The sequence below is a fragment of the Oncorhynchus mykiss genome, chromosome 11 (genome assembly GCF_057628025.1).
Source record: "Oncorhynchus mykiss isolate SJ-2025 chromosome 11, ASM5762802v1, whole genome shotgun sequence".
Taxonomy (NCBI): domain Eukaryota; kingdom Metazoa; phylum Chordata; class Actinopteri; order Salmoniformes; family Salmonidae; genus Oncorhynchus; species Oncorhynchus mykiss.
The window spans coordinates 54,057,677-54,307,326 of NC_143032.1; the positions used below are offsets into that span (position 1 = coordinate 54,057,677).

At 43.3% G+C, this 249,650-nt stretch overlaps 14 protein-coding genes and 1 long non-coding RNA gene across 31 annotated transcripts; 3 read left to right on the forward strand and 12 right to left on the reverse strand.

The window, feature by feature from the left end:
* Positions 1-6,229: 6,229 nt before the first annotated feature.
* Positions 6,230-9,703, reverse strand: LOC110536631 (beta-crystallin B3-like). Its single transcript, XM_021622370.3, has 6 exons — positions 9,639-9,703; positions 8,786-8,884; positions 8,474-8,592; positions 8,150-8,282; positions 7,677-7,819; positions 6,230-6,642 (listed from the first exon to the last, which is right to left on the reverse strand). The coding sequence occupies exons 2-6, from the start codon at positions 8,858-8,860 to the stop codon at positions 6,393-6,395; spliced, it is 720 nt and encodes a 239-aa protein (XP_021478045.2). The 5' UTR covers positions 8,861-8,884; positions 9,639-9,703; the 3' UTR covers positions 6,230-6,392.
* A 1,921-nt stretch (positions 9,704-11,624) lies between these two features.
* On the reverse strand, positions 11,625-53,856 carry LOC110535057 (uncharacterized). 5 transcript variants are annotated; one of them, XM_090190460.1, is made up of 15 exons: positions 53,551-53,834; positions 49,333-49,423; positions 48,278-48,416; positions 47,618-47,758; positions 46,032-47,386; positions 45,838-45,928; positions 41,578-44,553; positions 39,101-39,226; positions 23,955-24,070; positions 20,050-20,215; positions 19,780-19,951; positions 14,659-14,798; positions 14,376-14,518; positions 14,141-14,230; positions 11,625-14,003 (listed from the first exon to the last, which is right to left on the reverse strand). In XM_090190460.1, the coding sequence occupies exons 4-14, from the start codon at positions 47,630-47,632 to the stop codon at positions 14,155-14,157; spliced, it is 5,376 nt and encodes a 1,791-aa protein (XP_090046586.1). In that variant the 5' UTR covers positions 47,633-47,758; positions 48,278-48,416; positions 49,333-49,423; positions 53,551-53,834; the 3' UTR covers positions 11,625-14,003; positions 14,141-14,154. The 5 variants fall into 5 exon arrangements, with proteins under 5 accessions (XP_090046586.1, XP_090046584.1, XP_090046587.1 ...); XM_090190458.1 differs by lacking the exon at positions 48,278-48,416 and having other exon boundaries at positions 53,551-53,851; XM_090190461.1 differs by lacking the exon at positions 47,618-47,758.
* Positions 53,857-65,498: 11,642 nt separating this feature from the next.
* Positions 65,499-89,866, reverse strand: rnf10 (ring finger protein 10). The gene is made up of 17 exons (XM_021621298.3): positions 88,770-89,866; positions 82,482-82,666; positions 82,005-82,210; positions 81,807-81,897; positions 81,534-81,718; positions 81,280-81,416; positions 69,175-69,329; positions 68,854-68,982; positions 68,552-68,765; positions 68,301-68,434; positions 68,067-68,184; positions 67,854-67,955; positions 67,617-67,754; positions 67,255-67,346; positions 67,036-67,093; positions 66,705-66,869; positions 65,499-66,603 (listed from the first exon to the last, which is right to left on the reverse strand). Exons 1-17 carry the CDS (start codon positions 88,933-88,935, stop codon positions 66,527-66,529), a joined length of 2,352 nt encoding a protein of 783 aa, XP_021476973.3. The 5' UTR covers positions 88,936-89,866; the 3' UTR covers positions 65,499-66,526.
* A 948-nt stretch (positions 89,867-90,814) lies between these two features.
* Positions 90,815-97,625, reverse strand: pop5 (POP5 homolog, ribonuclease P/MRP subunit). 2 transcript variants are annotated; one of them, NM_001160634.2, is given in 5 exon segments: positions 90,879-91,377; positions 93,271-93,354; positions 93,703-93,852; positions 97,294-97,436; positions 97,518-97,563. In NM_001160634.2, coding segments are annotated over 5 exon segments (477 nt in total). In that variant the 5' UTR covers positions 97,538-97,563; the 3' UTR covers positions 90,879-91,297.
* A 1,579-nt stretch (positions 97,626-99,204) lies between these two features.
* On the reverse strand, positions 99,205-101,519 carry si:ch211-170d8.2 (uncharacterized). The gene is made up of 3 exons (XM_021621299.3): positions 100,994-101,519; positions 100,603-100,747; positions 99,205-99,957 (listed from the first exon to the last, which is right to left on the reverse strand). The coding sequence occupies exons 1-3, from the start codon at positions 101,403-101,405 to the stop codon at positions 99,612-99,614; spliced, it is 903 nt and encodes a 300-aa protein (XP_021476974.3). The 5' UTR covers positions 101,406-101,519; the 3' UTR covers positions 99,205-99,611.
* Positions 101,520-102,647: 1,128 nt separating this feature from the next.
* Positions 102,648-115,848, reverse strand: hps4 (HPS4 biogenesis of lysosomal organelles complex 3 subunit 2). 2 transcript variants are annotated; one of them, XM_036935745.2, is made up of 13 exons: positions 115,572-115,848; positions 115,217-115,291; positions 114,983-115,073; positions 114,696-114,839; positions 114,307-114,414; positions 112,286-112,402; positions 112,019-112,113; positions 111,844-111,916; positions 106,993-107,126; positions 106,055-106,790; positions 105,430-105,556; positions 104,942-105,053; positions 102,648-103,145 (listed from the first exon to the last, which is right to left on the reverse strand). In XM_036935745.2, exons 2-13 carry the CDS (start codon positions 115,255-115,257, stop codon positions 102,974-102,976), a joined length of 1,950 nt encoding a protein of 649 aa, XP_036791640.2. In that variant the 5' UTR covers positions 115,258-115,291; positions 115,572-115,848; the 3' UTR covers positions 102,648-102,973. The 2 variants fall into 2 exon arrangements, with proteins under 2 accessions (XP_036791640.2, XP_036791639.2); XM_036935744.2 differs by having other exon boundaries at positions 106,993-107,132.
* Positions 115,849-115,963: 115 nt separating this feature from the next.
* On the reverse strand, positions 115,964-120,018 carry LOC110535921 (cytochrome c oxidase subunit 6A, mitochondrial). Its single transcript, XM_021621303.3, has 3 exons — positions 119,788-120,018; positions 116,460-116,608; positions 115,964-116,270 (listed from the first exon to the last, which is right to left on the reverse strand). The coding sequence occupies exons 1-3, from the start codon at positions 119,888-119,890 to the stop codon at positions 116,181-116,183; spliced, it is 342 nt and encodes a 113-aa protein (XP_021476978.1). The 5' UTR covers positions 119,891-120,018; the 3' UTR covers positions 115,964-116,180.
* Positions 120,019-120,047: 29 nt separating this feature from the next.
* On the forward strand, positions 120,048-140,007 carry LOC110535920 (phospholipase A2, group IB (pancreas)). Of its 3 annotated transcripts, none has more exons than XM_036935749.2 (4): positions 120,048-120,099; positions 120,695-120,823; positions 139,285-139,412; positions 139,589-140,007. In XM_036935749.2, the coding sequence occupies exons 2-4, from the start codon at positions 120,711-120,713 to the stop codon at positions 139,711-139,713; spliced, it is 366 nt and encodes a 121-aa protein (XP_036791644.1). In that variant the 5' UTR covers positions 120,048-120,099; positions 120,695-120,710; the 3' UTR covers positions 139,714-140,007. The 3 variants fall into 3 exon arrangements, with proteins under 3 accessions (XP_036791644.1, XP_021476977.1, XP_021476976.3); XM_021621302.3 differs by having other exon boundaries at positions 120,059-120,185; XM_021621301.3 differs by lacking the exons at positions 120,048-120,099; positions 120,695-120,823 and adding exons at positions 134,968-135,192; positions 135,358-135,499.
* On the forward strand, positions 127,576-130,593 carry LOC149979626 (uncharacterized). The gene is made up of 2 exons (XR_016484562.1): positions 127,576-127,699; positions 127,985-130,593. It is a non-coding gene; the product is annotated as an uncharacterized LOC149979626 (long non-coding RNA).
* An 11,479-nt stretch (positions 140,008-151,486) lies between the features above and the next one.
* msi1b (musashi RNA binding protein 1b) lies at positions 151,487-190,439 on the reverse strand. 5 transcript variants are annotated; one of them, XM_021621308.3, is made up of 15 exons: positions 190,254-190,439; positions 189,847-189,887; positions 189,032-189,113; positions 187,694-187,778; positions 160,692-160,733; positions 159,948-160,040; positions 156,744-156,792; positions 155,972-156,054; positions 155,748-155,865; positions 155,030-155,110; positions 154,373-154,429; positions 154,046-154,102; positions 153,794-153,939; positions 153,334-153,379; positions 151,487-153,185 (listed from the first exon to the last, which is right to left on the reverse strand). In XM_021621308.3, exons 1-14 carry the CDS (start codon positions 190,310-190,312, stop codon positions 153,338-153,340), a joined length of 1,035 nt encoding a protein of 344 aa, XP_021476983.1. In that variant the 5' UTR covers positions 190,313-190,439; the 3' UTR covers positions 151,487-153,185; positions 153,334-153,337. The 5 variants fall into 5 exon arrangements, with proteins under 5 accessions (XP_021476983.1, XP_021476982.1, XP_021476981.1 ...); XM_021621307.3 differs by having other exon boundaries at positions 153,773-153,939; XM_021621306.3 differs by having other exon boundaries at positions 155,030-155,167.
* Positions 190,440-196,494: 6,055 nt separating this feature from the next.
* hnf1a (HNF1 homeobox a) lies at positions 196,495-204,593 on the forward strand. Of its 2 annotated transcripts, none has more exons than XM_090190470.1 (10): positions 196,495-197,856; positions 198,865-199,064; positions 199,830-200,010; positions 200,150-200,352; positions 200,568-200,713; positions 201,189-201,330; positions 201,519-201,692; positions 201,858-201,973; positions 202,136-202,220; positions 203,448-204,593. In XM_090190470.1, exons 1-10 carry the CDS (start codon positions 197,558-197,560, stop codon positions 203,453-203,455), a joined length of 1,554 nt encoding a protein of 517 aa, XP_090046596.1. In that variant the 5' UTR covers positions 196,495-197,557; the 3' UTR covers positions 203,456-204,593. The 2 variants fall into 2 exon arrangements, with proteins under 2 accessions (XP_090046596.1, XP_021476984.1); XM_021621309.3 differs by having other exon boundaries at positions 204,041-204,593.
* On the reverse strand, positions 204,547-206,593 carry c11h12orf43 (chromosome 11 C12orf43 homolog). The gene is made up of 6 exons (XM_021621310.3): positions 206,334-206,593; positions 206,117-206,147; positions 205,899-205,997; positions 205,684-205,751; positions 205,466-205,556; positions 204,547-205,278 (listed from the first exon to the last, which is right to left on the reverse strand). The coding sequence occupies exons 1-6, from the start codon at positions 206,461-206,463 to the stop codon at positions 204,900-204,902; spliced, it is 798 nt and encodes a 265-aa protein (XP_021476985.3). The 5' UTR covers positions 206,464-206,593; the 3' UTR covers positions 204,547-204,899.
* On the reverse strand, positions 206,594-213,736 carry LOC118936292 (protein unc-119 homolog B). 3 transcript variants are annotated; one of them, XR_016484563.1, is made up of 5 exons: positions 213,398-213,736; positions 210,954-211,067; positions 210,154-210,343; positions 209,649-209,821; positions 206,594-209,311 (listed from the first exon to the last, which is right to left on the reverse strand). XR_016484563.1 is itself a non-coding variant. In XM_021621313.3 (5 exons), the coding sequence occupies exons 1-5, from the start codon at positions 213,633-213,635 to the stop codon at positions 209,199-209,201; spliced, it is 741 nt and encodes a 246-aa protein (XP_021476988.3). In that variant the 5' UTR covers positions 213,636-213,736; the 3' UTR covers positions 206,594-209,198. The 3 variants fall into 3 exon arrangements, 2 of the variants coding, with proteins under 2 accessions (XP_021476988.3, XP_090046601.1); XM_021621313.3 differs by having other exon boundaries at positions 210,241-210,343; XM_090190475.1 differs by having other exon boundaries at positions 210,241-210,343; positions 210,954-212,508; positions 213,398-213,726.
* A 931-nt stretch (positions 213,737-214,667) lies between these two features.
* Positions 214,668-221,841, reverse strand: mlec (malectin). 2 transcript variants are annotated; one of them, XM_021621315.3, is made up of 6 exons: positions 221,479-221,841; positions 220,877-221,129; positions 219,626-219,804; positions 218,714-218,890; positions 218,397-218,454; positions 214,668-218,057 (listed from the first exon to the last, which is right to left on the reverse strand). In XM_021621315.3, exons 2-6 carry the CDS (start codon positions 221,082-221,084, stop codon positions 217,810-217,812), a joined length of 870 nt encoding a protein of 289 aa, XP_021476990.1. In that variant the 5' UTR covers positions 221,085-221,129; positions 221,479-221,841; the 3' UTR covers positions 214,668-217,809. The 2 variants fall into 2 exon arrangements, with proteins under 2 accessions (XP_021476990.1, XP_021476989.1); XM_021621314.3 differs by having other exon boundaries at positions 221,393-221,694.
* Positions 221,842-235,410: 13,569 nt separating this feature from the next.
* LOC110535058 (calcium-binding protein 1-like) lies at positions 235,411-243,886 on the reverse strand. The gene is made up of 8 exons (XM_090189060.1): positions 243,882-243,886; positions 242,909-243,065; positions 237,832-237,862; positions 237,568-237,711; positions 236,253-236,362; positions 236,047-236,121; positions 235,864-235,936; positions 235,411-235,436 (listed from the first exon to the last, which is right to left on the reverse strand). Exons 1-8 carry the CDS (start codon positions 243,884-243,886, stop codon positions 235,411-235,413), a joined length of 621 nt encoding a protein of 206 aa, XP_090045186.1.
* Positions 243,887-249,650: the final 5,764 nt, after the last annotated feature.

The following is a 249,650-nucleotide window of genomic DNA, read 5'->3' on the forward strand; positions in this document are numbered from 1 at the left end:
TGCCACAACTTTGGAAGTATGCTTGGGGTCATTGTCCATTTGGAAGACCCATTTGCAACCAAGCATAGCTGATGTCTTGAGATATTACTTCAATATATCCACATCATTTTCCTCCCTCATGATGCCATATATTTAGTGAAGTGCACCAGTCCCTCCTGCAGCAAAGCACCCCACAACCTGATGCTGCCACCCCTGTGCTTCACGGTTGGGATGGTGTTCTTCGGCTTGCAAGCCTCCCCCTTTCCCTCCAAACATAATGATGGTCATTATGGCCAAGCAGTTCTATTTTTGTTTTGTTTCTCCAAATAGTATAATCTTTGTCCCCATGTGCAGTTGCAAACTGTAGTCTGGCTTTTTTATGGCGGTTTTGGAGCAGTGGCTTTTTCCTTGCTGAGCGGCCTTTCAGGTTATGTCGATATAGGACTCGTTTTACAGTAGATATAGATACTTTTGTACCTGTTTCCTCCAGCATCTTCACAAAGTCCTTTGCTGTTGTTCTAGGATTGATTTGTACTTTTCTCACCAAAGTACGTTCATCACTAGGAGACAGAACGAGTCTCCTTCCAGAGCGGTAGGATGGCTGCATGGTCCCATGGTGTTTATACTTGCATACTATTGTTTGTACAGATGAACGTGGTTCCTTCAGCCATTTGGAAATTGCTCCCAATGATGAACCAGACTTGTGGAGGTCTACAATTCTTTTTTTCTGAGGTCTTGGCTGATTTCTTTTGATTTTCCTATGATGTCAAGCAAAGAGGCACTGAGTTTGAAGGTAGGCCTTGAAATACATCCACAGGTACACCTCCAATTGACTCAAATGATGTCAATTATCCTATCAGAAGCTTCTAAAGCCATGACATCATTTTCTGGAATTTTCCAAGCTGTTTAAAGGCACAGTCAACTTAGTGTATGTAAACTTCTGACCCACTGGAATTGTGATACAATGAATTATAAGTGAAGTAATCTGTCTGTAAACAATTGTTGGAAAAAATGACTTGTGTGACAATGACATGCACAAAGTAGATGTCCTAACCGACTTGCCAAAACTATAGTTTAACAAGAAATTTGTGGAGTGGTTAAAAAACGAGTTTTCATGACTCCAACCTGAGTGTATGTAAACTTCCAACTTCAACTGTATATCAAAATATCAAATTACTTTCTTCTTGTTATTTAACTACTGTAAAAAATAAAATAAATAAAAGTGCCATGTATGTAAAATGTGTGTAGAATGTACATGTAAATCTGTCAAAACAACCTATGTTAAAGTAAAATGATGCGGAAAAGGAGAAGAGTATGTTCGAGGCGTCAGTAGACAGAAGGCTTGAGCAGAAGGGAGAGATGATAGGATAGAAGAGGAGAGAGTAGTGGTACAGAGAGAGCAAAGGTTGCGATGGATTGTGATGGCGCATGACCATCATTTACTCTAAGTGCAAGCAATGCATAATTTAACAGTTTTCCTTTTATTACCAAAGATGGAAGCTTTCAATTCCAGGGGTCATCTGTAACAAGCTGACAAAAACGTTGACAAGCCAGCTTTCTCCAGTTGGCAGAAGAGAAGAGCAGAGTTGCACACCAATGTGAGCTGTCAACAAGAGGGTTTAGTGTTTCACTGGTTGAATGCAGTGACTGGAGGAAATTGCATGTAGATATTATTGTCAATTGGTAGAAGTTAATATAGTTGGTAGAGTATTTATAGTTGGTTGGAGGTAATGAATGTGACACAGTGGTAAACTGGAGCAGGGGTAGGCCCATGGTTGGAGAAATCAGAGGTAGACCTAGTGCTGCAACCTGGTCTCAGAGCATTTCGTATTATTCTGCAGGTAAATCGTTTCGCATGGTATGTATTAATATGTATTAATTTGTGGATGTCCATCACCCATTTTATATGATATGTTATGAATTACAATTCATAAGATATGTTATGAATTTGTAAAATGTACAATATGTTACTAATTTGCAAAATGTACAATCGTTACCAATTTTAAAGCGTATGATATGTTACGAATTCTGGCTAGATGGCTAACGTTAGCTAGGCTAGGGATTGTTGGTTAAGTTTAGGCGTTATAGGTTAAAAGGTTAGGGTTAGGGGAAGGGTTAGCTAAAATGGTTAAGGTTAGGGTTATGGGAAGTGTTAGCTAACATGCTAAGTAGTTGCACAGTAGCTAAAAGTAGTAAGTAGTTGAAAAGTTGCTAAAATGCTAAAATTGTCTGTGATGAGATTCAGGTCTTTGCCTTAAGTAACAATCTGTCTTACTCTTATGTAACCATACCAAATGTAACATATCATACTCATTTGAGAATCGCTGATTTACATTTACTATGTTACTAGTGTATGAGACCAGGCTGAGTGCACAGATGGAAATTGTACGGTGCTGTGAATTGAATCAAATGCATTACACTGGATAAACTTGGCTTAGGGTAAGGATTGTGTGGTTGTGTCAACATGCACATGTTGGAATGGGGAAATTAATAGAGCAAAATGAGATATGTGGTTGAAATGTAGTTTATTGAATAGTAAATATATTGGCACTCAAAGGTATTTACACAACCCTAGGCCTGTATGGGCTGAATCCAAGATGGAGATCCTTGACATTGACCACCTGCCTGAACCATAGCCCCGTCTCTGTCTTCACCTGGAATACACTTTCTGATCATTTTCATCTTGAGCTAGTTTCATCAGCCACTTACAGTACTTCCTGACATTATGTAAGGTGATCAGAGGCCACACCAAAACACATCACTTAGACAACTTTCAAAAGACAACTTCATACTTTTCAGTGGAAGGTATTTGACGGAGGAGAAGAGTTTGCACACATCCAATATACTGGGCATTTTGTCCGAATTATGCACTAGATGTAAGAGCCAGCGATTGGCTGCTCCTACGTATACAGTCGACTCCTGGTACTGTAATTAGGACATGTGCATAGACTGTTTACATGGGCTACATCGCAATTTGCAAGTACCAATTTGAATAGATTCTCTTTTATTACGTTGGACAACAGTGTAATACACACGTTCATGGTGGCAGTCCCAAGCAGTTGCATTTATTATCAGGAGTTGTAGTGCAAAGATGGTGGGACCATTTCCTCCCAGGTGTCTTCTTGGCCTCTGACCCTCCATCAAGATTGTCACTGTGTGCAGTACTCTAAAATAGCAATGTTACGCCTTAGCTTTTATATAAATCAAGACAGCACTGACATGAAGGTATTAGAATATCGGCAACCAAAGTAAATGGGAGAGGGAGTAATCCAATATGTAAAATGCACGTAGAGGGGTTGAGCAATGCATTGAGGGATACCTATAAAACAAATGAATATTCTTGCCCACAATGTTAATTTTGTAAAGTGTCATCTACTCTACCATAGCACATTTCAAACAGAAAAAAACTATTATGGGATTTCATTGAAACCTGAACATTTCACCATGATGACCATCAATACTCTCAAAATAAATATTTATTTTTTACACCGTATCAGTGTCAAGTTCTGCTTCCATCACAGAGAGCAGAAGAGCACATTGATGCAAAGCGTCACCTGAGCCAGGTACAGAGAATGAGAAGAATGACCCACCACTGAGGGGCTGGTCTATCCTCTATGAATAGAGGCCTCTATTCAGACTCAATGCGCATACATCTCTCCCTGTCAAGTGTTTGACCTTGATAGGACAATACCCATGTTTGATTGACAGTGGATATGTTGTTCATAACCATTTAAATATGATAAGTAGTCTAAGAACGTCCAAGCTGATCTAGGGTGTAATCATTAGTCCAACAGTTGCTTCCGTTTAAGAAATATTTTTCAATAGAATCGGCGGAATGAAGACAACCCTGGTCACACGCAAACACAGTTCACTTTCATAGTAGCCACATACAAACAGCATGAACATTTTGCTCATTGTAGAATTCCTTCTCGCATCTACGCGCTCTCCTCCTCTCACCTTTTCCCTTCACGTGTGGACTTCAGAGCACAACACATTAGCTGTCTATGACCAGGCTAAAATAACTTTCCAATAACTTTCCAAGCCAAACCTTAATATCATAACCGCTAACCGCCACACACAGCCTACATTGTTTTCACCATATTAGCTAATGTCATAGTCAACATAGTTGCTAGAACTAACGCGATAGTAAACCCGCTACAATCATGCAGTACAGTGTACAGTCAGCAAGCAGTTTAGCAGTTACACCGGCGGGCCCCGGTGGCAATAAATTACAACAAAATATAGCTAGCTCTCTCTCTCTCTTGCATCTCCTTCATTTTTAAATAAATAAATTTGTTAAAAACTGTTAAATTATTGCCTTTCTCTTTCTTTGAGTCAACTACTCACCACATGTTATGCACTGCAGTGCTAGCTAGCTGTAGCTTATGCTTTCAGTACTAGATTCATTCTCTGATCCTTTGACTGGATGGACAACATGTCAGTTCATGCTGCAATAACTGATAGGTAGGATGTCCTCCAGAAGTTGTCATAATAACTGTGTTAGTCTATCAAAGGGGGTGAAAACCATGAGCCTCTTAGGTTTTGTATTGAAGTCAATGTACCCAGGTCGGAAACTAGCTGTCCTCCGGCTACACCATGGCGCTACCCTACAGATGGCTGTTGAGGCTACTTCAGACCTTCATTGCAAAAAAAGTGTTTTCATCAATTATTTGTTTGACGTGAATATATTTAGTATACTTTTATCTAAAAACTATAACTTTTTTAATGTTTCACATCTTTTATGAAATTCCCTGAGGAAGATGGTCCTCCCCTTCCTCCTCTGAGGAGCCTCCACTGTCCAGATTCGAGGAACTTACATTGTGGTGCTGAAACTTGTAGCAGCAGCTGCGGCACAATCGGAAATGGACAGTCCATGGTGCTGAAAGTAGACAAATTTGAGAAGGCATAATACATTTAAACCATCTTCATTTTTATGAGACTTTACTAAAAATAAGACAGCTTTGTGTTGGAGCCCATTTCGTACTATTTAAGAAATAAGAGGTAGACTTCTGTCCATAGATTTAAATAGCCTACCTCCTTCCATGTCAGTGAAGGGCAGTTAAGTTAAAACCAATACTTGAATTGAGGGGGTATGAGAGGTATGCCATAGGCCTACCTTTTATTATAGAAAATGGCAAAAAGCACAAGCCTACTCTTCGTTAGTTTAAGATTTAAAATAAAATAGATCCAATTATACAGTATAAAGTGATCTACACTGAGTGTACAAAACATTAAGGACCTTCTCTTTCCATGACAGACTGACCAGGTGAATCCAGGTGAAAGCTATGATCCCTTATTGATGTCACTAGTTAAATCTACTTCAGTCAGTGCAGATGAAGGGGAGGAGACAGGTTAATAATGAGTTTTAAGCCTTGAGACAATTGAGACATGGATTGTGAATGTATGCCATTCAGAGGGTGAATGGGCAAGACAAAATATTTAAGTTCCTTTGAACGGGGTATAGTAGTAGGTGCCAGGCTCACCGGTTTGTGTCATAAACTCCAAGGATGCTGTGTTTTTCACACTCAACAGTTTCCCGTGTGTATCAAGAATGGTCCACCACCCAAAAGACACCCAGCCAACTTGGCACAGCTGTGGGAAGCAATGAAGTCAACATGGGCCAGCATCCCTGTGGAACACTTTCGACACTTTGTTGAGTCCATGTCCTGACGAATTGAGGATGTTCTGAGGGCAAATGGGGGAGGGGGGGGGGGGGTATATACTCAGTGCACTTTGGTTTGTGATGCTTTATGCTAGAAACAAGCTGTAAAATACCCAGGAAAGACTTGAATCCGATGCAAATGGGGATATTATTGTTTAATTTCTTTGACATTCAAAGGCTGAGCTACAACCTTCTATAGCTAGGGAGACAAGAAAATGAGAAGTAATCTAATTCTGCCACAATCACTTTCTGTTCAATAGAACATATTTAAACCCAGACAGCGTTTAGGGAAATACTTGTGACCTTCTCTCGTTGGGTTTAGCCACAGAAGAAGAGTAGCCATCCGTTAAAGCTTAGAAGCTAGAACCTACTCTGGGGTGGAAAGGTAGGCCTAACTTTTGAAACTACCATGCTCAGATTCCTAATGATGTCTCAGATGTAATTGTTTGCAAACAGGGACAGTTTGGTTGCAAACAAGACACAGTGATTTGGCATCTGAGAAATATGATAAGATGAATAAGTAGGCCGATCTCTGTCCATTCTTAATCCTGTACCAACAATAGAAACAGCACCAACAAACACAATCAATTTCTGGTCAAACAAACTTTATTCGCCACTAAAACATACATAGCACTTCTCACTAAGCGGGAGCAGCATTTGCCATGGTTAGGATGAGGCAGAGGGCAGGCACTGATGGTAGGAAGAGGCTCATGGAAGAGGCTCAGTGGGGGGAGGTGGATCAGAGTCCTCTTCAGCTGGCCCCAGCGGCGGCAGGGGGGGCAGGGGGTTCAGGTGCTGGGGCAGGGGCAGGGGCAGGAGCTGGGTCAGGGGTAGGAGCAGGGATGGTGAAACACCCCCTCTTGTGCCACTGCATGTCACGCACACGTCGGACAGACTGGATCTGTGGTGCAGGGGAATCCCAGTCGTTCCAGTGCTTGAAGTCTCCACGCTCAAACACATACTGCCGTCCCCTGTAGCCTGGGTACATGTAGCCAACCCATCTAGAACAAAGGAACATGAGACTGGCCCGTAAGTACTGGTACATTGGTGTCATTCACAGGCGCACACTTTCTTACACATAATGAATGTGTTTTCAGGCTCAAGTGGGTGGGGTTATATCCTTCCTGTTTGGCTCTGTCCGGGGGTATCATCGGATGGGGCCACAGTGTCTTCTGACCCCTCCTGTCTCAGCCTCCAGTATTTATGCTGCAGTAGTTTATGTGTTCGGGGGCTAGGGTCAGTTTGTTATATCTCGAGTACTTCTCCTGTCTTATCCGGTGTCCTGTGTGAATTTAAGTATGCACTCTCTAATTCTCTCTCTTTCTTTCTCTCTCTCTGAGGACCTGAGCCCTAGGACCATGCCTCAGGACTACCTGGCATGATGACTCCTTGCTGTCCCCAGTCCACCTGGCCGTGCTGCTGCTCCAGTTTCAACTGTTCTGCCAGCGGCTATGGAATCCTGACCTGTTCACCAGACGTGCTACCTGTCCCAGACCTGCTGTTTTCAACTCTCTAGAGACAGCAGGAGCGGTAGAGATGCTCTTAATGATTGGCTATGAAAAGCCAACTGACATTTACTCCTGAGGTGCTGACTTGCTGCACCCTCGACAACTACTGTGATTATTATTATTTGACCATGCTGGTCATTTATGAACATTTGAACATCTTGGCCATGTTCTGTTATAATCTCCACCCGGCACAGCCAGAAGAGGACTGGCCACCCCACATAGCCTGGTTCCTCTCCAGGTTTCTTCCTAGGTTTTGGCCTTTCTAGGGAGTTTTTCCTAGCCACCGTGCTTCTACACCTGCATTGCTTGCTGTTTGGGGTTTTAGGCTGGGTTTCTGTACAGCACTTTGAGATATCAGCTGATGTAAGAAGGGCTATATAAATACGTTTGATTTGATTTGAGACAGGAGAAGAAAAACGAGACATGAAGTGAGACATGAAAGAAACCGCAAAATACCAAAGGACAGAGAGTGAGAGAGGGCAGGTGAAACAGGAAGAACTTGAGAGCGGGTGAAAGGGAGCTCTTACGTTCCGTTGAGAGCCTTGACACTTGCTACGCGATCTTGGAAACCATGTCCCCACAAACTGGGAACGTCATCATCAACAATCTCCATCTTTCTACCAGTGAAGCCTGGGCTCTCAAACAGATGGAGCTTGTGTTCGGCACTATCCTAAAGAGGAGAAATTGAGAGATGTACACACACAGACAGTGTTATGCTGGTAACTGAAAGCTGACTCTTGAGATAGAGGCTTGAGGTAATCACTGAGTATTCAGATAGTCAATGAGAGCCGTCTGCTGAGAAGTGACTGTTGAGATGTACATGGCGTTCTGCAATGGTTAAAGAGTGTTGAGATAAACACGGGAGTACTGAGAGGCTAAATATGCGCTGAAATGGTAAGAGAATGTTGATTGAGATTGGTAGGGAATGAAGAGCGGTGAGATGGTGTACATGTTAACATGGTCAGTGAGTATGTTGAGACATTGTGTAAGTGCTACCCACCACTTTGAGAGGCCGCATGGACCAGAAAGAGTAGCTGTACTGGCTGTTGGTCCAGGTGTCCCAGCGTGGATACTCTCCTTTCTCCAGGACAAACTGCTCACCTGCAAACCCCTGGCGGTCATACCCCACCCATCTGACAGGAGAGAGGAGAAGGAGGAGGCTGTTAGAATCTCTCTCCTCAGCATGTAAGATGTTGTATTTGGCTGTATGCGGTAACAGAGATGCAGTATTCCTTTTTTTGTTAACACAACAGAGCCTGAAATCACATTCATTATGTGTAAGAAAGTGTGCGCCTGTGAATGACACCAATGTACCAGTACTTACGGGCCAGACTCAACCAGCACAGAGCCCACCTTCTCCAAGCCCTTCTCTGAAACATCTTTACACTCGGCAGAAAACTCAGCCTTGTGACCCTGGAAATTCTCAAATTCAAACAGCACCACCTAGATCAGAGTGAGGAAAGAGAGACATATTGACAAAGTAAAGCTGCCAATTTAAAGATGTTAGGGGAGTAAGGAATACAAAACAGGGAAGATGGAAAATAGAGAAGTGGGCAAAGGAGGGAAAATTATATGAAGAGAAAGATCACAAGAGTATAGGGAGAAATACACAGACAACAGAGGGAGGATACAGTACCTTGTAAGTGGCTCCTGCTCCACCCTGGCTCTTCCCTGCAGCCAGTTGCTCAGGGGCGCTCTGCTGCTCCGACATCCTCCTGGTCCACTGGTTACTCCTCTTTCAGGAGCACAATCAGGAGAGACCGAGACAGGAGAAACACAGACGACCATCATGGGATTCATTTCACAATGATGACCATCAGTCCTCTCAGTATCAACACATCATTTTACTCCTTTGAACCAGTCAACATTTGAGTCCACTTCAGACAGCAGAAGAGCACTTTGGTGCAGACTGAGCCGAGAATAAGGACCTGAGGGCTGCGTACTACCCTTTCTATCTCCAGGAGGCCACTATTTATCTACCCTAACTTTGTCCTGGGGCCAGGAGTTTTTCCTGACTGTAGGCTATAACTAGGGCCCAGAGTCATCCCTCATGAAGATACATGTTATTCTCATACCCTAATGCACAACATTTCAGCTATAATGTACAACTCTGCAAGCCTCAGTCTGTATCATAACCAGTTCTGCAACCCCCTGACTCGATCAAACCTAACACTACAAACAATACACATTCCATAATACTCTATTCTGCAAACTCCTCATTTGCTCAATCATACCTTTACCTTAACAATAAAAACATTTAAGAATACCAAATTCTGTCTAAACCAACTCTACAAACCTATCAATCCCGTTTTACAAACAACTCAGCTCACTAATACACTAAACACTGGTTCCTACCCCTTCCATTAAACCTGTCCTTCTCCATCCCTGTCAACAACCATGGCTGTGGAGTCTCCTTTTCTTTTCATGTAAAGTTCAAAGGTCAATGAAAACCCTGGTTATCCTGCTGTGCAGAACCAAGCTGTTTTTACCTGGATATGCCTGCTGTGTATTGGTAGCCTCTCTCTCTGTGTGTCACTTGGTGTTTGGGGTTGAGTCGTTGGAGGGCAGGGGGGGGTATTTATGGTTTATTTCTGGCCACAACAGCAGAAAAGGGGGAGCTGTTGATACAGCAAGTCTGTCGCTCACATTGTGTCCATAACGCTGCCTCTCAATAGGCAGATGTGTTGGCACACGCTCCCCTGCCCGTCTGCCTGGCTGCCAGTGCGTGGTGTGTGGGCACACGGAGAGGGAGCCAAGAGGATTCAGCAAACAGCCACACTCAGCACAAATGGGTACACAGGCTCACACCTCTCCCACGCATACACTCTAACCACACCCAGCAGTCTAGACATAACCAAACCTCTTCACCAGTCTCCCCAATAACATCACCAAACCCACAATGGGGAACCAAACCATTCACCAAAAACTAACCTAACATTGACGTCCTTTCACTATATCCTGTCGACGTCATACACTGAGTATACCTTCCTAACACTGATTGCACCCCCCCCCCCCCCCTTGCCCTCAGAACAGCCTCAATTCGTCGGGGCATGGACTCTCTAGAAAGTGTCAAAATCCTTCTCCAACCTGTCTTCTCCCCCTCATCTATCAATCAATCATCAGCTGATGTCACAAAGTGCTGTACAGAAACCCAGCCTAAAACCCCAAACAGCAAGCAATGCAGGTGTAAAAGCACGGTGGCTAGGAAAAACTCCCTAGAAAGGCCAGAACCTAGGAAGAAACCTGGAGAGGAACCAGGCTCTGAGGGGTGGCCAGTCCTCTTCTGGCTGTACCTGGTGGAGATTATAACAGAACATGGCCAAGATGTTCAAATGTTCATAAATGACCAGCAGGGTCACATAATAATAACTACAGTGGTTGTAGAGGGTGCAACAGGACAGCACCTCAGGAGTAAATGTCAGTTGGCTTTTCATATCCGATGATTCAGAGTATCTCTACCGCACCTGCTGCCTCTAGAGTTGAAAACAGCAGGTCTGGGACAGGTAGCACGTCCGGTGAACAGTTCCGGGTTCCATAGCCGCAGGCAGAACAGTTGAAACTGGAGCAACAGCATGACCGGGGGGGCATGGAAGAGCACCAGTGACTGGAGTCAGTGACTAAGCCTCTGTAATAAGGTTTGAGGCAGAGAATCCCAGTGGAGAGAGGGGAACCGGCCAGGCAGACAGCAAGGGCAGTACACTGCTCCAGTGCCTTTCTGTTCACCTTCACACTCCTGGGCCAGACTACACTCAATCATAGGACCTACTGAAGAGATGAGTCTTCAATAAAGACTTAAAGGTCGAGGCTGAGCCTGCGTCTCTCACATGGATAGGCAGACCATTCCATAACAATGTTTGCTTAGAAATTCTAGGGACAGTAAGGAGGCCTGCGTCTTGTGACTGTAGTGTACGTGCAGGTATGTACGGCAGGACCAAATAATTAAGATAGGTAGAAGCAAGCCCATGTACTGCTTTGTAGGTTTTTTTTTTATCATCATTTTTTTTGGTTCTAGTCAAGACAGCCGTGTTTAGCACTAACTGAAGTTTTTATTTAGTGCTTTATCCGGGTAGCCAGAAAGTAGAGCATTGCAGTAGTCTAACCTAGAAATGTCATAAGCATGGAAACATTTTTGTTTTTTTACACTGATTGAAGTGGATTTAACAGGTGACAATAAGGGATCATAACTTTCACCTGAATTCACCTGGTCAGTCTGTCGTGGAAAGTGCAGGTGTTCTTAATGTTTTGAATACTTAATTTACCAAACCCTGACCCTCCATCTCTCGTATACCGCCCCACACCAAAATAAACTACCTCTCCTATACTTCCCTACCCCAAACACTATCGACCTCTGTTATACCCCACACCAGAAATAGACACACCAATTGAACTTCATAATACTGCAGACTGGAGAGGGTGGGTCTGAGCTGAAATGTAAAAGTAACATTTATCCCAATAATTACATCAAAGTGAGAAGCTCAACTCAGTACATTTTATTAACAAGTTACAATTTTGGACACTGGCATTAAAACAATGTAATATACGTATTTTATTTTTAAAAACAAAATGAGAGAAAATAAGAAACCCTCAAACTGACAAAAGCCATGTACACCATAGGGACAACGACCCCAAAGATCCAATCAACACATTCACTTTCATTCCATTAGCATTCCAATATCGGTCTATGGACATGTGGAAGGTGGGACGTACAACAGGATAGCCAGTGCACAGGTCAGTGGTCTATGAACATGTGGTAGGTGGGACGTACAACAGGATAGCCAGTGCACAGGTCAGTGGTCTATGAACATGTGGTAGGTGGGACGTACAACAGGATAGCCAGTGCACAGGTCAGTGGTCTATGAACATGTGGTAGGTGGGACGTACAACAGGATATCCAGTGCACAGGTCAGTGGTCTATGAACATGTGGTAGGTGGGACGTACAACAGGATAGCCAGTGCACAGGTCAGTGCTGTAGTGCATTAACTGACAAAGTGCTTAATGGAAGTAGTGGGACAGTGCAGCATGGCTAACATGGTCAGGGGCATGGCTAACATGGTCAGGGGCATGGCTAACATGGTCAGGGGCATGGCTAACATGGTCAGGGGCATGGCCTAAGTCAGCTCTGCGCTCTAAAACAACTGGTGCAAATAGTAATGTGCAGCAGAATAGGAGAAAATAACCACCCACCCACCCTCATCTCAAAACCATATACTTTACTCACATTCCCCACTGGAGTAGAGGAAGCCATACTCCTACCATTCCACTATACATCCACATTGCTGCACTGACCATGTGCACAATGGGACCATAACAGTTGTGTGGATGAATCCATGATATCCAGACTGTATGATTGTACCACTGCTACTTGGTGTGTCCATTCAGTGTCTGAGCAAAGAGTGACGGAAAAGAAGCTGAGATTCTACATGCACATACATGTTGTCAACAGTGATGTAGTGATAAAAGAATAGGTGGGTAAAGTCTCTCTCTAAATGGGAGATGTTGCAGACATCCTGATAAAACAGAGCCCAGGGAGTGCACATTGAATGTATGGCTCATTGGTAACACATACAGTTAGACCATTTCCCTTGCAATCCTTACACACTCATCCATCACATTTTCCTTACACACTCATCCATCACATTTTCCTTACACACTCATCCATCACATTTTCCTTACACTCATCCATCACTATTACACACAATCATTTGATCTTACACTGAAGAGGTAAGTGAAGGTAAAGGGAGGAAGAACAGGCTGATTTGTGTATTTGTGTGTGTAGGAGTATAATTGAGTCCTCCAATGTGATTAACCCTTCTCTTCCCCACATGCACTCTACACACACACATGGATGTTGTATTGTAGATATGTGTCAGTAGAGTAGTGGCCTGAAGGAACACAATGTGTGGTGAACAGTGTTATTATTTAACTGTATATAACTGCCTTGGCAGCAGCTACTGAGGATCCTTAAGAAATACAAACACCAGTAGAAACAGATATTCAGACATTATGATTGAAAAGACACTGAACACACAGCATTTGTCTTCACACATCAGTTAGAAGGGGCTGCATTAGGTCAACACAACAGATTCCCAGTCAGTTCATCAGGGGAATGGGCTTGGGAGCCTCTGCTGTAGTGATACTTGCAATGCTCTCCGTATAAAACTAAACACTCGGACATGTTATGATTCATCTGTCAAATTAGCAACAATACAAATATAATATTTCATGATTAGATACCATATTTATTACTAACACATAATATACAGCCTGGCCAAACATGAGTTCAGCAGTGTTTTGTTCTTTATGATCAATGACAAAAAATACAAATCAGAAATGTTATCCTATGTTGACTATTACCAACACCCCTTGACTGATAGATACACATAGAAATGTAACGCGTAGACGAACCTGAAAAATACATTTAAAAAAAGAAATACATTTATATCTTGTGGAGGTACTAGACTGTCCTCCAGCTTATTGAAGCACTTCCAGGTTAAGAGGCGTGTGTGGTCCCACAAGTTTAACCAGTCCTGAAATGCAACCTGACAGGAGAAAAAGGGTTTCCCCCCTTCCGTATTCTCCCGTCAGGTGAGAGGGTAAAGTGGCTCTATGCAAAGGAAATGGACAAATGGAGCCGAGCAGCCAGATATTTAACCTGGGTCGTTTCATCCATAAGACCGAGGTTGTCTGCAAAAAGGCACCATGCACATGTATGCGACCCGGGCAGGAAGAGAACAGATAAAATTAACAAACCGATGACAAATTACAATGTCAGCAGCAGAGTTTCCATCTTCTCAGGGTCAAAGGTTAAGGCTTCTGTCTCCAATTCTCCACCAGATTATTCAGTTAAGGCAACCTACACAGGGAGGATGCAAACGGAAACAAACCATGAGCATTTTAGGGTTATTTATTTGCAAAACAGACACACTATTATTGAATAATTCTGAAAATGAATGATCCACCATGTGAGGAACATTTGTGAGAAGAGCTTACCTGCTCATTCACACTTAGCTGTCATTTTCATACTGACTCGAGCGCTTCTTAGACTTCAGTTCTCTCAGCCACTGTGGTGAGGCCTCCTCCCTAAGAAGACACACAGACAGACAAAAGTAGGCACAATCATTACAAATGGTACACACTTCTGGTCTGACTGACTATCTCAACAATCCCTGGTTTGGGTTATTAGATCCAGGCTGAACAGAGGGAAGAGACAGGGTCACCATCTTACCCATTTTCTTTCCCTCCAGAGGGGGGCAGCACACGGGACACCCGGGGCAGGAAGGGGGATTTAGGAGATCGTGACAGCTGAGATGGAGATGGGGCGGCTCCGTCTGTCTGATTGTCAGAGTCTCCTCTCTTCTTGAGCTGGGCCTGCCAAACAGAGGGAGAAACCAGCAAGAGAACATATCAAAGGCCAATTTTTCACAGCAGAATAAGTGACAACATTACATTACACTCCTGGTCAACTATTTGCCTTCCAGTAAACATCTGTTTCTCTTGGGGAGGCTCACCTTGAGAGCGGAGGGGTCCATCCCAGGAAAGAGGGCGACTCTCTGGGGCTGGGAGGAGGCAGCAGCAGAGCGGGGGTCTACTCCCCTCTCCTGCTCCTCAGAGTCTGAGTCCTCCTGCTTGGAAAACTCAATGTTGTCCTCTGTAGAGGACAACACACTCTCTGAGTACATCATTTCACAATCATAACGAATAGGAGGTTATTCAGAAGTCTACCAGATCTTTGACCATCTAAGAACATCTCCAGTGTAACTGGTTGACTCAATCCATACTAAAAAGTGTGCGGGAGAAAGGTACTGGATAGAGAGATAAACCTAAAATATACTTTTTGGTACACCAGAAAGAGTAAAATCTACTACCCACTCAGATTTCTTACCAGCCACAGGGCTTGAAATGAACTTTCCTAGACACTTGTCCTTCGGGCAAAAAAGGTATACAACACAATTTTTACATAATAGTATGATGCAAGAAACCACTTTACAAAATAAAACACATATTTTTTTACCATAGAGAATCAAACAAAAATGTAGGCTACACTCTGCATATTCAAGCCTGTCTCAAAATACAACACTGCCCCTTTAAGGCTCTCCTGGGAGGTGGTGAGCCACCCTTCATAGCCTATAAAATATTGAAACTTTACAATTACAACCAAATAGTTTTTCTGTCTCTTAAAATAATTCCATTCAGGGCTCAAAATGAAGGGTGTCCCGTTATCCCTTTGAGGATAAAAAAAGGTGTCTATGGTAGAGGTCTTCAAGGAACCACCTGTATCCGAATACCCGAGACCCGGTTCGGATCCAGAATTATATAGAATATCACAGGTCTGGGTCAGATCTGATTGTCACGGGTATGTATAATTTTAAATGACTTGTCTATGTACATTAAATGGTTCGGTCCTGACCCCAAACCAGGCGCGAACGGTACTTGCTAGCAGTGAATTGCAAGTGAGGAGTGCTGGTGGAGCATCATGTCTCAGCTTCCTAAAGACAAATCTGGCTTCCAAAAAACGAAAAGAAAGAAAAGACAGGAGAGAGAAAAGAAAGGGCGACAGTATGTCACCCAATGTTTCACAAAGGAAGGTGGATGTAGTCCGTGAGAGGTGGAAATGATCCTGTTAGCTTAGTCCACCATGAAATAGGCTAATTTTGCTCCCCTAACATTAGTTACTTAATATCTTAATATCTTCTCAGAGAATTCAGTGTTTACATTTCACTCCTCTTTTAGTTGACATGACATTTTAATCAATGCAGGCAAACTTTTAGCAAGCTATTCATTCTAAATCAGTTGTCCCTCCCCCTCCCCCTGCTTGGTGCCAGGCCCAACAGATGCAGCTTCAGGCTCAGCAGCCGTGTCTCCCCATCCCCACCCCCCTGAACCAGCCCTACTCCCAACTGTAGAAGGAGGTGAGCAGCATTGTGTTGAATGACATGTCAGTTGGCATAATTGCAGGTACTGCAATGCATTGAGGACAGGAATGTGATTCTCCAGTCAAGAAAAAGCTCAGTTGACACAGAGGCAGCCAATATCAGAGCCTTAAAGGAAGAGATGCCCGGCTCTTAGAGATGGATGGGAGTCTCTCCTGTCTGAGGCAACACTGACAAATGGATGTTGCAACTCAATTTAGCAAGGAACACGGCCGCCAGAGGAAAAGGAAGAGATCCCATGATGAGACCTCTCAAGAGGAGACAGCTCAGGACAGTGCAGCAACGGTGTTTCAGAACAGTGTTTTTTAATGCTTTGGACAACATCATAAGTGACTTGGACATTGGGTTCCAGAACACTGTTTTTTAATGCTTTGGACAACATCATAAGTGACTTGGACATTGGGTTCCAGAACACTGTTTTTTAATGCTTTGGACAACATCATAAGTGACTTGGACATTGGGTTCCAGAACACTGTTTTTTAATGCTTTGGACAACATCATAAGTGACTTGGACATTGGGTTCCAGAACACTGTTTTTTAATGCTTTGGACAACATCATAAGTGACTTGGACATTGGGTTCCAGAACACTGTTTTTTAATGCTTTGGACAACATCATAAGTGACTTGGACATTGGGTTCCAGAACACTGCAATAATTGTAGAATCATTTTCTGCTGTTCTGAAAGTTGGGCAGATTAGTGAGGATAAAGTCCCTCCTGTGTGCCAACCACTGATCATGAAGTATTCCAGAGATCTTACACCTGAGTTTCATCATGAAGTAAGACACCTGAACACTGTTTATGCTGCCACTTTCCCCCCTAACTTGTCCCCTCTTGGTCTCCTGAATGCAATTTGTAAGATGCAGCTGCAAAGCATTTTTGGAGAAGTGTGAGTTGCTTTACATATATTTTGCACACTGCCTGTGACTGTTGCTGGTGGCGATAGAGCTTTCAGTAAGCTAAAACAGATTTTAAAAAACGAATTGAGCTCCACTATGTCCCAGGACAGCCTTTGCAGTCTTGCAATGCTGTTAAATGGCATGGTTATGGATATTGGATCACTACACACATGATGCCCACAGGCTGAGAACAATATATATCTCAAAATAATGGCTGGATTGCCATAACATTTCTTGTGTACAATCAAGACCCCAAGTGGAAGAAACCTATTCATTTGGTGACCTTTTGACCTTTCCTCTAGCGTCACCATCAGGCCTTTTCATTTCCACTTTTACAGCTGCTTATTTTCTAGTTGGTATGTATACTTAGGTCAAAAATCTGCTGCTGATTTTATTATTTTGTTTGTTATGTTCATTTATTTTAATTGAAGAGGTTAATGTATATTTATTTTAAATTGTTCATTAAATGTTAAGAGAATTTTTTATTCAAGAACGTTAACATTAAAATGACATTTAGACTGTAAAAAGATGGCCTTTAGCACATTTCTTATAGAGGGTATCAGTCTTGCATCAAATAGTGAATTCCACAGAATGTTGAATGCACAGTGTTATATTTTCACAGCTCACTGTCAGTAAATATCCTACAGTAAATATTGGACTACAAGAGAGTTGCAAGCCGGCAAAGGTAGAGTTATTTAAAGCTTTGAATGGGTCGATTGGGTTCTGGAGGTGTATGGTTACAGCAATTGGGCAGGGGTGGTGTGGCCCAATGTGATATCTTTTCATGTGGCCCAAAATCCCTGCCGGCTCCCCTGTTTGTAACTGTAGAATGAGAAAGCACATGCTTAGCATTAGTTAGCCTAGCTAGCTAACGTTAGCTAGCTTAACTAGCTTCTTGTTCCGGTTTGATGCAGTCCAAGAGAGGGACTCTGTAATCATATTTGATGATTAATAATCTAGCTGTGGCAGCTATTAGTCTACTACAGCGCGAGTTGGCTTGGTTGATTTTTATCTCTCGCCCTCCCTCCTTATGTCACTTGTTCACAGTATGGCCCCTCCCCCGCATGCTAGAGAGGCATCTCTCTCCCTCCTCTCGTGCTGTATCAGCTCCGGTTAATAAAGTAGCTTGAAAAAAATGACTTTTCTACTGCTTCCGTCACTTGGATTGGACCCGGTCTGGGTCCGACCAGGTCTATACGGAACGTGTCTAGTTGTCCTTGGGCACGGTTCTCGCTCTATATTATCATTTTTTATTTATGCATATCGGGTCTAGGTGGGAAATCCCCAGGTCCATTTCGGAACGGGTCCAAAGACTAGTCTCCGGGTTTAAAACAGACTCTGGGACAGTTTTGGGACGACAGATCCAAAATTCATACAACCACTGCCCATTAAAAAAGCTGATGCAACAGATCAGACCGTTTTAGCTTAAAAAGTTATATGTCTTCACATTAAAAGCTCAAAAGTGCGCACATAGCTGGAGGCTATGCCAAAATGTTATCAAATGCAATTAACGGGAAAACACCATTCTCAAAAGTGCAACGCACGCATTAGCAGTTTCATATGACAGAGATGAAAATATCTGTTAGAAATATAAGGAGAGATCTAAAGATGCATCAACTAGCATGGATGCTAATATGACTAGGATTTTGCCTTTGGCTGCAGGACAATGAAATAAAGTTGATTTGAACCAATGGAACATTTAAAAAATTATCTGGTTTCAATGTCATATTGAGTGTTAATAAAATAAATCCCTCAACATTCCTATGGCCATATTTTGGCTAGGCTACTTTGAAACAAGGCAAGACATGCTTAATAAAATTACATAAACTTAATTGTTTAAAACCTGAACGATTTATGGTTAAATAGTTTCAAAATGCTGACTGCCTCCACTCAGCCTCAAGGTGGGTGATGTGCGGTGATGAACAGGTCTTTCACTCTCCCATCTTGTGATCATTTGATCTAAATAAACCGTGCATGAGGTCAACAGCCCATTAGATGTTCATGTTAATTATCCTCCATTATAGGGGTCAAACATGACTGGCGTTTAGCCTATATTTATGTCATTAAAAGTCTCATTAAAGTTTGGCACCTCCCTCATGTCAGCATCAGTTTGGACATGAGGTTGTAGCACTTAGGCCTTTATTGATGTACATGAAAAATAGATTTGAATATTATTCCAATGTCGGCCTTTCTGTATGATATTGTGATTTGTGCAACGTTTCGGACGAGTCAAATCTATATTCTTCTTGTCAGGCATTTTTTATTTTTTTAAAAGCGTTAATGTGGAGCCATGAGCCCAAATATTTTTGTTTGCCATAATTACATAAAAATGACCATGCTTTGTAATGTTTCTAAAACAAGGACTGTATTAGTAAGAAGTAATGTGTGATATTGCTCAATTTCTTTTCGTTTTTTGTGACCCGAGCCTTTTAACAGAAATTTCACCACGAGGCAAATGTTCAGCTACCCCTTTAAGGGCAGCAGGTTACTGTGGTAACATGGCCACATACGTGGTGTCACGTGTGTCTAAGATTTTGAATCTGACTAACAAACATTGAAGAACAAACAAAAATGGGAACAAAAATGTAAATAGCCAAAAAACAGGCAGTGTGGCTGCGGAAGGTGGGATATAGGATTCACATTCCTTTGTGCGATTAGCAGATATGAAACCAACGTGGCTGGTAAAATAGACATTCCTACCCGCTAATACCAAAATCGACCCTCATTTGGTGGGTGGTGGGTGTTCATTTTATGCCCTGGAGATATGACAGTGTCTACATGAGAACAGAGTCCTAGCCTGACCTGTTGAGTCTCGGGAGCGCCAGTCCTCAGTGGGCGAGGTCTGTCCCTCAGGGTGTACAGACATAGCAGCAGTCTGACGAGCCACCCTGGAGGGGCGCGAACGTGGCCCCCGCATCTTACTCAGCTGCACCCTGGAGCGCAGAGCACTGGAGTCCAGCAGGATGGTAGAGGCCTGGAGAGAGGGAGAAACCGATAAACACACAGACACAAGAGAAGCAAATCTGACTGTTACACTGATACGTCCTTTCAAAAGGTTGGTGTCAGTCTTACCTCAGGGAAGGGGAGTAGTTGCATCTCGGACTGGACCGAGGGGGAGAAGCCATCTGGAGTGTCCAGGTCGCTGTGTGTGGCATGTTCCCCTGGTGTGTGGGGCGGAATGGGTTTCCTAGGCGACTGGCTGAGGTTGCTGTCTGAGGTGGGCGTGGCAGGAGTCAGGCTACAGGAAGGACAGACATGACTAGTACTTTAGGCTACCTTCCTAAAAGTCTTTATATGCAGCCAATGCCACTGAGAGAACAACGTGACAGTGTCTACTAGCTTGGTGTGGCTGAGTCATATTCTCCTGTCTGGGTTTACTGTAGGCAGGGGCATCAGATTTCATAGAGGATGTACTGGAAGACACAATGGATGACCGAGCAGACTCCTGCTCCACTTGACCACAAGCTCCTCATTTCAGAATGAAGGTAGCAAACACTACTGAGTCACAATACTGTACATGACCATACTATTTGGTGATTATTCCATCCAGAGAGTTGGATTCATATGACAATGACCCACTGCCTTTTAATAGTCATGTATATCGTATCTTATCTGAAACTCTTACAGTATTCATTCATTTCTACAAAACATTTTCCAGATTTTCAACCTGGGTGGAGTTTGTTGCTGTGATACCTTCTCCTGGCCACAGGAGGTCAGTGGTACGCCAGCGATACGCCAGCCTGCTGAGCGAGACAGACTCAGGCTATTTTGAGAGCTGGAGTAAAGTAAAGCAGGTTTCAGTGAGCTACTGCTCCTCGACCACACAGTGTCAGGAGGCCTGGGATGCTATTGTATCTGTACAGTTAGTACCTATAGATACCATAGTATCTGTTTATTTCAACATCAGTAACTGTGCCTGAGACTTGAAAGAGAAGCTTGTGGGTGTTATATGCAACAGCTGGTGCACAATCTCTAATGTTAAGGAAGTCTTGAGGTTTTGCTCACCGGAGTTAGTATACATTATGATATACTATTTACCAAGAGAGTTTTCATAGCTGTCTATTTACCACCACAAACCGACGCTGGCACTAAGACGGCACTCAACGAGCTGTACACCGCCATAAGCAAATAAGAAAATGAACATCCAGAGGCAGCGTTCCTAATGGGCGTTGACTTTAATGCAGGGAAACTGAAATCCGTGTTACATAATTTAACAGCCTGTCACCTGTACAACTAGAGTCAATATTTTTATTTATTTTTTATTCTAGATCACCTTTACTCCACACACAGAAACGCATATTCCTCACCCTTCTTCTGGCAAATCTGACCATAACTCTATCCTCCTGATTCCTGCTTACAAGCAAAAACAAAAAACAGGAAGTACCAGTAACGCGCTCAATATGGAAGTGGTCCAATGAAGTGAATGCTAAACTACAGGACTGTTTCGCTAACAAAGACTGGAATATGTTCTGAGATTCATTTGATAACATTGAGGAGTTTACCACATCAGTCACCGGGTTTATTAATGAGTGCATCACTGACGTTGTCCCCACAGTGATCGTAGGTACATATCCCAACCAGAAGCCATGGATTACAGGCAACATCTGCACTGAGCTAAAGGCTAGAGGTGCCACGGGACACTAATAAGAAATCACGCTACGAACCCCCTGAGCCACCACACAGTCAAAACGTCAATAAAGGACTAAGATCGAATCCTACTATACCGTTTCTGACACTTGTTGGACGTGGCAGGGCTTGCAAACTATCACGGATTACAAAGGGAAACCTAGCCGCGAGTTGCCCAGTGACATGAGCCTACCAGACAAGCTAAATTCCATGTATTATCGCTTTGAGGAAAGCAAGACTGAACCATGCATGAGAGCACCAGCTGTTCCGGATGACTTTGTGATCTAGCTCTCCGTAGCCAATGTGAGTAATACCTTTAAACAGGTTTACATTCACAAGGCCGCAGGGCCAGACGGATTACCAGGACACATAGTCAGAGCTTGCGCTGACCAGCTAGCTAGTTTTCAACCTCTCCCTGACCCAGTCTGTAATACCTACATGTTTCAAACAGACCACCATTGGTTACCTTCATGTTCTTGGGCACATGGACTATCTAAATTACCTTTGCCCCATAGCACTCACATCTGTAGCCATGAAATGCTTTGAAAAGCTGGTCATGGATCACATCAACACCATCATCCCAGACACCCTGGACCCACTCCAATTCACATATCGCCCCAACAGATCCACAGATGACGCAATCACTATTGCCCTCCACACTGCCCTTTTCCACTTAGACAAAAGGAACACCTACGTGTGAATTCTGTTCATTGACTATAGCTCAGTGTTCAATACCATAGTGCCCTCCAAGCTCATCATTAAGCTCAGGACCCTAGAACTGAACACCTCCCTCTGCAACTGGATCCTGGACTTCCTGACGGGCCACACATCCAACACGCTGACCCTCAACAAGAGGGCCCCTCAGGGGTGCGTGCTTAGTCCCCTACTGTACTCCTTGTTCCCCACGAATGCGTGGCCACGCACGACTTCAACACCATTATTATGTTTGCTGACAACAACTGTGGTTGACCTGATCACGAGACAGCCTATAGGAGGGAAGAGGTCAGTGACCTGGTAGTGTGGTGCCAAAACAACAAACTCTTCCTCAACGTTAGCAAGACAAAGGAGCTGATTGTTGACTACAGGAAACAGAGGGCCGAGCACGCATCGACGGGACTGTAGTGGAGAAGGTCGAGAACTTTAAGTTTCTCTGTGTCCACGTCACTAAGCACCTATCATGACCCACACACACTAACACAGTTGTGAAGAGGGCCATCCTCCCCTCAGGAGCCTGAAAAGAATTGGCATGGGCCCTCAGATCCTCAAAGTTCTACAGCTGCAGCAATGAGAGCTTCTTGACTGGCTGCATCATCGCTTGGCATCTGAAGGCGCTACAGACGGTAGAGCGTACTGCCCAGTACATCACTGGGGCCGAGCTCTCTGCCATCCAGGACCACTATACCAGGTGGTGTCAGACGAAGGCTCTAAAAATTGTCAAAGTCTCCAGCCACCGAAGTTATTGACTGTCCTTCTGCTACCGCACGGAAAGTGGTTCCGATGCAGCAGGTATGGAATCAACAGGACCCTGAACCTCTTTTATCCCCAAGCCATAAGACTGCTAAATAGTTAGTTAAATAGTTAGCTGTTGGTTATCTACATTGAGCCTTTTGCTCTTTTAACTCATTACATACGCTGCTGCTACGGTTTTATCTATCCTGTTGCCTAGTCACTTTATCCCTACCTATATGTACATATCTACCTCATTAACCTCGTACCCCTGCACATCCACTCTGTACTGGTACCCCGTGTATATGGCCAAGTTATTATTACTCATTGTGTATTTATTCCTAGTGTTATTATTTTTCTATTTGCCTTTTTTTCTCTCTGCATTGTTAGGAAGGGCCCATAAGTCAGCATTTCACTGTTAGTCTATACCGGTTGTTTACGAAGCATGTGACAAATAAAATGTTGTTTGATTTATGTTGAGATTACCATCATTAACCATAATGGTAGGACAGCAGAGAATCAGTTCCTGGGGCTAACTATCCACTTTGCCCTATTTAGAAGGCTGGATATAACATGACTCAGTGACTTTGTCGAAAAGGTCAATGCTGCGCCGGCAGAACACATGATAGAGTGCACCCATTCGATACTACTTATCGATCCAGGCAGTGTTAAATTTCAAGCTCAAACGAGTATTGTATATTTAGAGTGAGAAATGAATCGGCACAATTTGAGAGGCATTCAGAACCAGCGATGTCAGGATGTCCTGATACCAGGGTACAGCCTCAGGGGAAATTAGTAATCATATTGAGGAATGAGGATCCGCATATTAGTAACCAAAAACAGGAGCACACCATGTTTCACAAGTGTTGGCCCAGGCCACAGCAGCCATGTGTGTGTGTATTCACCTATCGTCAGTGCGCAGTCCCGTCTCCCAGGTCCCATACTGGCTGTCTGCCTCGTGGACCAGTGTGTCGATGTCACGCCCCTCTTCCTCACCATCCCCACTCTGCTTCAACTGCTCCTGAAAGAGAGATGGACAGGGAGAAAATGACAAGTCAGTCAAAAAGGAGTAGAAGTGTATGCACCTTTGGAATATCACTAGAAGGTCAGAGAAAACAGATTCCAAAATGACAGAACTGGATTAATCTCTGCTGGACTGAATAAAAATATCAAGGCTTCTTATTGGATCTTGGTTGAAGCCCCACCCAGCCTACAGTAACAGACAATTGGCCAGCTGTGTCGGTGAGTGAGGTGCTGGTCCTGATAACCATGTATTGTGTGGCTATGGCCAGACCTACAGTGGGTGAGCAGGATAATGAGAGGTAATGGGATGAGCTCATAGCGACAGGGACAGAGACTGGTGAGCCACTGTGCGTTTGCTATCTACTGAACCGTGTCTCTTTTAATGAGGATGCTACAGAGGGCACACTGTCCTAATACCACTCACTCCTCCTGTGTATGCATTCAAGACTGTGAGTGCACGCACACATGCACAAGCAGAGAAATCTCGCTGAACTTGCATGATCTCTATTGACTTCCATTGCATCGTGTTATACAGATGCACTGTTGCACCACAACACAATAGGCTGTCTAAAGAGAATGATAGAAGGAAATGTAATAGGGGTTTTGTTTCTTGTCACTGCACGAGAGTGAGCGCGAGGGCCAGAGAGAGAGAGGGAGAAATGGAGAGAAATAGCGAGCGAGAGAAACCAACAGTACAGGATGTCATTCATCATCAATGCCTTTCCTGACAGGAAGAAAGAAGGTCAGGGTGAACAGTGAGAAAATCCCTCCATCTGAGAAAGCAGTGTACTTCCTCCTCTCCAGGTTTAACAGCCCTAAATAGGAGTCCTCTCCACATCACAGCATAGGCTGGTTTTCAAATCCACACCGTGATCTCTCAGGGCCAAATCTGTCTTTAGCTGTTAAACAAGTATTAGAGTTCCAGTTCCAACCATGGGTTTGAACATGCTGGTCACATGACACTTAAACAGGCAGGTTAGTCCAGATACATGCTTAGCCTTTCAAACAGACCAGGTTGGTTCAGTGCTCCAGCACAGCTACCTTTATCGACTCGAGGCCTTTATTGAGAAAAAGAGGAGTAACAATAGCAACAAAGTAGAGACCTTGTCATGTCTTGTCTGAGGCAGGAATTATTTCTGATATGTCAACAAAAAAAAAGTCACACTTCATAAAACCCCTTTATAATATAATGAATTTCAGCCCTAAGGGTCTGTGAACACAGCTAATGCACAGGACTAAGCATGTACCATTCAATAAGAAAATCTCCTGTAATCTAAATTCCGTGAACACCTACCATATCCACAGTGTACGTGGATGAACACACCCAAACACACCCTCACTTAGTGTTTGCCACTCCCGAGGCTACCCTGTTACCTGTCAACCAAACAATAGCAGCAAGACTGAGAGGGTTAAGAAAAATTATGGACTGGCTGACTACTAGTGCTGCTGAAAGCCCTTCAGTATTGACAATGTGAGGGTGTCGGCTCTGCTATCAACAATCTACTGGATACAAGGACAGAGCAGGCTTGCCAGGCACCTTATCTGGTAAATAGGTTTCTTTCTGGCTGCGATTTTGAATCGGAATGGTAGTGAAGCAGACTTTTCCTTAACATGAGCCCTTGGCCCCCCCGCCCCCCCATCTGTGGACAGGAAGGGTGCGTCAAGGGAAACGACAGAACAATGAGCGGATGAATGGAAGGAGAGAAAGGGCTGACCACCAAGGGAGAATGTCAGTCAATCTGACATGTGGCTAAAGAATTTGCGGCACCTTGGAAAGTTAGACCAAACAGACATCACAGCTCTGAATAATAACAGCCTGCCACGATTACACCATCACAGACATCAACATGACCTGAGAGACCTTTCATCAATCATGTACATGTAGGCTAGTTAATTATAACACCCACTCTCTTAATTTCATCCAAAATGACAACTTTGGGTTGATGTGCTGAAAATAGGATATAGCCCATTTTGTCCAGCAGACAAATGACAATTTTCACCTAAGCTCACATGACTATTTTGCTGACTGTGCTTTGGAACGAGCTACAAAAGGACATGAAATTGACTTTAAAGACTGGGTAGAAACTATGGTGGACAATGAAGTGGGGGGACTTTCAATGTTCTGACCCCTAAATACACCAAACCTCTCCAAAGCATCTTGTCTGGTCAATGTGCAAATTCATGTTTTTAAACTGTAGTCTTTTATGTTGTAAATGTGCCTTTGTATGAAACTTTGTTCTGGTAATTTGGCCAGGTCTCTAATAAAATGTAAAAAAAGATTTTTAATCTCAATCCAACCTGGTAAAATAAAACTGAAGGCCTAGTGAGTTGGACATGTTATGAATCTAGTTCCTTAATGCAAACTGGAAAAGAACAGTTCATCTCTGTCACGTATAATGGCCATTCACAATTCTCTATGAATGAGGAAGTGCTGTGCAGCTCCAACACATTTAACATATGGTCATGCTGCCTGGAAGCAGACAACAGAGCAGGCCGGTTAGTTAGTGCAGGTACAATGAACCCAACACGAACACAACAGAACACACATCACACCAGCCCCACTCTCCTGCTCCAACCCCTCTGGGTAGGAATGTTGAACAGTTAACACACTCCTCATTGACAGACTGGTCAATGACGACCCTCTGCAGCTATCCTAACATGACTACAGATCCCATGAGCACTAATCCCCTGTCAACAACAGAGCAGCACTCCAGTCACATTTTACAGAGCTACCAAAACACTGACCTCTGATAGAGAACTGAAAAGGACATGTTTAGGGTATTTAGTTCAGTCATTATTACATAAGTGCAATGCTGAGAATATAGAGCACAACAGAATGTTAGTAAAACCTGAATGACTTGGTTTAAGAACTTTTATAGGGATACTTTGGGATTTTGGCAGAGGCCCTTAATCTACTTCCCCAGAGTCAGATGAACTTGTGGATATCATTTTTATGTCTCTGTGTGCAGTTGAAAGAAGTTGCTAACAAGCGTTAGCGCAATTGCTAACAGGCGTTACTGCAATTGCTAACAGGCGTTACTGCAATTGCTAACAGGCGTTACTGCAATTGCTAACAGGCGTTACCATGGACTTCCAGTCATTATGCTATCTGTAGCATTGGCTGGCAAAACGACCCCTAACTTACTTCATACATGACAAAGAGACACAAAAAAAATGGTACCCACGAGTTCATCTGACTCTTTCTTTTCTAAAATCCCAAAATATCACTTTAAGACCAGGCCTGGCTGATACAGGCTGCAGGTTAGAGGACTGGGTCCAGACGGAGAGGTGGTGGGTTCAGGTCAGCCTGAGGGAGACCAGGGCCTATTAGAGGTATCTGGATGATCCACCAGCTGACTCTCCGGTACTGTACGGACAACTACACAGGCTCCAGCTAAAAAGGACACACGTACCAGACCGAGAGAGTGAATCGGTAAAGGGCTGCCGTGTCTGTGGGGTTTCGTTTATGCGTTGCAACTGATTAGGACGTGAGGGTACAGGTGTGTGGACTTTCTGGGCATTAGATGCTGTGGAGGGGGGGACAGCTTTTTCAAAAAATAAAAAATAAAGTCATTTTTAGCAGATGCTCTTATCCAGAGCGACTTACAGTATTGAGTGCATAGAACCCACAAGCGCCATGCTCTACCAACTGGGCCAAACAGGACCCAGCAGTACTGCAGCCCTTAATTGTGCAAATGCACCATCCATCACAGCAGCCCCACCTCCACCCCCCTGGTTCTTTCTCTCCACATCTCACTGGCCTCAGTGCTCTGACCATTCATCACAACCTCTCCTCACAGGCAGCACACACTGATTCTCCTGTTCAGTGACACACAATCAAGCTAGGACTAATCTGTACATCTTACATAAAATGCAATCAAACTGTATCACAACTTTTTTTTATTTAAACTTTATTTAACAAGGCTTAAGAACAAATTCTTATTTACAATGACTGCCTAACCCGGCCAAACCGTAACCCGGACAACACTGGGCCAATTGTGTGCCGCCCTATGGGACTCCCAATCACGGCCGGTTGTGATACAGACTGGAATCGAACCAGAGTCTGTAGTGACGCCTCTAGCACTGCGATGCAGTGCCTTAGGGGGCTCCTGAGTGACAGACGATCTGAACTTGAGCACCGTGCCAAGTTCAAATCAAATCACATTTTATTTGTCACATGCGCCAAATACAACAGAAAATGTTGTAAATTATGAGAAATCGATGTATTTTGAAAGACGAGATGTTGAGGATTATAATAAATACCACTTTGATATCATACAAGCAAGCCAAACCTCTGTGAGTCCAAATCTGCACTTTACATTCCCATATAAAACTCACGTCATATACAGTGTTAACGTTTATGATCTCTGATGTACAGTTACAAGATGACATGGCGTCATCTAGTACAACCCTGAGTTGTTCAGAACAGAATGTGTTTCTGTGTTTCTCTATTGTGTAGAAAATGAGCTGTGGACCACTCATCTGAATGCACTCGACTCCATTCTATGATCACTAAAATGACTATCTGCTTCTCTGAACTGCCCTGTGAAAGTCTAACACTGTAAGATTGTATTTTATAACTTAGCCAGTCATGTTGGCAATATAATAAACTTAGAAATGATGACCACCTGACCCAAATGGCAATTCATAATGGTCAGTTTTGGATTGCGTAAAAAACAGTAATTGTGTGAGGCGGGGATGCAGGGCTGTGTTCAAAACAACTACAAGTGTGTTCGCTCTAGTTCCTCAACGCCACAGCTAGGAGAGCTCTAAAAACACCTTTCTAGTTGAAGACTCTTCTTTGAGTCATCAAAGGACATGGAAGTGACTCAGGAACTGTGCACACTTTGGAGAGAGCAGTTAGTCCTCTCAGACAAACCCATGTTATTATTTTGTCTTATGTTGCACCTACACCACATTCTTTCAGGAACATTCTTATGTTACTAAATTTATCCAGAATATTTTAAGATTTGCTTATCAACAAACGTGGCAGAAAGTACAGTAAATGTAAAATGCACAAAATCAACAGTGTAATGTTTGGAATCAGTCTCATATCAGGTGAACTATTGTGTCCTGAACTTTGGTCTAATAATTGCCCCATAATCTCAAAACTGTTCCCTTTCAATTGATACCATATTTATGCATATGATTATCATATTTCTTCTGTAAGAAACATTTAAATTTAGCCCTATCAATATAGGCCAATTCCCACGAGTGTAAAGGGTAAAAACAGACCATAGTTTAGAAGTGAGGGTCGGGGAGAAACCCAACTCCAGCCCACAGTAAACTATGACCTAAGGAGCCAGTGACACTGCTGGAGTGGGAGCTATGGAGCAGACATACAGACTAAGGTTAGTGTTATGTCAAAGATGGTATCAGAGGAGGAGAGAGACAAGCAGTTGAGGCGCAGAGGGGGATGAGCACTGAACAAAAGCAGAACATTCAGGAACTATCAGGATCAGAGAGAGAGATCACATGGCAACACAAATAGACAAAGACACAAAACACACAAATAGAGAAGGCCTCGACAAGTTTGAGGTGCTTGGAATGTGTAGTGACTGACGGGAGACCATTTGGTGGTGAGAGGGATTGATGGGGGGGTGGGGGGGTGTAAACAAAGTGTGTCTTACTGCGGTGGGAGTGTTGGGGGTGCTGCTCCCAGGACGCCTGCGTAGGGACAGGCGCTGCTGGCTGCGCAGAGAGAACCTGCGGAAAGAGTCCCGGCTGCGAGAGGCCAGAGAACGTAACGAGTTGGCCCTCTTGAAGCCACCAGGGCTGTCCTCGGCACCCCTGCCCCCACGTTCCACCGCACTGGACACCACGCTGAGCGCCCCCTGCAGGGAGCGGCGTACATTCCCCATCCACCCAGACACCTGGGACTGGGCCACCGACAACTTGTCCCCCAGGTACTCCATCTCAGTTTAGATCAGATCACTAAAGGACCAACGTTGCAGAATGAAGTCTGGACAGAGCGCTCAGTCAGGCGGAGGTCCAGTAGCAGTCCAGTGTGTTAATATGGTCAAGGGAGAATCCTTGAGCCAGATAGATGTCCAGGTTCAGAGCTGGTGTCCTGGATACTGCTGAGGTGCGTAGCTAGGTTAATGTTGCAGTAGCTGGGCTGTTTGGAAGAGATGGCACAGCCAGTCAGACGGCCTAGTGTCTCCAAAAACATGCAGCAATGCAGCACTTGGCTCCGGCTACAGACTCGCAGTCCAGCGTCACTGTCCCTCGGTGCTTCTCAGTGAGCCTCTGTGCTGTCGAATCCCACTGGTGCCGTCATGGCTACATTTCAGTCCATCATCTGCAGCAATGGCCCTAGAATCTCGGGCTAAGGTGAATTCTATTTAAGCTGTCTGTTCTGTGAGATGCCTATTTCCATACACAGTTATACAGAAGGGCAAGACTATGTAGCGGGGAACCCAAAATGGTATATAAAATCTGTTCTACAGTTCCCCAGCTGGTAGAGACTCCAGTCACAGTAGATCTACTACTGCACCGTCTGCAAACAGGTTCTTCCCAGCCACATACTGATGGTCACCCTCAGTAGCAACTACAAAATCTCACACACATACCCCTCATACGTCAAACCTGACAGCGGGGTCCTGAAGCCGTCGCTCTGACACGTCCGGAATCACAGAGGAAGACAATCCATGAATCTACCTCTCCCATGGTATTCACGCTGCTGTCGTCTTCCTGGTGGAAAACTTACAGGAAAACTAAAGTCCAGAAGAGAACAGCTGGTGTCAGGCAGACTGAGGGAGAGCTGTACTCATTCCTATTCCCGCTGAGTACCCAGCACACCAACAGCAGAGCCGTGGGTATAGAAGCACAAACAGGAGAGGAGATTGTGACGCTAATGTTGAATCCGTAAGAGACAAAACGAGACCAGCGCCCTCTGGTTCCTCTTCCCCTGCAGGTACGGGCAGGTGGAGAACAAATGCGTCAGTCTCTTGCGCCTAGTCTCCAGCGCTGCAGGACTCACGCTCAAGGAGAAACCTTTGTGAACTAAGTGAGGGAGGGGAGAGAGGAGGCAGAGAGGGAGGGAGGAGTGGAGAGAGGGAGGGAGGAGTGGAGAGAGGGAGGGAGGGAGGAAGGGAGGAGTGGAGAGAGGGAGGGAGGAGTGGAGAGAGGGAGGGAGGAGTGGAGAGAGGGAGGGAGGGAGGGAGGAGTGGAGAGAGGGAGGGCCCGGATTTGCAGTGCAGGAGGGTGATATATGTTCTGCAGTGCTCTGTTTCTCTTGCCTGTTTCTGCTTGCAGTGCCAGAGAGAATTCTCACAGGCATAGTCAGCACTCGGCACAGGGCGGAAGGGGTGGGAAGACACGAGGGATGGGGAACGTGTGTGTGTGATAGGAACTAAGAGTTCAAGTTCATGAGTGAATGTTTATGTTGTTTAGCCTATACCTTTAAATAGATAGAGAATGCATGCCTGAGAGAGAGCGAGAGAGAGAGAGGGGATGAGACAGGTGTGGCTGTGTGTGAGAGCTGAGACTGTGGCTGTCAGCCAGTCAGCCAGCCAGTCTGCACAGTGAGCTCATGGTTAAAGAGAGGAATCATGACAGCGTGTCAGAGAGTTTGCCTAACAAATGGCTCCCTGACTCATGCAAACTGCATGTCAGATCAGAGTCTCTCCTTTCCCCTTTCAGAACTCCATCGTACCTACCAGAGTCATCTCTCTGAGTTAAGCCTTGGTATGTAAGATATACTCAGCAAGACAACCGTGGCACCTCAAACTGTGCCCTCTGGTGGGCGTCTGGAGAATAGTTCTGAGGAACATTGATCTAAAGCTACCCTCCTTGAACCATTCTATAGCTAGAAAATCACACTTCTCTCCACAAAAAACATAGACTCAAGTTTCATCAAACCCAACTGACTACGGAGAAAACGTTTTTACAGCAGGAACGAAAATGCTAATAATTGTCCAGCAAAAAATATGACTCAAATATGCATCACCCAGTTTTTTTTATGATGAAGTCACACTTGCACAACCAGCCACCGTGACAAAGCATATATAGGGCTAATATAACGTGCTTTGTTCAGACATATAATAGCCAGTAGCCACACATTCCTAGCTATACGAAGGCCTCTTTTAGTCTGTCCTCTCCCTTGCTTCTAGTGATGGGGGATCAATACACTTACATTTCGCAATTATTATTTTAATATTGATACTTGGACTCCAATTATCATTGTTTTTTTTGCTAGCTAGTCAACACTACCAGTGCCAAAACGCTGTTATAGCTTGTTCTCCGGCATCTTTTTAAACAATGAGCCAACATGTTTTCACCACTTTTATTTCCATGACTGATAAACTCCCTTTCTCATGCTGTCTCTTGTCCCTCTGCTGCAGACATAGTGAGAAATATATTTGGAACATCAAATTTCAACAACAGAAAATGGCAGTATTGAATCTCAATACATATTTCGGCACCTAAGTATCATGATAATATCGTATTGTGAGGTCGGTCCTTGGCAATTCATAGCCCTACTTGCTTCCTTGCTCTGATTAACGATCTCCCATCACTTACCCACAGCCAGTGTAGAAGCCTCAGACAGCAGGACAGCCTCATGTAGTACACCATGTCTCTGAGCCCGGCGACCATCTGTCTGTCTTTACCCCTCTTCACTTCCTCTGCCCTCTCTAACCATGGCATTAGTAATGATGTGATCATCCCAGTGTGATCTCATGAGAGATAGACACATTTCCCATAGTGCACTCTCATACCAGGCCTAACCTCCATACTGATACAGAAAAACACTAATCACAACAGCAAGTCATTAACACGTGCTGATAGAAAAGGAATTTCCCATCTTTAAATGAATCCCCTTGTTCCCCTAAACTGAAATGATATAAAACACCTACACCTTATGTCAGTAATTCAGTCTAGACCAGGTATTTCACACTGGCGTCTCCAGTTGCTCTACACAATTAAACACTAGAATCCCAGGGTTTCCATTGAGAAAATGTGGCGTCTGACATTTGACTGGCAACATTTGAATTTACTGGACATTTGAGAAATTTGCCAGTACATTGATTGGGTGTATAACCTAATTAGGGCGTCCACCTACGGTGCTCAGAATGACAGAAATCAAATGTAAATGCCTTCACAGAACATGCAAGTCGAGGATGCAACGATGTGCGGTCCTTCTTACCGAATTCTGATGTGCACATTGAAGATGTTAGAATAACTGTCCATATTTACTTTCCCTCCGGCAACAAGAAGAGTAACAAACAGCTAAATCAGGAGCCAATGGCAATCTACTATCCCCCATAATAGAGAAATGTATCCATTCTATTGGTCAGCTTGTTAAGAAAGAAATACTCAATTCCAAACAGAATCTGGGACAGTTGTGGACGAGCATTCCAAATTCATAGAACCAGTACGCTACATAAAAAAGAAAATAATAATTAAAAAGCAAAATGAGCCAGATCAGAATGTTTAGCTTAAAATGTTCAAACTATTATTTTTTCACATTATAAGCGTAGCAATCCACACAATGCAGTAGGCTACACGCGGATGGATGTTCATTCCATAATGCAATTAGCTGGAAAACACTGTTGTCAAAAGCACACCACATGCAAACGGTTTCATGTGACAGAGATGAAAATATCTGTTAGAAAGAAGGGAGATCTAATATGCAACAACTAAGCAACCAAAGAAAGCTTGTATAAAATAATTGATTTTAGCCTGGCTACTTTAAAGCAAGGTAAGACATGCCTCATAATATGTAGTAAAACGTTCAGGTTTTAAACAATTAAGTGTGTTTTCAAAATGCATACTGCGTCCAGCTCATTGCAAAGTGCTGTGTAATGCGCTGATGAAGCCTGCCCTCCGTTGCCTATGCTGTGTGAGGTGCTGATGAAGCCTACCTTCCGTTGCCTATGCTGTGTGAGGTGATGATGAAGCCTGCCTTCCGTTGTCTATGCTGTGTAATGCCCTGATGAAGCCTGTCTTCCGTTGTCTATGCTGTGTGAGGTGCTGATGAAACCTGCCTTCCGTTGTCTATGCTGTGTAATGCGCTGATGAAGCCTGCCTTCCGTTGTCTACGCTGTGTGAGGTGCGGATGAAGCCTGCCTTCCGTTGTCTACGCTGTGTGAGGTGCGGATGAAGCCTGCCTTCCGTTGTCTATGATGTGTGAGGTGCGGATGAAGCCTGCCTTCCGTTGTCTATGCTGTGTGAGGTGCTGATGAAACCTGCCTTCCGTTGTCTATGCTGTGTGAGGTGCTGATGAAACCTGCCTTCAGTTGTCTATGCTGTGTGAGGTGCTGATGAAGCCTGCTTTCCGTTGCCTATGCTGTGTAATGGGCTGATGAAGCCTGCCTTCCGTTGTCTATGCTGTGTAATGCGCTGATGAAGCCTGCCTTCCGTTGTCTATGCTGTGTGAGGTGCTGATGGAAACCTGCCTTCCGTTGTCTATGCTGTGTAATGTGCTGATGAAGCCTGCTTTCCGTTGCCTATGCTGTGTAATGTGCTCATGAAGCTTGCCTTCCATTGTCTATGCTGTGTGAGGTGCTGATGAAACCTGCCTTCCGTTGTCTATGCTGTGTAATGCGCTGATGAAGCCTGCCTTCCGTTGTCTATGCTGTGTGAGGTGCGGATGAAGCCTGCCTTCCGTTGTATATGCTGTGTGAGTTGCTGATGAAGCCTGCCTTCCGTTGCCTATGCTGTGTAATGCGCTGATGAAGCCTGCCTTCCGTTGTCTATGCTGTGTGAGGTGCTGATGAAGCCTGCCTTCCGTTGTCTATGCTGTGTGAGGTGCTGATGAAGCCTGCCTTTCGTTGTCTATGCTGTGTGAGGTGCTGATGAAGCCTGCCTTTCGTTGTCTATGCTGTGTGAGGTGCTGATGAAGCCTGCCTTCCGTTGTCTATGCTGTGTGAGGTGCTGATGAAGCCTGCCTTCCGTTGTCTATGCTGTGTGAGGTGCTTATGAAGCTTGCCTTCCGTTGTCTATGCTGTGTGAGGTGCTGATGAAGCCTGCCTTTCGTTGTCTATGCTGTGTGAGGTGCTGATGAAGCCTGCCTTCCGTTGTCTATGCTGTGTGAGGTGCTGATGAAACCTGTCTTCCGTTGCCTATGCTGTGTGAGGTGCTGATGAAACCTGTCTTCCGTTGCCTATGCTGTGTGAGGTGTGGATGAAGCCTGCCTTCCGTTGTCTATGCTGTGTAATGCGCTGATGAAACCTGCCTTCCGTTGTCTATGCTGTGTGAGGTGTGGATGAAGCCTGCCTTCCGTTGTCTATGCTGTGTAATGCGCTGATGAGGCCTGCCTTCCGTTGTCTATGCTGTGTAATGCGCTGATGAAACCTGCCTTCCGTTGTCTATGCTGTGTGAGGTGCTGATGAAACCTGCCTTCCGTTGTCTATGCTGTGTGATGTGCTGATGAAGCCTGCCTTCCGTTGCCTATGCTGTGTGAGGTGCTGATGAAGCATGCCTTCCGTTCCCTATGCTGTGTAATGTGCTGATGAAGCCTGCCTTCCATTGCCTATGCTGTGTGAGGTGCTGATGAAACCTGCCTTCCGTTGTCTATGCTGTGTGATGTGCTGATGAAGCCTGCCTTCCGTTCCCTATGCTGTCTGAGGTGCTGATGAAGCCTGCCTTCCGTTCCCTATGCTGTGTAATGTGCTGATGAAGCCTGCCTTCCGTTGCCTATGCTGTGTGAGGTGCTGATGAAACCTGCCTTCCGTTCCCTATGCTGTGTAATGTGCTGATGAAGCCTGCCTTCCATTGCCTATGCTGTGTGAGGTGCTGATGAAACCTGCCTTCCGTTGTCTATGCTGTGTGAGGTGCTGATGAAGCCTGCCTTCCGTTCCCTATGCTGTCTGAGGTGCTGATGAAGCCTGCCTTCCGTTCCCTATGCTGTGTAATGTGCTGATGAAGCCTGCCTTCCATTGCCTATGCTGTGTGAGGTGCTGATGAAACCTGCCTTCCGTTGCCTATGCTGTGTGAGGTGCTGATGAAGCCTGCCTTCCGTTCCCTATGCTGTGTAATGTGCTGATGAAGCCTGCCTTCCATTGCCTATGCTGTGTGAGGTGCTGATGAAACCTGCCTTCCGTTGCCTATGCTGTGTGAGGTGCTGATGAAGCCTGCCTTCCGTTCCCTATGCTGTGTAATGTGCTGATGAAGCCTGCCTTCCATTGCCTATGCTGTGTGAGGTGCTGATGAAACCTGCCTTCCGTTGTCTATGCTGTGTGAGGTGCTGATGAAGCCTGCCTTCCGTTCCCTATGCTGTCTGAGGTGCTGATGAAGCCTGCCTTCCGTTCCCTATGCTGTGTAATGTGCTGATGAAGCCTGCCTTCCATTGCCTATGCTGTGTGAGGTGCTGATGAAACCTGCCTTCCGTTGCCTATGCTGTGTGAGGTGCTGATGAAGCCTGCCTTCCGTTCCCTATGCTGTGTAATGTGCTGATGAAGCCTGCCTTCCATTGCCTATGCTGTGTAATGTGCTGATGAAGCCTGCCTTCCATTGCCTATGCTGTGTGAGGTGCTGATGAAACCTGCCTTCCGTTGTCTATGCTGTGTGAGGTGCTGATGAAGCCTGCCTTCCGTTCCCTATGCTGTCTGAGGTGCTGATGAAGCCTGCCTTCCGTTCCCTATGCTGTGTAATGTGCTGATGAAGCCTGCCTTCCATTGCCTATGCTGTGTGAGGTGCTGATGAAACCTGCCTTCCGTTGCCTATGCTGTGTGAGGTGCTGATGAAGCCTGCCTTCCGTTCCCTATGCTGTGTAATGTGCTGATGAAGCCTGCCTTCCATTGCCTATGCTGTGTGAGGTGCTGATGAAACCTGCCTTCCGTTGCCTATGCTGTGTGAGGTGCTGATGAAGCCTGCCTTCCGTTCCCTATGCTGTGTAATGTGCTGATGAAGCCTGCCTTCCATTGCCTATGCTGTGTGAGGTGCTGATGAAACCTGCCTTCCGTTGCCTGTGTATTTGCTGTTTGAGATGCTGTAGCAGCAGTTTTCACGCTGTCTGACAGATTTTCCGCTTAAAGGCTCTGTATGTGTGTGATAAATAAGATACATAACGAATATACTGTACACACGCCCCAATTTAATTCCCCTAAATTATGCAAATGAACCTATAGACCAATAAGCATGACCAGTCATATGTATTTACATACGCTGGTATTTCCATCAATAAAGAGGCAAAAAAATAAAACATTTGCAAATGGGATTTTTTCTTCTCCCGATGACATTTCTTTTAATAAAAAAATCATAATACAAATAACGGCCAAACGCCGGCTATTACCGGCTCAAGGAAACCCTGTGGTAATTGCACCACTCAGGCTCTAAACATATTGTATTACACAACAACCACAGACCAGCAGGTGGTGACAGAAACACACGCAAAAACTCATCATGGAGTAACACTGGGATGGCAGCTGTGCCTTATCAAATCAAAGCCAAATTTGTTCCCCCATTCATTTTCTTCTGATCTAATGAATATATTGGTATGCTTATAAACATTTCCCTTTCAGCCATTTACACTTGGGCTGATATAAACTTGTTTTGGTTCTGGATGGAATCCTTTGTAGCACAGGCTGATATGTAGACAGGTGCTTAAAACCTCTACAGGACCAGTGTCCCCCCCCCCCAGCGGGACGGTTTAGCTAATGTAGGCTAGTGTGATTAGCATGAGGTTGTAAGTAACAAGAACATTTCCCAGGACACAGACATATCTGATATGGGCAGAAAGCTTGGATTAAAAATGAAAATGTATTAATAAACCAAATTAGGCACATTTGGGCAGTCTTGATACAACATTTTGAACAGAAATGCAATGGTTTATTGAATCAGTCTAAAACTTTGTACATACACTGCTGCCATCTAGTGTACAATCTAAATTGTCAAATCTAAGTCATATATTGGCCTTTCTCTTGCATAAAAAAACATGTTTTTTTCTTCTTTGTATTATCAGATCTAATGTGTTATTCTGCTACATTAATTTCACATTTCCAAACTTCAAAGTGTTTCCCTTCAAATGGTATCAAGAATATCCATATCCTTGCTACAGGTCCTGAGCTACAGGAAGTTAGAGTTGGGTATGTCATTTTAGGTGAAAATTGAGAAGAAAAAAAGGGTCCGATCCTTTTAAAAGATACACTACGCAGAAGTCGCTACGCCATTTCCTGGTTGCTAAAATTCCAATAGGTCGCCTATTTTCAGTTTATGTGACAAAACAAGCAAGTAAAGTGTAGAGAATCATTGTGCCATCTACACCGCTGTATGATATATTTTCCATAACCTAAAATATTGTATTTTCAGCTATTTGAAGCTAGTGTACAAAACCGAAAGTTAGACGGAAAAACCCAACTTAAAACGTGAAGCATAGAAATAGCGCACATAGAACACATCTACCGCTTCTTAGACTTGCTTTCAATGAGAATGACAGATCTATAACTCAAATTTTTATGTGAATTTTGTGGGTCACGCAAAAAGTTTCATATTGTAGCTTTAAATAAAAGTAATATCAATATCACTACAGCCAATTTCACAGCATAGCATTCCTTCAGCTATGCAAACAGGATGCTGTCAAAGTGAGCAGTACATGCATGTATTAGCTAATGACAATCCTGAATTACAGACCTGAGAACATATCTGGCCTCAATTTCTCTGCTATGTGAGGTGAAAGAGGGTGGAGATGAGTGAGACCATGCCTTTCACATTACTCATCAACTCATTACTCCCAGTGCTCCACATAGCACTCAACTCTCCCAGTGAACTAACTGCATTCCTACTCCACCCTACTGTAACAAAACACACACACACACACACACACAACCAACCAACAAACCCAGCAACTGAAGTTATATACAAGCTTATTTTTTCCCAAATAACTGGGGCCTTCTGTGAGAATCAGCTCGAAAGGAAACATTGATTAAACATAGAACCGAGGGGGCTCCAATCGTTACCATGTTGAAGCAGTGTAATATCACTGTAGCAGAAGCTCATTTCTGAAACTCATCCAGCTTTGAGTCAGAAATTTGGGGATTGTGTGTGTTTATACCCGTGTGCATGGAAACAGAGCATCATGACTCACCCAGCTCTGTCGGTCCCTCTCTCTATGTGCACTCCTGCTCCTCATCCTGGACAGGCTCCCCTCCACAGCACTCTCAGACGGGGCCGATCGACGGGACACACTGCGGGACCTCATCCGGTTCAGCTCCTAAGACACAGGGATAGTAGAATTAAATAGAATGTTTACACGAAAGCCCTTGTTCTGGTTATATTCACATAGGTAAAAAGGGAGATGAGTCTGCACACAAAGATTATTTTAGTGCATTAGGAGAACAACACACACCGATGTTTTGGCTTTTACCTTCAGTGTGCAGGTTCAAATCTTAGAATCAGGAACAACTTTTCTAGGTAACACATGTGAGCACCGTTCAGGTGCTTCTAATCAGGGTAGTTAGTCATTTACCAATCAGGGATGGCTTCTCTGGTCTACATGTTACAATCACACAAAACATACAGAATTATAGGATATGGAAGTGGGCACGGAAGACAATTGAGAGTACACTACATGGCCAAAGGTATGTAGACACCTGCCCGTCAAACATCTCATTCCAAAATCATTAGCATTAATATGGAGCTGGTCCCCCTTTGCTGCTATAACAGCCTCTAGTCTGCTGGAAAGGCTTTCAACTATTTATTTGTTGGAACCTTTCTGAAGGGACTTGCTTCCATTCAGCCACAAGGTCAGGCACTGATGTTGGTCGATTAGGCCTGGCTTGCAGTCGGAGTTCCAATTCATCACAAAGTTGTTCGATGGGGTTGAGGTCAGGGCTCTGCGCAGGCCAGTCAAGTTCTTCCACACCAATCCCGACAAACCATTTCTGCATGGACCGCGCTTTGTGCACGGGGGCATTGCCATGCTGAAACAGGAAAGGGCCTTACCCAAAGTGTTGCCACAGAATTGTCTAGAATGTCATTGTATGCCATAGCGTTGAGATTCCCCTTCACTGGAACTAAGGGGCCTAGCCTGAACCATGAATAACAGCCCCAGACAATTATCGATATTCCACCAAACTTTACAGTTGGCACTATGCATTGGGGCAGGTAGCATTGTCCTAGCATCCGCCAAACCTAGTTTCTTCCGTCGGACTGCCAGCGACTGAAGTGCGATTCATCACTCCAGAGAACAGGTTTCCACTGCTCCAGAGTCCAAAGGCGGCGAGCTTTACACCACTTCAACAGACCTTGGCATTGCGCATGTCGAGCTTAAGCTTGTGTGCAGCTGCTCGGCCATGAAAACCCATTTCATGAAGCTCCCGCGGGAACAGTTATTGTGCTGATATTGCTTCCAGAGGTAGTTTGGAATTTGGCAGTGTTGCAACCGAGGACAGATGATTTTTACGCGCTACACGCTTCAGCTCTCGCCGGACCTGTTCTGTGAGCTTGTGTGGCCTACCACTTTGCGGATGAGCCATTGTTGCTTCTAGATGTTTCCACTTCACAATAACAGGACTTAGAATTGACCGGGACAGCTCTAGCAGGGCAGAAATTTGACAAACTGACTTGTTGGAAAGGTGGCATCCTATAACGGTGCCATGTTGAAAGTCACACACACACTACATGGCCAAAAGTATCAGGAACCATTAAAGAATCAATTTATGAATCATGAACCATTAATGAACCATTAAAGAATCAACTTAATTTCCTTAGGTGTCCGCTTACTTGGGTATACCTTATAACGATTTATGAGACAGCTTGCCACAAAAGACACCAAGCTGTTCATAAATATGTGGGGCTAACTCATAAAGTACACCTAAGGTAATTGATTACTGAACGGTTCACGCCTGACACTCCCAACTGCCTTCTGCGCCCGCTCCCATATCTTACAATTCTGTACTTTCTTTGTGATTGTAACATGTATACAGGTCAGGGCTCTCCAACCCTGTTCCTGGAGAGCTACCGTACTGTAGATTGTCACTCCAACCCTGTTCCTGGAGAGCTACCGTACTGTAGATTGTCACTCCAACCCTGTTCCTGGAGAGCTACCGTACTGTAGATTGTCACTCCAACCCTGTTCCTGGAGAGCTACTGATTCCAATAATTAGCTGGTTGATAAGCTGGATCAGGTTAGTTACAACCGGGGTTTGAGCGAAAACCTACAGGAGGGTGGCTTTCCAGGAACAGAGTTTGAATGAAAACCTACAGGAGGGTAGCTTTCCAGGAACAGGGTTTGAATGAAAACCTACAGGAGGGTAGCTTTCTAGGAACTGGGTTTGAGAACCCTGAAACAGGTAGATGAGATTGGCAGATGACTAACCTGGTTAGAAGCAAAAGTCGTTCCTGATTGTAAGATTTTAAGCTACACTCAGAAGGCGAAAGCCGAAAGGTCTGAGTATGATATTCTCCTAATGCAGTAAAACAATACACATTTTTAAAAGGAGTAAGTAAGCAATGATCCTTTTTTAATTGGCCATTATTACTGGTTGAATTCACTGAATGTTGTGCTCTGTAGATGCCATTCACTCACATAGGCTAGGTCTCTCTATAAGATACTTTTCTTACCTGGGAGCCTTGAGATCTCCTCTGTCCTCTGGCCTCTACCCTGTGCCCCTGGGGCCCTGAGTCCTGCGGGAACCAGGTCTGCTCCATGGGGGACCTAGGGCTGTGGGGCTCTCTCCTGGGGAAGGATGCTTCACTGGGCATACCAGACCAGCGTCTCTCTGGGACCAGAATGGGGGCCGTGGCCCTGTCCAACTGCCGGTGGAGGAGCTGCTCCAGGCTGGGTTTATTGGCAGGCTTCTTGGGTGGTTCTGGTCCAGCCAAGGGCCTATCCACCGATTCCTCATTGAATCCTAGCCTTTGCTCCCACAGCTCCTGCTGAGAGGGGGCCCACACTGGGCTGGGTCGCCCCATTGCACCCACCCTACGGCTAACTTCCCTCTCTGGAGTGTGGGATCTCACCCCACTACCTGGGTCTGAGCCCTTGATGCCAGCAATAGGGAACACCTCTCTAGTGGGCGAGGGCTGCGTCTGGGTCTGGGACCTGAATGAGTCTATGTCCAGGATGCCAGGCCTGTAGTGGTCCTCTCCCCGGGGAGATGGATGGTTCCATCGGGCACCAGGGGAGTGGGGACTGCCTCTGGAGTGCAGGTCACCCAGAGAGACAGAGTCTAGATCCAGCACTTTAGGTCTGAGAGGTAAGGAGTCCAGTACCCCCCTCTCCTGGTTCTCTCTCCTCTGTCTCTCCAGGATTCTCTGTCTCTCTGCCTCCTGTTGTCTAGCTACCTGTCTCATATTTTCCTGCTCCTCTTTCTCCATCTTCTCCCTCAGTCTCTGCTTTTGAAGCTGTTGTCTCGCTCTCTCATTCTGTTTCTCAAACAGTTGTCTTCTCTCCAGCTCCTTTATTATCTCCAATTCTTCTACACTCTCCCGCTCCAGCTCCCTCTGTCTCTCCCGCTCCAGCTCCCTCTGTCTCTCCCGCTCCAGCTCCCTCTGTCTCTCCCGCTCCCTCTGTCTCTCCCGCTCCCTCTGTCTCTCCCGCTCCCTCTGTCTCTCCCACTCCCTCTCCCGCTCCAGCTCCCTCTCCAGCTCCAGCTCCCTCTCCAGCTCCCTCTGTCTCTCCCGCTCCCTCTCCCGCTCCCTCTCCAGCTCCCTCTCCAGCTCCCTCTCCAGCTCCCTCTCCAACTCCCTCTCCAACTCCCTCTCCAACTCCCTCTGTCTCTCCCGCTCCAACTCCCTCTGTCTCTCCAACTCCCTCTGTCTCTCCCGCTCCAACTCCCTCTGTCTCTCCCGCTCCAACTCCCTCTGTCTCTCCCGCTCCAACTCCCTCTGTCTCTCCCGCTCCAACTCCCTCTGTCTCTCCCGCTCCAACTCCCTCTGTCTCTCCTGGTCTACCTCCTGTTGTATTGCTTGCTGTCCCATCTTCTCCTGCTCCTCTCTCTCCATCTTCTCTCTCAGTATCTGCTTTTCAAGCTCCAGAAGCTGTTGTCTCTCTCTCTCAGCCTGCTTCTGCTTTTCAAACCTAAACAGTTGCCTTGTTTCCATTTCTTTTATTTCCTCCAACTCTTCAACCATCTGTCTCTCCAACTTCTTCTGTCTCTCTAAGTCGAACTGTCGCTGCCTCTCCCTTTTAAACTCTTTCTGTCTCTCCAGCTCACACTGTCTCTCCCTCTCCAGCTCACACTGTCTTTCCAACTCTCTCTGTGTCTCCTTTTCCAACTCATTTTGTCTCTCCCTTTCTAACTCTCTCTGCTTCTCCATCTCTCTCTTTCTAGCATATTCTAACTGTTTCTGTCTCTCAATTTCCAGCTGTCTCTGTTTCTCCCTCTCAAACTCCTTTCTCTCCCTCTGACGTTCTTTCCCCCTCTCCAATTCTCTTACTTCCTCAAGAACTTGTTTCTGTTTTTCTATTTCCATCTCATCCATCCCGGTCTTTCTGTCCCATGCCGTTTCTCTTTTCCTTTCCTGTGTTTGCTTCCTCTCCATCAGTTCCTCTTCTTGTTCTTGACCTTGGGAGCCTTTACCAAAAGGTTTGACTAGAGAGGGGTTCCTTTTTACCTTCCCTTGAGAACCCCATTGTCCAGGCATCACAGAGAAATCAAAGGGCACTTCCATGTCCCCTTTCTCTGTTCCCTCATCCCCATGGGATATGACTTCCTGAATCTGACCAGTCAGAGCAAAGTAGGTGGCCCTGGGTTTGGGTGGCTGCTCATCTGCCTCCAGCATTTTCAAACGCTTCGGTGCTGCCACTTCCTCTCTCTCCCTGTCCTGCTCTCTCGGCTTCTCCCTCTCTACAGCCATTTGCATCCTCCTCTCCGCTTCCCTCTGCCTCTCTTTCTCCTCCTCCTTTCTCTCCCTTTCCCTTTGCCTTCCTTTCTCTACCTCTGCCCCCCTATCCACCTCAGAGGTATTCCATTTCTGCAGAGCTCCAACCCTGAGGTAGCGTGGTCCCTGTTCATGTTGGGAGGCTGGTGCTCCCCTCTGAGTCGAACTGAGGTCTCCTTGGACCCGAGCAGGTCTCTTCTCCACTGGCTCAGCCCTAGCTGGCCTGTTCCCCTCAGAATGCCTGGAACGGAGGGTCATGGCCTTGTCCTCCAGCTGTGCCGAGGGGACACTCTCACTAACGGCTCTCCTCTCTCCCACCGCGTGCACTGTGTCAAACAAGTGCTCCACACGAAGCGGGCTGGAGGGAGACACAGGCTCGCGGTAGGGGGAGGTGACCAGGCTGCCGCCTTTCTCTCCATCCCCCAGTTTGAGAGAGACACTTCTCTTGGGACAGCTCTTTGTGTTGTTCTGCGCTCTGTCCTCCTCCATCACCAGCACGCTGTGTCTCTCCACCACATTCTCAAACAGGGCTGCTCGCACAGGCTGCACCCCACTGCTCGGGTGGCTCTCCTGGGCCTCAATCTCCAGCCCCCGCTGTGCCACAGTACTTCCAGCTGAGGGGTCAGAAAAGGTCTGGGTTGGCTGCTCTTTGGACTCTCTGGTGTGTTCATCCACCTTCCTTTGGTCACTGAAGATGAAGACTGAGTCCTGCCCCTAGAATTAGGTCATTCAAAGAGTTGGCCCATGTTAATTCAGATTCTGGACACTGTCTGCATGATCATCATGAACTTAGTATTATTTGCTGTTAGTATTATATAATGACAGATAAAAAGAGAGGGTGATACAAAGACAAGTGATTGAGTGAGGCAACTGTGTCTGGGCAGAAAGTGGATCCCACTCCTCTTTGTTGGGCCCATGAAAGTGGGTGTGGTGCTGAGGTGGTAATCAAAGCCTCACTGTGTTGACCTTTTCCCAGTGCTTCACTCTCAGCATGTTTCATAACGCACAAAGAACCACCAGAGATGACTAATGCCCTGGCTTTGATTTCAAAGCTCTTTGTACCTTTGTGGCAGTGACGTTCTCTTCGCTTGTATGCTCCAAGACAAAGACTGATTCAGAGAAAATAAATGGTGCCCAGAGTGTTTGAGACTTGAAATGCAAATCAGAATTTTCCCAGGAATATAGTCCTTATAATAGGCATTTTGCTTAGGCATTTCAGGCTTACAGGGGCAAACTGAGAAACTACTAAATATTCATTACATTAAATGTCAGAAACCTAAACAAGTTATTTTTCTATTAAAATAAAGGAATATACTGTATTCACAAAGCCATCTTTAGATGTTGCTCATCAAACAAAGTGACTGTAAAACAAGATGGGGAACATACAGTACAAGCACTCCAGTCCTCCCAGTGGTATAACAGAGGCACTTCACTTAACTCAATCAAGATCATTTAACTGGTTTGTTTCATATTTTTTTTTATTTAACCTTTATTTAACCAGGCAAGTCAGTTAAGAACAAAATTCTTATTTACAATGACGGCCTACCCCGGCCAAACCCTCCCCTAACCCGGATGATGCTGGGCCAATTGTGCGCCGCCCTATGGGACTCCCAATCACGGCCGGTTGTGATACAGCCCGGGATCGAACCCGGGTCTGTAGTGACACCTATAGCATTGCGATGCAGTGCCTTAGACCGCTGGTTGATTAAGTTTATTCATCAACTTAACATAACTCTGATCATTTGCTTTAAGGGCAGTAAATTAGTAAATTGCTGGAATCGGTCTCATTCTATATTTGCAGCAAAATAGAAAACTTGACTTTGTTCACTGAGGACCAAGGATTTAACTGTAACCTTATTGTTGGCCTATTAAAGACAGCAGTGTTTCCTCTGGGTTTGTTTGGTTGGCATAGGAGTTAGAGAAATTCTCACAAGGCTCATTGCAGTCCTTCACCAAATCACCTATATTAATCTAAGCAAATTCCACAACCTCTCTTACCCTCCCTTGAGGATCAGTGTCACTCTCATGGCGGTCTGTCGCCTTACTAGGAGAGGGACTGCCGAGGTCTGTGGACTTCTCAGAGCCAAACCTGATGAAGAGAAACACACACATCCCACAAGAACGGTAATGACAATGGGAGAGTCATAAACATGACAGAGACAGGCAGACTGAAGGTGGTGAGGAGCTCCTACCTTTTGGTCAGGTCAGGGGGCAGAGGTCGGGGTTTAACAGCCAGGGTCTGAGCAGGTGGCGTAACAGTATCTTCTGTTAGCTTCTTGATTCGCTGTTTAACACCACCCTGTGGTGCATCTGCCTCTGGGACTGGCTGCACTGGAGAGGAAGACTCCGGTCCTTGGGCAGCAACACGGAGAGGAACCACAGGAGAGGAAGAAGAAGAATCGAGCAAGAGACTGATCCGTCTCTTAATGCTTCCTCCACCCTTTCCCTCATCCTTCTCTTCCTCTTTTTTCTTCTCACTCCCTTGTGCTAGGGCTGAAGGCTTGCTGACTGGGGCCTGTGGTGTAGCAATGGTCCCCTCTGCTCCCGTCTCCCCCTCTCTCCTCCGTAGCAGTGCTCCCTCCTCTGGACTGTTTTCCTTGCTGCCAGTCTTGGCAGGAGAGCCGCGGTGCAGAGACAGGCCAATGGACTCAAACCTGGAGGTGAGGTCGGCTGAAAGGGGCCGTCTCCCAACCCAGCGATCAGCTGGGGTGGACGACTCAGCCTGAGTGGGAGAGGGTAGGAAGATAGCCGACACAGGTCTAGGCCTGGAGCCTGTAGACTGGGTTCGGAGTTGAACTGTGACCTCTGGCCCTTCATCCTTCTTCCTCTCCTCCCCCTCTAGCCCTATCTGACGGAGGAAGCCCATTGACTTGGCTCTGGTCAAATAGGCTCCTCCAGCTCTGATATTGGATGCTGTTTTGCCACATTCCTTCTCCTGCTTGGTGGATCCGGACCATTCCACTGAAGGGGGTTTCTTAGGGCCTTGTGAGTGGGACAAGCCTGCCGCAGCTGGTTTCTGACGCCCCATCGGTTGGGAAGGAGTTGGTTTGCTGTGGTCCCCAAGTGTTAGAGGGGCGGGTTTGAAGGGCTGGGCTACAGGCTTGGTGGTTTGTCCCGTGCTCAACTTGGGAGAGGGTTTGTAGGAGGTAGGAGCAGGACGGCTGTGGTTGGTCGACACTGGCCTGTGTTTGCTGGTAACGTTCGGCTGCTGAGGTTTTGGGCCATTGGGAGGGTCAGGTTTGTAAAAAGTAGGGCGAGTGGGCTCTGGTCGGGGCTTGGTATTAGGCTTAGGAGCAAGTATGGGCCGGATGGTGGGGGTTTTCTCCACAGCGAAAGGTTTGGGAGTGAGCCGTGGTTTGGGTGCAGGGACAGGCTTACTGGACTCTGGAGTGATGATGAGGGAGCCCTGGGTGTTGGATGGGCCCTCTGTTAGGCTCTTGTTGCTGGAGTCAGCCAGAGGGCTGAGGTGCAGTCGCCCCCCTACACCTGTCCTTCCCACCTCCCCAGTCTGTACCTCCACTTGTGCAGCCATCCCTGTGAAAAACACCTAGAGAGAAATGTACAAATCTCTATCAGCAACCTTGGCCATTAACTGTACGTCTAACAGTAAAACCATAATCCAATAAATGATGTGTACTACTTAGTGAGTCCTACTGCCACTTCTCTCTCTGATGCAATGTAATGACTGTACTAGGACTGTGGCCTTCACATCATCAGGAACATGGGAGAACCAAGGCAGATTTTACTTCCTCTATCTGGGCATCACTCTGGACTTTACCTTTGGAGGAGTCATGCACCCAGCGTTGTGGCTGGCTGCTCTAGAAGCAGATGTGCTGTTAAACAGAGGCCATTCATCAGTATGGCAGGCCTCAGCCAGGGGGAGAGGGAGAGATCCATCTCCTCTGGAGGGTTCAGTTCCCTGGATATGGGAAGGGTTCAGTTCATTGGCAGCATAGCTAGTGAACCTCAGACTACTTCTACAGGTGAGACATCAGAAATCCTGACAGCTCAATGACTGTCTGGTGGTTGTTTTGAGGATCAACAGTAATCTGAAGATTACAGAGATGCATCAGACAACAGTATCAGAGAGGCAGATGCAGGAAGGCTCACTCTCCTAGGAGTATTTTCCATAGAGTCAGTGTGGTAATGCAAGACAGGTCTGGCCTATGGCAGTAAAAGGGGAATTCCATTGAAAAACAATGAGTAATTAGGATATTTTGCTCCTCCCCCACTAACAATAGCTCTAAACTTGCTAGATTCCTGTTGTGAATGGTTATCAGAGAACTGTTCACTTGAGAGATGTGTTGTGGTTATACATAAGGGATGTAATAACTATAAACACTGAGTAAAATCAGATGTTCCCTCTTATTTTATTTTACCTTTATTTAACTAGGCAAGTCAGTTAAGAATTTGTTCTTATTTACAATGACGGCCTTACCCGGCCAAACCCGGATGACGATGGGTCAATTGTGCGCCGTCCTATGGTACTCCCAATCACGGGCGGTTGTGATACAGCCTGGAATCGAACCAGGGTCTGTAGTGACACCTCTAGCACTGAGATGCAATGTCTTAGACCGCTGCGCCACTCGGGAGCCCAAGGGTTATGGCCAGTACGGGTAGAAGAGGGAGAGCAACAATGTCAACAAGCAGATATTTTTGGTGGACTGCTTTATAGGTTCCTGCAGATCTCATAATGCATTCCACATGTTCTTCTCGAGTTAGGCTACTCTGTAACAGATTGACTGCTCGCCTACGTTGTGAGGGAAACAAAGTAGTCGTGCGCGGGTCAGCTTTTTATTCACCCACACCCGCCCGCAATTGCTAATAAACCATCCACAACCACCAGACTAAGTGATAAAGTGAAAATCTGAGACGCGAACCCAACGCTAACTCGCTAATATAGAACATGTGCTGTAAACTACAGTCCAAGACAGCAGAACACATTTTTGACTGGGGATGCAGGACTGTTTTTGACAAATTTAGATATGTTTCTGCTTATAATTTCTGACATCTTGGTAGGCTATTTGTTAGTCAACTTTTCTATAATTAGATACATGAAGCTTCTCTTCTGTCATTATATGTTGCCCTAGAAGACTAAATAAACTGGTGCTCAGCAGAATGTCAGAAATCGCTAGACTGAAGCTTTCAATCTGTAAAGTTCTCTGTCATCTCTGTTTATTTCACGGAGCAAAGACGTTTAGGGACCTGGGAGAAAATGCAGTTAAAAAGTTATTTATGTCCCAATTTCCAAATGACATCAGTTTGACCGGTCGTAAGGATTATGCATTTACAACATAACTGTATTCAACCCGCCCTACGTCTACACAATATTCAATGACCCTAAACCCGCACTAAAATTGCAGGGACTGCGGATTATGAGTCAACCCGTGCATCACTAAACGCACAGAACTAGTTGGTGGCGAAATTATCTAATTCTGCTTTGGCATCAATTTCTTCTGAGTAGCTGTTATGGGCAATCCCATCCACACTCACCTGACTGGCTGTCAACCGTCTGAACTGAGCCCTGGTTTCTGTGGTAACCATGCAGTGATGTCATATCACATGAGTAAGGAGTAGGAAGAGCCTGAGAAGAGAACACAATTTGGTGTCATTACGAAGGAAGGAACTGTTTCCTGTAGACCCTGAGGCTGCATACATCAAAGTATAGCATAGACCTCCACACTCTCATACCTCCCACCGGAAAACCATTGAGTATGTTTACATTTTTGCAAACACACAGAATTAGACACAGAGAAATACCATAATACACATTTTAAAAGGAGGAAAAACAGACTAACACAAAAATAGTAGAATTTACAACTTGGATAACAAATAAAACATGGAGAAGAAAAGAAGGAATTAGAGTAAAAGGAAAGAGTGTTATACAGCCAGCAGGGGTCTGATAAATTGAGGCAGTGGTTGTTGACAGGAAACAGCTTTGCTAAACATGCACTGTTAATGGAGGGTCCAGGAACAGCAGGGAGGAGAAACCACTGGCTGTAAGAATTGCATTGCACAACCGTCATTACCTTTGCAAACAACTCATTTGCCTTTTAAATTACAAATAACAAATTCTAAATCTGGATGAGATTTCACTCAATTAAATTGAGTAGGGACTACCTTTCAGATAGAGACAAATGAGGCACAAAAAAACTGAATGAGCTCTGCTATGAGAGATTCAAAATAAGTTAATCATAACTGGGGAAGAGAATACAGTAGACATAATTTAGAATGACGAAATCATAGCTTCTGTGAGCTCTGACAGAATGTCTTCAAGTAGAGTACAGTACACCTGCACAGCTAAGGTTGAGATGAGCCCTAGAATGCATTTTGTTACCTTACAGCCTTATTCTAAAATGACAAAGCAAAAATATAATTTTTTTGCTATTTTATTACAAATAAAAAAACTGAAATATCACATTTACATAAATATTCAGAATCTTTGCTCAGTAATTAATTGAAGGACCTTTGGCAGCGATTACAGCCTCGAGTCTTCTTGGGAATGACGCTACAAGCTTGGCACACCTGTATTTGGGGAGTTTCTCCCTTCTCTGCAGATCCTCTCAAGCTCTGTCAGGTTGGATGGGGAGCGTCGCCACACAGCTATTTTCAGGTCTCTCCACAGCTATTTTCAGGTCTCTCCGGAGATGCTCGATCGAGTTCAAGTCCGGGCTCTGGCTGTGTGCTTAGGGTCGTTGTCTTTTTGGAAGGTGAACCTTCACCCCCGTCTGCGGTCCTGAGCGCTCTGCAGCAGGTTTTCATCAAGGATCTCTCTGTACTTTGCGCCGTTCATCTTTCCCTGGATCCTGACTTGTCTCCCATTCCCTGCCGCTGAGAAGCATCCCCACAGCATGATGCTGCCGCCACCATGCTTCACCGCAGGGATTGTGCCCGGTTTCCTCCAGATGTGACGCTCGGCATTCAGGCCAAAGAGTTCCATCTTGGTTTCATCAGACCAGAGAATCTAGTTTCTAATGGTCTGAGAGTCCTTTAGGTGCCTTTTGGCAAACTCCAAGCGGACTGTCTTGTGCCTTTTACCGAGGAGTGGCTTCCGTCTGGCCACTCTACCATAAAGGCCTGATTGGTGGAGTACTGCAAAGATGGTTGTCCTTCTGGAATGTTCTCCCGTCTCCACAGAGGAACTCTAGAGCTCTGTCAGTGTTACCATTGGGTTCTTGGCCACCTCCCTGACCAAGGCCCTTCTCCCCCGATTGCTCTGTTTGGCCGGGCGGCCAGCTCTAGGTAGAGTGTTGGTGGTTCCAAACTTCTTCCATTTAAGAATGAGGGAGGCCACTGTGTATTTTTGTTCAGTATAGCTTTGAAGCTGCAATTTCTTTAAGCCCCATGGCAAAATGTGTAGAATTACAGGAAATTAGCATTAAAACGGCAATTTCTCTCAGTCCAGAACTGCCAACCATGAAGAATAATTACGAGTATCACTTCATCACTGCAGTGGCACCTCACGACAACACATTTTGCATTATTTTAAATCTGTAACTGCCACTTCCTGAAACCTATAGTCTTTAATGACATCAAACAATGTTACCAACAAAATAGTCTAGGTATTTGGTCCTTAATGAAATTGAGATGGTCTCAATTACACGTTCAATTTTTTCTAGGTTAAATTTTAAATGATTATTGTAATTATTATTGTAATTAATGGGAGTCTATGTGGATAGTCTAGTGAAAATGTAAACTGGCTGCTTAATTTTGGTTGGGGCTAAAATAATCATTACATTACTAGATGCAATGTAGTAGTTTATCCTACTGTATTTAGAACATGAAACAACTGAACACAGCCTATAAACTTGTTTCAGATCTCCATCCCTGACCTCATCCATCAAGTTAGGTCTGACTACTAGGCTACCATTCATTGGTGAACTGACTAGGCTATTATCACATCATTAGCAGCCTACTGTTGACACACGCCGATATCAAGAGGACAGATCAATAACTGATTAATTAAACATAGGCCTACTAATCTTTAACAGTCCAACATACATTTCTGTGAAGGACGGTATTAGAAAAACAGCTCTCTGCCATGTCTGTTTCAATCCACGCAACGCAGCACGTTTCCTTTGCTAGTCAATGTCTCGCGCCTACTACTGTTGCAGAGATCAAAGCATGTGCGGGCAAGAAAGTGTTCTTGCTTAGTTGACTAAACGCTTTAGCTAACTACCTTTGTCATAATGACGATTTAGCTAAGGAGCTAACTACGAAATAATATATGTGCTTGACTAACACATACAATTTCGGAAAATGTAGTTGGCAAACAGTTCGTTCTCCATTTTCCCTACTCTTTTCGCTCACACATCAGTGGTATCAACAAAGAGTGGAGAGCTACCATCCAGATCGGTGTAGTAAAATAGTACTAAAGAAAACTCTGAATGCTACGAGTATGGCCCCATTGCAAAATGTGTAGAGTTGCAGAAAAGTAGCTTCAGAACAACAAAAGATTTCTTCCCCCCCCCTCCTAACTTTGCCACCGCCGCTGAAAAAAAATCCTTGAAGAAACACTGAGTATAGACACTAAAGGAGGAAATTAGGATATATTTGGCAGTATGGTCCAGATACACATAGGCTAGCCAGTAGCTAAAGTTACTGTACTCACACACTGAGCAACACTAGAGGAGTTCATGTAGTAAAAAAAGTTATCTGGAATGTGCCAAATAAAACCAAATTTCCTGTGTTGTGCTTTGGTTTTGTGTGGGTGTGTTGGTAACTTATGTCAATGACAGTCTGGTTTAGCCCGTTTTGCAGAGGAAAAATATTTCCAAAACTATCTTATGGGAACAAAGACAAACTTCAACCTCGGAATACAGAAGTTGCTGTGTAAGACTTTTGGGGGGGGGTGAAGAAAAAAAAGTGTAGCCTATCTATTCATGAATGTCCTGTCAGATGGTGGTTAATTGGAGCACTCATTGCCCAGGAAAGAGAGAAAAACATCCTCTATCATAAGACTTATTTCAACAGCCAATCTAGCCCTGACACACCAACGTTAACTAGGTAACGTTACCTACGCACCACGGCATGAGTACAAAGAAAATTTAACCAGGCGTACCAACTTTTTGAAACACTTGGTAAATAACTTCGATTCCTGAATAAATTGGAAATGCAGTAACGAGTCATTTGGCTGCAACGTGGTCAGGTCAATTCGCATTACTATTCTGACATTAGCTCGTTAAATAACGTTCGTTATTCTAAGAATTAGCTGACTGTCTAACGTTAGTCTCAGGGACCCAAGTTACTATATAGACTGAAGTCAAGACGCCGAGTTAGCAAAACAGACAACCAGCTAACCAGACAACCATACACATTGCAATATTGTAGAATGTGAAACCATAAGCGGATCAGATCGATAAAAAAATACCAACTAGCTAATTTACAGTAACTAGCTGACAATTAGCTAAATGTAGCTAGCTAACGTTAGCTGCTGGCTTACTTAAACTGCGGTAACGTTAGTCTATACACCAAGCCATATCCTTACGTTTTCATCTGAAACTGAGTTTAACGTTAAACAAGCACCAGATAAACTGAGACAGCCAGCTTAGTAACGTTAACTGTTATAGCAAGCTAGCTAACATTAGCTACCATAAATACAAAAGCGGTCTGGCTTGAATGTTTATCCTGTCTAAGCCTTTAACGTTAGTCGTTAACGTTAGCTAATATAAGAAGCTACTAACAAACTTACTTAACTAAAAATCCACCCACCTGTCGTGTTTATGCTTATCCCCCTCCAGGGACCTAGCGAGCTAGATAACTATTTTCTTCAACCAAAACCCGGTCAATCGCACTGCGGTGTGGGATGTGGTCGGTCAGTCAGAGGCAAACCTGTTGCTAACACGTCACTAGCCAGGTTGTTCGGACTACTTCGGAGACATGAGCTTTCACAAGGTAGACGTGCAAGTTAGCTAGCAGAGGTTACTAGCTAAACAAGTTGATTTCATTGCTATCTGTAACGTTATCTAGTAGTTGACTTTACTTCCACTCTGCTCTCACACCCTTGCCACCTGGCTCACTTAACATGATAGCTAGTAGACGTGATACTGTAGTGTAATGTTAGAACTATTTTTATTAACAAATATCAACAAACAAATTAGGAATAGTCACATGCAAACAAGCATACATACAAACTATTTACATTGCCAGGAATCCTAAACAAACAAATCATATTCATTAATAATACAAGTTTTAATTGTTCTTTTTGTTTTTCATTTTAGTTGTAGTGCCATATTGTTTAAATTCATTTCTAAAGTGAAAAAAGTTAGGTTTTGAATTAGACCATTTGCATTTGTGAATGTGAAATTTACCTGATATTATTAGCAGTTTAATTAAATATACCACATCTTTATCAAAGTCAGAATTTCAGAAATTAATTATTATATCAAAACAATTAAATAGTACCACCGGTCCTATTTTATTTGTAACAAAATTATGTTTATCAATCCAAAAAATTCCACCATAAATACAGGCAAAAAACAAATGCAAAATAGTCTCGTCCATTCCAGAAATCACATTTATAGTCAATATTCAGCTTGAATCTTTCCAAAACAAGTTTCACAGGATAAATTCTATGTAACATTTTAAATTAAACTTCCTTTACCTGGTTACTGATACAATATTTGTTAGCAATTTTCCATGCTTTCCTCCATTGTATATCGCCATAGATATTTGACCAAATAATCTTGCTGAGAGAATTGTAGTAATGTTAGCAGTACTGCAATGAGGAAACCTAAATAAAAGCCGATTTCAAAACTGCATCAAAATATATTGAATTTTAGTCAATGGCCACTTTTATTGTGCCAACAAGAAAAGGCAGTAAGTCATTTGAAATAAAAATAATAATATATATTTGTATATATATTTCTCTCTCTATATATATATATTTATACAGTGCCTTGCGAAAGTATTCGGCCCCCTTGAACATTGTGACCTTTTGCCACATTTCAGGCTTCAAACATAAAGATATAAAACTGTATTTTTTTGTGAAGAATCAACAACAAGTGGGACACAATCATGAAGTGGAACGACATTTATTGGATATTTCAAACTTTTTTAACAAATCAAAAACTGAATAATTGGGCGTGCAAAATTATTCAGCCCCTTTACTTTCAGTGCAGCAAACTCTCTCCAGAAGTTCAGTGAGGATCTCTGACCTAAATGACTAATGATGATAAATACAATCCACCTGTTTGTAATCAAGTCTCCGTATAAATGCACCTGCACTGTGATAGTCTCAGAGGTCCGTTAAAAGCGCAGAGAGCATCATGAAGAACAAGGAACACACCAGGCAGGTCCGAGATACTGTTGTGAAGAAGTTTAAAGCCGGATTTGGATACAAAAAGATTTCCCAAGCTTTAAACATCCCAAGGAGCACTGTGCAAGTGATAATATTGAAATGGAAGGAGTGTCAGACCACTGCAAATCTACCAAGACCTGGCCGTCCCTCTAAACTTTCAGCTCATACAAGGAGAAGACTGATCAGAGATGCAGCCAAGAGGCCCATGATCACTCTGGATCAACTGCAGAGATCTACAGCTGAGGTGGGAGACTCTGTCCATAGGACAACAATCAGTCGTATATTGCACAAATCTGGCCTTTATGGAAGAGTGGCAAGAAGAAAGCCATTTTTTAAAGATATCAATAAAAAGTGTAGTTTAAAGTTTGCCACAAGCCACCTGGGAGACACACCAAACATGTGGAAGAAGGTGCTCTGGTCAGATGAAACCAAAATTGAACTTTTTGGCAACAATGCAAAACGTTATGTTTGGCGTAAAAGCAACACAGCTCATCATCCTGAACACACCATCCCCACTGTCAAACATGGTGGTGGCAGCATCATGGTTTGGGCTTGCTTTTCTTCAGCAGGGACAGGGAAGATGGTTAAAATTGATGGGAAGATGGATGGAGCCAAATACAGGACCATTCTGGAAGAAAACCTGATGGAATCTGCAAAAGACCTGAGACTGGGACGGAGATTTGTCTTCCAACAAGACAATGATCCAAAACATAAAGCAAAATCTACAATGGAATGGTTAAAAAATAAACATATCCAGGTGTTAGAATGGCCAAGTCAAAGTCCAGACCTGAATCCAATCGAGAATCTGTGGAAAGAACTGAAAACTGCTGTTCACAAATGCTCTCCATCCAACCTCACTGAGCTCGAGCTGTTTTGCAAGGAGGAATGGGAAAAAATGTCAGTCTCTCGATGTGCAAAACTGATAGAGACATACCCCAAGCGACTTACAGCTGTAATCGCAGCAAAAGGTGGCGCTACAAAGTATTAACTTAAGGGGGCTGAATAATTTTGCACGCCCAATTTTTCAGTTTTTGATTTGTTAAAAAAGTTTGAAATATCCAATAAATGTCGTTCCACTTCATGACTGTGTCCCACTTGTTGTTGATTCTTCACAAAAAAATACAGTTTTATATCTTTATGTTTGAAGCCTGAAATGTGGCAAAAGGTTGCAAAGTTCAAGGGGGCCGAATACTTTCGCAAGGCACTGTATGTATATGTCTAATCGACCTGGTCCAGGTATCCTGGAAGGATATTGACCTCATTCCGTCAGTAGAGGATGCCTGGTTATTCTTTAAAAGTGCTTTCCTCACCATCTTATATAAGCATGCTCCATTCAAAAACATTAGAACCAGGAACAGATATAGCCCTTGGTTCACTCCAGACCCGACTGCCCTTGACCAGCACAAAAACATCCTGTGGTGTACTGCATTAGCATCGAATAGCCCCTGCGACATGCAACTTTTCAGGGAAGTTAGGAATCAATATACACAGGCAGTTAGGAAAGCAAAGGCTAACTTTTTTAAACAGAAATGTGCATCCTGTAGCACTAACTCCAAAAAGTTCTGGGACACTGTAAAGTACATGGAGAACAAGAGCACCTCCTCCCAGCTGTTCACTGCACTGAGGCTTGGAAACACTGTCACCACCGATAAATCTGCGATAATTGAGAATTTCAATAAGCATTTTTCTACGGCTGGCCATGCTTTCCACCTGGCTACCCCTACCCCAGTCAACAGCCCTGCACCCCTCACTGCAACTTGCCCAAGCCTATCCCCATTTCTCCTTCACCTAAATCCAGATAGCTGATGTTCTGAAAGAGCTGCAAAATCTGGACCACTACAAATCAGCAGGGCTAGACAATCTGGACCCTCTCTTCCTAAAACTGTCTATGGGGGTGCCACAGGGTTCTATGGGGGTGCCAGCAGTCTATGGGGGTGCCACAGGGTTCAATTCTCGGGCTGACTCTCTTCTCTGTATACATCAATGATGTCGCTCTTGCTGCTGGTGATTCTCTGATCCACCTCTACGCAGACAACACCATTCTGTGTACTTCTGGCCTTTCTTTGGACACTGTGTTAACTAACCTCCAGACGAGCTTCAATGCCATACAACTCTCCTTCCGTGGCCTCCAACTGCTCCTAAATGCAAGTAAAACTAAATGCATGCTCTTCAACCAATTACTGCCCGCACCTGCCCGCCCATCCAGCATCACTACTCTGGACGGTTCTGACTTAGAATATGTAGACAACTACAAATACCTAGGCGTCTGGTTAGACTGTAAACTCTCCTTCCAGACTCACATTAAGCATCTCCAATCCCAAATTAAATGTAGAATCGGCTTCCTATTTCACAACAAAGCATCCTTCACTCATGCTGCCAAACATACCCTCGTAAAACTGACCATCCTACCGATCCTCAACTTCAGCGATGTCATTTATAAAATAGCCTCCAACACCCTACTCAACAAATTGGATGCAGTCTATCACAGTGCCATCCATTTTGTCACCAAAGCCCGATATACTATCCACCACTGCGACATGTATGTTCTCGTTGGCTGGCCCTCGCTTCATACTTGTCGCCAAACCCACTGGCTCCAGGTCATCTACAAGTCTCTACAGGGTAAAGCCCCGCCTTATCTCAGCTCACTGGTCACCATAGCAGCACCCACTCATAGCACGCGCTCCAGCAGGTTTATCTCTCTGGTCACCCCCAAAGCCAATTCCCACTTTGGCCACCTTTCCTTCCAGTTCTCTTCTGCCGTTGACTGGAACGAACTGCAAAAATAACTGAAGCTGGAGACTCCTATCTCCCTCACTAGCTTTAAGCACCAGCTGTAAGAGCAGCTCACAGATCACTGCACCTGTACATAGCCCATCTGTAAACAGCCCATCCAACTACCTCATCCACATACTTTATTTATTTATCTTGCTCCTTTGCACCCCAGTATCTCTTTTTGCACATTAATCTTCTGCACATCTACCATTCCAGTGTATATTTGCTATATTGTAATTACTTCGCCACCGTGGCCTATTTATTGCCTTACCTCCCTTATCTTACCTCACTATATAGACGTTTTTGTTGTTTTCTTCTTCTACTGTATTATTGACTGTGTTTTGTTTATTCCATGTGTAACTCTGTGTTGTTGTATGTGTCGAACTGATGTGCTTTATCTTGGCCAGGTCGCAGTTGAAAATGAGAACTTACCTGGTTAAATAAAGGTGAGAAAAAAAAATCCCAGTGGGTCAGAAGTTTACATACATTCAATTAGTATTTGGTAGCATTGCCTTTAAATGGATTAACTTGGGTCAAACGTTTCAGGTATTCTTCCACAAGCTTCCCACAATAAGTTGGGTGAATTTTGGCCCATTCCACATGACAGAGCTGGTGTAACTGAGTCAGGTTTGTAGGCCTTGCTCGCACACGCTTTTTCAGTTCTGCCCACAAATTTTCTATAGGTTTGAGGTCAGGGCTTTGTGATGGCCACTCCAATACCTTGACTTTGTTGTCCTTAAGCCATTTTGCCACAACTTTGGTAGTATGATTGAGGTCATTGTCCATTTGGAAGACCCATTTGCGACCAAGCTTTAAACTTCCTGACTGATGTCTTGAGATGTTGCTTCAATATATCCACATCATTTTCCTTTCCTCATGATGCCATCTATTTTGTGAAGTGCACTAGTCCCTCCTGCACCAATCCCTCCTCAGTTACACCAAAGCACCCCCACAACATGATGCTGCCACCCCCATGCTTCACGGTTGGGATGGTGTTCTTCAGCTTGCAAGCCTCCCCCTTTTCCCTCCAAACATACGATGGTCATTATGGCCAAACAGTTCTATTTTTGTTTCATCAGACCAGAGGACATTTCTCCAAAAAGTATGATCTTTGTCCCCATGTGCAGTTGCAAAATGTAGTCTGGCTTTTTTTATGGCAATTTTGGAGCAGTGGCTTCTTTCTTGCTGAGTGGCCTTTCAGGTTATGTCGATATAGGACTTGTTTTACTGTGGATATAGATACTTTTGTACCCGTTTCCTCCAGCATCTTCACAAGGTCCTTTGCTGTTGTTCTGGGATTGATTTGCACTTTTCGCACCAAAATACGTTCATCTCTAGGAGACAGAACGCGTCTCCTTCCTGATGGCTGCGTGGTCCCATGGTGTTTATACTTGCATACTATTGTTTGTACAGATGAACGTGGTACCTTGAGGCATTTGGAAATTGCTCCCATGGATGAACCAGACTTGTGGAGGTCTACAATTTATTTTCTGAGGTCTTGGCTGATTTCTTTTGATTTTCCCATGATGTCAAGCAAAGGGGCACTGAGTTTGAAGGTAGGCTTTGAAATACATCCACAAGTACACATCCAATTGACTCAAATGATGTCAATTAGTCTATCAGAAGCTTCTAAAGCCATGGCATCATTTTCTGGAAATTTCCAAGCTGAGTTAAAGGCAGTCAACTTAGTGTATGTAAACTTCTCACCCACTGGAATTGTGATACAGTGAATTATGTGAAATAATCTGTCCGTAAACAATTGTTGGAAAAATTACTTGTCATGCACAAAGTAGATGTCCTAACTGACTTGGCAAAACTATAGATTGTTAACAAGACATTTGTGGAGTGGTTGAAAAATGAGTTTTGATGACTCCAACCTAAGTGTATGTAAGCTTCAACTGTATGTGTCACAATATATATGTGTGTGTATATATTAGTATATATGTGCAGAACGACAGATTTTTTTACTTGTCAGCTCGGGGATTCGATCTTGCAACCTTTCGGTTACAAGTCCAACGCTCTAACCACCTGCCACCCAATACATACACATATATATTATATATAAGTGTATATATATATATACACTGCTCAAAAAAATGAAGGGAACACTTAAACAACACAATGTAACTCCAAGTCAATCACACTTCTGTGAAATCAAACTGTCCACTTAGGAAGCAACACTGATTGACAATAAATTTCACATGCTGTTGTGCAAATGGAATAGACAACAGGTGGAAATTATAGGCAATTAGCAAGACACCCCAATAAAGGAGTGGTTCTGCAGGTGGTGACCACAGACCACTTCTCAGTTCCAATGCTTCCTGGCTGATGTTTTGGTCACTTTTGAATGCTGACGGTGCTTTCACATTAGTGGTAGCATGAGACGGAGTCTACAACCCACACAAGTGGCTCAGGTAGTGCAGGAGGCCGTAGCAGGGCAACAACCCAGCAGCAGGACCGCTACCTCCGCATTTGTGCAAGGAGGAGCAGGAGGAGCACTGCCAGAGCCCTGTAAAATGACCTCCAGCAGGCCACAAATGTGCATGTGTCTGCTCAAACGGTCAGAAACAGACTCCATGAGGGTGGTATGAGGGCCCGACATCCACAGGTGGGGGTTGTGCTTACAGCCCAACACCGTGCAGGACGTTTGGCATTTGCCAGAGAACACCAAGATTGGCAAATTCGCCACTGGCGCCCTGTGCTCTTCACAGATGAAAGCAGGTTCACACTGAGCACATGTGACAGAGTCTGGAGACGCCGTGGGGAATGTTCTGCTGCCTGCAACATCCTCCAGCATGACCGGTTTGGCGGTGGGTCAGTCATGGTGTGGGGTGGCATTTCTTTGGGGGGCCGCACAGCCCTCCATGTGCTCGCCAGAGGTAGCCTGACTGCCATTAGGTACCGAGATGAGATCCTCAGACCCCTTGTGAGACCATATGCTTGTGCGGTTGGCCCTGGGTGCCTCCTAATGCAAGACAATACTAGACCTCATGTGGCTGGAGTGTGTCAGCAGTTCCTGCAAGAGGAAGGCATTGATGCTATGGACTGGCCCGCCCGTTCCCCAGACCTGAATCCAATTGAGCACATCTGGGACATCATGTCTCGCTCCATCCACCAACGCCACGTTGCTCCACAGACTGTCCAGGAGTTGGCGGATGCTTTAGTCCAGGTCTGGGAGGAGATCCCTCAGGAGACCATCCGCCAGCTCATCAGGAGCATGCCCAGGCGTTGTAGGGAGGTCATACAGGCACGTGGAGGCCACACACACTACTGAGCCTCATTTTGACTTGTTTTAAGGACATTACATCAAAGATGGATCAGCCTGTAGTGTGGTTTTCCACTTTAATTTTGAGTGTGACTCCAAATCCAGACCTCCATGGGTTGATACATTTGATTTCCATTGATAATTTTTGTGTGATTTTGTTGTCAGCACATTCAACTATGTAAAGAAAAAAGTATTTAATTAGAATATTTCACTCATTCAGATCTAGGATGTGTTATTTTAGTGTTCCCTTTATTTTTTTGAGCAGTGTATATTATATATATGTGTATGTATGGGGCGGCAGGTAGCCTAGTGGTTAGAGCGTTGGACTTGTAACCATTGCAAGATCGAATCCCCGAGTTGACAAGTTAAAAATATGTCGTTCTGCCCCTGAAACAAGGCAGTTAACCCACTGTTCCTAGGCTGTCATTGAAAATAAGAATTTGTTCTTAACTGACTTCCCTAGTTAAATAAATATGTATGTTTTAAAAAAAATAAGACCAACAATGAAAAAATACAATGCTGACACTGGTATGTTGAGAATATTGGACTGTAAATAGAAACTTTTCTACCTGTCTCAGCTAAAGTGATGCCCTCCATGGCCTCCAATGTAATAGACTGTGCATGGGATACATATAAAGAGAAAACATTTTTATCTGTCTTAGCTAAAGTGGGGTGGAACATAGTCAGTATGTGGTTAGTTTTGAAGGGGGACTTTGTCATAGGAGCACTTAGTTATCCATGCCTTTGATATGATACATATTGGCTTGTAGAGAAAAAACATTTCTACCTGTCTCAGCTAAAGTGGGGTGGAAAATACTCAGGAGGGTCTCTAATAACCGAATACATTATAGACATATGCATTAAGTCCTGGATGTTACATTTTATCCAAAACAATAAATGAATATACTGTTGTGTTGAATATCAGTTGGAAAGACAAAACACCTTAACACTTTTTTTTTTATTACCCCATTTGCTTCCAGTGTGAAATAAATTGTTGTGTAATGCTATCATCTAGCAACTCAAAGGTTGCGAGTTTGAATCTCATCACGCACAACTTTAGCAACTTTTCAACTACTTACTACTTTAGAGCTACTTTAAAACTTCTTAGCATGTTAGCTAACACTTCCCATAACCATAACCATAACCTAACTCCTAAACGTATCCCTCACCCCTAGCCTAGCTAACATTAGATACCTAGCCACCTAGCTAGAATTCTTAACATATCATATCAAATTCTTAACATGTTGTACGTTTTGACAATTCGTAACATATCATTCGAAATGGGTGATGGACATCCACAAATGAATACATACCATATGAAAGGTAACATATCATACTAAATGGAGTCCCTTGGATTTACAGACGGAATAATACAAAGTGCACTGAGACCAGGTTGAATGTTCTCCATTGTTACTCTGAAAGCTTGTTTATACTGGGTACTGATAGCCTTGTCTCTTGTAATACATTTTGCACTTTGCCTTTGCTGGCCTTTATAGATAATCATGACAATATAGCTTGTAAATAATCTTGTCTGTTATTATTTTTGACAACTAGGTAATAGGCCATCACTGTATACAGCACACCTTGATAGATAAGCAGTATATAGTCATATCGGCCTAAAACTTGTAAATAATTGTATCCATTGCTGTTCAGAAAGATTTATTATACTGTCCTTAATAGCCTGGTTAATATTCATTACATTTAACTTGTAAATAAATTAGATTTTCGTTTTGATAATAAAGTTTAGCTTTAGTGTTTTTGTTGTTGAGTGTGTATTAATTTCCAGACCATGAATAGGGGAAAGAATTGGAGGGTGCTCCAATGTGAGTCGAAGTGTAAACAAAAAATCTAATCATCATTGAAAAGAAAAAGGAGCAAGGCATTCTCACCATAAAGTAAGTTTTATGTAAGGTTAAAATATTGATGTTTTGACCTTCAATGGACCATGGATATTTACAACACAGTCCCACTCCAAAACTTCACATATTTGTTTAGTAGAGACCCTTGTGAGTATTTCCCACCCCACTTTAGCTGAGACAGGTAGAAACGTATCTTTACAAGCCAATATGTATCCCATGTACAGTGTATTACAGTGTATTGCATTGGGGGCTATGGAGGGGTGGAGTGAAAATCCAGCCGCAGGCCATACGACCAGTGGTTGAAAAAGTACCCAATTGTCATACTTGAATAAAAGTACAGATACCTTAATAGAAAATTACAAGTAAAAGTGAAAGTCACCAAGTAAAATACTACTTGAGTAAAAGTCTAAAAGTATTTGGTTTTAAATATACTCAAGTGTCAAAAGTAAATGTAATAGCTAAAATATACTTAAGTATTGAAAGTAAAAGTATAAATAATTTAAAATTCCCTACATTAAGCAAACCAGACAGCACAATTGTCTAGTTTTTATTTATGGTTAGCCAAGGGCACACTCCATAATTTGCAAACAAAGCATTTGTGTTTAGTGAGAGGCAATACGGATGACCAGGGATGTTCTCTTGATAAGTGTATGAATTTGACCATTTTCCTGTCCTGCTAGCCATTCAAAATGTAACGAGTAGTTTTGGGTGTCAGGGAAAATGTATGGAGTAAAAAGTACATTCTCTTCTTTAGGGATGTAGGAAAGTAAAAGTAGTCAAAATAATAAATAGTAAAGTACAGATACCCCAAAAAACACCTTAAGTAGTACTTTAAATTATTTGTACTGAAGTACTTTACAGTCCCCCTCCAAGACTAACCTTAGGATAGTAGAGACCCTACTGACTATTTCCCATTCCACTTTAGCTGAGACAGAAAACGTTCTCTCTACAAGCCAATATGTATCCCATGTACAGTTTATTAGTGTTTTGCATTGTGGGCTATGGATGGGGCAGAGCGAACAGCCAGCAGCAGGCAGTGCGACACAGTCCCCTTATAAAACGGACCATATTTGGTTAACGGAGACACGACTGAGTATTTCCCTACCCAAGTTTATATGATACAGGTAGTACATTTCTCTTTACAACGCAATAAGTATCCGATATACAATGTCGTGTATTACATTGCAGTGAATGGAGTGGGTGGAGTAAGGAGTCGCCAGCACTCTGTATTATTATAAACCCGTTGCCCATCACAAGAGACCAATTTAAGTTTTGCAGTCTGAGTAATTCCAATAATAGATATTTAAATTGGATAAAAAATGTATTTCTTTAAATATAGCATACACAATAGCTTTTAACATACCAATGTGTAAACTTTCAAAATAAATGCTGGTATAAAAAATACAATTATCCATGTATTTTTTCAAAGGTTGCAATGCTGTGAAAAACAGTTGTACCGCACAAGTGCAAAAAATAATCGATATTCGAGTATAGCGTGTCTTTTTAGGGGACTATTTTTTTAATCCGCGATCATAATGCCAGCATAACAGCCTAATGCTAGGATTATGTTAATGTAGCTGGTTGCACTTGGCTGGCTGTTAGCTACAAATTGGTAGGTATGGTGTGCCACCCTTTGAACCGTATTCATTACTACACTAACACGGTCGGTGACAGGTTAGAATCGGCTGCTGCTTGTGTCCTCCTGGGCTGCGTTCAATATGAAAAAAAAAAAACCCGTCTGCTTCGTTTCAATTAAACGGAAACGGTGCTGTTCTGAACGACCAGTTGAAAAACGGGGAGGGATTAGGTTATGGGTTCAAAATGCAACGCTGCCAACCACTTCCCTTTAAATACGCCACTCATAGCATTAAGCCATACCAACCAAACGGAGGAAACGTACCTCAGTATCATCAAGAACGTTTTGGGAAAACGTGTCGTTTAATACAAACCTTTGCTACGTTGCAGAAAGAACCCCTGGGATAAATTACAATATCCTTTGCGTGGGGATTCCCACCCCCAATTTTTTTTTAAAACATTTATTTCGAAATGGTTCTTGATAGATAGGTAGGTTCTGATTTATTAAAACATTTTCAGATACATTTTTCATAAATCAAACCATTCACTAGGCAGATCGCCTAGTGGTTAGAGCGTTGGACTAGTAGCTGGAAGGTTGCAAAATCGAAACCTGAGCTGACAAGGTAAAAATCTGTCATTCTGCCCCTGAACAAGGCAGTTAACCCACTGTTCCTAGGCCGCCATTGAAAATAAGAATTTGTATTTAACTAGGCAAGTCAGTTAAGAAAATGTAAAAAATAAATAAATAAGATTTCCAGTACACTCAACTAGCTTTCTCCTTCTGACAGCCAAGTGTTAACTAAAGTAAAAAAGAATAGTAACAAAATAAAAATTGTGCATCAATACCCTCTCATTTAGCTGCAATACAAAAAAAGAACCAGATAATTAGTTTGATTGTGCATAATCCTTTATTCCAATGTCAGGCCAGTTGACATTTAATGTTCATGTTCACTACAAACTTAAAAAAGAAGAAAAGGAACCCTCAAACAAAACTTCTATATAGTATCTTTACATCCCACCTTTTCACTCCTTATATAGCAAGTAATCAAAAGTCAGCAGATCTTTAGCTTCACACAAACATATTTGCAACACTGAATTGAAACCAGGGGGGTAAAGTGCCAATGTTACAAATTAGACTAGGAAGGACAAACAAAGGACTATGGTAGAAGGGGGAAAATGAATAGAGCAAAGAGAAGAAACTGCATATCCATGGTCTAATAATTCTAACACAAGGTCCACAGTGCATTTGAGTTGTCTGCCATCAACACACAAAAGATTTCCAATCCTTTCTTTAATACTAGCTACACTGTATTCCTTGCATTTCCTCCAGACCGGTATGAGAATCAGACTCATGCATAGAGGTTGTGCTATGTTCAGGCCAAATCAGAGTAAAACGCAAGCAGAACATACAACTTGTAGTGGAGTTTTTTGTTTTTGTTTAAGCAGACATTTTTTTAAAAGACCAAATTCAGGGCTGACAGTGTTTGCGACTTGGGATTGGAAATCTGGGATGGTTCAGAGGGTGTGACGTACCTGCAGCTGGCTGACTGCTACCCCAAATAAAACGCACCCCTCAAAACAATTCCATTCAACCCAACATAGATCCTAATATGGTCTCTATAACAAATGAAACTCATTCTACCCTCCATCCTTACAGCAGATTTTTTAAAGAAGATTTTCAATGTGGCAGGAAGTTGGAACAAATCTTTGTAGAACACATAACAAACCAATTGCACAATGTAAGAAATTGTGAGTGGGACTGTGGTGGAGGCATTACTTACCTGGGCTACATACAACAACAAATTCTCCATTGCCTGTCATTCTAAAATAGAGCTGCATGGAAAAATGACAGTGATGGGAGATGGATCAAACTCAAATCTGAGCAGGTGAAGGGATACATTTCAACTTCAGTGTCATCTACTTTGTGTGAATCATAGAGGTGCTGAACAGAAGCTTCTGTTTCTGCTTCTTCTTCTTCTTCCCCCCCTTTTCATCTGAGAGAGAAGGAATAGGATAAGTATGCAGTATTCTAACTCCACAAATAAGGCATCACTTACACAAGCTAAGACACAGACAAACACAGTGAAAGACTGACCAGGGATGACCACTGGCTGTGGTGGAGCAGTTGGACCATGGTCCAGCTGCAGGAGTGCCTCCTCAAAGGCCTGGCTGAAAGAGTTCTGGAAACTGGGCACTGGGACCCGGTCAGACACATCACTCTCTCCATCGCTGTCTGCCGCTGGAGGAGCCAGAAGCATTTCTGAGGGAGCAGCACAAGAAAAACAGGAGTCAAACATGGACCAACACTGTCGAATACTGACACTCTATGGTCCAAACAAACATAGGGTTTGGCTGACAATGCTCGCCTTGCCAACTGATTAGAGCAAACAGAAACTGAGGAAAAATGAATGATGTAGAGTTGTCACCTTTCTTTGGAGTGGTCCATGGCCCGGCATCAGCCCTGGCTTTCCCATCCCTCAGCATCTTATCAGGGGAGAATAAGGGGTGATGAGAGATAAGTCATCTAAATTGTCTATATCCAAAAGTTGTGACATCCTGACATCCAAGGTAATCAGTCTGTAATAAAAAAAATTGTAGGTACAGACATGTAGGAGTGACTAAATTAATGAGTTAGGCCTACAGACCTGAGCGAAGGACATGCAGTGAGAGTCATCCTCCACACAGCCCACGCTGGGCGCAGGGCTGTCTCCAGTCAGACTAGGGAACATCATCCCATCTACAACAAGATGGAAATGGCGTTTCAGTTTACAAGACACCGTTTGTAATGTGCTATATTTGGGGCGGCAGGTAGCCAAGTGGTTAGAGTGTTGGGCCAGTAACAGAAAGGTTGCTAGATCGAATCCCTAAGCGGACAAGGTACAAATCTGTCATTCTGCCCCTGAACAAGGCAGTTATCCCACTGTTCCTAGGCTGTCCTTGTAAATAAGAAACACTTTAAAGTTCCAAGCCTATCAAAATAAAGGGCAGTTGAAAGAGCTGGTCTCACCTGAGACAGCGCTGCTGGTGAGGGCTGAGGGAGGGGCCAACAGAAATTCAGGATACACTTGTGGACTGCCGTTGTGAGGTGGTGACCCAAATGCCGGGAACTGCTGAAGATTCTCCAGCCCAATATGCACCTCTGGATCTGAGAAAAAAAACATTCATATGAAGATACTTTATCTGATGACAATTGTTCAGTTACGCATTCTACATTGAGAAACAACCAAAAGTAATATGGACTCACATTTCCCCTGCTTCTTGTTCTCCTCCATCTCAATACGCCTCTCCCTGCGCTTCTCATCCCTTGCTTTCTTTTGTCTGAGACGCTTTCTTTTCTCCAAATCATCTGAGAGTCAGAATTGAAAAAAGTGATGGAGAAAGAAGATCATTATTGGATTAGTATTTACTCTAAGAAGCAATGTACATGACTAGAATAGAGAGTATGTTAGGTTCTGACCTGCAAAGCTGTCCAGGGTCTCTTTGGACAGGGTGGGGGGCTGCAGGGCCAGCTCACAGATACTGAACTCACAGGTGAGCGGCAGGTGAGCCAGGTAGCGGTGTCGACGGCGAATCTCCTGTAGCCAAGAGAATCAAAACCTGAGATATTGCACATGTTCCTGGGATGAAGCAGAAGAAACAAAGTCTTGGTACATTTTTCAAGAACAAACGTGGTTTAGATCTAATCACTTACCTCAGTGATAGTTTGCCCCTCAATCTCCACCACAGTGGCCGTGATGGTGTGGGGGCTGGCCTCCAGGCTGCCGTACTCACGTTGGAGACAGCGCACGTTCACTGGGTGCAGGAACATCTGCTGGCAGTCCTCCGCTGGAAGAACAAAGGAGTAAGTGCAGAGACTGGACTTTTGAATGTAATAAAGAGGACAAGGTAGATGTTAAGTGGAGAGACACTGATAAACCGTAGTTATGCTAAAGGGTATCCTACCTTGGTAGAAGTAGTAGGAGGGGCCATGCTCTGAGGTTTGGGGGCGCGCCGTTTCCTCAGCAGGCTGGGGCGCTGCATCCTCAGGGGACTCCTCCAGCACTCTCCCCAGGAGCCCTTCAGGGAGCTGTGGTTCCTCACCGGTGGCCTCCTCAGGGTCCTCCTCTGGAACCTCTGCCACCTCATCATCAAATGCAGAGGAATACTGCAGAACTGGCTGGAAAGAGTAAAACATGGAGAATCTCTCAGAGCCAATAACACGGGCAAGTTTGGAGAGTATATTAATGAGTTATAAATGCAAATACCTTGGTACTGCTAAAGGTGGTCACCACTTCCTCCTCAGGGGAGGTGGGATCTGCCAGGGTGAGATTTGACAGTTCCAGGTTGTCCTCAGCACATGCCTTCTGGTGCTTCAGCAGAGCTTCCACTCGCTCCTGGACCACAACAGAGGAAAGAGAGGGGGTCAGTTCATGCTATATAGGCATATTATATGACTTGACCTAAATTTGTGTAACAAGTCAAACTTCACACACACACACACACACACACACACACATCACTACTTGCTTCATGCAGTCGAAGCTGCCTGTATTTTAAATTACAAGCTGCTAGTTTGTCAGTGTTACCTGCAGATTGCACAGGGCACTCTGGATGAAACAGGCTGTGGCATCCTCTCCCTGGGTGAGCTGACCCTGCAGAGCGGCCTTCTCCTCGGCCACTAGGCCCAGCACCTGCTCCCGAGAGGCCAGCAGCAGTTTGGAGTAAGGGCTCAGATGCACATCTACAGCACAGGGGTACAGCAATGTCACAACGACACATATACCATACCACAGAAACAGGTATATGGTAAACAGTGTCCTACGGTACACTAGAACATTGGTACTTTTTCAATACTACAAACTAGGACTGTGGCAGTCATGACATTTTGTTAGCCGGTTATTGCCATGCAAATGTCTGCTGATCCCACGGTAATTGACCGTTTATGAAAGAACACGTTTAGCATCTCCAGGCATACAAGTCACTGATGCAGACCTTTGGGACATTTTTAAAAGGTCTAATAAATCCATTTAATACACACCATCACAATATATTCATCATCTATTTTAGGCAGATCTAAAGAAACATTCAAATAAAATAATAAGTGTATTTCAAAAGGAACCGAATATGAGTTGGCCTAGAACCGACTACGCGCTATGTCAAAGGCTGTAGGCTAGTTTATTTAGCAGACACGATATGCTTATGAGTGCCATTATTTTATATGATTTTATTGTATTAATAACATAATTGAACTTGGCGAAATAAAATGGAAAATATATTTATCAATTTCGTAGCGGGTGTGCATATGAAGCGGCTATGTTGAGCATAAAAACGGCTCCTATACGCAGGATTTAGAGTTATTTGGCAACTTTAGTTGTGAATGACACAAATCTTAGAAACCCAAACATATATGGGCTCTATGATGCGACTACAGGCTATTACCTATTTGAAAAAGTCCCAGGACCAGGGACAGAGGAAACTGTAATCAGTATGCACTCGAATAACGACTGGCAGCCGCTTTCCCGCAGTGTAAATCATGCTGGGTAGGCTACTATAGTAGCAGCTGGGATCCTCTTTTTAGTGGCAACCATCAAAACTCTGCTATCACATGGGATTGCATATAGAAATGTCTGTTTATAAAAACACTAATTTCACTTCACACATGTTTGTCATGGGCTCTCCAACCATGTTCCTGCAGCTACCCAATGCTTAATTTTGGAAACGTCGATAGTAACAAGTTTTCACAACAAAACATTTCAATGAACTGTTGACAGCCCCCCCAATCTCTGCGCGATCGAGAAAGCAATGGAGAGGAGATGGAGAAACACAGTGGTGGGATATTCTATAGCTAAAAAAGGTAGTGTCAACCTATTAATTATGAAAATATTAAAACGTGCCTCATTACTAGGTTATTCAAAATCAAATTAACTATAAAATGTAGGCTAACTAAGCCACCCTGCACAATCAGTGAACCAACGGCATCGCCTAGGCCTATATGTTCTCTCCCAGACTCGTGGATAGAAAGACTGGAGCGTAGCAAGAGGTACTCATTCCATCCAGAACGCATAATACAGTCCACACTCAAAGGAAATTACTAGATTGTTTAATTTTGGGTTATAGGCTAGACCAATTATGTACCAAAGACATCTTAAATGTTTTTTTTTATATGCGGTAGGTAATTTATCATTATTTTGATTCAGTTTTTTGGGGGTGTGGCTTGGGCTCATATACAGGCGAATGCATGCATATAATAAGCTGTAATATGCGCATGGGTGTTCTTACATGCAACGTCTTAAATGCTCTGAATGAAATCCCCTTAAAGCGCTGTCCATTTTGTTGTTTGGCTTTGAAACAACATCCACGACAACCATGTTTCCCACTCAGTTTCAACCTGCTGTCGTCACAGTGAGGTGAGTTTTAAAATCATGATATTATTTTGATAAGTGGTTGATGTGATTTCGATAACATTTGCATTGATGTCAGAGAGGTTAGAGGGATGATAGAGCACTGAATATCAGGCCATTAGGACCTGATGGTAGTTAGCAAGTTGGTTACTACAAACACATGTCAAGAGATTACTTTGACTGTGGTCATGACTACCGGTATGGCGGTGTCACGAGAATATTGTCCCCGCAACAGCCCTAACTACAACATGAAAAACTATTAGATATAATTTTGTTACTTCCGGTTCGTCTATCAAATGTCTCACGTTTGGAAACCAACTAAATGTATTTTACTTATTCTAAAATGTATTAAATTAGCCCAAGTTTAAGACAAACAGAATCCATCACCGATTCATATTCCCTGCAACTTTCTGAAGACAATACGACACAGGAATGCGTTCTGTGCGTGCATGTCGATCACTTTGTGTAGCCTTTAACATGCTAATGCTAACCGTCTTCAGGTAGATGGAAAGGGTTCCCCCAAACTGAAAAAGGCTTCCCCCAAACTGAAAAAGGCTTCCCCCAAACTGAAAAGGGCTTCCCCCAAACTGAATAAAAAAATGTACTGCAGAGTAACATAGGTCGCCTGTCTAAATACACACATCTAGGTCTGATTATCCATTGAAGGAGGGAAGCCTAATATAGCGGGGTGAGATACGAGATATTAACGAGTCATAAATCACAAGGAACAGAAAAATAGGCTGTGGACCTTACAAACCCTGGGATATAGCTTATAGTTGTATACGTGTGAGACCTAATGTCCGATCGAAAGACACCTCTATAGATAAAGTTTCAGGAAAGGAATAAGCACACACGTCGACTGTGAGAAGAGATACACAGAAGCAATTGGATCAGAGTTTTAAAAACACACACAGAAAGTTTTGAACGAGGACAAGAAGATAATTATTTGCGCGCAAGATTGATATATTGATACAGTCAAAAGTCATAAGGAAAAACAAATGAAAGTATGAACTTATTGTTGTATATGTGTGAGAACTAAATCATATATCAAAAGTCTTCCCGATAATTATTCCGGAATTCTAGGAGAGATTAACGGGAGGTATTTATCAACATAGGTTAAGGGTAATAGAAAACACACAGAGATTAATAGTACATGCACATAGATTGTGAGAAGAAGCATAATAACAATAATAGTAATTAAATAAACATGGGTAGTAAATCCTCTTAAGGGATTCCGGAATTAACCGGAGATGAGAAATATATATGCAGGGAAAAGATAAAAGAAACTATCTATTTTGGCCCGAAATGGAGGAAAAAAGTATGAATTTGATGGATGTTTAAATATAGAAAAACTGGAATCAATGACTAAACAAATATATAGGGTATGTGGGGACAAGGCACAGAAGCAACAGGCAGAAGGGCTCGACACCGCTCGCGTTTGGCTGGCTGAAGCTAGAAAAAGAGAGGAGGGGGCCAAGAAAAAGGGAGCTACTAAGGAGGAAGGATTAGGTAGCCAGGAGCGAACAGGGAGGACTCCCACGGCTCCCACAGAGACACCACCCAAACCCAAATTATACACCTCTCTGGTAGATCACGCATGGAGGGAAAATCCAGACGACGAGGTGGTGGTGGTGAAACGGGGGCAGAAAAACCCGGTGCCGCCTGTCCCGTCACCACCTCCCCTATATGCTGGTCCACAGGGAGCCGAGGGAGGGACACAGAAAGGAGGACAGGATTTAGCAACCTTATTGAGAAAGTGGATAGAGGTAGAGAAAGGGAGAAAGTCAAGAAAAGTGGATAGAGAGAGTCAAGAGAAAGGGGGAGATGGATGCTTTAACTGTCACAAACCGGGTCATTTTGCTAGAGACTGTGAGGCGGCGTGTAAACACTGCAATTAAGTAGGTCATAATCACCGAGACAGTAAAAAGAGAGAACAGAAAGGAGAAGAGCATCGAACAGTTACTATTGGGGTAATTGTAGATAAGCACAAAGGAGGCTTTAAGGGAAATGGACCTAAGAGAGACGGGAAAAAATGCACAGGATCAGACGATAGAAAGTGTTTCAATTGCGATGAGACAGGACATTTCGCCCAGGAGTGTAAGGCTCCCTGTAAACATTGTGACCGAGTAGGACACAACCACCGCAACTGCAAACAAAGGGAAAGGCAGGAGAGAAGATAAGGAGACAAGCGGGAGAGAGAGACAACGAGAGTGAGAGTAATGAAAATCATCGCCGGAGAAATGCTTGGACATTTTAAATTAGGGCTGTTTTTTGGGAATTGTCTCAGTAGTACGTGCCTGATTTTACGACTACAGACAATTATAAATAGGGTTCTTTGCGAGGAGTCTTCGTCATTTCACTAGCTTTGGTGGTCCAGTCGTATAATTCTCGCCTGGCACACGGGAGGCTCGGGTTTGTTTCACAGCCTATGCACCAATTGACTAAAATCTGGGTTTCTGATTGTAATTCAACTATTGATATGTTTTTCCTGGAAAGATACGGTCGTTAGTGTTTAAGATATAAACTGAACGATAATAGCTTGTTTAAGTTAAATTGAAAGACTAATTCATCCAAAAGAATAGCGAGGCGATTTCGATGTAATACGTTGTCTGTTGCCTAAATGGTCTGCTGGAATAACGTATTGAGAATAGGAGAATAACTGAATCACAGAAGAGACAGTTGCCTAAAATCTATGAATCCTAATAATAAGCAGATAGGTAATGGCGATAGAGTTGTGCCCAGCGAAATGTTTTTTATTCTAAAGGGTTGAATGATGTGTGTTATAAATTTGGTGATTTCCATGTTACTTTTAAGTCTTGGACATTTCATAAGTGTGAAGCCGAAAGAGAAGGGAAAGTTGTGAAGTTTGGTTTTAATCTTACGATAGAGGTTCGGCAGAACGTTATATTTTTGCCGACTGGTAAGAATAGGTCAGTTAGTTGTGCTCGCAGGCTATATTTTGCTGTAAGGGATTCAGGTCTGAATAGTTGAATTGTAAAAGTTGTGTGACAGTTTCTGATTATTGTTTATTGAAATTTTGTTTTATCTTTTGACCAGTAGTAGTATTTTTTGTATTTTATACATTACTCTCATGGAAAGATGTGTTAAAAAAAAAAAAAATGGGGCGAGGTGAGTTTATAAAAAATTGTCATAAGGTTATTTTGAAAAATCCCACTATTTTGGCCTAAGTAACATTTAGTAACCTAGCCACATTTATTTCCCTTAGCTGTTGTTGTATGTAATGTAAGAAATTTAACACAAGGCTGTAAAATTTACATTATAGTATTATCAGATTTTTTTTATTGAATAAGGTTATAAAGCCAGTAAGAATAGGTTTTAATAATGGTAGACTTGTGTTAAGTATTTAGGACATATTTTAAGCCTGAAGGAGTAAGAATAAATGGGGAAAAGATTGTCAGTTCAGCTTCGGGACATCAGACAGTGGAAAAACGGTCTGCTCCATTGGTGATTAAACATGAGATGTCAGGAGGGCAGGCATGCATTCCAGTCCTCAACTCCAGGTTATGCCTAGTTCATCTGTTGGGAAGAGATCCAATGACTATTGAATGTGGCCGTCAACCCCACAGAAAGCCAGAGGCCATAAAAGAGATTACTCACACCTTTGAGGACTTGGTAGACGGGGGTATAATTAGAGAAAGAGATGCACAGTGCAATTCTCCAAGGTTTTGGCAAAGAAAGCAGCCCTAGTTGTGAATTCTGCCACAGAGGTATAGTAAATACCTCTGGGAAACCTATTGCACATGCTCAGTTGATTTTGAATCTATTAGATGCTGTACTTTTGCCAGAAAAGTTAGCTATTTGTAAATTACACAGATTGTATTTGGCATCATGATAAGTTACCCATACTACCTAAGTCATTGTTTAGATATGCAGCAATATTGACACATGGGCAGAACCATGTGCCAACAGGGAGGAAGGATGGTAGAGCAGGTTAGGAAACACTGCAGGTTAGGAAAGACTTAGTGGCCTAGAGGATAACTACTTAAAAACATTTTTGGGGGTAGAATATCCATTCCAACAATTGGAAATGGACTTCATTGAACTATTCCGAAGTGAGGGAAAGAAGGGGTGTTTAACAATAATAGATAAGTATATTAAATCGGTAGAAGCGTTCCCAACTTACTTGGTGGACATGATTAGGGTAGCTAAAATATTAGGTCCAGATATTATCTCTAGAGTTGGTTTACTAGGATATATTTCTTTAAACAATGGATAACACTTCCGCTTATCAGGTAGAACATATAGAATACCAGAGTTAGGGAGACCAGAACAGGTAGACATAGAAGTTGAAGATATACTAGCAGAACACATAAGACTGTTTGTTAACCAAACCCGTATGTCCAAGACTTTGTGTCCAACAGGTGAATTACAGGAGAAGGTGATTCATTCAATCCAACCAGGGGACTGGGTGTGGATCCAGTCCCTGAGGAGAAAAGACTGTAAGCAGCCCTGTTGGGAAGGCCCATACAAGGTTCTGTTAACCACTGCCTTTGCCATTAGCTGAGAGTCCCTTGGGTCTACGTTACCCACCGCAAAGAGGTATGTACACATATAAGCACTGCTGATCACACACACAGAGTTAGGAGAAGAACCGAGTACCAACAGGGTCCGGGGGTTACCTCCTTAACAAAGATTCCCCATCCCGACCGTTCCTCACTGTGGGTGCTCCTAGAAGTGTGAGTATGGGGTGGTACCTAGCAGACCGACTAAGGGCAGGAGAGGGTTGGCGGTTTTTGGGAAGCGTGAAGAAAGAGGATCTCGGGTTATGGTATGTGGGCTTCGACCAGACCAGCATCGACACTAAGGTACCATTCCGGGTAGTAGAGGTTAGGGCTCAACAGAGATTTGTGAATGATACCGGGGATGCAGTAAAGGGGTTCTCTGACCAATTATCCGCCACCTCCCTCATGACCTGGCAAAATAGGCTGGCTCTCGATATGTTATTGGTAGAAAAGGGCGGGGTAGGTAGAATGATTGGGGTTCATTATTGCACGTACATTCCTAATAACACAGCTCCAGACGAATCAGTGACCAAGGCCCTGGCTGGTTTAACCACATTAGCTCATGAGTTAGCAGAGAACTCTGGGGTGGATACTTCCCTGACTGGGTGGTTCGGTTTGGGAAATGGAAGAATGTCCTAAGTACTGTATTGTGGGCTGTTTTCACCTGTATGAGTGTGTTGATGTTGTGTGGATGCTGTTTGGTCCCATGTGTGAGAGGTTTAATCACCAGAATGCTAGAGACCAACAGATGGTGAGATATGGACCGATTCCGAGCTCCGACCAGTGGGATGACGCATACAGGCCTCCAGGCCTAGGAGATGGCTCCGTTTCTTTCAACCACGAGGAGCCAATGTTGGATGAGACTATCTTCAATGTTTAGACAGACTTCCTTTAAATGAAGATTATAATGAAAATCCTAAAAAGAAGAGTTATAATTGGATATAGGCCTAGAACAGTCATTGATGAGTATCAGATGTAAATACATATATTGGTTTTGTTTACTTTTATAGAACATTTATGATTCCATATGGCGATTGATGTATCAGTGTGTATTATTTAGTCATGGGGTGGATTGATAAGGGAATTTATATGCTTAAAGGTAATGACTAAGCAATTCCACCCTGAAACGTAATTATGACATTATGTAACATATATAATGAATAATTAAATGTAACTATTAGTAATCATTCATTTCTGTAACATGTATAATGAAATAGAATGGTAAACTTCAGAATAATAAGGTTTGGGTCGAGACAAGTAGAAATGTGTGTGTGTGTGTGTGACTAAGAAGATACCGAGAACAATTAAACTGTGTATGACCTGACCTGGCTAGAACTCACAGGGAGTCAGTCCTGTCAAGGTTCCTCTAATCTCGGGGGAATGGAACTGCCAGTTTGGTAGTGATAAACAATGGTGAGAACCATGGGGAAGGATACATTCCACCTACTGTTCGTGTGTATGTATGTGCGTTGGCTATCTACTGTTCGTGTGTATGTATGTGCGTTGGCTATCTACTGTTCGTGTGGAGGTATGTGCGTAAGTAGGGAGTGAGTTATAAAATGGATGTCTTTGTATTATGGACTTTAGAAAGTGCTTGTGAATAAACTGTACGAACCTTTTGCATAAGCTGAGTCTTTACTTAATTATTCTTCAACCCAGGGTCTTACAAACCTCAGGGATTGGTCAAAGCTATTGATTGTTATTTATTATCATTGGGATTGAAAATTCTCGTGACATGTATGCAAATGTATAAAAAAACTGAAATTTCACATTCACATAAGTATTCAGACCCTTTACTCAGTACTTTGTTGAAGCACCTTTGGCTTCTTGGGTATGAAGCTACAAGCTTGGCACACATGTATTTGGGGAGTTTCTCTGCAGATCCTCTCAAGCTCTGTCATGTTGGATTGGGAGCGTCGCTGCACAGCTATTTTCAGGTCTCTCCAGAGATGTTAGATCGGGTTCAAGTCCGGGCTCTGGCTGGGCCACTCAAGGACATTCAGAGACTTGTCCCATAGCCACTCCTGCATGTCTTGGCTGTGTGCTTAGGGTCATTGTCCTGTTGGAAGGTGAATCTTTGCGCCAATCTGGGGTCCTGAGCGTTCTGTACTTTGCCCCATTCATAATTTCCCTCGATCCTGACTTGTCTCCCATTCCCTGCCACTGAAAAGCATCCCCACAGCATGATGCTGCCTTCACCATAGGGATGGTGCCAGGTTTCCTCCAGATGTGACACTTGGCATTCAGGCCAAAGAGTTCCATCTTGGTTTCATCAGACCAGAGGATATGGTTTCTCATCAATTGAATTTACCACAGGTGGACTCCAATCAAGTTGTAGAAACATCAAGGATGTTCAACGGAAACAGGATGCACCGGAGCTCAATTTTAAGTCTCATAGCAAAGGGTCTAAATACTTATGTAAATAAGGTCTCGTTTATTTTTAATACATTTGCAAACATTTCTAACAACTTGTTTTTTTTCTTTGTCATTATGGGGTATTGTGTGTAAATTGCTGAGGATTTATTTTTTAAGTCTGTTTTTGAATAAGGCTGTAGTGTAACAAAATGTGGAGAAAGTCAAGGGGTCTGAATACTTTCTGAATGCACTGTGTGTGTATGTTATGTTGGCTGTGGTTTGAGTGTCATGTTGCCTATTGGTCTACATATTTAATTCTAGTGATTGTGTTCCCCATACTCTATATAAATGTTTATAGATATGTCTTGTGTATTTGATGTATTGACGCAGGGCTCACCCCTGATAAAATAAAGGTTAACTAAAATAAGTAATAGTAAACTTTACTTCACTGAAAAAAGAACAAAATTATCCGCAATAGTGGTAGAGATGACCTCTGGGAGCCAACTCTAAATAGACCACATTCAAGCCCTCCATCCCCCACTCATTCAAAAGTAGGAACTGGTTCCTCCAGTCTAACCCCTGCTGCTTTCTCTGGCTCCACACCCACCCAGCCATCTAGGTGTGAAGAGGCCAGCCCATAAGCGGAGGAGGGCCAGTGCACCAGCGACGACTACCACCGAGGGAGAGGACCGTTGGCACACTGTGCTAGAGGATTATTTGGAGCCACTTCTACCAACATTTTGACCTAAAAAGCAGGCAGGACCTCAGCTGGACATTACTGGAAAGTACAGCCCCCTTCATCTTTGTGTTAATTAAAAAATAAGTTAACTATAGAGAACATACACAAATGTTTTGTACTTACATTAATCAATTGACCAATTCGGCCACTTGGCTACATTTGGGCAAACTCATGAGGGACACCTGGGAAAGTTCATACTAAATATTATGTAGCTATCACTAGGGATGGGCGATATATATCGTGTGACGATAGAAAAACGTCTATGGTTTCATATTATGCTCTATCGTTTATTTCGTTGTGTCGCAAATCACACTCTTCACGGCAATACTTTTCATCCATTGAAAGTCGCTTTGCGTTCTGAAATTTTCAACACAAACATGGAGCAGAGTGAATGTGACACAGAGCACAGAGACCGTACCTAAAATAGGGGCTACTTCGGTCGCATGGACGTGGTTTGGGTATGAAAAGTCTGACACGGACCAGAAAACCGTTCACTGCAAAATACGCCGCAGGACGGTTCTGACAACAGGCCCAAACACCACTAACCTCTTTTACCACCTAGGCAAGAATCATGTGAAACAGGCCGGTCCCGACAACAGGCCCAAACACCACTAACCTCTTTTACCACCTACGCAAGAATCATGTGAAACATTACGGAGACTCTACGGATGAGACCCAAAAAAGTACAGTTGAGTGCTCAAAACAATCCCAACTCAGACATTGCAAGAGGCTTTTGCCCGCGACACAGCATATGGCAAAGAATCACGAAGATGGAAGGAGATAACAGCTGCCGTTACAACTTACATCTGCAAAGACATGGCCCCAATTTACACTGTCGAGAAACAGGGGTTTCGTGATTTGGTGCCAACACTCGAACCAAGGTACCAAATGCCAATTTGTTGAGTATAATTCCAAATTTAATAAGAAATAGGCCTTTACATGTGGTCATGTTAAATAAACTATTTATTAATTGAATTTACAGAAAATGTGTATATTGTGATATGTATCGTTATAGGAAATGACCTGTATCGGGATGTGAGATTCTGGCCATATCGCCCAGCCCTAGCGCTCACATTCCTGAATATACCAGTCTGAAACTTTGCACACAAACTGTTGCCCTGTTGTGGACAACATCCCAGCTCAATGTATGGCCTTTCTTTTGCATTTCAAAGATGATGCAATAAAATGCCCAAGTTTGTTTTATTTTATGGTTTTACCAGATCTATTGTGTTATATTCTCCTACATTAATTTCACATCTCCACAAACTTCAAAGTGTTTCCTTTCAAATAGTATCACGAATATGCAACAGTGTGCGTGCAAAGTCATTGACTATAGCTCAGTATTCAACACCATATTACCCTCCAAGCTCATCACTAAGCTGGGGCCTGGGTCTAAAACCCGCCCTGTGCAACTGGGTCCTGGACTTCCTGACGGGCCGCCCCTCAGGTGGTGAAGGTAGGAAACAACACCTTCACTTCGCTGATCCTCAACACAGGGGCCCCGCAAGGGGGCTTGATCAGTCCCCTCCTGCACTCCCTGTTCACCCATGATTGCATGGCCACACACGCCTTCAACTTAATCATCAAGTTTGCAGACAACACAACAGTAGTAGCACCACCCGCAACCGCAGGGCTCTCCAGAGGGTGGTCTGCCCAAAGCATCACCGGGGGCAAACCATCTGCCCTCCAGGACATCTACAGCACCCAATGTCACTGGAATGCCAAAAAGATCATTAAGGACAACAACCACCCTAGCCACTGCCTGTTCACCCCGCTATCATCCAGAAGGCGAGGTCAGTACAGGTGCATCAAAGCTGGGACTGAGAGACTGAAAAACAGCTTCTATCTTAAGGCCATCAGATTGTTAAATAGCCATCACTAGCACATTAGAGGCTGCTGCCCTATAGACATAGACTCAAAATCAATGGCCACCTGAATAATGGAACACTAGGTCCCTAATAAATGTACATATTTTGCATTACTCATCTCATATGTATATATTATTCTACTCCACTGTATCTTAGTCTATGCCGCGCCGACATTGCTCGTCCAAATATTTTTATATTCTTATTTCCATTCCTTTAGATGTGTGTATTGTTGTGAAATTGTTAGATATTACTGCAACGTTGGAGCTAGAAACAAGCATTTGCTACACCCGCAATAACATCTGCTAAACGTGTACGTGACCAATCAAATTTGATCCTTGCCTCAGGTCCTGAGCTACAGCCAGTTAGTTTTAGGTATGTCATTTTAGGCAGATATTGAGTTGAAGGGTCCTAACCAGAAGAGGTTAGATTTTTTATTTGTTTTTATAAAAGAGAAATGCCATGGCTGCAAAAGTACCATTTAGAAATAGCCCAAAAACCAGCAACCAATACATTTTCTCCAGGACATCATTTTCAAAGTAGCCCAAGCTGCAGGAAAACCACAAACATGGCAACACTGGTGCATGTGCACATGAAATAAAGGGACACAAATACACAAATACACGTTTTTCCCCAGACCTCCCCTGGTGTGATTTAATCACTTTTGTGGACTTAAAACATTAAAATGTGTGATTCTCCTTGCCTTTTTTTGTTGCTGCGGTATCGTGATACTAAACGTGGTATAGAAGTCAAACTTCTGGTATCGTGACAACACAAACATATGGTAATCATCCTCCTCATCGCTCACCTCCAAAGAGTATAGGCTCCTCCACTTTCACCCACTGAGAGCTGGGCATGGCCACCAGAGCCCCCTTCTCCCTCCGCATTAAGCACATGGTGATGAGGTCACCGACTGCATACTGCCTGGTTTCCATCGCAACCACACTGCAGTGAGACATGAGGGGATAGAGTGTGTTATTCACCATTTTCAACCATTATATTTTATTTCCCAAAGGTGGCGATAGAGAATGTTCTGATAGGGCTATTTTACATCTCACTAACCTTTTGAGGTCATCAGAGTGCACAGACTCATAACAGATGGGGCACTTGGACCAGCTCTTGTCACTGAGAGACAGGTAGTGCAACATGCATGGCCAGCAGAAGATATGGCCACAGCGGGTGATATGGGCTGCTACCGGGGGGTAGAGGCAGATGGGGCAGGAGGGCACCTCATGACTGTAGATGCGCTAGAGGGGGGAAATAATAGATGCATTAAAAGTCCAATTAGGAGGTGGAGATTTCATGCGAAAGAGAGGGCTGATGTACAGAACCTACCACTTGCTGTACACAGTCCCAGTTCACCAGAGTGTCTGGGTCAGTGAAGTGAGCCTTGTAGTCCTGGTCATCGGTCACCACAAACTGGCAGCTAAAGCAAAAGGAGACCAAAAGGTTAAAAAAAAAACACCAATCTAACAATTCAACAAGCCTTATGTCATACTGCACAAGAAAGATTTGAATTGAGAGGGTGCTCACTTGGCCTGCAGGAAAAGCTCCTTGTTGAAGGGCTTATGCTTGTGGCCCCACTTGTTGCGGCGGCCCCAGCAGGAGTGTCCTTCTCCTCCTAGACCACCATGGCCCACACGAGGCTCAAAGGTGAAGTTGAGCAAGTGGTTTAGACTGATCTTTTTAGGTCCAGCAAACTGAGCCGGGTTGAACTCAGCCTGGCGGCACTCTGCTACCTGGGGGAAGGGAGAAAATAATTACAACCAAACTTTCCTGATTCACAGGCAGAAATAATAATATTCCTATGGGCCTTGTTTCTACATATCAGTGACTTAAATCACTCTAGCATATAATGTCACTATAATAAGTGCTAGTTAAGAGCGAACAAGATCCCAAAGTGGGAATATACGAGTATAGGGCCGAACAAAGCTTTCTTAAAATAGGCTTATGTAGGTTATTCCGTAGCCAACGACAGATTCATGTTTTTGTTATCTTGTGAATGCTCACCTCGTCACATCTTCCTTCACCTGTAACGCAATACTGCCGGGGTCCACCTCTCTGGGGAGGTCTCTTGTCAAAATTCTTGCTTTTCTGTGAATTGGTGCGACGAGGGCCAGGGAAACTGTCACTCTTGGGAACGGAGGGCTCTCGCTTGCGGCTGTAGCGCTTAGAACCTCCATTATTCTTACCATCTGAGGAGAACAACAGGGGAAAAATAAGGGAATTTATCATTCCAGCAGGATCATCAGCAATTCTATTTGCATTATCATTGCTTTTCTCATGCTCACTGTTGCCCGTGAGGCACTATGATGTAAAGTAGAAATGAACTTGTACCAGCTTGTAGCCTAAATCAACCAAAGGAAGGGTGAAGATCATGCAGATCTTGCTGATATTATTACTGTTGTACCAAATACCTCCCTGAAAGACACCAACGCAGAAAGGCATATTGGTAAAAAGGTAAACATATCCTGCCGGTCCTCTCGTTTAAAAAAAAAAAGCTCATCTTTAGAATCCACAAGACTAGTACAGAGTGGGCCGTGTCATGTGCACTTATCAGCACAAGCCAGAGCAAGTCAAGTCACACTTGCACACAAGTGATAGATCACTCTAAAATGTCCTGTTATGTGTGTAGATCCTGTTACGTGCCTCAATCCCAAATGAATGGAACTGTTTTTATGTTTGTGTTGCATAGGCTTGTTTAAAAAATAATAATATCAGAGCGGTAGACCTCGGCTTGCTTTTTGACTGCGAAAGTGATCTTGACTCAAAAGATTGGTGATCACTGATCTACAATGACGAAATGAGATGTCATCCACTGTCGTAGGTCCTATAACCAGCTAACTCCACCAGCCTCTATGGACGACTGTACAAAAATACTAAATTAGTATTCTGTATATACATGAAACACACACTTGGAATAATTTTCTCCTCAACGGAGGGTCACATACTGCAGTTATGAAAGCCCAGTTATGAAGCCCACCTTAGCCTGTTTGAACAATAGTTTACCGGTGGTTACATATCAGTAACATATTGAAAAGGCCAAAATACATTCAATTCAATGCAATGTGCAGAAATCACTATGCACCTGACTCTTGGTGAATGTGTCAATGCTCTGTCAAAAGGCACGACTTACATCACCTCCAATATCACGTAAACAAACCAGCCCTACCACTAGGCCCTGCAACGTAGCGTGGATCAGAGTATGTGAGCGGAGCGTGCACAATGTGACTGCAGCGTGGCGCGAGATTCCCAAAGGCTGGAGCGTCGGCCTTCTCGCCCGCTTCAATTTCGCTCCAGCAATGCTCACTTCACGAGCTCAGGGCATGCCCGCCCCAGCATGCATCTGTAGTCTACTTGTGTGCTGCTATAGCCCCTTGCTTTAGCTACTGTCATGGAGTTCCCTAAATATTTTCATAAAGATACTGATAAAAATCAAGGTGACTTATAAAGATCAGGACCAAGAGCAAGAGAGAAGGTGCGGTGATGTAGTGTCCACAACTAAAGAATCATTGTGGAAAGTGTATTTTCAGTTACCTGAAGTATGATGTGCACGTAGTAAGTACACCATGCTAAAAGGAACGAGGTGGGTAGATAAATACTTTGCTAGAATGGCACACTTACACACTACAAATCAGATCCCTTAAACATTTTGTTATATTATCTATACAATCGGCCATAACTGATTTTGTCCCAATAAGCCTGGCATATTTGATTGGGTTATTTAGCCTAAAAAAATTAACTTTAGGTCTACCTATGGAAAGAATAAAATGACTCTGCCCAGCCTGGCAAGAACGCACAAAAGGGGGTTTAGCATCCCCAGTGGCTCAGCAAGTGTAGAGAGAATATTCTTCGCTGCTGACCTGCTCTCCAGGCATCATCACGAGCCTGAAGCCACAGACTGGCCAAACTCATGTTTCTGAAAATAAATTCAAAAGGAAAGTCATTTTTTATTTAATATGTATTTAAATTCTAAGTAAGTCACAGCCTATATGCACAATTTATATAATGTAATGATTTAATACCATGAAATGTGTTTTATGTCCCTACCAGCCTATTGTGTCGCACTTGCAACTGCTTCAATGTATTTCTTTGTAGGCTATAGCCTTGAAATAATATAGTCTAAATAATTCATTTTTCATTCCTTCTTAGGCTCACTGTCTGGCTCCTGACCTATTTAGTGTTTATGCTGTTTAATATGATACGTAGTATATTGAAATTATGGTAACTTCTTACATTCACCTTTTCATGTTTTTTCAAATACTTTTCATTCAAATCCATATGGTTTGGTTTCAATACTTAAACTAAATTGGTAGGTCCAGGTCGTCACAAAAAAAGATGGGGGCTGGTTACATTGTGATCTTAATGAATGGAGCAAATTCAGAGCAGGAGTTTTTTTCCCTGTGAGCGTGGAGTGGTTTTTAGGAAAGACAAGGACGTACATGGAGCGCAAGCACGTGTGGGACTTCCAATCGCTCAACTCTGCTCACATGCTCTGGCTTGGATGACCAGTGTGTCGTGAATAACAATGGTGGAATTGGCAGATCACCTTCAAAATAAAATTACCCCACTGAACTGATGCAAACATATAAAAAGTGTAATCGTGCAACAACTGTACTAGACGCTAAACAAAGTTGAAATTTTGTTTAAATTCAATAAAAGACAATAGTTAATTTGACACAAAAAAAATAAGAAATCTGTTGGAACTGCACTGTGGATGTATTATACTTCAGAATTGCATTGGGGACATAGTCCCAGTCAAATGTGTTATTTCACAGTTTTGATGTCTTCGCTATTATTCTACAATGTAGAAAATAGTACAAATAAAAACCCTTGAATGAGTAGGTGTCCAAACTTTTGACTGGTACTGTATATTGCAATGTATAGCCTTACACCATTTCATGGACTGGATCCCGAGGTATCAGCCTACTCGGTAACCACGTTCACATTAGTAAAGTCATACCATATTAAATCATTTAATTAAAAATCACGACAGCTGTGATGGACACAGTTTTGGTACAATTTTATAAATGCTGACAGAATGCGAGAAATGGCAATGGAAACATTTATGGGCAAATATTGATTTAATAACCATCATATCGAAGTAAATTTGGAGTCACGCGATGATCATGTGTGGTCCTCTTACTACAACTCAGGGAAACCATGCAGTTTATTAGGCTCCAGATGAAATAAGTTATGAACAACTTCACAGGGTGGTGAACGTGCACGGTGTTCCTGCTGCTAAATATTGAGGCTCTTATTCTGGTGACATGATGATAGATGCTTGACTCACTCTTATCTAGGGCTGTGACGGCCATGACATTTAGTCAACCGGTTATTACCATGCAAAAAAAACGCCGGTCTCATGGTAATTGCCCGGTAATTAACAAACACATTTAGCATCTCCAGGTCTCCACGCCTTTGGAACAGCTACATAAAAGTAGATGTCTAATAAATTCATTTCATATCCACCATCACAATAAATCCATTATTTCAGGGAGGTCTAAAGAAACATATGATAAAAAATGGATTATGTTACTTGTATTCTCATTTTTACTTTCAAAGGGAAAACTAAAAAATGATGAATGTTGGGTTCTTACATTTCCCACAAACCCACCCTGTACAAAACAACATGCAGATGTCTCATCCGGGTCTCTGTCGTTCCTATTGTGTTTATTGGACATTCATTTTTGCATTGTAGAGCCGTACCCCATTTCATGGACCCAATATGCATAAGTAAGGCTGTACATTGCAATATGAATGTCCAATACACAGAATAAACTGACTGTGAAGGGGATTTTCCACAGGGTTGTTCCACCTCAAAAAGCACTTTAAGAGGATTGACACCAACCATCTCAGATTGTTCTGAAATCGTTCACCCAAAATGACATTGGTTTCCTTACCTTGACAATAGACCGCTTACAGAGTATGACCGCAACCCATGCTTTGGTTTTGTTGCCCACTGTTTCAAATGCTAACTTTGAGCATTTGTGGAACAAATCTAATGCAAGTCAATGGTATCTATATTAGCATTACAAAACCTTATGGTCAAATCAACAAGTAATAGTTACTTATAGATCAGGGATTGGCAAATTAGGGCCCGTGGCAATTACACCTTGCGCATTCTACTATTCTAACTTGCAACAGTAAATTGGAAACCCCCCCCGTCAGTCAGTCTCAATATACCTTTGCAATTTAGAATACGCAAGGTGTAATTTCAATTTCATTGTGCAGCAGCAGTTCTTCTCTTGTTATGTAACATGGAACCCAAACCGGCTGCGTGCGTGCGCCATCGTGCATAAATGTATTTTGTCCCCCCACACCACACGATCACGACACGCAGGTTAAAATATCAATTCAAACTCTGAACCAATTACATTAATTTGGGGACCGGTCAAGAAGCATTAAACGTTTATGGCAATTTAGCTAGCTAGCTTGCTAATTTGTCCTATTTAGCTAGCTTGCTGTTGCTAGCCAATTTATCCTGGGATATAAACATTGAGTTATTTTACCTGACAATTAATCCACACATAAAACAGTCAACCGAATCGTTTCTAGTCATCTCTTCCTTCCAGGCTTTTTCTTCTTTTAACGTATATGGTGATTGGCATCTAAACTTTCATAGTATTACCACGACAACACAGTTAGTCTTTCAATCACCCAAGTGGGTATAACCAATGAGGAGATGGCACGTGGGTATCTGCTTCTATAAACCAATGAGGAAATGGGAGAGGCAGGACTTGCACTGCGATCTGCGTCACAAATAGACCTGACTTCTATTTTAGCCCTTGGCAACGCAGACGCTCGTTGACGTGCGCGAGCAGTATGGGTGCAACAATTTAATAATAATGATTTCTAAATTTATTTTGCAACACAAGCGGTGTAGTCAGGGTGTAAGTCACTGACAGTCACTCAATTTGCCCATGTGTGCAAACATTTGAGATTGTTTAGTTTAGATAGCTGACCGCTAGACAAATTTGTAGTTGGCCTAATCATTGTTGAATTACCGATCAGGGGTCCACCATTGAATTAGTTAGTCACTGACGCAAATATCACATGAAAAACTGCATATATTTCTCTACACCCTATGGCTAAATGTGTAGAACTGGAGGAAATTGGTTGTAAAACCTCAAATTTTCCTCTCTGCCCCATGGCAAAATTAGTAGAATTACATGAAATTAGTTATAAAATTGCAGAATATTCTCCCCGCCCCATTTCAAAATGTGTAGAATTACAGCAAACGTGCTTTAGAAACCACAACATTTTCTCTACTTACCATGGCAAAGTGTAGAAGTGCATTCATTCTTTTTTAAATATATAAATCAATTAAGTCACTCCCCGCTGTCAAGAGGGGGTAGCTAAAATGTTTTGCTCACATGGTGGGGACGGGGGAGCCTCATGATGATTTCAGATGTGTCCCCCACCCCAATCAAAGTTGCCCATCCCTTTTATAGATCATTTGGATACGAAGCACAAAAGTGCTAAATATAGGTACCATTGATTTGTGCCACAAATGCAAAAATGTTAGCATTTGAAACAGTGACAACGTTACCAAAACATGGGTTGCAATCATACCTTGTACATAGAGCATTTACATGTTAAGGAAACCAAAATATTATTTGGTTAAACAAAAAAACATAATAGAAGGAACACCTTCTAGTGGTAAGAAGCTGGTAATTGTTGGTGACATCACCAAATTCATTGAGAAGACATTACCGATGATGAAGAAACAATACTCCAAGCCGCAGCTCCATACTACTTCAGACATACAAGAACTGATACTGTATACTTGTTGTTGGGTTGGGATTGGTGTGGGGTGGTCCGTGGGTGGCTTTTGACCAGTTCTTTGGAGTCATCATGTCTTACTAATTGTTAGAAAAAAAATGTTTGGTCCAAATCGGATGTTAGGTACTGGGCATATATTTATTGAATATTATATAAATCCTATAAACAAAAAAATTGTCACTGGGTGCAATCAATTTGCTTAATTTCTCAGATATCAAGTTACATTGCGACAAAATAATATTGCAGGAATGCTACTATTTTCTGTTCTGAGATGGTGGGTGAAATGGCTTACGACATGGAACGACCCCACAGCAACACAATATCTAAGAAGATAATATTTGTGTAAACTTTAGAATTGTAATCTGTGGGGGCCATTTTGTAGGCTGATTAGCCGTTACCTATGGACCTTGTGTCGCTCTACTCCGTGACACCCAAAGACTACAATTATAAACCAGCCAGATGGGGTTGGCTAGGATTTAGTTCGAATGAGAAAAGCCATTGATTAATGTTCACCTGTTTTCGGTTTAGATTCTCCCGGTGTTGGGCCTGTAGAACTCGAACGGGGCGGAACCTTGTTGCTGTTGGCATTGCTGTTTGGATTCTTCTCCATGGTTGTGTCCTTTCTGCGAGAAGTATTTAGGCCGAGTTCCGGGCAGAGAGCGTCCGAGCTCCCTAGCATTAAATGGGACAAAGGGAGAGGAGAGCGGATTGTAGCGAGTGCGGGTCAGGCAGCGAAGGCCCTGTTTAATTTCGGTCAAAATGGGAGACTCCATTACGGCGACATCTTGACAACAAAACAAACCAAGAAAAATAGAGACACAATTTAGGCGTCTCAGTAATGGAGGCGGTGTAGAAATTGAGAACGAAGCGAAGGCTCACACCGGGGCCAAGACCCAGGAATGTTGAGCGTTTTCGCGTTCTGGGAAACACTTGGCCCCAAAAAGGCGCTGACCGTTCTCCAAAGAATGGAAAACGGACAATTGTGCAGTTATCCCCCCCCAAAATATGATCGTACGGACGAGCTAAAACTAATGGCGACAGGTCGCCAAACAGGAACCACAGAGACCCGGATGAGACATTTGCGCGTTGTTGTTTTGTACAGGGTGGGATTGTGGGAAATGTAGTAGAAACCCAACATCCGTATTGTTTTTTTCCTTTTAAAAGTAACAATGAGAAGACAAGTAACATAAATGTGAATACTATTTCAGAGTGAATTGTCGCCCCCCTCGTTGTGGTCCTTCTCTAAATGTTTGAGGAAAAAGTGGTAGTATGGTTGACTAGCTCTGGAAAACCCAAGGGGGGGGAACATATACCCAGCCCTTGAGTTCTCAATTGAATGTACCGCATGGACTATAGCTGGATCAATGAACTATGATCCCGACCCTCTGTTTTAACGTTTAGAAACGTTAATAATCCTTGCGTGTGATATGGTTGATGGAAACCTTAGGCAGGGCCGGATCCAGGTGACAAAAACACAGCCCCTGCCAAGGTACTGAACTTCCTCCCCAGTTATGCTCCATTGGAGAGTTTGAAGCGGAAATTGGAGGACGGAGGAAGTGTAGTCACGGTTGGAGTCAGTGTTCTTGAAAATACAGCTGGGCGCAACTTTCCTAAAACATAAAGTATATATTTTGTAAGTGAAAAATAGTTTATTGCTTATATATACACACACACACAGCTTAATATTAAAGACCCCAGAAATGTTCCATATGCACAGAAACATATTTATCTCAAATTTGTTTACATCCCTGTTAGTGAGCATTTCTCCTGTGCCAAGATAATCCATCCACCTGACAGGTGTGGCAAATAAAGAAGTTGATTAAACAGCACGATCATTACAAAGGTGCACCTTGTGCTGGGAATTAATTTACAGTTGTCACACAACACAATGCCACAGATGTCTCAAGTTGAGGGAGTGTGCAATTAGCATGCTGACTGCAGGAATGTCCACTAGAGCTGCTGCCAAATCATTTAATTCTCTACAACAACTTTTTTTTGAGAGAGAATTTGGCAGTACGTCCAATCGGCCTTACAACCGCAAACCATGTGTAACCACGGCAGCCTAGGACCTGCACATCAGGCTTCTTCACCTGCGTGAACTTTTGAGGCCAGCCATCCGGACAGCTGATGAAACTGAGGAGTATTACTGTCTATAATAAAGCCCTTTGTGGGGAAAAACTCATTCTGATTAGCTGGGCCTGGCTCCCATGTGGGTGGGCCTGGGAGGGCATAGGCTGCGCTACTGTCCAGTCATGTGAAATCCATAGATTAGGCCCTAATGAATTTATTTCACTTGACTGACTTCCTTACATGAACTGTAACTCTGTAAAATTGTTTAAATTGTTGCAAGTTTTGTATCTATTTTTGTTCAGTATATGAAAGATACGCTCCAAATGTTTCCAAAACTGTATAACGTGTATTTGCGTTTAGACAGAGCATTTGGCCCGCATCGGAGCGTTGCTGCATTTTTCCACAAGGCTAAAGGGGACACACAAGGCTAAAGGGGCCATCCAATGGCTCAATGTAATGGAATTGGAGTCATGAATAAGGGCTAATGGTTGGCTTGCTAGAAGAGATTTTATTATTATTATTTTGCTTTCATAAAATGTATACATAACAGTGCAGAAAGTAACATTAATTATACACATTGCAGAAATAACAAAACTATTTATGTACACATGTCCAATGTTTTATTTGCTTTGTTTTAATGAGCTCACAGCTGATCTGCATTCACACTCAAACAGCTGCATTGAAGCACCAGGCTCTATTCCAGGGGTATTCAACTCTTAAACTGCGATGTCCGGAGCCTCCTGGTTTTCTGTTCTACCTGAATTAATTGCACTCACCTAAATCAGTCCCTAATTAGAGGTGAACAATGAAAAACGTAGAACTGGCTTCGAGGTCCAGAGTTGAGTTTGAGGGCTCTATTCTGTCATGAAATCCATCAGCCCAGTAACAGAACTACCTGTATTGGGATTAACAGTGTCTTCCCAGAGGTGAGATACACTGCAAGTAGCAAGAGCGTCAGAATGATGTTGGAGTCACTCATCCTCCTCTTCATCATCTGCCTCTTTTTTCAGGGTGCAGCTCAGTACTGACTTGCGGATCTCTGATCTCTCTGCTGCACAAGGAAAGACAAACAAAACAGCCACAGTATAGTTTGTTCAATTCTCAGTTCAATGTTTTGAAATCAAACTAGATGGTAATTGTACTAGAATTACAAAAACAGTGTGACATGCTTTACCTCTTTCAAAAATTATTTTTGAGGTAATGGTAGAAGTTTAAAAAGTTTTACTTTAACATTTAAAGTAAAGTCATTTTGAAGTATGTATGGTTTTGAAAATGTTTTATAGTAGTGGTATTGTCTGCAGTAGTAATGATGGTGACTGGTTATAGTTAAACATAGGTAGATGAAAAGTTAGGATAGCCTGAACATATGAAAGCTGATTTGCTGTATCTAGCCTGAATGGTTCAATAATTAATGTTGGAGTTATTTTACGCTAATTTATATAGTTATAGTTGATAAACTTAAATCATTTGAAGTTAATAGCCTGAGCATTTGAAAGGTGGTTTGGTGTCCCTAGCTTGAACAGTTAAAAAATTACTGTTGGGGAGTTATTTTATGCAAATATCTTTAGTTCTAGTTTATAAGTGTTATAGAAGTAGATAGCCTGAATGTTTTAAAGTTGGTATTGTAGCTTAATTGGTCAAGGAGCAGGGCCATTTTCAATTACTACCTCTGCATTTCTTTGGTTCTCATTCAAACCTATGTTAATTTATGCACATTTTAAAATGGTTAGTTAAATTATAGTATCAAAAATCTTTTGACAAGCAATCTAAGCATGGTCAGTCAAAACATCTCAGCGTTGGTTTGGAGTTAATAGCTTAAGGCTTAAGCGGTAAAAGATGAGATCTAGAATTATACTTTTTTACCATTCTAGCGCATGGCCCTTTTTTGCCATTGAAACGCATTTGGTATCCATTCCAACGGCTCCGTTTGGGCTGCTCGATGACGCAATATGTAAGAGCTGTTAGCTAACATTAGCTAGCTGCTTTTCATCACTCTAAACTGACAAACAGCTGTAACCTTTAAATTGGTCAAATATATTTTTGTTCAAACGCCAGATTTGAGAAGCAGAGGAAGATTTCATAAACTAACTTTTTGTCTAAGGGTGCGTTCATAAATTCAACCTGGAGTGCCAGAGTGTGCTCAGTGCCCTCTGGGCGTTTGTAAATTCAGAGCGTTTCACTCTCGGTGCGTTCAGCGCGCACACAGGACGCTCTGGCGGAGGAGTAGGGTTGATCCGAGCGTTCTGGCTACACACGGCAGTCAAGCTAACTGGCTAACGTTGGCTAGCTACTTCCAGACACAAATGTGAGAATACCTCACTCTGACCATTTTACTCACCCTATTTGTAGGTTATCCAGAGTGTTGGTGACTAACTTAACTGCTGCTGGCAACAATTCAATCATGCTTTTTTTAAACCGACGTTTACTGACACCAGCCATATTCAACGGGTGTTGAGCGTTCGTTTTTCTGTGCTCTGGCACACTCAGACGAGAATACTCTGACATCGGAGTAGATTGCAAGAGTGAATTTACGAACTAAACTGATCGCAAAGTGGTCAAATAAGCCGATGGGTCAAAAGTTATTGTTTACAATGAGGCGCTTTAGAAAGTTGAAAAAAAGTCCCATTAAAGTGAATGACACAAAGACTGCAAAATTATGTTTAAAAAATATGAAAAAAAGTTACGCAAGCACACAATTCCAGACCTGTCCGCACATTTTAAAAAGTTTGAAAGGCATTTCTATTTTAAACAGTGTAAGAGGAGTAGCATACAAAATAATAACAAAAAGTATATTTGCTTTGGAAGTCCCACCTAATTATAGCTTCTCTGTAACCTGGTTGTTGCCTATTCAACATTGACTAGATTACTAGGCATATGTGTCTGCAATGAAAACAGTGCATGGGTAAGGAACTGATGTACAAAAATAAAGCAGACCCTTGCATACCTTCACTCTGACAGAGGGGGAGCATCCGGTGGAGCTGCTGAGTATTGTATCTGACCAGAAATTTCTGACATGTCCGGATCGTTCCTGCATAAAATTAAAATAAGTAGACATTGAATTTGCAGTTAGTTACCTTCAGTGCAAAATATATGTCTTTGTTAAGTTGATGACGGCACTAGAGCTGGTATATTTTTTTTTTTAAATGGTACACTTGAGTTTATAAATGTTAAATTGTAATTAGTATGCTTTGATTAACTGAACAAACTTTTTTCATATAAGCCCTCTTAGGTGGAAGACAAAACAGTTCAAATAAAAACAAGTTGGAAACCTGTCCTTTTTTATGTGCAAATAAATACAAATAATGTATGTGGCGTCCCAAATATCCCAAATATCAGCTACAACTTGTTCATGCAAAGGGAAGTTGGTCTGTCTTACCTCCCACATGCAAACAGTTCAGAAAACATGGCACTCTTTGCCCTCGGTTCTCTAGACTGGTGATGAATGGCAATGCAGACCAGATGAGTCTGTAGTGGCTCTTCCGACAGCGCAGGAACACAATTCCAGTGTGGGCATTCAGATACTTCACTGAAAAATATAATTTATTCATTACTTTTATGAATTATCCTCTGCCTTTTACTTTACCCCCAACCAATTTAAGTGACACGTGGCCACAGCGCCCACCCTGGATGGAAAGCAATTTGGGGTTAAATCAAATTGTATTTGTCAAGTGGGACGTAAACAACAGGTGTAGACTGACAGTGAAATTTTTACAGGTCCTTTTCCAACAATTAAACAGTTAAAGATAAAACTTTTTTTTTTTTAAAGGAAAGTGAAAAAGGAATAAACACACAGTGAGTAACAACATGTCTAGCCTATAAACAGGGAGTATCAGTACTGAGTCGATGCTCAGGGGTACCAGATAGCTACCCTGATTATGTATACTGAGCAAAAATATAAATGCAACAATTTAATGGATTTTACTGAGTCACAGTTCATGAGGAGATCAGTCAATTGAAATAAATGCATTAAGCCCTAATCTATGGATTTCACATGACTGGGAGTACAGATATGCATCTGTTGGTCAGCTACCTTAGAGAGAGATAAAAAAAATAGTTACGAATTTTTGGTTAATTCAAACTGCCATCGCAAAAAATAAATAAAAACACCAGGGGGCACTCTGTTTACAACGTTGAGATCAGCAAACCGCTCGCCCAAACGTGGTCCGCGGTTGTGAGGCCGGTTGCACGTACTGCCAAATTCTCTAAAATTACATTGGAGGCAGCTTATGGTTGAGAAAAATAACATTACATTCTCTGGTAAGAGCTCTGGTGGACATTACTGCAGACAGCATGCTCCCTCAACATTAGACATCTAAGACATTGTGTTGTGTGGCAAAACTGCACATTCTAGAGTGGCCTTTTATTGCCCCCAAGCACAAGGTGCACCTGTGTAATGATCATGCTGTTTAAATCAGCTTCTTGATGCCACACCTGTCAGGTGGATGGATTATCTTGGAAAAGAGAAATGCTCACTAACAGATGTAAACAAATTTGTGCACAAAATTTGAGAGAAATAAGCTTTTTGTGCATATGGAACACTTCTGGGATCTTTTATTTCAGCTCATGAAACCAACACTTTACATGTTGCAGTTATATATTTTTGTTCAGTGTATTTCAAAATTATTCAGACCCCTTCTCCACATTGTTATGTTGTAGCCGTATTCTAAATAAAAAAAAGTTGATTTACACAAACACACAACCCCATCATGACAAAGCAAAAATAGGTTTAGACATTGAGCAATTTAAAAATAAAACAGATGTACCAGTATTCAGACCCTTTGCTATGAAACTCGAAATTGAGCTCAGGTGCATCCCGTTTCCATTGATCATCCTTGAGGATATTTCTACAACTTGGAGTCCACCTGTGGTAAATTCAATTGATTGGACATTATTTGGAAAGGCACACCTGTCTATATAAAAAAAATCCCACTGTTAGTCCATGTCAGATCAAAAACCAAGCCATGAGGTCAAAGGTAATGGCCGTTGAGCGACAGATCTGGGGAAGGGTACCAAAACATTTTTGTAGCATTCAAGGTCCCCAAGAAAAGTGGCCTCCATTCTTGAACGGAAGAAGTTTGGAACAACCAAGACTCTCCCTAGAGATGACTGCCCAGCCAAAACAGGGCAATCTGGGGAGAAGGGCCTTGGTTAGGGAGATGACCAAGAGCCCGACAGTTAATCTGAAGATGGGAGAACCTTCCAGAAGGACAACCATCTCTGCAGCACTCCAACAAATCAGGCCTTTATGGTGGAGTGGCCAGACGGAAGCCACTCCGTAAAAGGCACATGACCACCTGCTTGGCGTTTGCCAAAAGTGTCCAAAAGGCCTGACCATGAGAAAGATTCTCTGGTCTGATGAAACCAAGATTGAACCTTTTGGCCTGAATGCCAAGCTTCACATCTGGAACAATCCCTACGGTGAAGCATGCTGGTGACAGCATCATGCTGTGGGGATGTTTATCAGCGGCAGGTACTGAGATACTTCTCAGGATTGAGGGAAAGCTGAACTTCGCAAAGTACAGAGATCTTTGACAACCTGCTCAAAACCTAAGACTGGGGTGAAGGTTCACCTTCCAACAGAAAGACCCTACGCACACAGCCAAGACAACGCAGGAGTGGCTTCGGGACTTGTCTCTGAATGTCTGAGGCCTGGACTCAAACATCTCTGGAGAGACCTGAAATTAGCTGTGCAGTGACACTCCCCATCCAACCTGACAAGAGCTTCGGAGGATCTGCAGAAAAGAATGTGAGAAACTCCCCAAATACAGGTGCCAAGCTTTTAGTGTCATACCCAAGAAGACGAGGCTGTAATCGCTGCCAAAGGTGTTAAAACAAAAGTACTGAGTAAAGGTCTGAACTTTATGTAAATGTGATTTGTTTTTGTAATTAACCATTTCTTCATCTGTTTTTGCTTTGTCATTATGGGGTATTGCGTGGAGGGGATTTAATTTATTTGAAAAAATCTATTTTAGAATAAGGCTATCACAAAACGTGGTTAAAGTGAAGGGGTCTGAATACTTTCTAAATGCACTTGGGGGGGGGGGTAAAGTAACTATGCAACACGATTGATATAGTAGCAACAGGATTGATATAGTAGCAGCAAACATGTTGCATCAGTGTGTGTGTTGGTATAAGCCTAAGACTGTGTGTGCAAAGAGTCATTGCAGGTAGTCCAGGTAGCGATTTGGTTTGCCATTTATCAGTTATGGCTTGGGTGTTGAAGCTGTTCAGGTTACTGGGTTAAGTGCTTTCCTCAAGGGCACAACGGCAGTGGTTCGTACCACCAGCATCCCCCTAGCTGCACGTTGAGTTCCAACAATATCACTTATCTTATGTGGTGGGAAAAGTACCCAATTGTCATACTTGAGTAAAAGTATATGTTTTTTAATAGAAAGATACTCAGTAAAATTACTACCTGAGTAAATGTCAAAGTATTTGGTTGTAAATATACTTAAGTAAATCATTTCAAATTAAGCAAAGCAGATGGCACCATTTTCTTGTTTTTAAAATGCACTGACAGCCAGGGGCACACTTCAACACTCAGACAATTTACAAATGATGCATGGGTTTAGTGAGTCAGCCAGCTCAGAGGCAGTAGGGATGACCACATTCTCTTGAAGTGCATGAATTGGACAATTTTCTTGTTCTGCTAAGCATTGTAAATGTTACGAGTACTTTTGGGAGTCAAGGAAGCTGTAGGGAGTAAAAAGTACATTCAGGAATGTAGAAGGAACAGTTCAAATAAAGTACAGTACACATAAACCCCCCCCCCCCCCCCACGAAAAATAAAACCTACAAGTAGTACTTTACGCCATTGTCAGTTAACTAATCTGAAATGTTATTGTAACCCTAGTCTAGCATAGTGGGCTGCAAGCCCTTTTCAAGTGTATACTATTGCATTAACGTTACTTTAAGTGATCAAATCACATTGCTTAACTACACAAGGACTGATTCCCTTTATCACTACCTGAGAATCCGAGGCTGGATAGTGCAGCGCCATAGTCACCGTGCGCTCGAGCTACTGCTGCTTTTGTGGCAGTGTAGATGGCTCGGTCATCTAGCAGTGACAGATTGCGTCGATCTGATACGCAAACTTCACACAGCAAATATCTGCGAAGAAACGCGTTTGATCAGGAGGGGAGAACTTAATAATTGTACACAATAGCAACATGTAAATACGAGCTATTTTACCTGGATTTCAGTCGCACCATTTCGCTCAACACATGTCGATGTTTCTACTTCCGTGTTGGGTAATTTAACGAATGACAACTCGTGGTGGGGCTCAAGATTGATTGACATCCTGATAAACCAATCGCGATCTTTTACCAAAATAACTTTACTGCGCAGATGCAAACTCAGAGGAGCTCGAGTCTAGATTGTCTTGGCTAGAATGGATACAGTTTATGTCCTAACTGTTGTCCTACCCTAATTATCCTAACCTGCTACGAAAAGTCAAATCTGACAAAAAATGTAGCCTATGCGGATGACAACACTATTACACGTCAGCTACTACAGTGAATTAAATCACTGCAACACTTAAATAGCTGCAGTTAGTTTCAAAATGGGTGGCAAGGAACAAGTTAGTCTTACATATTTCAAAGAGTAAAAGCATTGTATTTGGGACAAATTGTAAACTAAACCCTAAACCTCAACTAAATATTGTAATAATTAATGTGGAAATTGGGCAAGTTAAGGTTACTAAATTGCTTGTAGTAACCCTGGATTGTAAACTGTCATGGTCAAAACATATTGATACAACAGTAGCTAAGATGGGTAGAAGTCTGTCAACGATAAAAGGCTGCTCTGCCTTTTTAACAACACTATCAACCAGGCAGATCACACCTGGACTACTGTTCAGTCGTGTGGTCAAGTGCCACAAGGAGGGACCTCAGAAAATTACAATTGGCTCAGAACAGGGCAGCACGGCTGGCCCTTAAATGTACACAGAGCGCTAACATTCATAATATGCATGTAAATCTTTCATTGCTCAAAGTGGAGGAGAGATTCACTTCTTGTTGACATGCTGAATGTACTGAGGTATCTGTTAAAACTACTAACACACAGCTCGGACACCCATGCATACCAAACAAGACATGCCACTAGAGGTCTGTTCACAACCCCAAAGTCAAAAACAGACTATGGGACGCGCACAGAACTCGATTCCACATCAGGCAACTGATGCAAGCAGTAGAATCAGATTTAAAAAAATACACCTTATGTAACAGTGGGGACTGTGAAGAGACACACACACACACACACACACACACACACACAGGCACAGACACACATTGACATGATAAGACACGTACGTATACATGGATGTGGTATTGTAAATATGTGGTAGTAGGATAGTGGCCTGAGGGAACACACTTAATGTGTTGTGAGAAGTGTTCTGAAATGTAATGTCATGTAATATTTTAAAATGTATATAACTGCGTTAATGTTGCTGTACCCCATGGAAGCAGCTAATGGGGATCCTTAATGAATACAAATATCCTTTCTAATCAAATCCAAACCCCTTTTACATGGCTTCTGCCAACAGAATATATAACTACTGTAGTACTACTGACATTTTTACCTCTATATGCAATGTTTCCCCCTTTGACTGTATTATGAAACTGAGTTTAAGTTGTTGCCTCTAGAACTGAGATGCAGTGCCTTAGACCGCTGCACCACTCAGGAGCCCTAGCAAGAGAAGGTCTCTCTGTCAGCTGAGAGAAAAAACCCACCTGTTGCTTGAAAACTGCAGGTAAAAAACAGGGTACACAACAAGCGAATCACACATACATAAGATACAAGACAATTAGATTTTTGCCACAGTTTAGGACAATACCCTATTATGAACAACTTTTGTTTAATGCAAAAAAAAAGAGAGACGGAGTTTCACCAATTTAATAAGATTCAGTTTCAATAAAGGGAAAACAAACACATTTCCAATAAACATATGTGATTATATACAATATTTGCATCTTTACAAATCAATATCTTTCATACAAAACACAACAACATAGATAATTTAATATATACAAGCATTTGCTGAAGTGCAAAGAACCCCTTGGGGTATAACATCTTAAAAATATATAGATTTTGCAATTTAAAAAAAAATGTTAGGTAGTGAACACATCACATCCACTGCCTTCACATAACAGTAATAAAAGTTGTTGCCCTCAGAAAAATAAATGCAGCTTCATAGACTTGAGGACATTCGAGACAACATGGAGATGGGGTTATGGAGCATCACAAGGTAAAATGTGATGGTGTGTACAATCCTGGTTTGTGTCATCTTTATCTGTAGGAGAAAGCAATGAATGGAGAGTGTAATAGGTGGACTCCATTGTGCTCACAAGATACCTCCACTCCCCCCCTGTCACAGTTCAGGGCAAGGCCTAACTCCACATTGGTCAGCAGGGGGCCCACCCCCTCCCCCCAGAGATCAACATTGGTATCCTGCAGAGACCATGGTGCTCCTGGCCTTTCTCGTGGGCCCCCACTTGAAAGCTCCCCCACTTTCCGCATGCCAACTAGGCTTGGCCCCCCTATGGCACCACCAGCTGCCTCCTGAAGACCTTGGAATAGGAACAGCAGATCAACTTGAAGCTCCAGAACATTTTCCTTTGACAGCAAACTGTATCTGTGGAATAAAAAGGTGAAGAGTGGAGTCAGGACTGCAAAAATCGCTGAAGTTGGAGACTTTTATTTCCCTCACCAACTTTAAACATCTGCTATCTGAGCAGCTAACCGATCGCTGCAGCTGTACATAGTCCATCTGTAAATAGCCCACCCAATTGACCTACCTCATCCCCATACTGTTTTTATTTATTTACTGTTCTGCTCTTTTGCACACTAGTATCTCTACTTGCACATGACCATCTGGTAATTTATCACTCCAGTGTTAATCTGCTAAATTGTAATTATTCGCTCCTATGGCCTATTTATTGCCTACCTCCTCATGCCTTTTGCACACAATGTATATAGACTCTTTCTTTTCTACTGTGTTATTGACTTGTTTATTGTTTACTCCATGTGTAACTCTGTGTTGTTGTCTGTTCACACTGCTATGCTTTATCGTGGCCAGATCGCAGTTGTAAATGAGAACTTGTTCTCAACTGGCCTACCGGGTTAAATAAAGGTGAAATTTAAAAATAAAAAAAAGGACCACAGTACTTTTGCCTCATAATCACAACTTTCAGTTTCCATAGATATGAAATATAGTTATTTAAAAAGTTGAGGTAATACAGCTAAGTATGTGTATCATCATGTCAACTAGGACTCTTACCGTGTGGGAAGCTTGCGTTTTGCCATGTAGGAAAGGACAGGCTCAATGTTCAGGTGTTGAGGATTCAACACATAGAGATGAATCTCAGCTCTCATTACTGTCACTGACAGAACATCCTGACTGAGAAGGAACTCCATGTCTGTATCTAATGGGGGGGAGGAGAAACATTATGTAAGGCCTAAATGAAAGAAGTACCACTCAGAATGTGACAGTGGCCCCATTCCTCCTCACTAGAATGACTGTTATCTTCTATAAAACCTAAGTCTTAAAGGCACTTTGAATGTAGATTCTTTATTGTAGGTCTGTCTACACAGGCCTACTTATTTAGTCCAAGAGTAGGCACAATAAATGGCTGATAATCTACTTCAAATGACTGGATTTAGATTCCTACCTCCACTGATACGACCCTGAATCCCCTTGACGCCTCTGCAATGGAAATGTAATTGACAGCAACGATAGACCCGTCTGACAAAACGGAATAGCGGTTGCTCTGGATAGACTGCACGCCGTAAACCTCTTTGGGGCATTGAAAGCACCCGAAGACGATGTTGCTGTGCCAAATCCATCCGGAGCGCGTTGGTTTCCATCCAAGGCACTGCCAACAGTGCGCAATGTTGCCGCTGTGTCGCCTCGCTCTCCCGTCGCCACCGTCTCAAGATATCTGTGTGTAAAGTCTTGTGTCCATCCTGAAAAGTGGATGACGTTGACAGTAACTCCTTAACCGCGCCACACTGTACTCCAATTAAATGAGTAGTCATAGATAGACACATTAAGGCAATCCAAAATAAGGCTGTAAAAACCATGGTGGTGGGTCCGTAGTTGGAGTGCTCCACTAGAGTTGTACCAGCTCCGTCCAGTAGTACAGCGTTACTGAAAAGGACCGCTTATCTCCGTGGTTTAAGGGGTATGCCCTTACGCTGACAATGGCCGGGCATTCTGCCACTTAGAATTTTAATTCTGTTTCTCCACACCCTGTTTTTTTTTCGTGCCCCTAACCACCTATTTGCACCCCACTGGCCCATAAAATGCGTTTGCATAATAAGGCACCCGGGAACACCTTCTCCAGTCATTCAAATTCAGCTTCGCAACTAATGACCCTAATTACACTATATTTGGACCACCAAGAATGGTTTCATTTACAAGACAAAAGGCACAGAAACCGAGATTACTTTCTATAAGGATAGTGTTCGCACGTAGACAGTCCTGTATGTTATGAAGCCCCAAATGATCTTACATTTCATGTCAACTTACATTTTGTCATTGTTCCTCCACTTCACCCAAAACAATATAATTACCATGATAACAAGTGGGGTTGGTGTTCGTACTTGAGTGTTTGTAAAATGCTGCGAGCGCCTCCATTTCTTGTTCCATTGAGCTACTAGGCCTATTATTGATATGGCACTACAGGGACCAGTGGCCCCTGTAATTTAGAGTACAATGTGCAGCTCATTTAGACAATACAATTAAGATAGAGTTCATTCACCCATACATCAGTTGATCTATTGTAAATAATCACATTAGAATACATGCACTTGAAATAGTTTACCTGGAAGAAAAATTGCTTGCCATAAGACCAAGATGTATTGACAAAAATACTTTTTTCCAAGAATCATCCATTCATTTTTTTAGCAAACTGCAGTCTTTGCAAACAACCTCATCGAATATTATTGGAAAAGGACTGAAAATTGTCACATTGAGTGTATGCAATGGCTTTTGAGTTATCAAAATAAACCCCATAAGGAAATCCAAGAGTACACAGTAATTACATATCTGTAAATAAATGCATATTTTTTCTACATACACTATGTCATTTGTGGGTGGTGGTGGTGAACGATTTAGTGGCAGCCGAGAGGATTACAGTGATTAGGAAACCCAGCAGCCATGTCCTGAAGTTTGTACATTGAGTATTTGTTACACAAAACCACTTGTGTTCTGTACAAGCTCATGTGGTGTGTTGGGATTTCATAGTGCAACATGTCTGCAGTCTTGACAAAGATCATGGCCCTCTGCACATTAACACAAAACAATGTAGAACTTGACAATCATTCTTGTAAATAGTTTATTAAACCAGCTAAGTCATTGAGAACACATTCGGTTATACAATAATGACCTGACCAAGATAGGACAAGAACCATGCAGCAAAGCGAACAAGTGACGACATTACAGATAAAGCAAACATTTCTTAAACAGAAAAAGGTAAATACATACAACTTCCTATAATTCTTTACAAAGTGCTTATATTAACTTGCAAAAAAGGTTCAGTGTAAGTACAGTGTTGGAAATGAATTTAAAGAGTATCATATTCAGAGCAGTGACTGAGTAGAGAGTGAGTGCTGAGTAGTGCTGGTGGAACTCTCCTTGCCGTGGTCAGTCAGAGCAGGTTTACCCCATGTTTCATTAATCTGTGTCGGGCCTTGCTGGGCAGAGAGAAAGCGCTGTCCTGGTGGTTAGGAATGCCAGAGTTTCTCACTGCTCCGCCTTTCTGCAGGAAGTACGTCTCCTGGGCCACGCTGCGGGTCCCGTACACAGCTGCACTAGCGCTCCTGTGGTATAAACATTGTGTCTAAACATTATACAGTGCCTTGCGAAAGTATTCGGCCCCCTTGAACTTTGCGACCTTTTGCCACATTTCAGGCTTCAAACAAAGATATAAAACTATTTTTATGTGAAGAATCAACAACAAGTGGGACACAATCATGAAATGGAACGACATTTATTGGATATTTCAAACTTTTTTAACAAATCAAAAACTGAATAATTGGGCGTGCAAAATTATTCAGCCCCTTTACTTTCAGTGCAGCAAACTCTCTCAATAAGTTCAGTGAGGATCTCTGAAGGATCCAATGTTGACCTAAATGACTAATGATGATAAATACAATCCACCTGTGTGTAATCAAGTCTCCGTATAAATGCACCTGCACTGTGATAGTCTCAGAGGTCCGTTAAAAGCGCAGAGAGCATCATGAAGAACAAGGAACACACCAGGCAGGTCCGAGATACTGTTGTGAAGAAGTTTAAAGCCGGATTTGGATACAAAAAGATTTCCCAAGCTTTAAACATCCAAAGGAGCACTGTGCAAGCGATAATATTGAAATGGAAGGAGTATCAGACCACTGCAAATCTACCAAGACCTGGCCGTCCCTCTAAACTTTCAGCTCATACAAGGAGAAGACTGATCAGAGATGCAGCCAAGAGGCCCATGATCACTCTGGATGAACTGCAGAGATCTACAGCTGAGGTGGGAGACTCTGTCCATAGGACAACAATCAGTCGTATATTGCACAAATCTGGCCTTTATGGAAGAGTGGCAAGAAGAAAGCCATTTCTTAAAGATATCCATAAAAAGTGTCGTTTAAAGTTTGCCACAAGCCACCTGGGAGACACACCAAACATGTGGAAGAAGGTGCTCTGGTCAGATGAAACCAAAATTGAACTTTTTGGCAACAATGCAAGACGTTATGTTTGGCGTAAAAGCAACACAGCTCATCACCCTGAACACAGCATCCCCACTGTCAAACATGGTGGTGGCAGCATCATGGTTTGGGCCTGCTTTTCTTCAGCAGGGACAGGGAAGATGGTTAAAATTGATGGGAAGATGGATGGAGCCAAATACAGGACCATTCTGGAAGAAAACCTGATGGAGTCTGCAAAAGACCTGAGACTGGGACAGAGATTTGTCTTCCAACAAGACAATGATCCAAAACATAAAGCAAAATCTACAATGGAATGGTTCAAAAATAAACATATCCAGGTGTTAGAATGGCCAAGTCAAAGTCCAGACCTGAATCCAATCGAGAATCTGTGGAAAGAACTGAAAACTGCTGTTCACAAATGCTCTCCATCCAACCTCACTGAGCTCGAGCTGTTTTGCAAGGAGGAATGGGAAAACATTTCAGTCTCTCGATGTGCAAAACTGATAGAGACATACCCCAAGCGACTTACAGCTGTAATCGCAGCAAAAGGTGGCGCTACAAAGTATTAACTTAAGGGGGCTGAATAATTTTGCACGCCCAATTTTTCAGTTTTTCATTTGTTAAAAAAGTTTGAAATATCCAATAAATGTCGTTCCACTTCATGATTGTGTCCCACTTGTTGTTGATTCTTCACAAAAAAATACAGTTTTATATCTTTATGTTTGAAGCCTGAAATGTGGCAAAAGGTTGCAAAGTTCAAGGGGGCCGAATACTTTCGCAAGGCACTGTACATTCAACTCAATGCCAAAACACTCAAGGATAATACAAACTGCATAATGATGGCCTCCGTTCCACTACCCCCCATTATCAGCCTTGAGGAGTAATGAATGGTGAGAGCCCCCTCCGTCACTGCTGGTCATACTGACCTGACAATAGCCTCCTGCAGAGCTTCAGTGTGAGAGAAATGCGAGTGGAGCAGCGATGTGGCTCTCACAAAGGAACACTCCTGGGCTCCCCCTGGCCTGCCAGACAGGTTGGCTGCAGGGACACACAGCAGTCTCTCGTTACAAATACCACACAAACATGAACGGCAATCAACCACGCAATAAAAAAGCCTGAGATCGTGTACAGGGTCCTAGTTGCTCAAATGTACTCCAAAATACCCATATCAGCTAACACAAAGTTCACACAAAACACCACAGTCCCACAAAATGCCCCAAAACATCCCAATCAGCTACTGCAAAGCACTGAGCTTTCTACTCACTCTAGCAGTAAGGTGAACACTGGGAAACTGAAAGACATGGTTCCATAGACAGAAATGGACAAAGAGAGAGGCAAAGGGTAAGAGTCAGACAAAGGTGGAAAAAAATAAGTATAGAATATACAAAGAGCGCTGAGAATATTCAAGCCTCACTTGTGAGCGTGTTCTGTATACAGTCAAAGTGTGCAAAGGTGTACGGTCCATGTGGGCCGGGAGCCCCCAGAGCAGTGGTCCTCAGATGTGCCTCCAGTCCGTTCAAAGATGCCAGGCTGCTGTGATACTGAGCAAACCACAGGATGAGAGTAGACTAAATAACAAACTGCTGTAATAACATGTGGGGCAATAGTATATTTAAGCAATAAGGCACAGGGGGGGGGGGGGGTATGGCCAATATACCACGGCTAAGGGCTGCTCTTAAAGTGTGCCTGGATACAGCCCTTAGCCAGTATATTGGCCATATACCACAAACCTCCAAAGTACCTTATTGCCATTATAAACTGGTTACCAATGTAATTAGAGCAGTAAAAATACATGTTTTGTCATACCGTTGGTATATGGTATATATGGTCTGCCTATACCCGTGGTATACATGGTCTGGCTATACCCGTGGTATTTGGCTGTCGCCCAATCAGCATTCAGGGCTTGAACCACCCAGTTTATACATTTCATTTTCTAACTTTTGAACACAGGTGGTGGTCCAGAAGGCAGAAACTCTTGTGGAACAATCATGCATGAACAAACATTCATATCCCTCCCATATTCCCCAAAAGTTCCTCACCACTTCCTCCGTGGCTGCAGTGTTGCTGTGGAAGTCTGGCTCCACCAGTAGGGCCAGTACCAGCCCTCTCACCCTGTGCTGGTACAACGACATGGGGAGCAGAGGGGCCTCTGTAGAGTTCTCACCGGGCGAAGGGGAGTAGGGGGGCACATCACAAGTATCAGCCTGCAGTAAACCTTTACTCCCCTGTCCTTCCTTCTCCTTAAACACCTCCACATTCCCCATCCTCTGACTGTCAGGCTCTGGGGACTCCTGACCTCTGAACTGGAGGGCTCCAGCTCTCTCTCCACTCAGTACAATACTACCTCCATTCTGTCCATTGATGTGACGCAGGTCCTTGTTTTGCATTGACCTGCCTCCCTCTGCAAGACCCGACGCATCTCTCCCACCATCTATGCTGTTATAACTGTGGTCGTACGAACTTCCTGTGACACCCTCCTCCACCTCATGGTACAGCTTTCCATTGGACAAGTTATGACCAGAGGTCTCTGGAGCGACCTTGATAGGTGAAGGGCTGAGAGGGCCAGGAGTGTGAAATGAAGGACTTGGGCTAAATAGCGACTCATCAGGTGTAGTTGACTGGGGAGTGGAGGGATAATGGAAGGATAGTGGCACGTAGTGGGTGGGGTCTGGGTCCAGCGGATCAGTGGTTGGTGTGTCAGATAGAGTTCTTGACAGGAGGCGGGACTTCCTAGGTCGGTTTGATTCCTTTGGAGTAGATTGGGTAGATTTGGATCTGCAGGACAGACACAGGCTCAACAATGTATCCTCATATCAGGGTGGCAACCATTCAAAACGTGTCTAACCCCCACTTTCACTTGGCTTTGAGCTTACTGTATCAGGACGGAACACACAACTCACTCTAGTTAGAGTGTTTACCAGAAAAGGATATCATTTATACAGTGGAGGGGGGTTTCTTTCAGAGGTGGGTGAAGTACCTGGATTCTCTGTCCACAGGAGCGGAGCGGAGATACTGTAGTTCATTGGCGGTCAGGAACACAGTGGTGGAGGTCACTGGGCTAGATAGAGGAGTGCTGCCAGAAGAGCTGGAGGAACTCAGTCCATTGGGTCTCTGTTCCTAGAGCAACGTAAAAGCATAAGCAAAAAATGTAGGGCAAGGCCTGTAACTAAAACGGCCAACATTGAAAAAAAAATACACTGTTCAAAAAAATAAAGGGAACACTAAAATAACACATCCTAGATCTGAATTAATGAAATATTCTCATTAAATACTTTTTTCTTTACATAGTTGAATGTGCTGACAACAAAATCGCACAAAAATTATCAATGGAAATCAAATTTATCAACCCATGGAGGTCTGGATTTGGAGTCACACTCAAAATTAAAGTGGAAAACCACACTATAGGCTGATACTTTGATGTAATGTCCTTAAAACAAGTCAAAATGAGGCTCAGTAGTGTGTGTGGCCTCCACGTGCCTGTATGACCTCCCTACAACGCCTGGGCATGCTCCTGATGAGCTGGCGGATGGTCTCCTGAGGCATCTCCTCCCAGACCTGGTCTAAAGCATCCGCCAACACCTGGACAGTCTGTGGTGCAATGTGGCGTTGGTGGATGGAGCGAGACATGATGTCCCAGATGTGCTCAATTGGATTCAGGTCTGGGGAACGGGGGGCCAGTCCATAGCATCAATGCCTTCCTCTTGCAGGAACTGCTGACACACTCCAGCCGCATGAGGTCTAGCACCAGCATATGGTCTCACAAGGCGTCTGAGGATCTCATCTCGATACCTAATGGCAGTCAGGCTACCTCTGGCGAGCACATGGAGGGCTGTGCGGCCCCCCAAAGAAATGCCACCCCACACCATGACTGACCCACCGCCAAACCGGTCATGCTGGAGGATGTTGCAGGCAGCAGAACGTTCTCCACTGCGTCTCCAGACTCTGTCACATGTGCTCAGTGTGAACCTGCTTTCATCTGTGAAGAGCACAGGGCGCCAGTGGCGAATTTGCCAATCTTGGTGTTCTCTGGCAAATGCCAAATGTCCTGCACAGTGTTGGGCTGTAAGCACAACCCCCACGTGTGGACGTCGGGCCCTCATACCACCCTCATGGAGTCTGTTTCTGACCGTTGGAGCAGACACATGCACATTTGTGGCCTGCTGGAGGTCATTCTGCAGGGCTCTGGCAGTGCTCCTCCTTGCACAAAGGCGGAGGTAGCGGTCCTGCTGCTGGGTTGCCCTCCTACACGTCTCCTGATGTACTGGCCTGTCTCCTGGTAGCGCCTCCATGCTCTGGACACTACGCTGATAGACACAGCAAACCTTCTTGTCACAGCTCTTATTGATGTGCCATCCTGGATGAGCTGCCCTACCTGAGCCACTTGTGTGGGTTGTAGACTCTGTCTCATGCTACCACTAGAGTGAAAGCACCGCCACCATTCAAGTGACCAAAACATCAGCCAGGAAGCATAGGAACTGGGAAGTGGTCTGCAGAACCACTCCTTTATTGGGGGTGTCTTGCTAATTGCCTATAATTTCCACCTGTTGTCTATTCCATTTGCACAACAGCATGTGAAATTTATTGTCAATCAGTGTTGCTTCCTAAGTGGACAGTTTGATTTCACAGAAGTGTGATTGACTTGGAGTTACATTGTGTTGTTTAAGTGTTCCCTTTATTTTTTTGAGCAGTGTAGTATAGCTTGGCGCAGGAAGAAATGGCAGCAGTTTTACAGGCACCCAACCAACTCTGCTATTATGTGTTTTTTTCCGCAATTTTTTACATGTTTCTGCAACCGTATGTTACGGTAAAAAATAGCTTCTGGATATCAGGACAGCGATCACTCACCTCGGATTAGACAAAGATTTTTTCTTCAACAAGCAGGACACACAGGACATACTCCGAACACCCGACAAGCCAACATCCCAGTTATTGGCAAGAGGAAGAGACGCAGGTGCAGAAGACACAGAGCGGGGTGCCTCGTGAGGATCCGCAGAAGGTGAGTGGGAAAGCTGCCGTTACCGTCAATATTACTCGCAAACGTGCAATCATTGGACAATAAATTAGAATATCCTACCAACGGGACAGCAAAAACTGTAATATTGATATGTTTCACGGAATCGTGGCTGAATGATGACATGGATATTCTGCTAGTGGGATATACGCTGCACCGGCAAGATAGAACAGCACACTCCGGTAAGACGAGGGGTTGCGGTCTGTGCATATCTGTAAACAACAGCTGGTGCACGAAATGGAAGGAAGTCTCTAGAATTTGCTCGCCCGAAGTAGAGTATTTTGTGATAAAATGCAGCCCACACTATTTGCCTAGAGTTTTCAGCTATACTTTTCGTGGCTGTTTATTTACCACCACAGATGAATGCTGGCACCAAAGGCTGTACTCAATCAGCTGTATAAGGAAATAAGCAAACAGGAAATCGCTCACCCAGAGGCGGTGCTCCTAGTGGCCGGAGACTTTAATGCAGGGAAACTTAAATCAGTTCTAACTAATTTCTATCAACATGTTAAATGTGCAACCAGGGGGGATTTTTTTCCCTAGATCACCTGTATTCCACACACAGAGATGCGTACAAAGCTCTCCCTCGCCCTCCACTTGGTAAATCCGACCACAATTCTATCCAGATTCCTGCGTACAAGCAAAAATTAAAGCAGGAAGCACCAGTGACTAGGTCTACAAAAAAGTGGTCAGATGATGCAGATGCTAAACTACAGGACTGTTTGTTTTGCTATCACAGACTGGAACATGTTCCGGGATTCTTCCGATGGCATTGAGGAGTACACCACATCAGTCACTGGCTTTATCAATAAGTGCATCGAGGACGTTGTCCCTACAGTGACTGTACGTACATATCCCAACCAGAAGCCATGGATAACAGGCAACATTCGGACTGAGCTAAAGGGTAGATCTGCCGCTTTCAAGGTGCGGGACTCTAACCCGGAAGCTTATAAGAAATCCTGCTATGCCCTGCGACGAACCATCAGACAGGCAAAGCGTCAATACAGGACTAAGATTGAATCCTACTACACCGGCTCTGACGCTCGTCTTATGTGGCAGGGCTTACAAACTATTACAGACTACAAAAGGGAAGCACAGCCACGAGCTGCCCAGTGACACGAGCCCACTAGACGAGCTAAATCACTTTTATGCTCGCTTCGAGGCAAGCAACACTAAGGCCATAGCAAACGTGAGAAAGACCTTTAAACAGGTCAACGTACACAAGGCTGCGGGGCCAGATGGATTACCAGGACGTGTGCTCCGGGGCATGTGCTGACCAACTGTCAGGCATCTTCTCTGACATTTTCAACACGTCCCCTGACTGAGTCTGTAAAACCAACATGTTTCAAGCAGACCACCATAGTCCCTGTGCCCAAGCTGCCTAAATGACTACTGACCCGTAGCACTCATGTCCGTAGCCATGAAGTGATTTGAAAGGCTAGTAATGACACACATCAACATACCATTATCCCAGAAACCCTAGACCCACTCCAATTTGCATACCGCCAAAACAGATCCATGGATGATGCAATCTCTATTGCACTCCACACTGCTCTTTCCCACCTGGACAAAAGGAACACCTACGTGAGAATGCTATTCATTGACTACAGCTCAGCGTTCAACACCATAATACCCTCAAAGCTCATCACTAAGCTAAAGATCCTGGGACTAAACACCTCCCTCTGCAACTGGATCCTGGACTAGCTGACGGGTCGCCCCCAGGTGGTAAGGGTAGGTAGCCTCACATCTGCCACGCTAATCCTCAACACTAGAGCCCCTCAGGGGTGCGTGCCTAGTCCCCTCCTGTAGTCCCTGTTCACCCACAACTGCACGGCCAGGCACGACTCCAACACCATCATTAAGTTTGCAGACGACACAACAGTGGTGGGCCTGATCACCAACAACGACGAGACAGTCTATAGGGAAGAGGTCAGAGACCTGGCCGGGTGGTACCAGAATAACAACCTCTCTCTCAACGTAACCAAGACTAAGGAGATGATTGTGGACTACAGGAAAAGGAGGACTGAGCACACCCCCATTCTCATCGACAGGCTGTAGTAGAGCAGGTTGAGAGCTTGAAGGTGTCCACATCACCAACAAACTAGAATTGTCCAAACACACCAAGACAGTCGTGAGTAGAGTGCACCTCAGTCTCTCCCTCTTCAGAAAACTAAAAAGATTTGGCATGGGCCCTCAAATCCTCAAAAGGTTCTACAGCTGCAACATCGAGAGCAGGAAACTGGTTGCATCACTGCCAGTTATTGCAACTAATCGGCCTCCGACCGCAAGGCACTACAGAGGTTAGTCCGAACGGCCCAGTACATCACTAGGGCTAAGCTGCCTACCATCCAGGACCTCTACACCAGGCGGTGTCAGAGGAAGGCCCTAAAAACTGTCAAAGACCCCAGCCATAGACTGTTCTCTCTACTACCGCATGGCAAGCGGTACCGGAGCGCCAAGTCTAGGACCAAAAGGCTTCTCAACAGTTTTTACCCCCAAGCCATAAGACTCACTACTGCATAAAGCCTTGCTACTGTTATTTTTCACTGTCTTTTTACTGTTGGTTTAATTCTTTACTTACCTATTGTTCACCTAATGCCTTTTTCCCCCAAAATTGCACTGTTGGTTAGAGCATGTAAGTATGCATTTCACTGTAAGGTCTACACCGGTTGTATTCGGCGCACGTGACAAATACATTTTGATTTGCATTAAGATATTGATGAATAATTCAACAACCCAACAAATTAAGACGATCAGAAGATAAAATAAAAATCTCAAATGAGAGAAGCACCTAAATTATCAACCATTGTCATATACCTGCTTGTATGTTTCCATTTCATGAACCATGACTTTCACTGTGAGATCAGGAGGCATCTGTGTGCTGACAACCCTGTGGAGCAAAGACAGGTTTATATACACACAGTTCGTGTCTGGTTCTAATCTGTGGTTAACTACTCCAGCACTTTGCTGCAGCAAAGGTCAGACAGTTTACCTCCCACAGTAGAGTACACAACCAGCTAACACAAGGGGGCAGCGTTGACAGGCCTGCAGAATGAGGGCAGCCTTGAGTAGGAGAAGTGGGTCAATCTGAGAATCAAAACAAGGAAATAATTACCAGGCTAGAAGTAAATCAACTTAAAAGATCAATGAAATAGATAGTAATTGTAACAGCGCCTTACCTAAAATAAGGAATCGTGTGATATTACCTGAGGTAGCAAACCCTACCGACACCATGCCCAACAGACGACTTATTACTTACATGTGTAGAGTCAATGGTGCTCAAGACACTGAAGATGTGGTGGAGTTCAGTGGCACCTCCTTGTAAGTGGGAGAGGTACTGGGTCCATCGAACAGCTAAATCTTCCTGACTGTAGATCTAAATGCAAGGCATTAGCAAAAAACAACGCACATCTATGTGAAGTGAGGACATGATATGGATATGACAGATTGCTGTACAGAGCTAAGATAAGTGTTAGTGATGTGCAGTTCACAAACTAATCGTTTATTTTTTAGCACCTCTTTTTACTGACTGGAGAGTCAGGATTCGTTTTTCCTGAGATTCATTCATTGGAGTCTTTCATTTGATGAGCTGGCCGCAATGAGTCCTACAACAAGACCGATACATGCTCCTCTGAGACGTGATCCGACCACCATATATAGGCATACGCAAAGGAAAATAGATCATGCTGTAGGCAGCATAGAGAACAAAATGTTTATTATAACTGATAATTGATTGCATGGTGCAAGAATGGATTCAATTAATTGATTGAACGTTACGAAGGACATAGCTTTATAGAACCAACACTCGAAAACGAATAGTTTGGAGGGCTGCAGTTCGAACGATATTGTGCTTATCAGCCATATGGCAGTCAAGCAATGCTTTCCGCCAAGAGTACTTCAGAATCTAGTCCGGTTGCGGCCACAAGTAGACCTGGTTTCAAACATTTGAAAAAATAACCGTATTTTTATTCCTAGCAAGCAACAAATGTACATTGTTTAAAACCTCTTTAGGATCAGACACCTTTTTTTTCTACATTTTCTCCTAAAATGACATACCCAAATCTAACTGCCTGTAGCTCAGGACCTGAAGCAAAGATTTGCATATTCTTGATACCATTTGAACGAAAACACTGAAGTTTGTGGAAATGTGAAATGAATGTAGAAGAATAAGACATTAGATCTTGTTAAAGAGAATACAAAGAAAAAAAACAATGCATTTTTTTTTTAGTTCCATCATCTTTGAAATGCAAGAGAAAGGCCAATATGTAATATTCCAGGTTAGGCGTAATTTCGATTTTGGCCACTAGATGGAGGCAGTGTATGTGCAAAGTTTTAGATTCTTCAATGACCATTGCATTCTGTTCAAAATGTTGTATAAAGACTGCCCAAATGTGCATAATTGGTTTATTAATACATTTAATTTCATAACCGTGCACTCCCCTCAAACAATCGCATGGTATTCTTTCACTGTAATAGGTACAGTAAATTGGACGGTGCAGTTAGCTTAAAGTTCTTGTTAATCTTTCTGCCAATATCAGATATGTCTTTATCCTGGGAAATTTCTTGTTCCTTACAACCTCATGCTATTCACATTAGCCTACGTTAGCTCAACCGTCACACGGGGGACACCGATCCCTTAGAGGTTAAAGCACACTTTCACATGTTTGTCACAAATGACAGCTCCAATAAGCATCCTATGGTGAACCACATGCAGGGCCGGCTCTAGCCTTCTAGGGGCCCTAAGCGAGATTGGGTTGTGGGAGACTCCCGACCATGCGGCAAAAATGTTAGTGGACCTGTGATTATTTTAGTTAAAGTTAATTTCCTGCAATTCTACATATTTTGTAATGATTTATGCCATGTTAATATGATATCGGAGTGAGAATGACTAACAAATCAATAGGGGGGGGCGGCGCTGGAGGTCACATCTCGTTCACCAGAGGGCACGCAGGATCCCTACCAGGGAAAGAAACTGAAAACTCATGATTCTACAAGCCTCTCGTTCACATGTCTTCAAGGCCGGTTCCAGGCATAAGCAACATAAGAGGTCGCTTAGGGCCACCGTGTGAACCTGCCCTGATGACATGTGAACGAGAGGCTTGACTCGTGAGTTTTCAGTTTATCTTTCCCTGGTAGGGGTCCTGCATGCTCTGGGCATTACACACTCAAATGAACAAAAGTAGTCTTAAGATTGGTTCTTTTGACTGAACAAGTTGAAAAGACCAGTCAGTAAAAATATGCAAACTTCCCATCACTATGAAGTGTTAGAGATAACTGTACCTGGTAGCTCTGGCGGATAGGGCCGTTATAGAAACTAAAGAGATTTATCAGCTGATCCAGGAAGTCACATATACTGACGTCTGGTATTTCCACTGAACAGCTTAAGGCCTGAGGGAGGGCAACATGGATAGTTATTATGACATATACACAGGGGATTGAGACAAAAACAAAAACTGGTTTAGGGGACGAACTGTCTCATTACAGTAGTCTATCCATCTGAGATATCGGTGAATGTTTCAATAAGATCTGTCAGGTTTTGCTCAAACATCTGAAGATATGTTATAGACTTAGTGCATAGTTGTCATATGACAATGATCTGGTGTGGTTCCAGGCTATGGTGCAAATAACCTCGGGCGGAAGTGTCGTAACGAGATTATGGCTTAACTCACCCACAAAAAGTTGTCTTTCATGCGGATGGCGAACTTGCTCCGCCGTAGCCTGAGCAGACGTACAGGGGAGGAGGAGAGCTCAGAGACACAGCGGCTCACGCCTGCCAGCTGCCCACACAGCAGCTCCTGCTTATCCAGAGGTGTCTAGAAGAAATAAAAGGCAAATAACCATCATTCAATGGACTCATCCAATTGGTAGGGGAGCATTACTGCAATCAAGTAATCATTCTTAATACACAGTATCAATAATCTCATTGAGGGAACACATACAAACTTGACATCCCTACCTCTTCAGGATAGAAGTAGCAGATGCCAGCTCTTGTCGGGTCACCCTCACCCTTGACTTTTGACCCATCATACAGGAAGAAGTTAATGCATCTGCAAATCACCAAGAAATCTGATTGAGTGAAAATAACCAAACTAACATTACAAAACCAAGTAAGGACTATTGAAGAGCAGAAAAAAAATGGATAGGAATTCAATAGAATAATAGAACCTCAGATCAGAGGTGACAGTCCCACCTTCTTGAGTCAGGCACAATGATCTCAGCCATAGCTGCCATTGACTGTTCTGTCTGTCCTCCACACTCTCCTTACCTTTATAAAGACCGTGATTAATAAAACAAGTGCATTCATTACGTGAATGTTATATCCTAGCTAGGTACAATGCAGATAACTAGGCCTATTGTTTTTCCATTTTGATAAGACATGTCTTCGCTTATTGTACCAACTGGTGGTAATTACCGACTGCATGATTAAAAATCGTAAGACCACACATTGAACAGAACTGCCCAAAGTACTTCTACTAGCATGTAACGTTAATTTCACAAATCAAGTTATGTCTCGCGAACAACCAGCTGGCTGGCATTTAGCTTACCAAATTCGTCAAGCCGCTTCCAAATGATGTTGACGCAGTCTTCCTCCAGGTCCTTCAAGGTAATACATGTAAAGTCGCCATCTCAGTCGAACAATACCTTCACATTTCCTACCTTTACTTTGCTAAACTTCACTCCTTTGTTCCAGACAATTTAACAGACTCAATTGAAAACAGAGTAACTAACATTAGCTACTCTCTTGCTAGAGGAATGCGAGTCACAAGAAGTTAGTCATGTGAAAGAAGGGGAAGCAAATAGTGTCAAACAGTGCGTTGCTCTGAAACACGAATTTCTAAACTCCTTTCCTAACTCCAAACATAGCAGACTTATTTGGTAGAGAAAGAGACATAAGAAACCACCTGATAGTGTACATGAGTTAATAATGACAAACACATTTTGGTAATATTTATTTTAGTTAAGTTTAAGCACACATTGTGTTAAATGGTCCAGAAAGGTTTTACTATCATTGAGTCCCTTGTGACAAGTATGCATAGTTAAACATAATGGAATAGAGGAGTGTAAACTGTTTGAAGAGCGTGGTCTAGTAACAGAGTAAAGAATTGAGGGAAGACTCTGGTCCCAGTGTATGAGGTAATCTGGAAGAAGAGTGATCATTCTTCGCGTCCTTCATAGCCATCAGGGAGGGCATTTACTTCAGGGTTGTGGAACAGGCTCTTGTTGCCATCACCCCATGGGAAACGCTGGTGAGAGACAAGAGTTAAGTTAACATAATGACAAATTCAACTAACAGGGGGCACATTAAAATGTGTAAATACTCTAGACAAAATTACAGCGACTACAATACCAAAAACTATACGATCAGAGGTGTTTTGCAACAACTGGATGCATTTAGTATTTTGCCATAAAACATTTTTAAACTTGAATCAGACCTTGCTGCGAATGCGAAGGTGGCTGTAAGGTACAAACTCAGGTTCCACATGGTGTGCAGCATGTTGCTGCATCTTCAGGTACATGTTCAACATGCACACTGCAACCCCCGGAAGGGCAACTACAAAGGAGAGGATCTTCCATGTTCTGGCTGGAGAAGAAACAAGAACAAATGTAATTTGATGAGTAACACTGAAGCAAAGGCTTTATTTACACTTAGCAATACATTTGATCTTAATTTTCAGCAACATAATTAAATCACAAATAGCAACATAATTAAATCACAATGGATTCATTTTTGAATGAAGCAGCTGCCTGTTAGCTGTTGAGTCAGTGGAGAAATTAGCTAGCTATGTTGTGCTAAATGGCAATGTGAACCGTTTAGCTAACATTAGCTAGAAAGCAAACTGGCAGTATTGGAAATTGGAGTGAATTAAATGTTTTATTCGTCATTTATTGCTAGGTAGCTATCTTGGTAAAGCATTGTGCTGCACTTACCACCCAAATTTCATATTAAATGTGTGTGACTGCCTGGCTCAGTTTAGTTATCTAGCTAAAGTTAACTTGCCAATGAGCATGTGCAAAGTATCAAACTGAACACATCTAAAAAAAGAAAAATCTTTTTTTTTTTTATATATGCAGATTTCCTTAGTTAGAATAATTTGGATGACATGGGGGGATGGATTACACCGGGAAAAGTGCCCTCTAATTGCTCGTGACTTCTCTGGCTCCCCACGTGGAGGTTTGTGCTCTCCGATTGGCTCAAGTCAAGTTCTCGGCCACTGACAAGCATTGTGATTCTACAAGTAGAAAAACGGCAGGTTCGTTGGCACCAGGTTGATACGCAGTAGGGTCGTCTTGTTCTAGAAAGAGAAGGAACAGCCTCTTACTGCGCTAAGTACCTGACAGCAATGTTCCCTCTGACTTGCAGGTGCGCAGCTTCCCCGGGACTGCCATGCATAAGAAATATCAGCCCACACAGAGAAGCACGAGATTGCACTTCAGTTTTCCCCTTTAGTTAACACAACATTTCCCTTCGAATTAATGCAATATTAGCTAGATGTGACGCTTAGCATTCAGGCCAAAGAGTTTAATCTTGGTTTCATCAGACCAGAGAATCTTGTTTCTCATGGTCTGAGAGTCTTTAGGTGCCTTTTGGCAAACTCCAAGTGGTCTGTCATGTGTCTTTTACTGAGGAGTGGCTTCCATCTGGCCACTACCATAAAGGCCTGATTGGTGGAGTGCTGCAGAGATGGTTGTCCTTCTGGAAGGTTTTCCACACAGGAACTCTGGTGTCAGTGAGCATTGGGATCTTGGTCACCTCCCTGGGCTAAGGCCCTTCTCCCCCGATTGCTCAGTTTGGCCAGGCGGCCTTCTCTAGGAAGAGAGTCTTGGTGGTTCCAAAGTTCTTCCATTTAAGAATGATGGAGGCCACTTATCTTGGGGACCTTCAATGATGCAGACATTTTTTGGTGTCCTTGTGCCTCAACACAATCCTCTCTCGGAGCTCTACTGACAATTCCTTCGACCTCATGGCTTGGTTTTTGCTATGAAATGCACTGTCAACAGTGGGACTATATATAGCCCGGTGTGCCCCTTTTAAAATAATTTCCAATCAATTGAACCTACCACAGGTGGATTCCAATCAAATTGTAGAAATATCAAGGATGATCAATTTGAATCTCATAGCAAAGACTCTGAATACTTCTGTTTTTTTATTTTATTTATACATTTGCAAAAATGTCTAAACCTGTTTTTGCTTTGCCATTATGGGGTAGTGTGTGTGATTAATTTAAAAAAATCCTCACTTTTAGAATAAGCCTGTAACATAACATTTTGAAAAAAGGGAAGGTGTTTGAATACTTTCCGAGTGCAATTTATCCAAATAGTCAATTTGATGTCATTTTAAAATTAAATATTTTTGTTTTTCTTTCAAAAACAAGTACATTTCAAAGTGACCCCAAACTATTGAACTGTAGTGTATACCCCCCCCCCCCCCCCAAAAAAAAACATGTTTTTTGATTGAGCTATTTCAGCCACACCTTGTTGCTGACAGGTGTATATAAAAATAAATCGAGAACACCGCCAAGCAATCTCCATAGACAAACATTGGCAGTAGAATGGCCTTACTGAAGAGCTCAGTCACTTTCAACGTGGTACCGTCACAGGATGCCACCTTAAAAACAAGTTAGTAAATCATTTCTGCCCAGCTAGAGCTGCCCCGGTCAACTGTATGTGCTGTTATTGTGAAGCCCACAACAGGGACGCTGAGTGCTGAAGCATGTAAAAATCATCTCTCCTCGTTTGCGACACTCACTACAGAGTTCCAAACTGCCTCTGGAAGCAACGTCAGCACAAGAACTGTTCGTCTGGAGCTTCATTAAATGGGTTTCCATGGCCGAACAACCGCACACAAGCCTAAGATTTCCATGCGCAATGCCAAGCGTTGGCTGGATGGGTGTTACGCTCGCCACCATTGATCTCTGGAGTGACAAATCACACTTCACCATCTGAAAAATATGTGTTTGGCGGATGGCACGAGAACACTACCTGCCCCAATGCAGTGCCAACTGTAAAGTTTGAATGAGGAATAATGGTCTGGGGCTGTTTTTCATTGTTTGGGCTAGGCCCCTTAGCGTTAAGATTTCCCTTCACTGGAACTACAACATACTAGACGCTTCTGTGCTTCCAACTTTGTAGCAACAGTTTGGGAAAGGCCCTTTCCTGTTTCAGCATGACAATTCCCCTGTGCACAAACGAGGTCATTACAGAAATTTGTCAATCAGTGTGGAAGAACTTGATTGGCCTGCATAGAGCCCTGAACTCAACCCCATCAAACACCTTTGGGATTAATTGGAAAGCCGACTGCGAGCCAGGCCTAATCACCCAACACCTGTGCCCTACCTCACTAATGCTTGTGGTTGAATGGAAGGAAGTCCCGGCAGCCATATTCCAAAATCTAGTGGAAAGCCTTCCCAGAAGTGTGGTGGCGGATATAGCAGCAACTCCATATTAATGCCCATGATTGTGGAATGAGATGTTCGATGAGCAGGTGTCATACTTTAGGTCATGTAGTGTTGCTAGCCATCTGGCTAGTATAGGTGGGACTTGAATTGCCAACAACTCCTGTGTATGTGGTTGATTTGCCAAGTTCCTGTAGCTAACGTTAACTTAGCTAGTTACATTAGTAACATTCTCTGTTATGCTGCCTCACGCTAAAGTTACGTTGGCTAACGAGCAAGGTCACTACGTTATCATGTCCTTCAAACAACTGTTTATATCTTGTCATTACTAAATCGTTTCATTTGAGAAATGTTTGTGTGGGCTTACCTGTTTGCTCCCCATGACTATGGGCCGCTGAGGCAGAGAGTTGACGGGTCTGGATTATTGAGGACCGTAGGAGAGCTTGCGAAATTCTTCCAAAAGACACCATTTTCGCAGTCTTTCTGACCGATCAGATGAACGGAAGTGATGTAGGGGGAAACGGGCTCCACGGTAGACGCGTACCCAAGGTAGCTGTCACTATAAACTACCCTGGGTGGTTGTACGTTCAAGCCAATCACTGCGCACCATTATTTTTTAGCGTCAAACCAATCAGTGCGCAGAATTTTATTCCGCACAACATAAACATAGAGCCAACTGGTAAGCAGCTAGCTTGCTAGCTAGCTACAGTAATTTCACTTGTGCATACATTTAGCTATATCCATTTCCTACATGTATTAGCGATTGTAAGTACACTAATAAATATTAACGTGAAACGTAATTATAAAATGAATGGTAAACTAAGGCTAAAAATAAATTAGATATAACTAGCTACGTTTGCTGCAAGGTAACTAGCCATGGGCGAACCTAGGCTTTTTGATGGCATTTTGCAAATCCAGTTCTGTTTCCATGTCGCCATCACTGATTTTCACGGTTTAAATGTGAAAACAACGTTGATTCAACCAGTTTTTACCCCAGTGATACTTTATCCCTTATGCCTGCTTTTACAATGTTTTTCATTGTTGCCAACAGATGTCCCCATTATCTGGTGTTGTGATATCCCTCTAGTCCTGATGTGCATTGTCTGAGTCTATTTTGTCCCTTGGCTGTTATCTGCCCTTACCAATGTTTGTGCCATTTTTGTGTTGTTGCCATAGGTCTCCCTTAATATACTGCCTAGGTGCACAGGGTACGGCCAGTGGCAAGCCTTTTAGCACTGCATTTTGTAATGCATTTAATTTCATTGTCTACACAGAAATGGACTACTTAAAATGGTCCACCACATTGGGTCCAAGGAGGAAGTGATGCAGGAGTGGTCCATGATGACACACCGACGGTCCAGTGCTTTTACAAAGGCTGTTCACTTATATGGCAGCATTCCTTGGTAGGTACTTACCTGAACAATACATTATAACACTGTCATAAAGATGTTCTTATACCACAGTGTTAGAATGCCAGTTAGTGTATTTGGAAAGTATTCAGACCCCTTGACTTTTTCTACATTTTGTTACGGTACAGCCTTATTCAAAAATGTATTAAATCGTTTAAAACCTTATAATGACCTAGCAAAGAACAGGTTTAGAAATGTTTGCAAATGTATAAAAAAAACGGATCACATTTACATAAGTATTCAGACCCTTTACTCAGTGCTTTGTTGTAGCACCTTTGGCAGCCTCGAGTCTTCTTGGGTATGACGCTACGAGCTTGACAACTGTATTTGGGGAGTTTCTCCCATTCTCTGCAGATCCTCTCAAGCTCTGTCAGGTTGGATCGGGAGTGTTTCTGCACCGATATTTTGAGGTTTCTCCAGAGATCGGGTTCAAATCCGGGCTCTGGCTGGGCCTCTTGTACATTCAGAGACTTGTCCCGAAGCCACTCCTGCATTGTCTTGGCTGTGTGCTTGGGGTCATTGTCCTGTTGGAAGGTGAACCTTCGCCCCAGTCTGAGGCCTGAGCAGGTTTTCAACAAGGATCTCTATACTTTTCGCCGTTCAACTTTGCCTCGATCTTTGCCAGTCCCTGCCGCTGAAAAACATCCCCACAGCATGATGCTGCCACGACCGTGCGTCACCTTAGGGACGGTGCTAGGTTTTCTTCAGACTTGGCATTCAGGCCAAACAGTTCAATCTTGGTTTCATCAGACCAGGGAATTTTGTTTCTCATGGTCTGAGAGTCTTAACCTCTCTAGGGTATGTTGTACACCTGGCCAACATCCAGTGAGATTGCAGAGCGCCAAATTCAAATACATAAATACTCATAATAAAAATTCAGAAAATATACAACTATTTTACATAGGTTTAAAGATTAACTTCTTGTAAATCCAACCATGGTGTCAGATTTCAAAAATGCTTTACTGCGAAAGCATACCTTAAAATGATTTGAGAACATAGCCCAGCAGACAAATCATTACAAACAGTAACCAGCCAAGTAGAAGAGTTACACAAGTCAGAAATAGAGAGAAAATTAATCACTTACCTTTGATGATCTTCATATGGTTGCACTCAGAAGACATACATTTATTCAATAAATGTTCCTTTTGTTCGATCAAGTTTCTCTTTGTATCCGAAAACCTCCGTTTGGTTTGCGCGTTTTCTTCAGTAATCCTTGGCCTCAAACGCAGTCACAACAGGCAGACGACAAATCCAAATTCTATCCGTAAAGTTCATAGAAACATGTCAAACGATGTTTATATTCAATTCTCAGGTTGTTTTTAGCCGAAATAATCGATAATATTTCAACCAGACAATAACGTTGTCAATATAAAAGGTAAACAAGAAAGGCACTCTCTCGGTCGCACGCATGAAAAAGCTCTGTGACACGGCAGGGTCCACTCATTCAGACTGCTCTTACTCCCTCATTTTTCAGAATACAAGCCTGAAACAATTTCTAAAGACTGTTGACATCTAGTGGAAGGCATAGGAACTGCAATGTGAGTCCTAAGTCAATGGATACTGTAATGGCATTGAATAGAAAACTACAAAACAAAAACAAAAAATACTTCCTGAATGGATTTTTCTCAGGTTTTCGCCTGCCAAATCAGTTCTGTTATACTCACAGACACTATTTTAACAGTTTTGGAAACTTAGAGTGTTTTCTATCCAAATCTACCAATTATATGCATATCCCATCTTCTGGGCCTGAGTAGAAGGCAGTTTAATTTGGGCACACTTTTCATCCAAAATTCCAAATGCTGCCCCCTACCCTAGATAAGTTAATTAACCTCTTATGCAAGGGGGCAGTATTTTCACGTCCGGATGAAAAGCATGCCCAAAGTAAACTGTCTGTTACTCAGGCCCAGAAGCTAGAATATGCATATAATTAGTATATTTGGATAGAAAACATTCTAAAGTTCCTAAAACTGTTAAAATAAATAAATAAATAATTAAAATAATGTCTGTGAGTATAACAGAAGTCATATGGCAGGCAAAAACCTGAGAAAAATCCAACCAGGAAGTGGGAAATCTGAGGTTTAGTTTTTCAAGTGATTGCCTATCCAATATACAGTGTAAATGAGGTCAGATTGCACTTCCTAAGGCTTCCACTAGATGTCAACAGTCTTTAGAACATTGTTTCAGGCTTATATTGTGAAAGGGGAGCGAATAAGAGCTGTTTCAACCAGGGGTCTGGTTGAAAGCCTTTAGTTTAGTCACGCACGGCCGTGAGCATGAGCTCCGTTCCCTTTCATTTCTAATGACAAAGGAGTTGTCCGGTTGGAATATTATTGAAGATTTATGATAAAAACATCCTAATGATTGATTATATACATTGTTTGACATGTTTCTACGAACTGTAATGGAACTTTTGTGACTTTTCATCTGTAGATAGTGCGCAAGGCGCGGACACGCGAACAAAAGGAGGTATTTGGACATAAGCTCGGAGCTCTACTGACAATTCCTTCGGCCTCATAGCTTGGTTTTTGCTCTGACATGCACTGTCATCTGTGGGACCTTTTTATATAGACAGGTGTGTGCCTTTCCAAATCATGTCCAATCAATTGAATTTACCACAGATGGACTCCAATCAAGTTGTAGAAATATCAAGGATGATTGATGGAAACAGGATGCACCTGAGCTCAATTTTGAGTCTCATAGCAAAGGGTCTGAATACTTATGTAAATAAGGTATTTCTTTTGAATTCATTTGCAAAAATATCAACACCTGTTTTCGCTTTGTCGTTATCCATTTTAGAATAAGGCTGTAACGTAACTATGGAAAAAGTCAAGGGGTCTGAATACTTTCCGAAGGCACTGTATATAACTCTGTGTTGTTGTATGTGTCGAACTGCTTTGCTTTATCTTGGCCAGGTCGCAATTGTAAATGAGAACTTCTTCTCAACTTGCCTACCTGGTTTAATAAAGGTAAAACAAATAATAAATCTGCATGGTTGCTAGACAAAAGCTAATGTTATTGCCTGTGAGATAATGGAAGACATTACAGGTACTGTGTATGCACAGTTGAAGTCGGAGGTTTACATACACCTTGGCCAAATACATTTAAATTCAGTTTCACAATTCTTGACATTTAATCCTAGTAAAGAATTCCCTGTCTTAGGTCAGTTAGAATCACCACTTTTTTATTTTAAGAATGTGAAATGTCATAATAGTATTAGTGATTTATTTCAGCTTCTATTTCTTTCATCACATTCCCAGTGGGTCAATTAGTATTTGGTAGCATTGCCTTTAAATTGTTTAACTTGGGTCAAACATTTCGAGTAGCCTTCCACAAGCTTCCCACAATAAGTTGGGTGAATTTTGTCCCATTCCTCCCGACAGAGCTGGTGTAACTGAGTCAGGTTTGTAGGCCTCCTTGCTCACACACGCTTTTTCAGTTCTGCTCACAAATGTTCTATGAGATTGAGGTCAGGGCTTTGATGGCCACCCCAATACCTTGATTTTGTTGTCCTTAAGCCATTTTGCCACAACTTTGGAAGTATGCTTGGGGTCATTGTCCATTTGGAAGACCCATTTGCAACCAAGCTTTAACTTCCTGAAGGATGTCTTGTGATGTTGCTTCAATATATCCACAGAATTGTCCTTTGCTCATGATTTCATCTATTTTGTGAAATGCACCAGTCCCTCCTGCAGCAAAGCACCCCCACAGCATGATACTGCCACCCCCGTGCTTCACGGTTGTGATGGTGTTCTTCAGCTTGCAAGTCTCCCCCTTTTTCCTCCAAACATAAGGGCTACTTAATGTTAGATCCCTCACTTCCAAGGCAGTTATAGTCAATGAACTAATCACTGATCATAATCTTGATGTGATTGGCCTGACTGAAACATGGCTTAAGCCTGATGAATTTACTGTGTTAAATGAGTCCTCGCCTCCTGGTTACACTAGTGACCATATCCCTCAAAGGCGAAGGTGTTGCTAACATTTACGATAGCAAATTTCAATTTACAAAAAAACCCTGATGTTTTCGTCTTTTGAGCTTCTAGTCATGAAATCTATGCAGCCTACTCAATCACTTTTTATAGCTACAGGCCTCCTGGGCCATATACAGCGTTCCTCACCGAGTTCCCTGAATTCCTATCGGACCTTGTAGTCATGGCAGATAATATTCACATTTTTGGTGACTTTAATATTCACGTGGAAAAGTCCACAGACCCACTACAAAAGGCTTTTGGAGCCATCATCGACTCAGTGGGTTTTGTCCAACATGTCTACGGACCTACTCACTGCCACAGTCATACTCTGGACCTAGTTTTGTCCCATGGAATAAATGTTGTGGATCTTAATGTTTTTCCTCATAATCCTGAACTATTGGACCACCATTTTAATACGTTTGCAATCGCAACAAATAATCTGCTCAGACCCCAACCAAGGAGCATCAAAAGTTGTGCTATAAATTCTCAGACAACCCAAAGATTCCTTGATGCCCTTCCAGACTCCCTCGGCCTACCCAAGGATGTCAGAGGACAAAAATCAGTTAACCACCTAACTGAGGAACTCAATTTAACCTTGCGCAATACCCTAGATGCAGTTGCACCCCTAAAAACTAAAAACATTTGTCATAAGAAACTAGCTCCCTGGTATACAGAAAATACCCGAGCTCTGAAGCAAGCTTCCAGAAAATGGCGCCACACCAAACTGGAAGTCTTCCGACTAGCTTGGAAAGACAGTACCGTGCAGTATCGAAGAGCCCTCACTGCAGCTCGATCCTCCTATTTTTCTAACTTGAGGAAAATAAGAACAATTCAAAATGTATTTTTGATACTGTCGCGAAGCTAACTAAAAAGCAGCATTCCCCAAGAGAGGATGGCTTTTACTTCAGCAGTAATACATTCATAAAACTTCTTTGAGGAAAAGATCATGATCATTAGAAAGCAAATTACGGACTCCTCTTTAAATCTGCGTATTCCTCCAAAACTCAGTTGTCCTGAGTCTGCACAACTATGCCAGAACTTAGGATCAAGGGAGACACTCAAGTGTTTTAGTACTATATCTCGACACAATTATGAAAATAATCATGGCCTCTAAATCGTCAAGCTGCACACTGGACCCTATTCCAACTAAACTACTGAAAGAGCTGCTTCCTGTGCTTGGCCCTCCTATGTTGAACATAATAAACATCTCTCTATCCACCGGATGTGTACCAAACTCACTAAAAGTGGCAGTAATAAAGCCTCTCTTGAAAAAGCCAAAACTTGACCCAGAAAATATAAAAAACTAATCGGCCTATATCGAATCTTCCATTCCTCTCTAAAATTTTAGAAAAAGCTGTTGCGCAGCAACTCACTGCCTTCCTGAAGACCAACAATGTATATGACATGCTTCAGTCTGGTTTTAGACCCCATCATAGCACTGAGACTGCACTTGTGAAGGTGGTAAATTACCTTTTAATGGCATCAGACCGAGGCGCTGCATCTGTCCTCATGCTGCTTTTGATACCATGGATCACCACAGAGATTGGAAACCCAAATTGGTCTACAAGGACAAGTTCTGGTCTGGGTTTAGATCTTATCTGTCGGAAAGATATCAGTTTGTCTCTGAGAATGGTTTGTCCTCTGACAAATCAACTGTAAATTGGTTCCGTTTTTAGGACCACTATTTTCACTATATATTTTACCTCTTGGGGATGTCATTCAAAAACATAATGTTAACTTTCACTGCTATGCGGATGACACACAGCTGTACATTTCAATGAAACATGGTGAAGCCCCAAATTTGCCCTCACTGGAAGCCTATGTTTCAGACATAAGGAAGTGGATGGCAGCAAATGTTATACTTTTAAACTCGGACAAAACAGAGATGCTTTTTCTAGGTCCCAAGAAATAAAGAGATCTTCTGTTGAATTTGACAATTAATCTTGATGGTTGTACAGTCGTCTCAAATAAAACTGTGAAGGACCTTGGCGTTACTCTGGACCCTGATCTGTCTTTTGACGAACATATCAAGACTGTTTCAAGGACAGCTTTTTTCCATTTACATAACATTGCAAAAAATCAGACATTTTCTGTCCAAAAATTATGCAGAAAAATGAATCCATGCTTTTCTTACTTCTAGGTTAGACTACTGTAATGCTCTACTTTCCGGCTACCCGGATAAAGCACTAAATAAACTTCAGTTAGTGCTAAATACGGCTGCTAGAATCCTATCATATTACTAATTATATATATTATAATATTATTAATCATATTACTCCACTGCTAGCCTCCATACACTGGCTTCCTGTTAAGGCAATGGCTGATTTCAAGGTTAGGCTAACCTACAAAGCATTACATGGGCTTGCTCCTACCTATCTTTCCGATTTGGTCCTGCCGTACATACCTACACGTACACTACGGTCACAAGACGCAGGCCTCCTTACTGTCCCTAGAATTTCTAAGCAAACAGCTGGAAGCAGGGCTTTCTCCTATAGAGCTCAATTTTTATGGAATGGTCTGCCTACCCATGTGAGAGACGCAGACTCGGTCTCAACCTTTACGTCTTTATTGAAGACTCATCTCTTCAGTAGGTCCTATGATTGAGTGTAGTCTGGCCCAGGAGTGTGAAGGTGAACAGAAAGGCACTGGAGTGACTAACCGCCCTTGCTGTCTCTGCCTGGCCAGTTCCCCTCTCTCCACTGGGATTCTTTGCCTCTAACCCTATTACAGGGGCTAAGTCACTGGTTAACTGGTGCTCTTCCATGCCGTCCCTAGGAGGGGTGCGTCACTTGGTTGGGTTGAGTCACTGACGTGGTCTTCCAGTCTGGGTTGGCGCCCCCCCTTGGGTTGTGCCGTGGCGGAGATCTTTGTGGGCTATACTCGGCCTTGTCTCAGGATGGTAAGTTGGTGGTTGAAGATATCCCTCTAGTGGTGTGGGGGCTGTGCTTTGGTAAAGTGGGTGGGGTTATATCCTGCCTGTTTGGCCCTGTCCGGGGGTATCATCGGATGGGGCCACAGTGTCTCCTGACCCCTCCTGTCTCAGCCTCCAGTATTTATGCTGCAGTAGTTTGTGTCGGGGGGCTACGGTCAGTCTGTTATATCTGGAGTATTTATCCTGTCTTATCCGGTGTCCTGTGTGAATTTAAGTATGCTCTCTCTAATTCTCTCTTTCTTTCTCTCGGAGGACCTGCCCTAGGACCATGCCTCAGGACTATCTGGCATGATGACTCTTTGTTGTCCCCAGTCCACCTGGCCGTGCTGCTCCAGTTAACTGTTCTGCCTGCAGCTATGGAACCCTGACCTGTTCACTGTGATTACTATTATTTGACCATGCTGGTCATTTATGAACATTTGAACGTCTTGGCCATAATCTGTTAAAATCACCCGGCAATGCCAGAAGAGGACTGGCCACCCCTCAGAGGCTGGTTAGGTTGTTTTTCCTAGCCACCGTGCTTCTAAACCTGCATTGCTTGTTGTTTCATCAGACATTTCTCCAAAAAGTACAATGTCCCCATGTGCAGTTGCAAAACTTAGTCTGGCTTTTTTATGGTGTTTTTTTTAGCAGTGGCTTCTTCCTTGCTGAGTGGCCTTTCAGGTTATGTGGATTTAGATACTTTTGTATACATTTCCTCCAGCATCTTCACAAGGTCCTTTGTTGTTCTGGGATTGATTTGCACTTTTCGCACCAAAGTACATTAATCTCTAGGAGACAGAACGCGTCTCCTTCCAGAGCAGTAGGATGGCTGCGTGGTCCCATGGTGTTTATACTTGCATACTATTGTTTCTACAGATGAAAGTGGTACCTTCAGCTGTTTGGAAATTGTTCCAAGGATGAACCAGACTGAGGTCTACAATTTCTTTTGTGAGGTCTTGGCTGATTTCTTTTGAATTTCCCATGATGTCAAGCAAAGAGGCACTGAGTTTGAAGGTTGGCCTTGAAATACATCCACAGGTACACCTCCAATTGACTCGAATGATGTCCATTAGCCTTTCAGAAGCTTCTAAAGCCATGACATTTTCTGGAATGTCATGCCAAGCTGTTTAATTCACAGTCAACGTAGTGTATGTAAACTTCTGACCCACTGGAATTGTGATACAGTGAATCTGTCTTAATGACTTGTCATGCAAAGTAAATGTCCTAAACAGCTTTCCAAAAATATAGTTTAACAAGAAATTCGTGGAGTGGTTGAAAAACAAGTTAATGACACACACTCATTCAAGGGTTTTTCTTTCTTTTGACTTTCCTACCTTGTAGAATAGTAGCGACGACAAACTATGAAATAACACATGTGGAATCATGTGGTAACCAAAAAGTGTTAAATTATTTTCTATTGAGATTCTTAGTAGCCACGCTTGGCATTCCCTCAAAGCTTCACGAGGTAGTCACCTGTAATAAATTTCAATTAAATAAAGAAACAGGTGTGCCTTAAGTTAATTTGTGGAATTAATTTCCTTCTTAATGCGCTTGAGCCAATCAGTTGTTGTGACAAGGTAGGGTTGGTATACAGAAGATAGCTCTATTTGGTAAAAGACCATTTCCATATTATGGCAAAAACAGCTCATAAGCAAAGAGAAACGACAGTCCATTACTTTAAAGACATGAATGTCAGTCAATACGGAAAATTAAGAACTTTGAAAGTTTCTTCAAGTGCAGTCGTAAAACCATCAAGCGCTATGATGAAACTGGCTCACGAGGACCGCCACAAGAAAGACCCAGAGCCTTTGATTTATGTCCCAGATTTTATTTAATAAAAAAAATAAATTAGGAATTATGTGATAAAAAAAAATTAAAAATCATCACATGGACCTCAACCTTTGTATCCCCTTTTACTGGGGTTTCGTCCATATCCATCTGCTTGATGAATTCTGCCATACAAAGCCTGCAAAACAAAAGATCATTACAAATGTGATTTTCCGCTGCAGGAACCCCATAGAGAAACCAGATACCTGCATTACCCCCTGGACCAAAACTAACCCTGACAACCTGCACATCCCTATTCCCTGTGAAGGGATGGCCTTCAAGGAGGTATTTGCCTTGTCTGTGAGCAAATTGGAACAGAAAGGGGTGGAACTGGCACAGAGGGTCAATTCATGTCATTGATATGAACATTCTGGGGAATACAACCTGTTTAACTCAACTATGGAAATGTTACTTTACTTAATAAAGTATAGACAACTGAAAAACTTGACTTGAGCTCATCATACACCCTTATCGTTCCATTACCTCAGAATAGATTTGTTAACAGAATAAGGATATACATGAGTTAACATCATAGGAATGTTTTGTCTAGTCCTGAGTGTCTTTAAAAAAAATGTTTTTACCCCGGGCCACAGACTGGATCACTGAGTCACCTAGGTGATCACTGAGAGATGGCACCTTTGCCTACTTTACTTTACCGCAGACCCTGTAGTAAGTAAAGGCTCCACCCCTCATTCATAGAACCAATCTTCTGAACTATGGATTATGATGCGTAAGTAAATTAGAGGCACAAAGATCATACCTCCCCTGTTATTGGTAATGGTGAGGTTAGCATGTTTTGTTGTAGCCTATAACTTTCTCACTCATCATTCATGATTGTTCTTCATTATCAGGACTAATTTAGAAGTGTTCAGAAACATCTTATTTGCTCACTTAGAAATAATTATTCCAGTCATCATTAACCAATCAGTTCCTATAAGGCAAAACAATCTGAGACAACCAAGCTGTAAATGTATCCAACAAGTTTGCAGAGTCACAAGGCTGTAGTCACTGTGTGCTAGGAATATGGGACCAAATAAACGTGACAACTTTAATACATTAAGTGAATTATTTTCCATTTCTAAAACGGTAAAACATGAAAAAACCCTCAGATAAAAGGTCTGTACTGTCGCCTCAAACATTTGATCTCAAATACAAAACGCTGGAGTATAGAGCTAACTAAAAGTTTGAAGAGACTGAATGAGGAGATTAATGTATGGAGAAAATTCCTGAAGTGATAACTATTTAGATGAACCTCCAAGTGATGTCAAGCGCTGATAACATTGTAGATGCTTGTTCATAATCTCTCCCCTTCCTTCATTCACGCTCCTCCGTTCCCTTTCAGACCCAGCTACTATCAACCATGTCAAGCGCTGATAACATTGTAGATGCTTGTTCATACTCTCTCCCCTTCCTTCATTCACGCTCCTCCGTTCCCTTTCAGACCCAGCTACTATCAACCATGTCAAGCGCTGATAACATTGTAGATGCTTGTTCATAATCTCTCCCCTTCCTTCATTCACGCTCCTCCGTTCCCTTTCAGACCCAGCTACTATCAACCATGTCAAGCGCTGATAACATTGTAGATGCTTGTTCATACTCTCTTCCCTTCCTTCATTCACGCTCCTCCGTTCCCTTTCAGACCCAGCTACTATCAACCATGTCAATTATGATGAATTTGAGATTCCAGTGAGGTAATTAACTTATTGGTAGATAATAGACCATCCCCCAGCCATTGTACAAAACATTGAGTGTTACCCAGCATGACCCCCTGACCTCTGTCCTCGGGGGACTTGTAGTGAAGGCTGGTGGTCCTTCCAGGGTAGTTGCTACCTGGCATCAAAAAGGAAACTCAGCTGGAACAGTGCAAAGGAAAAATGTATCGAGCTGGGAGCACACCTGCTTGTTCTTAACTGTGAGGATGAGCTGGTAAGACAGTTAGGGTCTGTGGGCTATGTGTGCTAAAGGTCCATATGAACAACACAAGCTTTGTAATGACGCCGACTGCACCCTGAAGTAGATTTACATCGGAGGCAAACAGGAAATTATGAACAGTAGACCCATGTTTGCCATGCGCTGTTAGCTATGCCAGTGCTGCTTGATAACATGACATTCTCAGGGTACAGAAGAAAGGATGTATTTCTTTCAGTGACTGTATATAAACATCACATTATGGCATGGGTTTGTACCAGACTGCTGAGCAGAAGAAGCACACAGTGTTTCACATACGATTAGTCATAGAATGTTTGATTAAAGCTTGGTATGTCAGAATTTAACATCTTTTTTTTTCAGGGAATTGTGGGTGAATATGAATAGCAAGGGAGATTTGAAACCGACCAATAACCAACAGAGGCACATATTGGATCACGACAGTTATTGATTTCAAGAGAAGAACATGCTAGTACAGTACTAACAGAAAGAAGGGAGGTGGGCCACTGCGGGGGGAGAGAAGGCCAGGTAAATGGCATGGCAAGTTTAAGGGGGAAATAAGAGTGATTTCTCCAATCTACAAGATGCAGATGATGAGAACATCCTAAAGAGGTTACTGTTGCAGAATACAAGTTTTGACTGCATACCTGTCCAGTGGATTCACGGTTGTGCCCAAGCTGCCCTTCCCACAGTAGCAGCCAGTGTCAGTATAGTCCAGCACAGGCCAGCTGTCAGGGTTGGCCCAATCATGAACTTCCATAGTGCCCATGGGATGGGTTCATGCACCGCCTGCCCTAAAGAGACACACACGAGGGGCCACATACAGAGCGTTCAAATATCCACATGAACATTTTGAGATTGGTCACATACTAGTATTGCTTTACTAACTCGAATGAATAAGTTCAATTTAACAGTATAGCAGCATGGTTGAAATGGGAAGGTGACCCAAAGTCTCATTCTAGAAAACTGACTGTTTTGCCCTTGTGGCATAATGTAAGTGCATTTTACATAACCAGCTGAAATGAGGTACTGTGTAGGTACTGGGTAAAATACCTTGCAGTGCACATTGACAGAAGAAACTATGACAGGACAACTGGACATGAATTACAAGAAAACACTCATACTTTACACTACTCTGTTACTGAAAAGCATCAAGTCTGCATCAAAGCCCTGTCTCAACATACAGTATACCTAATAATACTCAGACTGGCAGACAGAAGGCTAACAGCAGCAGTGTGAGAAGCCCTTATTTCTGTGTTGAAGAGAATCAATGATCTAGCACACAAATTATTTATATAGACTCATGGCCTTGAGGGGCGAGCTTTGGATGATTAACAGAGAGTGCCGGATGCAAAGTACACAATTGTACACAGGTTACCATCCCGTAGGTTCGCTCCAACCCTGTTCCTGGAGCGCTACCATCCCGGTGGGTCGCTCCAACCCTGTTCCTGGAGCGCTACCATCCCGTAGGTTCGCTCCAACCCTGTTCCTGGAGCGCTACCATCCCGTAGGTTCGCTCCAACCCTGTTCCTGGAGCGCTACCATCCCGTAGGTTCGCTCCAACCCTGTTCCTGGAGCGCTACCATCCCGTAGGTTCGCTCCAACCCTGTTCCTGGAGCGCTACCATCCCGTAGGTTCGCTCCAACCCTGTTCCTGGAGCGCTACCATCCCGTAGGTTCGCTCCAACCCTGTTCCTGGAGCGCTACCATCCCGTAGGTTCGCTCCAACCCTGTTCCTGGAGCGCTACCATCCCGTAGGTTCGCTCCAACCCTGTTCCTGGAGCGCTACCATCCCGTAGGTTCGCTCCAACCCTGTTCCTGGAGCGCTACCATCCCGTAGGTTCGCTCCAACCCTGTTCCTGGAGCGCTACCATCCCGTAGGTTCGCTCCAACCCTGTTCCTGGAGCGCTACCATCCCGTAGGTTCGCTCCAACCCTGTTCCTGGAGCGCTACCATCCCGTAGGTTCGCTCCAACCCTGTTCCTGGAGCGCTACCATCCCGTAGGTTCGCTCCAACCCTGTTCCTGGAGCGCTACCATCCCGTAGGTTCGCTCCAACCCTGTTCCTGGAGCGCTACCATCCCGTAGGTTCGCTCCAACCCTGTTCCTGGAGCGCTACCATCCCGTAGGTTCGCTCCAACCCTGTTCCTGGAGCGCTACCATCCCGTAGGTTCGCTACCATCCCGTAGGTTCGCTCCAACCCTGTTCCTGGAGAGCTACCATCCCGTAGGTTCACTCCAACCCTGTTCCTGGAGAGCTACCATCCTGTAGGTTTTCACTCCAACCCTAATCTAGCACACCTGATTCTAATAATTAGCTGAACCAAGTTAATTAATCTCCATGAACAGGTTGGAAACACCGGCACAATAGTATATTACACTATACATCCTTTGTCTTGATCTGATCCACATTCTGATTGTGCCCACATACATCTACACATGATAGTAAAACATGTCTCTTATCCATCCACATTGTAACCAGATATCCTGGTCCCTCCCTGTATGTAAGTTATTTGACAGATATTATTTTAAAAAACACATTGATGCCATAAGTCAATGGCATTACCCACCAATGATTTTAGAGAGCAGGTGGTGATGATTTAAATGGTTTAAAACTTTCACTGTTCCGATCAGTCTATATTTGTAAGGTTTCATCTACACCAGTGTTTCCCCAACACCAGTCCTCGATTAACTCAATAGCACACATTTTTGCTGTAGCCCCGGACAAACTCAACGGTTACAATTTTTTGTATTTATTAGCGATCCCCATCCTCACTACTCTTCCTGAGGTCCAAACACATTAAGGCACTTACACAAAACAAGACATAACAGTACATCATATAAGAATACACCACTATATAGTTACAACACAAAAGGTATGATACCACCATACAACAATATTACAATGTGTGTGTGTGTCTGTACCTGTGTGTCCTTTCACAGTCCCCGCTGTTCCATAAGGTGTACTTTTATGTTTAAAAGAAATATATATTTATACTGCTTGCATCAGTTACCTGATGTGGAATATATTTCCACGTAGTCATGGCTCTATTTAGTGCTGTGCGCCTCCCACAATCTGCTCTGGATTTGGGGAGTGTGAAGAGACCGCTGGTGGCATGTCTTGTGGGGTTGATGACAAGTTGAATCCGATGCGCTTGTCCGGGGCTACATCTAAAATGTGTACTGTTGGGGCTACTCGAGGACTGGAGTTAGAAAACACTGGTCTACACAGGCACTAATTGTTTTTTTGACCAATCGGCACGGAAAAAGATCTGATGTGAAAAGATTTGATGTGATTGGTCAAAATACCAATTAGTGGAAAAATATCAGAATTGGGCTGTGTGTGTAAACGCAGCCTACGATATCCAGACACAATGCATATCTGACTACCTCCAGAGGTGGTCAGGAAGATCTGATCACAATGCGTCTTCTAATCATCTACACCTGTCTAAAAATATGGGCACAATCAGAATGTGGACGTGATCAGGACAAAGGACTGATGTAGGAACCAGGTATAAATGGGGCTGTTGATAGCAGCAATCCTTGGTAAACCAGTTTAGCACCCGAGGAAAGTATTTGGACCCTGAGATGTCATTCAGATTCCTGGCTGAATGACACAACACCTCACCTTATCACTTGTTCTCTTTAGCCTCCCTTCATCCAATATCAGAGGTAAAGTTGGTGTATCCTCTGTCATGCATCCAACCGCCCTCCTGTTGCTGCTGACCGGTAAGACTCATGTTCTAATAATGATTAGAACATTGTTGAACCAATGTGGAATAGGCATTGAATTGATGTCTGTGCCCAGTGGGCTGTAACTCTGTTATATGGAACCTCAATGTCAGGAATATGTGCAGTAGTGTGACTGATAGCTTCATCTCTTTCTTCTGCCAGCCTATGTGGCTCATGGTTCACTGCTGCAATTTGCCAGAATGATCAAGTGCACCCAGCCTGGTGTCAACCCCTTCATGTATAATAACTACGGCTGTTGGTGTGGCTTGGGGGGGACTGGCAATCCAAGGGATGAGCTGGATGGGTAACTGAATTTCATTAAACTTATGTGGGACATCGTGTATGTGTTTATTTATAGAGAGATATATATATATATATATCACACACAGGGGGGCAAAAAGGTATTTAGTCAGCCACCAATTGTGCAAGTTCTCCCACTTAAAAAGATGCGAGGCCTGTAATTTTCATAGGTACACTTCAACTATGACAGACAAAATGAGGAGAAATTGTATGATTTTTAATGAATTTATTTGCAAATTATGGTGGAAACTTTTGTTTTGACCAAATACTTATTTGTCTCAATACTTTTATATACCCTTTGTTGGCAATGACAGAGGTCAAATGTTTTCTGTAAGTCTTCACAAGGGTTTCACACACTGTTGCTGGTATTTTGGCCCATCCCTCTATGCAGATCTCCTCTAGAGCAGTGACGTTTTGGGATTGTTGCTGGGCAACACGGACTTTCAACTCCCTCCAAAGATTTTCTATGGGGTTGAGATCTGGAGACTGGCTAGGCCACTCCAGGACCTTAATGCTTCTTACGAAGCCACTCCTTCGTTGCCCGGGCGGTGTGTTTGGGATCATTGTCATGCTGAAAGACCCAGCCACGTTTCATCTTCAATTCCCTTGCTGATGGAAGGAGGTTTTCACTCAAATTCTCACGATACATGGCCCCATTCTTTCCTTTACACGGATCAGTCGTCCTGATCCCTTTGCAGCAAAACAGCCCCAAAGCATGATGTTTCCACCCCCATGCTTCACAGTAGGTATGGTGTTCTTTCTTTTACAACTCAGCATTCTTTGTCCTCCAAACACGACGAGTTGAGTACTTACCAAAAAGTAATATTTTGGTTTCATCTGACCAGTCTCCCAATCTTCTTCTGGATCATCCAAATGCTTGCTAGCAAACTTCAGACGGGTCTGGACATGTACTGGCTTAAGCAGGGGGACACGTCTGGCACTGCAGGATTTGGGTCCCTGGCGGCGTAGTGTGTTACTGATGGTAGGCTTTGTTACTTTGGTCCCAGCTCTCTGCAGGTCATTCACTAGGTCCCCCCGTGTGGTTCTGGGATTTTTGCTCACCGTTCTTGTGATCATTTTGACCCCACGGGGTGAGATCTTGCGTGGAGCCCCAGATCGAGGGAGATTATCAGTGGTCTTGTATGTCTTCCATTTCCTAATAATTGCTCCCACAGTTGATTTCTTCAAACCAAGCTGCTATTGCAGACTCAGTCTTCCCAGCCTGGTGCAAGTCTACAATTTTGTTTCTGGTGTCCTTTGACAGCTCTTTGGTCTTGGCTATAGTGGAGTTTGGCGTGTGACTGTTTGAGGTTGTGGATAGGTGTCTTTTATACTGATAACAAGTTCAAACAGGTGCCATTAATACAGGTAACGAGTGGAGGACAGAGGAGCCTCTTAAAGAAGTTACATGTCTGTGAGCCAGAAAGCTTGCTTGTTTGTAGATGACCAAATACTTATTTTCCACCATAATTTGCAAATAAATTCATTAAAAATCCTACAATATGATTTTCTGGATTTGTTTCTTCTCATTATTTCTGTCATAGTTGACGTTTACCTATGATGAAAATTACAGGCCTCATCTTTTTAAGTGGGAGAACTTGCACAATTGGTGGCTGACTAAATACTTTTGTGTGGTGTGTGTGTGTCACAATTTCGTCAGCCAGCAAATAACTGTCAGTCTCCTAGTAATTGACCGTTAATTAACAAACCCATTTAGCAGCTCTTGGCTTCCACACATAGCATACAAGCCCCTGATGCAGACCTTTGGAACATCTACATGCTTAATTTAGAGTTATTAATGTAACTTTAATTTGTTCTACAAATGTTGGACTGTATGTTTTGATTTTTAATACAAGCTGCATGATGCGCCTCTAATGATTTGTGAGAAGTTGCTTGAAAGTTTTCAGCTTTTTTTTTACGCAGGATGTAGACTACATAAGTCACAATTTGACAAGAATTTGATAATGCCTAGAATTTCATGGCGGAATCCCCTTTGTGGCTGTAATGCACCCTAGAAAAATCCAGGCCTTTTGTGGCCGTTGACCCCTGTGGCATTTCTTTGGGGGGCCGCACAGCCCTCCATGTGCTCGCCAGAGGTAGCCTGACTGCCATTAGGTACCGAGATGAGATCCTCAGACCCCTTGTGAGACCATATGCTGGTGCGGTTGGCCCTGGGTTCCTCCTAATGCAAGACAATGCTAGACCTCATGTGGCTGGAGTGTGTCAGCAGTTCCTGCAAGAGGAAGGCATTGATGCTATGGACTGGCCTGCCCGTTTTCCCCAGACCTGAATCCAATTGAGCACATCTGGGACATCAAATCAAATCCTTCCTGTTTGGCCCTGTCCGGGGGTGTCCTCGGAGTGGGCCACAGTGTCTCCTGACCCCTCCTGTCTCAGCCTCCAGTATTTATGCTGCAGTAGTTTGTGTCGGGGGGCTAGGGTCAATTTGTTATATCTGGAGTACTTCTCCTGTCCTATTCGGTGTCCTGTGTGAATCTAAGTGTGCGTTCTCTAATTCTCTCCTTCTCTCTCTCGGAGGACCTGAGCCCTAGGACCATGCCCCAGGACTACCTGACATGATGACTCCTTGCTGTCCCCAGTCCACCTGGCTGTGCTGCTGCTCCAGTTTAAACTGTTCTGCCTTATTATTATTCGACCATGCTGGTCATTTATGAACATTTGAACATCTTGGCCATGTTCTGTTATAATCTCCACCCGGCACAGCCAGAAGAGGACTGGCCACCCCACATAGCCTGGTTCCTCTCTAGGTTTCTTCCTAGGTTTTGGCCTTTCTAGGGAGTTTTTCCTAGCCACCGTGCTTCTACACCTGCATTGCTTGCTGTTTGGGGTTTTAGGCTGGGTTTCTGTACAGCACTTTGAGATATCAGCTGATGTACGAAGGGCTATATAAATAGATTTGATTTGATACAGGCACGTGGAGGCCACACACACTACTGAGCCTCATTTTGACTTGTTTTAAGGACATTTACATCAAAGTTGGATCAGCCTGTAGTGTGGTTTTCCACTTTAATTTTGAGTGTGACTCCAAATCCAGACCTCCATGGGTTGATCAATTTGATTTCCATTGATAATTTTTGTGTGATTTTGTTGTCAGCACATTCAACTATGTAAAGTATTTAATAAGAATATTTCATTCATTCAGATCTAGGATGTGTTATTTTAGTGTTCCCTTTATTTTTTTGAGCAGTGTATATCTTGTCTTTACATATACTAAATAATATGTGACTTGATTTAGCATGGACCATTATCATGCACCTGTAACGAAACGGGGGCAGCGGGAAAAAAAATGCATGTAATCGATGCACTTAAATAGCGACTGGAGTATGCTTTTCCCTGTGGTTTATTTTCATGCTAGCCAGGTAGGCTATACTCCTGTTGTAAAGATAAGCAATATGCTTAATATTAGGAAAGTTGAAAAATAAATATAGTAGGCCTACTCTATAGAAAGCTGATACTCCTCTTTTTAGTAGAGGCCATTACTCTGTTTTCTCGTGTAATTGCATAGCCTATTGAATGTTGCGCAACATGAGCTCTTAAGTATTTGATTCGATTTTCAAACACATTTGCTTTGATGTCAGAGTGATTAGAGGGACAATAGAGTGCTGAGTACCAGGCAGCTAGCACGTTTGGTAGGCTACCTATGACCATCAGAGCTTGGAGAAGCGTAATTACCGTGGCTAAACGGTCATGTGGAATTTGACTGCCTTCATGACTCACCACAACAGCCCTGTGTATCTCAAACTCTTTACTTTTTCCTCTTTAACTCAGGTGTTGTGAGGTCCACGACCACTGCTATCAAGCGAGCAGGCATCTTCCAGATTGCCGTACCGTCATTGATTACCCTTACATCAATCTGTATAGATTCTCTTGCGCTAATGGGCAGGTCTCCTGTTCAGGTAACAACTGAACTCTAGAAACAAAATAATTTGTGGACATTTGTATTGTTTATTGCCATCTGTCCAAGCTCTATGAAATTGTCAGATGCACTGACATTTTGTTGTGAAGGTGCGGTTTCAGCTTTGTCTGCTACTAATGTTCATCATGAGCCTAAACCTGTGTCCTTACTCCTCAGCCTCCAGCCACGTGTGCCAGGTCTCAGTGTGTGAGTGTGACCGTGTCGCCACCAACTGCTTCGCCAAGTCGACCTACAACCCTAAGAACAAGAACCTGGACCCCAAAGTCCACTGTCTCTCTTGAGCCAAGTCAAATCTGGAAGCAGCACCAACTGTAGATTCACAGAATGTTTATGAATCCTGTTTCATGCATAATGTTTGCTGTAATGGAATTTATTTTGCTAACAAAACTGACAACCTGATTTAATTATTGAATGGCACTTGAGTATTTGTGTTAGTTCTGCGTTATTTAAAGCGTAGGTGCCCTACTTGCAACCATTTTAAACAGTTTATCAGCCAATTTAAATTGTTGCTTTACTTGCACTTGACAGAATGCTAAATTGTAGTCAATTAAAATCTGGTATCAGGATAAATATGACAATGAGTCACCGATTGTATACTATGTATTTTTTTTATTAGCTAATCTATAAGTGGTAAATGCAATTTTCGTCTATACGGGCTCTCTGTCCCACCTCGCAGGGAAAAAACAGAACTGACGAGATGTATGTAAACAGTATTCTTTATACTGTGATAGACAGTTCCAACCCGTCTGTTGGCCTATCACAGTAGAGGCTGGGTGTGGTTTAAACTTGCTCAGCCTATTGCAGGCGCTCAGGCGGGTCCCCGCCTCTTGGCGCTTCTGTTGATAGATGTTGCTGTAAAGAACATCCATACGCTCATACCGTTATCTCGCACCCGGCTCCTGTTATCTAACAAAAGACTGCTTGTTCTTGCAACACCCTGCTCTGAATGTGCCCCCCTCCCAACTCATTGAACAGGTCCCGTCTTCTGTATTTTTCCATCATGAGAAAGGCCCATGACCTTGAAACTGTTAACAATGTTTCAAGTCAGCTATGTTGCATAACACATACATACATCCACACAAGCCAACAGCAGATAATATTCAATCACATATGGTAACGTGCTATAGTGCTTAACACAGAAACCTCTGAAGTGATCAGTATCTGGCAGTGTCTCCATCGACGCCTGCTGAGGAGCTCAGTCTCTGGGTACACCACTTGCGGCAGGGATCCGTTTGGTCGCCCCATCAACAGGAGGTTAGGGGTCATGGGGTCCAGGTCATCAATACTGGAGGACCCGGAGCCCAAGGGCTTCGAATTCAGGATACCCCACTTCAATGAGGACAGTTCTGAGCACTTCTTCAGTCACTGACTGGGCACCCACTGTAGTGTAGAGGGCAGTCTTAATGGAGTCAATCTTGCTCTCCCAAACTCTGAAGTGATGTGCTGCAGGGGGGTTGAAGTGGAAAGCAATCTTCTGTTTTGCAAGCTGCTGTTGCAGGTTGGGAGAAATCAGCGAAGGCCTCCCCGGAAGTTTGTTCCCTGATCAGAGAACAGCTCAGCTCATCGGCAGGCGATGAATCTTCTAAGGGCAATCAGAAAGGAGTTGGAATCAATGTTGGTCAGGAGGTCCAAGTATACACCCCTTGTGGTGAGACACTTGAAGATTATCCCCCATCTCTTCTCGACGCGCTGCCCCAGTTTGACCTGGAAAGGTACAGGTGTGCAACTGGCAGGTCAGCCATCTTGGGGACAGCAGGTCTGGATTTCCATCTACGGAATTCTGTGCAGGTGTGCTGTAAGCGATGGAAGGTAGTCTTCGGTAGTAGGGTCATCACCCTGACCTGCCCCCCCGTGTAGCACTTGCGTAGTTACTTCTAGAAGCTCCTTCCAGGTGATACACTGGCTCACATCTGGGTCTTGGGGACCAGCAACTGCAGTGACACCGCAGAAGGTGAGCTTCCAGAGTTCAGACGTGTTGTATTCAGGATGAGCGTTTGGCTTAGCTGGTCACTCGTCTGGACTTTGAAGGACAAACGGTGGTCCTTGGCTCCATCTGTTCGGCTATGCAAGGTTCTTCAGAGTCTTGCCTCTGGTGATGTAATCTGCGGGATTCCTCACAAATCCACATAGCGCCATGCACAGAGGTCTTTAAGTTTTTGAAGCAGCAGGACTGCAGCCACATCAGCACGATTGTGGAATCTGTTCACAGGGTGGTCTGGTTGATTTTTCAAGTTAAGCTCTTTCTCTAGCAGCTTGGCAAGCTGGGCTCCAGTGACAGCTGCACAGAGCTCCAGTCTTGGCATGGAATGTAGTCGCTTAGGAGCAACTCTGGACCTGCTCATCAGGAATGACCAGTAGGTCTTGCTGTGACTATCTTCTGTCCTCAGGTACGCAATGGACCCGTAGGCCTTTGACGCATCGCAGAACACATGGACCTCTCTGGTCACTCGACATCTGCAGGTATGTAGCACCAAGACAGAGTGATTCGTGGCAGGATCTGTAGCTCTCCTTCCCAATTGTTACAAGCCTGGAGTAGATCTTGAGGGAGAAGGGAGACATCTCAGTCCCGCTGTTAATCCCAGAGGCGCTGGACCAACACTTTGGCTTGGGTGGTATACGGCAGAAATGAACCCAAGGGGGTCAACCTGGCTGGCGAGAATCTTGTACACATTCTGCATGGTCGGCACTCCGTAGTCCACGGCTCGATGCTTGTACCCCAAGGTGTCCGACTGGCATTGTCAGCTGAGGCCTAGGGTAGACTCGGGTGAATCTTCTTTCTCTTAGTCAAACCAAAGCTCGAGGTTGTCTGATCTGGCCTCCTTTGGTAAGTAATTGATGATGCTTGGCACGTAGCTGGCCCAATGGCATAGCTCAAACCCGCCAGATGCCAGGAGCTCTCATAGCTTGTCCACTAGCTGTCTGGCTTCTGCTGGTGTTCGCACGCTCTGGAGGGTGTTGTCAACGTAGAAGCACCTCTTTACGGAGAACCAAATATCTATTCTAGGCTCGCTGTTTTCTGTGATATCCCTGGAGGGCAAATATTGGGTAGTATGGGCTGCATGTGGTGCCAAAGGGAAGCACCTGCCACTCAAAGACATCAGGGGGCTTTTCTCTCTTCATTTCGTGCCACACAAACTGTAGGAGGGACCTATCTTCAGGCAGAAGGCGGACCTGATTAAACATCCCCTTGATGTACCTACTGATCCTGAAGGCGTGCTTGCAGAACTGCAACAGTACTCCCAGGAGTGACACACCCAAGGTAGGTCCTGGCAGCAGGGACTCGTTCAGGTTGAGAACCTGGAACTGTGAGGACACAGCCTCACTGTTTTTATGGGGTGATCAAATGAGAATGACCTGCACCAATGAGGACTAGAGGCTTGGCGTTGAGGAACGGCTGTAGAGGGAGACCAACCAAGTGCTTGTCCCTCTTCTGAGGGCTGGTCACTGGATAGGAACGGTCTGCTAGCCCAAAGCGAGTCACGGTGAAGGCCCCTTAGATCTGGAAACTTGTCTTGGATTGCTAGGCAGGAGGGATGCGTAAGGTCACTGATGCACCACGGAGGGTCTGGATGTCCTGCCAAATGGTTCTGAGGGCGAGCTCTTCTGGGGTACCCTGAAACCCAATATTCTGTGCAGCATCTGGAAGGAGCATGGTACGCTCGGTCCTGTCGTCCAAAATAGCATAGGTGTCGAGGGTATGGTCTCCATGGTGTAGAAGCACCCTGATCACCTTCAGCAGGACGCGAAGGAGGCAAGATCACCTTCAGCAGGGTGGTCTGTATAGATAAAGCACCTTTGTGGCTGTGCTTACCAGGCAGCTTTCCTCTTTTGGTGCCTTTTTGCGGGTTCTAGCATTGACCTTGTGAAGGACTTGTAGATTCGTTCCCTGGCAGGGTGCACTGGGATGCCTGAGGGTCCCTTCCACAACACCAGCACTTATTGTTGGTCTTGATCCACTCTGTTACTTTCTCCTTGGTGAGCGTCTGGAAGGCTGAGCAGTGGTTGAGATAGTGCTCAGGGTTGTTGCAATAAGGACAGTATGGCTTTGCCTTTCTTCTTGCCGGCAGCCAAACTGTTGAATGCTGAGGCAGCGGCTCCACTCTCCGGGTTGTCTTTAGCTCCGTGAAGGATGGATGCTCCATGTTTCCTGTGTGCGCTCTTCTGACTTCTGCCCAAGCCTGTCCTTATGCCCTTTGCTTGATGTCTGGCCATCGTAGCCTTGACACCAGGACTCATACTGTAACCACTCTGAGAACTCGAGTAAGGTTTATGTGGTACCTGGCTTATGAAACATGCAATGGCGGAAGTCTGACCTCATCTCAGGTGGTAGCTTGCTGAGTAGGAGTGCCACATGAGACCCAACCATCAGGTCTATGTCGCCGTCTGGCTGTGGTGTTCAGAGCATGCCCACTAAGGACTGGACCTGTAGTGCAAACTTATCGAAGGCAGCTGTATCTCTACAGTGGACATTGGGAGAGTCCATGACACTGGCTATCTTCTTCAGGGTGACATGGTGTGGCTGTCCAAACTTCTCGTTTAGGACTGCCATGATGTCTGAGTAAGGCATGGGGGAGTTGAGGTATGAATCTACCACTTGACAGGCTTCTTCTAGCTTTAAGTGATCCACTAGGATCCGATACTTAAAGAGCTCATTCCCGTCAACTGGCAGGAGGTTCCCTAGTGCGATCTTAAGGCTGTTGAAGTTAGGGATGGTTGGCCTAGGGCCTCTGTAGGTCTGCGATGCTGCTGCGGCGGTGATTCCTCTAGGGGGATGTGGATGGTGTTGAGGGTCTGGCCTATGTATCCATGGAACCTGACCTGATTGGCGACCTGGTGGGTTGCCTTTGGCTGGCAGCTCTTCGTGGCTCATATGCTGCTGCATCAGGGTGAGCCCTAGGAGGAAAAGACTATCGGTTCACTGCACCAACGTAGCGCTGTGAAGGTGCGGTACTGGCCTGGTGAGGAGGTTGGCAATAGTCCCCATCAGGGTGATAACTTAGCTCTCTGGGACACGGCGAAGGTGTAGCCTCTTTTGGAGGGTGGCCTGGAGTCTTGACTACTGATGCAGGTCTGCTCTGCTTGGCTGGAGACTGCAGACCTTATCCACAAGCTTCCTCATTTCCTGTTTAACTCCATCAAACTTGCTAAACATATCAAGAATCTCGTGGACTAGTTTCATGAACTTAGTAGCCTCATATGCATAGAACCATTGAAACAACATCCCTGCCACAGAAAACTGTTCAAGAAATGGAAGGGTAAGTTATATTGAACAGAGAGCTCTGAATGTAGGTACATTTAATATGTACAATATACCACACCCCCATTCCATGAATTCAACTTTGACCTACCAGCACCATCACCCACTTACAACCAAGGCAGCTCAACTTACCCTGTCCCTATGCCCAACATAACTGGAGTAAGTTGTGCCAAGAGACCACTTTTTTGGGAAAAGCTTTGTTTTCAAAAATGTTATGTTTACATCAATTCAGATTATTTCTAGGGATGCACAACATCCTGAAATATATTTAGATATCTTTGTTAGAAATAATACTACATTTCCCTTGACGTAGTGAGGTTTTTGATAGTGTAAAATAATCACGTTTTTGATAGCCTAAATAAATAAACATGGAAATGATGTGCCAGTGGGGTTTACACTGATAAAACATTCTTGGTACTTATCAACCAACTTTAAAAAATGCTAATATCATGTGTTTGTCTACACATATGACACCTGAGGAAGATAACCTACGGTGTCTCAGCTCACCCATCATGCTTTCACACGGCTATCCAGTTTCACTGTCTCACAACTGGGCCACGCCACAGTATACTCTGGGAAACCAGTCATAGCTATCCGCAGAGGCTCCAAACACTTTACACACTAAGATAAACACAGATGGGTGTGAACAGCAGTCTTAGCAGGAGCTGCAGCTCAAGGTTTTGACAATCAGAGATGGGAAAACACGTTTTTGCATTGATTCAGTTTCTTGTACACTGCAAAATGTTGAATCCTTTACATTCTTTACTGAAATTACTTAAACTATGAATGTGTGGAATGAAATAAGAGCAAAGCAATGATCATCATAAGGTTCTATTTTTCTCATCTTCACCATCGTCAACATTGTCATCAACACCCCCATCGTTTCATCAACATAATCAGTGATGTTGAAACCATCATTAAGGTTCCACCTGAGTGACAGACCAGGGGAACGTCTCCTCTATTTTTAGCCTTTTAATGTTGATTCGATTACACATCAGAATACAGGATCCTTCACACCTGCAAGATTGCAATGGGTGTGAAGAATAAGTGGGAATGGTGGGGGAGTAGGGAAGGCAGTCAGACAAAAAAACATCTCACCCATCAGTGTCAGGTTGAAAAATCACTGGTGGCTTGCAGAGGCCCTCATGGTGTATGAATAAATGTGTGTGTCTGTCTGTCCAAGAGAAATAGAGAGAGATTAAAATCCAGAGCCTTATTGGTCAAGCAGGTAGAATGTCAAAATCAAACAACAACAGGAGAAAACCACATTTAAAGTCCATTAGGTTTATGCAAGCTCTCAGTGCATCAGCTATATATTTGTGAATCAACTAGTTGTCATATTAACAACCCTACATACAGGTAACTGACAACATAATGGACATTTAGTAAATTAGGGATATTCACTGAGTGTACAAAACATTAAGAACACCTGCTCTTTCCATGACTGGTGAATCCAGGTGAAAGCTATGATCCCTTATTGATGTCACCTGTTGAATCCACTTCAATCAGCGTAGATGAGGGGGTGTAGACAGGCTAGAGAAGGATTTTGAAGCCTTGAGACATGGATTGTGTACTATTTAGAGAGTGAATGGGCAAGAAAAGTGCCTTTTAACGGGGTATGGTAGTAGTGGGTTTCTCATGCTTTACTGTTTAACTTGTTTATAAAGAATGGTCCACCACCCAAAGGACATCCAGCCAACGGCAGGCCAGTGGTTGAAAATGGGTCATTGATGAAAGAGGACAAAGGAAGCTGACACAAATTGTGGAGCGCAACAGTCGGGATACATTTAGTCAACTGACAGTCCAGTACAACATTGGTGCCCAAAGACATAAGAAGAATACACACCTCATTGTACTGTGACACGTATGGGGTATGGCAGCTGACGACCTTACAGAGTTCCACTTCTTTCAGCAGAAAACAAGAAATTGCTGTTGCAGTGGACTAAGGACCAAAAACACTGGACACTGGAAAATTTGAAAAACACTGCCTGGTCTGATGAATCGGCGTAGAGATCCTCTACCAGCCACCTTGACAACTGTTGGAAGCATTGGTGTCAACATGGGCCAGCATCCCTGTGGAACGTTTTTGACACCTTGTAGAGTCCATGCCCCGACAAATCGAGGCTGTTCTGAGGGCAAAAGGGGGTGAAACTCAATATTAGGACAGTGTTCCTAATATTTTGTACACTCAGTGTGTGTGTGTATGTATGCATGTATGTAAGTATGTATGTGTGTGTGTGTATATATATATACACACACACACACAGATGTTGTCCCTGAGTTAATTAAGCAATTAACATCCCATCATGCTTAGGGCCATGTATTAAAATTCTGGGGGGCAGGCCATTCTGGCCCTTATTTTGGCTACTATGGCTATGCCCATATAGGATGACAATGCCCCCATCCACAGGGCACAAGTGGTCACTGAATGGTTTGATGAGCATGAAAACGATGTAAACCATATGCAATGGCCTTCTCAGTCACCAGATCTCAACCCAATTGAATTGCAGTGGTGCCTGAGACAGCGTATTACACCACCATCAACAAAACACCAAATTATCCCATTTCTCTTGGAAGAATGGTGTTGCATCCCAGACACGTGTAGAATCAGTGCCAAGGTAGTAGGTACATTGAAGCTGTTCTGGCTCGTGGTGGCCCAACACCCTATTAAGGCACCATGTTGGTGTTTCCTTTATTTTGGCAGTAGTAGATGGTACTATCTAGATCAGGGTTTCCCAAACTCTGTGAATATTTTGGTTGTTGCCCGGCTGATAATAATCAACTAATCCTCAAGCTTTGCTAATTTGAATCAGATGTGTAGTGTTAGGGCAAAAAACTAAACGTGCACCTTGTGGTCCCGAGGACCGAGTTTGGGAAATGCTGATGTAGATTTACAGAATGCACACACAGAAAAAAATACTATTAATTAGGGGTCTTCATGTTTCAATAAAGAGAACTTCCAATCGCTGGACTACGTTATTTTGCCTGTTCATTGATCCTCCCTTGATAAATATTTCCGCCCCTGCCTTGTATGTTGTAGCACACTGTTGTGCCACAAAACTACCATGAAGTGATGTCATGGCTGAAGTTTTAAGAGGTTACATATCATTGACCAATACTCATTACTTAATGCCTGTTTTAATGCCTGAGGCATTTGTTTCGACTCACCAGTACAGAGAAGGTCAGAGCCTTGATGTTGACAGGTGAGGATGGTAAGGTAGATATTGTTCTTCAGAGGGGAGATCTCTTGTGCCTCCCTGCCCCCCAAGTGGTCAGCACTCTCGTCCAGTGGTCGCTTGGTCTTCACCTCCGTTGACCGGGGCGTTCCTGGAGACATCGAACCAGCTAAACGGGTCACACTGGTCACACAGGTCAGTCAGAGATGGACAGAAATTAGGTAGAAGACCCAGGTCAAAAAGTAAGCCAATGTATGGGAAAAGTAACAAGGGGAAGAGTGTCTTAAGGCTGCCTTAGGCGTGGGAAGAAGGACGCAAACTGGGGGCTCCAGCCAGAGATGAGAGATGACCTAATTACTTTCAGGGGTGAATACTATCCTTCTTTTGAGAGAGGAGGGCTGCGAGAGGACGATGATAGGGAGGAACTGGGGTTAACTGCCTTGCTCAAGGGACTAATGGCCTATTTTTACACCTTGCTGGCTCGGGATTCAAACCTTTCAGGTTACTGACTCAACTCTCTTAACTGCTAGGCTACCTACAAGCGTGTGTAAATTGAATGTAATTCCCTTTTTATGCACTTCTCTATACGTATTCTAACGTTGAACTTAAGCATGAGAATTGCATGCTTTTCACCCGCTATTCTTTTGGGGTGGAGATCGAATATATAAATTAAGGCGTGGCGGAGGTGTGTCTGCAGATACACTATATTCAAACACCTTTACAGTGAGGAAACCATGGAAACCAGGTCTAGCAAACCAACCACTTCCAAGTGGAAACAGCATCTACTTTATTTTTTCAGATAGAAAAAACACCCTTCTCTTCTCCATGCACTGTAATTTACAACTTGATAAGAGCTATTGACAAGAGCTATGTAAATGAGTAAACCGATTGGATAAGGGAATTGTAAATATAAATGACAATTGTTCTAGATCTATTTTACCTTATAATCGCTGAAGACAAATGGCATATGGCAGCAAACTGAAGCATATCAACATATCAACTTTCCAACAGTAAAGTTTATGAATGCTGTGCCATCATGCAGAATTGAAATTGTATGGTCTTTTCATTTGCAGGGATGGCACTCGAATGTCTTAAAGGAGCTACATGTAATCTTTTTGCATTGTAATTTCAGAAACTTTAATATGTATCGGACCCACCCCCATTCTAATGGTGCAGCCTTCTTATTGGTCAACAAAAGACAGACCGGGCCTGAGCCTCACACTAACCGAATGTGGCACAAACCGTTAGCTCCCCAGTCAATTTGACAAGAGATTCGCTGGCCCAAACAATATTACATATAGCTCCTTTAATTATAGGCTAACCCGTCATTCTCTCTTTCCTATTGTGTTAAATATTATCCACTATCAGTATCGACCATCAGTAGGCCTAATAATAACACATATTCAACTGCCAATTTACTGTTCGTTCCCTTTAGTTGATATAGCATACAGTCCATTTAATTACACTTTCCTTTACCTTCATTTTCTTCCTCTGTAAACGCCATCACGGCTGTGTGGTTGTTGCTGAGGATCATTAGTAACAGTTGATCATGTTTTAAAAAAGACATGTAGGCTAATTAAATTGTTATGAAGCGGAGTGCAGACCAATTCTTAACAGCTTGAACTTGACGCATGGCCCAATACCTGGCCGTGTCATCACACAGTTTCATGGTTAGTGAAGGCAATAGACGAGGGTACAGCCTACTGTTGTACACTTTTCTCCCTATTGTAATTATATGTACACCAGTTTTCCAACATGACCATGAGTTAAAGAACTGAATGTGGCAATTTTCAGAATGAATCAAACCACTGTTTACTTTCTTTCATGCATAAAGGCTCTCCAAACCTGTTTTTTATGATTCATAAATACTTTCCTAAACCTAAATAATCTACAAGACCAATTGGTGCTGAAACGGAGACAAATATGCATTTATTTAGATGGCTTTCTTTCATTGATCCCTAATATTCTGAACGCGTCCTCTCGATATATTCTAGTGTAGTGAGTTTGTCGACGAAATTCGAACTAAAATGTACACCGTATTTAAAGGGATGGAAAATATGTTGGCCAGCAAGTGGGAGGGTTTTCAGGGGTTGAATGGGATGTATTCAACACATGCAAGGTAGCCACACTCCAGAGCCTGTTAAGCAACTGAACTTGACTGAATACCAAATACTGAGAAGTGTGTAGGAAAGGTATGCGTAGGAAAAGCGTAAATTCCTAAGTCTGAATCAGCCACACAGAGAAAAGGGAAAAAAGAGAGCAGGAAAAGATTGAGCCATTTTTTACACAGGGATAGGAGTGAAAACGGCTAATGGTGGTTGGGAGATTCTAGTCATGTTATGGATCATGATGTTAGTGGGCCTCTGCCCATTGTAAATGGCTCAGAAGACTCACTTAAAAGCAAATCACCTATGAATGACTACTCTGGTCACATTAAATATACATATAACTGTATTTTGAAAGTAATATATCTTGAAAACTTGATTGCTGACATGCAAAACATGTTGGGACTAAATCAACAATGGACTATCTCACCAGAGAAAGCATCCGAGAGAGCGAAACAGCGCCCCTCTCTCTTACTATATGTAGCCCATGTATCTGATGCTGTCTGGCCAAAAAGAGTATAACATGCCATACTCTATTTTGCCAGACAGCATCAGATACATGGGCTTCACATACATGTCCTTTGCCTCGATGACAGTATTATCAGCAACATCTGTCTTTTTACTGAAGAAATGTGTATTGTATCCCCAAGAGTGTAAGTTTGGGTTCGGGTTGGTCTGCGTTTCTACTAAGCGAGCCTCGTCGAGAACCAGGCTTCCCTAATAACGGGTAATAATAATTCCCTAATAACGGGTAAGCCTGGGGAAGTTCATGGCAGAAAAATAGGTAAATAGGGGTGGAGACCCGGTGTAAATCAGTGAGCTAAGCTAACATATGCAATTGCTTTAAGATGGTCATACCATTTTTTTTAATGAAACACTGAATTCGGCCTTACTGCTATTAGCCCATAGAAATGCATTGGATAACATTTTTTTAAGTGTCTGAGAGATGTAAGAAAGCTCAGGGGGAAAAAATGCTAAGAATTTTTAGTGGAATTACCTGTGTACATTGACATTCATGTTTCGGCCTGGTACCGGGTTACCTTCAGTCGGAGTACACCATCATGTGTGTGAGAGTTTCATCTTTCCATAGATGGGTCAAAGTAATTTGTAGACCAGACCGTTCGGACACTACAGACGTTTTCATGAGAAGACAGATTGTCGAGATGTGTCCTGGTCTGACAAACCCCGCTGTAGATCATCGGCGGATGCAAGGGATTGAGACATCTCTAGTTTAAACAGACAGATTTTGATGGGAATTTCTTATGCATCGAGCAGAGCATTGGGGGGGGGGGGGGGGGGGGGGCTTAAGTGGATCAATTATTTTCATAATTGCCTCTTCTTCCTAATGGTAAATCTGTCAGTGGGAGAGACTGCCTTTATCTGACAGACAGTACAGTATACTAGTCATGTCAAGCTTGAAAATCAATCCATTACTACCCCCTCTTCATCTTGTACTGTTTCTAAACCTTTTCATGAAAACCATGTCTGGAAAGACCGTTACAACTTAAAGCATTAGTAGAATGTTTAAAAATAATTTATTAGGAATTGTAAAAAAATGTAAGAGGGTTACAGTGTTGACAAGAACCTTTCAGAGTAAACACAGAGTCCAAAGGCTCCATGGCAATCCATCAGCAGGCTTAGAAAAATATCAACATCTACAACTTGGTGATAGAAATTGACAGCGCCTCTTGTTCTTAAACTAACCACAAAAGTAAAACACCTTATCTAACCTCCCATTGCAAAAAGGTAACATTTTTTTAAAAGTATATAGCTTCTCATGAGTTTCATGGCTCCAGTCTATGTCATCCAGTAGATGTACAGCGTATCGGTCAGTGTGGAGAAGGGGGTTGAGGAGAAATACATACAATCTCATCATGGAAGAGCCTCAGGACCACCTCTGAGAGTGTTAATTTAGCACTGAAACAAATGAACGAATCCTCTCCACACATCGACAGAGACAAGGACGTTCATTAACAAACCAAAATGAAGATGATAAATTCACATTTGCCACCAATGTATCCATTCCCTGACAATACATTTCACACCTAATTCCAGTGTGACCGCATAGCCATACAATGCACACACACACACAAACGCGCAGTCACACAACACAATCTGCGAAAGAATCTAGCCGTGAAATCGTACCACTGTGAAACTGTTTTTACGACTGATTCCTGCATGTTTGTCCTTCATTTTCCTTTACAACCACCACATATTCAAAATGATCATTCTAAAAACAACAATAAAATAAGTTCCAAGTAAGGATGAAAGAAACCGTTTTAGGCCTACTCATTAGAGGAATATCCCCACAAGCTCTCACTCCCGGTGCTGATAAGTGGTTCCTGCGTGAATTCACAGTATAGGAGCAAACCCTTTCATTCTGTCATACCTGGACCAGTCTCACAACTCAGACAGCTAAAGATTAGGAATCACACAAATACACTATGATATGTATGAGTCTGAGTGGCCAACGCCGAACAGTACGAATGAAAGTTAAAAAACATCTGCTGAAAACAAATACCATCACTGCCTTCCCAATACCCCTCATTTTTTGCAGAATCCAAAAGACAGTTATATTTACAATATTTTACAAAAAAACAGATATCACGCAGTTCAAATCTGACTGGAAATAGGCTCATGACTATCAATTTAGTTACTTTTATCATTATTAGTATAACAAATGTTTGTTAAAAACCTACCAAGATATACATTTTTCAACTTTGTAATACATACAAAAAAAAATATGGTATTATCAGCAATGTTCTGTATGTACTGAAAGATAAATATACATTTATTCAGTACAAATACTTGCTCCAGTCTTTCACATATTCCGTACCTGGAGATCACTTTCTCCCTCACTGACTCTCAATAAAACACCTTCTGACAAAAGAATCAAATGGGAAAAAAAATAATTAAGACAAGAATACATGACAATTTCCACAAAACAGTCAAATGAAATAAAATAAAAAAGTAGCTAGAATTATCTGCATGTTTTTCTAATACAAGCAGAAATATATATTTTTAAAGGTTGTTGTTCCTTTCTGCTAACTACAGTAACATGTTAGACAGGAAGGGATGTTAAGACCGAACACAGGAAGTCTGAAGAAAAGAGATCCTCAGTGGGAGGAGGGGCGTGGACATCAGGGGTCAAGGGTCACACAGCCAGAGAGGAGTGTCAGACCAGTTCAAAGCTTTCCATCTCTCAGTTCACAGCTCTGCAGAGAAATTGAGACAATTTTCATGTGTCTATAGGCAACATTATATTGCTACAATAAATGTACAGTAAATTAGAGTGATTTATTTGAATGGAGCATTACTCTTCTGAGTATGTGATGCTGTGGGTGGGTATAGTAGCAGACTCACTCTCTCAGTGGTAGCCATTAGTGAAGGCCGTAGCAATCAGAGGACCCTGTAGGGAGCAGTCAGACACAGGAGAGATTAGAGGGAGCACCCAGTCATCACAACACAACCACCAACACTCTCAACATCCCCAACATCATATCACATTCAATAATACAACCCTCACCAAATGTGCAAGCAAAATCTGTCAAAATGGACAGTATATTACCCAAGAGCAACATTACTTGTTCCTTTGACTTGACAGTCACACATTGACAGACAATTCTATGCTCATAACAGACCCCCTGAATGTATACGGTCATAACACAGGATTGGACAGTATTGCAAGATGGATCTATGAACATGTGCCAAGATCAACATCTTAGGAGCACTGCTCTGTAGCATCGATAGTATGCAGACACATTTTGCATTTCCAAACATGAATAGGGTCTAAAATACCTACGTGATAAGGGCTGTGTCTTACCCCCAGACTATGGCCGAACCCAGTGTTTGGGGAGGGGCTTGCAGCGCTGAGGTAACTGCTGACAGCAGACTCTTGATTGGCTGCTGCATATAAGTCTGCCATTGGCCCAGGGCTGCTGAACCCCCCAGAGCGAGAGGGGGCGGAGCCTAAAATAACATACAGATGCAAATAAGTAGACAGACACATAATTAGTTACACAGGAGAAATACTATACATCAAATTGGCAAACATTTCTCAACCCCTCATACATACCTCTTGCTACTGCTGCGGCTGCCACTGCCATTGGTCCATATGCCGACAGAGGAATGGCTGAGGGGGTAGAGGAGGTACAGCAGGTTTCAAATCCAGCTCGGGCTACAAACAGCGTTGACCTCTCTAGAGGTCAGTCAGAACATGATTTTGACCATAATCCTTGACATCATGTCCACCTCTAACATATGGGGCTACATTACCCACGACTGCGGTGTGCAATTAGTGTATTAACTGGTGTCACTGTGTAATAACTGGTGTGTAGCACAGTAAAGGGGTGAGTAGCAGACGGGCAGCATGCTGCTCGTAAAGGCCAGAGGAGGGACTGACCTGTGAGCTCAGGGGGGTGTGGTGATGTCAGAAGGGGGGTCCTCTCTAAATGGAATTCTAGAACAGAAACATCAGAGAGTGCTGTTGAAACAACACACCGGCGAGGTAAGGGACACACCCACCCATCCATACGCACACACACACACACACACTGGCAGGGAACATACAACTAGGGTGACACCAAGGGAACACATCAATGAGATGGCGTAAGAGGAAGAAATGAAGAGCGAATGGGAAGTGGCAGATTTACATAGAAGAAAGATTCAGCTTGAACTGGTGGTTCAAGCCGAATACGTTAGGATGGAATAAGAATATACTGCCCCCCCCCACAAACATACCCACTCTTCTTCTTACGAACACATACAATCACACACAAAGCACGTGTAATCCACTCCCTGATATTTATAAGCAGCAAATGACACTCAGAGTGCTTTATGAGCTTCCATGGAGGCTGTGTTGGTTAAAGAGTTTGTCTGTGTTGTGGGAGCTATACACAGTATGACGAGTCAAGACACACACCAAGTGAAGATGAATAGGATCACACAACCATCATTAAATGATTGGACTCTTCTACTACTCTGTGACCGTCCAGGAACCTCACGAAAGGGCCATGCTTGACTCAAGGGAGTATGAATGGGTGGAGGAGTAGCTTCTTACCAGGGAATTGATAGGTATATCCAGGGGTGATGCCAGTGTAACTTCGACTAGTATACGTAGCTGTCTGAAACCCTGGGTAACCTATGGTGAAAGGACAGTCATGGGTCTGTGTTTGAGTGAAACAGTGCTGCCCCCTGCCTGTGAAAGAGGATACTGTCAATGTAACAACAGGTTCACAGAAACAATGCACTCAATAACATTCTTTATTCTAGATCAGCCAACAGTGTATGTTGTGTACGTATGCTCAGCTCAAAGTTGATCTAACTTAACAACTGTACCCTTGCCTAGAATTCCCTCTTGTCCTGCCAACGTCATTGGGAATATTGCAGTTCTCAGACTGAACAGTACATGATAGTGTAATTTCCCCATCTTCAGAGGCATGCTTTAACCACTAAATTATATATATATATATATCTCAATATATACATCAATAGCAATATTACATACATACATGCATTACTTTTTCCTCAAACTAATTTGGTACCACATGTTTTAATAGACTTGGCAGGTGCAAATATGAAAATATTGTATTAAGGGGAGAGGATGTTATGAAGAGTATGCCATCTGTCCCCTAGCGGTAGTAACTTCTGTGGTAAATCATCTCTTCATAATATAAAATATGATATTATGAGAGGATGTGTGATGGTATGGGGTAACAGGATGAGGGGCCACATCTTCGTCGACATTACTGTCGTCATCCTCGTCACTATGAGTTTACCCAGCATGCCGATGCCCAGCATGAAGGCATCCATGCCGTAGGGCATCACCCGAGAGCGCCCCCTGGCCGAGCCCGTGGGTGACATCACTTCCTTGGGCTGAGCCTTCTTACACTCCACCTGTCATGAATACACACGAGGGGGAACAAAACAGTCAACAATTACAACTAACAGTTACATTGTGTATTGAATAACGAAGGATTTATTTAAAGCCTTCTTAGCTCACCATTTTGCTGTTTATCTCATGGAAGTGCATCTCACACACTTTCTCCACCACATCCTCATTCTCAAACGTGACAAAGCCAAACCCTGGAGTGGACAAATACAAATAATGTATGTGAGGAGGGTCAGCTCATGAAGAGCTCGGCAACACCATTGATTAAAGCCCATTATTGAACATCTCAAACCCAAGTTTGTGGAAATCCATTCTGCTGTCTCTGGGGGTTAGAGTGTGGAGCTAATGCACGAATGCTAACCACCTTCTGTATTAGGTACTGTAGTAGCCGTTTAGTACGTTCGCACCCTCCCCCCCTCTGGGGTGCTGTTCCTGGCTCATCCCCTCCTCCCTCCCCTCCCTGCTGGCCAGGTCAGCGAGCCTCCCTCCCTCCCTCAGCCGAGTAAAGCTGGTGGGCTGTCATAATCGATCAGTCCCAGGGTGGGTAGAAGGCGCTTTAGGAGGCTTTATCCTGATCCTCGATTAACAGACTGACTAATTAGCCTAGACTTGTTCCTCTCCTCCTACTCCGTTCCTCCTGTTCAGCCTATGAGGAGGAGATAGCTGATAGTTGCTTTATTCAGGAAAAGTATTACTTACTACGATTGTGACTTCGACTAGTATACGTAGCTGTCTTTTACCTTAAGATGAACCCACTAACTGCGAGTCGCTCTGGATAAGAGCTTCTGCTAAATGACCTAAATGTAAAAGACTATTGAGGATACAGAGATGTGAGGCTTAGAGTACTGGGGGACTGGACAGAGAGGGGGTTTCTCAGACTCACCTCTGTGTCTGTTGGTGGTCTTGTCAAACATGAGCATGGCATCATCAACCTAGAGGACACAGAATTTTACACACATCACCTCACACAATGTACGCACGCGCCATATTGTCTGACCTCACCCCTTCTCAAGTTCTCCAGGGAGGCTCAGCAACAGATGGACAAAAGGGGCAGAAAGAGGAGGGGTGGAGGAGGGGGACAGGTTTCAAAGGAGGGAGGGGAGCACAGTAGAGGAAGAGAAGAAAACAGAAGAAACATCTTAAGAGGGGACATTAGTGATGCATGGGCACAAGATGGCCGCTAGAAAAGGTTTGATTCACAAACACAAAATCAGAATCAATTCCCTGTTTCTCTTAGTTAGATGTCTTGCCTCTGAACTGCATAATTGGAATCTCTCTCTGAAAAAGAGGACATAATCCACCCTCGCTCCCCCCACTTTCCAAAGTTTGCCATTCCCATGGCAACTGTGCAAAAAGTTATCTTAAAAATCTTTATCTGGCATCAAGCATTATTTGTTAAGAGAAAGAGAATGTGTGAGAGTCTGAGAGAGAGATTACAGACAGATAGACAGAGAAAGAGAGGAAGAGTGAGAGATATACATAGACAGAAGGTACAATAAGTAAGATAGAAATGTAGGCATGTACAATGTTGGATGTGGGGAAGAGGGACTGGGGAGAGAATACAGGTACAGACCGTGGTGAGGTAGAGATGGGTGTGTGTGAGAAAAAGAGAGGTGAAAGAAACTATCGTGAGATAGAGGTGGAGACAGAAAATGTGGGACTAAATTGGGAGGGAGGAGAACAGAGAGCGACAAAGAATGGGTGCAAGAGAACAAAGAGGTGTGGAGGCTTTGTCTGTTGGCACAGCCAGCCATAACTCCTATTCTCCTAGTGCCCTCTCTTCCTCTCCCTCTATACCTCCCTCCTTCACAGTAGAGGCCTAGGATTCATCTTCAGCTGAACACAGACCAATACATTGCAATACAAAATCGAATTTAAAAAAAGCAACTGTCAAACACCTAATATCATTCAAATTAACTCCTGAATTAATTGCTAACTAATATTTTAGTAAAGCAAAATGTGTGCTTTCCACATTCAATATCCAATGCCTTTCAGTTTGCAATAAAGCCAAAGGCAGGTGCACATGGTTCCACCACCTATTTGCCAGAACCACTTATTCACACGCCTATACGGTTCCACGCAGAGCTGACACATTGTGTTAGTCAATGGGCATGTGTCAGTGTGTGTGTGTGTTCGTGCTTGGGTCCACCCTTGGGTAGCTTGCACGAAGAAAGGTCAAGGGTGAGGGAGGAGGGCTTCCAGCCAGGGTGAAAGAAGACCTGTCAGTCTTAGCTCTCTCAAATCACTGACTCTTTCCACTCTGACATTTCCCTATCACCCCTCCTGTCTCCCTAACCAGGCCTGCCTCTTCACAGTCTAAGCACCATGACACAGCAATGGAACAACACAGACAATGTTGCTCCACAGTTTAGAGCACCAAACTTTAACCAAACTGTATATACTGAATTAGAAGGTGAATTATATGCTGAAATCTACAATCAGCAGGATGATAAAACTGTCCTGACACTTCAGGTATGTTTTTCACATCATCCCCACAAGTACCCAGTGCAATTAAAATGTACACAAGTTAAAACATCAATGTCCTCATTTAACTAAATGTTTCTTAGTAAGTCAATAACTGTCCTTCAAAGCTATATATTTCAAACACGGGACATTTTAATGGTGCACTGGACAATATTCCCCTCTTACCCTCTCTTCCACTGCTCATCCTCCCAGTCATTCTCTCCGCCCCCTTGTCCAGAGCAGGAGACAAAAGGTCCAGTGAGGCAGTCTAATCAGAAACTTCCCATGGGTGGCTAGAGTTGACATTTCTCCATCTAGCCATCTCTCTCTCTCCATCTCATTCCATTAATGCAATTGTATGATTGGGAGTGAAGCACTTCATGTAGAAGTGGCCGTCATTGAAAATAAGAATTTGTTCTTAACTGACTTGCCTAGTTAAATAAAGCTAAAATAAAATAAAATGTGCCACTTACAGTAGTATGTGATAGATACAGGAAGTATAATTTAAATGATCAAGACTGAATTTAATATTACATAATCACAATGCCCTGACTGGCTAATGGTAAACTACATCAATTAGCTTTGCCTCAGCCTTTTATTGGGGTTGAAAGCTAATCTAGTTAGTATGCAGGCTCATTGGTTTATCTGATTTCCTACTGAATTTGCACCTTACTTTCTTGCATAGGTTACTTGCGACCACTATTTCAAGTTGTCTGTTTAAAATAGTTAGTGTCAACAAAAAGTTTGAAGATTCAACAGAGGAGTAAGAGTGCACCACAGCGCACCTCCTTGTAAATATTGAACTCCTGTACAAACTAGCAAAATATTTGCCTAGCTTTCTTCAAAGACATAATAGTCCTTGCACCCGTTCTCCCTTCTGCCTTTGTTACCTCTTCATTTATTATCTCTGCTCTGCATTTCAAAGCCCTTGGAATCTATGGTGGGAAGCGTCAAAACTGAGTACAATACGGATATTCAAATAAAATCAAAAGCATAAGTTTGAAGAACTGAAGACAGACTGGAAGTGACACGTATGCTGGTTTGGGTCGGTTTGACCGTTGGTCAACCAGTGTTATTGTTACAAAACTCCTGGGTTGACACTCTCCAACCCCCCGCCCCTCCCCACCCTCAACACAAAACCCCTTGCCCGCTGAATTACTTGGGGACAATGGGCAAGCCGGGTCACCACGGTAACGGGCCAGGAGGGGGTTGGGGGTAGGAGCAGCTGTTACATCAGATTAATTCAAATTCTGATAATCCCTCCCCCTTCCCTACCATCACCACACTCACCAAAACTTTTTTCTCCCTCTTTTCCCTAACTAAAGCCTAATGCTCCATACCTCCGTTCTACCCTCTCTATCCTTCTCCTCCACCCCTCCCACAAGTAACTCTCCTCCCTTCCAAAACAACTCTTCAATTGCACTTCATTTTTACCCTTACCCCACCAATCAGTTTCATCTAAACAACAAAGATGTGAGACGGGTTGAAGAAAACAGTGGCATGGAGGATGATGCAACATCACACCCATCTCTACTCCCTCAACACAGTCTGAGACACAGATCCACACGCGTCTACCTTCTACCTCACATTTCAATAGCTATATACCAGCTCCCATGCGGCTTACCTTTCCGAACTGCTCGAAATACGCCTTGACATCCTCAATGGTCGTGTTCACGGATAGACCTCCAACAAAAATCTTCTTGGTCCGAGTCACTAGCTGCAAGGAGAAATGGGTCCGTTAATATGAATGGATCGAGAATAACTGTGATAACACCATGGATTAGGATGATCCTTTAACGGTGGCTGTAGATGGGTAGCCTGGTATTGTCCATCTCTATGATAAATTCAGGTGCCAATGGGAAAACCACCAGCAGGCAAAGCTTCCAATTTACCTCAAAGCTCCTAAAAGACCCCTTTGCATGAAAAATAAAGGAGTCAGATGAAATAATTCTGCCCAAGTATTAGCACAAAATGTTTTTAGACTTTATGTTCATATTTATGTCATCACGACCAACAGTACATTATTAACATAGTTATTACACTGCTTATGTAGGAAATTACTACTGCTACCACCACCTGCATTAATGCCGGTGAACTTGCAGGTTACACGCTCTTATGAATATACTAATGTACATTATTGTGCTGTATAAGGTGTTAACAAAAGCCACTTGATCACACAAGAGTGTACAGATCACATTGATGTCACAGCAGCAGTCATGTTCCTCTCTTGACAAGGCATTAGGCCAGATAGAATGTGAAAAGCTTAACATGGCAAGCACAGGCTAACCTGCTCCCTCCCAGCAATGCCATTCACACTGAACTCACAGGACTAAGCCCTGACGAACCATGACTAGACTGGCTCACTCACCTTGGGCTGGGCTCTACGAGGGAATGCAACTTTCGGATCAATCTAGAGGAGGGAGTTAAAGAGGAGAAAGGCCAGTTTAGACACGCAGCTCAATACAGAGCCCATGAAATCAGGTAAATGTGAACCAAGTCCATGGTTGTGGTCTCTTTGGTGCTGCTCCTTGCCTCATCCTGTAAGGGTTCCTTATTAACATGGGTGTCCGGGTTACAATGCTGCACCAGTACATTAGGTCATTATGAAAGCTGGAGGTAAAAGACAACTAGAGGATAGACCCGAGGGATTGTTGTTTTCACAACGTGGGGCATAGAAGGTGAAAAACATTCATGAGTATAACATTTACTTTCTCTCTGAAAGAATCTGCTGCTAGATTTGGAACTAAGAAGCTCTCGTTTTAACTTCATTGTAACCATAACCCCATTGGCCTAGCCAGGGTTGCTCTCAGTTCTATGAAAACTTTTCCAACCCCTGAAGTGGTGGTTTATAGGTGTGCAGGTGGAATGAGTGGGAATGTTTTCCGGCCTGCCTGCCTTCCACAGCCCTCACCTCCTCTCGTCACCAACATGTGACCTCCTGGAATCTCACAAAGGCAATACAATCACAGACACATCTCACCTCTACAACAAAAAAAAGGAAGGACAGCGAAAGAGACACAGTAGGTGAAAGAAAGGGAGGGACAGCACAGAACACGAGGAAGACGAGGAGGAGGGAGAATGGACTGACGTAGACAGAGGAGAGAGCCGTCAACCTCACACACTGACAGCACATCAGCCTCATTTTGTTTGCTTTTCTCTCCCGCTAAGACATTACGATGATTTTGTGAGCTATTTAAAAGCCAACATTTCATAGTGTGTTTATCGCCATTCTTCCACACAGTTCTTCAGTAAACGTGGGAGCTAAGCTATCATTAACAGTGCGGAAACTGAAATATTGGACATTTTCAGGAAGATGATAATACTAAATTAATATAATGATAATAAATAACAAAAGCCAAACCATTGAATTCATATATTTCCTATTGACAATATTTGTTTGTTCAGGTTGGGTAAAGAGTAACTACACCATACAAATAAGATGTGACTATAGAGACTATAGTACAGGAATTAGAGACCTCTATAGTATTAGTCTCTACTCATCTAATAGAACAACTAGACTATTCCACACTGTACTGTTATGCTACAAGACAGTAAGACAGTACAGTGCCAAGAGCACTATATTAGTCCGTAACCATGACAGGGTAGAGTGGAACTACAGTAGAACTACAGTAGAGAGCTAGTGCCTCTGTGGTGCACCACATGCGTTTACCAGAGTAAAGTACAGTTATGTCTACGTGTATAGTGTCGACATCACGGCAGGTTCTGTTGAGCAGAGTGAGAAGGCTCGGCTAGACTGAATGGTGTATCGGATGCAGTCTACTGTTTAGTTCTATGATTGCTAGACTACTCTGATAGTCACCTCCGGTCACCAACCCTCCTGATGTCCAACACTCCTGTGCACATTAAAAAACAAACAAACAGACACACACAAACAAAATCAACGTACAGCAACCAACACACCCCCATGGGTGGAAAATATGGACATTAGACAGGTGAGGGAACTTTTTCATAAAATAATTTTTGAAAACAAAATGAATGACCGGAATAGAGAATTGATTGGAGAAAGATAAATGCCCCCCTTTTCTATATTCATGACACAAAGTAAAATACATAACCACTAACTGCAAAACATCCTGCTTTAAAAAAAATGTAATGATGACATATATATTGGATCATGCTAAACGTGGCAGAGGTGTTGGTGTCAGGGAGAAAGGCCGTAACCTAGGCCCACCGACTGTCCACAGAGCTGAGCCTTAGAAAAAGGCGAGGGGGCTTAACAAATCAGGACAATCCATTTGACCAATTACAGTCCAACCATGCACTCTTTAAATTAAAGGTGCAAGTTGGAACCAAATAAGGTTCTTGAGAGTGATGCTATAGGGGAACCATTTTAGGGTTTCTGAAGAACCATAAATAGGATGGTTGTTTGAAGATGGTTCTTTGAATAACCATACAAAATCGAACCATACAATATTGAATAGCCCTGCTGTAGTTTTAAGCCTTAATTGCATATTTCCCATGGCATATTTCCCAGGGTGCCTTTCGAGTGAATTCTAGCGTTACCAGTACCCCCCATGACTGTGTTTATTAGTGACAGAGACGTGGCTGTTACATTCATTACTTTTCAGTCCTGTGGCATTCACCAAGTGAGGTCTTAGCTGAATATATTGTCATTCAAATTGTATTATTGAAGACAATACAATACATATTTCATAAGTCCTTCTTTTGAGGGACAGGTTTTACTCTAATTCAATGGCCTGAATCTCAGTTTATATGCCACATCAGCCCTGCAAATCACATTATGCTGGCTTGTGAAGTGATGTGCAATTCCTATTGGAATCCAGACAGAGTTGGGATATCCAACATTTTTGGAATTTGTATTAACACATCACCTGAATTCAGAATGACTGCCAGGGTTAGTAAGACTAAGATATGAGACTACCTTAAATATATAAATATATAAACTGGAACAATAAGTCCAATAAATGTTTTTTTAATGTTATTTATATTTGAGTAGCATAAGATTAATTCATCAATCAATGTACATGTAAAAACATAAATATTGACACAAACAACAAAAAAATCGACCTGCAATAGAGTGTGGTGGGAAATATGATAATAATGGGAACACCAACACTGGCGTTCTTTTACACAATTGAATGTTAATTTAACTCTTTACGGTGTTAATGTAACTCTTGAATCAACACTAGAAATGTTACACTGAAAGATCCATATTAATCACAGATGGGGTGATCCCACCTGACAACTTCCCGCACTCCCTTCCTCGACGACCTCCTGGGTCAGCATGCTAGTCCCTTCAAGTCAGGGCTACTGAAACCCCTTATCCATACAAATTCTACAATCAATAGAATGAATGATTTTATGATCTCTCAAACTGCTTAGATTTGAATTGGACATTTTCTAGGACAGGTTTACAATCGGAAATCTGTATTTTTGGACACCGACTTGGCCTATTTTCTTTTTTTACACCTTTATTTAATCTTTATTTAACTAGGCAAGTCAGTTAAGAACACATTCTTATTTTCAATGGCGGCCTAGGAACGGTGGGTTAACTGCCTCGTTCAGGGGCAGAACGACAGATTTGTACCTTGTCAGCTCGGGGATTCAATCTTGCAACCTTACAGTTAACTAGTCCAACGATCTAACCACTTGCCTCTCATTGCACTCCACGAGGAGGCTGCCTGTTACGCGAATGCAGTAAGCCAAGGTAAGTTGCTAGCTAGCATTAAACTTATCTTATAAAAAACAATCAATCATAAAATCACTAGTTAAACTAGTAATATCATCAACCATCTGTAGTTATCTAGCGTGTTCTGCGTTGCATATAATTGATGCGTATTCGCAAAAAAGAACTGTTGTTGCTCCAATATGTACCTAAACATAAACATCAATGCCTTTCTTAAAATCAATACACAAGTATATATTTTTAAACCTGCATATTTAGCTAAAGGAAATCCAGGTTAGCAGGCAATATTAACCAAGTGAAATTGTGTGTGTGTTCATTGCACGCAGAGTCAGGGTATATGCAACAGTTTGGGCCGCCTAATTTGCCAGAATTTTACGTAATTATGACATAACATTGAAGTTTGTGCAATGTAACAGCAATATTTAGACTTATGGATGCCACTTTAGATAAAATACGGAACGGTTCCGTATTTCACTGAAAGAATAAACGTCTTGTTTTCGAGATGATAGTTTCCGGATTCGACCACATTAATGACCAAAGGCTCGTATTTCTGTGTGTTATTATGTTATACAGTGGGGCAAAAAAGTATTTAGTCAGCCACCAATTGTGCAAGTTCTCCCACTTAAAAATATGAGAGAGGCCTGTAATTTTCATCATAGGTACACTTCAACAATGACAGACAAAATGAGAAAAAAAATCCAGAAAATCACATTGTATGATTTTTGATGAATTTATTTGCAAATTATGGTGGAAAATATGTATTTGGTCACCTACAAACAAGCAAGATTTCTGGCTCTCACAGACCTGTAACAACTTCTTTAAGAGGCTCCTCTATCCTCCACTCGTTACCTGTATTAATGGCACCTGTTTGAACTTGGTATCAGTATAAAAGACACCTGTCCACAACCTCAAACAGTCACACTCCAAACTCCACTATGGCCAAGACCAAAGAGCTGTCAAAGGACACCAGAAACAACATTGTAGACCTGCACCAGGCTGGGAAGACTGAATCTGCAATAGGTAAGCAGCTTGGTTTGAAGAAATCAACTGTGGGAGCAATTATTAGGAAATGGAAGACATACAAGACCACTGATAATCTCCCTCGATCTGGGGCTCCACACAAGAACTCACCCCGTGGGGTCAAAATTATCACAAGAACGGTGAGCAAAAATCCCAGAGCCACACGGGGGGACCTAGTGAATGACCTGCAGAGAGCTGGGACCAAAGTAACAAAGCCTACCATCAGTAACACACTATGCCGACCAGGGACTCAAATCCTGCAGTGCCAGACGTGTCCCCCTGCTTAAGCCAGTACATGTCCAGGCCCGTCTGAAGTTTGCTAGAGAGCATTTGGATGATCCAGAAGAAGATTGGGAGAATGTCACATGGTCAGATGAAACCAAAATATAACTTTTTGGTAAAAACTCAACTCGTCGTGTTTGGAGGACAAAGTACACCATACCTACTGTGGAGCATGGGGGTGGAAACATCATGCTTTGGGGCTGTTTTTCTGCAAAGGGACCAGGACGACTGATCCGTGTAAAGGAAAGAATGAATGGGGCCATGTATCGTGAGATTTTGAGTGAAAACCTCCTTCCATCAGCAAGGGAATTGAAGATGAAACGTGGCTAGGTCTTTCAGCATGACAATAATCCCAAACACACTGCCCGGGCAACGAAGGAGTGGCTTCTTAAGAAGCATTTCAAGGTCCTGGAGTGGCCTAGCCAGTCTCCAGATCTCAACCCCATAGAAAATCTTTGGAGGGAGTTGAAAGTCTGTGTTGCCCAGCAAAAGCTCCAAAACATCACTGCTCTAGAGGAGATCTGCATGGAGGAATGGGCCAAAATACCAGCAACAGTGTGTGGAAAACTTGTGAAGACTTACAGAAAACGTTTGACCTCTGTCATTGCCAACAAAGGGTTTATAACAAAGTATTGAGATAAACTTTTGTTATTGACCAAATACTTATTTTCTACCATAATTTGCAAATAAATTAATTTTAAAAATCCTACAATGAGATTTTCTGGATTTTTTTTCTCATTTTGTCTGTCATAGTTGAAGTGTACCTATGATGAAAATTACAGGCCTCTCTCATCTTCTTAAGTGGGAGAACTTGCACAATTGGTGGCTGACTAAATACTTTTTTGCCCCACTGTCATTAAGTCTATGATTTGATAGAGCAGTCTGACTGAGCGATGGTAGGCATGTTTTTGCATTATTTAAACCAAATTGAACATGTTTCATTATTTATTTGAGGCTAAATTGATTTTATTGATGTATTATATTAAGTTAAAATAAGTGTTCATATAATTTTTTATTTTTATTTTTATTTATTTTTTAATTTTTTAAATCGGCCGATTAATCGGTATCGTCTTTTTTTTGGTCCTCCAATAATCGGTATCGGCGTTGAAAAATCAATATCGGTCGACCTCTAGTGGAGTACACCAATGAGAAATGTAGACATAACATCTTGCAAAACTCACTTTACCTCAAACCCTTTTCTAAACCATGACGACAGAGTGCAACATCACTCCAATGGGAGTAATCTTAAAACATAATACAATAATTCTCCATAGATAGGCTACTCAAGTCACTAGCAGACAGTGTGCCTAGTAGCTACAAATAAAAGTCAATTAAAAAAGTCCTTCTGAGTAAACCTCCCTCCATTCTTGTCCTGGAGCAGGTTAGTCAGTCACAGCCTGGTAAATTCTTTCGGTTGCCACTAGAGAAGGTTTCTCTCTCTACTGTCTAACAGGAGAGCCTGCCTGCGGCTGTGAGAGAGAAGAGCGGGAGCAGGGTGTTCTTGCTCTAAACTAAAGCCAACCCTACTCAGCATCCCACCCCTGCCGTTGGTCACTGAGCCTTCTCCACCCCAGACACACACTCTAAAGCTGCGACAGAGCACCGGCCACGCAGAGCACAGTCACATGCTGTTACCAACCACACTCAGCCATGCTCCATCCAGCTGACAACACATGGATCTAATCTATTACTGCTATAGGTTTTTATAGGAGGTTAAACTGTCACCTAGTCTGGAATCCCAGGAATGATCATTTTCAAAGATGTTGGTTTGTGTCCAATCTCTTTGGAGGGAGGCGTCATGGAGACAAAAAAGCCATGGCAACTAACCATTAAAGCCCCATTGTAACTATCATCATGCCAAATCAGACTAATGTAGTAACCTTTGACTTGGTCTGACTTCTTTAATCTATTATTTATCTACAAACGTTAATCTACACTTCTATACTACTGCACAAAATGTTACTTTGAAACTGTGCCGCTACCATTCCATAAAGCTCTCCACCCTATGACTCTCTCTCTCTCCCATAAAGCTCTCCACCCTATGACTCTCTCTCTCTCCCATAAAGCTCTCCAACCTATGACTCTCTCTCTCTCCCATAAAGCTCTCCACCCTATGACTCTCTCTCTCCCATAAAGCTCTCCACACTATGACTCTCTCTCTCTCTCCAATAAAGCTCTCCACCCTATGACTCTCTCCCCCATAAAGCTCTTCACCCTATGACTCTTCTCTCCCCCATAAAGCTATCCAACCTATGACTCTCTCTCTCCCATAAAGCTCTCCACCCTATGACTCTCTCTCTCTCTCCCATAAAGCTCTCCACCCTATGACTCTCTTTCTCCAATAAAGCTCTCCACCCTATGACTCTCCCCCATAAAGCTCTCCAACCTATGACTCTCTCTCCCATGAAGCTCTCCACCCTATGACTCTCTCTCCCATAAAGCTCTCCACCCTATGACTCTCTCTCCCATAAAGCTCTCCACCCTATGACTCTCTCCCCCATAAAGCTCTCCAACCTATGACTCTCCCCCATAAAGCTCTCCACCCTAAGACTCTCTCCCATAAAGCTCTCCACCCTATGACTCTCTCTCGAATAAAGCTCTACACCCTATTGACTCTCTCTCCCATAAAGCTCTCCACCCTATGACCCTCTCTCTCCCATAAAGCTCTCCACCCTATGACTCTCCACCCTATGACTCTCTCTCTCTCTCTCTCTCCCATAAAGCTCTCCACCCTATGACTCTCTCTCTCCCATAAAGCTCTCCACCCTATGACTCTCTCTCTCTCCCATAAAGCTCTCCACCCTATGACTCTCACTCTCCCATAAATCTCTCCACCCTATGACTCTCTCCCCCATAAAGCTCTCCAACCTATGACTCTCCCCCATAAAGCTCTCCACCCTATGACTCTCTCTCTCTCCCATAAAGCTCTCCACCCTATGACTCTCTCTCTCTCTCCCATAAAGCTCTCCACCCTATGACTCTCTCTCTCTCTCCAATAAAGCTCTCCAACCTATGACTCTCTCTCCCATAAAGCTCTCCACCCTATGACTCTCCCCCATAAAGCTCTCCACCCTATGACTCTCTCCCATAAAGCTCTCCACCCTATTGACTCTCTCTCCCATAAAGCTCTCCACCCTATGACTCTCTCTCGAATAAAGCTCTACACCCTATTGACTCTCTCTCCCATAAAGCTCTCCACCCTATGACCCTCTCTCTCCCATAAAGCTCTCCACCCTATGACTCTCCACCCTATGACTCTCTCTCTCTCTCTCTCTCCCATAAAGCTCTCCACCCTATGACTCTCTCTCTCCCATAAAGCTCTCCACCCTATGACTCTCCACCCTATGACTCTCTCTCTCTCTCCCATAAAGCTCTCCACCCTATGACTCTCTCTCTCCCATAAATCTCTCCACCCTATGACTCTCTCCCCCATAAAGCTCTCCAACCTATGACTCTCCCCCATAAAGCTCTCCACCCTATGACTCTCTCTCTCTCCCATAAAGCTCTCCACCCTATGACTCTCTCTCTCTCTCCCATAAAGCTCTCCACCCTATGACTCTCTCTCTCTCTCCAATAAAGCTCTCCAACCTATGACTCTCTCTCCCATAAAGCTCTCCACCCTATGACTCTCCCCCATAAAGCTCTCCACCCTATTGACTCTCTCTCCCATAAAGCTCTCCACCCTATGACTCTCTCTCTCCCATAAAGCTCTCCACCCTATGACTGTCCACCCTATGACTCTCTCTCACTCTCTCCCATAAAGCTCTCCACCCTATGACTCTCTCTCTCCCATAAAGCTCTCCACCCTATGACTCTCCACCCTATGACTCTCTCTCTCTCCCTCTCTCCCATAAAGCTCTCCACCCTATGACTCTCTCTCTCCCATAAAGCTCTCCACCCTATGACTCTCCACCCTATGACTCTCTCTCCCATAAAGCTCTCCACCCTATGACTCTCCACCCTATGACTCTCTCTCTCTCTCCAATAAAGCTCTCCAACCTATGACTCTCTCTCCCATAAAGCTCCCCACCCTATGACTCTCTCCCATAAAGCTCTCCACCCTATTGACTCTCTCTCCCATAAAGCTCTCCACCCTATGACTCTCTCTCTCCCATAAAGCTCTCCACCCTATGACTGTCCACCCTATGACTCTCTCTCACTCTCTCCCATAAAGCTCTCCACCCTATGACTCTCTCTCTCCCATAAAGCTCTCCACCCTATGACTCTCCACCCTATGACTCTCTCTCTCTCTCTCTCTCCCATAAAGCTCTCCACCCTATGACTCTCTCTCTCCCATAAAGCTCTCCACCCTATGACTCTCCACCCTATGACTCTCTCTCCCATAAAGCTCTCCACCCTATGACTCTCCACCCTATGACTCTCTCTCTCTCTCTCTCCCATAAAGCTCTCCACCCTATGACTCTCTCTCTCCCATAAAGCTCTCCACCCTATGACTCTCCACTCTATGACTCTCTCTCTCTCTCTCCCATAAAGCTCTCCACCCTATGACTCTCCAACCTATGACTCTCTCTCTCTCTCTCCCATAAAGCTCTCCACCCTATGACTCTCTCTCTCCCATTAAGCTCTCCAACCTATAACTTTCTCTCCCATAAAGCTCTCCACCCTATGACACTCCACCCTATGACTCTCTCGCTCTCTCTCTCCCATAAAGCTCTCCACCCTATGACTCTCTCTCCCATAAAGCTCTCCACCCTATGACTCTCTCTCTCCCATTAAGCTCTCCACCCTATGACTCACTCTCTCTCTCCCATTAAGCTCTCCACCCTATGACTCTCTCTCTCTCTCCCATAAAGCTCTCCACCCTATGAATCTCTCTCTCTCCCATAAAGCTCTCCACCCTATGACTCTCTCTCCCATAAAGCTCTCCACCCTATGACTCTCTCTCCCATAAAGCTCTCCAACCGATCACACTCTCTCTCCCATAAAGCTCTCCACCCTATGACTCTCTCTCTCTCCCATAAAGCTCTCCACCCTATGACCCTCTCTCTCCCATAAAGCTCTCCACCCTATGACTCTCTCTCTCTCTCCCATAAAGCTCTCCACCCTATGACCCTCTCTCTCCCATAAAGCTCTCCACCCTATGACTCTCTCTCCCATAAAGCTCTCCAACCTATCACACACTCTCTTTCCCATAAAGCTCTCCACCCTATGACTCTCTCTCTCTCTCTCCCATAAAGCTCTCCACCCTATGACTCCATCCCATAAAGCTCTCCACCCTATGACTCTCTCTCCCATAAAGCTCTCCAACCTATCACACACTCTCTCTCTCTCTCATTAAGCTCTCCACCCTATGACTCTCTCTCTCTCCCATAAAGCTCTCCACCCTATGAATCTCTCTCCCATAAAGCTCGCCACCCTATGAATCTCTCTCCCATAAAGCTCTCCAACCTATGACTCTCTCTCTCCCATAAAGCTTGCCACCCTATGAATCTCTCCCCCATAAAGCTCTACACCCAATAAAGCTCTCCACTCTATGACTCTCTCTCCCATAAAGCTCTCCAACCTATCACACTCTCTCTCTCCCATTAACGCTCACCAACCTATCACACTCTCTCGCTCTCTCTCTCCCATAAAGCGCTCCAACCTCTCTCTCTCTCTCCCATTAAGCTCTCCAACCTCTCTCTCTCTCTCTCTCTCTCTCTCTCCCATAAAGCTCTCCAACCTCTCTCTCTCTCTCTCTCCCATAAAGCTCTCCACCCTATGACTCTCTCTCCCATAAAGCTCTCCACCCTATGACTATCTCCCATAAAGCTCTCCACCCTATGACTCTCTCTCCAATAAAGCTCTACACCCTATTGACTATCTCTCCCATAAAGCTCTCCACCCTATGACTCTCTCTCTCCCATAAAGCTCTCCACCCTATGACTCTCCACCCTATGACTCTCTCTCTCTCTCTCTCCCATAAAGCTCTCCACCCTATGACTCTCTCTCTCCCATAAAGCTCTCCACCCTATGACTCTCCACCCTATGACTCTCTCTCTCTCTCTCCCATAAAGCTCTCCACCCTATGACTCTCCACCCTATGACTCTCTCCCTCTCTCTCTCTCTCCCATAAAGCTCTCCACCCTATGACTCTCTCTCTCCCATAAAGCTCTCCACCCTATGACTCTCTCTCTCTCTCCCATAAAGCTCTCCACCCTATGACTCTCCACCCTATGACTCTCTCTCTCTCTCTCTCCCATAAAGCTATCCACCCTATGACTCTCTCTCTCCCATAAAGCTCTCCACCCTATGACTCTCCACCCTATGACTCTCTCTCTCTCTCCCATAAAGCTCTCCACCCTATGACTCTCTCTCTCCCATACAGCTCTCCAACCTATAACTTTCTCTCCCATAAAGCTCTCCACCCTATGACTCTCTCTCCCATAAAGCTCTCCACCCTATGACTCTCTCTCCCATTAAGCTCTCCACCCTATGACTCTCTCTCTCTCCCATAAAGCTCTCCACCCTATGAATCTCTCTCTCTCCCATAAAGCTCTCCACCCTATGACTCTCTCTCCCATAAAGCTCTCCACCCTATGACTCTCTCTCCCATAAAGCTCTCCAATCTATCACACTCTCTCTCCCATAAAGCTCTCCACCCTATGACTCTTACTCTCTCCCATAAAGCTCTCCACCCTATGACTCTCTCTCTCTCCCATAAAGCTCTCCACCCGATGACTCTCTCTCTCTCCCATAAAGCTCTCCACCCTATGACCCTCTCTCTCCCATAAAGCTCTCCACCCTATGACTCTCTCTCCCATAAAGCTCTCCAACCTATCACACACTCTCTCTCCCATAAAGCTCTCCACCCTATGACTCTCTCTCTCTCTCTCCCATAAAGCTATCCACCCTATGACTCTCTCTCTCTCCCATAAAGCTCTCCACCCTATGAATCTCTCTCCCATAAAGCTTGCCACCCTATGAATCTCTCCCCCATAAAGCTCTCCACCCAATAAAGCTCTCCACTCTATGACTCTCTCTCCCATAAAGCTCTCCAACCTATCACACTCTCTCTCTCCCATTAACGCACTCCAACCTATCACACTCTCTCGCTCTCTCTCGCTCTCAAAAAGCTCTCCAACCTCTCTCTCTCTCCCATAAAGCTCTCCAACCTCTCTCTCTCTCCCATAAAGCTCTCCAACCTCTCTCTCTCTCCCATAAAGCTCTCCAACCTCTCGCTCTCTCCCATAAAGCTCTCCAACCTCTCTCTCTCCCATAAAGCTCTCCAACCTATCACTCTCCCATAAAGCTCTCCACCCTATGACTCTCGCTCTCTCCCATAAAGCTCTCCACCCTATGACTCTCTCCCATAAAGCTCTCCACCCTATGACTCTCTCTCTCTGCCATAAAGCTCTCCACCCTATGACTCTCTCTCTCCCATGAAGCTCGCCACCCTATGAATCTCTCTCCCATAAAGCTCTCCACCCTATGACTCTCCACCCTATGACTCTCTCTCCCATAAAGCTCTCCACCCTATGACTAGCTCTCTCACCCATAAAGCTCTCCACCCTATGAATCACTCGCTCTCTCTCCCATAAAGCTCTCCACCCTATGACTCTCTCTCCCTCTCTCTCTCATAAAGCTCTCCGCCCTATGACTCTCTCTCCCATAAAGCTCTCCACCCTGACTCTCTCTCTCTCCCATAAAGCTCTCCAACATATGACTTTCTCTCCCATAAAGCTCTCCACCCTATGACTCTCTCTCCCATAAAGCTCTCCACCCTATGACTCTCTCTCCCATAAAGCTCTCCACCCTATGACTCTCTCTCCCATAAAGCTCTCCAACCGATCACACTCTCTCTCCCATAAAGCTCTCCACCCTATGACTCTCTCTCTCTCCCATAAAGCTCTCCACCCTATGACCCTCTCTCTCCCATAAAGCTCTCCACCCTATGACTCTCTCTCTCTCTCCCATAAAGCTCTCCACCCTATGACCCTCTCTCTCCCATAAAGCTCTCCACCCTATGACTCTCCACCCTATGACTCTCTCTCTCTCTCTCTCCCATAAAGCTATCCACCCTATGACTCTCTCTCTCCCATAAAGCTCTCCACCCTATGACTCTCCACCCTATGACTCTCTCTCTCTCTCCCATAAAGCTCTCCACCCTATGACTCTCTCTCTCCCATACAGCTCTCCAACCTATAACTTTCTCTCCCATAAAGCTCTCCACCCTATGACTCTCTCTCCCATAAAGCTCTCCACCCTATGACTCTCTCTCCCATAAAGCTCTCCAACCTATCACACTCTCTCTCCCATAAAGCTCTCCACCCTATGACTCTTACTCTCTCCCATAAAGCTCTCCACCCTATGACTCTCTCTCTCTCCCATAAAGCTCTCCACCCGATGACTCTCTCTCTCTCCCATAAAGCTCTCCACCCTATGACCCTCTCTCTCCCATAAAGCTCTCCACCCTATGACTCTCTCTCCCATAAAGCTCTCCAACCTATCACACACTCTCTCTCCCATAAAGCTCTCCACCCTATGACTCTCTCTCTCTCTCTCCCATAAAGCTATCCACCCTATGACTCTCTCTCTCTCCCATAAAGCTCTCCACCCTATGAATCTCTCTCCCATAAAGCTTGCCACCCTATGAATCTCTCCCCCATAAAGCTCTCCACCCAATAAAGCTCTCCACTCTATGACTCTCTCTCCCATAAAGCTCTCCAACCTATCACACTCTCTCTCTCCCATTAACGCACTCCAACCTATCACACTCTCTCGCTCTCTCTCGCTCTCAAAAAGCTCTCCAACCTCTCTCTCTCTCCCATAAAGCTCTCCAACCTCTCTCTCTCTCCCATAAAGCTCTCCAACCTCTCTCTCTCTCCCATAAAGCTCTCCAACCTCTCGCTCTCTCCCATAAAGCTCTCCAACCTCTCTCTCTCCCATAAAGCTCTCCAACCTATCACTCTCCCATAAAGCTCTCCACCCTATGACTCTCGCTCTCTCTCCCATAAAGCTCTCCACCCTATGACTCTCTCTCCCTCTCTCTCTCATAAAGCTCTCCGCCCTATGACTCTCTCTCCCATAAAGCTCTCCACCCTGACTCTCTCTCTCTCCCATAAAGCTCTCCAACATATGACTTTCTCTCCCATAAAGCTCTCCACCCTATGACTCTCTCTCCCATAAAGCTCTCCACCCTATGACTCTCTCTCCCATAAAGCTCTCCACCCTATGACTCTCTCTCCCATAAAGCTCTCCAACCGATCACACTCTCTCTCCCATAAAGCTCTCCACCCTATGACTCTCTCTCTCTCCCATAAAGCTCTCCACCCTATGACCCTCTCTCTCCCATAAAGCTCTCCACCCTATGACTCTCTCTCTCTCTCCCATAAAGCTCTCCACCCTATGACCCTCTCTCTCCCATAAAGCTCTCCACCCTATGACTCTCTCTCCCATAAAGCTCTCCAACCTATCACACACTCTCTTTCCCATAAAGCTCTCCACCCTATGACTCTCTCTCTCTCTCTCCCATAAAGCTCTCCACCCTATGACTCCATCCCATAAAGCTCTCCACCCTATGACTCTCTCTCTCTCCCATAAAGCTCTCCACCCTATGAATCTCTCTCCCATAAAGCTCGCCACCCTATGAATCTCTCTCCCATAAAGCTCTCCAACCTATGACTCTCTCTCTCCCATAAAGCTTGCCACCCTATGAATCTCTCCCCCATGAAGCTCTACACCCAATAAAGCTCTCCACTCTATGACTCTCTCTCCCATAAAGCTCTCCAACCTATCACACTCTCTCTCTCCCATTAACGCTCACCAACCTATCACACTCTCTCGCTCTCTCTCTCCCATAAAGCGCTCCAACCTCTCTCTCTCTCTCTCCCATTAAGCTCTCCAACCTCTCTCTCTCTCTCTCTCTCTCTCTCTCTCCCATAAAGCTCTCCAACCTCTCTCTCTCTCTCTCTCCCATAAAGCTCTCCACCCTATGACTCTCTCTCCCATAAAGCTCTCCACCCTATGACTATCTCCCATAAAGCTCTCCACCCTATGACTCTCTCTCCAATAAAGCTCTACACCCTATTGACTATCTCTCCCATAAAGCTCTCCACCCTATGACTCTCTCTCTCCCATAAAGCTCTCCACCCTATGACTCTCCACCCTATGACTCTCTCTCTCTCTCTCTCCCATAAAGCTCTCCACCCTATGACTCTCTCTCTCCCATAAAGCTCTCCACCCTATGACTCTCCACCCTATGACTCTCTCTCTCTCTCCCATAAAGCTCTCCACCCTATGACTCTCTCTCTCCCATACAGCTCTCCAACCTATAACTTTCTCTCCCATAAAGCTCTCCACCCTATGACTCTCTCTCCCATAAAGCTCTCCACCCTATGACTCTCTCTCCCATTAAGCTCTCCACCCTATGACTCTCTCTCTCTCCCATAAAGCTCTCCACCCTATGAATCTCTCTCCCATAAAGCTCTCCACCCTATGACTCTCTCTCCCATAAAGCTCTCCAACCTATCACACTCTCTCTCCCATAAAGCTCTCCACCCTATGACTCTTACTCTCTCCCATAAAGCTCTCCACCCTATGACTCTCTCTCTCTCCCATAAAGCTCTCCACCCGATGACTCTCTCTCTCTCCCATAAAGCTCTCCACCCTATGACCCTCTCTCTCCCATAAAGCTCTCCACCCTATGACTCTCTCTCCCATAAAGCTCTCCAACCTATCACACACTCTCTCTCCCATAAAGCTCTCCACCCTATGACTCTCTCTCTCTCCCATAAAGCTATCCACCCTATGACTCTCTCTCTCTCCCATAAAGCTCTCCACCCTATGAATCTCTCTCCCATAAAGCTTGCCACCCTATGAATCTCTCCCCCATAAAGCTCTCCACCCAATAAAGCTCTCCACTCTATGACTCTCTCTCCCATAAAGCTCTCCAACCTATCACACTCTCTCTCTCCCATTAACGCACTCCAACCTATCACACTCTCTCGCTCTCTCTCGCTCTCAAAAAGCTCTCCAACCTCTCTCTCTCTCCCATAAAGCTCTCCAACCTCTCTCTCTCTCCCATAAAGCTCTCCAACCTCTCTCTCTCTCCCATAAAGCTCTCCAACCTCTCGCTCTCTCCCATAAAGCTCTCCAACCTCTCTCTCTCCCATAAAGCTCTCCAACCTATCACTCTCCCATAAAGCTCTCCACCCTATGACTCTCGCTCTCTCTCCCATAAAGCTCTCCACCCTATGACTCTCTCTCCCTCTCTCTCTCATAAAGCTCTCCGCCCTATGACTCTCTCTCCCATAAAGCTCTCCACCCTGACTCTCTCTCTCTCCCATAAAGCTCTCCAACATATGACTTTCTCTCCCATAAAGCTCTCCACCCTATGACTCTCTCTCCCATAAAGCTCTCCACCCTATGACTCTCTCTCCCATAAAGCTCTCCACCCTATGACTCTCTCTCCCATAAAGCTCTCCAACCGATCACACTCTCTCTCCCATAAAGCTCTCCACCCTATGACTCTCTCTCTCTCCCATAAAGCTCTCCACCCTATGACCCTCTCTCTCCCATAAAGCTCTCCACCCTATGACTCTCTCTCTCTCTCCCATAAAGCTCTCCACCCTATGACCCTCTCTCTCCCATAAAGCTCTCCACCCTATGACTCTCTCTCCCATAAAGCTCTCCAACCTATCACACACTCTCTTTCCCATAAAGCTCTCCACCCTATGACTCTCTCTCTCTCTCTCCCATAAAGCTCTCCACCCTATGACTCCATCCCATAAAGCTCTCCACCCTATGACTCTCTCTCCCATAAAGCTCTCCAACCTATCACACACTCTCTCTCTCTCTCATTAAGCTCTCCACCCTATGACTCTCTCTCTCTCCCATAAAGCTCTCCACCCTATGAATCTCTCTCCCATAAAGCTCGCCACCCTATGAATCTCTCTCCCATAAAGCTCTCCAACCTATGACTCTCTCTCTCCCATAAAGCTTGCCACCCTATGAATCTCTCCCCCATAAAGCTCTACACCCAATAAAGCTCTCCACTCTATGACTCTCTCTCCCATAAAGCTCTCCAACCTATCACACTCTCTCTCTCCCATTAACGCTCACCAACCTATCACACTCTCTCGCTCTCTCTCTCCCATAAAGCGCTCCAACCTCTCTCTCTCTCTCTCCCATTAAGCTCTCCAACCTCTCTCTCTCTCTCTCTCTCTCTCTCTCCCATAAAGCTCTCCAACCTCTCTCTCTCTCTCTCTCCCATAAAGCTCTCCACCCTATGACTCTCTCTCCCATAAAGCTCTCCACCCTATGACTATCTCCCATAAAGCTCTCCACCCTATGACTCTCTCTCCAATAAAGCTCTACACCCTATTGACTATCTCTCCCATAAAGCTCTCCACCCTATGACTCTCTCTCTCCCATAAAGCTCTCCACCCTATGACTCTCCACCCTATGACTCTCTCTCTCTCTCTCTCCCATAAAGCTCTCCACCCTATGACTCTCTCTCTCCCATAAAGCTCTCCACCCTATGACTCTCCACCCTATGACTCTCTCTCTCTCTCCCATAAAGCTCTCCACCCTATGACTCTCTCTCTCCCATACAGCTCTCCAACCTATAACTTTCTCTCCCATAAAGCTCTCCACCCTATGACTCTCTCTCCCATAAAGCTCTCCACCCTATGACTCTCTCTCCCATTAAGCTCTCCACCCTATGACTCTCTCTCTCTCCCATAAAGCTCTCCACCCTATGAATCTCTCTCCCATAAAGCTCTCCACCCTATGACTCTCTCTCCCATAAAGCTCTCCAACCTATCACACTCTCTCTCCCATAAAGCTCTCCACCCTATGACTCTTACTCTCTCCCATAAAGCTCTCCACCCTATGACTCTCTCTCTCTCCCATAAAGCTCTCCACCCGATGACTCTCTCTCTCTCCCATAAAGCTCTCCACCCTATGACCCTCTCTCTCCCATAAAGCTCTCCACCCTATGACTCTCTCTCCCATAAAGCTCTCCAACCTATCACACACTCTCTCTCCCATAAAGCTCTCCACCCTATGACTCTCTCTCTCTCTCTCCCATAAAGCTATCCACCCTATGACTCTCTCTCTCTCCCATAAAGCTCTCCACCCTATGAATCTCTCTCCCATAAAGCTTGCCACCCTATGAATCTCTCCCCCATAAAGCTCTCCACCCAATAAAGCTCTCCACTCTATGACTCTCTCTCCCATAAAGCTCTCCAACCTATCACACTCTCTCTCTCCCATTAACGCACTCCAACCTATCACACTCTCTCGCTCTCTCTCGCTCTCAAAAAGCTCTCCAACCTCTCTCTCTCTCCCATAAAGCTCTCCAACCTCTCTCTCTCTCCCATAAAGCTCTCCAACCTCTCTCTCTCTCCCATAAAGCTCTCCAACCTCTCGCTCTCTCCCATAAAGCTCTCCAACCTCTCTCTCTCCCATAAAGCTCTCCAACCTATCACTCTCCCATAAAGCTCTCCACCCTATGACTCTCGCTCTCTCCCATAAAGCTCTCCACCCTATGACTCTCTCCCATAAAGCTCTCCACCCTATGACTCTCTCTCTCTGCCATAAAGCTCTCCACCCTATGACTCTCTCTCTCCCATAAAGCTCGCCACCCTATGAATCTCTCTCCCATAAAGCTCTCCACCCTATGACTCTCCACCCTATGACTCTCTCTCCCATAAAGCTCTCCACCCTATGACTCTCTCTCCCATAAAACTCTCCACCCTATGACTAGCTCTCTCACCCATAAAGCTCTCCACCCTATGACTCTCTCTCCCTCTCTCTCTCATAAAGCTCTCCGCCCTATGACTCTCTCTCCCATAAAGCTCTCCACCCTGACTCTCTCTCTCTCCCATAAAGCTCTCCAACATATGACTTTCTCTCCCATAAAGCTCTCCACCCTATGACTCTCTCTCCCATAAAGCTCTCCACCCTGACTCTCTCTCCCATAAAGCTCTCCAACCTCACACTCTCTCTTTCTCTCTCTCTCAAAAAGCTATCCAACCTCTCTCTCTCTCCCATTAAGCTCTCAAACCTCTCTCTTTCCCATAAAGCTCTCCACCCTATGAATCTCTCTCCTATAAAGCTCTCCACCCTATGACTCTCTCTCTCTCCCATAAAGCTCTCCAACCTATCACACTATCTCTTTCTCTCTCTCTCAAAAAGCTATCCAACCTCTCTCTCTCTCTCTCTCAATAAGCTCTCCAACCTCTCTCTCTCTCATAAAGCTCTCCACCCTATGATTCTCTCTCTCTCTCTGAAAGCTCTCCAACCTATGACTCTCTCTCTCTCCCATAAAGCTCTCCACCCTATGAATCTCTCTCCCATAAAGCTCACCACCCTATGAATCTCTCTCCCATAAAGCTCTCCACCCTATGACTCACTCTCTCCCAAAAAGCTCGCCACCCTATGAATCTCTCCCCCATAAAGCTCTCCACCCAATAAAGCTCTCCACTCTATGACTCTCTCTCCCAAAAAGCTCTCCAACCTATCACACTCTCTCTCTCCCATTAACGCTCTCCAACCTATCACACTCTCTCTCAAAAAGCTCTCCAACCTCTCTCTCTCTCCCATAAAGCTCTCCAACCTCTCTCTCTCTCCCATAAAGCTCTCCAACCTCTCTCTCTCTCCCATAAAGCTCTCCAACCTCTCTCTCTCTCCCATAAAGCTCTCCAACCTCTCTCTCTCTCCCATAAAGCTCTCCAACCTATCAAATACACACTCTCTCTCTCATAAAGCTCTCCACCCTATGACTCTCGCTCTCTCCCATAAAGCTCTCCACCCTATGACTCTCTCTCCCATAAAGCTCTCCACCCTATTGACTCTCTCTCCCATAAAGCTCTCCACCCTATGACTCTCTCTCTCCCATAAAGCTCTCCAACATATGACTTTCTCTCCCATAAAGCTCTCCACCCTATGACTCTCTCTCCCATAAAGCTCTCCACCCTGACTCTCTCTCCCATAAAGCTCTCCAACCTATCACACTCTCTCTTTCTCTCTCTCTCAAAAAGCTATCCAACCTCTCTCTCTCTCCCATTAAGCTCTCAAACCTCTCTCTTTGCCATAAAGCTCTCCACCCTATGAATCTCTCTCCTATAAAGCTCTCCACCCTATGACTCTCTCTCTCTCCCATAAAGCTCTCCAACCTATCACACTATCTCTTTCTCTCTCTCTCAAAAAGCTATCCAACCTCTCTCTCTCTCTCTCAATAAGCTCTCCAACCTCTCTCTCTCTCATAAAGCTCTCCACCCTATGATTCTCTCTCTCTCTCTGAAAGCTCTCCAACCTATGACTCTCTCTCTCTCCCATAAAGCTCTCCACCCTATGAATCTCTCTCCCATAAAGCTCACCACCCTATGAATCTCTCTCCCATAAAGCTCTCCACCCTATGACTCTCTCTCTCCCAAAAAGCTCGCCACCCTATGAATCTCTCCCCCATAAAGCTCTCCACCCAATAAAGCTCTCCACTCTATGACTCTCTCTCCCAAAAAGCTCTCCAACCTATCACACTCTCTCTCTCCCATTAACGCTCTCCAACCTATCACACTCTCTCTCAAAAAGCTCTCCAACCTCTCTCTCTCTCCCATAAAGCTCTCCAACCTCTCTCTCTCTCCCATAAAGCTCTCCAAACTCTCTCTCTCTCCCATAAAGCTCTCCAACCTCTCTATCTCTCCCATAAAGCTCTCCAACCTCTCTCTCTCTCCCATAAAGCTCTCCAACCTCTCTATCTCTCCCATAAAGCTCTCCAACCTCTCTCTCTCTCCCATAAAGCTCTCCAACCTATCAAATACACTCTCTCTCTCTCATAAAGCTCTCCACCCTATGACTCTCGCTCTCTCCCATAAAGCTCTCCACCCTATGACTCTCTCCCATAAAGCTCTCCACCCTATGACTCTCTCTCTCCCATAAAGCTCTCCAACCTATCACACTCTCTCGCTCTCTCTCTCTCTCAAAAAGCTATTCAACCTCTCTCTCTCTCCCATAAAGCTCTCCAACCTCTCTCTCTCTCCCATAAAGCTCTCCAACCTCTCTTTCCCATAAAGCTCTCCAACCTCTCTCTCTCTCTCCCATAAAGCTCTCCAACCCCTCTCTCTCTCCCATAAAGCTCTCCAACCTATCTCTCTCCCATAAAGCTCTCCAACCTATCACACACACTCTCTCTCTCTCATAAAGCTCTCCACCCTATGACTCTCGCTCTCTCCCATAAAGCTCTCCACCCTATGACTCTCTCCCATAAAGCTCTCCACCCTATGACTCTCTCTCTCTCCCATAAAGCTCTCCAACCTATCACACTCTCTCTCTCGCATTAACGCTCTCCCACCTATCACACTCTCTCGCTCTCTCTCTTTCAAAAAGCTATCCAACCTCTCTCTCTCTCCCATAAAGCTCTCCAACCTCTCTCTCTCTCCCATAAAGCTCTCCAACCCCTCTCTCTCTCCCATAAAGCTCTCCAACCTATCTCTCTCCCATAAAGCTCTCCAACCTATCACACACACTCTCTCTCTCTCATAAAGCTCTCCACCCTATGACTCTCGCTCTCTCCCATAAAGCTCTCCACCCTATGACTCTCTCCCATAAAGCTCTCCACCCTATGACTCTCTCCCTCCCATAAAGCGCACCACCCTATGAATCTCTCCCCCATAAAGCTCTCCACCCAATAAAGCTCTCCACTCTATGACTCTCTCTCCCATAAAGCTCTCCAACCTATCACACTCTCTTGCTCTCTCTCTCTCAAAAAGCTATCCAACCTCTCTCTCTCTCCCATAAAGCTCTCCAACCTCTCTCTCTCTCCCATAAAGCTCTCCAACCTCTCTCTCTCTCCCATAAAGCTCTCCAACCTCTCTCTCTCTCCCATAAAGCTCTCCAACCTATCACACTCTCTCGCTCTCTCTCTCTCAAAAAGCTATCCAACCTCTCTCTCTCTCCCATAAAGCTCTCCAACCTCTCTCTCTCTCCCATAAAGCTCTCCAACCTCTCTCTCCCATAAAGCTCTCCAACCTCTCTCTCTCTCCCATAAAGCTCTCCAACCCCTCTCTCTCTCCCATAAAGCTCTCCAACCTCTCTCTCCCCCATAAAGCTCTCCAACCTATCACACACTCTCTCTCTCTCATAAAGCTCTCCACCCTATGACTCTCGCTCTCTCCCATCAAGCTCTCCACCCTATGACTCTCTCCCATAAAGCTCTCCAGCCTATGACTCTCTCTCTCTCCCATAAAGCTCTCCACCCTATGACTCTCTCTCTCTCCCATAAAGCTCTCCACCCTAAGACTCTCTCTCTCTCCCATAAAGCTCTCCAACCTATCACACTCTCTCTCTCGCATTAACGCTCTCCAACCTATCACACTCTCTCGCTCTCTCTCTCTCATAAAAGCTCATAAAGCTCTCCACCCTAAGACTCTCTCTCTCTCTCATAAAGCTCTCCAACCTCTCTCTCTCTCTCCCATAAAGTTCTCCAACCCCTCTCTCTCTCCCATAAAGCTCTCCAACCTCTCTCTCTCTCCCATAAAGCTCTCCAACCTATCACACACACTCTCTCTCTCTCATAAAGCTCTCCACCCTATGACTCTCGCTCTCTCCCATAAAGCTCTCCAACCTATGACTCTCTCCCATAAAGCTCTCCACCCTATGACTCGCTCTCTCCCATAAAGCGCGCCACCCTATGAATCTCTCCCCCATAAAGCTCTCCACCCAATAAAGCTCTCCACTCTATGACTCTCTCTCCCATAAAGCTCTCCAACCTATCACACTCTCTCTCTCGCATTAACGCTCTCCAACCTATCACACTCTCTCGCTCTCTCTCTCTCAAAAAGCTATCCAACCTCTCTCTCTCTCCCATAAAGCTCTCCAACCTCTCTCTCTCTCCCATAAAGCTCTCCAACCTCTCTCTCTCTCCCATAAAGCTCTCCACTCTATGACTCTCTCTCCCATAAAGCTCTCCACCCTATGACTCTCTCTCTCTCTCTCCCATAAAGCTCTCCACCCTATGACTCTCTCTCTCTCCCATAAAGCTCTCCAACCTATCAAACTCTCTCTCTCGCATTAACGCTCTCCAACCTATCACACTCTCTCGCTCTCTCAAAAAGCTATCCAACCTCTCTCTCTCTCCCATAAAGCTCTCCAACCTCTCTCTCTCTCCCATAAAGCTCTCCAACCTCTCTCTCTCTCCCATAAAGCTCTCCAACCTCTCTCTCTCTCCCATAAAGCTCTCCAACCTCTCTCTCTCTCCCATAAAGCTCTCCAACCTCTCTCTCTCTCCCATAAAGCTCTCCAACCTCTCTCTCTCCCATAAAGCTCTCCAACCTATCACACACTCTCTCTCTCTCATAAAGCTCTCCACCCTATGACTCTCGCTCTCTCCCATAAAGCTCTCCACCCAATGACTCTCTCTCTCTCCCATAAAGCTCTCCACCCTATGACTCTCTCTCTCCCATAAAGCTCTCCACCCTATGACTCTCTCTCTCTCCCATAAAGATCTCCACCCTATGACTCTCTCTCTCTCCCATAAAGATCTCCACCCTATGACTCTCTCTCTCTCCCATAAAGCTCGCCACCCTATGAATCTCTCTCCCATAAAGCTCTCCACCCTATGACTCTCCACCCTATGACTCTCTCTCCCATAAAGCTCTCCACCCTATGACTCTCTCTCCCATAAAGCTCTCCACCCTATGACTAGCTCTCTCTCTCTCCCATAAAGCTCTCCACCCTATGACTCTCTCTCTCTCTCTCTCTCATAAAGCTCTCCGCCCTATGACTCTCTCCCATAAAGCTCTCCACCCTATGACTTTCTCTCCCATAAAGCTCTCCACCCTATTGACTCTCTCTCCCATAAAGCTCTCCACCCTATTGACTCTCTCTCCCATAAAGCTCTCCACCCTATGACTCTCTCTCTCCCATAAAGCTCTCCAACATATGACTTTCTCTCCAATAAAGCTCTCCACCCTATGACTCTCCACCCTATGAAACTCTCTCTCTCTCTCTCTCTCTCTCCCATAAAGCTCTCCACCCCATGACTCTCTCTCTCTCCCATAAAGCTCTCCACCCCATGACTCTCTCTCTCCCATAAAGCTCTCCACCCCATGACTCTCTCTCTCTCCCATAAAGCTCTCCACCCCATTACTCTCTCTCTCTCCCATAAAGATCTCCACCCCATGACTCTCTCTCTCTCTCCCATAAAGCTCTCCACCCCATGACTCTCTCTCTCTCCCATAAAGCTCTCCACCCCATGACTCTCTCTCTCTCTCTCCCATAAAGCTCTCCACCCCATGACTCTCTCTCCCATAAAGCTCTCCACCCCATGACTCTCTCTCCCATAAAGCTCTCCACCCCATGACTCTCTCTCCCATAAAGCTCTCCACCCTATGACTCTCTCTCCCATAAAGCTCTCCACCCCATGACTCTCTCTCTCTCCCATAAAGCTCTCCACCCTATGACTCTCTCTCTATCCCATAAAGCTCTCCAACCTATCACACTCTCTCTCTCTCTCTCATAAACCTCTCCAACCTCTCTCTCATAAACCCCTCCAACCTCTCTCTCTCTCTCTCTCATAAAGCCCTCCAACCTCTCTCTCCACCCTATGATTCTCTCCGTCTCTCCCTTAAATCTCTCCACCCTATGACTCTCTCCGTCTCTCCCGTAAAGCTCTCCACCCTATGACTCTCTCCGTCTCTCCCGTAAAGCTCTCCACCCTATGACTCTCTCCGTCTCTCCCGTAAAGCTCTCCACCCTATGACTCTCTCCGTCTCTCCCGTAAAGCTCTCCACCCTATGACTCTCTCCGTCTCTCCCGTAAAGCTCTCCACCCTATGACTTGCTTTATGGCTTTATTGGCATGGGAAACATATGTTAACATTGCCAAAGCAAGTGAAGTGGATAATAAACAAGGGTGAAAAACAAAATTAAGAGTAAACATTACACTCACAGAAGTTCCAAAAGAATAAAGACATTTCAAATGTCATAATATGTCTATATACAGTGTTGTAACGAAGTGCAAATAGTTAAAGTACAAAAAGAAAAAGAAATAAACATAAATATAGGTTGTATTTACAATGGTGTTTGTTCTTCACTGGTTGCCCTTTTCTTGTAGCAACAGGTCACACATCTGGCTGCTGTGATGGCACACTGTGGTATTTCACCCAGTATATATGGGAGTTTATCAAAATTAGGTTTGTTTTTGAATTCTTTGTGGATCTGTGTAATCTGAGGGAAATATGTGTCTCTAATATGGTCATACATTTGGCAGGGGGTTCGGAAGTGCAGCACAGTTTCCACCTAATTTTGTGGGCAGTATGCACATAGCCGTCTGCCTACGGTGGCCTTTCTCAATAGCAATGCTCACTGAGTCTGTACATAGTCAAAGCTTTCCTTAAGTTTGGGTCAGTCACAGTGGTCAGGTATTCTGCCACTGTGTACTCTCTGTTTAGGGCTAAATCACATTCTAGTTTGCAGTTTTTTTTGTTAATTCTTTCTAATGTGTCAAGTAATTATCTATTTGTTTTCTCATGATTTGGTTGGGTGTAATTGTGTTGCTGTCCTGGGGCGTGTTTGTGAACAGAGCCCCAGGACCAGCTTGCTTAAGGGACTCTTCTCCAGATTCATCCCTCTGTAGGCGATGGCTGTGTTATGGAAGGTTTGGGAATCGCTTCCTTTTAGGTGGTTGTAGAATTTAACAGTTTTTTCTCTCTGAATTTTGATAATTAGCGGGTATCAACCCAATTCTGCTCTGCATGCATTATTTGGTGTTTTGCACAGAGGATATTTTTGCAGAACTCTGCATGCAGTCTCAATTTGGTGTTTGTCATTTTGTGAATTCTTGGTTGATGAGCAGACCCCAGACCTCACAACCATAAAAGGGCAATGGGTTCTATAACTGATTCAAGCTTTTTTTTAGCCAGATCATAAATGGTATGTCGAATTTTATGTTCCTTTTGATTGCATAAAGGCCTTCATTGCCTTGTCTCTTAGCTCGTTCATAGTTCTCTGGAAGTTACCTGTAGCGCTGATGTTTAGGCCGAGGTCTGTATAGTTTGTGTGCTCTAGGGCAACGGTGTCTAGATGGAATTTGTATTTGTGGTCCTGGTGACTGGACCTTTTTTGCGCACCATTATTTTTGTCTTACTTGCGCTCTCTTTCCCATATAGCTCTCCACCCTAACTATGACTCTCCTTCCCTCCCTCGAGTGGTGTCCTCTTTAGTCTCATTTTCCTTGTGTATATCGGTAGATATGTTGAGATGGTGTACCTCTCCGAACACAAAAGGGAAGAAGGAGCCTCAGCACATTTCAATACACTGACCTACCCCCAACCATCACCACTCCCACCCAGTAAGGGGGAACTCAGCCATCCCTATGACGACCAACAGGCAGCATTGTTCCCAAACCAGCCCACATTCATTAATAACAAAACCACACAACCCCCAGAGTTTTAAAAACGCAAGTTATACACACTCCCTCATGCATATGTACACATAGAAACAGGTTGTTCGAAACAATAGTGCATGTCTTTGATCTGGCTAACGGAGTTCTGAGATTTTCTTTTGTTTTCCTACAAGGGATCATAATGCCCCTCCATATGGTAGTGGTTGTTGTGACACTCCCTTCCTATTGAATAGCACCGAGATGACAATGTTGGGAATATCACTATCTTGTCCCAACTACATAAACACCTGTAGCTTACTAATTTCAGGGTGCAGAGGCACAAGTTAATGAATTGATGTGTTTAAAGAAGACAGTTATGGAGGTAATTTTCACCCTAGGAACAAATGACTTGCGAACTGAAGTATAAAACAGCATGCAGAACGTCTGACGATGAGTTTACACTTGCTATGAAGCAGAAACGGTGCAATTGAGCACAACCCTGTCTGGGTCCCCCAGTTTCCATGGCAATTGACACTGTGTAACACTTTCTTGACCGTTTCACTGTGGGGGGGGGGGGGGTAAGGGAAAGAGAGAGCACATTCTGTAGCCCAGTCTATTCCTGAACTTTACTCCATGGCTCAACATGTAGTTTTTAGACCCCATTAAGTGTCATGTGTAAAGAACACTTGCAAATCATATTGGGAAGAGCAAAGTATTTTACTAATAGCATAGTTTAGTAGTCTAGATTAAATTAAAAGGCAGCTATGGCAACTCTTTAATAGTGCCATATAAAGGCAATAATATATCTACATTTACTTAATTTTGTATTTACATTTGACTTATTTCCCAGAGATAAAGTCATAACTTTACAAAAATAAAAAATAAATGTAGAAAATGTCTAAAAGACTTAAAAAATTGATAAAACTACTACAGCCATATGAAATATGGTTTTAGTTAGTTCTTGAGAACAAAAAACATGTTTTGGAGTAGGCTTTTGGGTAAAAAAATAGAAGTGATAATATTAGAAAAGTATTCTAGTCTACAGAAATACTTGAAGTGGATTAATAACTCACTGTTTTTGAATCCAACTCATGCCTGGTTACTGCCAAAACTGAATCCACACCGGCCTGGTCAACAAACGTGACAAATCCAAAACCCCTGCAAATAAATATCAGCATATACAGTGCTTTCAGAAAGTATTCACACCCCTTGACTTTTTACACATTTTGTTGTGTTACAGCCTGAATTTAAAATGGAATAAATTGAGATTGTCACTGGCCTAATACCCCATAATGTCAAAGTGCAGTTATGTTTTTAGAAATAATTAAACATGAAACGCTGAAATGTCTTGATTAATAAGTATTCAACCCCTTTTTATGGCAATACAACACATTACTGAGAACCACTCTTCATATTTTCAAGTATAGTGGTGGCTGCATCATGTTATGGGTATACTTGTAATCGTTAAGGACTGGGAAGTTTTTAGGATAAAAAAGAAACGCAATGGAACTTAGCACAGGCAAAATCCTAGAGGAAAAGCGTTTTTCATTTTTTATTTAACTAGGCAAGTCAGTTAAGAACAAATTCTTATTTACAATGACAGCCTACTCTGGCCAAACCCTCCCCTAACCAGGACAACGCTGAGTCAATTGTGCGCTGCCCTATGGGACTCCCGATCACAGCCGGTTGAGATAAAGCCTGGGATCAAACCTGGTTCAGTCTGCTTTCCCCCCCAGACACTGGAAGATGAATTCACCTTTCAGCAAGACAATAACCTGAAACACAAGGCCAAATCTAGACTGGAGTTGCTTACCAAGAAGACAGTGAATGTTCCTGAGTGGCCGAGTTACAGTTTTGACTTACATATGCTTGAAAATCTATGGCAAGACCTGAAAATGGTTGTCTAGCAATGGTCAACAACCATTTTGACAGAGCTGAAATAATTTTGAAAAAGAATAATGGGCAAATATTATACAATCCAGGTGTGGAAAGCTCTTAGACACACCCAGAAAGACTCACCGCTGTAATCACTGACAAAGGTGAGTCTAACATTTGGGGTATGAATACCAAATGAGATATCTGTATTTTATTTTCAATAAATGTGCTTTTTTGTATTTATTTTTTTACAATTTTCAGTTTGTCATTATGTGATATTGCGTAGATGGGTGAGACAAATCTATGTGCTCCATTTTAAACTCAGCCTGTAACACAAAACGTGGAATAAGTCAAGCGGTATGAATACTTTCTGAAGGCACTGTAAAATAATTCAAACACAAAGAAAGTATGGACACATAATAATCATGTGAATTAATTAGGCCTGTGTAATCACGAGCAGTTGTAACTGGTGTGATGTGTCTTGAGCGGGCTTGGGCTTTTCTGATAGGGCGCTGCACCGCGCACACCCCCCTCACCTAGAGCGCTTGGTAACTGGATCCCGCATCACCATGCACTCCTTCACCTCGCCATACTTGCAAAAGTACTCTTTCAATCCCTCTGAAAGAAAGAAGATCAACAAACTGAGAAACTATTTTTTTGTATGTCGGTTGCATAAAGCAGGTGGTGTGTGACGCTACAGCCTACTACGGTAGAATTGTAGCCAGCATTGTTCAACTTTCTGATGGTCGCAGTCTGTGATTCGGTTCAAACGTCAACAATGTTAATGTCCAGTAATGAGAACATAAAATAAGGAATATTTAAATTTGACCATGACAGCCTATACAGAATCGGATATATTTCGGTTATATCAACATGCATACCGCATAAAAGAAATGATACAATATCCAATGACAGAATCAAGACAAAACTCATCCCTCAAGGAATGCAACGATCTTTCTTCCTGCGATGTGCTCAATTATTGTCTTGAACAATAGCCTATTGCCAAAGATTTAGGGACAGTTGTAGTTTTGTCTCATTACTTTAGCATCGATTCATTTCCATCTTGGCATTCTGTATTATATCCCCCTGTATGCTAGGCTACTGATCTGTGTTGAATGAGGGACTTTGATTTTAGCAAAGGACCTCTGATTGAACTTATCTAGATGCCAAGCGAGTGTAGCACAACTCATTCATCACTTTTAGAAATCTTTAATCAAAACAAGAATTTAGGCTAATAGCTACAGATGATTATTTCCTACTCTCACTGTGACTTTAAAAACACATGACTGAGAATCACATACGAGAATAAACGGCTGATAAAAGTTTGAGAAAGTTTGGAGAAAAAGCTCACCTTGTGTCGTCTGCCAGCTGAGACCGCCTATGAACATTTTGCTACAAGAAATAACACGTAAGTGAAAATGCACATTAAACAGGGCTACGTAATATGTAAGCTTTGATGTTTGGTAAACAAGGGCAGTTCAATCATTTAGAAATGTCGACCGTTACAGCAATATTTAACTCGCTTAATATAAATTATAACACCGTTATTGAAGCCTGAGAATAACTTAGTTGTTCACAAAAATACTATGAATGGGCGGTCTCTCTTTGAAGATGAGAAGCCCATGGACCAACAACACAAAAAGTGCGAGTACGCTCTCCGTCTCAGTAAAATAGGTAGTTTCTCTCAACTCCAGGGTTTGTCTCTGAGGTGTATCAATCTCATGACTAGGTATAGCCGAATGAGGAAGGTAGGTTTACCAGGGGTCGTGAGGGGAGTCCGTGGAGGACAGGCTGCTCTGGCTCCCTTCCGTATCCATTTCGTGCCGGTGTGTTCAGACTGTACGGTATGGAAAAACAGACCGAGTGGAGAGATGGTGCGGGGGTTTGGCCAAGGTTTAAGAGAGGAACGGGCTGTTGCAGAGAGGAGGGACGAGTGCATTTGGCTCAAGGAGATGGTCGACTCCTCCTCCTTGTGCTGTGCCCGCGTGTTCCTCTCATCCTAGCGGTACGCACATTTTACGCATGCTTATAAATACAAAAATGAGTTACAATTTGTAAAATAAACAAATAGAGATATCAATATGTATTTTAGTTTGGGTAAATGATAATACTGTATGAAATCATTAGAATGATCATTTTTGTTGGTGTGAGCTAAAGATATTTCGTACCGGTTCAAGGTTTTAAACGAGGCACATTCATACACTTATATATTCAAAAGTATGTGGACACCCCTTCAAATGAGTGGATTCGGCTATTTCAGCTACACCCGTTGCTGGCTGGTGTATAAAATCGAGCATACAACCATGCAATCTCGATAGATAAACATTGGCAATAGTGACTTTCAACATGACACCATCATAGGATGCCACCTTTCCAACAAGTCAGTTTGTAAGATTTCTGCCCTGCTAGCGCTGCCCCGGTCAACTGTAAGTGCTGTTATTATGAAGTGGAAACGTCTAGGAGCAACAAAGGCTCAGCCACTGAGTGCTGAAGTGCGCAGCGAGTAAAACATTATTAAAATGGCCTGTCCTCGGTGGCAACACTCGCTACCGAGTTGCAAACTGCCTCTGGAAGCAACTTCAGCACAATAACTGTTCATCGGGAGCTTCATGAAATGGGTTTCCATAGCTGAGAAGCTGCACACAAGCTTAAGATCCCCATACGCAATGCCTAGTGTCGGCTGGAGTGGTGTAAAGCTCATCACCATTGGACACTTGAGCAGTGGAAAAGTGTTCTCTGGAGTGATGAATCACGCTTCACCATCTGGCAGTCCGACAGGACGACTCTGGGTTTGGCAGATCCCAGGAGAACACTACATGCTCAAATGCATAGTGCCAACTGTAAAGTTTGGTGGAGGAGGAATAATAGTCTGGGTCTGTTTTTCATTGTGTGGGCTTTGCCCCTTAGTTCCAATGAAGGGAAATCTTAATGCTACAACATACAATGACATTCTAGATGATTAAGTGCCTCCAACTTTGTGGCAACAGTTTGGGGAAGGCCCTTTCCTGTTTCAGCATGACAATGCCCCATGCACAAAGCGAGGTCTATACAGAAATGGTTTGTCGAGATCAGCGTGGAAGAACTTGACTGGCCTGCACAGAACCCTGACCTCAACCCCATCGAACATCAGTGACCGACCTCACTAATGCTCTTGTGGCTGAATGGAATCAAGTCCCCACAGCAATGTTCCAACATCTAGTGGAAAGCCTTCCCAGAAGAGTGGAGGCTATAGCAGCAAAGGAGAGGACCAACTCTATATTAATGCCCATGATTTTGGGATGACGTTCGACGAGTAGGTGTCCACATACCTTTGGTCATGTAGTGAAATAGAAGTAGACATGTAACGTGTGCTACTATGCCTGCTGCCAAGAAGCCTGGACCTTTCTGGCACAAGAGGAATAGAGCTTTCCCAGTTACTGCATAACCACTGGACTGTGGTGGTTGTTGCCAGTCAATCGCAACAATGGTGGCAGTGATGGGATATTTAAAGAGTTCCTTGTCTTTTTGTAAGTGGGATTCAATCTGTAAGCATTGGGTATAACTTGTGTGCCCAGTCCTCAATGTATGAAAATTTACTGGCCTCTTCCAAGAGAATTGTCTAGTGCACAGGAGGTAGTGCACTTTCCCTATAACCTTTGGGGTTGCTGGTTCAAACCCCAATGCGGGTGCTACCCTTCAATAGGTTTAATTGAGATTCTACAGGTACAGTGGGGCAAAAAAGTATTTAGTCAGCCACCAATTGTGCAAGTTCTCCCACTTAAAAAGATGAGAGAGGCCTGTAATTTTCATCATAGGCACACTTCAACTATGACAGACAAAAATGAGAAAAAAAATCCAGAAAATCACATTGTAGGATTTTTAATGAATTTATTTGCAAATTATGGTGGAAAATAAGTATTTGGTCAATAACAAAAGTTTATCTCGATACTTTGTTATATACCCTTTGTTGGCAATGACAGAGGTCAAACGTTATCTGTAAGTCTTCACAAGGTTTTCACACACTGTTGCTGGTATTTTGGCCCATTCCTCCATGCAGATCTCCTCTAGAGCAGTGATGTTTTGTGGCTGTTGCTGGGCAACACAGACTTTCAACTCCCTCCAAAGATTTTCTATGGGGTTGAGATCTGGAGACTGGCTAGGCCACTCCAGAACCTTGAAATGCTTCTTACGAAGCCAGTCCTTCGTTGCCCGGGCGGTGTGTTTGGGATCATTGTCATGCTGAAAGGCCCAGCCACATTTCATCTTCAATGCCCTTGCTGATGGAAGGAGGTTTTCACTCAAAATCTCAAGATACATGGCCCCATTCATTCTTTCCTTTACACGGATCAGTCGTCCTGGTCCCTTTGCAGAAAAACAGCCCCAATGCATGATGTTTCCACCCCCATGCTTCACAGTAGGTATGGTGTTCGTTGGATGCAACTCAGCATTCTTTGTCCTCCAAACACGACAAGTTGCATTTTTACCAAAAAGTTATATTTTGGTTTCATCTGACCATATGACATTCTCCCAATCTTCTTCTGGATCATCCAAATGCTCTCTAGCAAACTTCAGACGGGCTTGGACATGTACTGGCTTAAGCAGGGGGACACGTCTGGCACTGCAGGATTTGAGTCCCTGCCGGCGTAGTGTGTTACTGATGGTAGGCTTTGTTACTTTGGTCCCAGCTCTCTGCAGGTCATTCACTAGGTCCCCCCGTGTGGTTCTGGGATTTTTGCTCACCGTTCTTGTGGTCATTTTGACCCCACGGGGTGAGATCTTGCGTGGAGCCCCAGATCGAGGGAGATTATTAGTGGTCTTGTATGTCTTCCATTTCCTAATAATTGCTTCCACAGTTGATTTCTTCAAACCAAGCTGCTTACCTATTGCAGATTCAGTCTTCCCAGCCTGGTGCATGTCCACAATTTTGTTTCTGGTGTCCTTTGACAGCTCTTTGCTCTTGGCCAGAGTGGAGTTTGGAGTGTGACTGTTTGAGGTTGTGGACAGGTGTCTTTTATACTGATAACAAGTTCAAACAGGTGCCATTAATACAGGTAACGAGTGGAGGACAGAGGAGCCTCTTAAAGAAGAAGTTACAGGTCTGTGAGAGCCAGAAATCTTGCTAGTTTGTAGGTGACCAAATACTTATTTTCCACCATAATTTGCAAATACATTCATTAAAAATCCTACTATGTGATTTTCTGGATTTTTTTTTCTCATTTTGTCTGTCATAGTTGAAGTGTACCTATGATGAAAGTTATACAGGCCTCTCTCATCTTTTTAAGTGGAGAACTTGCACAATTGGTGGCTGACTAAATACTTTTTTTGCCCCACTGTATAGCATTTAGTTATTTGTTATCTTATTGACAACTGCATTACTAAATATTGAACAATGAAGCTAGCCTTGAAAAATCTGCTCTCCACTTTCAATCAATCTCACAAAACATGCCATTGTACAGCTACAGTATAGGCCTTCATGAAAATGTGCAGTTTTTGGTCTACAACTAAAATGGATTGAGAAAATACAACTTTTGGGCTAGTTGATGTTCTTTGAAGGACAGATGTCATATCAGTGTCCACATTGTCTTAAACTGTGTGTCATTAGCCACATTCCACCCACAGTTATTAGAGTGAAGGAAAAACAGTATCTGTATAAAGAAAAATCACGACAGCTGTGATGGAAACAGGAAGTTTCGGTACAATTGTATAAATTATGACAGATAATTCTTCGCTCGACATAGTGGGATCTTTGTGTGTCTAAAATGAATTACGCTATACGAGAAACGGCGGTGGAAACGCCTTTATGCGCAAATATTAATATAATAACCATCTAATCGAAGTACATTTACGATGATATGGCGTGCGGTCCTCTTACTAAGACTTGGGAAACCATGCAGTTTTTTAGGCTACAGATGAAATAAGTTATGGTGAACTCCACAGAGTGATGCAAGTGCACGGTGATGAGCTTGATGCTGCCTTCCAATAAATATTGAGGGTAGTATGACTGCCGTTCAAGAAAACGAAAATATTCTCCATAATAATCTCATCAGGAAGACTAGTCTACCCGCACTGTATCTGTTAGCTGTTGGCTAGAGCACATCTGCCAAGACCAGAGCAGACACATTTGCTGTTTAACACAACAGTTTCTGTGACAAACGGATCGGTAGAGTTGAAAATGCAATGGAAACACATTGAACTTTAGATTTTTATTAGGTACATGAAAACTTGAGCAAAAAAATACATTGTGTCTGCACTGTCATCACGTTGTGATTTCCTTTATCTGCAACAAGTCTGTTTAATGGAAATACACCACTGCTGGGAAAATGTGGAGATTTTCTTTATGCAGAGTTTAGAATAGTCGCATGTAAATGTGTTACTAATTGGATGGAAACCTAGCTAGTCTCCAGGCATTGGTTCGCCTACACCTGAACAGTCCTGACACTAGCATCAGTAATCCAGTCGCTCACTCTAGCACAATCCACCCCCATACTCTAACCCGCTGACAATGAGGTGATTTTGAGTAGTGCACTTGCTCATTCACTACTGGGTCTTCAGTATTTCATTATTGCCAAAACCAGCCCCAGTTAATCTCCTCTCCAACACATCATGTGACTTGTTAACCGATTGGAGGCCGATCACAATGTTACCTCAAAGAAACAGCCACTCAAATAATTCAAGCAATGGCAATGCATTAGCACCAATGCCTAGGGTGATAAAAGTAAACAATGTTGTTTATTCACATGCCTCCGAATACCTGAGATGGAACTTTGGAAAGTCTTTCAAATCTGTATTAACACTTCAAATAGACTAACCGTAACTACTGTATTGTCCTAGAAGCCTCTGGTTCTTCCGACTCCCCTTTACACACTCAGCTCATTCCATTAAGGTGTGCACTCTCAAAGTAAGCCGCTAAACTAACACCAGATGACAATAAGAATGAGAGACTGAACAAACACGCATTCGCACTGCCTACTCAAGAATATGTGAAAGCTATGTCTATTGACTACTTATTTTTGTTCTGTTTATGGTAAGCTCCGTTTGTGTGTGAAGTGTCCATTAAGTTTATACTGGGTGAGCTGTTGGACATTGTTGGAGGCACACAGCCTCTCCTCCCTGCAGAGGAAACTACACAAATGTGGACGGTGCTTATTCGGGCAGGAACTAAGGGGTGTGTTAAATTTCTGCATGCATGATCAATGGGGTTGAATAGTATGGGGGGGGGGGGGGGGGGGGTCTTGGGTGGCATGGACACAAGGCTGAAAGAGGAGGGGGCAGAAACAGGGAGGTTTGCTGAATAATGAGACTGAGGACAGCAGGGAAAATAGCAGTTCTGTTAGTGAGCTACTTTTCCAGTAAACAAAGTGTGGTTCTTTATTTCTAGAACAGAATATACTGTAGGCTACTTACTAACACATGCAAACACACTTTTTCCTTTGATAATAAAATTACAACTTTATATTTACTTTCTCACACCAAATGCCTGCTAGAATGTGTGATATAATGAACTGTATGGGATTTAAATGCAGTACAGGCCACACTACCCTGCCTCCCTCACTGGGCTGTCCTCTGAACAGTGCAAATTCAGGCACAATTGGACTTAATTACAGGGCAGTAGTGTTTCAGAGAGATAGAGGGAGCCCTGTTCCCCCCTTTCATATACTGCACAATGCCATCTTCCCTAGTGTAGGGTGGGGTGAGGAAAGAGGCTGAACCGGAGGAAGCACAGGTAAAGAGAGAGAGAGCGTTATTGGAGATGAATCCACACTGCGAAAGCAATACCTATACAGCATAGCTACAATGCCACCTGTAGGGGTTCTTAAGTATTACTGATTCAGATGTACGCTTGAAGTTAGACAAAGTCATCGAGGATAATGCAGAACAGACGTGTGATAGTAACGACCTGTGAGTCTGAAATATATGAAATCTTTAGCGAAAACTTTGATGTGACATCTAGGTCTGATGTAATCACAGGAGGTAAAGCACTTTCAATGAGACAGAGGAAGGAATGAATGAGAAAAGGGTTGGACAAAGGGGGGGTGGATGCTTTTGTTTGGGTTTTATGGCCAGATTGTCTCCTGCTCTGGGAAAGTGAAAACCCAACCTTAGTTTAAGTTACCTGGGGGAGAAAAAGACCCAGGAAGAGGGTCAGAGGAAAGGTTAGGTGACTGTCAAGGGACAGCAGACATATTCAAGCGAGCAGAGAGAAACAGAATCCAAAGTCAGTGAACACTAGCAGGTGTTCTCAGGAATCTAAAAGCTACCTCTATTATACCTCGTCTTTCTAGAATGATGCAGTAGTGCCCTCTAGTGCTGTGCAGGACAACAGTTACTTTTAATTTCTCTGTCCAATTCATTCCAAACCTCTCAAAAACACACCTATCAGGTTTTCATGATAAATGTTAAACTACAACATCCATTCCATTTGGCCTTTACATTACAATTGATTTGAAATAGAGTAGTATACTAGCCATAAATTACATCAAGGCAGTCTAAAATATGCATTTTGCTGTTATCCTTTTTGGATCCTAAAATGAATGCCTATAAGTGTCATGGAGAATTGTCGGTTTAGAATATATTGGAAAATAAATATGCTAGGTTTTAATGTGCGTATTAAGATGCAGTTTGCTTATTTTTGTAACCTCTCACATATGTGTTGTATTTGTGTGTTATACAGGAGGCTGTATGAATGTGCAGTTTATTTTCATTAATAGTTTGACTGCACTTTGCTCACTGTTAGGGATGGACGGAGATGAGGACAAAGTTCACAGAAAGCGCATGGGGAGGAGGGGGAGGGAAAAAAATACCTTTTAAAGCATAACAGCAGGTGGAGGGCTAAAACGAGACAGCTCAGCTCAGAACGGAACGAGACCAGGAGAAAAATCAAACGGGGGGAAAATGAAAGCAAACTTTCTCTATTCCTAAACTGAAGGACAGAAATGCAATGATTCCAGAAGCCAATTGCTCTGTTTTTTGTGGAAGCGCATGACTGCAGTGTGTCTGTGTTGGTGTGTGAGTGTGTGTTTGTGACCTGTGGCCTGCGTAGTCTGTGTGCTGTGTTAGTGAGGTAAAGATTAGGCAACAGCGTAATGGAGGGAGAGGAGAGGAAAGGAGAAGCAGGGCCCGGCCCTGGGCGTCTGTCTGCTCTCCAGGAGCAGCTGATCTGGGCTCTGCTGGGCTCTGGACTGTCCCGGGAGGTCCTGGTCCATGCCCTGGGAGAACTGGAGCGAGAGAGGGTCACCCCTGGAGCAGAGAAGGGGGACAGGGGGGATGGCGAGAGTTCGGAGGAGGGAGAAATGGATTTTCCACCCCCCATATTCCAGGAGCTGGAGGCCCTAGCCCCAGAGGAGGCAGCCAGGCAGAGGGCTCTGGTCGACCAACTGCTTCAGTAAGTAGCTCCCAAATGTCTGCCATCCACCCTATCCTCCCCTTAACAACATATACAGTACATCAATCTCTTCCTTTTATAAAACCTCAAATATGAATACACAAACTCATACAACAACAACATAGCCATACCCCTTTGCTGTGCTATTGTTCTCTCACTTTAAAAAAATAATGTCCAACTCATTTGTAAAAAATTCATCTTTAAAACAAATACGTGTTAGGGTGGTTACTTGATTCTGTTCTCCATTCTTTTTCTTCTCTGCTTTCTTTTCCTGTCGTTTTCTGACCAAGTAAAGGTTCCAGAGAGGACAAACAATTGACGGTTTTACCTGGCAGCATCCTTTCTACTCCCTTTCTTCGTCTTTCTCAAATGTAGTCCCCCTCTCCCCCTTCCTCCCTCGTTCTCCTGCTCCCTCTGAGATCTCTCTTGGCCTCTGAGGTGAATTTAAAGGAGGGTTCCTCCTTTCCTGGTTACTAATTACCCACCCCATCAGGTTTCTCTGTCCATTTAATGAATGAACTACATGCAATGGTTAAGATGAACAGAAATGTGCTATGTTTGGCTGTGTGTTAGAACAGCTTGAGTCAATATTTACTACTATTTGGAAAAGCCCATTTCATTTCACCACATTTCAAACTACAACATATATCTCAAGATTATGGTTTAACTGGTCATTGTATTTAGCTAAAAGTGGGCCATTTTACAACACCTAGCAATGAAAACACAACTTGACCAACCATGCCTTAGTATAAAATGCATCGAACATAGATAAAGCTTTTGTATGTTAATATACATAATACAAATGTTATGTACTATTGCTAGCCGTCAAGGTTTGTGTTGCAGCAAGTAGGCTATCCATATCTTTATGGGTTTTAATTCCAGTGGCCAGAGAGAGCTGGACTTTGCCCTGCTGTGCTTCCCCTTATCTCTTATTGTCAACATCCCTCTCTCCCTCCCCCTCTTTATGCATATGTGTTTTGTCTGTGTGTGTGTGTCTGTGTGTGATAGGGAGGATCCATGGCGCGTGGCAAAACTAGTGAAGAGCTACATGCAGCAGCATAACCTCCCCCAGAGAGAGGTGGTCGAGTCCACAGGCCTCAACCAGTCCCATCTCTCCCAGCACCTCAACAAAGGCACGCCCATGAAGAACCAGAAACGGGCTGCTTTGTACAGCTGGTACGTCAGGAAGCAGGGCGAGATTAGCCAGCGTGAGTATTTGACTAGCTGATGAGCTGACCCTGCCTTTACTGCACTACAGTATGACATTACAGTCTGGACTCTGAAGTGTAACATTTATAATAGGTCAAATCATGAATACCTCATTCATTAATATTCACAATACATTGCCATAAATCTATACGGTTTTGGGGATTGGGAGCTCTTACACAAGACTGAATCTCAGGATGCGAAGAACAATTATGTCAACAGATCTTTCTTACTCTTCTTTCTCATTCTATGTCCTTCCTTATATCCACTTCCTGGAAAAGTTTCAAATAGCTTTGACATTTGCAAACTTTCCATTTCAATCATGTAAGGAAAGTGTGGTCTCCTGCTGTGTTTTCCCAATGATAGCAAAATCACAATCCCCTGTACCCCAATCCTTAGACTGGTAAATCCATCATGATACAGTATTCAATATGTCTATCAACTGTAAACAACTATGGAGGCCCACTGGTCACTGTGAGTCAAATATAGACATGTAAGGTAACATGATACTGTCCACTTTCACATTCCATGTGTAGAGAGACACAGAATCTGCATGTCCTACACTCACACACACACGTTGCATTGCAAATGATCTCAAACGCTAATATAAAAACAGATTCCTGTGAATTAGCCCTATTGTTTTAAATATAAAACAATACTGTCTGAATAATTAACAATACTGATATAACAATATGGATACTATATCAATACAATTGACATTTATCACAAAAGTCTACAAATATGCTTTCACTGACCACCCCATGCAGAGTTTACTAATGCCAGGCATGCCCTTGGGTCTGGAGAGGAGCAGGGAGAGGATGTGAGGAAGGGACGTAGGAACAGGTTCAAATGGGGACCCGCCTCCCAGCAAATCCTCTTCCACGCCTATGAACGACAGAGGAACCCAAGCAAAGAGGAGAGAGAGGGATTAGTGGAGGAGTGTAACAGGTGAGAGAGCGGGGAGAGGTCAGCTAAAACAGGAAATGTTCCCAGTTCCAGTGCAATGGAGGAACTGCCCCTGTCATTTTAGAGTGTCCCCCTTTAAAGATGTTTCTCTTGCTCTGGGCCCTCTCTGGCTCTCCCTCAGGGCTGAGTGTCTTCAGAGGGGTGTGTCTCCGTCCCAGCTGGCTGGCCTGGGCTCTAACCTGGTGACAGAGGTACGAGTGTACAACTGGTTCGCTAACCGCCGCAAGGAGGAGGCCTTCCGCCATAAACTGGCTCTTGATATGCCTTACAACAGCCAATCAGCAAGCTCCACCAACCACACACTCTCACACAGCCCTGAGCAAGGTAACCCTCACCCTCACCAAAGTGAATCAAAATATAATTTAATTTAATCCACAAAGAGCATAATTCATAATTAGTGTTGTCATCAGATGTTGCTTATGTACTATTTTCAGTGCCCTTATACAGAGGAACAGAGCCAAGACTGACAGGGTGCAGCATTCCCTCCTCCCAGGAAACACCTGATCCTAACTCATCCTAACAGGCTTCCTCTCTTCCAGGCATGAAGTATAGCCAGCAAATCACATGTGACAATCTGGGGTCATCGAGGGGTCACAATGGAGACAGAGGCTTGGGGGGCCGCCTTGCCAGCCCCATTCAACTGGAGCCCAGCCACACACTCCTGGAAACACACCATCACAAACCAGTGAGATCACCTACCATATTATCATTCACCATATCTCACCTCGACACACATTGTTATAATCCCCATTACACCATCACAAACCAGTGAGATAGGAGCAAACAACCTCTCATTGTTACTCATTGTCAACCAGAGATCAGCAACTATGATCACATAATCCCAATCATCACATTACATTGATTAGTAACTGCAAAACACATCAGTGTGATCACAAACCATAATAAGCTAATTATTTCACAAACCATATTACATCATAATAAGCAAATTACATCACAAACCATATTACATCGTTATATAAGACCATGAGGTCGCTAACCATATATCATCATGTAATGCAGTGAAATCCCAAGCCATATCACATTAAACTAGTGAGATCATAGATTACTTCACGTCATCATAAACCTTTGGGTATACAAAGCATCTCAATCCTCACAAGAATCCATGGCTGTGGTTCTGCCACCAACTTTCCCCATCTCAGGTATCAGGTGGTGGCCCCTTGCCCCCAGTCAGCACCCTGACATCACTGCACAGTCTGTCTGCCTCGCCTGCTCCCCACCATGGACTCATCATGACCTCCCTGCCCAGCGTCATGAGTCTGGGAGAATCCTCTCTCCTCATAGGTAACCGATTCTACACACAGTCCCCTTCACTCAAACAGCTCTAAGTCAGAGCATAGTTATTTTTAAAACGGTCATTTCAAAACATATCCACTGTATTGTATCTTATCCTGTTGTCAGATATAAAAACCAACTGACATTAACAAAGTAGCCTAGTTTAATCCATGTTTTCCTGGCCTGTTGCTCAACAGGTCAAACCGTACCTGTCATCAACAATGTGGGAGGCGGGTTCACCACCCTTCAGCCAATCTCTTTCCAGCAGCAGCTTCATTCCACTTCCCAGCAGCAACTCACACAGCAGTTCCAGAGTCACATGGGCCACCACAGTCCTTTCATGGCAACCATGACACAGCTTCCATGTCACAGTAAGGCCACAGTGGCAGCATGTTACTCCTTCATTTGCCCTTTGACAGAAATATAATATGTGAAACAAGGAATGAGTGAGAGCAACCTAATAGAACTAGAACTGCTAGAACTAAGGAGGGTTTCATAAAGTACCCATGCACCTGCTCTCAATTTCTCCATTGCAGTGTACAGCAAGTCTGATATGTCCCACTACCCTCCGTCCAGCCTACTGTCCCAAGCAATGGTCATCACTGACAGCAGCAGCCTTGGAACACTGACCAGTCTAACCACAGTCAGACAGGTACTGTGATTCCAAACATTCACCTAAAATGAAAGTGATGCCATTAATAATCAGTTGCATAAGTCTGAGTATACAGGTACAGAAAAGTCTAGACTCACTAGCTAATGATCAGTAGTAGTATTAATGTGGGTTGAATCTGCTAATGACTTTTGCATTGGTTAGATTCTGACCACAGACCCTGAGGAGCAGACAGACCAACCCATCCAGGAGGACTCCCTACACCTGCAGTCCCCTTCACCTGTGCCAGGTAAGATAAATCATGTTACTCCAAGTGTAGACTATTTCCCAAAATATGCAGTTTCTTACACTACACTAAAGGGGAGACTGAAGACATCTAAAAAAGCTACTAAGTGTGTAACACATACAGTACCAGTCAAAAGTTGACACACCTACTCATTCCAGGGTTTTTCTTTATTTTTTTACTATTTTCTACATTGTAGAATAATAGTGAAGTCATCAAAACGTTAAATAGTATATATGCAATCATGTAGTAACCAAAAAAAGTGTTAAACAAAACATTTATTTTCTATTTGAGATTCTTCAAAGTAGCCACCCTTTGCCTTGATGACAGCTTTGCACACGCTTGGCATTCTCTCAACCAGCTTCATGAGGTAGTCACCAGGAATGCATTTCAATTAAACAGGTGTGCCTTGTTAAAAGTTCATTTGTGGAATTTCTTACCTTCTCAATGCGTTTGAGTCAATCAGTTGTGTTGTGACAAGGTAGGGGTGGTATATATAAGAAAGCCCTATTTAGTAAAATACCAAGTCCATATTATGGCAAGAACAGCTCAAATAAGCAAAGAGAAACAACAGACCATCATTATTTTAAGACATGAAGGTCAGTCAACCCAGAAAATGTCAAGTTTCTTCAAGTGCAGTCGCAAAAACCATCAAACACTATGATGAAACTGGCTCTCATGAGGACCACCACTGGAAAGAAAGACCCAGAGTTACCTCTGATGCAGAGGATAAGTTCATTAAAAAGTTACCAGCCTCAGAAATTGCAGCCCAAATAAATTCTTCAGAGTTCAAGTAACAGACACATCTCAACATCAACTGTTCAGAGTTGACTCTGTGAAGCAGGCCTTCTTGGTCGAATTCCTGCAAAGAAACCACTACTAAAGGACACCAATAATAAGAAGAGACTTGCTTGGGCCATTAGACCAGTGGAAATCTGTCTGTTGGTCTGATGAGGACAAATTTGAGACTTTTTGGTTCCAACTGCCGTCTTTGTGAGACGCAGAGTAGGTTAACGGACGATCTCCGCATGTGTGGTTCCCACCGTGAAGCATGGAGGTGGTGGTGTGATGGCGTGGGGTTGCTTTTCTGGTGAAATCTGGTGAAACAATGTCAGTGATTTAGTATTTAGAATTCAAAGCACACTTAACCAGCATGGCTAACACAGCATTCTGCAGTGACACGCCATCCCATCTGGTTTGCGCTTAGTGGGACTATCATTTGTTTTTCAACAGGACAATGACCCAAAACACACCTCCAGGCTGTGTAAGGGCTATTTTACCAAGAAGGAGGAGTGCTGCATCAGATGACCTGGCCTCCACAATCACCCGACCTCAACGCCATTGAGATGATTTGAACGGCAGAGTGAAGGAAAAGCAGCCAACAAGTGATCAGCATATGTGGGAACTCCTTCAAGACTTTTGGAAAAGCATTCCAGGTGACTACCTCGTGAAGCTGGTTGAGAGAATGCAAAGCTGCCAAGGCAAAGGGTGGATACTTTGAAGAATCTAAAATCTATTTTGATTTGTTTAACACTTCTTGGTTACTACATGATTCCATGTGTTATTTCATAGTTTTGATGTCTTCAATATTATTCTATAATGTAGAAAATAATACAAATAAAGAAAACATCTTCAATGAGTAGGTGTGTCTAACCTTATAACTGGTACTGTACTTCAAAGTCATCTTAATACAGCTAGATAGTAGTAAATATAACCCATGGTATTCTCTAGTTGCCAGTCAAAATAGGGCACTTTAAATGCAGGGTTGTAATTGGAATGACAGTAGAGAAACTGGAAATTAATAACTTATCGTCTGTCTTTCTTAGTTTCCTCTGGGAATTTACAGCTGTATCCTCCATCTCAGTCTAGTGAAACTCATCCACCTCACCGCCTCTCCTCTTCGCCAGCAGACATCAACTCCTACATTCCTGCACAGATGGTCTCTACCGCACAGTAGCAACAGAATATAACCACTGTGTAATGTGAAGGGGTGGGAGTAGAGGGTGGGTGAAACAAAATAGTTTTTACAGTAAGTAGAGAACTGTAATAGAGATGTAATGCAAATTCTCCAAAGCTACTTCTGCAGTCAAATTTTCCAGAGAAACTAGAAACTAGAAACATTCTGCTAGATACATAAATCCAGGACAGACTCACTGCCAGTTATCAGTCTCGTCACTTGAATTAGCAGCCTTACTATTACAAAGAACGTTGTACTCAGTGTCAGTCTACTGATCTGAGGTCAGAGATAAACCATTAGAAAACAACCACATCTAAATCCATGCAAACAGAGAACGCTGAGCGATTGATCCCCGTTTTACAATAAACATGTATATTATCAATAGAAAAGTGTTTTAATAAAAATGCTCTCAGAATTCTTGACATCAGTGTAAACTGCTTTCTTTACAAAACAAGGCATAGCACTGATTGTGTTTTGGGCAGAGAAAAAATGTCATCAAATATCTGGTGAGACTTACAGTATTCCACATTTCTGAAAGAACATATTCCATTCCAGAAAATAACAAACTACAAAGTAGTACAACATTGCAGTGATTATTTAAAGAAAATAACAGTGACCTGACCATGTTATAATGAATGCTAAGAACCCCAAGCTACAACAGGTTAACAGTTCTTACAAGCATGGAACTGCCAATATCTCAAATCACAACAAGTGAGTCCAGAAGTCTCTCAGTGCTTTTCTACTTCCTCTTCCACCCTTTCATCTGTGCCTTTTTGTTTCTTTTTCTTCTTCTTGACCTTCAGCGGTAGACTATCCTCCGTGGGGCTCTTTTGGCCCTCCTCCATTTTAGCATAAGATGAGGCTTCTCCACAGTTCTCAACCTCGCGAGGAGCTGTCATTTTCTTATTTTTCTCTGGGACAGGGCTGTTATTACTGTCCTCTCCTTCCCGAACCTTGTATTTCTTCTTCTTCTTCTTCTTCAATTTATCTGAGCTGAGGGACTCTGGCAGGGAAGGTGTAACTGCGCTGGGGAGAGCAGATGATAGGAGGTCTGTAACTGACACGGCCGCCTCTCTCAGTCTCATCTCCAGCTCACTGTCACTGTCACTAGGAGAAAATTGCAGAAACAAACTTACGGTTTATTACAGTAGTATTACAATATGAGATACAGGAATACTTCAATCATGCAATGCTACTGTAAGGATTCCTTCCCAAAGTAGTCATGAAGGTGACATCAAACCACCTCACACATCCCCAAGGTTAAAAGGTCAGGCCTACATAGAACAAGCATCACCTTGAGCTGGGGACGGGCCGACGCCTTACAGGAGGAGGAGGGGGATCAATGGTAAACTCTCCTGGGACAGATGTGGTGAACAGCCGGAAACCTTTAAAAAATTCAAGAAAAAAGATCAAGACCACACACAGCATTTATATCGCATCATATTTGACATCACACAGTTCTTAACTACTGCATTAGTTTCAATGTAAAACCATTTCTGGATAAACCCTCACCTTCATCTTCATATTTGGTTGACTGTGTGCAGGGTTTTGTTGTTTCTGCAGATGTCACTGAAATGCAACTGAATATCAAATTGCATAGTTAGATTAAAGTTGGCGACTGAAAAGTTGATAGGTGGAGGTAACACGAGGCAAAGGTTAAAGGTAGCTATAATAGTAAAACTGATGTTTCATTAACATTTTCCCATGACAAAGAAGAAATACTGTACCTGTCAAGTATAGCACCTAATTTCTTTGCAACGTGCGCACGGAACTCCGGAGTCGTCTGAAGCTCGTTCCCATCATGTTCATGTTTAGATACAGCCACACTGTTGACCATAGCATCACATAAAACACGATAGGTTTGGCTTCGCCAGAACACTATGCATGATGGTGAATCATAATACAGAGGGGATAGCGTGCCATTCAGAGAAAAATAACAACTTACCGACGGGATAACTTTCCAATGCTTTCCCCATCTAAAACAACAGTCGTTACATTACTGTTAAGACTTTGCTGCTGTTTTGGGGTAAGATAGTTTTAGTGCGTGAAATCTTTAGCCATCGAGCAAATCTATCTCCCACCCCACATTTGTTGTTGACTAGCATTAGCTAGCTAAGTTACATCCTGTAGCTAAAGCAACATGTTATTTAGGCTGAATTTACCTGCCGTGTTGGTATTGTGTGTACCATTAATTCCATATGTGCCAAAACTCCAAGCTGCTTCCTTAAACTTTTCCAGATCTTCATCTTCACTGCTTGAGTCTTCAACCATCGTTCCAACGGGGGCTGACATGTTGGATCAAGTACATTTGCGGCTACATAGCAATGCAATATGGGTAATGAAGTCTTTCGGGGGAGAAATGTACGCCACAGTTAGTGTAGTGGGAGTTTGAGTGAACTTAAGCCAAAATGTATACAGAACATCTGTTCAATTTTTTATTCCCCCCTCTCCTGGCAGTATATCATCTTGCAGAAACAGAAACATTTAACGGAACATAAAAGGCAATGTTAGGAGGGCTTCTAGTTCTACTTCACCAAGTCTATGGTCCCTGAGTCTATGGTCCCTGAGTCTATGGTCCCTGAAATGTTTCATTCAAAAGACAGTAATCTTTGTAGTAATGTTGAATAAAAATATCACTGTGAAATTTGTCTGTCCTAAAACACATTCATCAATAAATAAAAGTACAATATGCTCAATAAATTCAAAGGGGTTCCAGTTTACACAGTATGCGGGTCCAACTTCAAGAGTGAAAAAATGATATCAGTAGCAACCGTGTTGTAAAAGCCATAATTGGTGTTAATTTGGTGGTGCTATTAGAAAAAAAGTGGTGGCTGCTATCACAGACCTTCCATCAGTAATGGTAAAGAACAGACATCACAAGTCTCTAAAGTGGTTAACATAACAGCCACATCATCATACCACAGGAGTTTGGTGATACCTTAATTGGGGGAGGACGGGCTCATGATAGGCTGGAGCAGAATGAGTGGAACAGTATCAAACACATGGTTTCCATTCGTGTTGTTCCAGCCATTATTTTGAACCGTCCTCCCCTCAGCAGCCTCCACTGATACATACCTTCCACTTGTCATTATGAACTGTATAGTTATAATTTCATAACTAACCTCTCGTGGACAAAGGAAACGGCGAGAATATGTCGAAACTCACATACAATTATGTGATTACGAGCAGCAGGATTGGGTTTAGGCGGTTCTTAAATTGGTGCTGTGATTTTTAAAGCCTGTGTGTGGATGATAAGCGGTTTCCACTAAATTCCACAAATACAAACTCAAAATTGTCTATCATAAATATTCATGAAAACAAAAAATGTGTTTTGTGACCATAAACACAGGTGAAATTAGCAGAAGGAAGGAAGAAGATTTGGCCATTTCCAAGGGAGGAGACTTCGCACCAAGGTAATCAATTGTTAACGGCATTCCCCCAGAAGTAAAACAATCAATTTTGCGCTAATTTTACTTCTGGGTAACCAATATTATTTTATAGCTGACTGGGATTGCTTAGAATGAATTCACAAAAATCTCTTCCAGCCAGTTTTCGACATGTTGTTGGACAGATGTGTAGCGGAGCAGAGCTGGACTTCACATGGATTTCTCTCACACACAACAAAGCCTCTTGAGCTGAGAAGTCTGAATACAAGGCACATGTGGGAGGTTTCATTTAGTTTTGGAAAACTCAGTGTAACTCCAGCAGGCACGAACATACTACAAGCACATTTACAAATGCTAAACACGTAACAGACCAGGGGTGTTGTCCGTCACTTACTACCCCCCTGCCCACCATTGCCCTCAGAACAGCCTCAATTTGTCAGGGCATGAACTCTACAAGGTGTCAAAAGCATTCCACAGGAATCCTGGCCCATGTTGACTCCAATGCTTCCCACATTTGTGTCAATTTGGCTGGATGTCCTTTAGGTGGTGGACCATTCTTGATACACACAGGAAAATGTTGAGCGTGAAAAACCCAGCAGTGTTCGTGACACAAACCTGACGTCTACTACCATACCCCGTTCAAAGGCACTTAAATATTTTGTCGTGTCCATTCGCCCTCTGAATGGCACACATACACAATCCATGTCTCAGCTTAAAAGTCCTTCTTTAACCATCATCTACACTGATTGAAATAGATTTACGTGATACCAATAAGGGATCATAGCTTTTACCTGGTTAGTCAGTCATGGAAAGAGCAGGTGTTCATAATGTTTTGTGCTCTGTGTATATAGCTAGAGGGGTGACATGGGACACCCAAACGAATAATACAGCTTCTACACCAAGGCAAGATGTCAAATTAACAGAGCATCTGTTAGTCTCAAAGCTGAATATACAGTTTAGCCCACTATCTGAGGAACAAAGACATAGCAAAGGATCACGATTGCTACTTGAGCAGAATGAGTAGTTAAAAATTGATGACCAGAACCAAACTATTGTTCAATGAAATTAGGTAGTATCACAGTTGTAATTTGCTTGCAATCCAATTGTGCCATCTGTCAACCCTTGTGTGTACAAAAGAACAAGTCCTGGTCAACTTCAATCATTGTTCATCTTACGGGCTACAATTGACCGGTATTTAACATTCAGATTGGGATCATGTAATGTTCCCTTATCCCTCTGTAGAGCTGTCTGGTAACAGTTGACTAAACATAATACAACTCAAAAACAAGGATATTACAACAAATACTGAACTCAAAGCAGATTGAAATAAGCAGTAACCATTTAAATGTGGAAACATTAGAAAAGCCAAAGGAAAACATGTCAATCACTCTTTTGTAATGTTGAACAAGAGATTACTATGAGTCCAAGCAATAGATGCGTACGAGGTATCAAATAAATGAAGCAACCTGTTTGGAAGGTAGATATGGTCCTTTTTCCCCAAACCTGGGGCTGGTAAAGTTTGTTGGAATGTCTGAAGTGGAGAAAGTACACTCCTGTTCCCAAAAGAGCTACATGATGGTTGTATTCAGGGGCAATGTGACCCCTGCGTTGCATTGCACACAAGAAGCTAATCTTCAGACACTACTGGCCCCCATCGTAGGCGTAGTCTGCCTTATTGTGCATGATCAGTTTGTTGTCCACAAAGTAGAAGCTGTCGGACCTGGTCTCATACGGGTGCTCCACCATTAGGCCAACTTAAAAGAGACAAAAAATAAGGGAAATTCAGTTTGCAAATGACTTCATAAGGAACAGCAGAACACACATATCACAGACTAAAAAAGTTAATTACTGCTGTTCAGCGCACCAAAACAAACAACCTGTAGAGGAACCATTTGACTGTCTAGTATCCACATTCCTCCCCTTACAACGAGAGTTGTCCGACTGGCTCTGTATGGATGTGGATAGTATAGACTTACAGACTTGGCCAGCTATGTTCTGGCCAGTCTGAACCTTAGCTTGTAGGGACACACACAGGCTACAACAAAGTTGATAGACAAAGTGAGAAAGATGCACTACTACTATTAGACTTACTGAGGTCCTCATGGAGCTGGGGAAACTCATAGATGTGTTCGCAAGTGTTCCGGCTGTTTGGGATGCAGAATCCGAAGTCAAAGTCAAAGTTCTTGAGAACTTTATTCTGGAAATAATGCCTCTCTATCATGCGAAAGCTGTTAACAGGCCGGTCCCCCACGGTGAACTCCACACTGAAAGCAGAGTAGAAAGAGGCACTTGAGATACTAGCAGGGACATGCTGAACATAACTGTGGGTGGTATCTGCATTCATTTGCGTCAACTACTTGAATGGTAGATTTATTAATTGACCATCTATATTCCTTTTTATAGTCCAAAAGTAGGATGATTCTTTTAATAGTTGTTCCCAACTGTGTGCTCTGCTAAATTCTCTCGTTGTAGTTTAGGTGGTTGCCGGAGCTGCAGGACTTAGTTTCTTGTGCTGGTAAGCCACACCAGCAAACGAAACAGTTCAGAATTTGTCAGCATAAGGGAAAGCACATACTATGGAACATTTAGGCCTTACCAAAGTATGTGGTTTTTCAATGATGAGTCATGTGACTTCTAACAATGATAATGCATGTGATGTTTCCTGTTTAATCCACTGCCTTACGTTGCACCAACGTTCCTCAGTCTGAGGAAGGCTGGCGTGAACTGATAGCGCACAAAGCGCCCAGCACTGGCGTCTCCATCTCCATTCTCCTCATCTTCAGGGTCTGATAAAGACAACATGGATTCAAATGTAATTGGCATCCAAATAAGTTACAAAAGGTCATCTCGGGTTTAAACCTAAAATTACAGCTACAACATTTGCATAAGGACTACATTCATTATCATAGAATGAATAACTGGGCTTGTTTTGTTTTACTTGAAATAATACAGATTAATTTAGTCTGGGGCCCTTCGGAGTAGACTCAGTAATATGACATACACAGCGGGGCAACTTCCTGCTTACTAAACTAATGCTCAAATCTCCAAAAAAAACTATGGGCTGTCCCAATATATACCTTCCAATGAGGCAAGTCCACATTGTAAAGAGCCAAGTGTCATGTGTGGCAGATTTCAGCAGTTGTTTTGTGTCCCTACCTAACACCACCAGTGCACCGGTTAGCAGTGATTGCAATGGTTTCAGCAACTGGGGTGTCTCACAGATTGAGCCTGGTGCCCTGTTCAAGCTGACAGCAACCCCAGCTTGATTTCTATAAGCAGAAAGTCACCCCAGTGTGTATTATGATGGCATATTGCTGAGTATACCTTTAAGATGTGGCCTATCCAAGATCTGTCACTTATGTTGTGGCAAAGTGTTGTGGAAAAGTTTAAACTTACCACAGCTGTGAGGTTTAGCAATCTCGAAGAGCACTGACCCAGTCTCCAGATCTCTGATCTTGAAACGTGTGAAGTCAATATTGTAGACATTGTCCTCAGGTTTACATAGATAATCTGGAAGGAAATTCATAGTAAGCAGCACATACAGACAGGGAATCTGGTATGTCCACAGATTCTTTGTTTGGCTTCCTCAAAACAATGGTGCAAACTTAGCTAGCTAGTTAAAGTCAACTGACTCACTACAAAGCGAGGTATGCAGTGTTTGCAGCCACATCAAGTTAGCCAACTAGTTAACACATTAACTAGCTAGATGAGCTAGAAAAATAATAGATAGCTACATTGATTAACTTGAATCTTATCCAAATCACATCTATCATCATCTCCAAACAATCCACTCCATACTAGCTACAGAATGTTATACACAAAGATTTTTGTTATCCATTACCGGGAGTTACAGGTTAAGTACTGTGTAGTACACAGAATTTTCGACCAACCTTAACTTGGCGATACTATCTTCGTTCTCGATTCGGCCATACATGTACACTGAACAAAAAATAAAACGCAACAACTTCAAAGCTTGGGTATCAGTATAAGGGAATCAGTCAATTGAAATAAATTAGGCCCTAATCTATGGATTTCATATGACTGAGAATACAGATATGCATCTGTTGGTCACAGATACCTTAAAAATGAAGACAGGGGCATGGATCAGAAAACCAGTTTGTATCTGGAGTGATCACCATTTGCCTCATGTAGCACGACATATTTCCTTTGCATAGAGTTGATCAGGCTGTTGATTGTGGCCTGTGCGAAGTTGCTGGATATTTACATTTTAGTAATTTATCAGACGCTCTTATCCAGAGTGACTTACAGTAGTGAATGCATACATTTTCATTGGTACTGGTTCCCCGTGTGAGTCGAACTCACAACCCTGGAGTTGCAAGTGCCATACTCTACCAAATGAGCCACACAGGACCACAGGATATTGGCGGGAACTGGAACTCGCTGTCGTACACGTCGATCCAGCGCATGCCAAACATGCTCAATGGGCGACATGTCTGGTGAGTATGCAGGCAATGTAAGAACTGGGACATTTTCAGCTTCCAGGAATTGTGTACAGATCCTTGTAACATGGGGCCGTGTATTATCATGCTGAAACATGAGGTGATGAGGCGGATGAATGGCACGGTATCTCTGTGCATTCAAATTGCCATCAATAAAATGCAATTGTGTTAATTGTACGTAGCTTATGCCTGCCCATACCATAACCCCACAATGGGGCACTCTGCCATCTGCCCGATACAGTTGAAACCGGGATTCAGTCGTGAAAAGCACACATCTCCAGCATGCCAGTGGCCATCAAAGGTCAGCATATGCCCACTGAAGTTGTTTACGACACCAAACTGCAGTGTCTGGATCTGCATCTGGTGTGATGTCTCTTCCTAGCGCCCTGAGCTCATCCTCTGTAACAACAGGCCGCTGTTTATCCGTTTGATTTAGTTGCGACTTGAGTCTCTTCATCACATCTCCACCGGACTTTCGCTCCCTCAAGACCCTGGTGAGGACAACAAGCACGCAGATTAGCTTCCCGAGGCAGTTTCTGAAAGGTTGTTGCAAAAGTTCTTCAGTTGTGCAAGCTAAGTTTCATCAGGCGTCCGGGTGGCTGGTCCCAGACAATCCCACAGGTGAAGAAGTCAGATGTTCAGGTCCTGGGCTGGCGTGGTTACACAAGGTCTGCGGTTGTGAGGCCAGTTGCACTTACTGCCAAATTGCACGTACTGCCAAATTCTCAAAAATGTTAAATGATCATTAAATTATTTGGCAATAGCTTTGGTGGACATTCCTACAGTCACCATGCCAATTGCACACTCCTTCAAAACTTGAGACATCAGTGGCATTGACTTGTGCCAAAACTGCACATTTTAGAGAGGCCTTTTATTGTCCCCCGCACAAAGTGCACCTGTGTAACAATCATGCTGTTTAATCAGCTTCTTGATATGCCACACCTGTCAGGTCTATGGTTTATCTTGGCAAAGGAAATATGCTCACTAAAGGGGATATAAACAAATTTGTGCACATAATTTTAGAGAAATACACGTGTGTATGGAACATTTCTGGGATCTTATTTCAGCTCATGAAACATGGGACCAACACTTGTCTGTGTCCAGTTGCAGGTGGAGCATTTGAATAAATAAAAAAGCTATTTTATTCAAATAAATACATGTTTCTACATTAAAGTAATCCAACAATGTGTATGCCACCATCTTGGCTATTTAGAATCTTCACTGATTGATTTAACGTTAGACAGGTGGGTCCACCTCAAATGCAACACCTACAACTGGACAACTGTTCTACATCAAACAGTAACTCCCGGTAATGGAAACCAGAAATATAGTTACATCACATTATCTGCTTTAAGAATCTGTAGCTAACTCCATACATACCCCGTGTAACAGCACAAAGACCAAGGATTTCATCTGGTGTGATGTCTCTTCCTAGCGCCCTGAGCTCATCCTCTGTAACAACAGGCCGCTGTTTATCCGTTTGATTTCGTTGCGACTTGAGTCTCTTCATCACATCTCCACCGGACTTTCGCTCCCTGGAATTTGCCGCCAGCCCCATATCGGTGTCCGGTCCTTTAACTGTGGCTGCCGTCTCGTTCCGAGAATTTGAGTCGCTCATGTCTTGGTTGTTCTGTGTTTGTTTAGTCAACTGCAACTTTCCCTAAATTCAAGATGGCGAAGCGTCTCTATGGAGAACCTAAGCTGAGAACAGTCGATTGTAATTGGCTGAAACCGGTAGGTGGTTACCATAGTTACCAGTAGGGCGGGATGTTCAAAAACGTTACAAGGTAAAAAAAAAAAAAAAACATCTTTAACCTAGGTTGCAGGTAAATGGAATTCCAACCAGGGAACACCTAAGTATGGTACAACTTAATGAAAATGATTTCACTATACCAATGTAGTTAAGTTTGCCCATGCTTTTTATTCATCATCTCTCAAACGCATCACTGCCATTTCATCCTTACCGACCATACATTTCCCAATCCCCCCCCCCCCCCCCCATAGAAATATAATATAATTGTAGTTCTCATTATTTGTGACGACTGCAGTATCTCAGTGATACAGCATGTTGAACTATTCAGTTGAGGGCGGGGTACTGCAATAACCTTAAGGATAGTAGAACATGGGATAAATTATAAAGAAACAATTTGCTAAAACACCAGTTAGATAAAATAGCACATTTATTAAGAAGAGACAGCATTTATCAGCAGTTCCTACTTTGTAGATGTTATTTGCAGAGCTAAAACTGAGGAAGGTGGGGGGCATCTCAAGTTACTCCATCAGTCCACCTGAAGCTCTCAGGGTTGGGAGAAATCAATAAGGAGAGTAGGATTCCTTATTGGCATTGATCACTCTCACAGGAATTCATACATACTCTGTGATTGTGACTGTGTGTGGAGCGCAAGAGTGTATGATTGTTGTCTGTCTGTACCTCAGTGGGGATAATGGGAGAGTGATGCAGCTAAATGTAATTATTGAAGACTTAGGCCTACATATCTATATGACGGCAAGCCTTTGATTCTTATCCAAGGTGAGCTTATGTAGGGTTAGGATTTTTGCACACTAGGACTTTCGTGGGCAAAAATAAATAAATAAAAACCATGCAATTAAGTAATGAAAAGCACACCAAAAAAAGGAACCTCAAAGCAGATAATGGTAAAACAAATGTATTCAAACCAAGGCAACAATGACTCAATCAAAACAAAATTACACACAAATAACAGACAAATGCTTTGACAATAAACTAGCTAAATCATGGTAATTAAAAAAAATACAAAAAATAAAACCAATCCTGAGAAATGTTAAAGCTACAAATCTTTATTAATCATTTAGCAAATATCTCAAGATTAAACCCCACTTTCTTACTTAAATTATACAATATAAAATGTAAAGAATTCCATACTATGCTAATCACATTTCTCTTCCTGACAGTCAGTGTTTGCCTGGCTGTCATCCTCAGCAGAAAGGCCACAGTCTTCTTTACAATTAACCATTAATAAAAATACCTAACACCTCAATAATAACAATATTTTGATGAAAAAAAAACAACCGCTGTCACACTACAATAAGTGTGATATTGTACCATACAGTATATACACACGCAACTGTGTAGATTTCGATTAGCCAACAAACAAAAAATTTACATTTTTTTTGCAGTTTTTCAACTAAGGAACAAAAGGTGCTTCTGATTATTTATGGATTGTTTCATTTTTATATAAAAAAAACAACAAATAAACCAAACTACTATCTACTATCAGCTGACTATCAAGTATTGTAACCTCCCCTGGCTGATTTTCCAGCAGCATGGAACATGGAGGGAAACCTCAGGAGTGAGGGGATTTACAACACCTGGATCAACTATTTGTCAAGTATTCAGCAAGTGTGAAATCAATGACAAGTGTGGAGAGGCTTGGGGGAACATAAGACAAGGCTTGGTAAAAGACGTGTCATTCTTGGAAAGAGCTACGTTCTTGATACAGAGGCAATTGGACACACAAAAACAATGCAAACATGCAGCTACTGACTTCCAGGCTAACTGTATGGAAGAATATAGGATGTCACTGGGACACCTTAGAGACTAATAACAAAATGCTGCGGTCTACTTTAAGACAAGGTATGCTAGGGATTGATGAGACAAAAATACTGGCCTAAACTGAACTATTTAATGGAGAGACGGGGAAGAGGAGAAATATTCAACAGTGAAACATGCACACACCCATATCTACGCACAGGTGCATAGTGAATAGGCTATAGATCATGATTAAGACTGGTGCAAGCACACTGTTTTTACATCATGTTGATTTGACTAATAGCGACTCAAATTAGTTCTAAAAGTGTGCAGGCTTAAGAAAATAAAAAATAAACACTTTTCCCTGGGATCATAATTTCAAAATTGCAATAAAATAATTCTTAAGGCCACTCAAGCTTTCTGGTCACAGCCAGTTTCAATTTAGCATACCACTGAAAATCTTGCTTAGCAACAAATGTTCAACATAACTAGTTCTTTCTAACTCATTTCACTTTCTAACCCTCTAGGTAGCCATGGATAACTAATTATTTATGCATACACACAATTGTTCTTCACATTGTAAGTCCTACATTCATGTTCCAATAATTTTAAAGAATCCAGCAGTCTCTCGAAGGAGTACATTACATAAATACTAAATAAAATAAAACGCTTAGGCTCTTCCAGTTATTAACTCCTAATGACACAATTGTATCGGGATAACTTATGTTTACGTTCTATCTTGACCTAGTACTTAATCATCACTACAGCACAAACAATGTGAGTAAAAAAATTAAATCATATTAATCACAGAGTGTTATGAATGCAGGATTACTAAGAGTTTTATAAAACAAAATTTTACAACACAAAACACTCTTTGGTGAAACAAAAAGGCATGCACAATCATAAAATGAGCAGAAAAGGCAGTGACCATGACAAAGGACATGCATTTTTGAGTCAATTTAGACATGTTCCTGATTCAGGACCTGTCCCACTAGAGTATTTGTTAAATTATCAGGTCCCTCACTGTTGGCAATGTAACTCAAATCACTCAGAACTATTTCACATAACCTTTCAAAGGTGGCCTTTCATCAGCTGCAAACCAAGCCATGTACCGTTAAGTGGAAAACACAGAAGTTAGAGGGTTTTATCAATGTGATTAAAAACCAGGTAAACCCTCAAAGGATTCAATTTCTGATAACGTTATAGTCTAGTTGCCTCAAAAGTTACCTGCTAGGACAGATATTTATGCGTGCCAGCATAACAAGTGGACTTCTTACTTGTGATCACATTTGAGGAAACTTGCATCAGCTATATGAAACAGCACAGCATGGGATAGTCCCATTGAGGTACACATGCATTTTTTAAACATATTATGCAACAGAATTGTGAAACCAACCTTGAATGTGATAACACTTCATCAGCAGTCTTATAAAACAGCACATGAAATGTCAATGTGCTGCAAAGAACAGGCTGTAACAGTATGAACTTGTTGAAATTACTGGCATGTTGTCTTCATCAGACTATGGCACATCTTATATCAAAAGCTAAAGTACATTTTTTGCTCTAAAACACCAGCACGTTGGGAGATAATCAAACACAGAAATAAAAGTCAAAAAGAGCAAGCAAAAACAACATTCTAAAGCCTAACTGATCAAATTGGTAACCATCTCCTCCTAACCTCCACCAACAACGCAATCTCTAAAACAATATCTTTCATTTTTTATTTAGTAAGAATCTGTCAATTTTCATGATTTCACCTCCTGTTCCATCTGACTAAATACTGGGCCTGATTTTTTGTTGATCAGCATAGCAGCCTATCTGCATTCCCTTCACTCCAAGCCACACCTCATCCAAAGCAATAACAATAAGTGTATATATAAAGAGGGACAGCCACTAACACTTCAGAACCCCTCAGTATAATCCCAGGCACGTCCTGCCAGACAAGAGAAACCTTGTTTGAAAGTGGGAAATCCTGTCTTATTTCTTTGCGATGTGGTAATGTGCCACGTGGTGAAAAGGTATCAGATGTACAACACACACAAACTCTCTCCATTCCCTTTACTCTGTGTGACCTTAGTCAGTGAGGAAGGCATTTTATTCTGCCTCCTGCCCAGCATTCCAAATTTGTGGTCTCTTTTTTGTCCTCTTATCAACATTCTCCCCTTGGATCTTGTGCTCTCTCCCATCTGTATGCTTGCCTTGTGTCTTTGATGTCACTTTGACCCCCCCTTTCTTCACAGTCTCTTGTCCTTCATGTCCCCGTTTCCCCCTCGAACTTATGTTCTCACAGCCGACAGAGGCAGAAGAGTGTAGGGATGAACACACCGAACGCCACCAGGATAGGGAACATGAGGCTGCTATTGTCGGCCGCATACGGGTTTGGCGTTCTGGGGCCTGACTGGACCTTGTACTTGGGAGCTGTCGAGGTACTCTTCTTCCCACCCTCCTCGCCTACCTCAGTCTCTTCTTCCTCCTCCTCCTCAAGTTCTTCACGTTTCTCCAGTCCAGGGTGAGGCTGGAGTTTTGGTACATCTGAGATGCAGAAAATATAGAGGGGGCTGAGATTATGGGTTTAAAGATAGTGTAAGTGAAAATAGAAAGGTAATACAATTTTGTCATACAGAACTTGAGGACAATGAGAGATTGTGATAACTTTAGACTGGATTGTGCATACAATTAATTGATCCAGGAGCAAATTAAAAATGTTATTGAAAATGAATGGGACAAAAAAAAGAGCAAATATTCCATAATAATACAACATGCCATTACAATTCATTAAATAATTTCAGAATTATAAAGACAACATCTTAGAGAATGCAATTTTTTACTGGCACTGTTGAATATTCTCCTGTTAAGACTTATGAGGCTCACCATCTAATGTCCCTTTCATCACGTACAGAGCACAGACCTTGGGGTTGTCATAATAACCCTGAGAAAACACAGGGCAGGTTATCAGTTCCCAGCAGATAAAGCCACGTGTCAAATGAACATTTTGAAAAACACTATCCTACCATTATTTGTAAAAAATATTAATGGCATAGAAAAAGCCTAAACAAACACACATTTAGAGTTGAATGTAGGTAATAGTACATTTTGTGCTTGATCGTTTAACTTGAGGACACTTCTGATTTTTTTAATGAGTCAGGAGGAGAGGAAAAAACAATATTCACTGACACACTTCAACTCACCTTGACAAACTCCACAGTGAGCTTGCCATTGAAGGTGGACACCTCTCCCTGGACACTCAGCTTACCGCGGCGTATGGAGAAGGGCACTATTTCGTCATGAGCTGTACTGTGACCGACCCGCTCAAAGATATCCAGGTCTTTCACCACCACATGGTCATTAAGACGCACATCAAATACCTGTAGAAAGGATAATTTCAGTCAGCCAGATTCACAACATGAAAATAGCATGGGAGGCCTCCCGTGTGGCGCAGTGGTCTAAGGCTGCTGTGCCACTAGAGAGTCTGGGTTCGAGTCCAGGCTCTGCCGCAGCCGGCCGCAACCGGGAGACCCATGGGGCAGCGCACAATTGGCCCAGCGTCGTCCGGGTTAGGGGAGGGTTTGGCCAGCAGTGATTTCCTTGTCTCATTGCGCACTAGCGACTCCTGTGGCGGGCCGGGCGCAGTGCACGCTGACAAGGTTGCCAGGTGTACGGTGTTTCCTCTGACACATTGATGCGAATGGTTTCCGAGTTGGATGGGCTTCAGAGGACACATGGCTCTCGACCTTCACCTCTCCCGAGTCCGTACGGGAGTTGCAGTGATGAGACAAGACTAACTACTACCAATTGGATACCACGAAATTGGGGAGGAAAAAAAGGGGGTGAAAATACCAAAGAAAGAAAGAAAATAGCATGGGAAATCCTCAGTCCTAAGTGTACTGTAAGAAGTATTTAGATTACTATAATCATTACCTTGCAATAAAACATCTGTTGGAATTATTTGTTAATGTTGAGACTATCAACATCATCATCTAAGTTGAACAACAATCTTTGCTGCCAAATTAGAATAACATTTTACTGGAATAACAGTTTACTGGACAGAACTTTGAGATCTAAACAGAAAACATATTATGATGATTTGATGGCTGTCATACCTTCTGCTGAGACTGTGCAAAGTAGACTTCTGCATACTTCATGACTAGTATATAGTCTCCTTCCTCACGAATTGGCACTTCATAGCCAAAAGTATCCTCATTGTAGCGTTCTGTCTGGTAGAGAACCTGGTCTTCAGGACTAGAACGCAATATGGGCAGACGGACTCCATAATCTGATGCTAGAGGGAAATACAAAGAGTAGATTGTTTACTACGTTGTCGATTTATAAGCAATTGAGTCGCATTTGCACCCAACACTACTCACATAAGCTTACACAATACAAACCCATTTGCTTACCCATCTACTGGAACAGTAGTGATGCCTGCATACATTTACTTTCTTGTACTGTATTTGCACACAAATGCTGCAAACAAGGCAAATAGTGCATGCATTTTTATGACTGATAAAATAATGTAAAAAATGTGAGATGCAAACTTTCTGCCTAACCATGGTTTGGCATGTTCAAATATGAATGACTTATCTGTTCTGGCAAGTTAGCGGCAGATAGCCTAGCGGTTAAGAGTAGCCTAGCGATTTTAGAAACATGAGACACACACTTTACATGTTGCATTTATATTTTTGTTCAGTATATTTCCTGACAGACCCATTTGGTCTTTAGTTTTAGTAGAGTGGATGTAAGAAACCATCTGAAATGTCACTTCTGAGTGAAGTGTTTTTCATCAAATGAATAGATGAACATGAAGTGGAACTAAGCAAAGTGGCTATCATACAACATCAAATAGGACGTTATCACTGTATCCTTTACCTCATACTTTACTTTTAATTAACTACTCATGTTATTAGTTTCCAATGATTGATTTTAAAGAAATACATTTCTGAAAATCATTAGTTATCATCACAGTTGGCTGAATTATTCTTCCATGAGGTGCTTCATTTTCGAGCGAGGCACTAGAAAGTAATGCTGACTCTTCATTGGGTTAACCTGGTTAAATTGCGGAAGTCAAAACCATGCATGAGTCGATTAGCTTGAAATATCTTATTTATGAAAAATACACATCTGCAATCAGACGATTACCCTCTGCCAGATGAAAATATTTAACTTGGTTTTAGCCAAATAGTTAAACGTGTGGCTAATTTCACACAGATTTAACGTGTAGCTGGCTAGTTAGCTTTTAATTGAAATTTAGCAGTCACATTTGCAATAGGGAACTCTATCAGTATCATACAAAGTTAGAGGTTAACTAGGAAGCTAATAAGGAAATGGCGATTCAGCCATGCCTAGACACTCACCTTTCCCAAGCTTTCCTTCCAAAGGATCCTTCTTAAAATGAATGCCATGCATGTCTGTGTGAGCTTCCCCGCCAGCGTTCACTGCCCAAATAACTCGTTCAGCAAGATTTGGGCCCCCACCATCCGCCCAACAGTGTTCAGCCAGCAACGACAACACCGCCATGACCAGCCCGGGGACCAATGGGACTTTTACCCACCGCATTGCCATACACAGCTTGGTACAAGCAGACACACACCAGTTGGCCCAAGGAAGCTGTGTGAGAGAATGCATCAATAGTAGGTAGTTAGCTAGCATAATTGACAGCACAAAACCCTCCCCAGATAGTCAAATATATTCAGCTAGCTAGCATGTTCGCTCTCTGGCTAAGATTATCATTGGATTGTGAATATGTTGTCGCTGGCAAACGTTCGCTAACTAGAATGTACGGTCAACACAGTTTACTCTATATAAAATGTAAAATACTCGTAGATCGAATTGCCTCGTTGGGCTTTACTACATTTAGCTAGCTACAGTACCTGTCTAGCTTGTTAGCTATCTCAGCTTGATAGCTGACCTCCTCTAGCTCTCAGCAGCTGTGGCTAGCTGAATACGAAGTTCTTACGTTGAAAAATCCTTGGTGGAACTTGCTTCTATGCCTGTTTCCTGCTAATTATAAAACCGAATAGTCCACAATCTACACTGCGGCTCTCATTGACAGTAATGGCCGTTTGGTCTTCTTTGCCAAATTGGTATGACTGACGTTGATTTCCATAGAGGCACACACATTGCATGAGGGTGTGAACGAACTGCTGGTTCACTGTACAGGAAGTGGATTACTGAAGAGACACCCAATCACATGGCATTATTGAAGTATTTCTACATATGTATTAAAAGTTTAGCATATTCATAGAAAATGCTTTGGATTCACGAATCACATACAGTTCCATACAACCGCTGTATATTAACTTTCACTTTATTTACCAATGAGAGGGTCAAAGTTGATGCAAAAGAGACCGAGTTGAGTTTTGCTTGAAGTGCAACGTTGTTTAGTTGGCAAAATGCGGAAGGTACACACAATTACATCTAATGGGAGTTATTCGTGATTTTATTCATTGTGTGTTCGAAAATAACATTTAGAATACATAGATATAATATATAGATAAGAATTACAATTTTAAAAAACGTTTGCAGTTCAAATCTGCATATGTATTTTGTGCAAATTTGAATGACGAAAGTGCTCCTGTAAATCGCCATGGACAAGAGCGTCTGCTACATGGCAAAAAAATAAATTAAAGTGATATTAATTTCCCCAGATTTCCCTAATCACAAAATCGGTAGAAGGAAATGGCCGTGTTTCATGTCGTATTTATTGTAGGTGTGCTGCGTAAATTATCAGATTTCACATTGCTATACGAAGTGTTTAACTTCTCGAGAAACCCATTAACAAGACAAGAAGGTTGCTGTATAAAGCAATGTGGCTCCCGATAAATGTAAAACACTTTCTCAGGCATTTTGGGATCTGATTGTCGGCGCAGCGCTACTACAATGAAAAATAGCCTGGAACGCAACCGATGTTTGAAATATTGTCCAATCAGAAGAGTCCAACGCAGCACGCTTGCACTGCACTATGGGTTTGTCAAAAAAGGCCCTTGCTATCCGGGATCCTTGGGACGTGCCTACCCACCATTGAAGTTTACATTTCAATTGGTTAGGTAGGAAAGGGACCAATCCTGGTCCTATAGAGCTACCGTCCTGTAGGTTTTCACTCCAACCCTAATCTAGCACACCTGATTCTAATAATTAACTGGTTGATAAACAATCAGGTTACTTACATCTACAGCATTGTTCTACAGAATAGTTCTCCAGGAGCAGGGTTGGAGAGCCCTGGGTTATGGTCAGTGGTGATTTTTAGCATGTTAATCTTGGTGGGGCAAAAAATAAATACAAGTGGGATGCATGCTAGCAAAGCCACTACACAACACTAAACAATACATTAATTGCACTATACCACTGAGACACCTGGCTATCAGATGATTACATTTCTCAATAACAGGTTATAGGCTACATGTGCACCACCAAGTAAGAACAGTAGGTGAAATTAAGAGGTGAAAATAGACCAAATTATTAGGGTGAGGCACATGGGCTACTAACAGCTTACTACACAACATACACTTAGCATTACTTAGCTACAGTATACATATCTCCCTGGCATATTACACCATTAATGCTGCAGCATACAAGACAAGTTTGGACTCCCCTTGTTGTGCTGTGCTCACTTGAACAGGAAGGTGATGTGGCGGGTCTTGGTGGGCAAATTTTGTCATCAAAGTCTGGTATTCTCTGGATTTATGGTGCTTTCAAGACAACTTGGAATTCTGGGGGGGTTGACTCATGATGACGTCAGTGATCTTCAGGTTGTATCTCTAGAAAGAAGCCCGAGGTCCCGATTTACAATTCAGAGTTCAATGAAAGTTCAAAATGTATTTTCCCAGTCGTAGCTTGTTTTTCACCGAGTTCCCAGTTGTCTTGAACTCACTAAAGTCAGATTTTGCCTTTCCGGGTTAACAGTTGTTTTGGGCGTGGCACAAATTATGCTTCATTGACAGCATGGCCAATGTTGAATGTTTATCATTTTAAAACTAGGAAAAGAGAACATTAATCTTAGACTTGGGACCACACAGTCACTCAACTGAATAGCAGGTTAATGATAGCTTTGCAATGCTTGCAGTTAACCACTGATTCCTTACAAACCACTCATTGTTGAATTTGCGATTTCCAACTTCTTGTGTAATGTTTATTTCCAATAGCCGTTGAGCACCGATACGTTTTATCTATAATTTCTCTTCATATGACAAGGATTAAAAAGGATTTGCCACTAGATTGTTGACTTGATTCATGAGGATGACTGCACGATTTTGAAAGTATGATGTTGACATGATCAGTCCAATCAAAGCTACTGTAGATATGTGATTTGATGTAATTTTATCTGTGGCCAATGACCTTGAGCCTTCATGGATAGGCACTTCTAATGTAACTCTATGGCAGCACCCAAGGGGCTTGAATTTAAGCTCTACAGTCGATGCCAAAACTTTTGAGAATGACACAAATATTAATTTTCACAAAGTCTGCTGCCTCAGTTTGTATGATGGCAATTTGCATATACTCCAGAATGTTATGAAGAGTGATCAGATGAATTGCAATTAATTGCAAAGTCCCTCTTTGCCATGCAAATGAACTGAATCCCCCAAAAACATTTCCACTGCATTTCAGCCCTGCCACAAAAGGACCAGCTGACATGTCAGTGATTCTCTCGTTAACAGGTGTGAGTGTTGACGAGGACAAGGCTGGAGAATACTTTGTCATGCTGATTGAGTTTGAAAAACAGACTGGAAGCTTCAAAAGGAGGGTAGGTGCTTGGAATCATTGTTCTTCCTCTGTCAATAATGGTTACCTGCAAGGAAACACGTGCCGTCATCACTGCTTTGCACAAAAAGGGTTTCACAGGCAAGGATATTGCTGCCAGTAAGATTGCACCTAAATAAACCATTTATCGGATCATCAAGAACTTCAAGGAGAGCGGTTCAATTGTTCTGAAGAAGGCTTCAGGGTGCCCAAGAAAGTCCAGCAAGCGCCAGGACCGTCTCCTAAAGTTGATTCAGCTGCGGGATCGGGGCACCATCAGTACAGAGCTTGCTCAGGAATGGCAGCAGGCAGGTGTGGGTGCATCTGCACGCACAGTGAGGCAAAGACTTTTGGAGGATGGCCTGGTGTCAAGAAGGGCAGCAAAGAAGCCACTTCTCTCCAGGAAAGACATCAGGGACAGACTGATATTCTGCAAAAGGTACAGGGATTGGACTGCTGAGGACTGGGGTAAAGTCATTTTCTCTGATGAATCCCCTTTCTGATTGTTTGGGGCATCCGGAAAAAAGCTTGTCCGGAGAAGACAAGGTGAGCGCTACCATCAGACCTGTGTCATGCCGACAGTAAAGCATCCTGAGACCATTCATGTGTGGGGTTGCTGCTCAGCCAAGGGAGTGGGCTCACTCACAAGTTTGCCTAAGAACACAGCCATGAATAAAGAATGGTACCAACACATCCTCCGAGAGCAACATCTCCCAACCATCCAGGAACAGTTTGGTGACAAACAATGCCTTTTCCAGCATGATGGAGCACCTTGCCATAAGGCAAAAGTGATAACTAAGTGGCTCGGGGAACAAAACATCAATATTTTGGGTCCATGGCCAGGAAACTCCCCAGACCTTAATCCCATTGAGAACTTGTGGTCAATCCTCAAGAGGCAGGTGGACAAACAAAACCCCACAAATTCTGACAAACTCCAAGCATTGATTATGCAAGACCTGCCATCAGTCAGGATGAGGCCCAGAAGTTAATTGACAGCATGCCAGGGTGGATTGCAGAGGTCTTGAAAAAGAAGGGTCAACACTGCAAATATTGACTCTTTGCATCAAATTCATGTAATTGTCAAAAGCCTTTGGCACTTATGAAATGCTTTTAATTATACTTCAGTTTTCCATAGTAACATCTGACAAAAATATCTAAAGACACTGAAGCAGCAAACTTTGTGGAAATTAATATTTGTGTCATTCTCAAAACTTTTGGCCACAACTGTACCCTTAGACTTGGTGGTGACGTATTGTCCCCATGAGTGACAGAACACTGAGCCAATCATGACCCACTGCTCCGTGTTTCCTGCTGGCTTGCCCCACCACCACGGAAAGCATTGAGCTAGGCTGAAACACCTGCATTTTCGAGGTGCCTTACTCAAGAAAACAAAAGTGACCATGTTTGTATGCAACTCAATGAGATAATTTTTTTTGTTGTTTGCAAACTGACATGACACGTATTAATGCCAAAATAACATGCAAAACTAAAAATGTGGGGCTCAAAACAGGTGGGGCTCTGCCCTGAATGAAGGGTCACCACCAGTTAGGGTTTAGGGTAAGGACGTTCCAAAGATTCGGATAGCACTGACCTTGTCAAAAAGTTGGGCTCCTGAGTGGCGCAGCAGTCTAAGTGCTAGAGGCGTCACTGGCTCAATTCCAGGCTGTATCACAACCGGCTGTGATTGGGAGTCCCATAGGGTGGTGCACAATTGGCCCAGGGTCGTCCAGGTTTGGCCTTCATTGTAAATAAGAATGTGTTCTTAACTGACTTGCCTAGTGAAATAAAATACAAATAAAAAGATGACGAACAAATAACGTTGCCATAGAAACACTTGACGCTTATATTTCATGGAGGGCTCTGGTGTCACGTAAAAATCTTCCCAGTGAAATAGTTCCCAATCGTTCTGATTGTGTTGCGATAACAACGGTCTGGCACAGATGAAAGGGGAAAATGGTGTTATTTAAAGGCCCACCCCCGAGGAAGTTACCAAACCTACTGTATTTCGAGTAATTCCTGTCTTCGAGGTGTAACCTAAACGAGAATTTCCCCTCCAAGACTGAGAAAGGCTTCTAATACATATTCAGGAATTGGGGGTGGGATCGTTGTGGTGATTTCCACGTGTAGCAGCTAAATGACAACAAATAGGGCACTGACTGACTGACAGCTGTCAGTGCAACTAGGTAGAATGCTAACCTTAGCCAGCTAATGAAAGTTCAGTATGTGAGCAACATTTCAGTTAAGTCAGGTGAAAATAATTATTTCAGAAAAAGACTACCTGTCAAGAGATGAGTCTCAGGTAAACCGTGCCTATACGAGCTGTTGAGAGTTGACGTTTGTCTGACTCTTGCCATTTTATAATTCCAGCATGCAACCTGGACTCAGGGGTAGACGAAACATAGTAAATATAAATCCGAGACACTCCAATTAGTATGATATGTTACGTTTCGTATGGTATGTTTTAATTGCAATTTGTTGTGGCTAATGTTAGCTAGGTGGCTAACATTAGCTGAGTTAGGAGTTATGTTAAAGTGTTAAGTTTAGGGTTAGGTAACATGCAAAGTAGTTCAAAAGTTGTAAGTAGTTACACAGTTGTTACTGACCTAAAATGCTAAAGTTGTCCTTGATTAGATTCGAACACGCAACCTTTGAGTTTTTGCCTTAAAGTGGAACTGACGGCATTTTAGCAACATGAAATGTATACACCCACAGGAAGTATATGACTGCTTTTTTTAAAAAGCGAGCACTTAGATATGGTCATTTTTACATTTGCATACTTTCATAGAATGTATGGGGATTACGTAGAGTAATGCATTTGTGAAAATTCTATAGCAATATAGTGTTTGAAAGCGGCCACACGTTTGGAGAATTGATATACAATGCAGTAAATAAAACGTAATAAAAATGTGTCAGTCTTGTCCAGAACTGGACTCTACACAGACTGGTGCGCCATAGCCAATCAGAACTACAGTAGGCCTATATATAAATAAGCCATTTGCCACACGGACCTGCCATCATTCACTTTGAACTGGACTTTGTGTTGACAGACAGTAGCTAAAGCATGACTTTAGAACATTAGAATGCAGTTGCCAAAATCCACAAAATCCAGCTGAATGGATTTCTGAAAATATGAAAATACCACAGTCGTCATCTTACATTTGGGAACTTTATTGATCAAAGAACCATGGACAGGTAGGCTCTCTCCCTTAGTTGCCTGTGCACATCAACAATAACAAGATCCACAACAAATGATAGCCAGAGCAAGATGAGCTAATGAGGGAACAGTAGATAAACCCTCTCAAATCGTTTATCAGTGCAGTCAAAATTGCACTGATAAATGATGAGGGATAGTAGCCTGCGAACCCATTCTGCCCACATTTTGACAACTATAATTAATTGACAACTTAGAGATAGGCTAACTGTGAATAACAGTCGTTCAAGTTCAGCATAGCTAGCTAGGAAAGTGATTCGCATTTCTTGCTAGCTAACCAAGTGATACCTGCATCTCTAGTTGTAGCCATCGAAAAACAATATTGGGGGAAAAAGTTGGGCACTCACCCACTTGTCCAATGATATCCTCCCAGCAGGTCACTAGCTAACGTTATGTTATGCTCCATGTTTTAGCTTGCTAAATAAATAGCAACATAAATAGATAAGCTAGCCTATTAGCCACGTTATGAGAAGGATATAAAGACACTTCAAATGAAAACCGAAATGACTGTATTAACAGATAAATACAGTGTAAGCTACATAGACCTATATATTTGAATGATATTGAAATCTATTTAATGTTAATTCAATTGAGTTTTATTTAGCTATTTGTACGCTCCTGTCTGTCATTTTTGCTTCAATTAATTTCATGATGTGTAACATGTGCGCAAATTACCAAAATGACAAGCTACTCTGACATTGACATACTGAGATCAATAAAACGAATGGCGCATGTCTTAAACGCAACCAATAGGCCAATGAAAAGAGGGATACACAGGCCTACAATATGAGGAGGGAAATAAAGTCCACCAACTTTCTGGTGGCACTCACTTATCCAAACAGTTTTCTCCCACAATTGTATTTTGAGATATTGCGAAAGACCTTCAGCAGCTGCCTGCTGTTCATTGACAGCCACAACTCAACAACCAGCTGTTTGATATTTGTTGCAGGGGCTGCACAATTATGGGATTCACGACTTTAGGCCTCGAATAATGTGACAAAACACAATCTACAGCAATTCTTTTTAAACAAGCTGTTGAGCCTCTGTGGCTAAATTATTCTCTCTGGTGTACTATTTACAATTATTTCATTCATTTCTGTAAAGACAGGAGTAATTATATGCACTGAACAAAAATATAAACGCAACATGCAACAATTTCAAAGAGTTTACTGAGTTACAGCTCATATTAGGAAATCAGTCACGTTACAAATTGTTGTTGACTGTTATCAGCATCTCTCAACCCTGAGCTGCAAACTCTACTCCCCATCCCCAATGACCGGAGCCTGAGAATCTATGAGTTGTGTGACATTTATATATTGTTCTTCATAGTTTGTTACTACTATTGCCTATTGTATGTTGCCCGTCTGAGTTTACTGTGCTGTGTAAAACTCTGGAGGTGGCATATGCAATCTATACAGTCTTTACTGCTACAGTGCCTTCGGAAAGTATTCAGACCCATTTTGTTACGTTACAGCCTTATTCTAAAATTGATTAAATACATAAAAATTCTCATTAATCTACACACTATCTCATAATGACAAAGCAAAGCAGGTTTTTAGAAAATTTTGCAAATGTGTAAATACCACCAACAGAAATGTTATTTACATAAGCTATAAGCTATGAGATTCCAAATTAAATCAAATCAAATGTATTTGTCACATACACATGGTTAGCAGATGTTAATGCGAGTGTAGCGAAATGCTTGTGCTTCTAGTTCCGACAATGCAGTAGTAACCAACAAGTAATCTAACCTAACAATTCCAAAACTACTACCTTATACACACAAGTGTAAAGGGATAAAGAATATGTACATAAATATATATGAATGAGTGATGGTACAGAACGGTGTGGTACAGAAATTATTTGGAAAGGCACACATCTGTCTATATAAGTAGACAGTGCAAGTCAGAGCAAAAACCAAGCCATGAGGTTGAAGGATTTGTCCGTAGAGCTCAGAGACAGGATTGTGTCGAGGCACATACAGTGCCTTGCGAAAGTATTCGGCCCCCTTGAACTTTGCGACCTTTTGCCACATTTCAGGCTTCAAACATAAAGATATAAAACTGTATTTTTTTGTGAAGAATCAACAACAAGTGGGACACAATCATGAAGTGGAACAACATTTATTGGATATTTCAAACTTTAACAAATCAAAAACTGAAAAATTGGGCGTGCAAAATTATTCAGCCCCTTTACTTTCAGTGCAGCAAACTCTCTCCAGAAGTTCAGTGAGGATCTCTGAATGATCCAATGTTGACCTAAATGACTAATGATGATAAATACAATCCACCTGTGTGTAATCAAGTCTCCGTATAAATGCACCTGCACTGTGATAGTCTCAGAGGTCCGTTAAAAGCGCAGAGAGCATCATGAAGAACAAGGAACACACCAGGCAGGTCCGAGATACTGTTGTGAAGAAGTTTAAAGCCGGATTTGGATACAAAAAGATTTCCCAAGCTTTAAACATCCCAAGGAGCACTGTGATAGCGATAATATTGAAATGGAAGGAGTATCAGACCACTGCAAATCTACCAAGACCTGGCCGTCCCTCTAAACTTTCAGCTCATACAAGGAGAAGACTGATCAGAGATGCAGCCAAGAGGCCCATGATCACTCTGGATGAACTGCAGAGATCTACAGCTGAGGTGGGAGACTCTGTCCATAGGACAACAATCAGTTGTATATTGCACAAATCTGGCCTTTATGGAAGAGTGGCAAGAAGAAAGCCATTTCTTAAAGATATCCATAAAAAGTGTCGTTTAAAGTTTGCCACAAGCCACCTGGGAGACACACCAAACATGTGGAAGAAGGTGCTCTGGTCAGATGAAACCAAAATTGAACTTTTTGGCAACAATGCAAAACGTTATGTTTGGCGTAAAAGCAACACAGCTCATCACCCTGAACACACCATACCCACTGTCAAACATGGTGGTGGCACCATCATGGTTTGGGCCTGCTTTTCTTCATAAGGGACAGGGAAGATGGTTAAAATTGATGGGAAGATGGATGGAGCCAAATACAGGACCATTCTGGAAGAAAACCTGATGGAGTCTGCAAAAGACCTGAGACTGGGACGGAGATTTGTCTTCCAACAAGACAATGATCCAAAACATAAAGCAAAATCTACAATGGAATGGTTCAAAAATAAACATATCCAGGCGTTAGAATGGCCAAGTCAAAGTCCAGACCTGAATCCAATCGAGAATCTGTGGAAAGAACTGAAAACTGCTGTTCACAAATGCTCTCCATCCAACCTCACTGAGCTCGAGCTGTTTTGCAAGGAGGAATGGGGAAAAAATTCAGTCTCTCGATGTGCAAAACTGATAGAGACATACCCCAAGCGACTTACAGCTGTAATCGCAGCAAAAGTTGGCGCTACAAAGTATTAACTTAAGGGGGCTGAATAATTTTGCACGCCCAATTTTTCAGTTTTTGATTTGTTAAAAAAGTTTGAAATATCCAATAAATGTCGTTCCACTTCATGATTGTGTCCCACTTGTTGTTGATTCTTCACAAAAAATACAGTTTTATATCTTTATGTTTGAAGCCTGAAATGTGGCAAAAGGTCGCAAAGTTCAAGGGGGCCAAATACTTTCGCAAGGCACTGTATCTGAGGAAGGGTACCAAAACATTTCTGCAGCATTGAAGGTCCCCAAGAACACAGTGTCCTCCATCATTCTTAAATGGAAGAAGTTTGGAACCACCAAGATTCTTCCTAGAGCTGGCCGCCCGGCCAAACTGAGCAATTGGGGGAGAAGGGCCTTGGTCAGGGAGGTGACCAAGAACCCGATGGTCACTCTGATAGAGCTCTAGAGTTCCTCTATGGAGATGGGAGAACCTTCCAGAAGGACAATCATCTCTGCAGCACTCTGCCAATCAGGCCTTTATGGTAGAGTGGCCAGACGGAAGCCACTACTCAGTAAAAGACACATGACAGCCCGCTTGGAGTTTGCCAAAAGGCATCTAAAGACTCTCAGACCATGAGAAACAAGATTCTCTGGTCTGATGAAACCAATATTGAACTCTTTGGCCTCAATGCCAAGTGTCACATCTGGAGGAAACCTGGCACTATCCCTACTGTGAAGCATGGTGTCATCATCATGCTGTGGATATATTTTTCAGCAGAAGGGACTGGGAGACTAGTCAGGATCGAGGAAAAGATGAACAGAGCAAAGTACTGAGAGATCCTTGATGAAAACCTGTTCCATGACGTTCAGTACCTCAGACTGTGGTGAAGGTTCACCTTCCAACAGGACAACGACCCTAAGCACACAGCCAAGACAATGCAGGAGTGGCTTTTTGATGTCAAATGTCATTGAGTGGCCCAGCCAGAGCTCGGACCTGAACCTGATCGAACATTTCTGAAGAGACCTGAAAAAAGCTGTTCAGAAACGCTCCCCATCAAACCTGACAGAGCTTGAGAGGATCTGCAGAGAAGAATAAGAGAAATGCCCCAAATACAGGTGTGCCAAGCTTGTAGCGACATACCCCAAAAAACACGACCATTCCACTCCCTCTCCCACTTTTCATCTCCATGTGCATCTCTATATTCATCTTCTCCTGTGTATGAATAAAGTTCCTGTGTGGGTTCCTGTCTTTGGGCTGCTTTATTCCCCTCTAACCAGGGGCGGTGTCACAATCCAGTAAAATACATAGAGCTGGGTTGCTCTCTTTCAAGTCAATTTAAATAAATTAATTAGGCCCTAATCTTTGGATTTCACATGATTGGGAATACAGATATGCATCTTTTGGTCACAGATACATTTAAAAAAAGGTTGGGGCGTGGATCAGGAAACCAGTTTGTATCTAGTGTGACCACCATTTGCTTCATGCAGCGTGACATGTCCTTCGCAGAGAGTTGATCAGGATGTTGATTGTGGCTTGTGGAATGTTGTCCCACTCATCTATGGCTGTGCAAAGTTGCTGGATATTGGCGCGAACTGGAACATGCTGCCGTACACTTCGATCCAGAGCATCCCGAACATGCTCATTGGGTTACATGTCTGGTGATTATGCAGGCCATGGAAGAACAGGGACATTTTCAGCTTCCAGGAATTGTGTACAGATCTTTGCGACATGGAGCAGTGTACTATCTTTTTTTTATTTAAACAAATATTTTACCCCTTTTTTTTCTCCCCAATTTCGTGGTATCCAATTGGTAGTAGTTACAGTCTTGTCTCATTGCTGCAACTCCTGTACGGACTCAGGAGAGGCGAAGGTTGAGAGCCATGTGTCCTCCGAAACACAACCCAACCAAGCCGCACTGCTTCTTGACACAATGCACATCCTTCCCGGAAGCCAGCCGCACCAACGTGTCGGAGGAAACACTGTACACCTGGCGACCTGGTCAGCGTGCACTGCACCCGGCCCGCCACAGGAGTCGCTAGTGCGCGATGAGACAAGGATTTCCCTGCCGGCCAAACCATCAGGAATCTTCCCCAACCCGGACGACGCTGGACCAATTGTGCGCCCCATGGGCCTCCCGCTCGTGGCCTGCTGCGACAGAGCCTGGGCTCAAACCCAGAATCTCTGGTGGCACAGATAGCACTGCGATGCAGTGCTTTAGACCACTGTGCCACTCGGGAGGAGTGTATTATCATCCTGAAACATGAGGTGATGACGGCGGATGAATGGCATGACACAGCATTGACATCTGCCCAGTACAGTTGAAACTGGGATTAAGCCGTGAAGAGCACACTTTTCCAGTGTGCCAGTGGACATCAAAGGTTTGTGCAGAAATTATTTGATTGTGAAAGCCCACAGTTTCCTCAGCTGTCTGGGTGGCTGGTCTCAGACGATCCCACAGATGAAGAAGCCAGATGTGGCGGTCCTGGGCTGGCGTAGTTACACGTGGTCTGCGGTTGGGAGGCCAGTTGGACGTACTGCCAAATTCTTTAAAACAAAGTTGCTTATGGTAGAGAAATTAACATTACATTCTCTGGCAACAGCTCTGGTAGACATTCTTTCAGTCAGCATGCCAATTGCACACTCCCTCAAAACTTCTGTGGCATTGTGTTGTGACAAAACCACACATTTTAGAGTGTCCTTTTATTGTCCCCAGCACAAGGTGGACCTGTGTAATGATCATGCTGTTTAATCAGCTTCTTGATATGCCACACTTGTCATATGGATGGATTATCTTGACAAAGGTGAAATGCTCACTAACATGGATGTAAACAAAAACGTTTGCGAGAAATAAGCTTTTTGTGCTTCTGGAACATTTCTGTGATCTTCTATTTCAGCTCATGAAACATTGGACCAACACTTTACATGGTGCATTTATATTTTGTTCAGTGTATATTTATTGTGCCTAGACTTAAGTTTATTGCTCTGTATAGTTTGTACATTATGCAATTTAAAAAGGAAGGTTTGATGTGTCAGTCCAAATGTCCCTGTGAGACACTTCTTTCCTTCACAGTTTCCTAGTATAGGCTAGGCTTATTACGTTCGTCTTGTAATATCTTTTATATCCTGGGTTTACAGCATAGTCCTGGGACATATTGTATAACTGAAAAAAATACATGTATTTTTAGTACTCTGTAGCCTACTATATACATTAGACAATGTATTCAATATACTGTAATTACAAGTATGTTTGTCTTTTTGGCATGCATAACAACAGCAAAAGGACAAACTATGACTAACATACAGGAAACAAACAGACAGACAGACAAGCTACTGTACACAAAACCATCATGTTTTGAGTGCACTGCCCATAAATGTGAAGAAAAGCTACTATTTTCCAGATCTGGGGTTGGCTTGTTCACGGAGGTCCTCTTAGCACTTGCTTGTCCGTCCCATCACATTACAGACAGCATCCAGTGCTTTTATGGTACTGGGTAAACACAGTGTTCACAACTTAAACGATCATACAGTATCAGGGACCAGTTAATTAAATGAATGAAAGTGTAAAATTGCTGCTGCTTTCTGAGATCTTTCGTTCAGACCCAGGGTCACACAGATAGGATATCCAAATTAAGCAGTATAAAACAAATCATTTATAAGCCTCGAGATGGTGGGTACAAGGACAGTAAAAATAGGTGCACAAACACACACATCTGTGGGACATAAACACTCAAAACTATGCACTCTTCTGTTCTCACAGGTAACGTGCTGGAGTTCTTGGTCATTAGATATAACACGTACATACATACAAACCCATTTGTGATCAGTCACACAAATGACACTCTCTGCTTTTCTCACTCTATTACCCAAACTTGAAGAATTTACCAGTAGTCACAAGTAATATTGACATTTAAAGGGGAAATCTACAGTTGCTACATCAGTTTTTGGACTCATATATTAATGATATACTGTATACCCATTGATTCTTGAAGAATATAACAGACGCCTCATGAGCATGGATCAACTATCGTACCTCATCGGAACCCAAAATATCAGCATGTTTTACGCAAATGTTTATAAACGTAAACAAACACGGTATTGCCTCAGACATGGTTAAAACTAGAATGTTGATATCATGGATGGTCAGTCCTTGAGCTGTTCATGAGTTTCAAAGTGGTTCCATTTCTCCAGGCTTATTCCTTAGCCTTTTACCAAAACACAAGCGTTATTGTTTCAATGGCGGATTGCCCTTTAACGGTCGAGAAACAAAACTTGCCTAAATAGCAGGCTACACACAAGTGTATACAGTTTGTGGAGGGCTAAAAGTGCAGGAAACCATAAGCAAGTCAGTCTGTAAACTACAGTAGAATTTGCCTCTGTTGGACTGTGGGGCTTTTAGAGAAGAACACTATTTTGGGGAGAACAGTGTTCATCCGTTTCCCCTTAGATGTAAAGGGCTTTAATTCCAGTTTCCCTCAGGAAAACATTTCTCAGAGGTCCTAATATTTCCTCTGCCACTTTTTCATCATCGAATGAGAAAAGCAGAGGTTCACATTCAGCAAAAATAACTTGAAGCCATGTTGTCCACTCCTCCTCTCAGCGGAACATCATTCGTACAAACTCTGTGAAAAGAGAGGATAAGATCTGTCAAAGATTAGAAGTTCAGACAGTGTGTGTGTGGTAAAATATGCATATTTTTGCTCTGTGTGGGAGTTGACAGTATCATATGTCTATATTTGACTTACAGTGATTTGACCCATAGTTGTTTATGATGGAGGAGACCACACTTTCCTTACATGGTTGAAACACAGTTTGCAAATATCAAAGCTATTTGAAGCTTTGCCAGAAAGTGGATAAAAGGAAGAAAATACAATGAGAGCGAAGAGTAAGGAAGACCAGTCGACATCAAGCATTCATGAAGCACTCCTGTCCCAGCAGATAGAGACTACCTTGCATACAGCATAAGTAGCAAAGTCTCTAGCTATTACAATATTATCTGTGATTGTATTATTATGCTGGTATAGATAAACAAGATCTGCATCAGCTTACCTTCAAAGTCAACATGCCCATCACCATTCAAGTCAATGTCTCTCAGGATATCCTCTATGTCCCTGTGGCCAACCTACAGTCCAGTAACATAGGAGGTACAAGTCTGTGCAAAAACAAACCGTTTTTAGTAGTGATGCATACATTGATTAAGCTACTCTGACAGACTTGATTCCGTAACCTCACCTGTTGTCCCAGCAACGTCCTCATGGCTTCTCTCAGCTCAGATGTGCTTATCGCTCCATCACCGTTGGTGTCAAACTTCAAGAGGAAAAAACAAACGATCACATTCATAATCCAGAGCCTGAAATATTAGAGAGAGACACAACATAACTACTTTTCTCCGTATCATCCTCTCCTCCCTCTCTCTCTCTGCCAATCCGGTTTCTCACCTCTTTGAAGGCATCTCTTAGTTCTTTCACACCAATCATATCTGCAGTTTCAGCGAGAAGTTTGGGGCCCATCAACTCCACAAAATCCTCAAAATCAACATGACCTCCCACTTTACAAAAAGAGAAGAAACGAGCGAGAAAGAAGAAGTTAGTGGAGGGCATTAGCAAACCATGGTGTAATGTACCTGTACGGCAAATACACTATATATACAAGAGTATGTGGACACCCCTTCAAATGAGTGGATTTGGCTATTTCAGCCACACCGGTTGCTGACAGGTGTATAAAATCAAGCACACAGCCATGCAATCTCCATAGCTAAACATTGGCAGTAGAATGGCCTTACTGAAGAGCTCAATGACTTTCAAAGTGGCACCGTCATAGGATGCCACCTTTCCAATAAGTCAGTTTGTCAAATTTCTATCCTGCAAGAGCTGCCCCGGTCAACTGTAAGTGCTGTTATTATGAAGGGAAAACGTCTAGGAGCAACAACGGCTCAGACGCTGAGTGCTGAAGCACGTAGAAATCGCCTGTCCTCGGTTGCAACACTCACTACCATGTTCCAAACTGCCTCTGGAAGCAACGTCAGCACAAGAACTGTTCATCTGGAGCTTCATGAAATGGGTTTCCATGGCCGAGCAGCCACACACAAGCCTAAGATCACCAAGCGTCGGTTGGAGTTGTGTAAAGTTTGTCGCCATTGGACACTTGAGCAGTGGAAATGCGTTCTCTGGAGTGATGAATCACGCTTCACCATCTGGCAGTACGGATGAATCTGTGTTTGGCGGACGCCAGGAGAACGCTACATGCCCCAATGCATAGTGTCAACTGTAAAGTTTGGTGGAGAAGGAATAAGGGTCTCGGTCTGTTTTTCATTGTTCGAGCTTGGCCCCTTAGTTCCAGTGAAGGGAAATCTTAACACTACAGCATACAATGACATTTTAGATGATTCTGTGCTTCCAACTTTGTGGCAACAGTTTGGGGAAGGCCCTTTCCTGTTTCAGCATTCAGCAAAGCGAGGTCCATACATAAATGGTTTGTCAAGATCGGTGTGGAAGAACTTGACTGGCCTGCACAGAGCCCTGACCTCAACACCATCAAACACCTTTGGGATGAATTGGAAGGCCCGTCCCCACTAATGCTCGTGGCTGAATGGAAGCAAGTCCCTGCAGCAATGTTTCAACATCTAGTGGAAAGCCTTCCCAGAAGAGTGGAGGCTGTTATAGCAGCAAAGGGGGTACCAACTCCATATTAATGCCCATGATGTTGGAATGAGATGTTCGACGAGCAAGTGTCCACATACTTTCACACTCTTACAATTCATGTTGATCTGTTGGCTCAGTTCTATCAACTCCATTTCAGTAGGCATGTATCCCATGGATCTCATACAGTTTCCCAGGTCTTTACAGCTGATGAAACCGTCTTTGTTCTTATCAAACTCCTTAAAAGCATCCCGCAACTCTGCAGAGAGAATACAGAGGAAGATTACTCTGGAGTGATCTGAACACGACTGTACTACTGCCACTACCAGCGACAACTACAGAGAGACAAGCACAGGAATGTACATGAAAAAACACTTACCATCAATCTCCTCTGGCCTCAACTTTCTGTCCTATTAGGGCAAAGAAGACAGTCTCAGTGTAATCAGAATTGGAAATAAAATAAAATATTAATAAAAATCAACATCATGAATAAGTAATTTAGTGATAATAACAAAAGTCGTTCCTATTATATTCTTACACTATTATGCCAGGAACAAAGTGACTTTGAAAGGTAAATCAGCGGTCTGCTCCATGATAATTTATTCTGGTGCAACTCAAGTCAATAGCAATATAGTAAAGAATGAAGTCATTGGAATGTTTTCAAACATCTAATGACACCCATTCAGACTGCTCCCTGCGTCATCAGACACACAGCGCAGCCGGGAAACGCCTGTCTTTCATTCTGCAAAAGAATGTAGCTGTGTTCTTTTGTCAGGTCTGGCTTGCAATGAAAGCAACCTTTAAAGGATACAGAGGACAGAGAGGGAGAGAGACATATCCCAGAACCTTTAGGGGCTAACCTGCAGAAGCAGAGAGAAGTGTAAACACAGCATCAACTCTGACGTCAGGCCCAAAGAACTGTCTGACCGGAACCACTCACACATAAAACAGAGAGGCCCGAAGAGATACTGTTGGCTAAACATCAAGCAGCCATCAGGAGCCACAACTAAGTCTTCGCCAATAACCTAAATCACACAGACCGCAGGTGTTTCCTTTGACATCATTCACAACAAACATAAAATGTAAAACAAAGTGTGTTGAACATGGCGTGTGTAGCCTCAGGTAAGGCCGTGTTTATTGTCTCACCAGCATATTCGTACCCACACATGCCACACATCAAATTAAATTTGATTTGTCATATGCACCAAATACAACCTTACCATGAAATGCTTACTTACAAGCCCTTAACAAACAATGCAGAGTAAGAAAATGCAAAATATTAAAGTAAAAAAAGTAGCACAATTAAATAATCACGAGGCTATATACAGGGGGTACTGGTAGGGGTAAAGTGACTACGCATAGGTAATAAACAGTGAGTAGCAGCAGCGTAAAATGGGGGGGGGGGGGGTCAATGCAAATAGCCCGCGTAGCCATTTGATTAACTGTTCAGCAGTCTTATGGCTTGGGGGTAGAAGCTGTGTGTCACGTTCTGACCTTAGTTCCTTTGTGATGTCTTTGTTTTAGTATGGTCAGGGCGTGAGTTGGGTGGGCAGTCTGTTCTTTTTTCTATGATTTGGTATTTCTGTGTTTGGCCTGGTATGGTTCTCAATCAGAGGCAGCTGTCAATCGTTGTCCCTGATTGAGAACCATACTTAGGCAGCCTGTTTTTCACCCTTGAGTTGTGATTATTTTCTGTTTCGTATCTGTACCAGACAGAACTGTTTCGGTTTCATTTCGTTCTCTTGTTGGTTTTGTATTTTAGTGTTCTGAGTTCTATTAAAGAATATGAACACTTACCACGCTGCGCATTGGTCCTCACATTCTTCCACCACAGACAACCGTTACACTGTGAAGGAGCCTTTTGGACATAGCCGTGGCGCTCCGGTACTGCTTGCCGTGCGGTAGCAGAGAAAATAGCCTGTGACTTGGGTGGCTGGAGTCTTTGACAATTTTTAGGGCCTTTGACGCCGCTTGGTATGGAGGTCCGGATTGCAGTAAGCTTGGCCCCAGTGATGTACTGGGCTGTACACACTATCCTCTGTAGTGCCTTGCAGTTGGTTGCCAAGCAGTTGCGGTGATTCAACCAGTCACGATGCTCTCGATGGTGCAGCCGTATAACTTTTTGAGGATCTGAGGAACATTGCCAAATCCTTTCAGTCTTCGGAGAGGGAATACAGTGCATTTGGAAAGAATTCCGACCCCTTCCCCTTTTCCACAGTTACAGCTTTATTGTAAAATGGATGACGTTATTTTTTCCTCTCACTAATCTACACATGACAAAGCGAAAATAGAAATACCTTATTTACATAAGAAGAAGAAGGGCCTTAGACAGGGGAGGTGACCAAGAACCCAATGGTCACTCTAACAGAGCTCCTCCGTGGACATGGGAGAACCTTCAAGAAGGACAACCATCTCTGCAGCACTCCACCAATCAGGCCTTTATGGTAGAGTGGCCAAACGGAAGCCACTCCTCAGTAAGGCACATGACAGTCCGCCAAAAGGCACCTAAAGGCCTCTCAGACTATGAGAAACAAGATTCTCTGGTCTGATGAAAACAAGATTGAACTCTTTGGCATGAATGCCAAGCGTCATGTCTGGAGGAAACCAGGCACCGCTCATCACCCTATAGTGAAGCATGGTGGTGGCAGCATCATGCTGTAGGGATGTTTTTCAGCGGCAGTGACTGGGAGACTAGTCAGGATCAAAGGAAAGATGAATGGTGCAAACCTGCTCCAGAGAGCGCAGCACCTTAGACTGTGGCGAAAGTTCACCTTCCAACAGAACAACAACCCTTAGAACACAGCCAAGACAATGCAGGAGTGGCTTTGGGACATGTTTCTGAATGTCCTTTAGTGTCCCAGCCAGAGCCCGGACCTGAACCCAATCTAACATCTCTGGAGACCTGAAAATAGCTGTGCAGCGACACTCCCCATCCAACCTGACAAAGTTTGAGAGGATCTGCAGAGAAGAATGGGAGAAACTTCCCAAATACAGGTGTGCCAAGCTTTTAGCGTCATACCCAAGAAGACGCGAGGCTGTAATCACTGCCAAAGGTGCTTCAACAAAGCACTGAGTAAAGGGTCGGAGTTAGAGGTCGACCGATTATGATTTTTCAACGCCGATACCGATTATTGGAGGACCAAAAAAGCCGATACCGATTATTAATAAAAACACATTTTTTGTAATAATGACAATTACAACAATACTGAATTAACACTTATTTTAACTTAATTTAATACATCAATAAAATCAATTTAGCCTCAAGTAGATAATGAAACGTTAAATTTGGTTTAAATAATGCAAAAACAAAGTGTTGGAGAAGAACGTAAAAGTGCAATATGTGCTATGTAAGAAAGCTAACGTTTCAGTTCCTTGCTCAGAACACGAGAACATATGAAAGCTGGTGGTTCCTTTTAACACAAGTCTTCAATATTCCCAGGTAAGAATTTTTAGGTTGTAGTTATTATAGGACTATTTCCCTCTATACCATTTGTATTTCATTAACCTTTGACAAGGTTGACGAGCTGACAAGGTGAAAATCTGTCTTTCTGCCCCTGAACAAGGCAGTTAACCCACCGTTCCTAGGCCGTCATTGAAAATAAGAATGTGTTAACTGACTTGCCTAGTTAAATAAAGATTAAATAAAGGTGTAATCTTTTTATTTTATTTTTATTGTTATTATTTTTAAAATCGGCAAATCGGCGCCCAAAAAGACCGATTTCCGATTGTTATGAAAACCTGAAATCGGCCCTAATTAAATCGACCATTCCGATGAATTGGTCGACCTCTAGTCTGAATACTTATGTTAATGTGATATTTCAGTTTTTGCATTGTCATTATGGGGTATTGTGTGTAGATTGATGAAGGAAATGTGGAAAAAGTCAAGGGGTCTGAATACTTTACAAATGCACTATAGGCATTGTCGTGCCCTCTTCACGACTGTCTTGGTGTGTTTGGATTATGATAGTTTGTTGGTGATGTGGACACCAAGGAACTTGAAGCGCTCAACCCGCTCCACTATAGCTCCATCAATGTAAATGGGGGCATGCTTGGCCCTCCTTTTCCTGTAGTCCACAATCATCTCCTTTGTCTTGCTCACGTTGAGGGAGAGGTTGTTGTCTTGGAACCACACTGCCAGGTCTCTGACCTCCTCCCTATAGGCTGTCGGTGATCAGGCCTACCACCGTTTTGTAGTCGGCAAACTTAATGATGGCCACGCAGTCGTGGGTGAACAGGGAGTACAGGGGGGGACTAAGCATGCACCCGAGGGGCCCCCGTGGTAGATGTGTTGTTGCTTACCCTTACCAACTGGGGATGGTCCGTCTGGAAGTCCAGGATCCAGTTGCAGAGGGAGGTTTTTAGTCCACGGGTCCTTAGCTTAGTAATGAGCTTTGAGGGCAATATGTTGTTGAGCTATAGTCAATGAACAGCATTCTCATGTAGGTGTTCCTTTTGTCCAGATGGGAAAGGGCAGTGTGGAGTGCAATAGAGATTGCGCCATCTGTGGATCTGTTGGGGCGGTATGTGAATTGGACTGGGTCTAGGGTTTCTGGGATGATAGTGTTGATGTGAGCCATGACCAGCCTTTCAAATCACTTCATGACTACAGACGTGAGTACTATTGGTCAGTAGGCAATTAGGCAGGTCACCTTGGTGTTCTTGGGCACAGGAACTATGGTGGTCTGCTTGAAACATGTAGGTATTACATACGGTCAGGAAGAGGTTGAAAATGTCAGTGAAGATACTTGCCAGTTGGTCAGGAGAGCGTGATCACACAGTTGTCCGGAACAGCTTGTTCTCTCATGCATGCTTCAGTGTTGCTTGCCTCGAAGCATGCATTGAAGTAATTTAGCTTGTCTGGTAGGCGCATGTCTCTGTGCAGCTCACGGCTGGGCTTCGCTTTGTAATCCTTAATAATTTGCAAGCCCTGCCACATCTGATGAGCATCAGAGCCGGTGTAGTAGGATTCAATCTTAAACAATATTGATGCTTTGCCTGTTTGACGGTTCGTCAAGGGATTTCTTAAGCGTCTGGATTAGTGTCCAGCTCCTTGAAAGCAGCAGCTCTAGACTGTAGCTCAGTGCGGGTGTTACCTGTAATCCATGGCTTCTGGTTGGAATATGTACGTACATTCACTGTGGGGATGACGTCATCGATGCACTTATTGATAAAGCTGGTGACTGATGTGGTATACTCCTCAATGCCAACGGCTGAATCCCGGAACATATTCCAATCTGTGCTAGCAAAACAGTCCTGTAGCTCAGCATCTGTATCATCTGACCACTTCCGTATTGAGTCACAGGTACTTCCTGCTTTAGTTTTTGGTTGTAAGCAGGAATCAGGAGGATAGAATTATGGACAGACTTGCCAAATGGATGTGTTAAAATGTCTGATTGCATTTACCAAACAAACACACACACGGATACAAAAATATGGGTTTCTGTGTCGAGACTTACTATTATCCAGGTCATTGCGCAGGAAGATGCAGGTGGTCCCATAATGTTGTGAATGAGAGCACAGTTTTGTGCTAGGGCCATGAGGGGCTCCTGAAAGGCCCTGTAAGGGCAAAGCCTCTTTCCTCGCAGAACTGCACCACACTGTACTGTCTCTTGTCTTCATGGACCAGCTTTCTAGGGGGGCAAGGGGGGTTCGGGTATATGGAGGGCAGTTAAACGTGATTTATGCTTGATCCGGCAATGCGAAGGACTCCGCATTTCTCCGTATAGCTCCGCACTAACATGATTGGTTGACGGTAGGTGGGGGCAGTACATTCTGTATAAACACTTCCTTGACAAGTTCCTTCACAACAAACATGGAACACTTTGACGAAAGGCTATCTGAATAAGTTCGCAAATATAAACATCTTTGTGGTACTTCGTAGTGATTTAATGTAGGGATTTCAAAGACACAAAAATGTGTTTTAACTCCTGGAAGAACTGGGAAGTAATTGGGATAGAAGGACGCTAGATTAGCACACATTAAACAAATCTGATTTAACAAAGTGTATATTCGTCAAATCCATCATGACTGATGTATTGTAACAAGCCCACAATGTGGTTACTAGAATCTGATTTGGATATACATTATTTAGCTGTTTTCGCTGCATAACATTTAGAAGTTGTCCCTTATCAGGTTTAGAAGAAGTGACCGCTAAATGCTAACTCTCGTTCATATAAACTGGTAGCATAGCTACAATACCATACAGAAATTGGTTGTGGTAGTCAAAGTAGTTTTTAACTGTAATGCAGTTGAATGATGACGATGACCTGAATTGGGGTTGACAATGGTTTGGTTGAGTTCCATTGACCTCTTTACCACATCTATGAAAGGGGAAGCTTGAAACAAGAAGTGGAGACAGGCAGTTGCGGGACCAAAAAAATGAAGGGTTGAAGTGGAGATGCAGGTGGGAAAATGGTGCCGCCTTTTTACGTCATCATTTCTTGGCTGTGCTCCTATGTCAAGCACCGGGAAACTAAAGTGCAAGAAGTACGAATGCTCTGACTTCTGCGGAAGCTGCATTGTAGTAAATGCTGTATGGCCACTGCAGACACCAGATTGACCATAAATTGGTTTTGAGAAACCCGTAGTAATCAAATTTCAATTAAATGTATTTGTAAAGCCCTTCTTACATCAGCTGATGTCACAAAGTGCTGTACAGAAACACAGCCTAAAACCCCAAACAGCAAGCAATGTAGGTGTAGAAGCACGGTGGCTAGGAAAAACTTTCTAGAAAGGCCAGAATCTAGGAAGAAACCTAGAGAGGAACCAGGCTATGAGGGGTGGCCAGTCAGCAGCTATGGGACAGAATTAATACAAAGGTACAGTTGTGAGTTGTATTGTGTGTGAGAGCAGGGGAACAACTTTTACTGGGGATGGGGGATAGATGTCCCCCCCATATTCTGAAATTGCATTCCCCCCAGTTTTATCATTGGATTGTGATACAAAACGAGGCAACGGTGTGCTTTAGGATCATGAGGACGATTCCGAGTGGTCAGGTAGGCTGTTTGGAGTGTTTAACTGACTGGATAAAAAATTATGTCCCCCCATTTCTAAAACCAAAGATGGACACCTGTCTGTAATTCTCTAATTTCTTTAAAAATGTTGTAAGGGCTGCAGTGCATAATATCTATTTGACATTTGCCTATTTGATTGTTTGTATTTTGTTTCTTCACAATTATTATTTATTATTATTATTATTTTTAACGTCTTCCTTCTAGCTAGCCCATGTAGTTATTTCTTGAATATATTTAATTTTCTTAGGGAAAATTGTGATGCTAAATGTTTTTATCTATTTGCCCAGGGACTACAGCTGAAAACTATCCAGCAAAAATGTTAATTGATGTGCATTGTCCCTGTCAAATAATTTAAAATATATATACAGTGGGGCAAAAAAGTATTTAGTCAGCCACCAATTGTACAAGTTGGCCCACTTAAAAAGATGAGAGAGGCCTGTAATTTTCATCATAGGTACACTTCAACTATGACAGACAAAAATGAGAAAAAAAATCCAGAAAATCACATTGTAGGATCTTTTATGAATTTATTTGCAAATTATGGTGGAAAATAAGTATTTGGTCAATAACAAAAGTTTCTCAATACTTTGTTATATACCCTTTGTTGGCAATGACAGAGGTCAAACGTTTTCCGTAAGTCTTCACAAGGTTTTCACACACTGTTGCTGGTATTTTGGCCCATTCCTCCACGCAGATCTCCTCTAGAGCAGTGATGTTTTGGGGCTGTTGCTGGGCAACATGGATTTTCAACTCCCAAAGATTTTCTATGGGGTTGAGATCTGGAGACTGGCTAGGCCACTCCAGGACCTTGAAATGCTTCTTACGAAGCCACTCCTTCGTTGCCCAGGCGGTGTGTTTGGGATCATTGTCATGCTGAAAGGCCCAGCCACGTTTCATCTTCAATGCCCTTGCTGATGGAAGGAGGTTTTCTCTCAAAATCTCACGATACATGGCCCCATTCATTCTTTCCTTTACACAGATCAGTCATCCTGGTCCCTTTGCAGAAAAACAGCCCCAAAGCATGATGTTTCCACCCCCATGCTTCACAGTAGGTATGGTGTTCTTTGGATGCAACTCAGCATTCTTTGTCCTCCAAACACGACAAATTGAGTTTTTACCAAAAAGTTATATCTGACCATATGATATTCTCCCAAACTTCTTCTGGATCATCCAAATGCTCTCTAGCAAACTTCAGACGGGCCTGGACATGTACTGGCTTAAGCAGGGGGACACGTCTGGCACTGCAGGATTTGAGTCTCTGCCGGCGTAGTGTGTTACTGATGGTAGGCTTTGTTACTTTGGTCCCAGCTCTCTGCAGATCATTCACTAGGTCCCCCCGTGTGGTTCTGGGATTTTTGCTCACCGTTCTTGTGATCATTTTGACCCCACGGGGTGAGATCTTGCGTGGAGCCCCAGATCGAGGGAGATTATCAGTGGTCTTGTATGTCTTCCATTTCCTAATAATTGCTCTCACAGTTGATTTCTTCAAATCAAGCTGCTTACCTATTGCAGATTCAGCCTTCCCAGCCTGGTGCAAGACTACAATTTTGTTTCTGGCGTCATTTGACAGCTCTTTGGTCTTGGCCATAGTGGAGTTTGGAGTGTGACTGTTTGAGGTTGTGGACAGGTGTCTTTTATACTGATAACAAGTTCAAACAGGTGCCATTAATACAGGTAACGAGTGGAGGACAGAGGAGCCTCTTAAAGAAGAAGTTACAGGTCTGTGAGAGCCAGAAATCTTGTGACCAAACACTTATTTTCCACCATAATTTGCAAATAAATTCATTGAAAATCCTACAATGTGATTTTCTGAATTTTTTTTCTCTCATTTTGTCTGTCATAGTTGAAGTGTACCTATGATGAAAATTACAGGCCTCATCTTTTTAAGTGGGAGAACTTGCACAATTGGTGGCTGACTAAATACTTTTTTGCCCCACTGTATGAATGACCTGTTCAATGTGCTTAGGGCCCTGCCTTTGACCTGTTAATTATGTCATGCTGCATCTCAGTCATATTGTAATATTATCAGTCCTTAGCTTGTGCTGCTACCTTTTATCAAATGTAATTTCTACAATGTAGAAAATAGTAAAAATAAAGAAAAAACCTGGAATGAGTAGCTGTGTCCAAACTTTCTACTGGTACTGTATATTTTTGTTGTTGTTTCTCTGTAATACTACTAGCCACCTAGCAATGTTATGACGATGGCTTTAGCTAGACCAGATAGGTTCCCAATCTCATGACTAGCTACCAAGATGCAATTTCAGGCTATCCATTTTTTAAATGTTTTTATTTCACCTTTATTTAACCAGGTAGGCCAGTTGAGAACAAGTTCGCATTTACAACTGTGACCTGGCCAAGATAAATCAAAGCAGTGTGACAAAAACAACAGAGTTACACATGGGATAAACAGACGTACAGTCAATAACACAGTAGAAAAATCTAGATACAGTGTGTGCAAATGTAGTAAGCTTAGGGAGGTAAAGCAATAAATAGGCCATAGTGGTGAAATAATTACAATTTAGCATTAACACTGGAGTGATAGATGTGCAAGTAGAGATACTGGGGTGCAAAAGAGAAAAAATAAATAACAATATGGGGATGAGGTAGTTGGGTGGGCTATTTACAGATGGGCTGTGTACAAGTACAGTGATCGGTAAGCTGCTCTGACAGCTGATGCTTAAAGTTAGTGAGGGAGATTAAGTCTCCAGCTTCAGTGATTTTTTGCAATTCGTTCCAGTCATTGGCAGCAGAGAACTGGAAGGAAAGGCGGCCAAAGGAGGAGTTGGCTTTGGGGATGACCAGTGAAATACACCTGCTGGAGCACGTGCTATGGGTGGGTGTTGCCATAGTGACCAGTGAGCTGAGATAAGGCAGGGCTTTACCTAGCAAAGACTTATAGATGACCTGGAGCCAGTGGGTTTGGTGACGAATATGAAGTGAGGGCCAGCCAACGAGAGCATACAGGTCGCAGTAGTGGGTAGTATATGGGGCTTTGGTGACAAAACGGATGGCAGTGTGATAGACTACATCTAATTTGCTGTGTATTGGAGGCTATTTTGTAAATGACATCGCCGAAGTCTAGGATCGGTAGGATAGTCAGTTTTACGAGGGTATGTTTAGCAGCATGAGTGAAGGAGGCTTTGTTGTGAAATAGGCAGCCGATTCTAGATTTAATTTTGGATTGGAGATGCTTAATGTGAGCCTGGAAGGAGAGTTTACAGTCTAATCAGATACCTAGAATACGCAGACAACTACAAATACCTAAGTCAGAACCGTCCAGAGTAGTGATGCTAGGCGGGCAGCGATCGGTCGAAGAGCATGCATTTAGTTTAACTAGCATTTAAGAGCAGTTGGATGCCACGGAAGGAGAGTTGTATGGCATTGAAGCTTGTCTGGAGGTTTGTTAATACAGTGTCCAAAGACGGGCCAGAAGTATACAGAATGGTGTCGTCTGTGTAGAGGTGGATCAGAGAATCACCAGCAACAAGAGCGACATCATTGATATATACAGAGAAAAGAGTCAGCCTGAGAATTTAACCCTGTGGCACTCCCATAGAGACTGCCAGAGGTCCGGACAACAGGCCCTCCGATTTGACACACTGAACTATACCTGAGAAGTAGTTGGTGAACCAGGCGAGGCAGTTATTTGAGAAACCAAGGCTGTTGAGTCTGCCGATAAGAATGCAGTGATTGACAGAGTCGAAAGCTTTGGCCAGGTCGATGAAGACGGCTGCACAGTACTGTCTTTTATCGATGGCGGTTATGATATCATTTAGAACCTTGAGCATGGCTGAGGTGCACCCATGACCAGCTCGGAAAACAGCGGAGAAGGTATGGTGGGATTCAAAATGGTCAGTGATCTGTTTGTTAACTTGGCTTTCGAAGACTTTAGAAAGGCAGGGCAGAATGGATATAGGTCTTTCACAGATTGGGTCTAGAGTGTCTCCCCCTTTGAAGAGGGGGATGACTGCGGCAGCTTTCCAATCTTTAGGCATCTCAGACAAAACGAAAGAGAGGTTGGTAATAGGGGTTGCAACAATTGCTGCAGATAATTTTAGAGAGAGAGAGGGTCCAGATTGTCTAGCCCGGCTGATTTGTAGGGGTCCAGATTTTGCAGCTCCGTCAGAACATCGGCTATCTGGATTTGGGTGAAGGAGAAGCAGGGGAGGCTTGGGCAAGTTTCTGTGAAATTTCCAAATTTTGGGTGGCCTTCCTAAGCCAGGATTCAAACACGGCTAGGACATCAGGGTTGGCGGAGTGTGCTAAAGCAGTGAATAAAACAAACTTAGGGAGGAGGCTTCTGATGTTAACATGCATGAAACCAAGGTTTTTACCGTTACAGAAGTCAACAAATGATAGCACCTGGAGAATAGGTGTGGTGCTGAGGGTTGCAGGGCCTGGGTTAACCTCTACATTACCGGAGGAACAGAGGAGGAGTAGGATAAGGGTACGGCTAAAGGCTACAAGAACTGGTCGCCTAGTGCATTGGGGACAGAGAATAAAAGAAGCAGATTTCTGGGCGTGGTAGAATAGAATCAGGGCATAATGTACAGACAAGGGTATGGTAGGATGTGAGTACAGTGGAGGTAAACCTAGGCGTTGAGTGACAATGCGAGAGATTTCATCTCTGGTGGCACCAGTTAAGCCAGTTGAGGTCTCCACATGTGTGGGGGGTGGGACAAAAGAGCTATCTAAGGCAAGGTCAGCGGGACTGAGGGCTCTACAGTGAAATAAAACAATAAGAATTAGCCGAGACACCAGTAGACAAGGCATATTGACATTAGAGAGAGGCATAAAGCAGTCACAGGTGTTGATTGGGAGGCGTTGGCTAACAATAGCCACTCGGTAGCAGCTAGCTAGCTGCGATGATCCGGTCTAATGATCCAGAGCGGCAGGAAACAGGTGATGTGGTAGAGAGAAGCAGTCCGATATGCTCTGTGTTGATATCGTGCTGTAAAGACAGGCCTGTATTGTCCAAGCTAAAGCTGGCGGTGTCCGACCTAAAGGTGAAGGCCGCTAGCCGTGGCTAACAAAGACTAGGAGCTAGTTAGCTGCCTAGCTCCTGATGGAGGTTCCAGATATAAGGAATAAAAATAGCAGATCCGTACCACATTGGGTGAGGCAGGTTGCAGGAAAGTATATTTAGTTCATAGATAGAAAGTGAGATGAAAAAATGAATACTGCA

What these genes read in the sequence shown, in the direction of transcription:
- LOC110536631 (XM_021622370.3), bottom strand. Translation starts at nt 8,860, where the DNA reads ATGTCGGAGCAGCAGAGCGCCCCTGAGCAACTGGCTGCAGGGAAGAGC. An exon ending in GTGCTGGTTGAGTCTGGCCC is followed by an intron (nt 8,283 to 8,473) that starts GTAAGTACTGGT and finishes CTCTCCTGTCAG; the next exon opens with ATGGGTGGGGTATGACCGCC. An exon ending in GTCAAGGCTCTCAACGGAAC is followed by an intron (nt 6,643 to 7,676) that starts GTAAGAGCTCCC and finishes CCTTTGTTCTAG; the next exon opens with ATGGGTTGGCTACATGTACC.
- LOC110535057 (XM_090190458.1), bottom strand. Translation starts at nt 49,383, where the DNA reads ATGGTTACCACAGAAACCAGGGCTCAGTTCAGACGGTTGACAGCCAGT. An exon ending in GGTGCATGACTCCTCCAAAG is followed by an intron (nt 47,387 to 47,617) that starts GTAAAGTCCAGA and finishes ATTTCTCTCTAG; the next exon opens with GTGTTTTTCACAGGGATGGC. An exon ending in TCTGGAGGGAAAGAAAATGG is followed by an intron (nt 14,231 to 14,375) that starts GTAAGATGGTGA and finishes GTGTCTTCTTAG; the next exon opens with GGAGGAGGCCTCACCACAGT.
- rnf10 (XM_021621298.3), bottom strand. Translation starts at nt 88,935, where the DNA reads ATGCTAGGGAGCTCGGACGCTCTCTGCCCGGAACTCGGCCTAAATACT. An exon ending in CCACCTTTAGCAGTACCAAG is followed by an intron (nt 68,766 to 68,853) that starts GTATTTGCATTT and finishes TACTCTTTCCAG; the next exon opens with CCAGTTCTGCAGTATTCCTC. An exon ending in GAACAAGAAGCAGGGGAAAT is followed by an intron (nt 67,755 to 67,853) that starts GTGAGTCCATAT and finishes TTTTTTTCTCAG; the next exon opens with ATCCAGAGGTGCATATTGGG.
- pop5 (XM_090189026.1), bottom strand. Translation starts at nt 97,537, where the DNA reads ATGGTGCGACTGAAATCCAG. An exon ending in ATCCAGCCTCGGATTCTCAG is followed by an intron (nt 93,853 to 97,293) that starts GTAGTGATAAAG and finishes TATATTTTTCAG; the next exon opens with TGAAGTATCTGAATGCCCAC. An exon ending in GAACTGTTTGCATGTGGGAG is followed by an intron (nt 91,378 to 93,702) that starts GTAAGACAGACC and finishes TTCCTTGTGCAG; the next exon opens with CAGAGAGATCAGAGATCCGC.
- si:ch211-170d8.2 (XM_021621299.3), bottom strand. Translation starts at nt 101,405, where the DNA reads ATGGTTTTTACAGCCTTATTTTGGATTGCCTTAATGTGTCTATCTATG. An exon ending in TCAGGGTCGTATCAGTGGAG is followed by an intron (nt 100,748 to 100,993) that starts GTAGGAATCTAA and finishes CCCCCCCATTAG; the next exon opens with ATACAGACATGGAGTTCCTT. An exon ending in AAACGCAAGCTTCCCACACG is followed by an intron (nt 99,958 to 100,602) that starts GTAAGAGTCCTA and finishes TTTATTCCACAG; the next exon opens with ATACAGTTTGCTGTCAAAGG.
- hps4 (XM_036935744.2), bottom strand. Translation starts at nt 115,257, where the DNA reads ATGGCAGCTATGGCTGAGATCATTGTGCCTGACTCAAGAAG. An exon ending in ATTGTGCCTGACTCAAGAAG is followed by an intron (nt 115,074 to 115,216) that starts GTGGGACTGTCA and finishes GGTGATTTGCAG; the next exon opens with ATGCATTAACTTCTTCCTGT. An exon ending in GCACCATTGACTCTACACAT is followed by an intron (nt 112,114 to 112,285) that starts GTAAGTAATAAG and finishes TTTGATTCTCAG; the next exon opens with ATTGACCCACTTCTCCTACT.
- LOC110535921 (XM_021621303.3), bottom strand. Translation starts at nt 119,890, where the DNA reads ATGGTGTCTTTTGGAAGAATTTCGCAAGCTCTCCTACGGTCCTCAATA. An exon ending in TAGTCATGGGGAGCAAACAG is followed by an intron (nt 116,609 to 119,787) that starts GTAAGCCCACAC and finishes TTTCTTCTCCAG; the next exon opens with CCAGAACATGGAAGATCCTC. An exon ending in ACCTTCGCATTCGCAGCAAG is followed by an intron (nt 116,271 to 116,459) that starts GTCTGATTCAAG and finishes GTCTCTCACCAG; the next exon opens with CGTTTCCCATGGGGTGATGG.
- LOC110535920 (XM_021621301.3), top strand. Translation starts at nt 135,075, where the DNA reads ATGACACAACACCTCACCTTATCACTTGTTCTCTTTAGCCTCCCTTCA. An exon ending in CCTCCTGTTGCTGCTGACCG is followed by an intron (nt 135,193 to 135,357) that starts GTAAGACTCATG and finishes TTCTTCTGCCAG; the next exon opens with CCTATGTGGCTCATGGTTCA. An exon ending in CCAAGGGATGAGCTGGATGG is followed by an intron (nt 135,500 to 139,284) that starts GTAACTGAATTT and finishes TCTTTAACTCAG; the next exon opens with GTGTTGTGAGGTCCACGACC.
- msi1b (XM_021621305.3), bottom strand. Translation starts at nt 190,312, where the DNA reads ATGGATACGGAAGGGAGCCAGAGCAGCCTGTCCTCCACGGACTCCCCT. An exon ending in GACTCCCCTCACGACCCCTG is followed by an intron (nt 189,888 to 190,253) that starts GTAAACCTACCT and finishes TATTTCTTGTAG; the next exon opens with CAAAATGTTCATAGGCGGTC. An exon ending in GCTGGGCATCGGCATGCTGG is followed by an intron (nt 155,168 to 155,747) that starts GTAAACTCATAG and finishes CCTCTTTCACAG; the next exon opens with GCAGGGGGCAGCACTGTTTC.
- hnf1a (XM_021621309.3), top strand. Translation starts at nt 197,558, where the DNA reads ATGGAGGGAGAGGAGAGGAAAGGAGAAGCAGGGCCCGGCCCTGGGCGT. An exon ending in GCAGGGCGAGATTAGCCAGC is followed by an intron (nt 199,065 to 199,829) that starts GTGAGTATTTGA and finishes CACCCCATGCAG; the next exon opens with AGTTTACTAATGCCAGGCAT. An exon ending in GTCTAACCACAGTCAGACAG is followed by an intron (nt 201,974 to 202,135) that starts GTACTGTGATTC and finishes TGCATTGGTTAG; the next exon opens with ATTCTGACCACAGACCCTGA.
- c11h12orf43 (XM_021621310.3), bottom strand. Translation starts at nt 206,463, where the DNA reads ATGTCAGCCCCCGTTGGAACGATGGTTGAAGACTCAAGCAGTGAAGAT. An exon ending in TTAGGTGCTATACTTGACAG is followed by an intron (nt 205,752 to 205,898) that starts GTACAGTATTTC and finishes TTTGATATTCAG; the next exon opens with TTGCATTTCAGTGACATCTG. An exon ending in AACCAAATATGAAGATGAAG is followed by an intron (nt 205,557 to 205,683) that starts GTGAGGGTTTAT and finishes AATTTTTTAAAG; the next exon opens with GTTTCCGGCTGTTCACCACA.
- LOC118936292 (XM_021621313.3), bottom strand. Translation starts at nt 213,635, where the DNA reads ATGAGCGACTCAAATTCTCGGAACGAGACGGCAGCCACAGTTAAAGGA. An exon ending in TCTTTGTGCTGTTACACGGG is followed by an intron (nt 211,068 to 213,397) that starts GTATGTATGGAG and finishes ATTTCCTTCCAG; the next exon opens with ATTATCTATGTAAACCTGAG. An exon ending in CTGAGGAACGTTGGTGCAAC is followed by an intron (nt 209,822 to 210,240) that starts GTAAGGCAGTGG and finishes CTCTGCTTTCAG; the next exon opens with TGTGGAGTTCACCGTGGGGG.
- mlec (XM_021621315.3), bottom strand. Translation starts at nt 221,084, where the DNA reads ATGGCAATGCGGTGGGTAAAAGTCCCATTGGTCCCCGGGCTGGTCATG. An exon ending in TTGCACAGTCTCAGCAGAAG is followed by an intron (nt 218,891 to 219,625) that starts GTATGACAGCCA and finishes TCCTTTCTACAG; the next exon opens with GTATTTGATGTGCGTCTTAA. An exon ending in TCACTGTGGAGTTTGTCAAG is followed by an intron (nt 218,455 to 218,713) that starts GTGAGTTGAAGT and finishes GTGTTTTCTCAG; the next exon opens with GGTTATTATGACAACCCCAA.
- LOC110535058 (XM_090189060.1), bottom strand. An exon ending in CCAACAGATCAACATGAATT is followed by an intron (nt 236,363 to 237,567) that starts GTAAGAGTGTGA and finishes CTTTTTGTAAAG; the next exon opens with TGGGAGGTCATGTTGATTTT. An exon ending in TGGGCATGTTGACTTTGAAG is followed by an intron (nt 235,437 to 235,863) that starts GTAAGCTGATGC and finishes CTCTTTTCACAG; the next exon opens with AGTTTGTACGAATGATGTTC.